This window comes from Panicum virgatum, chromosome 5K (genome assembly GCF_016808335.1).
Source record: "Panicum virgatum strain AP13 chromosome 5K, P.virgatum_v5, whole genome shotgun sequence".
NCBI classification, from domain to species: Eukaryota; Viridiplantae; Streptophyta; class Magnoliopsida; order Poales; family Poaceae; genus Panicum; species Panicum virgatum.
Window position 1 is genome coordinate 59,814,768 of NC_053140.1, and position 247,231 is coordinate 60,061,998.

The following is a 247,231-nucleotide window of genomic DNA, read 5'->3' on the forward strand; positions in this document are numbered from 1 at the left end:
AGCAAGCTTGGGCATGTCACCATCCGAAGCTCTCTACGGGAGAAAATGCAGAACTCCCCTAATGTGGTCAGAAGTGGGAGAACGTGCCTAAGTCGGACCCGCACTCATAAAGGAAGTAGAAGAAAGAGTTGCCGAGATTCGAGAAAAGCTAAAAGCAGCCCAGTCTCGACAGAAGAGCTACGCGGACAAGAAAAGACGGGAAATAAGTTTCAACCCAGGAGATTTCGTTTATCTCAAGGTTTCACCCATCCGGGGAACTCGGAGATTTCAAGTACAAGGAAAGTTGGCCCCTCGGTACATTGGGCCGTACCAAGTTTTGAAGAAGATTGGAGCAGTAGCGTACCGTCTAGAGCTACCAGAAGAAATGTCAGATATACACCCAGTGTTTCATGTCTCACAATTAAGAAAGTGTTTGAGAGTACCTGAGGCAGAACACGTGCCAATAGAAGTAATAGATCTGCAGCCAGACATACGATACCAGGAGATACTGGTCAAGATCCTAGACACAGTCACTAGGAGGACAAGAAACTCCGAAGTACGTAATTGCAGAGTTCAGTGGAGCAGACACGGAGTAGAAGAAGCTACTTGGGAACGTGAAGACGCTCTAAAGAAGGAGTTTCCCCATCTGTTTAGAAGCCAGTCGAATCTCGACGACGAGATTCATTTTAAGTGGGGTAGGTTTGTGACATCCCAAAAATCTAACATAATTAAATCACGCGCTAAAATATTTTTTTCCAAAAACTTTTCATCGTTGAGCTCAAAATACGCCTAAAACCCTGAACCCTAATTCTCGGAATCTTTCTCTGTTCCAAACGTCCGATCTCCAACACGCCCGACCCCTTTTCCATGTGGCCTCGTCAGCGCGCGCACGCGACCGCTGAGCGCGGCCGACCGGCCCCGCGGTCGACGCTGCGATCAGCGCGGCACGAATCTCCCTCTCTCTCTCTCTCTTCTCTCTTTCTTTCCCTTTCTCTTTTTCCTTTTTTCCCTTTTCTTTATCATTTTTCCTTTTCTTTTCCATTTTCTTTTCTTTTCTCCATTTTTTCTTTTTCCCTCTCTCTCCTCCCTCCTCCCTTCTCCTTCTCCCTCCTCTGCCCCGCTCCCGCACGAGCGCCGCTCGGCCCGCGCCGTCCGGCGCCCGGCTCTCCAAGCCCCGCCGCCCCCACACGCACCCGCACGTGCGGCCTGGCCCGTCTCCCCCTCCCCTCTCCCGCGCGCTACAGAGTGGCCAGCTCGCCGCGCCGCCCCTGGCCGCCCGTGCGCACGCGCGCGCACAAACACGGTGCTCGGTGCGCCGAGCCGCGACGCCCACGCCGCGGCCGCTCGCCCACGCGCTCCACGTGCCCCACACGACGCGCGCCGCCCGCCGTGCTACTCACCGCTTGCGGCTCGACGCCGGCCGCCCCCGGTCCCGCTCGCCTCTGCTCCCGACCCCGCCCACGTGCGCCGCCCCTGTGCACGCCCACGTGCGACACTGCTCGCCGCGCCGCCCGCCGTCAACCACAGTGCCGCTGGCCTGCTCGCCACTGCTGCCACTTGCGTCCCATCATCCCTGTGCCGTCTCGCCGCCCGTGCGCTGCTCCACGACACGCGAACGCGGCCGAACACCATTAAAGGCTCGCCACGCCGCTCGCCGGCCGCCACCACCTGCCCCTCCGCTCCACCGCCTTTCCTCGGCTATAAAGAGGTCCCCGAGCTCCACAATCACCACCACAAGCCTCGCTGCCACCGCAGCTCCCGCTCCCCGGCCTGCAGCGCTGCCTCCATGCTCGCCACCGCCGCCCTCCACTGGTCCTAGCCGCGCCACCTCCTAGAGCCGCATCCACCCAAGGTGAGCGGGGGGATGGAGTCCTCGCTCCTCCCTCTCCCTTTCCTCCCACAAGCTCTCGCTCCGAGCTACCCCATCAGCGCTGCCCGCGGCCGCCGCCCGCCCGCCACAGCCACGGCCGCCACACCCCTCCCTGCAGGGCCCCTCCTCTGAAATTTGGGAGGGGGATCGACCCCTAGCGCCGCCTGGCCCCTCTTGCCCCTCCTCCCGTCTGCCACCGCGGCCCAGGGCCGCCGGCCAGGCGCCGCCGACGCCCCTAACGCCCCTCCCCTGTTTCCCGGTCGGGAGGAAGAAGAAATGGGCAAATATGCCCAAAGCCCCCTCCCCTATCTTCTATTTACTTAAGAGCCCTTCCACCTTTTAACCTTTTTGCAAATTAAACCCTTCCTTTATTATATTTCAAAAAAAACCCTTTCCTCATATAAACATATCTCTGAATAAACCCCCGACCTTTTTCAAAATGACCCTGATAAATTCTAAAATACCAAACAAGCCCCGGCCTTCTCGAGAATAATTACAAATAGGTCCCTGACTCCTTGTTTAACCCCTAAACCTCGCTGTAACCTATCATTTCATGCGCCAAACAATCTCCGATCGACCTGAGACTTTACCACACCTTTTATAACATAGTTTTGGCCATGACATTAGAAAATCGTCCAAAAATATTACCTCTATCTCCATATCTTAATTGTTTCTGATTCGAGCTCAACGATAAAACTTTTATTTCTTTTTCTTGATTGTGTGTTTGTTCGTATGCATCGTAGATCACGGTGTGAACGAGGGAGAACCCGTCGACGAGCAGTACTGCGAGTAGTCAAACGAAGACCAGTTCCGCGACCTCGAACCCGAAGGGCAGTGCTTCGATCAGGACTTCCCGGAAGGATTCGTAGACGACAAGTTCAATCCCGCCCTTTGATGCATGTTTTGTCCTAGTTTTTATAAACACAACCTATTGGCCTGTTTTTATAAAATTGCATATGTTTTGCCTGTTGAAAACATTGTTGGATAGCCACCCATTGATTTGTTATAACCATTCCTTGACCACTTAGATTAATGTCTGAATGTGATTTGTTTGGATGTTAATCGCTGCTAGAACACTTAGGACCTTATACACAATACAACTTGTTTTATAAAAGGAAAATGTGTGAGTGTGTGGGAAGGAAAAATGTGGAATTTTCGAAAGATAAGTTTAGACGGGATGGATGGCACTTCTGTGTGATTTGCCAAATGGTGTGCTCGGCCTGTGTGGTAGAGCAAGAAAGGGAGATATCCATCTTGTCACCACTAAGGACCGAGTTGGTGTGTCGTGTCACCTAACTCCACTATCGTGCAAACCACTAGACCGTTGAATGGGCAACGACTTAGCATAAACCCCACTAGTTAGTCTGATAGCCATCAGGAGAGCTGAGAGCAACGGGTGATCAAGGAGAAGGGATTAGCTCTGTGTGACTTATGCCCTGGTTACAACCTCTGTGTTAGGTCAATGACCCCTTGGTGGATCCCGTGATGGCTAGTCATGTCTAGCTAAGGTGGGTAATGGCTTTATTGGGATCTGCACCGACACTAAGGTGATCGAGTTGCGGTACCCCGCTTGTGGGTAAAGTTGCACACCTGTGCAGAGTTAAAACCTATTCGAATAGCTGTGCCCAAGGTACTGGGCGAGTTACGGTGTAGTCACATAACTAGTGTTTATTTTGGGATGGGTTGGCATGAGTTGTTTTGGGAATGTGTCCGGCAGCTGTGCTGTGTGCTACGGCGGATGAGGAGTCCGGTAGCAGCTTAAAACTTGGATCCTGTGTGGATCAACCCCTCGTGTTACTCGGTAAAAGAAAACTGGTTTTGGAAATGCTTGCTTTCAAATGAACCCTTAAATAAAATCTAGCTTTCCGCAAAAGTAAACCTTAACCTTATCCGTGAATTACCCCGTGCATTATATTTTGTTTATCCCCCCTCGGTGGGTGTGGTTGGACTTGCTGAGTACGTTTGTACTCACCCCATTTTTAATCTTTACAGAGGAAGACCCAGACTTCATTCCCGAGGACGTCGAGTAGGGTACCGTCCTGCACCCAGTCTTGCCTGTGGATTAGGATCACCCGCAGGATATCCCGCATGGCGCAAGACTCTGATGACCCCCTTTTTATAATTAATATCATTGTGTGGGTGTAGGATGTAATCCTCGCGATAGTGGTGCTTCTCTGCCCATTACCGCGTAGAGTTGTACGGTGATGAATCATCTGATGTAATAAATTTGTCATCAGCCTCCTAGGACTAATGTTGGTATCACATTTAAGTCTTCTCTTATGAGGGGACGCTTCAAGCTCGAAGCCGCGCCGCCATTCCACTGCTCCCCGTCGACAATTTCGCCGCCCCGAAGCTTCGCGTCGAGGTGAGGGAGCTCTCCAGTTCCTTTTAACTTCTCCTTCTCGCTCTGCTTCGCCCGCATTAGCTCGCCGGCGCCGCCGCTCCGCCATGCGCCGCCGCAAGCCCGCTCCGCTCGCCTCTACCCCGCACAAGCCCCGCCAACGGGTTCGCCGCATTGCGTGCGTGCTCCCCGTCCAAGACCCGAGCCAAACAGAGCCCCGGACGGCCGATCCGGCCAAGTCCGGCGGAGCGCCGTCATGCGCCACCATCTCAGCCCGCCGCCGGCCGTTCAACGCCACCGCCGCTCGCCCCAACCCGCCCAAGCCATCCGATCTCGATCCAAGGGTCCAGATTAGATCCCATCTTAGTCAACCCAGAGCCACCCGATTTCAAATCAACGGCCCAGATCTGGTCATACCGGTCAACCGTGTCTTTTTGCAAATAAACCCCTCGTTTTTTTTCGGAAATAGAACCCGCCGTCCTTAGTTTTTCTGAGCTAACCCCTGAGTATAAGGTTTAATTATGTTTTAGCCCTTGAATCTTGTTTTAGCCATAACTTTCTTGTTTTAGATCCGTTTTCGACGATTCTTGCGCTCACACGATCGTTGCAACGAGTAGAATAGTTTAGTAATCTTGTTTTGTTCAGTTCATATTGTTTGGTGTACTATTTCTTATCTTTTGCAATTGTTTGCTTGTATGTGCGTGTGCGATGCGATAGACGATCCGTAGTTCGAGGAGCAGCAGCAAGATCAAGACTTCAGAGGATCGGACCAGCAGCAGTTTGAGGAAGGCAAGTGGACCCTTGATCATGTTTTTGACCCATGAAATCACCAAGTCTATCACATTTACTTTTATGTACATGCATGTGTCTATAATATGATGGGAACCGAGTTAAGGACACGCCTAGTATTATTTACCTTATTCCTTGATCAACTTGGGTTTATTTTCATGTTGGGTAGCTATGCTAGTCGGTTTACCTTGGTTATGGGTGGATAATGTTAATACAAATGTTATACTTGTTTACTTCATGTTCATGATGGCTTAATGTTGTTAATCAAGATCATATGTGTTAATTGGAATATGGAGGACCACCCAAGAAAATAGTGCAACCACAATACCATATGGCTCTGGTCTTGGCTGAATAATTGGAAACTCTAGCTTGTGATAATCTTACCGAAAGGGCAAGAAGGGATGCATCGATGGGGTATAGCTCGGTCCTCTTGGGGCAATTGGTATTGTTTAATGGTCCTTTGGCAATGTACCACCTCATTAGGACAGTGTTATGACCACTTTGACTTGAAACCTTAGAGGATTGTCATGGGTTAGGGAATCTTTGTAAAGGCCTCGTAGCGTCCCTATGCAGTCATACCTAAGAAAGTATGATATGGTGCTTGGCCCGCACTTGCATGGTTGGGTTTAAAGTTCTTCGGAGCTTTTACGCGAATTGTGGTGAAAGTGTACAACCTCTGCAGAGTGTAAAACTGATATATCAGCCGTGCTCATGGTCAAAAGCGGCTTGGACCCTCACATGATAATTGAACTTGAAGTTGTTCTAAATCGAAGCTTTTGCTTATGGTTATGTTGCTTATCTTCATATATGCTTATCTTATGGGTTTAATGGTATATACTTATATCTAGTTAATGCTTGCTAATAAAATTTGATCAACTAAAAGTGCTGAGTGCAGTTAGCTGTGTCAGCTATTCCTTGAATTAGCCTTGCATGTATTATAGTTGTTTCCCTACCACTTGTTGAGTACCAACCATAAGTGTTATCACCCTTGCATACTTGCTGCTCAGACCATAATAACAACTGTCCGGAGTATCCAGAAGACTTCGAGGATTTCTATGCGTATGTCTCCCAGTCATCTTCCTGTGCTGAAGAAGATTCTGTTGCTACTCTATAGACGTTTACTTATTCGCTTAAGGCATTCAGTTTTGTAATAAAGTCTTTAATACTCTCTTTACGTTTGCACTCGTTGTGATATTCACTTTATGGTCAATCATATGTGTGTAAACTGATCCTGGCGCATATATGAGATGCATTCGGTTTGCCTTCATAAACTGGGTGTGACAGAAGTGGTATCAGAGCAGTGTTGACTGTAGGACGTTAGCCTAAATAGAAATGATAAAAAATTAAGGTCTATCTTCCTTAGCAACCATGCTCTTTCGTGCTTATTTGCTTAATCCTTATTGATAGCTTTTGTCTCGTCCTTGCCTCTGGATATATGGAGAAGAAAACGGCCATCGCCAGCTCTCTGCTTTGCGGTTGTGCTTAGCTGTGCAGTGGGGGCGCAACGAGGAGCAACTTGCTCCGAGCAAGACAACCGGGACAGTGCGCCACTCCACGGCCTTCACCACGCTCCCCGCGCCTGCCCTGGAGTGCTCGCTTCCCTTTGCCTCGCCGCCGGACCACCCGTGGGTGGTGAGTGTGTCTCCGTAACTGATTTCTATCAAATATCAATACATCTTTTTGTATCCACAATTAGCACTCCGTGTAAGATCTTCTATATGGTTCAGTCCGTCTTCCCTGTCTTCCCTTTTTCATAACTACTACCAATTTCAAAACATAGGTTGTTTTGATTTTTTTAATTGATAGTGTTTGCTATGCATTTAGATATAACATATGTATAGGTACATAGTAAAATATATGAATCTAGAAAAGTCAAAGCAACATACATTTTAGAACGGAAGGAGTATAATTTGATAATAAGATAGAAAAGAACATCAATGACGCATAACACTCAATGTTTGAAAATTGTACTATATACAAACACTCAATAGCTATCTCATGTTATTTTGAGCTTGCAACTGGAAAAAGCAATAGTATGAGATGAGATTCCGAAAGTAATTAAGGTATTATTTTCCCTCATATTTTTTATCTAGATTGTTTGCAGGGAGCTCGACGTATACTAGTACAAAAGTTTGCTCAGAACTATGGTATATGCAGTGGCAAATAAAATGCATATATTTTCTCGAGGACAAAATCATCAAACATATTTATACTTATGCTCTTGCCAGAAATCTGCTTTGGTTTCCTTGTCTTCATTCGTTGATTTATATAATAGTTTGTTCATCAAATTCTAAAGCTCGCTCCTCCCATCCAAGAATTACCAGTGGCTAGCACAAACATGGGCCGCGCCCCTGGTTTAGTATGCACGAAACGCGGTCTGTCTTGTATACCAGCATGGCTGAATAAATTGCAGAAGATAACGTTCAGGTTCAGGTTTCTGTTCACTGCAGCCCGCAGCAGTGTTTAAGTGTAACCTAACGGCTATAGTGTATCTGAAGAAGGAAAGGAATGCACCATCTTCTGATGAAGAAACTTTTGTCTGAAGAACAATACTAACTTGCAACAGAAGTCCTGTTTTTCCAAGATCCCCGGTCACTTTTTCACGTGCTAGTCCTAGCCAGGGTTAAAAAAACCGGCCGGAACCGGTCCGGTAACCGCGGTTACCGGTCTAACCGGCCCGGACCGGTTCCGGTTCCGGCCGGTTTCAAACCGGCCCAAATTCAAATTTTAAATTTGAATTTCAAAATATGGAAAAATTCCAAAAAATTCTTAAAAATACTTCAAGTTGCGACGAATCTAATGGTGTCAAATTTTTTCAAATATTCGTTCATTTAGTATACTTTGCGAGCATTTGAAGTTAAACAAAAAAAACATGCATACAAAAGTATACAAATACAATGTAAAAGTAGTACAAAAGAGAGTTGGAGGGTTCATTTAGGCTAAAACATATTATACAAACATTCATTTAGTATACTTTGCGGGCATTTGAATTTAAACTAAAAAAGAAAAAAAAATTGAATTTAACCTAAACCGACCGGTTACCGGTCAAACCGACCGGTAACCGGTCAAACCGGACCGGTAAACCGGTCTAACCGGCCGGTTAGATGTTCGAAACCGGTATAACTGTGGGTTTTGAATTCAAATTTGAGTTTGGCCGGTTTTTACCGGTAACCGGTCCAACCGGTCCGGTAAACCGGAACCGGTGGCCGGCGGTTCGGTCCCGGCGGTCGGTAAAAAAATCCCTAGTCCTAGCTCGGCACCAAACCCTAGGTCCTGTGACGAACGACGCTGCATTCAACAAGCGGTAGGTTCCATTCACATGGAGCTGCATAAATCGCCTGGAGCAGTTGGGCTGCCTGCACGTAGCTCAAAAATGTTTCAAGGAAATCAAATACGCCTAACTGAAATACTATTGAATTGAAGATGTGAAAGTATTGAGCCATACAAATACAATACAAGCACGTTGTTCTACTAGCCCATGTTTAGAAATGTAAAAAAAAAACATGCTGGTTGAGAAGCTTTTCTCCTAGAGACCACCATTTGAATTTTTTTTTTTGTTTGAGCCAGGGCACACCATTTGAAGCCGGGCTGTTATTTTTTTTCTGACGAAAAGTTGGGCACCTTCATCACATAACAGCCCATCAGGCCCAACAAAGCCCATCCCGGAGCCCTCTTCTTCTGCCAGGTGGGGTCCGCCCCGAGGAACCCGCGCCGCCGCTCGCCGGCAGCAACGGCCTGAACCGCCCCCGGGCGCGTCTCCTTACTAAGGCCGCCGCCCGCGCGGCGCGGCGCAGCGCACGAGATCATCGCTCCCGATCATCCAGCGCTCTGGCTCCCGGACCCGCCTCCCGCTCACGGGCCTCCCCTTCGCGGGCCGCGATGGGGTGCGGGGCGTCGACCGGCGACGGGGCCGGGCCGCGGCGGCGGGGGTGGGCGCGGGCGAGGGCGCTGGGGCCCAGTGAGGCGTCCACCACGGGTCTGCTGGCGCAGGGGCAGCAAGGGCAGGAGGCGGAGCCCTCCTCCGCGTCCGCAGGGAGGAGGCGAGGCAGCAGCAAGGTGGCGCCCGACCCCAAGGGGCAGCACGAGGAAGGCTCCCCCTCCGCGGCGTTGCGGCCGGCGCCGGGCTCGCCCAGCTTCAGGTACTACTGCCAGAAGACGGCGGCCGTCGACAGGATCGTGGCCGACGCCGACAGCAGCGACTGCTCCCTCATCATCGACAGAGACAGAGGTGCTTCATTCAACTTGACGCCCTTCCTTCCTTCCTTGGTCGTTTCTTGAGCTGCCTGCCATTGGTGCTGACACTTGGTGGTTCATCAATCCTTCTCCTCCTCTGCAGCGACGACGCGCCAGGCGAGCAATAGGGACGAGGTCGCCGTGACCATTGCCCACGACTCCAGCCAGGTACTAGCAAATTATGAATTGCGTATGCACATCAGCACATGCTTGTGGATCATCTCCTAACTGCTGATGCACAAATTAACCCTGCAGGTGTCCGAGCATAAAGAGGGAGCCAGGTGGCTTAGGTTCAGAGGCATGTCGATGGTCACCACGGCTTGGTGCAACTTGTTCAGCCGCCACACCAGCAAACCTTCGCCACCGCCTCCTGCAGAATCATCACATGATCCTCCCCCTGCTGCCGCTGCAGCTGTATGATCTCATCTCTGATCACGCAGCGCTGTATGTGATCTTCATTCTCTACGTCTCAGCTTGTAAAAAAACATGGCTGATTCAGTCGTCTGTTCACGGTGCTAGCTTTGCATCATTTGCTGTTTTCTTCCTAATCTTCTATTCTTCTTGGTTAGTGCTTGAAATTAAGCTACTAACCCTGTATTTGAGAATCTGATTCCGTAAATGATGTAAGGAGCATGAGCACTGGGCTGCTACTGTTGCCATAGAGGAAAAAAACACAAATTAGCGTTTGGAAAAGAGAGCAAATCTGGAAGCTGTTCGCCCAAGTTTAGACGGTTGTGTAGCTGTAACAATGGTGTGAGATTATTCAGCAACGACATTAAGCATCCCCTTGACCCCCTCCTTTCCCCCCCCCCTCTAATTCCAGTGCAGTGATTCAAGCTACAAAAATGGGTGGGGATGTTCTCAGATCTTACTCTAGTTGCTGATGAAATTTTGCGATCCATTATGCAAACCAAATGCATTATATTATACACAGCTCTAATTTATAATACTCTCGAACTATACAAGTAAACCTATCCGATCCACTGTGGTTGAAAATCACTGGCTGCTGACTAGCATCTATAAAAAAGGACCAGAAAAGGGGGACTATGGTTACAATGTCATTTGACCGGGCCTACTACATTTCTCCCTTTGCCTCTGAATTGCTCCCTATTCTTTCTTCTCACTTCCATTGGATGGCCAAGCGAGTAAGGCCGGAATGCACCGATGAGAACAGCGGAAGGTGCCATATTGAGGCTTGGCTTGGCCTTCTGCACGCCCTTCTTCGGGCTATTCAGGTAAGACTTCATGTGACCGAATAATAGGCTTGGCATTTTCTTTAGCTCAACAACTGAAGATGTGAAGAATTCTTCAGTGGTTCCATCAGCTGATGAATCTATGCTATAACCAATCGACGCATCCAAATGAGGTGGAGGAAATCTCTCAAGTTTGGTAGTGCTCGTGCTTGTTACCAATCTTGGTACCTGAAGATAAAATCAATATACTTCATCATTTATTCGCTGTTTTGTGCCAAAACAGTTGCTTGAATATGCCTTTTGGCGTCGACATTCCCAGGACTGGTGGCAATTTAAGCATGATGGTGTCGAGGTTTGAGTAAAAGATTCTTGCATTGGAAGTTAAAAGGGGGCAACAAACACACCTTTGGATTTGCTTGCGGCTTATTATTGACATCTGGAGTAAATACTCTGCGCCCAGGATTTTGCGAAGCACGGTGTTGGTTTTTATGACGTTCTACTGACCCATTAACCCTTGGCTTCCTGAAAAATATACAAATGTTTAAGTTTTCTGCCAGCAAAATATAGAAACGAAATAATTGCCATGAGCGGCGCCAAACCTTTTGTGCTTCTCGTACTTCAGTTTCACGTCTCTTTCTTTACATGGTGGATACCGCGGAAGGCTTGATGGTTCACAGGCATACGGTTCTGTCCTGAAGAACTGTGTCCACAGAAAACGAGAGCTTGATAAGTACAGTTGAACAAAGGATCACCTCATGAGTTCCTACTCAAAATTAATCAAAAGCTAACCCTAATCCATTCTTTTGCATGCTGTCTGCCACATTTTTATCTTCTTTATTTCTTCTCATTTTGTATTTGTTCCATGTAGCAGTTAATTTTAAATGGCTTGAGGGTCGATAGGGTAGTATTAACCTCACTGTTCAGAGCATCAGTTGCGGTGCCTCTCATATCTGGGTCAATTGATAGGAGAGTCTCGAGAAGCGATAAGGTAGATGGTGGCACATCTTTGAATTTTTCAGCTAGACACCGTTCATATGGCTTGAACGTAGGATGAGCAAACTTCATCTTCTCCCAGTAATCCTCTGATGGAGCACCACACAACTTGAAAATTTTGTGCAATTGTTCCACCTAAACAAACCACTAGTTAATAGCTAAATCAAGTGATATCCTGCACTATCTATCCAAAATTAACATTGCAACAGGACAAACTAAGTACCTCCGTTCTTCCGGGGAATATAGGCTGACCAAGAAGCAGCTCTGCCAATATGCAACCCACACTCCAAAGGTCGACACTAACACCATAGTGAGTTGCTCCTAACAAGAGTTCAGGTGGACGATACCAAAGCGTGATCACTTGGCTAGTCATTGGCCGCACGTTATCAGGATCATAAGAGGTGGCAAGTCCAAAGTCAGCTATCTTAAGAATCCCATCACTGCTGACAAGTAGGTTCGAGCTCTTGATGTCACGGTGCAGAACACCATTGTTATGACAGTGCTCAATCCCGGAAAGTAATTGTTTCATGTAGCATTTGACCTGCAAACAAGGAGCTAGACTTTATGAATACGACATATAATGAAGTCAGGAATACGTTTGTCAGTAACTTGTATTGATGAAAAATATCTCCTAGTTGGAGCCTTCCTTTTCAGAAAAGAAAGTAATTGATAACCTTTAACTATCTTACTATTACTAATTGGAGGCTCCTTTTAAAGCCTCCAGGTGAAGCCACCTAGAATCCTAGGTGGACAGTCTAAAAAAATAGAGAAATTCTACAAATTCTCACAAAAATCAGAAACATCCGGCCATCAATTCGGCAACTTTAATCATAATAGCCATTGGATTTGTTATCTTTTTTAATAAATTACCCATCTTTGCCATTATAAAATAATATCAAATAGCCCCCTAAATTCTTATGTATATCATCCAATGATAACATAATAAAAAGTTAAAATGAACCCAAATCTGAATCAAAATTATGTTATTATAATAAAATTTTAAAGCGCATCAATATAAAATTCTAAAGTACTATTCCTATCATTATTAATATATTATTTATGTTATTATTTATATAAGCATACTAACCATAATGTGTTTGTCACCATATATTCATGTATAAGAGAAGAGATAAGAATACCAATCTTTGTGTTGTTCACATAGATCAAACAAAGTGTTCAATTAAACACATATCAAACATATATGGAGGTGTGATGTGAAGTGAGAAAAAAATGTTAGTAACTAAACCTATAACATAAATTACAATTACATAATGATAAATATGTATCTTTGCAGTACTAGATTAGAATATTTAATTAGTTAAAGAGAGTGTGAGATAGATAATTATTAGATATCTCTAACTAGCCCGTGCGGGAGCACGGGTTGATAGACTAGTACTATATGAATGCCAGTGAGTCAATTTTTACCGAACCAGGTTGACCCATTTCCATGGATTCCAAACGGCAATACAGAGCTTTACAGGATAGAGTTTCAGAGATGATGTCCAGTCAGTTAACTGCAGCCAAAGTTGACAGCTGGGATCTTTGTAGTTCGTTGAAGGGATTTTGGGGAAGCAGTGTGCGTGTAAAAAGCGTGGAATGCCTGTCTCTGTCAATTGGACTCATGTGTTCAGACCTTGGAAATGCTCTGCTTAGTCTAATAGGTTTACAGGTCCACATCAATGCAGTGTTCTGGTCTGATTTGTTTGCTTCTGGCAAAAAGCTAAAGCAAAATTCCACTGCAAATAATCAGTCAATGATGCTTCTTCTAGAACCAAAGAAAGAAGTTACATCAATTACGAAGTATTCGGTCTCCCAAATTGAGGACTTGACTGGCAAGTATATGCTGACAACGCTACAAATGTCTTAGTTTCCCTTTGTGCTCCCTTGAAAAGAGGTGTGACATTAGTATGACCCACGTTATGTTATTAGTAAATAGTAACTCCAAGTTCTTTCCAACACATGCAACTTGTTTTTAGCAAAGAACTCTGTGTTCTATTAGAGATCATCCATTTACCGCAGTTGAATTCACAAGCATAGTAGTACTGACTTCTGGCAATCCTAATTCCTAAGTAATCAAACTGCATGATGCCAATTTTTCTTTTTAGTGATAAGTTCCCTATCACAGACTACCAGGAAACCAAAATAGGGTTGGTTAAACTCTCCACATCATGAATCAGAACTCAAGAATGATTGAAACTCGTATTGCTTGTCGCACGCAGATTCGCCTCCGAAAACTACTGAACAACTAATTTCCAGGAACCGAGAGAGATCAATATAGCTGGCCTCTAACGGTGCCCATACACTTCATTGCTTCAGGGGGGCAGTATGTAGCAGGAGAAGCGATCGTACCTGAGGCAAGGAGAGGCGGCGGCCGGAGGCAGTTGCGCAGGCGGTGAGGCCGGTGAGGTCATGTTCCATGTACTCGAAGACGAGGTAGAGGGACGGCGCAGTGTTGAGGCGGGAGGTGACGAGGCCCTGGAGGCGGACGATGTGGGGGTGGTCGCCGAGGCGGCGGAGCAGGGCGATCTCCCGCGCCATGAACCGCGCGCTCTCGGCCTCCCCGACGCCATCCACCCGCACCTTCTTCAGCGCCACCACACGGCCGCTGTCCACGTCGATCGCCTTGTACACGTTGCTGTATGTCCCTGAACCTATCTGCGCGCCCACAGCAAAAAAAGATCGCAACTTTTTTTTTTAAGAAAAGGCTCCAATTGGACGAGGCAAGCTAAGGAATTTACAGTAGTTGATTCTTTCTTTTCGTTTACTGATTCATTGACTCGGCTCTAAAATAAGTTAGAAAAAAAATCTGCAACAACTCGTTTCTTTGAAAAGACCAGAGAGGATAGCATTTACAGGCACTCACAATCAATACGAACACTGCTAGTTGACTTTTCCATTTGTCCTTACGAATTCTTGTGACACGGACAAGCATATAAAGTATGAACGTAAATGATGGAGCTGTTGCGTTTTTAAATCTCAGGAAAGATGGGGATTTTTTCATCTCTGCTTATTTTTAAGCACCCGGTTCTAGGAATTTGGAGCTTGTTTATGTGTTGAGATCACCATTTGCTTTATTTTCTCCCTTTGATGCATACAACTCATAATTGAACAAAAAAGAACCCATTGCTCTCTTCAATTCAGAACAAGAAAGCCAGAAAGATCTTTTTCTTTTCCTCTTGAGTAGGTGATACGCCAACAACTCAATTACGATGACCAGAAAAAGCAAGAGCTCAAATTACTCGCCGAATTCCGCAACCGACGATCGTGTACGACAAGGACGAACAAACAAATCGAAGCAAGGGATCAGAAAGGCAAGCTGAAATCTTTCCCCCAACAACCCCCCCTGTTTCCATGAAAAGGCCAAACTTTCCCGGTAATTAACTGCCGATCAAGCACGGGCGCGCGCGGCGGAAAGGATCGTCGTCCTCACCTTCTCGAGCTTGTGGAAGGCGTCGGCGCCGCGGGGCGCCCATCCGCGGAGCGCGTCGCCGGCGGCCTCGGAGAGCCAGAGCGGCCACCCAGACGCGTCCTTCCTCACCGCCGCGATGTGCTCCTGCTGCGGCGCCTGGAGCTGCACCTCTGCTGCCTTGTCCCCTCCTCCCGCGGTGGCCGCGGCGGCGGGGAAGAAGAGGGAGGAGCCGGGCGCGGTGGCGAGCTTACCGAGGATGCAGCCCATGGCGGGGCCGCGTCATGTGCGGCGGGGGTGGTCGCCGGCGGCGGCGCGGGGCGGCTGCGAGGAAACGACGGGAGGACGCGGGAAGTTGAGGAGGGAGGGAAATGGGAGACCGCCTCAACTCGAGCTACGTGACGGGTCTTTTGTGAGGACTGGTTGGCATTTTGGACTACCTGGCTCACTTTGGATAAAATGTGAAAACATTTTTATTTTTTGCAAACAATGTTTCTCGTGCTTGCTTAACGAGGAGGTCGTCAGTCGTCACCGGGTTTCAAGGTCCAGAGAGGGCATTTGTTCTGCTGGCAACCAATATCAGTGTTTTTCTCTCACACTAATTCACCAATTTTTTGTGAATTTTTTTTGCAAACAATGTTTCTCGTGCTTCCTTTTGTATCCCTAATAACTAGGGCTTGAAGATTTGAGTTGATAGATGAGGGGGGCCCATCTGTTTGACGAGAAAAGGTTCCTCCGGAATCAAGGGGCTCACATTTGACACGGAAGTGACGTCAAAATTCAAAAGCTCCTTTTACACGGGAATAAAGATATTTCAGTTCCTATTACTAAACTGTAGCGCAAAAAAATCCATTCTTTTGCAAAACAATTAAAAATTATTTTAAGTCACTCATGTACAGGTACACGCAAGTTGGTTGCGAATTTTTGCTATTACAACTTACAAGTCATATAGAAAAAAATACTCCCCTCATTAGCCAGCTACTCGAAGAATCCATACGAACAAGTTTCCAAACATCTCTGGATCCTGAACCCAGTTTTCCATGCATGTGCGATGGACCCGCTGCATGCACGTACAGTAGCTATCAGAGTAGGAAACGAAATCAAATTAGCAGAGCAATTCTACTCTTTTCAGAACTCCTTCCTCCTTTTGCAGCCTTCTCTTTACTACTTTTCCCAGTTTCCCTGCACAATCGATCGTGATTTCTCTTCATCCCTGACGGGTCCGGGCGCAGGATCACAGATCTCGGGGCCTGCCCCTCCGCCCCGTGTCAGCTACCTGCTCAAGCCCCAGCACCCAGCAGAGCCATGGCTCGAGCAGCACAGCTCGACTGACTGATTTGACAGTAACATCACAGTGAATTGTAGTAGCCAGCCCAGCCTAGTGAAGAAGTGGGCGGCCAAACTTTAGGTCAGGGTTAGTTGCATCGCATCGACCCCTGCAAGACGAACGACCCAGCATCTAGCAATCAGCAGCAGCTGTTGCTGTTGGTATGCGCAGCAATTCAAGATGGAGATCATTATTGGGCTATCAGTGGTAGTGCTCGGCTCACTCACACACCAACCGGTCACCGAATCCTTCCACGAGCGATCAGATTTGGTGCTGGAGACCTGGAGTCCTCGTAGGTCATAACTGCCGCCGCCTCCTTTGATCTGGTTGAAACAACTGAACAATACTATTCGGGCGATCGAAGATTGTTCGTCGCTGATCACTGCCCGAAGAGTTTGCCTGCAAATAGTTTCTTCTTTTTTCCAGAGCATGCCTGACCTGCAAATAGTTTAGATGCCTGTAGATCATGTTCAGGGGGTTCGGTTGTTCACGAGTTGCCATCTACCTGTGTGGATGAGTACATGTCTAGAAGATATAGAGCTTACCTGAAAACAGTTGAACATTCATATACAAGATTCTCCATGGCCTCTCGATCAAACTGTCCCTGAGAGGGGGAAAAATAGGGGAAGAGTTGGGTGTAGATGTAGATCGTATCGGCACTGGATCGGTTTGTTGAGGAGTTGCCATCCTTGTGCATCCGTTCCACGGCACCGTTACTTACAACATCTGCCACGTCCATTCCACCCAACTAAACTGTACCTGTATTCTGCAGTGACGCTGGGGCAACAGCAGAGACTACTGTGACCCCCTGATCATCAAGTGCAGCAGCAGTTACTCCCCGAGAGCAAGACAAAACAGCCTTAAACATCTTTTGTTTTTCCTTTTGCTCTCGGTGTTAACGAAGGCTGTCAAATCGTGGTTGTTCTGTCCTATTTGATCGCATGTATGACGAGTCAATTCGTCATAAAAAGAAATTGTTTCCTTTAACAACAGCATTTCACCCAGACCTGGCTGAAAGTCTTCGCAGTCATCTTCCAGTCTTACTCAGCCAGCCCTGAGTAGTGTGCAGTGACTTCACTCAGGGGCTCAGGGCACAGCATGCCTGGCAGCAGCGTTGAGCCTTTGACCATGTTCCCGGCGGCTTGTGTGACTTCACCCGCTACCCGCCGATCGCTTAGGTCATGTTTAGTTACTAAATTTTTTTTCTACAATATCCTTCACATCGAATATTGAGACATATGCATGGAGTATTAAATGCAGTTAAAAAAATAACTCATTATACAGTTTAATTTTAAACAACGAGACGAATCTTTTAAATTTAATTAGTTTATAATTAAATATTAATTATTAAATAACAATAAAAGTGCTACAGTACCAAACCCCCAAATTTTTTACGAACTAAACAAGCCCTAAGAATCGGAGAGAGTTCATGGATACTAACTGCAGCGGCATGTATGGCTTTATTTAGTTGGAAAAAGTCTACATCACCTCCTCATCTATGGAGGGTGGACTACATAACCTCCCAAACTATGAAACGGTCTATATTACCCCCCCTGAACTTTTCAAAACCGGTCAAATTACCCCTAAAGTAGTTTTAAAAAATCATAGTAAATCACAAAAAAATCATAAAATGGAAAATCCAATTGTGTTAGACTCCAAATGAGTAGATCTACACAGTGAACATATAATATGGTATGTTTTAGTATATTTTTTTGCTGTAGCTTTAGATCTATACTTTTCTTCATAGCTATAAAAAATATATTAAAGCATAACATATTATATGTTCATAGTGTAGATCTACTCATTTGGAGTCCAACACAATTGAAATTTTCATTTTATGATTTTTTTTAATTTACTATGATTTTTCGAAACTGCTTTAGGGGTAATTTGACCGATTTTAAAAAATTCAAGGGGTGATATAGATCGTTTCATAGATTGGGGGATTATGTATTCCAACCCCCATAGGTTAGGGGTGATATAGACTTTTTTGCTAGTTAGAGAAAGCAAGCCCCGAAGCCAAGTACTATGCTGTAGCAGCATGACTAGCGTCAGAAGGGACGGGTCACCTTACCGTGTAGCTAGCCCTACTGTTTGGACTTTGGAGCTTGATGAAGTAAACATGTAGGATGGGCCATACAGAGGAGACAGACGCGTGCTAGATGCTACTACTACTGCATCTGAAATGTAAACCTGTTCTGAAAACACATGAACACGAGCAGCTTGTAATTTTAGCTGCCTGAAGAACGTGGGATCCAAGAAGGAACTCGTGATCAACGTTGCGGGCTGCACCCGGACACCCTGACCATGCATCGGTGCATGCCAAATTTTTAGACGATCAGATGGACCAACCAGTCTCTGAAAAAGGAAAAAAAATTACGTGTGGAGCTTTGACTGTAAAGTGAAGTCGCCATACAGGACTCCGGCCTAACCGGTAATAACCACCATGCAACTGGGCGGTTCCAGCTCCATCAGACCATCACGCACGGCTGCCAACACCGGTGGCAGCCGGCAGTGGCACCGGCCGGTCATCTCAGCCAGCACCACCCCCAAAAAGTCTCGCCGGGGCACCAACCCCTCGTTGAAATCCTGATCTGCGTGCCTCTGCCTTGGCCCTTGGGTGTGATCAGTGTCAGCATCCATGTCATCGTCTTCAGTCATGGTCGTTGGCTCGTTGCTCCTCTCCCTATAGGCTATGGGAGGATGGAGGTTGCCAATTAGTATAGTATACATATGATCGAGCAATTCATGGATAAGTATATATATTATATTTATATATATAATGCTTGCTCGTCACACGTCGGATCGACTGATGATGCCTTGCTTTTGGGGTCAAGCAAGCGGGCGGCCGGCCGGTCTTCAATGGCCGACGGCGACGCGTGTGATGTTTGGGGGTATGGCTTGCTTGGTGGAGACAGATGTGGAAGCTGCGCTAGTGCACGGCCATTTTCAGCTCCTTTTCGTCATCTTAGTTGCCACTCAGCGCTTGGCACTCGAGCGAGAGAGATAGCCTTAGGATTTCCGTGTCAAATCGGGCCTGTGATACATGACTCCTCCAGATTTTTCTGTGTGAAACCGTGGCTGCGATTCTTCTTCTTCTTTTCTTTTTGTCTCTAACAGTGATAGATTACTGTCTGTCATCTCCTAGAGGCTGGCAGAGAGGTATGTATTTAGCTTAGCTAGGAGTACAACACTTGTTCGAAGTCAACGGTCCCCTCATTTACATACGACTGAGTGTTGGACCTCTTCGATTTCTCTCAACGTATTTGACCAAACAGAACAGCCCAGACAAAGCACCAAACTTTGTTTCTAGAGCTACAGGGCATATCTGGGCTGTAGCTACCCGATACTTGTGCCACCTTATCTGTAGAACAATAAACATACACTATTCAGAGTTCACACTTATCAGGTTTCAGTTTTGATAGCTCAACTACACGCTGTTCCATCCTCAATATACACAAGGGCCGAAAGGCGAGTAAAGTTTAGGTGTGTAAATCGCTCTCAATTTGGTAAAGCGCGGGGTTAAGAATGACAACACCCATCACTGGTCACTGCCAGTGTTACCGGTAAGACAGGGCGCCTAAGCGGTGATAATGATGCATCAATCATTGCCAGGTAATCCTAGTTAATCATGACTCCCGGCATAACTTACAACCTAGTGACCCACAAGTCACAAGAAAAAGAAATAATCAAACGTGATATGAGTATGATATCGTCATGTCTTAATCCTGACCTCTTGCCTGATGCCTTTCTTCTAGAAGAATCAGCTTTCGACGCATACCGTTCCAGTCATTTCCTGCGTGAAACAGCAGCATGAGATCCCCCCCCCCCCCCCCCCCCCCCCCCCTTTCCCACAACGTTGCGGTCAATCTCCTCTCCCACTTTTCAGATTTGAGCAGACGCGCAAGTAACCAGGCACAGGATGCGTCCAAAAAAAGAAACGCGCCACGGCCGACTCACTCAAGCAACCAACGCGAACATAAGCATTTCAGACAACGGGTAGTAGCAGACATGACCAACCACATTCAGACACATAACATAAGAAGCAAATTTGAGAGATTACCCATCACATTCCAATCGCTCAGTTTTATGATATAACTGAAATGAAAAGCATCAGCACTGACAATTCGGGCTACCAGGCACGGAAATGCAAAATGTGAGACAAGAAAAGAAAATGAACGAACTCTGAAGTTATCATAAGGCGGTTTTCACGAGCCCCATGGTCCAATCCCCTATATAAATTGTCTCCATAAATGGCCACACTGAAATGGCAGAGCAGGGGCATTAGCAGGCATTGTTCTCTTATATAATATAATAACCAATGAGGATGCAATTTACAGTTCATATATCCACCATAAGGGTGGTTCAGCCAGAGCAGAGCTTTTCGAGAGCCATGTTCTCATCACCATCGACACTCTTCAGGGTACTTCTCACCAGATCCTCTGGGAAGCCCATCTCAACCAGCTTCTGCACCTGCACTCATCAGCACAAACAAAAGGTCACTACTGCTCATCAACACGTACATGTCTTACATACACAATGATATGATGAACGGTAATGTCACTACCTTCTCTTCCATGCCAGTGGACGTGCTCTTTGCGAAGGCCTCTGTCCAGTAGCGAGCTGTAGCAGCGAATGTTGGATAATCACGCAGGTACTGCAGAAAAGAGTCAACACAAAGAAATTAATGGGAGAAGGTCGGTAATAACGATTCATAATTTCATCTGCAGCTTTATAGCCTTATAGGCCTACTGTTCCATTCATTATCGCAGTGAATTCTCTGAGCTTATGCTTACACTCTGCATCACTGGAGTACGTCCGGAAGGGAGTTACTAAGGACAATCCTGTAGCCAATAGCCTATTGGCCTATTCTGGCTAGCAAAGTAACCATCAAAATATCACTGGCACACTCCAACGAAAGCACCTATCTGTGTTGCCGGACAGTCGCCATCTTTTATATTCACTAAAAGTAAAAGTATGACATGGTGTATTTCCTTCGAATTAGCTACCCTCAGTTCGGTTCGGGACATGCACAAATAGTAAACAATCTAGCACAGTAGTGGCATTTACATCGCAAACAGCTGATTAGCAACTTCTTACACCAAGCTTTCCGTAATATAGATCGGTGTTGACCATCAAAATGCATATGAGCTTGCTGAAAACTGAATAGAACTACCTTACACCCTATCTTGCTGCCTAGCATCTGCATTAACGCTACATGGAGAAAAAGAATCTAAAAAATTGTGCGCTGCAGGCGGCAATCTCATTCTCATGTGATGGATGCTACAAAGCTCACCATACTTACTTTGCTGCAAAACTGTATGATGCTATTCAAGTACATAAACATGTTTTCTGCATAAACAGTCATTCTGACTCACTGTTCATAGAAATCCACCAAGGGCAGGCTACGTTAATTTTAACTCCCAACCAACTGTAGCTTCACTGGTTAAACAAAATATATAGTGCACTAAACCAAACAGGAAACAATCAGTTCAGACTTCAGACCTGTTGTGCAACGACAGCATCCTGAGGATCATCAGGTGCAGGAGAAGAAAGCAGAGCTTGAAGAGAAAGCAACGCAGTCTTCAGAGTAAGAGCTGGGCTCCACTGATCTTTCAGAATGTCCAAGCAAATTGCTCCGTTTTGGCTGCTGATGTTAGGATGCCTTTAAGATAGATTGCGGAAGTCAGAGCTCTACTTAAAAAAAAAAACTATTGAGAGGGCAGCAGAACTTAGAAGCATAAGGGGGCACAAGTAACAAAATGGGATGATGATGATCACTCAATTAAAAATCTGAAGAAATGGATTTGAATTATCTGCCACTGCCTGTTGTTCCTGATCTGAGGAAATATCCCAACACATGTGTAGGAACATTATGTAAAGAGAATGCAAAGTCCACAATACAAACAACTGGGAGTAAGGTTGCATACCATACTTTAGTGACGAACTGCATCTTTGGAGGTTCAAAGGGATATCCACCTGCCAACCAAAGATCGAAATCAGTCAGGCTTTCATACCTCTTTATTGAATTCTAGTTATTGGCACCCAACAGTACACAAGACATTCAATTCTGGGAGTAAGAACAAGCAACAGAAGTACCACAAACACAACACCGCAGAATAGTTACAACATAGCAAATACAAAATTGAAATGCACATTGAAGCGGTGCGTGTTAACATGTGTTAACTTGGAACAGACACATCTGCCTAGCTGTTCTGATGCGGTGGTTCATTGCACGGCGAAGCGGAAGGTGAATCCACAAGCTGTGGTGCTTGTCACCGACGTCTGCCCACCCATACCCTAACCCGGAATCCGGGCCAGCGAAGGAGCGCGCAGAGTTCGCAGGCAGCAAACCCTAATCGACCCTGAACCCCCTCCACAGGAGAGGCAATCGCGCGTCGCGGCAAATCGGCAATCTATCCGCCCACCCACGAATCGCCCGGGGAGAGTGGAATCTGCAATTCCAATGGCGCGAGGGCGAGGCCGACGGGTGGAGAGGGAGGGGGATCCGATGGAAGGCAGGCGCGGAGTGGGGGGGATTGGAGGAGGACGGGTGGCTCACCGGGTAGGCGGATGTCGATGACGAAGGTGCCGCCCTCGTAGGGGCTGTCGGCGGGCCCGGCGATGGTGCCGGTGAGGTGGGAGATGTTGGCGCCGTCGTGCAGCGCGATGGAGACGCCCGAGACCTCCCGGTCGCGGTTGCACTCGGTGAGCTCCTTCTGCACGCGCGAGACGTCCACCATCGTCGCCGCCGTCACCTCCTCGAGCCTCGCGAGATGGGAGGAAGAAGAAGGGCAGGGAAGGAAGGGGATGGAACTGGAAGGATGGCTGGCTGATTTGGCGTGAGAGGAAAATACTGCTGGCTGACTGAATCTCCCAGCCGAACAGCTGACTGAATCTCCCAGCCGAACAGGCTGACGGAGCTGCCACGCTACTAGTAATAATACGGCCGCTCATACTTTTAATTGCCACTCAGCTAATATAATCATCTCTACACTAATCTGGTTTAGTGAACTGCAACTACTACTTAGTAAATAAATAAATACAAAAATATACTGCTGGGAATTCGTTTGCTGGACCTGGATGGGCGGAGATTCTTTTGGGTTTGGGATGCTTGCCTTGTGGTGCCGGGAATTCCGAACTGCAGTTTGTTTATTGCCGTTCATCCTGTCGATGATTCGTTGTGTTTTTTTTTTGGCCTACTCGTTTGAAAAAAAAAATTACCATCGATCTGCTTGTCGCTCGTGCAGGCTTGCTAATCAGGTTCCATAAAGCTCCAGCTTGTGGCAGGAAAAGGCAACTCCGGCACACACACGTACACATTCGCATAGCAGAATCCGCATAGCATGAGTTGCCATACTCCGGCAGGCTGCAGCTTCTTTGGGTCAGTGGGCTGATGCAAATGAGCTCATTGGGGTGGCTGTAACTTTTCACGGAGCCGGTGGTTGTTGATTTGGGCTCACGGGGAGCTTCGCCGGCCCGAAATTCCGTGCTGGGCCCGCTATTTGTGTCAATGGGCTTGCCCAGCACGGTGCTTTCCTTATCCGACATTGGTTTGGCGGTTGGGCTGGCTGAAGGGCCCATTTAACAACCAATGGGTACAGTTGGAACCTATATATCTTCCGGAAATTTTTTTCTAATCATCTTCTAGTGTTTGAGATTCGTGCAAATCAACTGCAACCTTTGGATCCCACCTGAACCCTAATCCCCACCTCCTTCTTCCTTCTCCCTCCTCCCTCCCAGTGCCTGCCCGCCGCCACCTGCCGCCAGGGGCTGCCCCGCGGTCGTGCGATGCCGCCCCGCAGCCTCGACTGTCGTGCGCCGCCGCCCCACGGCCCCGATGTCCCGGCGCCGCCGCTCCCCTGGTCTGGTCTGGACAACCGACGCGCCTGCAGCCCCGCCGTCGTCCCCCGCGTCGCCGCCCGCATGCTCCGAGCACCCCACCGCCTGCTGCGCGCCGCCGCCTGCTCCGCCGCCACCTCCTCCTGCTCCGCCGCGAGTCTACTCTGCCACCGCGCCCGCGTCGCCATCTCGCCGGGCCGCCGCCACCGTCCGCCGGCGTTGGAGAAGAAGGTGGGGTTCAACATTTTCGAAGTATTAGTTCAACATTTTCAAACGATTGGTTCAACATTTTTGAAATTGTAGTTCAACATTTTTAGAATGCTAATTCAACATTTTTTTAGTAAAATATTGAATACATTGTTAGATGGGCCTTAGTGGGTTTTATAGGTGAGTTGCTTAGCCATCTTCCACAAGATACATAGGGACCCCATGGGTACACGTACGGTTTTACAATCTTACACAGATGGTTAAGTCCTGTGTCATGATTAATCGGAATTATCTATTCAGTTTCTTCTAAAAGGAATCCTTAGATCCACTTTCAGCTTTTTTAAAAAAAAACACCTTCCCCAGTTAGATTTTCTCTTATTTTTGAAGCAAGTATATATATAACAACAAGAGTAAGATTGAGACCGGTTCAGAATATTTTGGCCAATTCATACGTACGTGCTTCATACTTACTAGCAGCTACGTACTGGTTGGGTGCTGCTGTTCCGTAGTGGTCGGAGTAAGATAAAACCCACTGTGCCATTGTGCCGGTCTCACTGTGAAAAGCTTGCTACCTCTTACTTTCCTGTATGTTGCCTGAAAACCCTGCCGGTTTTTCTTTCTCTTCCGCTGCTAGCAAGGATCTATACGGGCGTGGTTCAGGCTATGCGCGCCAACTGCGAGTGTCGTCTTCTCCGGGGCGGTTGGTCGTGTGCTGAGGTATTGCAGCCCAACCAATGGAAGGTGGACAGGGAGAAGGGCCTGCTGGGCGTAGCTAGCTGCCGGATGGCCCGAATAGCAAGGACTCGAGGAATAGGACGAGACGCAACCGGCAGGCACATGCACCCTCCGACGAGACGCCCGGAAGGCAAAGTCGTTGGGCTGTATTCAGGGAGTGACGCGATCAGATGCGCGTGTGGTGTGGATACACACGTGCTGAAATGGACTACTCGCCGACGAGAAGCGGACCTGATCTGCCGTGCGGCACAGTACAGCCATTGCCCCTTCCTTTGTATGCAATCGAGAACTCCACTACTGTACTTTTCTTGAGAGAGAGAGAGAGCTACTGTTGCGTTCGGTAGGTTGGAGCTGAAATGGTGTGAGAGAAAAATACTGTTGGGCTGGCTGGAGCTGGAGCTGGTGACTGGAGTGGTGTGAGAGGAAAGTACTGTTGGGCTGGAGCTGGAGCTGGTTGCCGAACGCAGTGGATATATGCAGAGTCATGCATGCAGTTTGGCTTTTTCCCTGAAGAAAGAAACTGTGACCGGCAGCTATCTAGCATCTGTATGTCCGTCGCAGCCCGGCGCCGGATCGACCGCCGATCCGGCGAGGCCGCAGTTCCGGCGATCGCCGGACTCGGCAGTAGCTGTCATGTGCATGCCTCTGCTGTGTTTCGTCAGTTACGTCGTTATTCGTGGCAAAAAAAACAGAGAGCGACACAGTAACGTGCCATCCTGCTCCTGTTCATCATGCTCCCCCGATCCTGCGGCCGGTGGGCGGTGGCTGCTATAGCGGTATAGCCTGCCGAAGCTACCAATATTTTACACGTGCTCGATCGATCTCATTGGACATCCTCTTTAACTTGTTTCAGAATGCAAACCGGGAATAGTTAATCCATACTATATCATTCAGACAAAGTACTCCAAAAGCATTTCTTTGTTTGTCCGTTCAAGTGTCTGCCTCGCCCAAGCAAGCAGCAAGCACCCCTGCTGTATCCGTCTCCTCCTCTCCCTTCCGTAGCCTGTGCCTGCTCTCACAGGGGCAGGGCAGCTCTGCCCGCTCGTACGCACGCAGCTGACTGACATAGGAGTAGTAAATTAGTGACATCGACAGACGGGCGCGACGGAGCACGCGGCGGATGGATATGGCCAAGAACGGGCGCCCATCAGCTGAGCACACGCCGGTGCGCGCCCCCAATTCCCCCTCCTCGCCTCAAGGTATAGCAAGCTCGGGTCGATTTGCCTTTCTGCGCCTCATCACATCGGTCGGGCTCCAACCAAGTGCTTTCTGGCTAGCTGCTCTCGATCATGTCGATCGATTTCTGTTGCGTGTGTGTGTGTGTATTGTGTCGCGTCGCATCAACTGATCGATTACCGTCGTCGTTCCGGCTAACTGACAGTACTCGCCGCGGGATCCTCGCCGCCGCCGCCGAGGACGAAGATGGGAAGCTCCTCCGGCGACTTCTTCTTGGCCAGCAGGTCTGCATGTCTCTAGTAGTGTTGAACTGCTTCGCGCGTGTCTGCATGCCACCGTTCAGCTATCATGCATATCAGTGTCGATCTTATATATTCTTCCTTGTTCATGGACTTAATCATGGCGGCGGCGCCAGCGCCAACGCCAGGACGACGGCGACGAAGCCTCTGACGATGTTCTACAACGGCGGCGTCGCCGTGTTCCATCTCCCCCAAGATAAGGTCTCGTCGTCGTCCATCATGTCCTGTGTACAACTGAATCCGATGATGACTCGATTTCTTTCTGCAAGTACGTAGTGCCGGGTGATCAATCTTGCCTAATTCCTTGTGGCCTTTGGCGCGTGACCATGACGGCAGGCGGAGGATCTCATGAAGATGGCGGCGGCCGAGGGAGGCGGGGACGGCCGCCCCGGTCCCCTCCGGCCGAACCACGGCGAGGAGTTGTTGTCCAAGATGAGACAAGGTATACAGTAATAATTACTGAATAATTTGTTGGTCATCGTACAGCTTTCCTGCGTATTCTCGAAAGAAAAAAATTTATTGGTCATCATAGTACTGGTATGCACAAAGCGTGCATCTCCATGCGTGCATTCTTTAGAAATTAGGAAAGGCAAGAGAATAATGGGCTTTCTTGTTCTGTTGACCCACAACGCAGAGATGCCCATTGCAAGCAAGAGATCTTTGCAGCGGTTCTTCCAGAAGCGCAAGGAGAGGTACATACGCACATGCCATACATCTCTCTCTCTCTCTCTCTCTCTCTCTCTCTCTCTCTCTCTCTCTCTCTCTCATGGTGCCTTTGCTTGTGTGTTTGTGTAGTTTTATTTGCTTCATGAATCATGACCAGTTTTTCTCAAACAAACGAGTATAGTACTAGAAGTACTTTTGCTTGTTGCTTCTACTGCTAGATAAGCAATGAGATCATGCCATCGTAAAATACTATTATATATAGGCGGCGTGAAGCACGTTTGGATTGACCAAACAGTACGCATATAATTATCTTCTTCTGTCCATTGGAATTGACGAACCGAGCTACAGCTAAGTAGCTAAAGTTGTTTATTCCACGGGCGCCCCGTGACCCGGCAGCTGCGAGACAAGAAAAAGCTGTAGAATCTGTCGCCCAACTGCGGCACGGCTCGCTTCTCAATTCTCACGAGAATTCCATTAGACTTGAGAAACTTTTGTTGTTGTTGTCGATTACTTACAAATTGGTACTAGTAACTGAGCAATTTATACCCCGTCCAGTAGGTGCTTTTTTACCGAAAGGAGCTGAATATATGAGTGAATATGCAGCCTGTAGGAAGTATGGATCAGCTACTAGTCTGACGCTCAGATAAGCGCCAGATAGAGTTTAAATACTTTCACCACAATGCAATTGTGGCATTCTAAAGAACATGGACATGGTGGTGAAAATAGCTGCGTTACCAGCTCAGTCAAAGTCAAAGGAACAGTTAATGTTAAATTTCATTTACACATGTTGATTTATTTTCCTTAGCAGGATGTTCAGGCCCTGATGATCAGTGGCGTGCAGACATGCAGATGGATGATGGATGGAGCAGCTAGCTATAGTTTTGCAACATCAGGTGATCATGGATCCACGGTATAGCCTATATATCCAATGAAGACGATGCAGGGCGTGCATTGTCTAGTTATTTATGACTTCATCAGTAATTATAATGTACCCATCTAGTAGAGATCTTGTTGGTCTTGTAATTACATGTTATTAAGACGCTTGGTATGTATACGTGCGGAGTAAGTCGTAATTAGAGAGGGGCCACTAATCCACTATATATAGTAGCACAGAGAACCAACGGGCCTTGCACAGTATGAGTTCTTAATCTTGGGCCCTTGCGGCACATTGGCTCGTTTCCGGCCCAAAACGATTTACAGCAGCCCAGACGAGTCAACGGAGCTTTTCTCAAAAAAAAAAAAAGACGAGTCAACGGAGCCAGCCAAGCAGCAGCAGCAGCTACGGCCGGCCTACGGAGGCGACGGCATGTGGCCGCAAGGTCTGGGTGTTCCGTTGTGCTTCGATGACAACCAACCTAACAAGGCAGGCAGCAACATCCCCAGAGCGAGCATGCCGTGCAGGTTGTCACTCAGGCAGTGCCACTCTAGACGCCAGATCTGGCCACCACCAACTACTAGATGCCTGTAGGTACCAACTGCCGGTGTCCTAGGGCTAGACGCCACGGCTCAAATCTTGCTGCCATCCTGCCGCTTCAGCATAACGATGCACACGATGAGCGGACTGATTATATGACCAAGCTACGGGTGATTTACATCTTTAGAATAAGATTTAAACTTGTGAAGAAAAAGCAGTGTATCCGTGCACAACGCCAGCTCAGCTGTGAGAATGACGGAAGGACCTCTGCTGTACAAATTGTGCTACAATGGAAAATATGGCAGTTTTTTTTGTGAAAAATAATGTGCCAGATCCAGAACTGTGACGGGGGACACATAGCTGAGGAAAAATGCAGAGGTGTACGAGCACCGGCGGTGGTGTTGTGAGCTATGACGTTGGGCGGCTGGGTTGGGTTCGTGGGGGTGTCTATTTATCGCTTAAGTGATTTTTCCAAATTCTATCGTAGAAGTTTACTGTTCATCTTCTTCACCCCGCCCTGCGTCCTCCGCCTCCGCCCCTTCGGCCTCCGCCCCGGCCGTCGGCTCTTGCCGCAGCGCCATCCGCCCACCAACCACCGCCGGCGCATCCCCACCTTCCCCTAACCTCTCCGACGCCACGCCCCCGCCCGGGACCTAACCCGCCAGCCGGTACCCACCGCCCCGGCCGCCGGCGCTCCACCGTGCCGCCTCGCCACCCTCCCACACACCACCGCCCACCGCCGGTCGATTCCTCCCCCCACCACCTTCTCTTATAGGTAAAGCCGCCCCACCTTTAGCAACCCCGAATCCTAAGACCGCCGCCACCCTCCACCACCCCGGCCGCCGGCGGCCGCTCCGCCCACCAACCACCTCTCCTTGGCCACCCCTCCCCTTTTCCTAGCTTGCAACCTCCGCCGGCGGCTGCTCCCTCCTCCCCTGCTCAAGGAAAATGATGAGCAGCAGCGCCCGGCGCTTGTGTGCGATTGGGTTGAAACCATTGGCATATGCGATAAATAGAAACGCGGTCCGTGGCGGCGTAGAGTTTACCTGGCGTGACCATAGATCACCATACAGCGACACCCCACCCCACCGCACCGCACCGGCCCGGAAGCGACCGACTGACTCCGCACGCGCACCAACCCTCCGCTCCGCCGCACTCCCCACGCCCCCCCTCCACCCCCCAACTCAACTCCTCCGCGGCACAGGCACAGCACACTCCTCCCCCTCCGCTTCTCTCGCTCCCCGTCTCGCCGCTTTCCCCTCCCCCCTTCCTCCCGGGGCGCCGGGGCCTCCAGAATCCACCTCCCGCTCCCGCCGCCGTACCCGGCGGGTTCGTACGAGAGGTGAGCTCCACCTCCACGCCGCGCGCCCCTTCCTCCTTTTTCCCTTGCCGCTGTCACTCGGTGCTGGGTCCCTGAACCACCAGCCTGTCGGCGCGGCGCCCGTGTTCCGGTCAGTTCGCAGCGCCCTTCCAGTGTGCCAGCGCCGGCGCCGACTGGCTGCGGTGGGACTCCTTTGCCCGCCTATCGCCGATCGGTATAAGATGCAGATCGGCCGCTGGTAGGATTTGTCTTGTGTCAAGTCGCTGTGTTACTTCGGAGGTGCCAATGCTCTGAGCAACCACCTCGCTCTACTCCCAGCACTTATTACTAGTTCCCTCGATGGCTGCAAGGATCTAGCAGCCTAGCCTAGTGTGCTTTCATCCGTCCTAATGCTGCACGGGCACATCACTTGTGTTTCCAGGGCAGTGGCTTCATTCTCTGGATTCCCTAAAAATATGCCCACCTTATTTTTTTGACAGAAATCAAGGGTACCATTTTGGGGCGCACCTGTTACTCCTATGCTTTGTCCTGCATCAAACTGCCAATGCAAGTATAAATGTATAATGCACCCACCTTCATCCAATCAGTATCTAGAATTTCAGTACCCAGTGTCTATGAACTGATATGAAAGCATCTATCTTGCAGCTGGAAAGGCCTATAAGAAAAATAGGCCCACGCACTTAGGATACTTTTGGGGTTAAACCTTTATTGCGATTTTGCTCAATGGACTAATCTGAACATCGCACCTTTCATTTTCTTTGGTTTCAGCTTGGTTAATGTTTTGCTGCTATCTTTGATGGTAGACTCAGTTTTCCACAACCGCCTGGAAATTTTGTTCCAGCTCCATAGTTAGTACCAACCATTTTCTTTTTGTCCAGCGGGATTACTGGGCAACTTCAAAGGTAATTTTCCCCCGTATACCTTATGTTATTTCCTTCAGTTGTCTCCAGTTTGATAATGTTCTGGACGTGGGAGCTTCAGAACTAGTCCTGTTTACGTTTGCTAACTCAGACTCTGATACTTCTAGTTAATGCTATTTCCAGTGAATTATGGGTGGATTCTGCTGCTGCCTCAGTACTGAAGATTTTGAGGAATATGTCCATCCCAGCAACCCTATCTATAGGCAATGCATGTCATTAAGGCATTTGTTCCACAACATTTTTGGCGGGGTAATATGCATAATCAGTTTTTTTTTTGTATTTTCTATATACAAAAACAACCACTTACATTTACATGCAGAATTGTTACTTCCGTCATCCAGAATGCTGATATGCTGGCATGTTGTTACACCTCACTATTGGGACTAGCGCGTTGATATGATCCAGTTGTTTGACCATGCTTGTGAAGAGTTAGATCACGTGCGATTTTCTCGTTTCTGGCAAGAGATCATGTATGCTGGCCATGGCCTGGATGCATATGTACTATTGGTCACATGATTTATGCTGCCCATATTGCGTTTTCTCTAGTATTAGGTAGTGCCAGTTATGGATATCATCATATCAAGTATAAGGGCACAAAATCGTAGTGAGCATGCAATGATCTTCTGAACACAACTAAAAACTACCTTAAAAATGGGGGCAAACATGGACGAGGTGAAATGAGGAATATACATACATGGCTAGATAGACCTAGGGCGCTCTTTTAATAGTTATGTTTAGATAAATGATATAATTGCAATGAAGCAAGTCCATCTAGTTACATTTTCCCCAGTGAATTATCAGGGTTCGGTCTGTTTATTATCATATATTTGGACTATTGTTTGTTATAACTGTAGCATTTCCATTTCCTTGTTCTATGCAGTATACTGCAACATTCCAGAGGCTTGAATCTAGGCCAAGTAACCCAGCCCAAGGGACTGCTCTGCTGGGATCCGCTAATCCAAGTGCTAGCATAAATGACAGTTCGCTAGCTGAAACTTATCACCTTGTTTCTAGACCACCCCCCTATGATACTGATCCCAGATATGCCCGTGTTCAAAGAGAGGGACTGGTATCAAGGCGTGAGAAGTCTATAAATCTCGCACAAGAAGAGTCAGTAGCCCTTAGACGCAATGGCAGCAGCTCTGGTATTGAGCATTTAGCTGCTCAGAAGAAACGCAGCAGTACTGAAAATGAGGGTGAATATAAGGTCCATCGTTCCGAATCGATGAAGAGTTTGTCTGCAAAATCTTATAGTAGCAACTATGCGGTTGTCGGTTCAGAAGATGAGGATGTGTGCCCTACTTGTCTGGAAGGTTTGTATTCCTATAACTTTGCCTAAACACATAGCAGTTTATTTTTTGTGTCTGAACATTTTTTGACCGATCCATTACGATTAATTTCACTATGCAGAATATACCCCCGACAATCTGAAAATTATAACTAAATGCTGTCACCATTTTCATCTTGGTTGTATTTATGAATGGATGGAGAGAAGTGATACATGTCCAATTTGTTGCAAGGTACGATACTGATAGTTCAGCACTTATAGTTTTCAAACCTCAAACAGAGATCATCATTTATAATCACCTATCACCATTCCCTTAGTTTTTATATTATTTGCTGAGCTGACAATATATCCTCCAATCTGATTGCTCTGCAGGAAATGGAGTTTTACGAGAGCCCATGAAACCATTTTGTTTTGCATCACACCTCACATCAGAGCAAAGGAAATTGTCTACAGTATAGAATGCCGGGGAACTGTAAATAATAGTTATGTGCTGTCCAAATAGATCTCTTTCTCGAGATCAGTTTCTTACATGTACTGAAATGACGATCTTACTAAAATTCGTGCTAGAATTTGCTTGCCCGATCTTTGGTTACATTAACCCAATTTTAATAGTGATGTGAGCAAATTATTTCAAGTTTATTTCAGTCACTGTGAGTAAGTTAATCTAGGAATTTGCTTGTAACTGAAATAGAATTTTTATCTAGGAAGCAAAGATCATCATTAACTGAAATAATTTGCTTGTAACTGCTTGCCCGATCATCATTAACAGAATCAATAGGCACTCGGGGGGAATTTCAGTCATTGTGAGCAAGTTTATTGCCTGTTGATTCTGTTAATGATGATCTTTGCTTCCTAGATAAAAATTCTATAAAAACACAATATATCCAAACTCAATAAACTTGCTCAAAAATTATTTATTGGATAGCGCATAGCAGTTACAAGCCTCGTTACACAAGCCAGGCAAGACTAGAATACAAAGCTGATTCACAGAATCAAGAGCACCCGCACAGTCACAAAACTAAGAGGAGAGCCAGCGAGCTAGCATTTTATTTAGTAATCGTTCACCTGCAGGTACCAAAACATTTCAGTTTTACACACTTGCCGTCTTGAGGCTGTTGCCCTTCTCCTGAAGACTCACAAGTAGGCTGTCAAAGCTCTTCTTGAACGAGTCTACTCCTTCCAGCTCAAGCTGCTTCCCCACCTCATCCCAGTCGATGCCAAGCTTCTCCAGGGCACTGTATACACCTTCTGCCTCCGACACATTCGCATCAACTGTCCTTGAAACAGTGCCGTGGTCTATGAATGCATGCAACGCTTGGTCGGGCATCGTGTTGACCTGAAAGCAGAAGGGAATAACACATGTTAAGCATCATTCCAAGGTTGTGGCCCTTGCGTGATGATAGAAAAAGAAGATATCTATGATTCGAACTGATTCAATCCATGGAACTCATTGTGCAAACACACCGTGTCAGGTCCAATCAGACTGTCCACATAAAGGGTGTCAGGATAAGCAGGGTTCTTGACGCCAGTTGATGCCCACAACAACCTCTGTTTCTTGGCACCTTTCTTAGCCAAAGCTTCCCATCTTGGGCCAGAGAATTTCTTCTGGTAGAGCTGATTTGCTAATTTTGCCTGTGCTACAGCAGCCTGGCAGAAAAGAGGTACGTCATATTGCAGAACTGCATGGACAATTTACTATGTCCTATATTAAGAAGCAGGTGATTCTTATTTTATTTACCTTTCCTCTAAGGGCAAGCGCCTCAGGTGTTCCAATCTTTTCGAGCATTTTGTCAACAAGGGTGTCAACTCGGCTGACAAAGAAGGACGCAACACTGGTAACTCGAGATAAGTCACTCAAACCCGATGCCTCCAGCCCATCAAGGTAAGCATCAATCACAGCCTCATATCTTACAATAGAGAAAATAAGCTGCAGGAACAGCAATGAACTTGTGATCAATAAGCTTGACCGCAGTTCGGCAAGACATAGTTTTACAACAACAATACCATAAGGAGGCAGTGGCAAGACAGAACTCAGCACTTACTGTGACGTTGACGCTAATGCCATCAGAGATGACTTCCCGGATAGAAGGAACACATTCTGCAGTAGCAGGGATCTTTATGTAGACATTGGGGCGGTTGACCACTTTGTGCAACCACTTTGCAGCCTCAACTGTTCCTTGAGTGTCATTTGCCAACCTAGGAGACACCTCCACAGAGACATACCCATCAGCACCATCTGTCTCGTTGTAGATAGGCTCAAAAAGTTTGCACGCATCTTGGATATCCTTTATAACGAGTTCCCAGTAAGCACTCTCTGCATCCTTTCCAGCTGTAATGAGCTGCTTGAATTGATCATCATATGCGCTTGATGATGAAATGGCTTTCTGGAAAATCTGCATCGTGTTGAGAACAGGGTTAGGAGTGTGATTCTGTGAAGGCACAAATATGTGAGTGATCATACAATATGCACAAAAAAGGTGGAAATGGAGGATTACCGTAGGGTTGCTGGTGACTCCGCGAACACCACTGGCGATAAGGGGCAGCAAGTCAGTGACAGGCCTGCAGAGGTTGTCGTACCATGGTGACAGGCCCTGGAGCTCATAGAGATCGTGAAGTGCGGTCTTCTTGGTCGGAGCACCATTCCCTTCCTTGGCAGAAGCCATCGCACTGAAAATTGCATTTTACAAGGTAAGCTCATGTCCACAGGCTAGTTGAATAGCAAAAATGATGATGATATGTGTGATGAATTATTCTAAGTTAGACCAGAACACAATGATACTATTAATTCAGGGAGCTCATAAAGCTTGTGTCACTGCTAGTAAGTAGTAAATGTGCACCCAAGTGTCATGGACCTATATCTCTATCAGTTTCGTAGTACCACTACCCCAAAAGGCGTTCCTGGTATCCCTCTAGCCTCTTGAAACAATGATGGTATACAACTAGAATTCTTTTGAGGCTAATAGAAAGCGTTTGCTATTTTTGGCTGCGTGTGCCTGCTACAAAGAGGTCTACTACAGCACAAGCGAGTCTGCGACCCACAGGAGAGAAGCAGGAAGCGGCTGTGTGCAGCCGTGATGCAGCAAGCAACCAGCTCCTGGCACGGCACCTAAATAGGAGCGCTTGTACTCCGCCACCTCCACACGGATCTCGCACCCGCACGGTGACCCTAGAAACTGGTATGCCAGAAGGCTCGCCGCCGTCCATTTCCCGATCGAACGGCCGCAGAAATGGACAGTGCTCCGGGCCCGGATCCGAGCGTCTCTATCGCCCCATCAGGCGGCGTGGCGGGCTACGCCACGCATCGACGGGGCGGAGCATCAGCCCGCGATCCAACCTTAGATGCTACCGATCTCACGCAGAGACGAACAGCTCGAATCTAGCGAAACCTCGCCAAAATCAATCGCCCACTCAAACACGCGCACGGAGCTAACGCTACTTCAACCAAACCGCAAATCCAATCCCACTACTAATGAGACAGCGCGCGCTCAAGGCGAGGAAGAGGAGAGAGGGGGAGGAGGGTGGCGTTACGCACATGACGGGGCTCCTGGCGCGGCCGGCGATGGAGACGCGGAACCGGCGCGGGGAGGGGGCGAAGGCGAGGGCGGCGGAGCGGAGGGACGCCGGCGGGAGCAGCGCCGCCGCCGGCCGGGGCGCCGCCAGCTTGGACACTGTGCCGGTCATCGCCGCCGGGGTTGGTGGGATCTGCGAGGAAGGAGAGGATGGATGGGGGGTGGGGGTTGGTCGCTCACGGGCTTTGTTGCGAGGTTTTGGAGTTGAGATTGAGACGAGGGGCTCTATTGCTCGTCAGCATCAATAAGTAGAGCATTTTCTTTTCTTTTCGCCTGCCGCTTTTGCGACCAGACCCCCCGATTCATGTATATTTCTTCCCTTGTCCACGTTCGTACGGTTGTTTCCAAACATTTAAAATGTGACATTGACATGGTACCTATTTGAACCGCACATTTTTTTTCACCGTACAAATCGACAAAACGTTCTTTGCGCTCAAAATGGGGCTCTCGCAATTGTGCATCTTTTATACTTCTTCCTCTATTTTAATTGCTCAACTTAACACTTTTAATACTCATTTTATACATTTTGGCAAACTTGAAAGCACAGCTCTTCCCAGGCACAGCAACACAAGACAGATTAACGTTTGATGTGTCCTATAAACTGCAACCAATGTATATGCACTAATGCAGCTATCAAACTGTCTTTTGACATCTCTGAAAATGACATCAGGTTGGAGGTAGCTCCTTTCTTGACAACGATTTGAGGAAGTGGAAAAATAGTTGAGGTAGAGCCACCTGGTAAGGTTGAGGTGTGCCTTTTTGGCTTTGAAAGGAAAAGGAGTGTGTGAACTAAAGAGAGGAGGAATCAGCAGGTCCATTGGTCGTGTTTCTGATACTTTGGTTGTTGAAGATATTTTTGACATTTCACATTGGCCAAACTAGGCTCTTAATGTAAATGCTAACCAATGAGGCTGCACCATAATAAGGTACTAGTACAATGAAATGACATATTTCATACGAGCACAAAAAAAACAATGTACACTTAATGGCATTCCGTATAGGTATCTCGGCGATACATAGCCTTTTCTTGACACTGCTTCCTTCTAGAGAGCAAATAGTACTAGTATAGTTCTTTAAATAAGGTTGTGTTTAGTTCGCGAAAAAGTTTATATTTTGATACTGTATCACATTTCATTGTCATTTGACAATTAATATTCAATCATAGATTAATTAGAATTAAAAAATTCATCTCGTATAAAATAGTTATACTATTTAATTAATTATTTTTTAACTGTATTTAATGCTCTATATATGTATTCGAAAATTTGATGCGATAGATATTGTAGGAAATTTTTTGAGAACTAAACAGGACCTAAATCAAGCAAACACTGTAGCACCGGAAAACAGAAACGGAAGAAAGGCAAGAGGCATGCCGGTCCCTAGCTTTCCTCGTATTTACGCCTCAGGTTGTGCCGTCTCAACGAGCCAACGATGCAAGCAAAGCGCGCCCCTTAGGCCGAGGAAAAGTCCAAACGAGCCTGGCTGCTAGCAAACTTAGCAGTCAGCCCCAGCGATGAACGCAGGCGGCGGCAGCTGCCTGGCAGGTGGGAGGCGGCTGCTAGCCTGCTACGACTACGATACTACTCCAACAAACCCGTCCAAGTTCAGAACTGTCTTCCTCTTATTTCCCGTTTTGCTTTTCAGAAGGGGTTTCAGTGCATCAACGCGAAACACAGGTGCTGAATTTGGACAGCCGGAACGCTGACGAAAGTGAAGAAACTTGCCCCAAATGGCCGTGCTCAAGGAGCCTGCAGAAAACTGGATGAAGCTCTCATCCACACTCCTGGGCCGAAGCATGCCGTTAACCTCCGTTTCAAAAAAAAAAAGAAACATGCGGTTAATCTCGACGCAGGCAGAGCCACAGCCCTTTCTGCTGTGCTTGAGCTGCGAAGCAGGGTGGTTCCATCCATGGGGCGTGGTGCGTGAAACACTGAAACTTGACCCATCCCAAGGGCCAACTTGCCCTTTGGCCGCTCTGCAGTGGCCGTGCTTGCTCGTGCTGCTGATCCGGGCCGCGCAAGCTGCGGCGACCTGCCTCCGACCGAGCTCCAGAGTCCAAACTCCCCATCTCCTGTTCTGAACAACATGCTGTCGGCAGACGCGCTGCAGGTGCCCCTACTGGCAACTGAAAGAACACCTACCGTCTTCAGATGTTCAGAGTTCAGAGTTTTGCGATCTTTCCCTATTTCTGCTTGCTTACAAAGACCCTTTCTTTCTTTCTTTCTTTCTTTCTTTCTTTCTTTCAGACAGAGTACCCAGAACTGAAACGGCTTTTCAGATGCACCGGAGATTCAGACTTCAGAGCGCGGGGGGAACTGAAACTACTGTCAGTTTGGCAGATGTTCAGGCCAAAAGATCAAGTCGCAAAAGCAGAACAGGTTAATTAGCTCGATTTACATACGCTAAATAAAACACATGGCAACCATCGATGTAGTGACCACTAAATCTAAATCACACAAGGGCTGCCCCTCACGTCTCCCGGGAAATGTCGCTCTATATTGCTGCTGCGTGTAAACTGGTCGTGCAAAAACTAATGCGTGATCCATCCATGAGACGTAAACCCAAGAACAAAACAGAAGAGATGAACAAATGTGAAGGCAGGCGCTGCTGCGCGGCGCCTACCAGGGCTTGAGGTCGCTCTCGAGCCCGGCGTCCCAGTCGAGCACCTTCTCCCCGGGCTGGAGGAACACGCCCTTGGCGTGCGGCAGCTTGCGCGCCAGCCCGTTGAGTATCTGGTCGAAGGCGTCCCCGGGCCTGGCGGGCTGGTGGAAGAGCAGCGCCTGCTTGACGGAGGCGGCGGCGAGCAGGCGCTGCTTGCGGAGGATGTCCTGGAGCGGGATGGAGGTGAGGATGGAGTCGAGGCGCGGCACGTCGCGCTCCGCCACGAACACGCTGATCTGCTCCCAGGGGATGGCGTCCGCGAAGGGCAGCACGATGTCGTCGGCGATGATCACCGGGATGCAGCCGAACACCACCGCCTCCACCAGCCGCGGGCTCCACGGCGCCCACCCCAGCGGGCACAGGCAGAAGATGGCGCGCTGCATGTCCTCGTAGTAGGTCGACGGGTGCTCCGTCGAGATGTCGAACAGCGGGTTGTCCTTGAAGTTCTCCCACACCGACGCGCGGGCGCCCCTGCATCATCCATGGTCATGAATCACATCACATTTCCATGGGAACTGCTGGGTGGGAGCTGCAAGAAATTGAACAAAAAAAAACGCATGATGGATCGGATTGTTGTTGTTACCTGGCGTAGTAGCCGCCCTCGGGGTCGTTGCCCATGTCGTAGAAGAGGCCGCGGAAGTAGACGAAGATGGAGCGCGGCGTGCCGGGGTTGATGAGGTGCGCCTGCATCTTGTGCGGGTTGGCGTAGGGCGGGATGGAGATGGACCCCTCCTGCAGGCACACGTGGTTCCGCTGCCCGAACGTCTGCACCAGCGTCGCGCGCCGGAGCAGCGGCAGGATGCCCCTCACCATCGCCCGCTCCTCCTGAATAATCGCAAACAGTCCAGGTGCCAATCAGTTCACCAATTCAATTCAGTTCTGCAGCCTGATGATGCATCCGGCAATGGTGCACTCACCTGGTAGTGGAAGCAGGCGCCGAAGTCGTGGGGCGTGAGGAAGAAGTGGTCGGCGCCCTCGGTCCTGTTCCAGTAGGGCCACGTGGTGGCGACGTACTTGATGGCGCTGCGCATGATCCGCGGCGCCCGGAACGGGAGGGGGAAGCCCTGCGGCGTGAGGTCGCAGGTGGTGTACACGGGGGTGTAGAACCAGTCGGCCTCCTCCGGGTCCAGCGTCCGCACCGCGCTGGACAGCAGGAACTGGTGCATGAAGATCTCCGCCGCGAACATGTGGTGCAGGCACCGGCTGTCCTTGGCCAGCAGCATCTGGTTGTACTTGCGCGGCATCTCGTACACGAACACCTTCAGCTTCCCCACAGGGTTGTCGTCCAGCACGCCGCCGGCGTCCCCTGCAGCCATCGTTCGTTCATCGATTCATTCATGTCAGCAACAAATCATTTCGCATGCAGATCATTCTTCAGAATCAAATGGATTCATCGTTCATGTAACTGATATGATCGATGCAATGTGCTAAATTAAAATCTGCCTATCTTTCTTTACAGAACCATTTTCAGATTTCAGACAAGGTAACCACAGTGATGGTTCGGTTCATGCTGCAAGCAATCACTAGAGATGAGCGTTTCAAAAAAAAAGAAAAAAACACTAGAGATGAGTACTACAATCGTTAGTGGAGTCGATGCTTTCGGCAGTCCACCAACCACGAAATTTGAACTTTAATCAATAGAATACCGATCCCTTTCTAGTGGTCTCTACTTTAACGATACGGTACGTTATTCTTACCCCTTTCTTTATCGGTACTAATCTGGTCGTTAGCATGTCCGGTTCAAGAAAAAAAAAAACGGTTGAAAGCGCCAGTGGTCAGTTGAGTGAGTGGATGGCCACCGCTCGATCTAGCTGCCACTTATCCTTTCTTTATCGTTATATATACCAAATCAAGCTCTTGCGTTGCAGGCCCCCAAAATGCAACTAATTAAATTGAACACGATCTTGCATGTTAGGCGGCAGACTCCAGTTGTTCTCCCCACAAGAAATGCCAATTCTGGAACTGTTTGGTTGGTCCTAGCTCGAAGCAGCACTATGGATGCGTAATTATTGGGAAGAACACCTCCAACACGGTATAGTACAGTCAGAGAGGCTACAGATCCGAACCATGATCCGCACTGCTAACTGTTACCTAGTAGCAAGCATGATCCGATGCAATGCGGTATCAGGGATAGCAGGCTAGCAATGCAATGGCAATGGTACATGCTTCAATTCAGCAACCAACCGAACCGATCGCTGACAGAGAGCAATTAAGCATGGATTGCTCGATCCATTGCAGAAGATAGCATTTACTCCTTCGTACCTACAGTAATTCTGTGGTTTGGGCCCTGTTTAGTTCCTTTTACATGTAAACACAAAATTTTTTTGCGTGGGAATCTTGCCAATTTAAAGTACTAAATGAAGTCTATTTACAAAATTTTTTGCACAAATGAGTTGTAAATCGCGAGACGAATCTAATGATGCTAATTAATCCATGATTAATCAATAATTAGCGGATGGTACTGTAGCATCACTGTTGCAAATCATGGATTAAGTAGTCTCATTAGATTCGTCTCACAATTTACAGCTCATTCATGCAAAATTTTTTGTAAATAGACTTCATTTAGTATTTCAAATTAATAAGATTTCTTCGCAAAATTTTGGGTTTACAGCTTTTTTTGTTTTTTTTTGCCTTATGCTAGTTGCTGGCACCAGAGTGGCAGTGCAGGTACAGCTCTGTACAGTTGGTGCGAGGCAGCGGCCACGTGGTGGATCACATCATCACAGGGCAGGCGGGCCGCACACGGCAGCCGTTAGAGACAGCCACCGCGATTAATGCTCCCAGAAGAGGCTTCCCAGCTGCGTGCGCGGCGGTGGAAGCCAGACACAAGCGGCTGGGGGAGGGGAGGGACCATCGGATCATGGAATGCGGTGGCGGCGAGCACGAAACCCGGATCAAAATAGGAGCGTGAGCTGTCGGGCGCTGGCGGATCGCGGGGCGGCGTGCCTGCGCCGCGAACGAGCGCAGCCGATTCCGGCCAAAACAAGCGGCGGCGGCGTCATTGCAAATTTGGAGGCGGCGGAGCTGCCAAATCTGAATCTCGAGGGGAGGGACGACCCTCGCGCGCGGCGGCGACCAGTCGACCACGAGTCCACGACCGCGAGCGAATTCAAAACCGAGGAGGAGGAAGCGAGCCAGAGGCGAAGCCACCACTAGGGCGGCCGCCCTAGGTCCCTCTGGCCGGGCGAGCGAGGAGCCGAGCTGCCTAGGAGCCGACGACGGCCGCCGGGCGCCCGGACGTGGTGAAGACGGGGACGGAGCGACGGGCAGACTGCGGATGGGGAAGGACCGAGGGCGACCATGGTGCTGCACTGCCACGTCGTGGGCCTGGAGCGCCGGGCACCGGCAGCCAGCGAGCCTGCACGCGCGCCTTCCGAGGCGCGTTGCACTGTTTCACAGGTACTGTTCCGCCCTAGGTCAGTTGTCTGAAGCGAGCGGCGGGCGCGTACCTGAGATCCTGCCGCGCTGGTGCTGCTGCAGCAGCGGCGCCGCGGCGACGCAGGAGGCGACGAGAAGAAGAGCGGCGGCGGCGGCCGCCGCCGCCCACGGCCTCCGCTCCCGCCCCATTGGTCTTGATCCTGCCGCGGGCGCGCAGGAGTTGACCGAATCAAGCAGGTAGCGCGCCCTCCCGCTCCCGCTCGTGCTGGCGTGCTGGTGGCGGTGTGTGTGGAGCTCGAGCGCCGAGCGGCAGCGAAGCCGCGCTGCCGGGATACTTGTTGCTCGGGGAGAGCGCTTGTCCTGACGCCGTCCTCCGCTGTGCCGGTAGGCTGTCCCTGTCAGGCCCCGATGGCACGGAGCAGAACAGGAGGTGACGAGGCCGGTGGCGACGGGTGAGGCGAGGCGGCCGCGGCCGCTGCGACGGCGAGCCAATGGGGGAGAGGCGCGGCGGAATTGGAATCGGAACCTGCCGGTGCTCTCGCACGCGCGCAGGGGAGGAGAGCGGGCGGGCGGGGGAAGACGAGGAGAAAAAGGGTAAGTAAGGGGAATGGAGCGGAGTGGTGGTGCAGCGCTGCGCGGTTACACGGGTCGCACGCGGCGGGTGGCGTGATACGAAAACAAGAGGAGGCGACCGGCCGACCGGGTCCGGGTCGGGGTCCAATCCGATCGGCAAATGCGTGGTTGGAGTGGTGCTCGGGCTCGTAGACGCGTGCCAATGCTACGCAACTGCTATAGTACAACCCGCCCAACTTGTGGCGCTCATCATGTGGCGACGGCCACGGTACGCAGCTGCAGTAGTAGCTAAGCTAGTCATGTTTCTTGCTAGAGCGATGCAGCCTTGAGCAGTACTGCTCCTGCTGAATTTTCTTATAAAAAAAGGTCTAAAGTCTGATAAAAGCGCAAGTGCTACGAAGGAGCTAGCTAACCGTTTTTTATACGTTCGGAGAGATGAGGTGCACGTGCAGGACAGCACACCCTCGAGCAGCAGCAGCAGCAGCTAACCTTGACATCTCGTGCTGGAATCACGAATCAGCGCAGCAACCCGGCCCTGAACAGTTGAGCTTTATTTCTTCCCGCTCCCGCAGGAAGAAAACAGGTGTGCGCCTCGTTGTCCCGTGGCGCCGTTAGGAAGAAAATCTTTTTTCGCAACTTTGCGTCATATCATATGCCTCTGCATGCATTTTCTTTTAAAGACTTTGCTCTAGCTTTCCCGTCAGCCGAAAATCTATCTATTGTCACGGAACTAAAGCCACAGCGCTTGCAAAAGCAGTGACGTGCAAGCCCGTTTTCATGGCATGGTAATTTCTTTTGTGAACGTCCTTCTCGATCTAGTAGTTCTCTTAATAACCATTCAGAACTCGTCAAGATTGTGACCGGGCAACAAGCGCGTCACATAAAGTCAAGAACTGACGCATAAAACGGACTGCTAATAGCGACCAAGTTTGTGCAGAGGTCATTGGAATTATGCGATCAATTGATATTAGACAGTACAACAGAAAATAAAAACAGTAAAAACAGTAGATACAAGAAACTCCTACATGATTAACATCGATAAGTGACAAGATGCGTTAGTTCTCGTACCATGTTCTAGAACTTGTCAGGACCGTGACCGGGCAACAAGCTCAAGTGTGACACATAGTGTCAAGAATATAACGGACCTGGAATAGCATAACTTTGCCCAAGTCAAGAGCAAGCCCAAAATGGATTTGTCTTGATCCGTGTACACTCTAGCCACAACCAAAACAGGAAAAAAAAGGCAAGAAAATGGCAAAAAGAAGAAGAGAAAGGGATGAAAGACAAAACAGGGGGAAAAAGGGACAAGAAAATGGCAAAAAGAAGAGGAGAAAGGGATGAAAGATAGTTAAATAGGCAAAAATCTTTTAATCAAAATTATAATGTATAAAAAAGGAGTGCGGTGAGCGTGGATCGAACACGCGACCTTCAGATCTTCAGTCTGACGCTCTCCCAACTGAGCTATCCCCGCTTTTGTTTGCTACCTGTAATTGTTTGTCATATCACTGAAACTACTGCTTGTTAACATGAGTAAAGTTGTGTCCCGTCATCTTCCCTGCCGGCCAGGCTTCTCCAGCGCCGACGCCGGATCACCATGGAGGCACATCGCCTGATCGCCAACTTACCGGTACGCATCGCATCCCCTTCCCCCAATTCCCTCCCTCCGGATAAGCAGAGCATCTCCTATTTCCAGTCTGCATCTGTGCACCACCATCAACATGGATCATCGTAGGTGTCTCACCAGTTTGCTCGTCAAGATGAAACATTGGACAACGGCCCCTGTTGCCTTGCGTCCTTCTCACGCTCACCGAAAGCCTCGTACATGTCCATTCCTCTTTTGCCCTGCCCAAACCTCTCCTGGTTTTGGATCTGCGGACTGGCGGCAGATTTGATTTGGGCTTAATTATTGCTTGTCATTACAGCAAGAACACATGATACCATTCTGTCTCGGAATCCAGTATGGATTTGATTTGGGTTTAATCATTTTGCTTTTTATTTTTGTAAAATTCATCCTTTTGCTTGTCACTACACCAAGAACACGACACCTCGCAAAAAGAAAAAGAAAAAGAAAACACATGACACCATTCTGACTCAGAATCCAGTTCTGAAAATCACAGCATTTTGCAGGTTCCCGGATTGGAGCTAACTTTATTCCCCCCATCGTAAACCTGGGACTGTATAATATAATACATATATGATACAACGGCCATACATTACATTTCCAACCATCTAGGCTAACACTAAATAAAGGTTAAAATAGGCACAGTCATACAGGGAAAGCATACCACATTGCCTCAAAGAGAAGCACGGCAGGGGAGAAGGAAGTGAAAGGGCTTTGCATTCAACGATTCAATGGATTGGTTCACTTCATCAGCATCATTGATCAGCCTCTCTTCTGGTTCACTGGCTCTGGTGTTTGCACGAGAACACCAGCCACGGTGATGCTGGCATGCCACTACACCTACCACGGCTTTAGATCGCCCCGGGGGCCCTTGGTCCAGTTCAGCACCTTCTGCCCAGGCTTCAGGAACACATCCTTGCCGTGCGGCAGCTTCCGCGCCAGCCCGTTCAGGATCTGGTGGAAGGCGTCACCGGGCTGGGCGGGCTGCGGGAACAGCATGGCCTGCTTCATAGATGGGTTCGCGAGGAGCCTCTGCTTCCGGAGGATCACTTCCATTGGTATGGAGGTCAGGATGGTGTCCAGCTTGGGGACGTCGTCCTCGGCCACAAAGACACCAATCTCCTCCCATGGGATAGCGTCCGCAAAGGGAAGGACGATGTCATCAGCAATGATCACTGGGATGCAGCCAAAGACCACTGCTTCCACCAAACGGGGGCTCCATGGGGCCCAGCCCAGTGGGCACAAGCAGAAGACGGCACGCTGCATGTCCTCATAGTAAGTTGGTGGGTGGTCTGTCGATATGTCGAACAGCGGGTTGTTCTTGAAGTTCTCCCACACTGATGCACGGGCGCCCCTGTGTTGCACATGGTAGGTGCATCAAGACGCTTGGTTCAATGATTCATTAAGACTACTTGTCAGGTACATAATTTAGATGCATACCTTGCATAGTAACCACCCTCGGGATCATTTGCAGTATCATAGAATAAACCACGGAAATAGACAAAAATTGAACGAGGGGTCTCTGGGGGGACAAGGTGAGTTTTCATCTTCTGCGGGGGAGCATATGGTGGGATGGTAATGGAGCCTTCCTTTAGGCAGACATGATCTTTCTGCCCAAAAGTCTGGACCAGAGTTGCACGGCGAAGCAATGGAAGGACTCCTCGCTCAATTGCCTTCTCTTCCTGAACAATGGGAATATTTGAATGCACAATAGATGAATGATCCTAGAAGTAAACACGAATAGAATGATAAAATATTGTGTAGGGGGAACAATTGGCCTGGGATTCCATTTTATGAGTTTCCAGACTAGGTTCTCTCGATGTTGCGTTGGTAAAACATATGAGGATTCATGGTTTATGGCTCCACAACGCACCTGGTAGTGGAAGCATGCACCAAAGTCATGTGGGACAACAAAGAAATGATCTGCTCCCTCTGTCCTGTTCCAGTATGGCCAGCGCTTGGAAATGAACTGAATCGCGCTTCTCATTATCCTTGGAGACTTGAAGGGCAAGGGATGACCCCATGGGGTCAGGTCGCATGTCGTGTATACTGGAGTATAGAACCAATCAGCTTCTTCTGGATTTAAAGTCCGGATTGCACTAGACAATAGGAACCGGTGCATGAAGATCTCTGCAGCAAACATGTGGCTGAGGCATCTAGAATCCTTGGCCACCATCTTCTTGTTGTACTTGGTGGGCAACTCATACACATATACCTTGAGCCTCCCAACAGGGTCATCTTCTAGCACATCACCAGCACTTCCTGAAATTTGATCGCAATCGCAAAGAAAATGTGAGAATTATGTACTGTAATACCACTGTCGTGGTGCTGCAAATCACGGCCGGGTGGCGGAAGACACCCGCCCTAGCCCAGAGGGTGTGTACTCAGGGGGTTGCTAGTCTTAGATCGATCTCACTCAAGAACTCGAGGAACACAGCCGGATTTAGAGTGGTTCGGGCCGCCGGAGCGTAATACCCTACGTCCACTGTGTGTTGTATTGCCTTCCCACGAGAGTGAGAAGGTGCGAGAGCTTGAGTCCGTCTGGATCTGTCTGACGAGCGCCTCCCTTTTATATCTCAAGGGGGCGCGTACACAGCCGTTGGATCCCCGACAGGTGGGTCCAACGATGCAGTATAAACTAACGTACTGTTCATACATTATGGCGTCGCAGGCAAAGGAGATCTCTCTCTTGGATTCCCTTGCCTGCTCCCGGAGCCCTTCGTCCATCATGTCCTAGCGTTGTCTTGTCAGGTCGGGCCTGTCGTAGCTAGTGGCACCGCCCGTCACATTGCTTAAGCGGGTGGTGTAACTTGCGGCGTAGGCGGCATGATGGAAAAGTGCCGTGCTGTCGTATCCATTTAATGCTGCAGGCGGGCTCTGCGCGGGTGCGGCACAGGCGGCTGCACTGTGCTTCTTGGTAATACGCGGTGCTCAGCGAGGCCTGACAAAGGCTGTCTCACGTACCGCGGCGACAGAGCACGCCTTGTCCACCACATTAAATGCGGTGGGTGGGCGAGTCCCCCTGCGGAAGACTCGCGCACGATCCCGCGTCCTCGGGACACGTGGCGGTTCCGGACCCCTACATGGTGAGGGTAGTCCGGATGGGCGCAGGAGGTCCCGGACCCCTATGGGGGTCCGGGCCTCGGCGGTCAGCACAGAGCTTCCCTTCTTTAGGGACACGTGGCGTCTTCGGACCCTTCCCCAGGCGGGGAGCGGGTCCGGGGCTGTTGGCCTAGTGAGGGAAGAGCCTGACCTGTGGGGCCTGGCTACTCCGCCTTTCCCGCGCAGCTATGGACAACTACGCAGGTCCTGCCTTGCTGCAGTAAGAGTGGGTATCCCTGCTACAGGGTACCGACAACCACAATCCTAATTCAATGGATTCAAACAGGCATTCAAAACCCATTCTTCTGTCCCAGCAAATAGCAGTCCAAGCTACATTGACTAATAACCACAGCACAAAAGTTACGAATTTTGATGAGCAACCACCAAAACAGAATGCGTACTGTGCTAACCAACAACACAATTGTCTTAGTAAGATGTAGCTAAATATCACATAAACTAAGGATTTTGAGAATCCCTGGTTGCTGTGTCAAGAGTCCAGTAATTCAATGTGAGTAATTAGTGGACTCCAACCCAGATGGTTTGGCAAATTTGCTAATTTCTAGGACCTGAGGTGCCCTTGCTTATCTTGTAAATCACAATGCTAGACTAGCTGCTACAAAAGTTTGCTACTTGACAGTGTATCTAGCTTGACCATACTTGGAAAAAGAATCGAACTTCACTTATGCTCAACCGCTCGTCATAGGCAAGTTGAGGATAATAATCCATTGCAGAGCGTGCAACCCAGGGTATAATCACAGTGTAATAGGTTGATCTCAAGATGTTGTAGTGTTCATCGACGGGATGGAATTTCGCTGTGTATGCTGAGCAGTGAACTGAGTGCAGGAGCTAGTTCACTGAATCATCATGGAAACAATAAAAAAAAGGAAAGTGCTAAGAGCGGATACAACCGCCGATCTCGCCAACTACCCGCCCGCTCGCCTCACAAGCTCCGCAGCAGACCAGACGCACGGAATGAACAGAGAGAGAGAGAGAGAGAGAGAGAGAGAGAGAGAGAGAGAGAGAGGTCCCGCGGCGCGTACCTTCGATCCGCTCGGTGTCCTGCGCCGCGACGAGGGCGACGTGGGCGCAGGCGAGAAGCAAGGCGAGCGCCAGGGCCGGCGCCCGCGCGCCCCCCATCCCCATTTAGCCGCCCGCCACCCGCAGCGCCGCCGCCGGCCTTCTCCCCCACGCCCGGCGGCGCTGTCAGGAGGAACGGGGAGAGATGGAGAAGCGGAGCGGACCAGGGGAGGCAGCCAAGCGGCGGTAGGGAAAGCTAGTGGGAGTGATTGCTTGGCAGCGAGGTGGAGGGCGAGGAGTCAAAAGGGCATGGCAGGCAGAGGGCAGAGGCGACGCGGCGGTGGTGGCTTGGCTTCCCTGCGGTTGCGGGGTGTCGCCGTCAGCGATGAGCTGTCGGTGGACAGGAGGTGGTGGGCGCCAGGTTTTCCCCTCGGCCGGGAGCGTATGCATACGGCCATACGGGTACAAGTGTACGAGACACGGAACGCCGCACGCATCTTTTTTGACATGTCACTGCCAGTCAGAGTCAGTCAGTGCTTTTCTTTTTCATCGAAACGGCCAGGCACATACTTTTGCTAATATCCAAAACTGTTAACGATGTGTTTAGTTCGCGAAAAATTTGCGAAAAAATTGTTGTAGTATGTTTCGATTTATTTGGCAATTATTATCCAACCATAAAATAATTAGTTTCAAAAGATTCGTCTTGTCATTTACAACTAAACTGTACAATTAGTTATATTTTTAACTACATTTAATACTCCGTGTATGTATCGTAAGATTCGATGTGATGTGCGTCAGTGAAAAATTTTGAGAACTTTTCGCGGAACTAAACACAGCCTAAACCTCAGTGCTAGTTTATTCAAGCAGAAGTGATGACAATGAATTAAATTTTAATCAAAATTTAAAAACTTTAGCAAAAATATTAGTAATTGAAGCTAAAGTTTAGCATTTAACTTTAGCCCATCAAAATAGGCTTTTAGTATGTGTCACAGACAGAGTCAATGGAGTTCATCAAACATTCAAGCTGCGAGATTTTTATAGAGCTACTATCCGATTGATGAAGCACGTGTGCCCTACTGGAAGTGATCTCGATTGCATTTCCATGTTGCTCCGTGAGAGGCAGTGGAGGCCTGCTCCTTAGTGTGATGAGTGATTGTCAACATGTGGAGTGGACTAACAGTGTGTAGTCGCGACTCTGTGGAGATTGCGCCAGTTCTTGGTCTGTGGTGTGCAGGTACACGGATGGCGCGGTTGCAGCGAGATGGTTTGGACAAGAGCGTGGCGCGTGCCGATGCACCATGCGGCGGCGTTGCGGTGGCAGGGAGCTCGACGACCATGCGAAGGCGGGAGACCTTGCGGTGGCGTTGGAGGCCCGACCGGATGACCGTGCGGTGGAGAAGGGCGGCCCAGATGCTTGGGCCACTGCTGGGCCGCGAGGCGATCCACTCCTGGCGCCAAGGCGGGACGGCGTGGAGTTTGTTGGTACCTCGGGAAAAACCAACGGCAGGATGCGTCGACGTCGGCCAAGTCGAAGAGGTTTCGGCGGGAGGTCGAACACGTGGCGTCATCGGGCTTGGCGGGTGTGCCTGGAAACATCGCGCGGGAAGGTTTCGCGGTTCCTCCAAAACCGCACCCGAACTCGGTTTCGGCAGTTTTCCCAAAACTGCCCCCGCGAAGATTCCAGAAGGACGCGTGGCGACATCGGGAAGATTGCGTCGGGTCGAAGCAAACTACTCCAAGTCGTCGCAGCCGTCGGATGATCTTCAATGTATCTTTTCCAGTTTTGCCCCTAAGGGCCTTGTAGTTTAATTTCAGCACTTAGGGGTAGTCTAGTCTTTAGAGGATGGCTTGGAGAGAAAGGAAAAGTGGGAGGGCAGCTGGCCTGGCTAGTAAAAAAAAAGGAGGCGCCCTCCCTGGGTTGCTTTGCGCTGGAGATAACAGAAGAGGAAAGCCAGGCGCCACCTCCTCTCAGTCCTCTCTCTCTCAAGTTCTTCTTCTCCCCTTCCATCTCTAGGATTCTTGCAATGGATTTTTGAAGAACTTGTAAGGAGATCTTGTGGGAAAGGAGGCCCATCCCTCCTTGTGCCCTCGGGGCTTTGAAATCAAGGTTCGTTTCATGTTCATCTGAGCTCTACATGCATGAATCATCCTAGTCCTTGATTTCCTTGTTCTGGTGTTTCTACTACTTGTTGCTGTGGTTCTTAAGGTTATTCGTGGCGACTAGAATCATCCTAACCAAGTGCTAGAATTCATCTAGATCACGAGCCTTCAAGAACTCAGTTTTAGGAAAATTCTGAAAACCCCGTTCTTGCCTCGTTCTTCGTCGATTCCTCACAATCCATGGAGTGGATCGTCGATTCCTTTGGTGGGTAGGTTCACAAGGTCTTTGTGAGCGTGCCTGCGAAATTTGGTTAGATTTCGACTTGATTTGGGCTTTCAAACGTCAAATCTCTCTCAGGTTGCGGGCTGGAAAAACTCTGCTCCGCTAGGACAGATTTTTCCCTAACGCCGGTTGAACCGACGCTAGCCTTCGCGTGCGTCGGATCAACCGGTGAGTGCGTTTGTCACGGGTTAGGGTTTTTGGGGTTTTGTGTGATTGCACCGGTGCTTTGATTTCCCCAACGTCGGTTTAACCGGCGTTACTAATTTGGTTTTGCTGTTGAGGGCGTTCGACCGGTGTATAGGGTTTTGTCAACGTCGGTTCATCCGGCGTTCATTTGCTTCGGTCTGTGAACCCTCTGGACAACTGCACCGGTGATGGAGTTTTTGGGAGCATCGGTTTAACCGGTGTTCATTGGGTGTTTTGACGCATTTTGCAGTGTCTCTGGACAACTGCACCGACGCTCCGTTTGATTTTGTCGGTTTAACCGGTGAGGCAATGTCGGTTAAACCGACGCCTTTCAAGTGTGACCGTCGGTTCGACCGGTGTTCGATTTTCCTTGCTGCAGGCTCTGTATCACCGGTCTAACCGACGCAGTTCAAACGTGTGTGTCGGTTCAACCGGTGATATATACCTTGCGTTGTTCTTGCACTGTCTTTGTGCGTTTGCTTCCGTGTTTGTTTGCATTGGTTCCTAGGGATTTCTTGTGTTGTTGTGGCTTCACTATAGCTACTACACACTTTGCCTAGGACTAGGGTTGGGGTGCACTCTTGAATCTTGAGCCGAAGTTTTGTTTCGCGATAATTCCCGAAGGCTCCCATTCACCCCCCTCTGGTCGCATTTCTCGGTCCTACAATTGGTATCAGAGCCGGGACGGTTTCTCTATAGCCTTCTCCGGTTCTAAACCGTTGTGCGACCATGGGTTCACCGGGCAAACCCCCGATCTTCGATGGATCCGATTACGACTATTGGAAGGTGCGCATGCGTGCCTATCTTTTGAGTCTAGGTTCCGAGGTCTGGGAGATTTGCGTGGACCCTGATTATGTGAACCTTGCGGTCCGTACGACCGAGCTTCAGGTTAGGAGACATGAGGTCAATAGCAAGGCGTACAACGCTCTCATAGCCTGTCTCTCTCGTCCTGAGTTCGATCGTGTCAGCGACCTTCTCACAGCTCGGGAGATCTGGACACGGTTGGCCAATTTCCATGAAGGAACCAACCATGTCAAGTCGAGGCTGTATGAGACTCACCGGCGGGAGTACGAGAACTTTTCTCAGTTGCCGGGTGAGAGCATCGACACCATGTTCAGTCGTTTTCAGTCGATTGTGAACAAGGTGCGTGCGAACCAGCCACAGGGCACCCAGGCCTACTCCGATCATGAGAAGGCTATGAAGCTTCTCTATGCTCTTGATCGCAAGGTCTGGGAGGTGAAGGTCCAGACTATCATAGAGTCTGCTGGCTATGAGACCCTCACTGTGGATGAGCTGTTCAGTAAGCTCAAGGCTTCGGAGGTGGAGAAGCTCTCTCGAGCTAAGATGGAAGGCAATCATGCTGATGCCTTCGCCTCCAAGTCTATGGCCCTGGTAGGCAACTCTGGAGCTAACCCTGATCCTTCTCTTGGAGGTTTTTGCTTGTCTTCTCTTGTGTCTGTGACAGATGAGCAGCTGGAGGTGCTGGGAAACGAGGAGCTTGCATTGATCATCCACAAGTTCCAGCGTGCCTTCAACAACAGACAAGTACGAGCGAAGACCTGCTTCATCTGCGGCAAGACCGGCCACTTCGCCGCCGAGTGCCCCAGGAAGAAGAGTTCCAGGGATGATGACGGCCGCTCCAAGCACGAGGAGTACCGCGAGCACCGCCACAAGCACAAGAGTGGGCACTCCCACAAGAAGAATGGCGGACGTTCCAAGCGTCACCACGAGCGGAAGAAGAAGAACGTCGGCAAGTACAAGGACAAACAGGCGTTCGTCGCCCAGAGCGAGGATCACTCCTCCACCAGCCAGAGTTCGACGTCTTCGTCCTCATCTAGCTCCAGTGACTCCGACTCACACCACCGCGGCGAAAAGAAGCGGAGCTCCAAGAAGAAGGCCACAGAGGGCTTCACTGGCCTTTGCCTCCATGCTGGGAAGGCGGCCGGTCTCTGCACCATGGCCATCGACTCCGACGCCGACGGAACTCCTTCCACTACTGCAGAGCTTGCACCTCAGCTAGAGTCAAGCTCTGAGGTACGTCCTGAGCACCCCACTCCTGAGGAGTTGGAGGATCTTTACACTGCTTTAGATAATCAGGATTTGATCATTAAGGATGCTAAGAGGCAGTTTAGGGCGTTGAGACAGGAGCTGAAGGAAGCTAAGTTAGCTTTAGAGATTGCTCAGTCTTCCCCCGTAGTGGAGGAGTGTGTTGAGGAGGATGAGTGCAGTCAGTGCATCGGTTTGATGTCTGACCTGTCCGAGCTCAGGAGCAAGTATGATGAGAACTTGCTCAAGCTCGAGGAGGGCAAGAAGGCCATGGATGAGCTCAAGTCCCGGCCTACCCTCTTGGGTGCTTGCAAGGAGTGCCCAGCACTTAGAGAAGAGCTTAAGGAGAAGAATGTTGCTTTGAGGAAGTTGGAGAAATCCGCAGTTCCTAGCTCTTGCTCTGCTGATTGTACTGTGTGCCCAAGCCTGATCTCTGAGCTTGAGGAGGCACGGAAGGACAAGACCCGGATAGAGGAGGAGAACTCCCACCTTCGGGAGATTCTCAGTTGGGTGTCCGCCCGCGAGCCTCAGTTGGGCATGATGGTTCAGCAGTTTAAGCGTCCTGATGGTGTTGGGGTTGGTTTTGCTTTTACTCCTGCTGACTTTGTCCAACCCTATGGTAAGATTGGTGAGATACTTGAGCCGAGTGTGAATGTACTCTCTTCCACAGCTTCACCAGTTCCTAAGCCAGCACCAGTTAAGGACGGAATCCTCACTGAGCCACCTAAAGCTCCACCTAAAAATCCAGTGTGGGTTCCCAAGCCTAACCATCTCAAGAACCGACTGGATACACTCCCTCCTAGTGGTAAGCCAATTCCTAAGCCCAAGGTGAGGACTCAGCCCCCCAGAGTTCCTCAGAGAGCCCCAGCTTCTACACCACAGCCTACACACAAGAGAGAGCCTTACCTGTGTGAGTGGTGCGAAAGGGAGGGTCACTTGGCAGAATTTTGCTTCCGGAGGTTGAGGTTTGAGCGCAGGCAGTCTGAGAGGCGTGCTCCGGAAGTGTTCCACCAGGCTACAGGTGGACACACTCCAGCTCGACGTGGGCAGAGGCGGGATGCCAGGCCACGTCGTGTAGGTGGAGGAGGGGGAGGCGGTGGTGGTTACCGTGCTCCTGTTGGTGGTTTCGCCGGCCCTGTTCCACACCGTGCCTTCGGTGGTGGTCAGCGAGGCCGAAGCTTTGGTGGCGGAGGCGCACCACGTTTTCCTCAGCGTGGTGGTCGCCAGCCACAGTTTTCGTTTGAGGATACTTACCCTGCTTTCGAGCAGATGGCACGACACTGGTTTGCTTCTTTCTGTGCTAACCCCAGTGTCGGGCCATTTGCCCGCTCTTTCTCTTCTTACTGAGCAGGACACTCGAGGCCTGGAGGACATATGGCTCATGGACTCCGGTTGTTCGCGCCACATGACCGGAAGTCACAGATGGTTCTCCAGCCTCACCCCGATGAAGGACAAAGAGTACATCACCTTCGGGGATAACAGCAGAGGAAAGGTACGTGGAGTTGGCGCTATTCGGATTTCAGATGACTTCACCTTGAGAGAAGTTGCTCTTGTTGATAAGCTGGGTTTTAATCTGCTCTCTGTCTCACAACTTCTTGATGATGGGTTTGAAGTGAGTTTTAAGAGAGGTTGCTCGCGTGTTCTTGATTCCAGAGGAGAGTTTGTGTGCGGCATTGTTCCTTTTGGCCGTGTGTTTCGCATTGACTTTTCTGGATCTTCTTCTAGCACCTCTCACTGTCTGGTGACTGGTCAGTCTTCTGAGCTCTGGAGGTGGCATAGGAGACTCGGTCACTTGAGCTTTGATCTACTAGTTAGGCTCAGCTCACTTGGTCTGATCCGAGGATTGCCCAAGCTGAAGATGGACAAGGACCTTGTGTGTCACCCGTGTCATCACGGGAAGATGGTTTCCCTTCCGCACCCACCTGTAAATCAGGTGATGACATCGCACCCTGGCGAGCTTCTTCACATGGACACCGTTGGCCCTGCTCGCGTGCGCTCTGTCGGTGGGAAGTGGTACATTCTTGTGATCGTTGACGACTTCTCTCGGTACTCTTGGGTTTTCTTCTTGGAGACTAAGGATGAGACTTTTCAGCACTTTCGTGATCTTGCTTTGAGGTTACAGAATGAGCTTCCACATGCCATGAGGGCTATCCGCAGTGATAATGGAACTGAATTTAAGAACGCTCGTTTTGATGACTTCTGTCGTGACTTTGGTCTTGATCACCAATACTCCTCTCCTTATGTTCCTCCACAGAATGGCGTGGTTGAACGCAAAAACCGGACCTTAGTGGAAATGGCCAGGACGATGCTCGATGAGCATAGGACTCCTAGGCGTTTTTGGGCCGAAGCGATCAACACCGCATGCTATGTTGCCAACCGCATCTTCCTTCGCTCATTCTTGAAAAAGACTTCGTATGAGTTGCGGTTTGGTCGACAGCCCAGAGTGTCCCACCTGCGTGCTTTTGGTTGCAGATGCTTTGTTCTGAAGGAGGGAAATCTTGATAAGTTCGAGTCTAGGAGCTCTGATGGCATTCTTCTTGGCTATGCTCTTCAATCCAGAGGCTATCGTGTTCTTATTCTTGAGACTAACCGGATCGTCGAAACTTGTAATGTAACCTTCGACGAGTCCACTCCTTCTTTGTCTGCCTCTTTGGAGTGTGCAGGTGATGATGAGTTTGGCCAGGACATCTTTGAGGATGAGGATGAGCCTGAGGCCTTTGAGGATGATGGTGGTGTCCCTGCGCCGGCTGCAGGCCCACTTCCTGGAGATTCGAGTTCTGACGACGATGGCGGCCCGCTCCCCACAGCTTCGACTACGGCCGATCCACGTCCAGCTCAAGGTTCTTCCTCCGGGACCCATGTTGAGGGCGGTGGCGAGGCGACTTCGTCAAGAGAAGCACCACGACACATTCAGCGTCGTCATCCACCTCAACAAATGTTAGGTGACCTCAACGAACGAACCACGAGGTCCAAGGTAACAAGTATCGCTGGCTTTGCTCATTCAGCGTTTGTTGCCTCCTTTGAGCCCAAAGATATTGGACATGCTTTATCTGATTCTAACTGGGTCAATGCCATGCATGAGGAGCTAGAAAACTTTGAGCGAAACCAAGTCTGGGTCCTTGTAGAGCCTCCACCAGATTGCCACCCTATAGGTACCAAATGGGTTTTCAAGAACAAACAGGGTGAGGATGGGATGGTTGTGAGGAACAAGGCTAGGTTAGTAGCTCAGGGTTACAGCCAGCAGGAGGGGATAGATTATGAGGAGACCTTCGCACCTGTAGCTCGTTTAGAGGCCATCAGGATCTTTTTAGCCTTTGCAGCTTCGAAGGGGTTCAAGCTGTATCAGATGGATGTTAAGAGTGCCTTTTTGAACGGGTTTTTAGAGGAGGAGGTCTATGTGAAGCAACCTCCTGGCTTTGAGAGTCCCAAGTTTCCAGACCGAGTCTTCAAGCTTCAGAAGGCTTTGTATGGTCTGAAGCAAGCCCCTAGAGCCTGGTATGCGAGATTGAGAGCCTTTTTGCTTAAACAGGGGTTTGTCATGGGATCGGTAGATAAGACCTTGTTTCTCCTCAGGCGTGGTGCTGATTTTCTGTTGGTTCAGATTTACGTGGATGACATTATCTTTGGTGGCTCCTCTCACTCTCTTGTTTCTAGTTTTTCTGATGACATGAGCAGGGAGTTTGAGATGTCTATGATGGGTGAGCTTCAGTTCTTCCTCGGGTTGCACATCAAGCAAACCCGGGATGGCACCTTCGTCCACCAGGCCAAGTACACCAAGGACATGCTCAAGAAGTTCGACTTCGGGGAACTCAGTCCCATGCCGACTCCCATGAGCACTTCTACGGCGCTGGATGAGGACACTGAAGGTGTTGCTGTGGACCAGAAGGAGTATAGGAGCATGATCGGCTCGCTCCTGTACTTGACGGCCACCAGACCCGACATCCAGTTCGCGGTCTGTCTCTGCGCGAGGTTCCAGGCTTCTCCGCGCACTTCTCACAGGAACGCTGTGAAGAGGATTTTCAGGTACCTTCGATATACTCCTGAGTTTGGCTTATGGTACTCTTCTTCCTCTTCTCTTGCGTTGGTTGGCTTCTCTGATGCTGATCATGGTGGGTGTCGGATTGATCGCAAGTCGACTTCAGGCACTTGCCAGTTTCTTGGAACTTCTCTTGTGTCTTGGTCTGCCCGCAAGCAAACTAGTGTAGCCCTTTCCACCACAGAAGCCGAATACATAGCTGCTGCTAGTTGTTGCTCCCAGATCCTTTGGATGAGACACACTCTCAGTGATTATGGCCTAACCTATGGCAGAGTTCCCATTTTCATTGATAGCACCTCAGCCATTAGCTTAGCCAAGAACCCCGTCCTACACTCTCGCTCCAAGCATATAGACGTGAGGTTCCACTTTCTGAGAGATCACTATGAGAAGGGTGATGTCGAGCTGACCCATGTGCCCACTGAAAATCAAGTAGCCGACATCTTGACCAAGCCCCTAGAACAAGCCTCCTATGCTCGCTTGCGGGGAGAGCTTGGCGTGTGCTACCCATTTTGAGTTGGGTAGTTGTTTTTGTAGTTTAGGTTTTGTTTTTCCTTCTTTTTGCTTTTTCTTGCATTTTGTGTACATACCATCTTGCATTGCATTTGCTCATATGCATTACACTTGCACTAAGCTTCTCATGTATGATATCTGCATTTGCTTGTGCCTTGTGCTATGCTATGAGTTGTATATATGCTTTGACCATGAGTAGCTAGCTCCTTTGAATATGTTGTATATTGGCTCTGAGCTTAGCTATTTTATTCTTTGAAAATCATATAACATGGTCACCTTCTGGATTTGCTACTAGCATGTGTAGGTTTGTATGCTTATGCTATCTTGATCATGCTTAGTGGCTAGGTCCCTTGCTCTCACATGCAACAAGATGCCCTCTTTTCTGTTGGAATAGTTTAATTGGTATCTAATTTCAAAAAGTCCAACAATTTGGTTTATCTTGGGTTGCTTTGAGTGAAAAGATCCAGGTGGGATTGCTTGCACCACTGTTCTTGTATCGAGACTGCTCCTCTGGAGAACTTGGACAAGGCTGTGGATGACTGAGAGTGGTGTCTTAAGCTTCTGATGGTCCTTGACCTAGGCTTGGCACATTCGTTAAGTTAAGCGCCTGCAAGCCTTCAACCCCTGGCACCGAAATTTGAAAGTTTTCAATTGGTATCAAGGCTGCTTGAGTGGCAGTTGCTGTGATATGGTTTGGGTAGCTCACCTGTATGTTCTTGCTAGCTCTAGCATGCTTGCTTGCCTTCTAGTATGCTAGGTCCTTTATGGTGATGCTTTTCTTTTACAAATGACAAATGCTTGCTCATGATCTGTATAGATATATTCTTATGAGCTTCTTCATGCATTGTCTTTGTATATGCACCCTCATAAGCTGTGCTGATTTGCCCCTTGCAAATGCTCTTGTTCTGTACCTGGAAGCTTTTAGGCACGCATGCACTTCATGGCATATTTCCAGGGGGAGCATCTAGGCAGGGGGAGTTTCCTTGACGTGTGCCTTGTCAACAAGGGGGAGAGAATGTTGTTTTTTTTTCTTTCTCACCTTAGGGGTTAGGGTGAAATTTCTTGATCCTTGTCCAAAGGGGGAGAGTTTGTTTGTTTGATCTCAGGGAGAGATTCAGACTTTGAGTGTGCACACATCGGGGGAGAGTTGCATAGTGAGGGGGAGCTGCATTTCAGGGGGAGTTTTTGAGCTTTCTCATGCTCTTTACTGGTTGCGTTGAGCTTGGCCTCTTTCTGGAGGAACCAGATTTGCACATGCTTGGCTGTGTTGAGCCTTGCCTCTTTCTTGAGGGGTCAAGCATGTTTTGGAGTCAGTGCGTCGAGCCGTTGCCCTTGTCTTAGGGGCTGACTCTTTTGGTTTTGCTATCTTCAAGTGATCTTTTCTTGCTTTCATTGGCTTTTGGTCACTGAGATAGTTCTCTCTTGTTTTCTATTTCTTTTTGGTTATCCTTTGTGTTCACCAGTGCCCGTGTGGGGTGTGGTGTTGACAATGCACTCATCAAGGGGGAGATTGAGAGGCAGTGGAGGCCTGCTCCTTAGTGTGATGAGTGATTGTCAACATGTGGAGTGGACTAACAGTGTGTAGTCGCGACTCTGTGGAGATTGCGCCAGTTCTTGGTCTGTGGTGTGCAGGTACACGGATGGCGCGGTTGCAGCGAGATGGTTTGGACAAGAGCGTGGCGCGTGCCGATGCACCATGCGGCGGCGTTGCGGTGGCAGGGAGCTCGACGACCATGCGAAGGCGGGAGACCTTGCGGTGGCGTTGGAGGCCCGACCGGATGACCGTGCGGTGGAGAAGGGCGGCCCAGATGCTTGGGCCACTGCTGGGCCGCGAGGCGATCCACTCCTGGCGCCAAGGCGGGACGGCGTGGAGTTTGTTGGTACCTTGGGAAAAACCAACGACAGGATGCGTCGACGTCGGCCAAGTCGAAGAGGTTTCGGCGGGAGGTCGAACACGTGGCGTCATCGGGCTTGGCGGGTGTGCCTGGAAACATCGCGCGGGAAGGTTTCGCGGTTCCTCCAAAACCGCACCCGAACTCGGTTTCGGCAGTTTTCCCAAAACTGCCCCCGCGAAGATTCCAGAAGGACGCGTGGCGACATCGGGAAGATTGCGTCGGGTCGAAGCAAACTACTCCAAGTCGTCGCAGCCGTCGGATGATCTTCAATGTATCTTTTCCAGTTTTGCCCCTAAGGGCCTTGTAGTTTAATTTCAGCACTTAGGGGTAGTCTAGTCTTTAGAGGATGGCTTGGAGAGAAAGGAAAAGTGGGAGGGCAGCTGGCCTGGCTAGTAAAAAAAAAGGAGGCGCCCTCCCTGGGTTGCTTTGCGCTGGAGATAACAGAAGAGGAAAGCCAGGCGCCACCTCCTCTCAGTCCTCTCTCTCTCAAGTTCTTCTTCTCCCCTTCCATCTCTAGGATTCTTGCAATGGATTTTTGAAGAACTTGTAAGGAGATCTTGTGGGAAAGGAGGCACATCCCTCCTTGTGCCCTCGGGGCTTTGAAATCAAGGTTCGTTTCATGTTCATCTGAGCTCTACATGCATGAATCATCCTAGTCCTTGATTTCCTTGTTCTGGTGTTTCTACTACTTGTTGCTGTGGTTCTTAAGGTTATTCGTGGCGACTAGAATCATCCTAACCAAGTGCTAGAATTCATCTAGATCACGAGCCTTCAAGAACTCAGTTTTAGGAAAATTCTGAAAACCCCGTTCTTGCCTCGTTCTTCGTCGATTCCTCACAATCCATGGAGTGGATCGTCGATTCCTTTGGTGGGTAGGTTCACAAGGTCTTTGTGAGCGTGCCTGCGAAATTTGGTTAGATTTCGACTTGATTTGGGCTTTCAAACGTCAAATCTCTCTCAGGTTGCGGGCTGGAAAAACTCTGCTCCGCTAGGACAGATTTTTCCCTAACGCCGGTTGAACCGACGCTAGCCTTCGCGTGCGTCGGATCAACCGGTGAGTGCGTTTGTCACGGGTTAGGGTTTTTGGGGTTTTGTGTGATTGCACCGGTGCTTTGATTTCCCCAACGTCGGTTTAACCGGCGTTACTAATTTGGTTTTGCTGTTGAGGGCGTTCGACCGGTGTATAGGGTTTTGTCAACGTCGGTTCATCCGGCGTTCATTTGCTTCGGTCTGTGAACCCTCTGGACAACTGCACCGGTGATGGAGTTTTTGGGAGCATCGGTTTAACCGGTGTTCATTGGGTGTTTTGACGCATTTTGCAGTGTCTCTGGACAACTGCACCGACGCTCCGTTTGATTTTGTCGGTTTAACCGGTGAGGCAATGTCGGTTAAACCGACGCCTTTCAAATGTGACCGTCGGTTCGACCGGTGTTCGATTTTCCTTGCTGCAGGCTCTGTATCACCGGTCTAACCGACGCAGTTCAAACGGGTGCGTCGGTTCAACCGGTGATATATACCTTGCGTTGTTCTTGCACTGTCTTTGTGCGTTTGCTTCCGTGTTTGTTTGCATTGGTTCCTAGGGATTTCTTGTGTTGTTGTGGCTTCACTATAGCTACTACACACTTTGCCTAGGACTAGGGTTGGGGTGCACTCTTGAATCTTGAGCCGAAGTTTTGTTTCGCGATAATTCCCGAAGGCTCCCATTCACCCCCCTCTGGTCGCATTTCTCGGTCCTACACTCCGTGTCCTAGATGAATTCCAAAATCCCCAGCTTAGTAGAGCTTGCTGCACCGGCACCGCATCACTGCTATAACCACTTCGCTAACCATAGCATCAGTTTGAACAAATTATGATTTGTATTGTTCTGTAAATGGCACTGCTGCGGGTGAGTGCGCCAGCAGCTGAATGCTGATGGAACGGAGCGATCAATCACAATCAGGCAGCGGGAGACGCGGGGGAGAAACCAGGGTTATTATCACTAGCCGCTTTTTTAATCTCTCATTTTCCCCCTCTGCTTATCTAATTAATCTAATCCAATCCAGACCCGCTGCTGCGTCTATTTCCCTCTATTCTTTTTTCTTTGGCGCCAACTGCTCGCAGCTCCCGCCATTAAGAGGCTGTCGGTGAGGGGCAGCAGCAGCTGCTGGGATCAGCACAAGCAGAGCCGGTGGTTAGGCTAGGTGCCTCTCTCTCGTCGTCTTCTCCAACTTGTTTTGGGTTAGGCCGCGCACCGCACGGCGGGACACGAGAATGCATCCTCCCTCCCCTTCGTTGACCTCACTGACAATTCGCGCCTCACCGGCTTTCTTTTGTCGTGGAGTAGTATGTGCATGTTTACTGCACAAAAGTTTATTCATGCTAATTCAGTAATGAATTTGTAGCGATTGATAATAGCTGGTGACATCATGGACGAAAGCAGAAACGCTGATGCGGACTCCATTCCTAATCCATCGAGTCCTAGCTAGCCTCCTCGTGTCACAGTAACAACCACCAATCTTTCTCTAGATTACTGTACTCACGTATCACAACGTCCTGGAACATTCCTTGAGAACTCAGCAACATTCAGATAAAGACCGCAGCGACGTGCTCTGCCTGATCAGTGTGTTCCGCAAACCAAACCTGCTTAAAGATTGTCTTGCTTCAGACAGCAAATTTACCTTTATAACCGAATTTGTTTAGAGACAAATAAAAATGGGAAACCAAAATCAGCCAGGTCATGCATGCAGCACAAAAACGATGGACAATGGGATTGATGGCAATTGGCATTGAGTATATATAAGATGACATCAAGCATTCAGCGTGAGTAAAATCTTGTAATTTTGATTATGATATCCACATATGATCGGCGAGGCTGACATTCTCATCACCTAATAAAATTGGGAAGAAGAAGAAGAAGAAGAAGAAGAAGAAGAAGAAGAAGAAATGAAAATATATCGTATAACAGCTATAAGTAAAGAACATACAAAAATGTACATTTGGCTTGTGGTCAGCACTGGTAATTCAGCTATAGGTAATATCAAAGGCGCACGTATATCATCATGTACCCAACCTTCCTTTTATAAAAAGTTCTAGTAAAACACCAGGTGCTACCAAGGCTTCAGGTCGCCCGGTGGTCCGGCGGTCCAGTTCAGGACCCTCTCCCCAGCCTTAAGGAAGACGTTGTCACCGTGCGGGAGCTTGCGCGCGAGCCCGTTCAGGATCTGGTGGAATGCATCTCCCGCCTGAGCAGGCTGGGGGAACAGCATGGCCTGCTTCATGGACGGATTGGCGAGAAGTCTTTGCTTCCTCAGTATAACATCTGTGGGAATGGACGTCAGGATGCTGTCCAGCTTTGGGACATCCTCCTCGGCGACAAACACACCGATCTCCTCCCAAGGGATGGCGTCCGCGAAGGGCAGGACAATGTCATCTGCGATGATCACCGGGATGCAGCCAAAGACCACGGCTTCCACTAGCCTGGGACTCCATGGTGCCCAGCCCAATGGGCATAAGCAGAAAACGGAACGTTGCATGTCTTCATAGTAGGTCGGCGGGTGATCGGTCGAGATGTCAAAGAGTGGGTTGTTCTTGAAGTTCTCCCAGACAGACGCACGAGCACCTCTGTAAAGAAAATGCATAATCATCAGAGGTCAGACCCAGGATGCAATGGGAGGGAAGAAGAACAAGAAAGCAGATATAGAGGTATTGACTATGGCTTGCGGACATGGAGATGATTTACCTTGCGTAGTAACCACCCTCGGGATCATTGCTGGTGTCATAGAACAGACCACGGAAGTACACAAAGATGGATCGAGGCGTGTCTGGGGGGATAAGGTGAGCCTGCATTTTCTGGGGAGGTGCAAACGGTGGGATTGTGATGGATCCGTCCTTCAGGCAGACATGGTTCTTCTGTCCAAATGTCTGAACCAGTGTAGCACGCTGAAGCAAGGGAAGGATTCCCCGTCCGATTGCTTTCTCTTCCTGAAACAACGGAGGGATGCATGTTACAGAAAGATCAATACAATGAAACAGCCAGTAACAGAATGCGCCAATCAGAAGTATGACAAGTGGTTATTTCTGTTAGGTGGGTAGTTTACCATGAATCTGAATATTAACATGACATCTTATAGAAAATCACTATCCGGGACATGTTTCTTTCACAAGGGACAAAAGAACATATGGAGCCCGAATTAATTTAGTCAAGATTAGTTCATTAACAAGAATAAGCATCTTGATATCCCATTGCCCCCATGTTCTGTGCTGCAATTAGATATGTCCCAGTTGTTCCAAACGCTGGAATTTTGTACTATATATTTTTGTTTTACATCTAATCTTCATTAGTACAAGAATAAATAAATGCATGCGACAGCTGCTTAATGTACTAGTGATTGTACAGTACCTGGTAGTGGAAGCAAGCACCAAAGTCATGTGGTGTGACAAAGAAATGGTCTGCACCCTCTGATCTATTCCAATAAGGCCAGTTTGTGGCAATCAGCTCAATTGCGCTGCGCATCATTCGAGGAGACTTGAACGGCAAAGGAAGACCTGAAGGAGTCAGATCGCATGTTGTGTATACAGGCGTGTAGAACCAATCTGCTTCCTCAGGATTGAAAGTTCGAACAGCGCTGGACAACAGGAAACGGTGCATAAAGATCTCAGCGGCAAACATGTGGTTTAAGCACCTGGGATCCTTCTTCAGCAGTTTCTTATTGTATTTGCTGGGGAGATCATAGACATAAACCTTCAGCCTCCCAACAGGGTTATCTTCTAACACATCACCAGCACTTCCTGCATTTTATTGGCCACAGAATTAGGACTTGCACAGAAGTGGGGAAAATAATATATACTTGGTTTTAGTACCATGCTAGGGATGTCTGGATCATATAGCACATTGATCCTAAGCAAGGTATATGACGGGATCATGTAGGTCTAAAGTGAATTTTGCAGCTATGCAAAACTGAAGGAATCATGATTTTCATCATGTGCCATTGAATACTCCATGAGTATTATCTGTTTGCTAAGCTTGAGGAACTACCAAGAGAAGGCCACTGAAAGAGGTAGGCTATAGGAAAATAAGCTTCACACCGAATTCTACATTTTCCACAGCAGACAGACTGCCCTAGTCAGTCAAGCATAAAAACCTAAAGACCTGATTGTGAGAGGTAGCGGATGTCAAAAATGTGTATTTTTTTTAACTGAATTAAGCTAGAACTGGATCAAATATCAGATACACATGAACCTAAACCCAAATGATACACCTGCATTCCATGATTCCATCTATCTGGAACCCATTAGCACATTCAGATGGGGATCAAACTCGTAAGAATTCGGGATCAGAGGTCTGACAGATCAAACTGACATACTAACAGATGCCAAAATTCTTGCTTGACCAAACTACAAGCAGCTCGAGTTGTACATACTGACAAGAATGTGCCTATCAACTATCAAGCATGGAAGCAAGATGGAAACGAACACATGAAAAAGAAAGGTCCCTCACCTGAGATCCTCTCAGTCTGGTGGCCCTGCTGCACCGCCTGTGCCTCAGCTCCAAGGAAGAGCACTGCAGCAAGAATGGCTATGGCCAAGGCCCGCCGCCTCATCTTCTTCTCGATCCTCCTCACAAGGCCACAAGCCCCTTCCCCAGCGAGCACCCGTTGTCTGTGTCTCTACTCGCCTCTCGCGACCCTCTCCCTGTCCGCTCTTATGAGCCCGCCAACCCCCAGGGGTAATTAAAAGAAGAGATCCCAGCCAAAGGGAAGCTTTTCCGCCAATTTTTCTCCTACCAAGCAGCGTTTGGTGGCGAGCCAGCGAGAAGGTGAGCGGTGGCTTTCCTAGGCTTCCTTCCTCCTTCCTCCAACGCACACCCAGCTTCGGGAAGAAATAGAGGTCATGTTCTCTCCTTACTTGGAAGGAAGAAAGGGATGACTGAGAAAGCAGGGTAGGAAGGCTGTCCGCGGCTGTTTCTTCTTTCTTTTCTTTTGCTACTCCTATATGCTAATGCATCTCCCCCTTTTCCTCCTGCTTTCCTAACCTTTCTCCTCACACCAATGATGAGCTGTACTAGTCCTGCTCCAACCCCTCTAATAACTAATTAGACTAATGTAATTGTACTCCCTGAATGGATGTTTGGTGAGGGGTTTACCTCCGCATCAGATGTCAGGTTTCTTTCCTTTTCCCTTCACCAAACTTGGACTGGACCTCTCACTTGCCTTATACCTTAATAAAACGTCAAACCTTGGTTTCTTCACTTCTTTAACCTGTTACTGATTGCACCTTGCATGTCTGTCATGGTGCCTCTGCAGTCCTGTTCTTTTTCTTCATTTTCCCCTCCCACTAGCAATCATTTTTTTTCCATTTTATAAATTGTGCTGATAGGGATTGTTCCTTTGCACATGGGGCATCCATGATCATTCACTTTCGTGGGGCTCATGGCTCATGAGGGTTTTTTTTGGGAAATAAATATTGCAGCCAAGGGATCTGGTTGTGAAAACCGCCCAATTTAATACTATTTTAAACGAACCACCAGTCATTATCTTCCATATGAGAGTTAACACGTGCCTGCCAGAGAGCGTGCCACGTGTTACCTCACATCTAGAGACACGAATTACCGACACGTCATTCGCCTAAAATAATATTAAATCCGATAGTCCCGGTATGTGCTCCAACATACGTCCAGAATCAGCATATACACATACCGTTTATAATCGAATACATCACCAAAGAACCACAAAGAGCAGTTTTTACATTACCTGAGTTCAAAACTTAATTTTACAAGTTCAACATAGGAAGGTTCAAACTAATCTCCATTACAAGTCTTGGGCTCACGAAAGCCATATTATTTAGAAACTTAAAGATTATTATATTTACATGCTCTCACGGAGCTCGATTACGATAAAACCTACTACGATGATGATGTCTTGCTCAAGGACACCATCCCAGCCTCAACGACCTACTCCTCCCTCGTACCTGGAACGGCGGGGTAGAAGTGGCCGAACACCACTTCCGGTTCATCTGCAACTAGGGTTAGAAGCACCCTGAGTACAAAGGTACTCGCAAGACTTACGCGAGCGAATAAACAAGGATCATGCAAAGGCTCAAGTAAAAACTTTAAGGTTAAGTAATTATTACATAAACATGAGCTCTCTAAACTAACACCTAGCAAAATTAATTAATGTTGCCCGAAACCCCATTAAATTTTAGTAGAACATAATAAGAATAACATAGTTATTCTCGAGTTACTAAAACCCACTCCAACATGTCCGCACTTCTACGAGGAGTTCATGGGATAAAGAGCGTGCTCATAACCGAGAGCGCGACAATTCGAATTGATTCAAACTTTGCAAGGGTGTACTACTTTACCCACACGATGCAAGGACCATGCGACTCACCCAACCCGCTAAAGTTGGATAAGGGGTACTCGCGTCAACCGTTCCCAACAAGACTCAACGGTTGAGGGTACGCCCAGCTTGCGCGTGGAGACTTAGTTTCACTAGGGACATCTCTAAACTTTTCTACACATAGTTCCACCCGGAGACACACTAAGCCTCCCTGCATAGCCCTTGGCCACGTATCTGGGACCGGGCCCCAATGATCAAGTCAAAGAAGGTAATTGGCTCATCCGTACCATTATATTGGATATGTGGTAGCACGGAAAGGTGCTCAAAACCGACGTCATCCACTCAGTCATTAATCAATCCAAGCGGACTATGCCCATGTGACTTCATTCTCTAGGCCCTACCATTCAGCTCGAATCTCGATACTACCAAACTCTTACCACCAAGCCGAACCAGTGCAACAAGGATAACCGGTAAATGTGATCCTCCAAAATTATTCCTGTCTAGCGAGCAATATAAATATTCTAAGCATAGCTAAGCACCTAGTCAGGTTAAGTGATTAACTGACTAACTAGTGCCAAGAACAAGAATAACAAATCAAGGAAGGATAATGCACGCAGATAGGTACAAGAATGCAATACATACATAATATATATATAACCCCAACATTACCCGGTGAGATAACTATCTAACTCAGATTAAATAGGAGCAAGGAATCATGCTTAGCTGCTTGCCTTGATTAGCTTCAGGCTCGACCGCGAACGGGACTCCGAGTTCAGGCTCAACAGACTCGGTGGGCTCCACGGGTTCGACCTCCAACGGTTCGGTCACAATAATGCATGAATGAGATGTATGCATTAGTGCGATGCTATGCTTATGCATAAAATAAAATGCATGAGATGTTATGTGCGAAAAGATATACATAAAATAACATTTTGGATATGCAACCCTGACAAAACCGGAGTTTTCGGAATTTCAAACCGGATGTTCCGGTTGCAAAACCGGATGTTCCGGTTTTAAGCACTTGTCAGGCCAAAACCGGAAGTTTCGGTTTCTAAAACCGGCGGTTTCGGTTTCAGCCGGTCACTGGCGGACTGTCCGCTCCAAAGAGCCGGACCATCCGCGACTCGACTTCGACGCGGCGACCATGGCGCAGCGGCGGCACGGCCGTGTTCCGGCAGCAGAGCAGGGCCGGAGCGGGCCGAAGGAGGCGCACACGGGGTGTTCCACGGCAAGGCGAAGCTCACCCCCGCGGCAGACGGCGAGGAACGGCGACGAGGCGGCGGCGCGACGGAGAGGAGCGGCGGCGGGCGGAGGAGCTCGCCGGGGGCTTTGCGCGGCGATGGAAGAGGCCGGGTAAGGAGGGAAATCGAGCGAGGAGAAGGAGAAGATGCTCCCCATGTGAGGTATCGAGCCACGGCTCACTGGAGACGATGAATCGACGGCGAGGGCGGAGCTCGGACGGCGAAGGCAAAGGGGGACAGGGAAGAAGCTAGGGTTTGGGCAAATGGGCGGATCTAGAAGGATGAGGAGAGGGCGAGCGGATGGATAAGGACGCACGCGCAGAACGAGGATCGCCGACGCGTGGAACGAGGATAGCCGGCGGCGGCGGTGACGGGCGGCGCGCCGTGATTCGTGCTCTACCCACCGGAGCAGAGTAAAACCGGAGGTTCCGGTTTTTGAACCCGGAACTTCCGGAATTTAAAATTTTCAACCCGGGATGTTACACTGGTGACTAGTGTAATGCTTTCCTTCTTATGCTTTGGACCGAATAAATTTAAAAGAAAATCAGAAAGCACTGGTGCTTGTTGATGGCGTAGCGGATTTGATGGAAAGAGATTAGCGAGCTACTGGTACTATCTTGAGGCAGGGGCGGAGCCCAATAGCAGCCCGTGGGTGCCCAGGCACCCCCCTCATTTGCAAAAATTCCTTAGAAACTCTGGAATTCGGCCCTATTGGCACCCCCAAAGCCCAATACAAGGCACCCCCAGCCCACCCAACAGTCCAAGAAGCAAACACAGGCAAAAGCCCACAGCTAGCTTCCTTCCGGTAGAAGAATCCCCGAAACCGCATCACGCGAGATCGTCTAGGCAGCGCTCGTCCGCCTCCCTCGACTGCGCTCGCTGGCTTCTCCATCTCACGGTCTCTCCATCGTACGCGGCTCCCTGCCGGCCGCGCCGCCGCAATCCGCGGCGCCGCAACCAGGCAGGAGGCTGCCGGGCGCTCGACGCTTCTCCTCTGCCTCTCGAGGTGTCCCTGCCGCAAAAACAGAGGTGAGTCCTGACCAACATGAATCATACAATTTCAATCGCTTTATTCATTTCGATTTTATTAGGTATTTAGATTAGACTATGAGCTGCAATTTAATTTTGCAAATGAACAAAATTTAGGTAACTATGGAGATATATTTTAAGCGGAAACTTGCTGTCCGGCGAAGATGAAATCAATTAGGATGATGAGATTCAATATGACCCCGGTTCAAGGAAAGAAATTGATTTTTATCATCCTAACCTGAGAGAAAAGGGGAGAAGAAAATATTTGGAGAATGGACCTTGTCAACCTCGCGGAATAAATTTCCCTCTTCTAAATTTCCCGTTTTCAATCCAAGACAATCATTTCAGGCTTTCAATGGGGACAATTTGATGAGCTTAGCGAAACTGTATCCTAATGATTTTAGCAATGATGATTTGAGGAATCTTAGCCACCAACTTCGCCTTTACATTGCTGATGTGAGAGAAGATAACATATTCTCCAACATAAACACTATTGGTGAGCTCTCTCAAAAAATGGTTGGGACAGGAAAATATCGTTTGTACCTTTTGGTCTATCGACTTTTGAAGCTTGTGCTAGTATTGCCTGTCGCCACTGCATCAGTTGAGAGATGTTTTTCGGGCATGAAGATTGTAAAAACAAGTTTGTCTAATTGCATGGGTGATGAACACCTAAGTCATAGACTTATTTGCTATATAGAGAAAGCAGAAATGAAGAAAGTTAGCAATGAGGTTGTGGTTCTTCGTTTCATGACAATGGAAGGAAAAGGGCGTAAATACGATCTCTAAGAGGTAATATAGTGCATCTACTTTAACTTTCAATGGACAGTCTTATTTTTCTTTGCTAAATAATTGACCTATTTGTTCTTTTTTTCTTTAGGTTCGATCATATATTTTGCTATGTGGAACATCTTTTGTCAACTTTTTGGGCTTTTGGCTAAAGTGATCAATGTCGTGTTTATTTAATTATTTTACTACAGACTATAGATTGTGACTGGTGAGTGTTGTTTCCTAGCTTCTGCTAGTTTGCGTATCATATGTATTGACTAAATTGGCATTGCCGTTATTAGAATACATTGGCCTTTATTTGAATATCATATAAGTCTTGATGAAGTTGGGCACCCCTCACCCATTAGCTCTAGCTTCGCCCCTGTCTTGAGGGGCCAGGGGTTCGGTACACACACGTTTATCAGTAGGGGGGTTCAATAATTTCTAAGCAAAGATCCAATCGGGATACCAGAAAATTGTACTGCGCCTCCTGTTCTTGAACAGCATGCCTATGCGATCATCGATCGTGTTGGTTGCCCCGAATTGTCCCAGGGGAAACAAGATAAAAGCTGCGCGCACAGTGCCCGGGAATTGCTTCGCTTTGCGATTCTTGGATTGGATCTTCTCGTCCGAGCAGGATCACAGCTTGTCTGCCGTGCCTGGCCTGGTGAGGAGGAAATCGACGAGAGCTCTCTTCTAGTGACAGGATCGGAGAGCCGGTGCTAGGAGCACAAAAGCAATCAAACTGAACTGGCACATGTGCTTCTCCGGTTTCCACATGCTCGGATTGGATCCGCAGCTTTGACTTTCGGGCGAACGCTGGTAGGGTTTGGCCGTCGCGGCAGACAACGACGCCCTGCACTCCTCGTCGGTGGCGTATGGACACCGGAGAGGCCGTCGCTGGCTCGTGCCCAACCCTCTTCTCGGAGCAGGGGATGATGTACTCCGAGAGGGAAGAACAATTCTTTTCCAGGGGGATCGGTCGACTGCGTGAGTTGCGGACGGCGACAAGGTTCATCCGCCAGCCACCGTCGGGTTCGGGCCGGCGGCGAGTCAACTCCGAGGCGCTAGGGGGATGTCGGAATGTTCATGTCCGGCATCCCCGCGAGAGGTCGAAGCTTCAGAATATGGAAAAGAAAAAAAAGAAGAAGAAAGAAACGTCAACACCTCCGTGATTTTACAGGGACACCGAACGGGCAGAGCGCCGCCGCTCCACCCAACGCCCGGCCGCGCCGCACACCAAACGCGGTGGCGAGCAGAGCGTCGGCGGCGCCGCGTCGGTACGGGCGGGCGGGCGAACGCGTCCGGGGATCCCGGTGATCTAGCATGCGCGGTCACCACGTGATGTCCAGCGCAGCGGTCTGGTAGCGGTGGGCGGACACGGCCTCGCTCGGGACGCGTCGATCCGGGCAGACGGAGACCCCAACCTAAAGCGCCGCCGCGGCGCGGCCATTGCTGATTAGTATAAGAAGAAAGATTGCGCCGCCGCAGATGAGTGTTAACTTGGTCGACGTGGAGGATTAGGAACGTGCCATCGCCCATCAGTAGTTGGTACATCGAGATAGAACTGTAGGCTGTACGGTACCACCAGGTCCCGCAGTTGTGCAGTTATTTTATTTTATTTTGCGAGAGGAGAGGAAGCAGTCGTGCTGGACTCGTGCAGATTAGATGGGCCTCTCCGCACGGGCCGAAAGACGATCGATGGTTGATCATATGTTGGGCCCGTGGGGCGCACGTCCTGGCCGGTTACTGTATTGGGCCGTTTACGAGAAACAAATTTACATCGGTGAGGCGATGACCAAGAGATATGGTCGCTGCCTAAGCATAGACTATTTGTTTTTTTTAAAGTAGCTGTCACATTGATTAATCTAAGTTTATTTAAAGATTCATCTAGATTTATTTAAAATTTTATCTAAATTTATATGGATAAATCTATAGCTTATTTATACATGATTTAATAATAATAAAATTTTTACTACAACTCATTAATATAATGATTAACCAACTATAAAATTTTCATCATAATTGGACGACGAAAATTGTAGCTATAAATTAATTACAAAAAAAAATATCTAAAGCTACAACAAAAATATTTGTGCTAAAGTATATAATATAATATGTTCACTGCATAGATCTACTCACGTGGAGTCCAACAAAATTGGATTTTTTATTTTATAATTTTTTTATTTACTATAATTTTTCAAAGATTTAGTCAAAATAAATATAAAATAAAAGGAGAAAAACTGCTATCAACCTATGGGTTTACAGGTTTGGATATTGTAGGAACAAATTCGTGTCATAAACCCAACGGGTAGGACTTTGCGCCTATTAACAAACATACGGGTTTAAAAATTGATCCAAATTTATGCTCTAATAATGAAGTAAAATCCGTAGCGCATCGCTCGATTTGAGGGGCTGGTGGACAGCGTTATCCTAAACGTTAAACAGTTGGTCACCTACCTTTTTCCTAGGGTAAAATGGGTGTTTAAACGGAAAAATTTCTATTTAAACGGTTAAAATAACCGATTAAACAAAAACGGTGTACCACTATATAGTGTTTAAACGATGTGTAAACGAACTAAACGACCGTTTAGACGAATAGTGCTGGTGGGCATAGCATGAGGACCGCGTGTAGATGTAGGGGGTGTTTGGTTGGCGTCCACAAGCTGCCACGCTACATCTGTGGCTCGCCACAAGAATCTTGGGGCATGTTTGGATGGTGATTCAACTGAAGCGGCCACATCCTTTTGAAGCACAAATCTACCTCAGACTGTGGCGGCCAAAACCTCCGCCACCGCCACAACTCGCCGCATGTGAGGCGTGGCTCTCTGTGGCAGCGCCGGCATCAGTGTTGGTCCTCCCTTGACCAGTTGGGCTCCCTCCCTATCGGATAGTCCAATCACCATCACCCATCTTGACTCGGAAGGGCGCGACGGAAAAAGATCAGAAAAACGCGCGCAAGATAACAAGCAACGCGACGAAAGAAAAAAATCAGGAAAACGCGCGCAAGATAACAAGCAACACAGCGGACTAGTAGTACAGTACGTACCAGCAGGCAGGCAGGGTCCCAATCCCGCCGGTCGCTCCACTGCTCCAGCCTGCCCCATCCTCCTCCCTCCCTCTCGTCCACAAGCCGTTCGCTCGCTCGATCGGTCCCCCTTTCTGCCGAGCTAGCTAGCCGCGCGCGGAGGGGGGACATGGCGAGCGCTGGAGGCGGCGCGGCGGGGGAAGGGGAGTGGCTCAAGGTCGCCGAGCTCAGGGCCGCCGTCCAGGCGCAGGACCCCCGCGCCAAGGTCCGTGACGATGAACCAAACCCCTCGATTTCACTGCTCCAGCTTCGTCTTCGACTGATTTGCTTGCTTGCTGCTGCGTCGTCAATTACATACTGCACACTGGACTTCCTTCTCTTTTGCTCACTGCACGTTATGGACTGGTGCGCGCTTAGGTTTTGTTTTAATCCTTGGATACAGTGATAAGAATCTTTCAGCTTCACATCACGGTTCATATTTAACTGCAACGGCCCAGCCAGACGTGTGTGTTTGGAGACAGCTGATGCGTCGATATGGCGAGTAAAGAAAGACCAGAGATCATTTTCAGCGTAGATCTCGTTACCAGGAAAAGCAGCGTGGGTCGTTTTTGCAACTTTAGCTGCAATACTGACCGGTAGCCACATGCATCTTTGGGCCGTGTTTGGTTAGAAATTGATGGATTTTTTTTTCACCATTGACTACTAATTAGAAGTATTAAATAAAGTCTAATTACAAAACTACCTCCACCCCGTGTAAATCGCGAGACGAATCTAATGAGGCCTTTGACCGCACGATTAGAGGTTGGTTACTGTAACATCACTGTAGCAAATCATCAATTAATTATCGTCGTTAGATTGGTCTCGAAAAGTTATACCCATCCTTGAAAAAGTTTTGCAAATAGACTTCATTTAGTATTTCATGCCAACATTCGTCTTTTGGTGTAATTTTGATTTGACGTCTAACCAAACATACTTGGTACGTGTTGGCCAACGAGATCACCGATCCACATCGATCTCTGCTGGTGGTCTGATCACGACCTGATCCAGATGCATTTTTTACTGCTTGGAATAAATTACTGCCCAAACTTCACTAATTACATTCAGAAGAAGCTACTACTTGTACTAGTAGTAGTAGTGATTTTGACTGAACTAGTGAATCTGTGGCAGGAGGTGGACAACCTGACGCTGCGGAGGTTCCTGCGCGCGCGCGACCACAACGTGGACAAGGCCGCCGCCATGGTCCTCAAGTACCTCAAGTGGCGGAGGGAGGTGGCGCCCGACGGCTTCGTGCCGGAGGAGCGGGTGCGGAGGGAGCTCGCGCAGGACAAGGCCTGCATGGGCGGCGTCGACAGGAGCGGCCGCCCCATCCTCGTCGGCTTCATGGCCAGGCACTTCTCCGCCGACCGCGACCTGGCGGAGTTCAAGTGTACTACGCGTTGCCCACTGCTGCAGAGTTCAATCAAGAAAACGCAAAACCATGATGAGTATTGACAGTTGAATCATGCATGCTTGCATTCTTCTCTTCTCTTCTCCTGTGCAGGTTTTGTTGCCTACTTCTTCGACAAGATCTGTGCCAGGTATGTACTAACTGCTTGTGCTCAGCTGATTTTCTGCAAAAACGCAGTTTATCTTTGTCCAGCAACAGCAATGGAGTTCTCCAGTGCTAGCTTCTTGTTGTTGGCTGTTGCTATGCGTCCTTGCACAAGATTGTCCTGTAATCATGGGGCAAATTGAAACGAATGCAGGATCCCCAGAGGTCAGGAGAAATTCCTCGCCATCGTTGATGTTAAGGGCTGGGGGTATGCAAACTGCGACGTCCGGGCTTACATCGCTGCGATAGAGATTATGCAGGTCTGTCGTTTCCTGCAACTCGCCGATCCTGCATTATTCAGTTAATTGAGCGACCAAGTAAAAGCTTGCTTGCAGGATCAGACAACAGAAGCAACTGTCTCAAGTCTGATTATTTTTTCTTTTGTTCGTTACTCTGTCAGAACTACTACCCGGAGCGGCTCGGCAAGGCGCTGATGATCAATGTGCCCTACATCTTCATGAAGGTGTGGAAGACGATGATCTACCCGTTCATCGACACCAACACCAGGGACAAGGTGAGCCCCTGGCCGACCTTGTAACTGTAACGAGAAAAGAAAAGAAAAGAAAAGAAAAAAGAAGAAGAGGTAACTGTATGTAACTCATTTGCGCAATGCGTTTGCAGTTCGTTTTCGTGGACGACAAGAGCCTGCACGAGACGCTGCGCCGGGAGATCGACGAGACCCAGCTCCCCGAGTTCCTTGGCGGCAAGATGCCTCTGATCCCTCTCAAGGACTATGCCCAGCAGCATGAATCAGTTTAGCCATTACCATCACACGTCGGTAATCTCCATTAGCGGTTAATTAATTAGGTGCACAAAGTAAGGATGATCCTTTGGCTACAAAAGGGAGGAAGATGCAATCTAGCTGCTACTAGTCCTGCAACAATGGTGTAACTGTAAAATGCAGCTCTGTCCGATCGCATGCTTCAGCCGCTCCAATATAATTAGTGGTGGCCGAGGTCGGTGATCAGTCAGCAGCTGACATTGTCTGCGCCACATGCTGGGCTATATGAAATAAAACTGTGAATGGGATGGCACCTGCATACGGCAACATAATAATAAAGGATTGAGACCATTAGTCCTTGCAGTATCGGTTGTCTCATTTTTATTTCAGCAAAGCAAAGTGGCTCTTTCCATTAAAAAAAACAAGCAAAGTGGCCCTTCCCAAGATTGTTAGAAAATTAGGCCTCCTGGCGACGAGCCGCCGGCTAATCTCCACCAACGGAAGCGACGATGGAATCTATCGAGTTGATCTTGCAAGATCGTAGACAACACCAGAAACACAATCTTTGTTGACGAGGTTCGGCTAAAGCCTAAATCTCCGAGGCATGACTACGGGCGCTTCTCTCCAATACCATAACACCGGCTGTTGTAGGGTCTCGGCATCGTGCTGCCTCCCTCCTGCAAGCTTGTCACTTGGTCGTCATGATTACAACATCATCCATCCTCTCATATTTATGCGGAGATCCGGGTTGTAGAGTTTGACACGAACTCTACCCACCCGATACTGCTAAATACAACTCAAGTTCTATTATAATCGGACTCGTACAAATATTCGACACATATTCAACAAAGACAACTTGTATAAAAATATTAATATTTGAATAGTTGCTACACAAAAAGTCATAACCTAGCTCCTCTGTACCTTCATGTAAAAAAAAACAAATACAGTGTACGTCCTCCTTTACTTATTTTGTGTTTGAAAAGGTCAAACTTGGTAAGTTTCGGCCAACAAATCGGTGGCGCGCACCTGTAACGATCAAAAGCCGGCGACCCATCATCTCCGGCTAACACACGTGCGCGGACTTTCTCGGGCCAGCTCGCATGTGTGGTGGTGAGCTGAACTCGAACGCGCATCCCCGTCCACGGACGGAACGGTCAAGCAAGTGCAAGTCGCCCGGGCAAGAACACATGGGCGGACTTTCTCGGCCCGGCTGCGAACTCAGCTCAACTGAAGCCACAACGAGTAAAGATCAAAAAAAAAAAAAGCCACAACGAGTCAACGACAAGCATGGCGCCGCAGCTTGCTGTGTGTGAATTGTTAATGGTTATGGTTCGGTTTCTCGCAAGGAACTGATGAGAAAAGTCGAAGAGAAAACAAAGTCCAGCGCACGCCATGCGACCCATGACTCCTCACTTATTACCAAGATATAACTAACCAACTAACTAACTAGTAGGGATCCCTCGCAGTTGTGCCGCCTGCTCGCTGAGCCAGCAGGCGATCCCTCGCTCCTCTGCACCACCAGAGTCAAGTCAAACAGGCAGGCTCCCCATCGTCTTCACTACCTGAGCGCCGGCCCAGTTTCTTGGTAATATATTGGTAACCTCCTGCTAGTGCTCCTCCTCCTCCTCCTCACCTCGATCGTCACCGCTGCTGGAACGAGGAGGAGGCGGCGGCGGCGGCGGAGGGGTGATGATGGCGAGCGGCGCTGGAGGCGGAGCGGCAGGGGAAGGCGAGTGGCTCATGGTCGCCCAGCTCAGGGCCACGGTCCAGGCGCAGGACCCCCGCGCCAAGGTCAGTGATCTCATCTCTCCGCCCATCGGCCAATCATATTTCCCCTGCTGCAGTTGCCGGACTTAGAGTCGCCGGCTCTCCGGTTGCCTGATGCATCGAGCCATCGATTCGCCTTGCCTAGCTCAGTAGCTCTTGCGTGCGCGCATGCCCGTCTGTCGGCCCCCTCGTGCGTGATGCGCCTGCGCTTGCTCTTTCTTATCCTGTTGCTGTTGTGTACTAGCTTGGGGAGGGAGAATCGGCTCTTTGAGGGCGCACTGTTCGAGGACGATACAATTTCTTATGGTTCCTTCTTAACTCTTTCGCCAATACAGATACAGAGTTTGTTGTAGGCTACGTCAGTTTGGAATTGTTTGCTTGACATCAAAAGAACCGATTACATTTTTATAGGTTCTCGTTAAACTACAGGGCAAAAGGCAAAACTTTCAGCATAGGTACACTATATGCTGTACTGATGAGAACGGCAGTTGCAAGAGAATTGGATCATTCAATTGCTTCTGCAACTGTAGAATTACTACTGCCGCTAGTATCGTATCTTTGTAGTTGCCCAGTGAGAGATCACGACATGGACAAATTAAGCTTATCGGCCTGTAGTAGGATTCATCAGCACACGAGCTGTTTGTTGATAATTAGGTGTGCTCGATCAGTCACGCAGGCGGATGGAACAAACACAAGTACACATGTGAACAGGGTGTGGCATCTCGCATCCGGGGATATCATGATACTACTCCATGCGTGGAGCATGGCGCTTATATTATTCCAAGTACAAAAGAATGCAGTTTGCAATAGTAAAATGCACAGTAGAGGAACCGCAAAGTCAAGAGGCATCGCTTTCGAAAACAAAAACAAAAAAATGATCAGACGCACAGACATGCCAGTCATTCTGCCCATCATCCAGTCAATTCTCTTGGCCTCCATAAAATCCGATCAATCAACATTGACCCGTGTTGGCTCAAGGACCTAAAGATTACTTTTACTAGCAGTAAAAATCCACATCTCACTAGTTGGTTCAGAAACTAACTGAAGTTTGGCTGCCATTAATTCTAATTCCACGCAGGAGGTGGACAACCTGACGCTGCGGAGGTTCCTGCGCGCGCGCGACCACAACGTCGACAAGGCCGCCGCCATGTTCCTCAAGTTCCTCCAGTGGCGGAGGGAGGCGGTGCCCGAGGGCTTCGTGCCGGAGGAGAAGGTCCGGAGGGAGCTCCCGCAGGACAAGGTCTGCATGGGCGGCGTCGACAGGACCGGACGCCCCATCCTCGTTGCCTTCCCGGCCAGGCACTTCTCCGCCAACCGCGACCTGACAGAGTTCAAGAGTATGCTGTTCCCTTCCAAGATTATTTATGATAACAAGCTAGCGTTGATTATATTCTCACTGATCATGAGTAGTGTCTGACTTATAGTTGCTCCTCTGCAGGTTATGTTGTCTACTTCTTCGACACGATCTGTGCCAGGTAAGTTGGTAACCATTGATGTAGGCCGGCCAGCAATTTCGGAACTTCTGATTGTGCCATGGCTATGGCTTGCAAATTAAAAGATTGTGTAGTAAGTCACGGAGCAATGCACAATGCAGCATTCCCAGAGGCCAGGAGAAATTCCTCCTCCTCGTTGATTTCAAGAGCTGGGGGTATTCGAACTGCGACATCCGGGCCTACTTGGCAGCTATAGAGATCATGCAGGTCTGTACTTATTTCTGCCTTCGTTGTTCAGTTAGACCACACAAAAGTTTCCTTGCACACAAACTGATCGAGCAACCGGAGCAAATGGCATCTATCAGAACTACTACCCGGAGCGGCTCGGCAAGGCGCTGATGATCAATGTGCCCTACCTCTTCATGAAGGCGTGGAAGATGCTCTACCCGTTCATCGACAACAACACCAGGGCCAAGGTGATCGTCGATAGATTTCTCTGAATCCTATTCCAGCTACGAGCCTACGACACCAATTGCCGCCTGCTGCCTCGACAAACTGCTGATCGACCATATCCTCTCCTCTTGTCCTGATGACTGCTTTCCGCAATGTGTTTGCAGTTCGTTTTCGTGAACAACAAGAGCCTGCACGAGACACTGCGCCGGGAGATCGACGAGACCCAGCTCCCAGAGTTCCTTGGAGGGAAGACGCCCCTGATCTCCCTCAAGGACTGTGCCCGGCAGCCTCAATCCGTTTGACCCTACACACTGTCATGCTTTTAGAGGGTACGAGAGCACATGATTATCCATGGTGTTGTAACAGGGATTGTATCTAGATAAGGTCCCGAAATAATGGTGTAACTGTAAGATGCAGCAGTGTCTGCTTGCATGGGGCGGGGTCTATTCACTAGTTCGACTGAAATCAATTAACCGAGCTCTGGCTGTATGCATATGAAAACTATGAACAGGAAGGCACCTTCCAAGCCACGACATTCCCTTGCTGCTTCTGTCCTTTTAAACTCAGTGAAATTACCATCTAATAATACGTTTAATATCCGTAAACGTCCAAGCCGTCCTAGCTCAGTGGTAGAGCGCGTGGCTTTTAACCACGTGGTCGTGGGTTCGATCCCCACGGACGGCGGACTATTTTTATTTGCCTGACACTTCACTCTGTTTTTCAGTTTTCAAGCGAACTAGTCTATTTTTACTGAACGAAGTCATGCTTTCCTTTCATGCACTTCGTGGCAAAGAGGATGACTACATATTTCATGCACTTGAGACCCTCCCACAGCTTGCTGCTCAACATCTACTAGCACCTCTTGTGTATAGCAATCTTAGGTGTTTTTGGTTCATCCGTTCATGCCTAATAATGTTGTCATAACTAACATTATTAGGTGAATATGGAAAAGTTAGACTAATAGTACGAGCTTATGACACATAGGTCATGCCAATACGAAATATAAGTTTGACGAGAGACATGTTGCACAAACTCCGTTACCCACAAAAAAAAAGACACCTCAATTGAAGTTTATATCACCTCTGGAAAACTGAAGTTCATCATGGTAATATAAAGGCATCCAACAACCTGTTCCGGTTAATGACCTGAGTCGCAAGGAAATAAGGAATAGGTTATCAATGCCCATTGTGAAAGCAAGCCCGGAGATTGTATAACGAAGATCCAGCAGAAAGAAAAGACGGAAATAATTATATTCAAGAAAAACTATGGCCTCGCACTAGCTTCATGGTAACAACTAAAAATGTCAAATAACCGTGATGTGTATCCTGTTACTTTCACTATCAGAGCAAGACAAAGTTACGGGCCCGTTTGACTGGTATACAGAGATCGTAAACATTTGCCACACATTCTTACCAAACTTAACTAAGGTTAGTTCATCAAATTGTTTGCCATGTTTTGACTACTGTAAGAGAATCTTGCTACATTTTTCTTAGCCTCTAACATGTGGGACCGAGCTGCAAGGGAAGGCGTCGCTTTTGGAGATCCCCTCACAGCTTGGAAATCATCTACCTCCCAACCGAAACCCACCAACAGTGATTGAGCTCTTTCCTATGATATTTGCACGAGCTGCTAGTTGACAAGTGGTTGCTGCCAAGGTCCTTCGTCACACCATCCAGGATCCTTGATTCCATCGTCTCATCAAATGCCGGGTTAGCGAGACCATGATCCCCTCTCCTGGATCTCCTCGTTCTCCTATCGCCGGCCCTCCCTCCTCTGAGGCTTCCTCCCCTTAAAGGGCGTCGGAGGGCGTCGATTGGATCTTGAATGTGCTTCAAAGATGATGATTCACAACTGTCGTCTGTTACTTCAACTCGGTGCTTTACAATTGCCTGTGGAATGGATATTGTCGAATTGAAGTCTCTTGGAAGTATCATTGGTCGGCGAACAACAACATGCTTTGTCATAGGAGTTAGGAGTAACAATATGATGTATCTATGCTTCTTGTACTCTCTCTTCTCCTCTTTTGTACTCTCTTGACCTTCCAAGGTCACGCATGTACTTAGTGCCATGCACCTTCCATCACCGGCTTGCCGGCATCAATGGAAGTTTATTCAGGTGGGGACTCATCCCCCCACCCCACCCCCCGTGTTCTCCTCAAAAAAAAATCTTGCTACACTTTATGGCTATAAAACCAAACAACTACTCATATGACCAATGCAAACTCGTATAACCAGGTGTGGAAAAATATGGCAAAGGTTTTATTTCCGTAAACTTTTTTTTCATCAACCCACCCTTCACTTGGCTTCAGTGCAAGAACCACCTACTGGGCACGCACTCACGGCGAGGGTAATGTTAGAGGATCATACTGTTAGTCTAAAAGTAATCTCACAATACACAAAGGAATAGGTAGATAATAAAGCTAGGTCCCATATATTAAAAGGATATCGCGTCTTCTTATCCTCCTCTGCACAGTTCGTGCCCAACGGTTGCCAACCGTTTTAGTTTAATATTAATTTGTAAATGTTATAAAGACCACTCGTGCAATGTATCTAGGCACTCCTCAAGGATGCATTTTATTGCGTGTGCCCTCAACCAACTTTGTCGCTAATATATACAATTGTTGTTGGTTGGTGACTGGTGAGACGGGATTTTTTCGAAAAGAAAGGCGGGATTTAAAGGTAGGAGAGAAATCATCATCAATTGAGTTTTGTTGACAAACAGAGCTGGTCGAAGCTCAACATTGGGTACGTGTCATCTTCACATGTGTGAGTACAATAGGGGCCCTTTGCTCAGGCTCCAAGCGGCTTTAGCTTCACCAGGCGCAATATTGTTCACTGAAGCTCAACATTGAGTGATGCCCAAAATCTTCTCTTTTGTTCTGCCGCCGCTCCCTATGCCGTGGCTCACCGTGCCGTGCCAGCTTCAAGTGATGCCCAGAAAAAGCAGAACAAGCGCCTTGTTTCGCTGCGCTAGAAAACTAGCGCGCACGCATTCCGAAAAAAAATCTCGTATGCACGAAGACTAGATGAAGTCTATTTACAAAATCTTTTTAGGGATGGGTGTAACTTTTCGCGACGAATCTAATGACGGTAATTAATCGATGATTTGTTACAGTGATGCTACAGTACCATCATCTAATCGCGCGGTCAAAGACCTCATTAGATTATTTAGGGTCACTAGCGCGGGGATTCTGAAGTTGGTTTTGTAAACTGACTTTGTTTGACACCATAATTAGTGGTCAAAGTTATTTACTATTCACTAGCGCTAGAATTCTAACACAAGCAAACAAGGCCAAGGCAAGTTGAAGCGCTGGTACCCATTCATTAAAATACTATTCTATGGTACTTGCAAGCGAGGAAAGCATCAGATGGACAGCAAAAGAAATAATAATTTATTTGACGTAAGCTCTATAGATAGGGTGTGTTTAGATGAAACGCAAAAAAATTTATGATAAAATCTTACTAATTTGAAGTACTAAGTAAAATCTATTTACAAAACTTTTTACACAAATGGATTGTAAAATCGCGAGACGAATCTAATGATGCTAATTAATTCACGATTAATTAATAATTAGTGGATGGTTACTGTAGCATCGCTGTTGTAAATCATGGATTAAGTAGGCTCATTAGATTCGTCTCGCGATTTACAATCCATCTATGTAAAAAGTTTTGTAAATAGATTTTATTTAGTACTCCATGTATATATCGAAATATTCGATGTGAATTTTTTTTGTGTTTATGAGATTTATAGGGTGGGAACCCTTTTTCCAGACATCAGTTGTACATTGTGGAAGGTAGGCCGGCCACAATGAGAGAGTGATGCCCACAAAATAATGGGACCTACAGAGGGGAAAATAGGCATCGCTATCCAGAGCTGCAGCATGTGGGCAAAAGTAGGAGTGATGCCATCTACCAACTGAGGCCCGCGTAAAGTGAAAAATTACTGAGACTCTCTTCCTACCCGCGGTGAATGTGGAGTACCTCTTGTTGCTACAATAATTTTATTGTTGTTTATGATCCAAGCATAGGTGAATGTAGATGCACTGGTTCCAAGTTTTCTGTCATCACTAGCCGCGGTGTGTGGAGTGATGCCCGAATCATCTCTCTCCTCTTTGGCCATCACTCTAGGCACATACTGTAGAGGGCTCAGAACCACAATGAGACGATGGAGCTATAAATTATGGGTCAACTGGCTAATTCTCTGGACACTATACTGGTAGAGCTGGAGTTAGGAAGCTCCGGCAAAGAGAGTTTAATGTAGAACCTGCCTTCTCGTCGCATCTGGACAAAAAAAAATTAAAATTTGAAATAGCACAAACAACTGTGTTACTTGAAATACTAAGGTTGTGTTTAGTTCGTGGGTCGAAGTGGATTGGGATAGGTTCGGCGCACGTTTGGTTTGGAGTTTACATGGGTTGCGTTCAATCCGGAGAGGAATATTTGTTCAATACGCAGGTTTATTTGATCCCACCAAAATGGGCGGACCATTCCACCCCTCTTGGATGGTGTTACTCCTCCGTTCCCGTCGGGGAGGTGGAGCGGCTTGTGGCGGCACGAGAGCGGTGTGAGGCCAGGTGAGCGCGGCCGGTGGAGTAGTGGCTCGGCTAGGTGGAGGAGCGGCACAGCCTAGGACGGGCATAGCCCGCGGCAGCGCGACGTGGGGTGGGGTGAGTGCGACTGAAAGTGCAGCGAGGCTAGCGCGCGGAGGTGGGTAGCGCGTGGCTGAGGAGACCTAACCCATCTAACCAAACACGAAATGGGGTTGAACCCAACCTAAAATAGTGGGATGGGACCCCACTTGGTCCCCAAACCAAACATATGCTAATAAAATATAAAGATCACACACTATTGTGCTGAACATACACTATATTCTGCTCTTACTCAAACAGTCATTTCAGAATTCAAAATTTGAAAGCACAGCACACCTGTATTGCTTAGAAATTGATGAAGCATGATAGTGGAAACTCCAGTCCCCAGCTAAAGCCCCTAGTTTGCCCGTTCATACCGTAGGAATGGTACGGAAGAAAATCACCAACGCGTTGCCCGTTGGCCGTTGGTGATCCTCATGCCCTACTGGCGCAGCGATTTTGACGCATCGGGTTCAAAGACGCGTACCCCGATCGGACGGCGACGCGCGTGCCTGCAATTCGAACGGGCAATCCTCAGCCGCCCAATGTGCGCCTCGTCCAAAATTCAAACTCGCCCGGGCAAAACGCTGCCCCAACAAGCAGCCAGCACCCGTGGCCGCGAGAGTAAATACGCAGCAACACCCAGGGGCATTACTGTCATCTTCCCACTCCCTCCCTGGCGTCCTATTTTGCAGTGCAGTGTTCTGGACGCTTCCCTCTCCTCAGCCCTCCCCCCTTCCCTCCGCCTGCCGCCACTCCCGCTATCACGGAGCGCAGGGGCACTTGCCGCATCGTCCTCTCCGGCGGCACCGGAAGGGTGAGCTCCTCCCCCCTCTCTTCCTGCCTTCGATGCCGCGATCTGGGTGTGGTGTGAAGTCGGCCTCATTCATCGCCCGTCAGGAAATGGGGTTTTCTGTTCCCCTGTTTTCCTAACTTTTTTTTTCTCGGGGTCTCGTTGGGGTTTTGAATCGGTGAAGTTCGTGGCGTCCGGTGGATGGCGACGATGGATTCGGTGGCTGTGATGGAGGTGGCGCCGGTGCCGGATCCAACATTCATCGACGCCACTCCCCTGCCGCCGCCGCCGCCGCCACCCGCGCCGTTGGCGGCGCTTGCGCTGCGCCGCAGCGCTCGCTGCCTTAACAGGCCGGTCCGGCCCAGCTACGCGGAGCAGGAGCCGCCCAAGCCGCCCAGCGGCCGCGGCCGTGGCAAGAGGAAGAGGGACGAGGAGAAGCTGGAGCAGGCGGCGGCGCAGGGTGCTAAGAGCCCGGGCAGGAGGGCCTCCAACGCTGAGCCTGGGGAGAGGAAGCCGGTGCCGGTGATTGCGGCGGTGCCAATTTCTTGCGCTGGTGCTGCTCCAGCTGCTGCGGAAGATGATGGGATGGGGACTGGGAAGAGCGCCAAGCTGAGGGTGAAGGAGACACTAAGGGCGTTCACCAGTCACTACCTCCACTTTGTGCAGGTAGTCTCGTGTGCCTGAATACACGGGTTTTGTTCAGTTTAGTGCGTGTTTTCGACTGACATTTGATGTATGTTGATGTGTAGGAGGAGCAGAAAAGAGCGCAGGCTGCACTACTAGAAATTGAGGCTAAAGGTGGCCTGAAACGTCAGACAAAGGGTAGTAAAAAGGTGTGAATGTTCGTGCAATCTTGAATTCCTTGAAGCACACGCTCTTGTATCTATTTAATTGCCTGTATATTTGTTTGATTTTGCTAGAAGTACGACACATATTGGTAAATTTTATATGCTCATTTGCTCCATAAACGCAGAAGGGTGGTAAACAGGAGGTTGAAGTTGAGGAGAGAGAGAAACGCCCATCAAAACGGCCTGACCTCAAGGCAATCACGAAGGTACCATATGATCTTTACCATTCTTCTCAGTACTATTTATCCAGAGTTTGCTGGATCACTGTCTGAGTTTGCTGTACTTTCTGGCCTCTTGTTATTGTATCCTAGATGCAAGAAACCAATGCTGTCCTTTATCCAGAGAAGAGGATAGGACATCTACCAGGTTAGTCTCTTATTCCTCCAAGGAACGAAAAGACGCATTCTGAAGTTTGAGGCGCATGAGATCAATGGAGTTTTTTTTGTTGCATATTTGCATTTTACTTTATGGATGTGCAATGTGATGTTTTTTATTCTCATTTTCAGGGATTGATGTTGGAGATCAATTTTATTCTCGTGCAGAAATGGTTGTGTTAGGCATCCACAGCCATTGGCTTAATGGGATTGACTACATGGGAATGAAGTACCAAGGAAAGGTACTCAGCAAATGTTTCTGTAAAAAACTTCTTTAAAAAATAATAATAGAAAAATTGAAGTGCAACTTTTGGACTTGGGAATTTTTTTCTTTCTGATCCTTCCTGCAATCTCTCCCTTCTAAGCATGCCACAAGACATCTCTTCCTGTAACTGATCTGTTTATTTGATGCTGCAAATACTGTTTGATCCAACATGCTTACTCCCTCCGTCATCAATTGTAGGGCATTCTAGGATTTCGTAGACAGATTATGGAGGTTGTCGGTACCCCAGGACTGGGGTACCCCCTCTTGCTGTGTCTAGGCAAGGGCCTTGTAGTTATCCTTGACTACGTCCAAACAGCCGGACCCCTGTGGTCCGGAGTCCTGATCCCTCGGCAACGGTTCCGGACCTGCCTCACGACTGGGAAAGGTCCGGGAACGACGCGTGTCCCGGAAGAGGCAGGCGCTCAGCCCGAACAGCCAGGGCTCCGGACCCCACAAGGGGGCCGGACCCCCGCGGAAGTCCCGAACCCCTCATAGGGTCCCGGACCTCTTGTATGGTAACCGGACCCCTCGCTAAGGGAAGAAGTCGACGCCCTACCTCTGGGTGGTCCGGCGCGGACACGTATACAAGGGCGCTTGGTCTCCATACTAAGCCTCACCCACCACTGCATTTATTGTGGTAGGTGGACGCCCGCATTGATGCAGTGGAAGCCGAGACGATTTTTTGACCAGGAGGCACTATTGATCGCGTATTACCAAGGTAGTGGAGCCGCCGGCGCCGCCCACGCCGCGCCTGCCAGTCTGCCATAGCAGATGGATACGACGGCTCGGTTTCGCCCATTATGACGCCTACATAATAGCCTCAGCAGGCCACGCCGCAAGCTACGCTACTCCAACGGGCACCTAGCTGATGGGACAAGGAAAGACCCCCCTGGGTCAGAAGAGCAGCAGTACGCATATCGGAGGAAAAGATTCGTAACCACTGTTGTCTTTTAAGTACTCCGCGCAGTATGCTGCACAGCACGTTGGGCCCACTTGTCGGGGCCCAACGTCCAATGTATCCGCTCCCCCTTGATCTATAAAAGGAGGGGGCGCCGCTAGAAGACCTCAGGCTGGGTGAGTGCCAAGGCCAGCAGATGATAGGTTCATACACACCACCAAGAACAAAACATCTCCCAGTGGACGTAGGGTATTACGCTCCGGCGGCCCGAACCACTCTAAATCGTGTGTTCTTGAGTCCTTGTCTCAGCATAGATTCAGCCCCATCGCCTAGTACTTCCCCGAGTACTCCTTCACAAGGGAATAGGCGGGTGCGCTCCGCCACCCGGCTGTGGGTACCCCTAGAAACCCCACGACAGAGGTAGAGAAAAGATGCATGTACCCCTCATTAATATGTCTTTTTATGCTGCCCGCACTAAAACCAAGGAGATTAGCATGCCTTTTTTACTCCTCTGGCCCACCACGATTTCTTTACAAAACTAGCACCAAAATCAAAGAGATTAGCATGCCTTTTTTGTTCAAAGCACCTAGGATGACTTACATTTGGGGACAAATTTTAAACCCTCCAATGCCTTACATTCAAGGACAGAGGGAGTATGTTAGTGTAAAGCATCTCCAGCAGCCACCAATAAACATTCCCTGAAAAGTTATGAAGTTGTTATTGGGTATCCTATAACTCTTTCATGGGTTAGGGGGGGGGGGTAGTGCTTTTACGGTTCCCCAGTACCCGCGATGGTTGGCTCACGGGTAGTTGTTAGAGTATATTTGGTAGTTTAGATATTGTATCCGGACTGCCATACATATCCGGTGGGTTTGCCTTGCACCCCAAGTTTTGTACTCTTATATATACCGGCCGAGGTCTCAATGCAATACAATCCATTATACACCAATCCTATTATTCTATATGGTATCACGAGTTTGGGTTCTAACCCTAGGCCTCAAACCCTAGTTTTCTGCTGCTCCCCGGCGCCCTCGTCCTCCAGGCGCCGCCGGCCGTCCCTGGCTCGGCACCAACAAGCCCCCGCGACGGTCCCCTAGCGCCCCCCCGGCGAGATGTCGATCTCCGCCGGGGCGCGCGCCCTCCACCCCCTCCACGGCAGATCGAGGATCTGCTGGTCTTCTAGGTGTCGCCGCCGGCGAGCTGGCTCCGTCGCTCCCGCCTCCTTCAGTGGATCCGCGCCGGTCTCCTCCAACGACGGCGAACCCGCTCCGCCCCATCCATCTACCCCTCCACTCCACGCCGTGCGCCAAGCTGCCTCCACTCCGCCGGGCCTTGGCCTGTCGGCAACCGCGGCCGTGGCTGGCCATGCTCCTCCTCCCCAGGGCCTGGGGAACTCCCTTTCTCCAGGCGGGATCCGCCGCCTTACGGCGACTCCGCCCTGGCGGGGATCCGCTGCCGGCGCCGACTCCTCCATGGCGCCCTTCCCCTCCGTCTCGACCGCAGGTGCCCGCCCCCCTCCCCTCTGTTCTCTCTCTCACGTGCGCGCACAAGATGACTGTGCTGGCGTGTTGTGCCGAGAGGAGAAAAGATGAGGTGGGTGAGGTGCTAAGCGCACCCCGACAGTTCTACACGAGAAGCTGCTGCTGATTTGTTTTTTTAGTAATTCCTCTGTTTTTTACTCGAGCACTGCTCGAGATTGAGTCGCCCACCGCACGTCGACCGCACGCCTCTACTTCGACATCAGCATCGGCTTCACCGGCCTCTTCTTCGTCTTCGACTGTGCGGCATAGCGACATGGACGGTGCCCTAGGGGACGCCCATTTGTGCCGCCCACCTCGTCGCCTCGTCCGCACGTCGATCTTCGCCGGCTCGTCGTCGCCTCCACCGATCGGGACGCCTCCACCGACTTCACCCATCGTCGTCTCGCCTCGCACATATTCGGTCTGATCAGCCGACGTGCGCGATCCACCTGGCTCCCGTGACGTCCGTCATTGTATTGCGCGCCTCTTCCCCGAGTATGGAGGGTGGTTGCTGCTTCGCCTCTTCGGGCAGCAGCGGTACCGTCCGTGGTGTTACTCGTCGTTGCATCTTCACCGCCGCCGACTACGTCCTCGACTTCGTCCACGCCGGCCACTTCGACCGCATCTTCGACATCGTCTACGACTACGTCAGTGCGCGCCTTGCGCGCACATGGTCTTCACCGAGCTGTTCGAGTTCTTCGTCGCCTTCTTCGAGCTCCGCCGCCGCGTCCTCCGATTCATCAGGCCTTGCGCCAGATCATCCGGGGTTACCTCGTCGCTTCGTCCAGCACCATCTCGTCGCCATCGTCGCCGTCCACTTCTACCCCTTCGTCTACTCCAGCAACTGCGGGCTGCATCGGCATCTTCTTCCTCGCCGTTCTTCTGCGCCTGCGATCGTCGTGGAGGCCTTCTCTGCTGGTCCCTCAGACAACGGCGTCTTGGTGGTGCACTCTCCCTCGCATGTCCGGTCTTGACAACACCGGTGCGTGCCATCGCCCCCGATGCATTCACGGGTCTGGCAAACCCGGGAATGTGTCGCTCGATGGCGTGTCTGCGTCGACTGCGGCATCGACTCTCTTCGACTGCCTCGACGCGTCGCCGTCTTCATCTCCGGCGTCGTCTCCGTTACGCCTCCACCATGGCGCTTCCTCATGCGCCCGTGGATTCCTGTGCGGCTCCTTACCATCGGCGACCTCGACAGCTCACCATTGACCACGGCTACCCTACGCACGACTTCCTCGACCACGGCTACTTGCTCCAGTTCGGCTTCTTCGACATCGGCACAAAGGGCTACCATCCGCATGAGTTTCTCGCCGGTTCTCTCCAGTCACAGCATCCGCATTGCGCCGACGCTACAACTGCGGGGGGATGTCAGTCCGTCAGTTCCTACCTTCGGCTTCTCCTCCAGTCTCACCGTCTGTAGTGCTCCCGCTGTGACTGCGGGGGGATGTAGAGTATATTTGGTAGTTTATATATTGTATCCGGACTGCCATACATATTCGGTGGGGTTGTCTTGCACCCCAAGTCTTGTACTCTTATATATACCGGCCGAGGTCTCAATGCAATACAATCCATTATACACCAATCCTATTATTCTACAGTAGTAGCTCCACTCGTCAGTCTGTTGGCTCACGGGTGCGGGGCCCTGTTGTCGGTTTGTCATTTCTGGATGTAAACGATGCTTAAACACTACATGTTGCTTTGTTTTCATCATGAAATCAGGGAAGGGCGATTTCTGTCTGTCCATAAAAAAACCAGTTCCCCAATATCCTCATCCCCATACAACTACCGGATTGGGAGAGATATTGGGCAAACCAATAATTATTGGGGAAAGAGAGAGATCTTCAGGACTGCTGGTGCACATCTTTCCCAATTTATTTGGGAACAGGGGACTATTGGAGATGCATCAGGTAGCTATTTCCCTTATTTTTTACTAGTGAATGGGTCCTTAGCCGGATCAGTTAGGTGGCTCTAGTAGCACTCCTCAGGTCCTGGGTTCAACTCCCCGTGGGAGCGAATTTCATGCTGAGGTTAAAAAAACTCCCCTAGCTTGCCTACTCGCCATTCGCCAAAGCACATGGAAGTGGTCTCGGCCCGCTCTCACACGGGTTACGGTATGGGCTACGACACCCCTGTGTAAGGGTGGGGTAGGGGTTCGGGTGTTTTCTCGACCCGCATGAGAAAGCTTGGGGCCGTCATATCCCCGCACATCGAGTTTTTTTAATTATTTTTTACTAGTTGAGCAAGTCACCTGTTGTGCCATTTCCTGCTTCCAAATCGAAGTAGAAGTTGATACTGGAAGAGTCGTTATGTATCTCAACTAACACATTTTGAATTTAATTACGCAGAAGGGGTATGAGAACTTAACTTTCCCACTGGCCACATGTATCGTAATGTCTGGGATATATGAAGATGATCTTGATAAGGCTGATGAAATTATTTATACGGGTCAAGGAGGAAATGATTTACTTGGTAACCATCGCCAAATTCAGTCTCAACAGTTGAAACGTGGAAATTTAGCGTTGAAGGTTTGTTTTAGTGGTTCTTTTTTATCATTTTTTTAAAATGCTAAGTTCTTGATAACTGTTTAGTATTTATTGACCCTATTTTTCTTTTACTGTCGCAGAATAGCAGGGATAATGGTAATCCTATCCGAGTTATTCGGGGTCATTCATCAAAGACTAGCTATACTGGTAAAGTTTACACCTATGATGGACTTTACAAGGTATTTGAACTTCTGAACTTACGAATAATGTAGACGGGATCTCATCTTAGTCTTGTGATTTGGCTAAATAATTATTTAGATTGTGTTCCGTGGGAACACAACAGAAATAGCTTCGCCAGTATCTGGTTCTATCACATTCTATCTGACTTTTTTTTTTCTGAAATAGCTTCGCTAGTATCTGGTTCTATCACATTCTATCTGACTCTGGTTCTATCACATTCTATCTGACTTTTTTTTCTGTTTGTTTATTTCATATCAATATAATGTAGGTTGTAGATGACTGGGTGCAGAACGGACTGCAAGGTCATGTTGTTTTCAAGTATAAATTGAAGCGGCTTGAGGGTCAGCCATCATTGACAACTTCTGAGGTATGACTGCACAAAGTGAACAAGCTATATTTGTTATGCTGTGCTGATGGCACCCACTGTCTTGTTATTCCTTAGACTGTTGGACTTCTCTATTTTTTATGCTACATCGTGTTAATTGTGTAGAGAAGAAATGAAAAAAACAATCTGAGGATTGCTAGATGGATGGCTAAATACGTGCTAATTGTTATTGTTATGGTCGGCCGCGTGTACGAGCGCAGGAAACGTGGCTGAAGAAGTTAGGAACGTGTGTGTTTGCGTGTGTGTTTGAACTGATCGTGTGTTTCAGTTGTGTAATCGAAACTATAACTACTGTATTCGTGAAGTAAGGAAGTTACGCTAGAGATCATTCTGATCTCTTGGCGCTTGCGTCTCTCTTGCCTGTGCTTGCATCTCGCCTCATGCTCGTGCCGCACGCTCGCTCGACGCCGCGTCGCGCCCTCGCCGCCGCCGGGAGCCGAGTCCCCGGCCGCCCGTCCACCACGACTACAATCTCAGACGCTCGCACTCTGACAGTTATTGTTGGTAGCATTCTCTTTCAGAAGTGTGTAGTTGTGATGTTGTACTATTAATACTGTCACCTGATTGTGCTGAATTTGATTGATTCATCAAACTTATTCTGCAGTTTCTTATATGCTGGTGTATGTTTTTTTGGCATTCAAAAAATATTATGTGTTCTTTGCATAACTTATTGTGCCTTATCACATACATCTAGGTGCGATTTACTCGAGCTGAAGCGCCCACAACTATTTCTGAATTACCTGGGTAAATGATCCAAATTCCTTGAATTCCTACTTTTCCGTTCACAATTATTTTTTTTCATGCGTGGGTTATATGCTGTTTCATAAAGTAGCTCATACTGCGTAAAAGGTTAGAATAGTGAGACACAATTTTGGCCGTATTCCCTCATCCCGGAGGTCAAACACATATAGTTTATGGTACAACGTGACTTGGAAATCATGGCAGTCTACTAGAGATGATATATGATTTATACCAAAATACAATTCCTACCCAATCTATCTTTAAAGATTCTTCTTACAAGACAGATCTTTAAGAACATTGATGATAGTGGTAATTTTTTTCATGCATGGGTTATATGCATGCATTGCTTTATCATCTTAGGGATATACTGGTTATGCTTCATCTAATGAATGGCACTAATCATATGTTGCATTTTACTTTGGTAGTTTGGTTTGTGACGACATTTCTGGAGGGCAAGAAAATCTTCCAATTCCTGCTACTAACTTAGTTGATGACCCGCCTGTTCCCCCTTCTGGTATGCTCAAATATCAATTTTCCGTTTCATAATTTTGTTGTTGGACACCTCTTATGCATTGTTCCTTTAAACTAGAACAGTTGCGCAGCATGATTATGAAGATTGAAATAAGCAACATCCTGGAATACGTCAAATGGCTGTGTTTTAGGGTTAGTTTGTGTTTATGTGGTGTGTTTTAAATTTTTAGAGCTGATAATTTATTATGGAAAAGCATCTTAGAGAAAACTAGCGGTTTCACAACTTGGATTAAACCTTTTCATGTTAACTACTCCTTTGGTTCAAGTAAGTGATGTGAGTTGCGTACTTGCGTGCAGTCAATCATTCTAGACTTTGATTACAATTTACTTTTATTTGTTGAGCCTACCCCAACTTGCTTGGGACAAAAGGCTATGTTGTTGTTGAGCGTCTGTATTAAAATGCATTTCATAATATTATACGTTGCTATGTTTCATGCATTTATGAGAATAAAAATTAGTTGTCAAAGTTTTATTTTAGGAACAATGTCTATGCGCAAACACTTATTTGTAACTGTTGGAGGAGAATAAAACAACACCTCCATTTGCAGTTTGGTTTACACTTCAAACAGCAGTTAGCCGAAGTGCCAAACAAGAATAGCTGAGAGTGTACTACGAAACAAGATAATCATGATGCAATAAAATGCTAAATGGAATCTCTGAACTTAATCGTAACTTGATTTCCCAAATGCAGTGCCCAATGCTTCTCGTTTCTATGAGAATTTCATCATCGACGGATGTTGATTAATATATAGTTACTTCTTACAGATCTTCTATGTTCTACTGTTATTTTTAGTCTCTGTTCCCGTTGCCTTTCCATATTATGTAGTAATAATTAGTGACTAATTAATGTGTTACTTTTGGCAACAATTTAGGTTTCACGTACCTGAAGTCTCTAAAAATTGCAAAGGGCATCAAGATCCCGTCTAATATTATTGGCTGTGATTGTGAAGGAGATTGTGCTAGCAACAAAAACTGTTTATGTGCTCAGCGCAATGGTTCTGATCTTCCTTACGTATCATATAAGAATATTGGCAGGTAAGTTTGTGGTTAGAATGCTCCAACTAAGAGGAAGTGTCCGATATACAAGAGTATATTGGTGTGCATATACAAGAGCATATTGGTGTGCATATGCACAAATTCAATATCAGCACCTCGGATCTGTTCTGAACGGCCCAAGTGAGAGGTGTCAATTCCAACATGGGCCGCTTAGATTGGATACGAGGGGCGGGATTGAATTTGTGTATATGTTCACCAATATACTCTTGTGAGCATGATATTTTCTTTATACTAAAATCAGTACTTATCTGTGCAATTTTACATTAAGGGAAGTTGAATGTGTCTTGAACGTCATATAAGCAGCATATATGTTTCTTGTATAAGCATTTTCAGCTGAGCTGTTTTAAATCTTGGCTAATTATTAGGTTGGTGGAGCCCAAAGCAGTTGTATTTGAATGTGGGGCTAACTGCAGCTGCAACCACAACTGTGTGAACAGAACATCTCAACAAGGATTGCAGTATCGCCTAGAGGTTGGTATTTCCCTTTGCAGTCCCCATTTGCACTCCTTTACAACTAGGAGATCAAAGGGCTTAAATCATTTGGGTCAGTGCTCACTGTTCAGATCACTTTTGTGTAATTAAGTTGTATGAATGGGTCCTATATGAAGTGTCCCTTTTTCTTATTATCCCCACCAGCCTCTGTTACTGTGTAGGATATCAAGGTCTTCAACAAGTACTTCTTTGTTGTTGTATGTAGGCGTGCTTTTAAATGTAAATCTATAATACGGTAAGACAAATTAGTAAAGTTTTAATTTTTTATCCATGATAATGCAAAGTATTCTTCCGTTGTGATTGATACTGACATATCTAGCTGTAGTCGCTTGTTTACCAATGTACTTGATCTAATAAGTTTAATTATGCAGGTCTTCAAGACAGCTTCAAAAGGTTGGGGTGTCAGGACTTGGGACACTATCCTCCCTGGGGCTCCCATCTGTGAGTACACTGGGGTGTTGAGGAGGACTGATGATTTGGATGGTTTGCAGAACAACTATTGTTTTGACATCGACTGTCTTCAAACCATGAAGGGTTTGGATGGAAGGGAGGTAATTAATGGTTTTATCATGTACAGTAATATGAAATATTGTCTTGTGTTATGTGCCTGATTGTCAAAGCTTCCAACTAGGGAGATTCGTGCAGGCTGTAGAGTTTTTAGAATAAAATAAAGTGGTCTAAACATACAATTTTCTCTAAAATAATATTTAGTTGCTTAAATGAACACTTTGATGTGCCAGGAGCTCCAGCTCTAAGAATTTCTAGGGCTAGGAATATTTATTACTGTATAATAGATGTTTAATGTTAAGGTGTGCTAAAATATCATCAGATCCTTTCTGGGCACTAGTTCCTGATAGCTTATGTATACTGTTCTTGCAGAAAAGAGCTGGCTCTGAAATGCACCTGCCCAACCTCCATCCTGAGAATGATTCAGAGGCACCGCCTGCGCCAGAGTACTGCATAGATGCCAGTTCTATTGGCAATTTCGCAAGGTTCATAAACCACAGTTGCCAACCTAACCTTTTTGTCCAATGCGTCTTGAGCTCGCACAATGACGTTAAGCTGGCAAAAGTAATGCTTTTTGCTGCTGACACTATACTTCCTCTTCAGGTGAAATGGATTTGACTTTCCTTTAATAAAAAAACTTCAAATTCCATTTAAAAAATAGAAGTACTGACTTCCATGTGCTTTTCAGGAGCTATCCTATGACTATGGTTATCGCTTGGACAGTGTCGTTGGGCCTGATGGAGAAATTGTGAAGCTGCCTTGCCACTGTGGTGCTCCTGACTGCCGGAAACGCCTCTACTAGACCTTGCTGGGTGTTTCCATTTGGATTTTGGAGGGAACAAGTAATATTGTACGAATGCAGCCGTAGTAGCTGCGTAGCTGACATGCTCTGATATATAGCAAAAGAGGAGCGACTTGATCTCCTTTTAGAGCATTATGTAGAGGACATGCCAGAAACATGGTAGCATATTTTGCAGACTATCAATTAACCGATGTCCAGTGGTGGAACATTTAACCTATATAAATATATAATATACTACATGTTTAGTCATGGTTTGATTCTACGTTTTTTATCATGTGCGACGTCGTGCATTTTTCTATACGAATCAACGGATGATGCTGCACCATAATTGTTAAATTCCAGCATAAGCTTACTTTTTTTAAAAAAAATCTTTGAAGGTACTTACTAAACATTTCAATGTACTACAGTTGCTGGGATCGCAGGTGTCAGTCTTGTTAGAGTAGGAGTTGTATTAAACTAGGACTAGAGCAATGTACTCTGAGGGTGTGTTTGGCAGGGCTCCGGCTCTTCCAAAAACAGCTCCGGCTCTGGCTCTTCAGATGGAGCGGCTTTTCTGGTGGAGTTGGAGCCGTTTTAGAAAATATTTGGCAAAACAGCTTCACTTGTTAGATTGATGTGTAAGCCGCGTGAAGCCACGATTTCATGGTTTCATTTTGCCTGTGTAAGCCGCTGATGGCTTCAGGACCAGCTTCACACGTGAAGCCGGTCCCAAAACAAACATTTGGGAGGGCTTCACCTGAAGCCGGCGGTGAAGCCCTCCCAAACGGGGCCTGAGTAGGTCGCTTATATTACGTAATTCGACTTGATCACTAACGAAAAGAAACTGTCAACTAATATAGCTTAGCTTATAACCAACAGATTAAAAGAATACGTGGATACATATCTAGTTAGCACTAGAAACGCAAGGACCGACGTGTGGTCACGGCACGAAGCAGAATCCAGCCAAGCTAAAGCGCCGGAACCATGGTTTCCGGAGCGCGGCCTTGGCGGTGAGCCTGCGCTCCGGGTTTGCGTCGAGCAGGCCGCTGAGAACCTCGAAGCCGGCCTCCGAGAGCATCTCCTCCGGGAACACCTCCCGCAGGCAGCCGGCGTAGGTGGCGCAGCCCTTGTCCCGCAGCTCGGCCGCCAGATCGCGTGTCGCCAGCCTCTGCAGCCCCTGCCACTCGAGGATGCCCTGTGTCCCGACCGCGCGCTGCATCTTCTCGAAGACCTCGCGTCCAGGTCGGCGCCGAACAAAGGCTTGCCGTCGCCGGCGATGAGCTCTGCCATGATGCAGCCGAGCGCCCACGTGTCGACCCGGCCGTCGTAGTTGTGACGGAACTATCAAATTAAAACTCTAATTAAGCGTAATGGCCGTCATTTGAACACATCAGGCGTATTAGCTTAAAGGCTTAATTTGGCGATCCTTTCTCAACCGACGGTCCGATCGAAACATCACCGGTAGTCTCACACGAAGGTGAGCGCAGATGGTACGAGTACAACATAATACTTAAAAATACATACACTATATGAGTACAAAACATTAGATTTTACAATCCGAGTTCAAATATACACATAATTTACAAGAGTTGCATAATTTACAAACTTTACAACCGATGTACTGAAGTTCGAATAGACTAGATCCCAACTACACTAGCCTGCAAAAGCCCTGATTAACCATGACCGGTCAGACCGGTACACCCAACCGGTTGGACCGGTCGGCACTACCCTGCCGACACCACCGGTCAGACCGGTCTGCGCAAAACAAAAAGGCTGAACACTCTGCCCTCAAGTGTACAACCCGACAATCCCCTAACCTAAGGGTCTCGCTCCACTACCTTCCACCCCTCTACATCCCGATGGATGAACTTGACACAGCAGGGGCAAAAGTCAACGTCTGAGTGTTCTGAAAGAATTGTGGTAACAAACCCTGAGTATACTAATACTCAGCAAGACTTATCCGTTTATTGGGTATACTTAGCCCACATATTCTAAACATGCAAGCTTTTGGCTAGTGGTTGGTTTTGCGGAAAAGAAGCAATTACAGATGTGTCCTTATTCTTCTATGTTTTAGCTTCAATATAAAGTAATCAATTTACTAATCCTCTATGATTTGTAAATCTACAGCAATCATGGTTAACAAATCAATAATTAGATAATATCAGCCCGCATATCATCTCTTTTAATTCATTTTTTTGCTACGATGTGACCAAGAGATCAAGGCTCTCATGACCGCGAGACACGGCGAATCGATCCGATTTAACATTGCAAGGTGGAACTAACCAACACGGCACGCAAAACCCCCGTCGGACCCCATGCACCAACATTTCCCCTCACCGCCTCGAACTATAGGAACCAGCCCAACGACATATGGTCAGTCGAGCTCAACGTGAGACCACCAAAAGTAAACATATGCATCCCAATTCTCCGCGACTACTCGACTCGCCCCAGGAGTTGGGTGCGGGTTCTTGTACTTTCGAAGCAAAGCAGTACTCGGCTTCCCGATTTCGACTACCTCCTACTCCCGGCATGCGGCTTGTACAATTCAATCCCCGATCAGCACAGCCGACAACGGAACGGTCCTTAATTGACACAGATGGGGCTACACCTTCCCCCATCCGGTCTCCCATCCCATACCTTCCATCTTGAATATAATAATTCATATACTGAAATATAAAAACACCTTATATCTCGCGAGCGACAGAATTATCACTCGACTTCTATCGAGGCCTATTAAGCATAGCAGTGCTAACGACCTATTCATACTAGTATAAGACCCAGGAAAACCTAGGGATCATGCAGCTAAAGTTTCAAACAATTCCTAAACCTAATGCACAATTATTAGAGACATATATAGGTGACATAATTTAAAATAGTAGAATGTGCACTGGGGCTTGCCTTCGGGTTGCTGCTGGGTACTAGGGTGAACTGGGCCTTGGGCCGGGTTCTCACGCCTCTCCTCCTGCTGGGCCTGCTCCAGCGGCTCCGGTGGCTCCGCAACCACCTCGTACACGACCTCCTCGGCTGCGGTTTCTACACGTATGCAATTGCCATGAGAAATGCATAAATGTGTTGCAACCTTAAAATAGCCAATGACTAGATGCAACTACTAGTAATTTACACAAAAATTGCACTCCCTAGCCCAAAACATTCTCCAAAAATCCAGAGTATCCGGATGAATACCCGGAGTATCCGGACTCCCAAGTCCGGAGTTTCCGGGCCTATACTCGGAGTTTCCCCCGGAGTGTTCCAAACCCGGAGTATCCAGGCTTATACCCTGAGTTTCCCCCGGAGTGTTCCAAATCCAGAGTATCCGGGCTTATACCCGGAGTCTCCGGGCTTCACACCATTTTCGCCCCAAAAACTGAAATCTTGATCTTGGCAAAACCAACCCACAAAATTTGAAACCCTTTAAGGACCTAATAGAATAGTTCATAGGGAGATGATTGACCCAAAAAAATCACTTAGAACCTCCTAGAAATATAGATCGGGGCGGCACAAGTTGAATACCTAAGATGAGCTTTTCTTGCTCGAAGAATTTGAAATCCAAGGTTCTCTTGGAATGAGCTCGTGGGGAGTAAGATTATCCACGCCGATTGAAGTTTCCTCAGCCTTGAAATCAAGTTTAGATGGGGGATTTGCACCCTAGGGCCTCATGGAGGGGGAGAGCTTGTGAGGGAGAGGGAGAGTTCATGAGGGAGTGAAAGGGAGAGAGTGAACGTGAGGGAGAGTGAGCTGTGAGGGAGAGAGTGTGTTTAATATATTTGTGGGACCCAGATGTCTAAATTATGGGAATTAGAAACTCCATGCCCGGAGTATCCGGGTGTTACAGTAGTCCTCGAAGCCGAGGAAGATCTCCGGCGTGCGGTACGGGCTCGGTGACGCCAGCGGCGCGGAGCCGTCCCTGCTGGCCCTGGTGCCCGACTGGGCGGAGCGGAGCCTCATGTATTGGTGCAGGTTCAGCGGGCCGGCGTACTTGGTGACGAGGATTCGAGGAAGCAGTCGCCGTCGCTGCGGGCGCTGTCGGCGTGCGTGGCCATGAGCTTGACGATGGAGGGGTGGCCGCGGCAGGCTCCCAGGGACATGGCCTCCCGGGCGAAGTAGCGCAGGCTCGTCTCCACGAAGCGCTCGTCGGTCCTGCCGCTCAGGCGCTTCACGGCGACGAGGCGCCTGCCGCCGACGCGGTCCCGGGCTTTTTAGACGTCGCCGAACATGCCCTCGCCCAGCTTCTCGAGGGGCTCGTACCGCTCCGCCACGGCAGGCGGCTAGGAGACGCAGGGTGCTGCCCCGATCAGCTCTTTCTTCTTCGCCGCCTTGGGCGGCTCATCGTTCTCCTCGGCTGAGACGGCCACCAAGTGTTGGAAGAACGTAACACTCCGGGCGCAGGGAGGAAGAATGAAGCAGGCTGCTGCTGGTTGAAGCTAGGGTCTCCAGGTCCAGGCTTTCATATATATAGTCCGGCTGGATTGATAGAATCCTAGTCCTGGTCCTAGTCCTAGTCGGACTGTTGGATTGACAGAGTCCTACTCCTACTCCTACTTCTACTTCTACTCGGAGTACAAGTTCTGATCTTATTTTATACAGCTCCTACTCTAACAGGTCTATCATGATGTCTGGCACTCCCTTATCTTAAATTTTGAGTTAAATACACCAGCGGCCCTCAAGCTTGTCCTGAGGTGTCACTTAGGTCCACGAACTCGCAAAATCAAATTCTGTCACCCTAAACTTATCAAGTTGTGCCACTTAGATCCATAACCCTTCAAGGGGCATGAATATATGCAAAAAAAACCTTTATCGTCTTCTGTATCTACGTCCTCCTCATCTCTTTCACCTCTCTCTCACCGCCGGCATCGGGAGGAGAGCGCGCGGGGGCTCTGGGCGTTGCCGCTCATTGCGCTGGCGGCGGCAGCGCCAGAGGTGCCGCGCATGTCGCCATGCTCGCGCTCTTGGTCGGTGTCCTCGGCTGGGGGCTATGCGGGCCGCCACGGCATACGAAGTCACGTCCTGGGCCATCGCCGTCGCGCAGCCGCTCTATGTCACGCGCTGCTGCAGGTGCCCCGGGGGCTCTGGGCCTTCGCCAAGCTCTCGCTCGCGTCCGCCATCATGCTCTGCCTCGGCCAGCTCCTCCTCTCACGGCGGTCTCGACACCCTGGCTCGCCACTCCCTCCGCTCGGACTCGAGACGGTGGCACGGCGGAGCAGGGGCCGCCACGCACCATCCATCCAGATGCCATCGCCGCCGCGCGCTGCACGGCCCAGCCGCGGAGCGCTATCGCCCGCCATGCTCTGCTCTGGAACCAAGCCGCCCCCGCAGACAAATCCGCCGCAGGCACTGCTTGCCGCGCCGATTCCTCACGCGTGAGACCTTGTCGAGACCCCGCCAAGCTTCCTCGGCCGTCGCCCAGGCTGTCCCGCGTCGGAGTCACCTCCCTGCTGCCCGACAGCGTCGCTGCTCGCGAAACAGAGGAGCTGGCCGCCGGGCAAATCCGCCACCACCACCGCGACTCCGGTCGATTCCTCTGGCATCGGGCTCCACTGCGACCTCGCCGAGCCACCCCACCAGTCGTCCCGGCTCGTCGACCCTGGAGCAGCTCGCCGCCAGAGCTGCCGCGGGCACCACCGCCGGCGCACGGGTCCAGGCCGCTACGGCGGGCCCCTGGACGCGGCCACCCTCCACGCGGCGGCCTGGCCCCCTGCGCGGCGTGAGCGGATGTGGGCTGCCGCGGCGGTTCCCATCTCCGGACGGCGGCAGCACCAAGGCTAGAACTGGGCGGCCGTTGGCTAGGCGGCGGCGGCAATGCGGGGCCGCACGGTGGCCTTGACACGGAGGATCTGCTCCACGGCACTCGTCTCTGACCTCCTCGACTCAGCGCCGCCGGCCTGCGGTCGTGCCTCGGCGCCGCGCGCAGCTCCGCCGGCCTTGTTGCGCTGCGCCGGCCGCGGTCCGGCCCCGCCGCCGCCCGCAGCTCCACCGGCCGCGGCGCGCCCCGCCGCGCGCGCAACCCCACACGCCGCGACCGCTCGCAGGTCCACCCTACCACGACCATCCAACACCGCCACCGCACGCAGCTCCGCCAGCCGCGGCGCACGCGGCTGGGCCGCCCGAATCCGCGCTTCCAAGTCGACGGGTTGCAGAACCTCACTCAGCTCGAGGTCTTCAAGACTTCAACGCAGCGGGGTTCGCTCTCTAGGGGGCGGCGGCGTCCGCGGTGGCCGCGAGCTCCAGTGGAAGGCGAGGAGGCAGGGGGCGGCGGCTCCACGCACTGCGGAGGAAGCAGGGGAGGCGTGGGGGAGAAAGAGAGAATGGGAGGGAGGGTGTGAAGGTAGAAGATAGTATTTTTGGAGGGTATTTTTGCATATATCCATGCCACATGGAGCCATCTCAAGGGGTATGGACCTAAGTGGCACAACTTAACAAGTTCAGGGTGCCAGATTTCGATTTTGCGAGTTCGTAGACCTAAGTGACACCTCAGGACAAGTTCGAGGGCCGCTGGTGTATTTAACTCTTAAATTTTTATGCACTTCCTCCGTTCTAGAAAGAATGTAACTCTCACTATCTGGGAAGTTAAATAATTTCAAATTTGACCAAATTTATACATACAATTACTAATAATTGTTGTATCTCCAAATAAATTTAGTATAAAAATATATTACATAATTAATATAAAAATACTTATTTAGCAACATAAATATTAAAAATATTTTATATAAATTCGGTCCAACTTGAAATCATTTAACTTCTTGGAAGCGATAATTGCATTCCTTCCGGGAGAGAGGGAGTATGCAATAGCTGGAGTTGTGTGTCAATGTGTCATGGACTAATAATTTTGTTTTTTTTTCTCTGAAGTAAAAATGCAACTAATTTTCTAATTCATAAGGTTTCTGTCATCATGACACTAATTTGCACATCTCTCAGACTGTATGTAGTGAGATTTCATTTGATTAACTGCTTTAATCCTTACTAATAGTTTCTCGTTGCTAATTGCCAGCAATTAAACACTGGTGCCTGATGGATATGTACGAGCACAATAAGATGGCATTTGCTGTACTGGATTCAATTCTTGCAATTTTTCGCTCGCTGCTGAAAAATGCAAAGCTTTGATGCCGATTTAATGGCCATGGAAAATCAGGTGATAAATCCCAGCTGAAGCTGGGCGAGGCCTCATAGTGCGCGCCGATCTCGCCGGCGAGCATGATGTCTGCCAACGAGAACTCGCCGCCGGTCGAGGCCGCGGCCGCCGCCTCGACGCCACGGTCGCGGCTGCCCCGGTGGACGCGGCACGAGACGCTGGTCCTGATCCAGGCGAGGCGCGCCATGGAGCGGCGCGGCCTGGCGCTGCCGGTGCCGGTGCGGCCGTGGCCCAAGTGGGCGGCGGTGTCGGCCTACTGCCGGCGCCACGGCGTGGAGCGCGGCCCCATGCAGTGCCGGAAGCGGTGGGGCAACCTGTCATGGGACCTCAAGAAGATCGTCGCGTGGGAGGGGAAGGCCGCCGGCGCCGGCGCCGCGCCGCCGCAGCTGCACGAGTCGTTCTGGGACATGCGCGGCGACCAGCGGCGCGCCAGGCAGCTGCCGTCGTCCTTCGACCGCGAGGTGTACGACGCGCTCGTCTGCGGCACGTCGGCCGCCGCCGGCGAGGACGCCGCCGCGCCGCCGGGCTTCGGCGACGGGGAGCTGGACGGGGTGTACCGGCAACCGCCCATCATGGTCATGCCCATATCAGGTTTGCATCATTAGCCGCTCATCAAGTCACGTCTGTTCAGTACTAGTACTTGGGTGCTTGTCGTGCCGTGCATCAGCAGCACCCGAACAGAACGTGACAAGTCTCATGTTTCGGTCGCGTCGTTCCATGCAGCAAGGAAGTACGAGCCACCACCTGCCTCCTCTGAACACGAATGCTCTGGTCCAGGTGAATACTACATGATCTATGAAACAAAAATCTGATGCATATGATCCATGAATTACACGATAAATTGTTTTGTGTGGCGATGGCGGCGCCAGTGACGGAGAGCGACAAGAAGGCCGGCGCGGCGGCGTCGGACAAGAACTCGACGTCGCAGCACGACGGCGGGGGCTTCAAGGACAGCGACGCGACGTTCGTGGCCGAGGCAGAGGGCGCCACCACGGCGACGCCGGCGGCGGCGACGGCGAGCATCGGGAAGCAGGTGATCGAGGCCCTGGAGCGGGGCAACCGAGCGCTGGCGCAGCAGCTGGAGGCGCAGACGAGCAGCTGGCGCGCGGACAGGGAGCAGAGGGCGGCGCTCCTCGGCGCGCTGGACAGGCTCGCCGGCGCCGTCGCCAGGATCGCCGACAAGCTCTGAGGAAAGGGAGCGTGGTCTGACGCTTCTGCTGCGTTGGCCTTGAGAAACAAGAACTATATATGATCGATCAAGCATACCTTTGGCATGTACTATCAGATTATTGTACCTGTGAATTACGAAATGGCAACTCTTGGATCTTGATGAAATAATAATACGGCTCTCATCCATCTATCATGTCTGGCCCCTGCTGCTGTCTCGCTCAAATGCTGCTGAGCTGGCACTGGCAGCCGGGCCCCACGATGAGCTTGTTCCGTCACTGACAGCTATACCCCACTTCCAGGGAACATCTGACGGCTGTGTACGATTGTATGGGACAGCGTCAGGGTGCAGCAGGATCAGTGGATCACCACACCACCGTCTCCGCCACGTTGGCAGTGCGCCGCCGCTCCACCAGCCGCGGCGGCGTGTCCCCTGCCGGCCGCCGGCCGCGCGCGACCCTGCGCCTCTCTCATCAGTCCTCGTCTTCTTCACCATCAATCCATCACCGGGTTACTCCGGTAACGATGTGTCAATTTTCATTTTGCCAATTCAGTTCGTTCAGAAACTCCGCTCTGACAGAGTGTACGCCAACAGCAGCAACCCCTGCTGAGGCGCCGACGCCATCTGAATGTCTGATGCGGCAGGATTGGATCATGCTTCTGCACGCGTGGAGCATTTCGTCGTCGGATCCGACGATCATCACCCGATCTATGGGCATCGCATCCTCTGTTCTTGTTGGTGTTTGGCCACTGGGAGGGATCTCACACACTTTTGCCGCTGGTGCGTTCACCTTTTCTCTTTTCGAAAGCTAAGCATCTGCAATCCGCGCGGCGCCGATCTTGCCATCTTAAGTACCTCTCCCTCCTATGATTAGCGGTGGTGGCGCGTCCTGTACCGGCTGAATCTACCCCAGATGCCATTGTTCATCCGAAATCCACGCACTTTTCCTCCCTTTCTGTTCATGTTAGTGACTGCGACTGTAACTGATTACTCTGATGCCAAGTTCGCAGTCAGATCAAGACGGACGGAGCTCTCAGCTCTGTTTCTTCTCATGTGCTCACTTCACTACCTCTGCTCAGGCCTTTCACTCCTTTCAGTTCCGACAGGTGGTCTCAACTTGCGAGCACCGCACGTGAAGAATATTCAGGCGGTGGCAGCCGCCGGGCGACACGGCCGGACCAAGCGGCAGTTCGCTAACGCTTCCCCTGTCTACTAGTTTCCTGGTCATCTCGGCCTCCCGATCGCGACGCCCATGAAATTCTCTGGAGCGTGACATGGACGCTCGTCGAACGAACCCCGGCCGGCAGCACGGATCCGGCTCTCCAGGAGGGGGCGTGGGGGGCCTACACTAACTGAGCGTGCACTGCACTGTTGCCAAGTGCTCGGCAGACGGCCACGTCCAAGCCATTACACGTGAGATGGGGATGCAACAGGGATGACGCAGGATGAATAAAAATGCAGAGATGTGGCATTTACAGTGGCCGCCTCATTATACATTACAAAATTACTACGTTATTATTCTGATGAATACAGTAAAAAAATAGCAAAAGGGAAAGAATTACGAGAGAGAGAGAGAGAGAGAGAGAGAGAGAGAGAGAGAGAGAAAGACAAGGTTACAATTAAGAAGCTAGCTAGATACTATATATAACACATACTCGTTCCTATATAATGCGGTAGTATAGACTGGTATACTAGCTTGCTATGAGCCGTAGCATCCCAAAAACCAGGACAGCGTCCTGGCGTGGCCGGGCGATGTCGATGGCGACGCCGCGAACGGGTTCTTGTGCTTCTTCCTCTTCTTGGCCGGCACCACCTTCCCTCTCACCGTCACCTCCTTCTTCCCGAAATCCACCATGTAATCCAGCAGCCCTGCTAAAGACACAAAACGGATGCGTAAGAAGGACGATGGCGCATTAGCAGCCTACTAATTAAATGACACGGATCCCAATACTAATCAAGTGGTAGTGATGGTCCACTGCCGCCATTGACGAGCTACAAATAGCTTTGAAATGATAACTGCTGATCCTAATAACCGAAGCGTCTCTTAAAACTGGAGATGTGATGCTCACCGTTCATCTTGGAGACGACGTTGGCGACCCGCTGTCGGCAGTGGGAGCACCCCATGTTGGCGCTCATCACAACCACCTGCACCTGCATTATTCCATTCCACCATTGTGTTGTTCATCAATTAGTACCAGTAGTAGTTTCTCCATCAACACTAAATAAGTAGCATTCACTACTCTCCATGAGCATCATTATGCTGCCAGCCATCACAACAGATCAGCTCTCATGCTCATCACCCGTATTTGCATTGCTTCTACGCAACTAATAAGCAATGGAGCAGCCGTGGCCACTGCTGATCCATTCAACCTGCACGGGCGCCTGTTAAAAACGCCGGCCAAGTTGGGTTAGCCTCGCCGTAGCTGTTGATGATGACCAATTATGCGAGCGGTTAAGTGCCAGCGGACCTACCCTAATTAAAAAGTTAGGTGACTAATGCCCCTCTCACCTACCCACTCATTCCATCGTCATCGCTAATCGGCACTGGAACATACCACAGGGAGAGAGAGAGAAAGAAAAAATTGATACAGACAAACAGTATGAATGTACGTTCACTCTCTCGAGTTAGTCACATGGCTGCCACTCTTGATAGATGAATCTTATTGTTAGATTGTACTCTCCTCCTATCAGGCAGCAGCCAGCAGCCAGCAGCCAGCAGCAGCAGCAGTAGCATACTGCTGTCTCTGCATGCCTACATGGCCGCAGGCATAATAACAATTCAACACATGCTATTCTATCGTCTATGCAGGCCACTTTGCATTATTATAGAGAGTACGAAATACTGTATCACGTGCAGTGCCTGGGCTGGGTCCGGTCGCGTATCCGCATGCCTGGCTCTGGCTACCGTTGTGGCGATCTTGACTTCTCTCGTTCTAGCGATCAGATACCTGCTGCTGCTGCTGCTGCAGGGCGAGTGCATGCATGTGGCCGTGTGGTCTCTCATCCCTTGTTGTCGGCCTAAAATCATGTGTGGCCGGCCATGATCTTCAGCAGAAGCATCATCTGAAAGATCTCAGCGGCTTCGTTGTTAGTTATCCCCTTGTAATCTACCGCAAATAATCTAATCTTAGTAGCGAGGGAACTCGATCTGATACAGAAATCCCCTTATCCAAAGCATGTTTGCTGGATGCTGAAGATTTCAGCATGCATACGTCTGCATATTTTTTTTTCTTCATTTTTTTGGCAGCTAGATGCGCAGAAGTGTTCGGTCAAAGGCGTGGCAAACTGATGGCGAGATGGTGGACGGAATCAAATGGCAGGAGATATATATTTGCACGCGCGGTCAGAGTTAGCACGGAGGGTGCACACACATGCATGTCAAGACGCGTTGCTTGCAGGAGGGTGGCATCTATGATTGCTGGATGAGATCATGAGAGAATGAATGAGCGAAGGGGATGTTTCTCTGACAGATTCCGTATACGTCTGTGTGTATTATATGTATCTCTGGTCAAATAAAACGTACCATCGTATAGCACATGTATTGCGTTTGACTGCATTTATAAGATGCAGAATGTATTGGAATATATAAACACACTGCAAGAGAAAACGACACTAGATTGACCAGCACAAAGAAAGATTAAGCGATTACTCGAGATCCTGATCCAACGGTTGAGAGGAGAGGCGAACAGCTAATCTCCAACGGCTAAGGAGACTGACAAGTTCGTCAGGATTTTTTTTTTTTTGCAGAACTAATTCGTCAGGATTAAACCAGGAGCCTTCATCAGGCATGGCGGCTCTACAGTATCTGACTGACCCTCGCGAGGATCGGAGACGACGCTGTCTGCCACGCACGTGATGCTTGCTCATACCTACTAGCTGTCTACCTCATGCTATGGTCAAATCTGGAAATTGGTGACGGCTTCACCTTCGTGGCCAGACAAGCAGCTCGACCTCCCAGCAGCTGTTAGTGACGACCAAGCCCAGCACACAAGCGGTAGCACACCAAGCATGGTCCTGCTCCTCTCCTACAGGCTGCAGCTGCTGCATGGGTGCCCGGTGTCCGCCACCAGATTCTTACCACCGCTCTCCATTTCCAAGTGAAGACATGGAACGGGATCATCCTGATTTCCAGCCTGAGAAGATCCCCATCTCCATATGAAGAAATGGAACGGGATCATCCTGATTTTCAGACTGAGGAGATTGCTTCTGTTCCCATCCATCCAGTGCAGGTTAGAAAGCAAGCAGAGGAAGGAATGGTCCTCCTCCTGCTGCTGCTGCAGTGGAGTTGTTTGGCTGATTGGCACTAGCACTAGCAGACCTTTTCACCTTTCCGCTAAAAGCCGGACTGGAGGACAAAAGCGATCGCAAATGTGGGGCCCAGTGACTTGAAAATCCAAGGAGACACCTGCATTTCTCTCTCGATGGGGCAGTGGGACACAGAATATGTGGAAGTAACGAACATGGCACCTTTTATGCCATTTCGAGTTATTTTGGTGATCGAATGTCAACACAACATTTAGACTAATATGATTGTTAAGATGATCATTCTCAGGCTTTTAGGTTCAAGTAATGACAAAGAGAAAGAGAAGATAGGCGTAGCAAGACCCGAAGGGCCACCCCTACGGTAGTCGGAAGAACTGACGCCATGGTACTTTGGTGCAGAAGGGAAACGAAGCCAAGTCAGCCTATAGGCACCGGTTGAACCAACGGTCCAAAAAAGGGCATCGGTGCATTGGGCGTCCTATGTTCCAGAGACGATGTCAAGTGTCTTCAGCACCGGTTGAACCGACGGTGCATCGGAATATTGCATCGGTGCAATGATGTCAGCGCCCAGGAGAAGATTCTTAAGCACCAGATGAACCGGTGATGCATCGGTACAAAGCATCGGTTCAACCGGTGGTCTCTGCGTCAGCTGTCAGGACTTCAACGGCTACTTCGGTTTATGAGTGACCGGAAGAACCGACGCTACCCCTGCCAGAGGCATCGGTTCTTCCGGTGATACGCAGATTTTCAGCTAACCGTTGGAGCAACGGCTACAAGACTTGGTGGCCTATATATACGCCTCACCCCGGCCATTTGAAGTGCTGCTGGAGTTGCTGGACATCCCAAACAGACCCAAGAACATCTCCAAGCCATACAAAAGCATCAAGATCATATCCTTAGTCCTTAGCACACTTTGAGAGTGTTGTGTAAAGGATTACCTCTTAGTGAGTGAGTTTGCAAGGCTTAGAGCCTTTGTGTTGTGGTTCATTAGCGAACCAAAACAAGAGCTTGGTGCGCCGGCACCTTGGAGCGTGAAGCTCACCGGCAACGTCATCGACCCTCCGACTTGGTGTGGAGCGGCGACGACATCTTTGTGCGGGGGACGTGGAGACCCCCATCCTTTGTGGAGAAGCTCCTTAGTGGAACCCGGGGCCAAAGTGACCGTGATTGTGTTCACGGAAGAGACTTGGTGGCCGAGTAGCAATACTCTTAGTGAGTGCTACAATAACATGGATGTAGGTGTGCCTTTGTGGCTAACCGAACCACGGGATAAACACCCGCGTCAAGAGTTTGCTATCTCCTATCCCGCTCTTTAAGCTTCCGCATTTCATACTAGCAATTTGTGTGCCTTTACTTTCATAGAATAGTTTCTTGATAGAAAAGGCTATAGGTTGCAAAACTCTTTTGGGGATAGGAGTTTCACACTAGAACAACCTAGTTGCACATCTAGATAGCATGTTTTAGTTTAAGTTTTGTGCAAACTAGTTGGAGCCATAGGTCTAAGTTTTTATTAGTGCCTAATTCACCCCCTCTCCCTCTTAGACTAGAGCACCCGATCATTTTCAGTGGATACTGTCTGTCTAAATGCAGTCAGGAATAGAGTAATTTACTATGATTCCACTGAGAAAGGGTGAGGAGATTTCGATGGCTCTGCTGTTCAGGGTTCAGACAACTGGGGTGGGGGAAGAGCGGCAACTGAGCAAACGACTAAATGAGCAATGGTGTCAAGAACGAAACAGCCAGTTGTCTACTTGTCTGAGGAGGTCAATGACTCCTGGAATGGCAGGATTAGCATCCTCATCGAAGCAAGCAGAACAAAGTATTCCAGGAGAAGATGAGCCTAATTTGGCAGAGAACTAATCGCACGTGGGATTTCAAGAGCAACACGAGATGTCATTACAGGTTTCTTGGTGCTGATCAGCTAACTGGGCATGTCGAGAAAGATAGAAGGGGGCAAGAGAGAGCATACCGACGGCAGGGAGAGGTCCTCTGCAAGTCTCAGAGCTTGCAGCTTGCTCGCTGTGCTGCTAACGGTTGCATCCGACGAAGCACTCGAGCTCCCCTTGGACGACTCGCTCCCTCTGTCATCTTCGTCCCCTCCATGCTCCAGCACCATGTCCATGGCGGCCTGCTGGCTCCCTTTCCGGAGCGCCACCCCTCCCTCTCTCTCTCCTTCTGAGTTCCCCTTTTCTTGTAGAATGGCAGCACCAAGGCTTCTCCTTTTATACTAAGCCAGTGCTCATAGTCGGAGAGGAGAATGAGAGAGAAAGGAAAGGATAACAGTTACTTGCCGAGGCCAGCCACTGGAAGGCGTCCACTATTTTAAGCACCTGCGAATGAAATTAGGCGCAGGATGAATAGAGAGAAGGTGAACTCCAGCAATCATATTTATTTGATGATGGATTCCCTTTGCAAAGACCCATCCAATCCGGTCCACTGTATCATGGGTTATATGATGTCAGCTGTCATGGAGTCTGGTGGCGATTTCCAATTGAAGGTGGCCCACTTTGTATTGGATTCCTGCCTCTCCTCTGTGTGTGTTTTCACTCTCTACATCACAGTCAGAAATTAAGAAGTCACCACATCAGAGAGGTCACTTGCAGAGGTAAGTAGCTCAAAAAGTAAAAAGAAAGGTCTCCAAAGTCTAAAAATGACCGTCATGGAAGGTGAAATGTGACACTAGAACAACAAAATACACAATAGGGAACTATCAAGAATCCATATTCTATTCTATTGTCTTTTTAGTTAGAAAGTTAGGATCTTCTACAGTTTTCTGCCAGAAACTGCTAGGGCAGCTTCTTTTCTTTCTTTTTTTAGGGGAGTGTATTTTTACCTTGTATAGATTAAATGGTTTCCGTTCTTGGCACCTTGTAGCGTGATGGTTATAAATTGTACTAGGTAGAGTTGATAATGAAAATAAAGGGACAGAGAAACGAAAGTTGCAGTGCTATAAAGGGAGAATCAAAGTGCTCTTTAGGTACACTATCTCTAGGCATCTTTAAGTTTAATACACTGTTGCCACGAAATGATTAGCATATACTATAGTACTGCTTCATCCTTAAAACTTACTACAAAAAGGCCGGGATGAGAGACACCAAGCTAGCTACTGTTATTTAAGTGGTAGGCAAAGAGGAACTATCAATCTCCCAAACTCCAAGATCATTGCTGGCATGCATTCAGTGTTCACCTATACTGAAAGTACGATATGAGTTTGAAACGAGAAGTAAGATATGACAAGTGGGGAATTCAGACATCTAGAACCACTGAAATTCCATCTTCGCGTCTCAGTGCTATTCCATGAGACTTTTTTTTTAAAACATGAATAAAAACTGAAAACAAATGGCTTGGGATCTCCAAAGAATGAAATGACCAAAAACTCATTTGACCCTGATTGGTGTCGTACATAAGATTAACCTATAAATTTGGATAAGCCGCTTTCATTTTCTTGATGTACTCAGCATCTATTTTAAGGCCAAACCGACACGCTACCTAATAATTTTGAAAACTGTTAGCAGCTAAATAGTTTAAAAACATACGATGCAAATCACCTTGGTTAGCTGAATGCCAGAAGTATTCAAAGTAAAACCAGATCAATGCTGTGAATTCCATGTAAAAAACAAGGGCCGTGCCTCTGCCCACCAACAACCCTTTCTGAGCACGCTACCAGCCAAGATTGTGCTTTCAAGTTTGTTTCCAGATCAGCAAGGACAATAACATCCACTTCGAACAATACTAACAACGTGTAGCTTACAGGGTAATATGCGTTTCTTAGAAAATTTTTAGGTGTGATGGTGACATATTGGATAGTAGACGAAATAACCTCCATAACTGAATGTGAGTAGAACGTGAGTACCCCCAGAATGCTTCACGTCTCTTGCTGAATCATGAACTTAACCGTCCCTGTCATTCTAAAATTTCCTAAAGCCACTTGGAAAGCAGGAAACTTCATATTTGAAGTAAAAAAAAAACTTAAAAACAGTTGCACTTGAGCACAAGAAAAACGCATAGACTATGCTAGTGCAACGAGCAATCAGCTGATGAGAACTAGTGAGAATAAACGGGTACTTACTGGAAACTAGTTAGGTACCACAATTGACAATACGATACAGTGCAGACCATAAAGACATATAAAAAAGGTACATTTATACCAAGATGCCTTCTAATTTTATTCTAAGCTGCCTACATCATTTGATGAAAAGGCCACAAAATATGCTACTTAGTATAACGTAACATTTCTTTTGAATGCAGCAAATTACAAGGTTGGACTGATCAACAAGATATCCAGCTCGCAAGAATTGGACCAAATTCAGTGTCTCTCGCTGGAGATATTTACCAAAATCCACATGTTGTGTTGGAACAGTAAATGTCACAGCCTGACATATGAATGTATATATAGGTTTAGCTGAAAGTGAAGACAGAAATTAAGTACCTAACAAGCCTTACAAGATATCCCAAATAACAAGAAAAAGGAATCTTTAGTGTATCCACAAAGTTAGTTGTACTTGTGTCGTGGGATTTTTAGGGTACCCACAGCCGGGTGGCGGAGCGCACCCGCCTATTCCCAGTGAGGGAGTACTCGGGGAAGCACTAGGCGGTGAGGCTAATCTAGCACTGAGGCAAGCACGCAAGAACACAAGATCTAGAGTGGTTCGGGCCGCCGGAGCGTAATACCCTACATCCACTGGGAGATGTATTGTTCTTGGTTATGTATGAACCTATCCTCTGCCCAGCTGGGGCTTGAGTTCTTTCCTAACGGGCGTCTTCCTTTTATAGAGCAAGGGGACGCGTACACAGTCGTTAGACCCCGACAGGTGGGTCTAACGTGGATGTATAGTATACTGCACAGGAAGCTTCAATGGAGCTACAGCGGGTGAGGATCTCTTCTCGGATATGCTTCATCGCCCTGTAGACTCTCTGACCGAGGGGAGTCCTTATTTGTCCCATCGGCGAGGCGCCCGTTGGGGCAATGTAGCATGCGGCGTAGACTGCTGGGTCTACCGTGTAGGCGTCATCATAACGGGCGAAGCCGAGCCGTCGTGTCCAACTGGCATAGTAGACTGACATACGCGGTGTGGACGGTGCCAGCGACTGTACTATGCGCCTTGGTAACATGCGATCAACAGTGCAACCTGGCAAAAGCCGCCTCGGGCTCTGCTGTGGCAAGGCGCACTTCTGTCTACCGCATTGAATGCGGTAGGTAGGCGAGTCTTCCAGTGGAAGCCAAGCGGTACCGCGCGCGTGCCCGCACCTGTGGACACGTGGTGGCTCCGGACACAGGCGGGGTGTCGGTTCCACCCGCTGAGGGGTCCGGATAGTATATGGGGGTCCGGATAGTATATGGGGGTCCGGGACCCGGCGGGGGTCCGGCCCCCCAGCGGTTTCGGCGGAGGGCTACCTCCTTCCTGGTCATGTGGCGTCACCGGACCCTCCCCGAGCGGGGAGCAGGTCCGGGGCCATTTGCCGGGAGAGTAGGGCTCCGGACCACAGGGGTCCGGCTGCTCGGCCGTCAGGGCGTAGCTAAGGATAACTACGAGACCCTTGCCTAGACATAGCAAGAGGGGGTACCCCAGTCCTGGGGTACCGACAGTGGCCCCCGGGCCCACCTCGGGAGAGGTACGAACCCGCGGGTGGGGCCACCATTATGATGTGTTTCCACGCAGCTTGGCTGTGTCGGCGTGCTCTTGTCGTGAGCGGGTGCTCCGGACCCCTTGGAGGCCGGATCACCTGTTTGCCAGGTTCAGGTACTAGAGTGCTCTCCGTAGGGCGGCGAAGGTGTAGGCTTGGGGTACGGAACCAAGCCAAGCGGCTACACGGACCTCAGACCACTCAGGGAGCGAGAATCACTTCCCCGGACCTGGCTCCTGGCGACCATGGCGAGCGGTCTCCGACGGAGCGGGCCACCGGAGTGGACTTGAGTCGACCGTGGCGAGCGGTCTCCGCCGGAGCGGGCCACCGGAGTGGACTTGGAGCGACCGTGGCGAGCGGTCTCCGCCGGAGCGGGCCACCGGAGTGGACTTGAGTCGACCGTGGCGAGCGGTCTCCACCGGAGCAGGCCACCGGAGTGGACTTGGAGCGACCGTGGCGAGCGGTCTCCGCCGGAGCGGGCCACCGGAGTGGACTTGGAGCGACCGTGGCGAGCGGTCTCCGCCGGAGCGGGCCACCGGAGTGGACTTGAGTCGACCGTGGCGAGCGGTCTCCGCCGGAGGGGGCCACCGGAGTGGACTTGGAGCGACCGTGGCGAGCGGTCTCCGCCAGAGCGGGCCACCAGAGTGGACTTGGAGCGACCGTGGCGAGCGGTCTCCGCCGGAGCGGGCCACCGGAGTGGACTTGAGTCGACCGTGGCGAGCGGTCTCCGCCGTAGCGGGCCACCGGAGTGGACTTGAGTCGTTGCTAACGATCCGATGAAATGTCACCGGTCCTCATAGTAAGGTGCGAGAAACCAAACCTTATACTAGAAGGGAGCCCGGGACCTCTAAAAACAGCAGTCTCGGATACTAGAGTACTTGTAACAGGGTAGTGAAGTGCGTAAACTTAGGGTACATTACCAGGCTAAGCTACGCGGAGCTTCTCTACCCTAGGATACGAATACTACTTCTCCGGAGCAGGTCCTTAGGGGTCCGAACTGCCTTCCAGCTAGAAGGGGTGTCCCCACCTGGCCACAAGCCAGCAACTTAACTTGGATTGTTAGCAATAAAAGGAAGATTCTATTTAAGGGGAAAGAATAGTTAAACCAGGGCGAATAAATGTAATCAATGTGGAGCCTAGATAAAACTGAGAAAGAAAATCCCCTTTATTATTGTGGTTGTCATGGTATACATCAGAGGTCGGGATTATGAGGTCGGACCTCTACCGCTCCGGACCGTTTTTTGCCTGTTTGTGTGATAGGGCCAGAGGTCGGGTTTACAAGGTCGGACCTTCACCACTCTGGACTCACACGTAGGCGCCACGTTACTACAAGGGAGGAATTTTCTTAGTCTTATCTTAGGAGTAACCTTCGGCTGCATCCTATACAGTATGTCCTTCTCTGATTGGAAGTGGTACCGCTACTCCTGAATTCTTCATAGTCGCCGGAGGTGAAGGCGCCCTGGATGTGCCTGAACTGCATCATCCAGCATCACCTTGGGAGCTCGGGGGACCATTCCTTGCCTAAGAGCTGTCATATGCTTAGGTAGCATAAGACAAATTCTTTGGCTTTGAATGGGAGAGGGCCCCCCTGCCGTCGTCGTCTGCCACCGGAGCCAGCCCGCCTGCCGCTTGCTGCGGCAGAACCTGGTCTTCCGCCCTGGCGCAGCAGGAGAACGGGTGCTCGTATGGACGAGCACGGGGAGTGGAGAAGGGCGGTCGTTCGCCAACTTGTCCTTGGTGCTAGCGCCAGGGGCCCCCGCGCCTGGTGGCGGGGTCCTGTCTGCGGCAGCACCAAGCACCTCGGGTGGTGCCGGAGACGACACGACGACACGGCCAACTTCCTCCGGGATGGCCGTTGGCTCCAGGCTCCCTGTTGAGAGGAAACCATGAGCCGACGCCATGCCACCGCAGAGGAAGCGTGGCCGTTGCTTGAGAGAAAACCTTGAGCCGACTCTGGGATGGCGCGGGGCGACACGCAACAGGAGTCGCCCCCGCGCACCACCGTGCCGGCTCTGAGGCGTCGCAGTGGCGACGCACAGCAGGCGTCGCTGCCGTGCACCGCCGCGCCGAGGGCGCTGATGCCTCAGCGTAGTGACATGCGGCGTAGGTGCCACCATGCCTCTCTTCATCTTCTCGCCACTGTTTGCAGAGGATGAGCTCAGCCTCGAAAGCTTGGAGATCTAGCCAACGCCTGCATACTCCCCACGGACCGCGCCAAATGTCGTGGGATTTTTAGGATACCCACAGCCGGGTGGCGGAGCGCACCCGTCTATTCCCAGTGAGGGAGTACTCGGGGAAGCACTAGGCGGTGAGGCTAATCTAGCACTGAGGCAAGCACGCAAGAACACAAGATCTAGAGTGGTTCGGGCCGCCGGAGCGTAATACCCTACATCCACTGGGAGATGTATTGTTCTTGGTTATGTATGAACCTATCCTCTGCCCAGCTGGGGCTTGAGTTCTTTCCTAACGGGCGTCTCCCTTTTATAGAGCAAGGGGACGCGTACACAGTCGTTAGACCCCGACAGGTGGGTCTAACGTGGATGTATAGTATACTGCACAGGAAGCTTCAATGGAGCTACAGCGGGTGAGGATCTCTTCTCGGATATGCTTCATCGCCCTGTAGACTCTCTGACCGAGGGGAGTCCTTATTTGTCCCATCGGCGAGGCGCCCGTTGGGGCAATGTAGCATGCGGCGTAGACTGCTGGGTCTACCGTGTAGGCGTCATCATAACGGGCGAAGCCGAGCCGTCGTGTCCAACTGGCATAGTAGACTGACATACGCGGCGTGGACGGTGCCAGCGACTGTACTATGCGCCTTGGTAACATGCGATCAACAGTGCAACCTGGCAAAAGCCGCCTCGGGCTCTGCTGTGGCAAGGCGCACTTCTGTCTACCACATTGAATGCGGTAGGTAGACGAGTCTTCCAGTGGAAGCCAAGCGATACCGCGCGCGTGCCCGCACCTGTGAACACGTGGCGGCTCCGGACCCAGGCGGGGTGTCGGTTCCACCCGCTGAGGGGTCCGGATAGTATATGGAGGTCCGGGACCCGGCGGGGGTCCGGGCCCCCAGCGGTTTCGGCGGAGGGCTACCTCCTTCCTGGTCACGTGGCGTCACCGGACCCTCCCCGAGCGGGTCCGGGGCCATTTGCCGGGAGAGTAGGGCTCCGGACCACAGAGGTCCGGCTGCTCGGCCGTCAGGGCGTAGCTAAGGATAACTACGAGACTCTTGCCTAGACATAGCAAGAGGGGGTACCCCAGTCCTGGGGTACCGACAACTTGATTGATATTGTGCTGATGTGGACCTTCAAACAGCTTAAGAGGGTGACTATAGAAAACATCATTCTCTTGTTTCTAGTCTGCAAACATCATATTCTGTTATTAAGAAAAATCATCGCAATAGAATTATCTAGTGCTGACAAGGATATTTTGGGCACCTTGTCACAAGGAAACCCATATTACTGGTTGGCGATTATGTATTTCCTTTCTTTGACAATAATGCAGTGTCAGCAGAATCACTCAAGAAAGATTATTTGCCTTCATTCTTCCATTACACCAAATAACAATTAGGGTCAAAGTAGATGATGATTGCACACAATGCTCATCAAGAAGCAACTAAAAGAACAGAAGGGCCGATCAACAGATAACCAAACTGGAGAGCCTGTGGCAGTGTAACTGGGCAGTTGATGCTTGATAGCAACGCTAAAATGATGCTACGGTGAACCCTGATTTCAGTTACATTGTTTTCTCATTTTGCAATGTATCATCATAGTTTTCATGGTTAGAAAAACTCATTTTCGTAATTTTTAACACCTGCCAGTCCTCATCTGCAATTGATAAGGCATTACAATTAAGAAGCCGCTGACCAAATAGTTCTATTCACAAATAAAACAATGAAGGCAAGATCATTAAGTAAAACTATTTAAAACGGAGCAATAGAGAAGGGTTATTGGCTACATCTGCTACTATACATGTGTTAATGTATGATCCTTGTAGGAAGGGCACTTGGTTCCAGATGCCATGACCCTTTTGGTATATCGTGACCTTTGATTCCAACAACAACGAAAGCAGGAATACGATGGGAAAACCTGAGCATTTCATACCTTGGAATCCATCTTGTCAAATGGAAATCTTCCATTACTAACCTATGAAAAAAGGTTAAGCAACCTTTTACCCTAACCAAGCTGCACACATTGACTCCATTTTCATCGAAGTAGTCTGAGAGGATCTCAACCATGCGAATTTCACAGTTATCAATATCAGTGCTATTCAAGGTGACCTTCCAGTTTTTGTACATGGCCCATATTTCCCCTTTCTTTGGGAAAATTCGGTAGAAAGACCTCTTTGCACTCCAATCACACTCTACAGGGTGAGACAACTCCCAGATGTCCTTGTAAGTAGTTTCAGTACCAGCACGAAATACCCCAGAAGCAACCGGTAGACCATCTTCAACCCACCGTATCTCTTCATTAAGCATAGGGTGATGTTCCAATTTCAACACAAAAACTGAAGTACATGAAACCACACGGATTATTCTGACATAAGACCTAGGCATCCGGTCCCGAGAATCAAATACAGCCCATATCTGGCCCTCCAGGAAATCGTTGGGGGACAACTTGTTATTGCAGCTCACCGTGGCTTGCAATGGGGCACCTGAATCCATTTTGCTTGTTGAAGGATTTGAGAATTGTGCAACAGCAGTTTCAGGAAAGCCGTTTGTGTCATCATGTAAACCTGAAAAGGACAAACTAGAAATACATGGCTTTGCATGTTCTTGGCACAGTGTTTGTGGAACTGCAGAATGTTGAAGCTCGAACATAGTTCCAGCCTCAGGAGTAAATCTGAAAGATGGGATCCTGTGAGAAAACATGAGTAGATTGTCACTGCGTATTTGTAACAAGTGCTCTGTTCCACTCTTCAAATGCCTCTGAAAAACACTTCCATGTCCATCTACCTTTACCAAGTGTGCGACGGTGCAACCTGCTTCTTTTGAATAACTGGTAAGAATTTCAACAATAGAGAAGGCACTCTTCTTCCACATCTCAGGATCAGCGCACCACCCAATATCCCAGTCACTGTATATGGCCCAGACCTCACCTTCCTGGGGATATATTTCAAGACGCTGATTCAGGTTATCACTGGAAATCTGATGGCAGAAAATAGTTGGACAAGCTAATGAGATACGGCATTCTTCCGCAGCAAAAGTTCCACAAACCAATGGCAAGCCTGCACACGACCATTTCCTCTCTTCATCAGATTGCAGACAGGGGTTGAACCATGAGACACATAACTGCATTTTATCCATTAATACTTTAGTTATCAGTGCATATCTGCGAGGAAACCTCTCCCAGTCATATGCTGCCCAAACCTGACCAGTAGCAAAGTTCTCTATCGCCCTATCTTCCTCAAAGTTATGATAATCGTACTGTTTGCCAGAGCAGTGTTCATCTTCTTTGGCATCTGACGGAACATCAAAGAAGGCATCAAAATCTTCCTGTGAGGGGGACGCACAATAAAGGTCCTCTTCACATACACTCTTTTGCTTCTTGTCAACATGGTTGTCGTCAGGTGGCTGCAAGTCACCGTCATCACCTAGAAAGCAAGGATCCATCCTCTTAGTTCTAGAAGAACTAGCCACATTTGAAAGATGTGAGTTCCTGTCGTCAAAGCATGATTTGTCGGTGTGCTGAAAATGTGAGACTGCATTGCTTGTGAAATCCGCTGTCATAATATCCCTTGTGTGAAGGCTGTTTAGCTTGTCAGAACGGACCATTGTACTATGAGGAGTTGGTGCGTTAACAACACCAGAACGAACTAACCGAGCAAAAATGTCCCTGGAATTGAACCCCTCTCTCTTCTCCGGATCAGACAGCACCGCATACGCCTCCCTGACAAGCCGGAGAGCCAACTCAGCGCCGGGCAGATCGCCCCCGATCGGCTCCAGCTGAGCCACGATGCTCCTGTACCGCGCCCCGATCCTGGCAGCATCGTCCCCGGGCAGCACCTGGAGGACCCTGTACCAGTCCACGCCACGGCCGGGGCCGGCATGCGCCTTGGTCGCGGCGCAGAGGACCTCGAGCACGGTTAGCATCTCCAGGGCGCCGTCCAGCCTGGGGTTGGTCTGCAGCGCCTGCAGCAGCAGCGCCCTGGCGCCGGCGTAGTCCTGGCCCCGCATCCTCGCGGTGATCGCGTCCCTCTGGGCCGTCTCGGCGTCCCCGTCCTCCATCCTGCACCGAAATCATCCTCAGAACCCGCGGAAAGAGGCAGGATCCGATCAGAAAGCAAAGCATTCCACCGCGGATTCGAAATGGGGCGGCCAAATTCGAGCCTACGCATTGGATTGACCCGCTCCCTTCACCGGGGAAACCATATCGAACGGAAATGGGGATCGGGGATCGGGGCTGGGTGGTTGGTCCTCACCGAACCGATCGATCCTGCCTCCGCAAGGGTGCAGCCGCAGCTCCGAGGGGCGGACGGAATTGGGCGAGGAAGCCCTAAACCCTAGCGCGGAGCCATGGATTAATTTCGGCGGAAGAGCGATCTCGGTGGGTGCCACTGCTAATTAATTTCGGTGTCTTGTTGGTTGACACACTACAGCAGCTGTCGAGTTCTTCAGCACTGAATAATATGGGCCTCGAAGGAGTCGCAACAAACGCTGGCGTCGCGGCCCGGCCCACGATTCATACGGGCCAGCCAAACAGGGTCGCACATAACGACGGCCCATCCTCCTCACCGTGGGCTCGCTCGCATATGTTTGGGCCGAAGAGCGTAGCTCCTGACGGGTCGGCCCACGTAGAAGAGGGGGGAGAGAGAGGACGCACGCACCGGAGGTCCAATGCCGCCGCGCCGGCGCCGGCGCCGGTGGGAACGGCAGCGCGCGGCCCGCTTCCAGGCACGTGGATGACGGGGCGCGGAGGGTCACCACATGTCAGGGTCACGTCGCGGCAGCAGAAAAAGAGGCCCGAACACAAGCGGCGGGAAAAAGGAAAGCGGATCTCAAAGTACGGGCCCGGGTATAATTACCCCGGTCCGGCTCTAGCATCCGTGCTGTTGCTCCACTGAGGCCCTTTTAGTTCTAAAAAAATTTTTACATTACCCGTCAAATCAAATTATTAGGCACATGTATGAAACATTAAATATAATTAAAAAAATAAGTAATTATACGGTTTAACTGATTAGCACGAGTTGAATCTTTTAAGCCTAATTAGTCTATGATTAGACATTGTTTGTCAAGTAACAACGAAATGTTACCAAAATTCACACCTTTTCACGAGCTAAAGACAGCCTAATTTCTTTTTTTCCTCCCTGCAAAAGCAGGCAGCAGCGGAAAGAAAGTTTTTTGTCCTTGCTGTTCGTCCGATTCCGGAGCAGTAAGCCAGTAGTAACTGTCAATTTAAGGTCACCTGAAAACAGTCCCGTCCGTAGTATTATTGCTGCCACAGTTAAAAGTAATGATCTGGACCAGGCAGTGTAATGGTACTCCAGATGCTGCTGTTTGGGCGCGTCAAATTTTGGATTAGCAGCAGCAAGGTCAGGCGCTCCTTGCAGGATTACAGTGACGTCATTTCAGCAAAGCTGTGCGTGTTTGACCAGTGTTTTCCACGCAAAGGAAAATGAAAAATTTACTGGAGTGGTGCCGGTATTCCAGATGAAAAAAAAAATCAGCAGCAAGACTGTGGGGAGAAGCGACAGTTCTCACTTTGAGGAAGGACAGGTTAAAAAAGAGATTCGAAACAGTGTGGGCAATTGTGCACGGGCATCAAAGCATCTCTGCTCCGTCTCGGGCTTCTCTCTCCTTGTCCTCCGCTACAGCAACGCGCCTCGCTGCACCACCCCCCGCGGCCGGAGGGGAGGGGTAAAAACGAGAGAGAGAATCCGATCGAGTCGCGGCGGGGGAGAATGTCTGGCTGGTCCGGTCGCTGTACCCGCGCATGGTGGATGGTGGATGCGAAGCCAAGCCGCCTGAGGCCGATGAAGAGGGAGGAGGGGTGCGTCGAGAAAAGTCTCGGCTTTTAGCTTTAGGCGCCCACACCAATGCCACACTGCTCTGCTCTCCGAGTAACTTATTGCAAGCAGTGACCACCCCAACCCAGTCCCCCCCCCCCCCCCCCCCCCCCCCCGTTGAGCGAGCCAGCTTTGGATAATTCTCGCCCCCTGTCGTTTTGGTTTGAAGCTTTCTGGAGGGAGCACACGGCTCGGTGTTCAGGGAGCTGAGAGTGTGCAGCGAGAGCAAAAGGGGAAGTTGAGGTTGAGATTTCTCTCGCGGAGATCACGCTTGCAGAGTGCGCTCCGTGCTGTGGCGAGCCCCGCTAATCTCGCTTGATTTCTTGGTGGTGGGAGGCGACAGGTGCGTGAGCCGCCTGCTTGCGAGGTGAAAGCAGGAGGCGGTTCTTCGCTGTTGTCTTTGTCCTGGTTCTTTTCGTCAGGTACTTCCCCTTCCAAGCTCCACGCCACTCTCGCCTTGGGCGGCTGACTTTTCATCTCAATTCTTGCAAAATTTCTGTGGGTAAAGATCACGAGGACCATGCGCAAGCTGAAGGTATGCAAGTTCCTCGCTTGTGGTACCGTTTGCAACTCGTGTTCTTCTTTGATTTCCATGGAGGAAAAGTTCAAGGTATGAGTGAGGTGGCGAGAAGCGAGCAGAAATTGGCATCTTCAGCCTCCTTTGGTCCTGAGCATTGATCATTTTTCCCCCTATCTCGCCCAAGGAATTTCTCTTGTTTTTCCTAGCAAATTTGGTTCTTGTATCATGGAGCAACCAGTTAGGATGACGAGCAAGAACCCTACCAAAACCCCGCCGCTCCTGGCCACACTTCTCCTCCTGCTCGCCTTCCTCGCCCTGTGCGCGCCCGCTTCCTCCCAGCCGCTCCACTCGGAGCCCATGGCCACCCAGTCGCCGCCGCCCTCACCCACGCCACCGCAGTCCACGATTCCCCGCGCGCAGGCCGGCGGCGCCGCGCGCCTCCGCCGCATCGCGCTCGGCGTCCTCTCCGGCTCCCTCTCCGGCTTCCTCCTTGCGCTCGCCTTCCTCTGCGCCATCCGCGTCGCCATCCTCCACGCCAAGAGCGCGCCCGCGATCGTCAAGGGCCCTGTCTCCTTCACCCCGCAAATCTCCCCCAAGAACCTCCTGGCCGCGCTCCCATCCGCGCAGCCGCTCGCCCATGGCCCCCATGGCAAGTATTACAAGCTGGCCCTAGACAACGACCTCACCGTCGCCGTCAAGCGGCTCGAGGCGGCCAACCGCCCGGAGGCCTCGCCGTCAATGTCCCCGAGCACATCCAAGTCTGACATGAGGAGGGTGCAGACGCAGCTTGAGGCCCTTGCCCGGGTGAGGCACCAGAATGTAATGACCTTGAAGGCGTATGTTCGAGAGGCTGACCGCCTTTCGCTTGTGTACAACTTCATTCCTGGGGGCAGCCTCGAGGATGTGATGAAGAGGGTGAGATCGCAGCAGGTCAGCCTCAATTGGGATGCCAGGAGCAGGATTGTTGTTGGAATTGCCAAGGGATTGAGGCACTTGCATTTTGAGTACAGTCCAAGGATACTACATTGCAACCTCAAACCATCAAATGTGATGCTGGACGAGGGCTTTGAACCAATATTGGCAGATTGTGGTGTTGCAAGGCTGATTGCAGCAGGTTCCGGTGATCCAGAATTATGCAGTGGCCTCTATGCAGCTCCAGAGTGCTACCAGAGCAGCAGGTAAAAATACGTGCATTACCACTTTCAGTTTTTTTTGTTGTTGATGTGTTACCAGTTAACTCTCTGAAATATTCTTAGCGTCCTCTTGGAAGGCATGAACTTCAAAGCAAACTAGCAAAGAGTCGAATTCTTGCATGAATGTTGAAAATGAAATCCTGCAGTCTAAGGGCACTTAGCTTATTGTTGATACCTGATGATACAGATCAATACTTTTTAGATTTATCAATGCCTTTACCCATGGTATTAAATTTTGAACTGAAGAAGGAAATTTAAATTGAAGTGATAATCTTTTAGAACTTCATCTCAGTTTTACTTATGTAGCATTCTTGAATGCATGCTTATCATAAAACATTCTCATTGCGTAGAAGGTTACCCGAAGAACAATATGTTGTAGAATTTGAGCATTTTGGTATTGGTTATTAGATGTAACCTGTTCTAGTAAGAATCTTAGACCATGCAAATAACTGAAGACATTTCATTATGAAATATTAAGATAAAAAAGGAGTTGTGGTGTACAGTTTTTTCTTTTTGCATTGTCTAGTTTAGTTGACATTGTAGATTTAAAATATAATCTTTTTTTTTTGAAAGGATATCCACATGACATTATCAGATCATACTTTATACCTGACATCCACATGGATATGGAGGGACACCAAAAGCATCCTAGCATCATTTCGGAAAACCTAGTGGCATTTGATAGATCTCCTGTTTGGCAGAATGAATATTAAGACCCTTTAGTTGCTTACTACTTCCATATTGCATCAACAGAGTACTTCAAAAAAATTACTAGTTCTCTCACCGCACTAGAGAGTGTACGTTCATTGACCTGTGGAGTGTGGATGTTACCATTCAGTTTTCCAAATTACTATTAGTAGTCTTCTTTATCGTGAAATGGTGAGAAGAGTAACAGAGAAGGTGTAAAGGATAAAAATGATGATTATCCCTTGGGCTTAGTGAAGGTATCGAACTTTTGCTTTTTGCGACATGAGAATCTTTACTTTGCTGGAGGACCTCCATTTGCCCCTGCCTTTGATACTTATGCTTTTCATATATTCCTGCATGAGCGCATACAGAATATGGGCTGCTTCCCTTCTTTTTCTCCTAAAATTTTTAGAACTATCCTTTTTCATTCGGACCTTCCATATCTCCATCAGAGAATAAATCCTTTGAGGGTTGGCATTCTGATTCCGTCGTTCATATTCCACCCTCTTTATGACTTATGACATGCCTAGCTATGCCAGTAAAATTTCCGAGGCGTAATTCCTAAGCAAGTACTTTTACTAGACTCAAATACCTTTTCTCAGAGAGAAATGGGTCTGATTAATGCTTTGTTTCAGCCATGCTGGACTTCAAATCTACGCTCCTTGAGTTTCAGGAACATATATTGATTGTTTTGAATACAATTGATCTTTTTTGTACAAGCACAGTGGTCAATTGTGTCCATATATTTCCTTTGGGGCGATTAATACCATGATGACTTGCACGTGCTGGTGCCTCATCTCATATAAATTCAGCTATTTGATGGTGCAGGTACACAGATAAGAGTGATGTGTATGCCCTTGGCATGATCCTGGGCGTGCTGCTCACCGGGAGAGACCCAACAGATCCTTTCTTCTCGGGAGAAACTGGGCGCGGTGGCCTTGCCAGATGGCTCCGGCATATGCAGCAATCTGCGGATCCAAAAGAAGCACTGGATAGTAGCATCTTAGGAGATGAGGTGGAGGAAGAGGAGATGCTTATGGCTATTAGGGTTGCCATTGTCTGCCTCTCAGATTCACCAGTTGATCGGCCATCCAGCGATGAGCTCGTCGCGATGCTAACACAGCTCCACAGCTTATAATCATCACCAATCATTTCTCAAGCGCTGCATATGTTCTTCTTCGGTCATGGCACTGTGGCACGGCGACGAATCGTGCTGGATCAACTCTATCTGTTGCACAAGTGAGTGTGTAGTAGCTTTAAGTGCCTTGGGCTGGAGTGTCCAAGCCATATGGTCCACAAGGGAAGCAGCAGTTTCAGAATCACAAACAAGCAGCAGCTGCTCCCTGTGCTTCAAAATGTAGCTATATGCTTGTGGTCGAGCTGGGTTCATGTTCTGCTCATGAGTTGTGAATATGTCTTTGTAGAAAGCTCTGTGGCATAGATCTGTTGGTGTAAGCTGTAGAAGGATGTTGTGCTGCGCAATGAGACCCATCATGTACACAGTACACAGGCTCCACCACTCGGCCTGTGACTATGATGCCTGGTATTTAACAGGCTGTTGGGCCCTACTGTTTCCGTGGCATTTCCCTGCATCTCACATGTTTGCAAGGAGTAGAGCACTGCTCTGTGCTCATGAACTGCTGGGTGCTGGCCACTCACTGTGCTTGCCTCCATGTGCAAGACTCTTTCACCGTGTTGCACCAGCCTCCAGTCCTACAGTATTTCTCTCTCACATCGCTCCAGCACTAACCTCCAGTCACCAGTCAAGTAATAGTGTTTTTCTTTCACACCACTCCAGCTCCAGTCTGCCGAACGCAGTGTTTGACTCTGTCTGACACTGGAAATTAACTCTGTCTGACACTGGAAATTAATAAGAATCCTATGTGAGGCCGGCCGGACCATTGGTAAAATTATCTTGTCCCCGGCTCTGGAGAGCTGCAAGCACCATTTCAGAAGGCCATTTCTTTTTTTTTGCGGGGTTTCAGAAGCTCATTTCAGAAGGCTTTTATTGCCATCCAGACTCTTTGTCTCGCTGGTCAGTCTCAATGAGAGTTTTATGGAGAATTTAATAACATTAAATACCATCACTTTTACTGATATGACAAGAAGAGAGGAGGATGGAGTTTCATGCCACAGTTATCTATTTTTCAGTCTAGATAATTGTGTCTATGAAACTTCTACTGAAATTGGCGTTAGTACAGTCCACCGAGACTCAGTAGCATTCGTTGGTCATTTTTCTTGTTTTCCTGACCTGACGTTCCAACATGTCGCCGCCGCATCCTTCTCTTTCGTGTCTGGTGCCGCTCCCACGACCTGCCATGCAATAGCTCCGTCTCTAGTACTAGCATACGCCGCCGAATCTGTTTCCACTGCCCCCAAAACGAGATGCTAGTGAGCGGCATCCGCCGTCAGATTTGTTTCCACTGCCCTGAAACGAGATGCCATTAGGGGTGGTAAAGGGTCCAAAATTTTAAATTATAAAATCTAAAGGTCACACTCTAAAAAAGTTAAACTCTATTTTTATATAATTTTGAGCTAAAATATATAAAGAATTTGTTAGACTGTGAAGAGATCACTAAGCCCGTGATCTATTACCACCCCTAGCACCCCTAGATGCGACTGACGCCCCGGCGGTTGCCTCCACCCGTGGCCGGTGTCGTCCCCGCAGCCTCACTACGCTGCCGAGCTCCAACCACCATTGCCCCAGCTACCAATTGAGCAGCTTGTCTCCCGCGCCGCCGACTTCGCGTCTTCCCCGCGCCGCACTCACCACCGAGCCAACCGGCCACCCCAAGCTCCTTTTAAGGCCGTGGATACTGGAGACGTTCCACTGAACCCTAAGGCCCCACGGCGACAGCTCCGTCGCTCCGACGTGCGTGACGGCAAGCGGAAGAGAAGAGAGAAGACGCGCGGAGGAGGAAGAAAGAAGAGGATCCAACAGCTCACAGGGCTTGTACGAATCTCAAACTTTGAATGATGAGTGTGCTTTCTACCTTTCGAAAGATGTATAAGATCTTCGACTACGATGGGCCTGAATGGTGTGGATGGGCCCTTTATTTTCCAAAAACAAATGTTGGTGCAGCAGATCAGGATGTTAAGGCATGTAGAGAGGCAGTGGAACGAGGCGTTTTTTTTTTGAACCAAGCAGTGGAACGAGGCGTTTTGCCAGGACCGCTGCTAGGGTTTTGTGTGCAAGAGCAAAGGCAAACCAAAGGTGCTGGCGGTCCAAATGTACCACAACGCAATGGATGCCAGTGGGCCAGGCGCGTAACACGAGAAGCGGACCCAGTGCGAGAGAGAGAGAGGGCATCGCACGAGAGACGGAGAGAGAGTACAGCATGCATGCCGCATTGCAGGCTTTGCATGTGGGCACTGAAAGGAGTAGCTGTTCCCCGGTGGTCACCTTTCCTTTCCATTTTTTTCTTGGTAGCAGAAAGATGAAATAGTAGTAGGCACAGGGGAGGAACATGTGCTAAAGAGGGGACATGCGGTAGAAAAAAGAGAGATCGAAAAAAACAAGGGGACTAGGGGACTCTTTCGACCTTTTCTTTCCATCTTTATTTGAAGCTACAAGGGCTTCGGTTTTTTTTTTGGAAACAAAGCCACGAACTTACTAGGTGAATCGACTTTGTTGTGTTAGATAACATTAGCAACATTTTGTGCTAAAGCAATGCTTGGAGTACCATGCTTGGTTCGTACAAATACAATGCCTGGCATCAACGATTTATTTTTTTTAAAAAAAACACTCAACCGGAAGGGGTCGCCGTTTTTTATTAGAAAGAAGCAACTACGTCTTATCGGTCCAGTAACTCCCCTAACTCTAATTTCTCTGGTCAATGAGGGAGATTTTTTAACCTAAACTTGAAATTCGTTACCACTGATAGTCGAACTTAAGATCTGAGGGGTACTATCAGAGCTAACTTGGTTTTGGCAAATGGACTGTTATTATTATGTACTGTCCGAAAATGGAGCAGTCGAATTTCAAAAAGGGAAAACAGGAGATGTGAAAGAGCGGAGAGATGGTGGCGGGCAATGGGCCTGGCTAGGCAGGAGGCATGAGGGCCCAAGCAGGAAAGGACGGCGTGCCCGGGAAGAGTAGGCTACAGCAGGCCCGTGACTTGCCCTCTCGCTTTGCCGTGGGTTTATCAGACTACGGCCTGTACGGCCCACAGAGACGCATCCCCGGCGAGAGAGAGGGGCTCCTCCCCGTCCGTCCGATCCGCAGCTGGACGGCTCAGATCGTCATCACCCCTCACTATTCATTGTGGTTTATCTTTAGTGCACACAAGTCGAGAAAGAAATTTTACATGGAATACTAAATAAATTTTATTTGTAAAATCTTTTCAGAGATGGATATAATTTTTGATGACGAATCTAATAACAGTAATTAATCGATGATTGGCTATAGTGATGTTACAGTAACCATTCTCTAGTCACGTGGTCAACGATCTCATTAGATTCTTCAGAGTTCTTAGCACATGTGTTTTGGAATTGGTTTTATAAATTAATTTTATTTAACATTGTAATTAGTAGTCAAAGTTTTCTAGTACTCTAAAACCAAACAGGACTCTCACACAGTGTGAGAGAGAGAGCACGGGCATCATCATCGGATGCGCCAGGCCGAGCCTGCTGGTCGCCGCCCGAGGTGAGTGCCTGCCTGTGCCTGATGAAACTTTGACAGAGAGAGAAGAGAGAGGAGAGAGAGGCTTAGCCACGTGTGTACTCGGGACCACTCGTGGGCCCTCCCGCAGTGGTGGGGTGGGCCGTCCGCTTGTTCTCCCACTCCCTGACGCGGGGCGTGGTTACTGCTTACAGGTGGGTGGGCCGGCCTCGTCGCCGATCACGATCAGATTGCAGCAGATCAGATCTGATCAGATCACATCGGGTGTACGCGTACGTATTCGCCGCCATTACTACGGCGACAGCGATCCGGCGTACGTACCTGTACCCGGCCACCGTGGTGTATACGTGTATACATACTCGGAGTATGCTCGGGGTGCGGTCGTCCGCCCGGCCCGGCGACGCGCGCGGTGTACGAAGAGAGAGAGAGAGCACATCAGCGTCACTCGCAGGGTCTCGATCGGCCTGCCTGCGCGCGCACGACGCGTCGTCGTCACCTGTAGCTGTAGGGTGCCTGTAGCAGCAAGCGGAGGAGGGTAGAGGAGGAGGGGGCCGGCACGGGCACGGGCACGGGCGCGGGCAGGCGTGCGACACGGCGCCACGACCTGTCGGCGTCTGTCTCTCCGCCACCGCCCTCCTTGCCCCCCGCTCTGTGCTCTCCTCTCTCTCTCCGGAGATCTTTACTCTGTTCGCTGGCTGGAGCGGGAGCCGGTGACGGAAGTGGTGCGAGAAAAAAATAGATTTTGGAGCTAGCTAGTAGCTGAAGTGGTATGAGAAGAAAATATTATTGGACTGGAACTGGAGTTCGGGCCACACGATGCTCGTATCGCATCAAGATCTTCCTACTGTTATTTCTACAGCTTTCTTTTTGTTGCTGACTTGTTTCAGACACGCCCGGATTCCAGAAATGGGATTCCCTTGCCCGAGTTTTTGTTTGGTCCGATCTGTGCTTACTGTTTCAGACACGCGTGTGAACTTCTTGCTTTGGGGAAATGGTTTCCGTAATGCTATGACTATGCTTGCTTCTTAGGAGTAGCAGGTGGCGTTTTTTTTTTTTTTGAAGAGGAGGTGACTTTTGTTCCTCTGACTGGAGACGGGAAACACACGGGGGACAGCGACCACCAGCATGCGCGTGCTTTGAATGTTCCTCGCCCTTGCTGTGCGTTTGCGTGTGCATTTCGGAGACCCGGCTCTCTCACTGGCCGGCGCCAGAGGCACCAGCTGTGCTGCGAAGTGTGAACAGCCAGGTACTCTACTGTGTGGCCTGTAGCTCCCACGAACGAAGGCCATCTCAGTTGGATTCAACTCAGCCAGTGTTCCTCACGGTCACACGTAGGACTAGGAGTATACGCTGATTCCTTGGCTGAATCGAATTTGACGGTGGCATTTTCACGTTGCTTTCAGTTAAGCATACTAGGTTACTGCTTCCCGCCTCGTAGGAGTAGCCTTTTTCCTCGAAATGACTAGGCAACCTAGACTTCGTTTGGACTTCTGCTCAGACACGGGGGAAATATCTGGTTCAGATATTTCCCCCCCTCAAAATTGCTGTGTGTTCAGTTCAGATGCACCGACGTGCTCCCAGCTAGTTTCTTCAAAGAATGTTAACCCTAGTTAGTCATGGACGCATCTCAACCCAAAACCAGGGGGGGCCAACGGCCAAGAAAGAGAAGGAAGCGGTCAACCGGAGAAGAGGTGTGGAAAAACCGATGCGCGGCCGATGGCAAGGGCGCTCCTCGACAGAGATGCCATGGGCATCGAGACGAGGCCTAGCAAACTACAAGCACTCCCACCCACGACCACTCGCTAGGATCCACCGGCAGAGACAAGAGCAGTCGCCGTTCCCGGCTGCCCATCCCCAAAGGCCCAAACCCCTCCGTTTCCCAAAGAAAAAAAAAACAATTCCCCCGTGCGGAGCAGAGGAATTATTAGCTAATCGGGTCAAAGCTAATCGCCACCAAACTCCATTGCCCATGCTAATTTCTTCCTTGTTTTTTCCTCCGGAATAAATGTGGATCTCGCCGGATTGCAGTTCTTGTTTTTTCTTCTTCGGAATGAAAGAAAACATGCCTGCTCTACAGGGGATTATAGTTTGTCGGGGCGTATCCATTATCATTTTGTCAGCATCGGTTTCAGCTAATTGATACTGAATTACGAGTAGTTAATTGGGTGAGGGCTAACCAATGGATACTGCCGGCACTGGATCTAGCAGCGTGTGGTCGACGAGTCCAATGGGACTTCCAAGCACCGTGGTGGTGCGGGAGGTTAACATGACTGGCAGGGGTTAACTTGAGGCACCGTACAAAATACGGAGACGGTCCATCCAATGGCCGGGCTACATGTGTAGTATAGTAGTACAAAACGTGCCCGCGTCCCTGTCCGACGTGGCCCTGTCGGCTGAGCTGGACGGACAGCCCAAGCCATGACTCTCCTGTAGCTTCACCGCTGGCGGCGACGACGAAAGAAAGAAAGAGAGAAAGATGCCGAGGAAGATGTGAACTCGGTCCTGGGCGTGTGCTAGCTGCTGGATCCGATTTTCTTGTGCCGTGCCGGCAACACCGCAACAGGACCGGGAGAGGGAGAGGAAGGAGGTGGTCAAAGTAGGCTCGGAAACAAAAAGTAAAAGGTCGGGCAGGGGCAGCGATGGGTACGGTACACTAATCAACGGACCGGGCGGATTGGATCAATTAATTATTTAATTAGTATTGATCCGTCTGGATGGATTCCTTGGATGCAGCAGTGCAGGAGCAGTTCTGGTGCCTGTGGTGGTAGGCTGGGCGGCAGGTTAGTTAGGTCTTCACGTCGGGGGGCGATGATGATAAACTAAACAATTGCTGGAGGACCAAGCAGTGGTAATTATCGTCGCTAATGACCCGGTAATGATGACGGCGACGAGGCTGGCCGCGCTGCGAGGCCGCGGGAGACAGCGCGGGCGGCCTCCTCCTACCTAGGATCATCGCCGCGGCGTCCATGTGCGCGCCCGCGGAGCACGTCAAGCGGGGGCGGGGCGCCAGCCGGAGGCCGCGCAGCCACGGGATTAGTTTAACCCCCGCGATTAGGAGGCGGGATTAGCCGGTGGGGATTAGATTATTCGGGGGATCGGGAGGGGGTGGTGGTGCTGGAGATGCCGAGGCGATGCTGCCGCTGCTGCTGTCACTGTTGCCTTTGCGATTAGTTTATTGGAGCCCCCCGGCGACGGGAACAGGAGCGCGCCCCCGCGTGCCGTCCGATGCGCGACACTGCCGCGCCTGCCCCCGGCGCCCCGCCCGTCGCCGAGCCCAACCCCGCCACTTTCTGTTCCTTTCGCACCGCAATTATTGGCCCCTCTCCCCTTTCTTCCTCCCTCTCTCTCTCTCTCCCGTCGTGACGGACATCCAAATCCCCCATCGCACTAATTAAACAAACCCTGCCGATGAGGTTGCTAGTAGTATTGTTAATCTCTCTCTCTCTCTCTGGCCTCTCGCCTCTGCGCTGTTGCGCTGGTGATGGAGCGCTCGCACGCGAGCTGAGCTGAGCTGCCTTTTCCTTTGTTTGCCCTCTCCACTTCATTATGCGCTAATAATATTCAGAACCGGAAAGAAATAAAGAAAAAAAGCGCTGGCCACATATCATTGTCGCCATTGCTCTCAGATAGAGTAATTTGCAGGCATAAAGCTGGGCATGGTTATCTCCTCTAAGCTCCGTGGCCCACCGGCTTAGATTAAGGGAACAGTACCATCAGCAAGTGGAGCACGAGCAAGGTGTCCTCGTTAATGCCCCCCCATTTATGCCCTCTTTTTCGCCCAGGGAAAAATAATTAAAGAAATCTGCGCGTACGTGTAGGACTTTGGCCAGGCGGCCAGGGTCGGTCGTCGTCTAATGATTTCCGTTTAGGGCCTCGCCCTGCCTTGCCTTTTATGGGCCGCGATAAAATAGCCTTGACCTTGCTTAACACTTCCATGTCAAGCTGTGCTTTGCTTCGCCGGAAATCCAACCCCCTCTTGCTTTCTTCTTCTTCTTATTATTATTATTTTCTTGGTACCCGCATCCATCGCCCGGCCGGAATTCCACCCCAGCCCCAGGGTGTGGAAAAGAAAACCACGGCTGAGCTAGCCTAACCTATCATGGAGTAGTCCATTCGCGAGATGAAAAAAAACGCGGCGAAAGGGAGCGCCACTGGTCGCAAAAATAGAACGGCCCAAGGCGCGTCGAGTCTTCCCTGTCCATTTCCGCCACCGGAAAAAATCTCGTGTTTTTCTATAAAAAGAGCGATATTAATGTGGACTAATAACTGGGGGAGCGACGTGTCGTTCGGACTTTGGACTAGCAGCGCGTTAATTCTCGATAAGCGAATTCTACAATGCCCCCCCGTCGCTTTAGGATTCTGCTGCCTCCACGACTAAAGTTTTTTTTTAAAAACATTACTCATAGTATGTGACGAGTAAGAAAGACAACCCAATTTCATGGCCGTTCGCTTTTACCGTGCCGTTAATTTCACATCAAGCTTCCTCGCGCGTTGAGTGCGACCTATTATTTCATTGAAGACCACAGCGCAGGAGTAACGTTTAGCAGCAGTAACGTTTAACGAGACCCGCCTTCAAGCTAGTACGAGCCGCGAGTAGTGGACCTGAAAAGCCACCACACCACACAGGAATGAATGCCCAGCGCTTCACGTCCGTCGTGGCGAATTTTAACCTCGGCCATTTTTCACATTCTATTAATAATTACTTGTCGGAAAAGAAAAGAAAAAGAATCGAGCAAAAACAGCAGAGCAGGGCGGTGCAGCGCAGCACAGACTACAGAGTAGGTGTCCATTGTCCAATGAATTGCCCGACGCCCTGTGGCTGTGGTGTGGTGCGCGGCAGCGGCCGTCCTCGTCAGTGCTCTGCTGACTGCTGCTGCACAGCACGGCACCCACCACCCCGCTCCAATCCAACCCATCGCTGCTGCAGGCCGGTCAGACCAGACAGCCGCGCACACGCAAGCACAGACCCGGGCCCACCTGCCGAACCCGGCCGGCCCGGGCGGGCCGAACCGGTGGTCCCCGCCGCCCGGGCCGCCGGGGGGCAGAGAACGGGAAGGGCGTGAGGCAGCCAGCCGACGCGGTCGGGTCACCACTCACCACCGGCTCTCGGCTTTCTTTTTGTCCGAACGCCACCTCTCGCGCCTTGCACTGCTGCCTCTCTCTCCTCCGCTTGTTTGTTCCTATCTCTCTCTAGGATTGAGAGCGGCCTCGTGGGTGTGTCTCTCTCTACTCCCTACAAAGAGACCACACCAAATCCCCTACCCCATCTCCTTCCTCCCCCACAAAAACATTTCTCCCCCTTCGGCTGTTGCCGCCGCTGCCTCTCCCCCTTTCCGCCTGCCTTCACCCCCTTCCCCCCTCCCTCCTTCTAGGGTTTCCCCCGCCGCCGCCGCCGCCGCCCGATCCGAGGCAGATGCCGCCCGCAGCCATGGCGCCGCCGCCGCCGCCGCCCCAGGCACCGTCCAACTCAGGTACGCGCGGCCCTTCCACGGCCAGATCCGGTCAGCTTCGGCGGGCAGCTGGGTTTCTCTCCTCTCTCTTCCGCTCGTCGTCTCAGGCCGGGCTCCTCGTGCTCTTGTGCTGATGGGTAGCTGTGTTCGCTGGCAGGGGATCCGCTCTACCCGGAGCTCTGGCGCGCCTGTGCCGGCCCGCTCGTCACCGTCCCGCGCCCCGGTGACCTCGTCTTCTATTTCCCGCAGGGCCACATCGAGCAGGTACTCGCTGCTGCTTCAACCCCTTTCTCTGCTCGCGCTGGTGCTGGTTTGCTCTGTTCTGGGCGCTGATTTGGGGACTTTCAGGTGGAGGCCTCCATGAACCAGGTCGCCGGAAACCAGATGCGCATCTACGATCTGCCCTCCAAGCTGCTCTGCCGAGTGCTCAACGTCGAGCTCAAGGTTCCTCCTCTTCCCGCTGCGTTTTCCCCTCAATTTTGCCGCCAATTATGTCCCTTGCGCGCGTCTCTTTTCTATGCGGGGAGCAATTTCGGTCGGGGTGCTCACATGCTCGCCCAATTTTGACAGGCGGAGACGGAGACCGACGAGGTCTACGCGCAGATCATGCTCATGCCAGAGCCTGAGGTAGTCTACTGACTCAGGCGGTCTATTTCGGGCGTGTATTTGGGGATTTTTTTCTGTTCGACCAGATGCTTAATTGCGCGCGGTTTGCTCGTGCAGCAAAACGAGGTGGCGGCTGAGAAGTCGAGTTCTGGGGCTGCCGCCACGCCGAGGCCAGCCGTCAGGTCCTTCTGCAAGACTCTCACCGCGTCCGACACCAGCACACACGGTGGCTTCTCTGTGCTGCGCCGCCACGCTGACGAGTGTCTCCCTCCCCTGGTGTGTGTTCTCCCCCCTGTGGATTTTCTACTAATAATAGAACTAGAGATGCTTGTATTACTGCTTTAAGATTTCGCAAATTTGGTGATCTTGTCATCTTTGTTTGGTCGGCAGGATATGACCCAATCACCTCCGACACAAGAGCTTGTGGCAAAGGATCTGCATGGCATGGAGTGGCGCTTCCGGCACATCTTTCGTGGTAATTTAGGCTCCTCGCCTTACAGTAACTCATTCCATCTTTGTCGCTAGTCGTCAATGCAGGGTTGGTTCGATCTGTTGGACCTTTACTTGTAATTGTCTTGTGTGATGTCTACCTGTTCAGTAATTGTAGTTTAGCACATTCAAATTTCCACTAGTATGATACAATGCATCTGTCAACTGAAAACCTTGTTTATATACTTGATGTTGATCATTGATTACTTCGCACAATTTTCAGGGCAACCTAGGAGGCATCTCCTCCAGAGTGGCTGGAGTGTGTTTGTTAGTTCTAAAAGGCTTGTTGCTGGGGACGCCTTCATCTTCCTCAGGTCTGTTGTTTCCTGCCCATCCAGCATGATAGCAATTCTCCAATCCAGTGCTAACTTTCTGTTGTGCCCTCTGCAGAGGAGAAAATGGTGAACTTCGAGTTGGTGTTAGGCGGGCTATGAGGCAGTTGTCTAACGTACCTTCTTCAGTCATATCTAGCCAAAGCATGCACCTCGGAGTCCTTGCAACTGCATGGCATGCCATCAACACTAAATCCATGTTCACTGTGTACTACAAACCTAGGTATGCTGAGATGTCTGCGACAAACTGATTACATTTCTGAGGCAAATATACTGATTTATCTTGCATGAAATTGCGACCTGCAATTTGTTCTAACTAAAGATAGTGAACACTGTGTCTGATCTCTAAATGTCAATGTTAGGACAAGTCCCTCAGAGTTCATCATACCATATGATCAGTATATGGAGTCATTGAAGAACAATTATTCTATTGGGATGAGATTCAGGATGCGGTTTGAAGGGGAAGAGGCACCAGAGCAGAGGTAATTGCCTTGTTGGCCTTCTGTACTTAAGTAGTTTCTTGTCATCTGGTTTCCACATTGTCCATGGTTGTTATTTGCAGTTATTCAAAGTAACTATTTGTGATATATCATTATCTTGTCTTGTAGGTTTACTGGTACTATAGTTGGGTGTGAAAATCTTGACCCGTTATGGCCTGATTCCAGTTGGAGATACTTGAAGGTAACTTCTTGTTTAATTTTTACTATCGCCATTGTGATCTTAACTCTTGTGCTTATGGAGGATTGATTTTTTTAGGTGCGTTGGGATGAGCCTTCAACTATCCCACGTCCTGATAGGGTCTCTCCGTGGAAGATAGAGCCTGCTTCATCACCTCCTGTTAATCCCCTTCCACTTTCTTCTAGAGTAAAGAGACCTAGACAAGCTCCTCCGCCTTCACCAGAATCATCAGTTCTTACAAAAGAAGGCAAGTTTAAGATCATTTCAGTATCAAGAGTAAGGGTGATGAAAAATATAACTGTGCTAATGATTTTTAAATCGACTGTGCAATTTGCAGGTGCAAGTAAGATTGATATCAGTTCTGCTCAAACACAACATCAAAACTCGGTCTTGCAAGGTCAAGAGCAGATGACCTTGAGGAACAACATGACTGAGAGTACCGACTCTGATGCCACTGTTCAGAAGCCTATGATGTGGTCACCATCACCCAATGGGAAAACCCACACTAGTTTTCAGCAGAGACCCTCTATGGATAATTGGATGCCAATGGGAAGGCGTGAAACTGACTTCAAGGACACCCGTTCTGCCTTCAAGGATGCCCGTACCTCCTCTCAATTATTTGGAGATACACAGGGGTTCTTTATGCCAACTTTTGATGAGAATCATCACCGTCTTTCTTTCAACAATCAGTTTCAAGACCAAGGCTCAGCTCATCGCTTTTCGGACCCATACTTCTATATGCCTCAACAACCTTCTCTAACTGTTGACTCAAGCACAAGGACGCAGAGTGCAAGCAACGAGTTGCGTTTCTGGAGCGAACAGAATACGGTTTATGGTAATTCAAATGATCAACAGAAGGGTTTCACATTTGCACAAAACCCATCAAGTTGGTTAAATCAGCCATTCCCCCAGGTGGAACAGCCACGAGTGGTCCGACCTCATGCAACAGTTGCTCCATTTGATCTAGAGAAGACAAGAGAAGGCAGTGGGTTTAAGATTTTCGGGTTTAAAGTTGATGCTGCCAGTGCATCTCCTATTCAATTGACCTCTCCAATGTCTACAATGCGGGAGCATGTGGTACAAACTCAACCACCAGCATCAGTGAATGAATTGCAACCTGTGCAAACTGAGTGCTTACCTGAGGGGTCTGTAAGCACAGCTGGAACAGCAACGGAGAATGAGAAAAGCATTCAGCAAGCTCCACAAAGTTCAAAAGATATTCAGAGCAAGTCCCAGGGTGCTTCAACAAGGAGTTGTACAAAGGTATGGTCTTTTTACCTGTTCATGGCCATGTACTTGTCTGTACTGATGTTATTCACTCCTTGCAAATGATTTGGAATGCACTATCAGTTACTGGCCCATTCTGTTATTGATTCAATGGTTATGTCGTATCTTTAGTGTTGCTGATTGTTATTGTTTGGGGGAAAAGAGTTTAAACTTGATATGCTTGATGATAGATCCTTTCCTGTGCGCATGGATTTATATTATTGTTCATTTATGTTTTCATGATCAAATAATGGATTATGGTCCCATGTAGAATGCCTTGTTTTTACTGCCATGGTTTTACAGATTATAATATTGCATAATTGTGGCAAATGCATTTTTCTGGAGGTCTGCCCTCTTCAATTTACACTCGCTTTCAATTGTCTCCAGGTTCATAAGCAAGGAGTTGCACTTGGCAGATCTGTGGACCTCTCTAAGTTCGGTGACTATGATGAGCTCAAAGCAGAACTAGACAAAATGTTTGAATTTGAGGGTGAATTGGTATCTGCTAACAAGAATTGGCAGATTGTTTATACTGACAATGAGGGTGATATGATGCTTGTGGGAGATGACCCGTGGGAGTAAGTCTTTGTCTTAGTGCTTGCTTGGTAGGCATACGAGCTTATGTTCCAATATTGATATGGTTCGTTGTTTTATTGAACAGAGAATTCTGCAGCATAGTGCGCAAGATCTACATTTACACAAAAGAGGAGGTCCAGAAGATGAACTCGAAATCATCTGCCCCGAGAAAGGAAGAACCTCTAGCATCTGGTGAAGTATGTGCGGCCACAAATGAGTAGGACTTGTCTACCTGGGGCAAGCAGTTTAGATAACTAGGTAAGTCCACCAAGTTGGTCTTTAAATGCGGTCTGATTTGTGGCAGATGGTTTTTAAATAATTAAAGAAACATCTTCTATATGAAAAGAAAGATGGCATGTTATTGTTAGCAAAGCCAATTTTTTTAGGGATGATAGATTTATAATATCTATGAGTGCATTGTTATATTCATGTGTAGTAACCGGAGCTCTTCACCCGGTGCCTTACAGCGACTTGATTCTTGATTCTGAATACTTGGTCACCTGATACGTTATGTTTTGCCATGATAAGCAGCACAGAAAAGGACTCGTCTCTCAGTTGCTGCTTTTGTCGTGTGCAGGTCGTGTGAAGGAAGCTGACGAAGCTGACGATGCATGAAAGAGGATCTCTGCATTGTGCCGGGTCCCTGCCCAAGTAACACCTCAAACCTTTTGCGTGTCTGTTGCAACCCATACCATCCGTTTGGGTTTAGTAGGGAGTGTAGACCTGTCTTCTCCGCGGTTTGCTCTTGGCAGAATGTTTAAGCGCCAAGGTTATTATTATCGTTATTTGCTGATTTTCTCTCCCCCTTTGGCTGTAAATATTTATCGACCCAGTCCAGTAGTAGCAAGCGGTAGCAAGTACCCTGTATTAACCAGTTATTTGCGGCTTTTAATCCCTGTAAGCTAGCTCTGTAGCGTGAGATAAATGGCAAACAGTGGTATATGTATGTCTGATCTTCTCACTGAATGTATTATAAGAGTTATAGAGGACCTCCCCTCCCCTTGCTGCTGTTGCTGCTCATCAGATGCTCGGTGTATAAATCCATGTCGTTTGTGATGCCGACGGCAACCTAAAGCCACATCCTCCATTGTAACGTGGCATGCATGATTGGGGAATGGGGAGTGCCGGAGGGGGAGGCAGTTGTCCGGCGGGGCCCGTGGCCTCCCTGATCTCCTTGCCTGGTGATGCAATGCAATTGTGCAGAGCAAGGCAAGTCGAGGTAGGACTCTTCGAGTTGTGGACACGAATCCTTGTCTGCTTTTGGTGTGTTTTGGTAATGGAAGAAACCACGGAAGTGTTTGTGGCGCCAAGCCTTTCAAGGGGAAAGGGAGCCGGACCAACCAACCAACAAAGGTGTGGTCGACGCGGATCCTGCCTGCCTCCGTGCCTCCCTCTCCCTCCGTGCGTGCGCCCTTGCCTCACTCGGTCCCTGTCCCTCTCCCCGCGGAAAAACAGCGAGCGGGGCGAGCAGGTCCCTCGTCAACCCACTTGGCGCCGCTAGTTGTATCTTGTTTGACCCGTCCTCGTATTCGCGATACCAGTGGCGCGAGCGCTGGCTCGGACTCGGAGGATGCGTGCGTGCACCGGCGCCGGCTCGGCCGGTCAACATGGCTCCGCGCCGATCCGGCCCCGGAACGGCGAGGAGTCGCCGCCGCCTCCACTTCACCTGGACGCGCCGCGGACCGGGGCCACCGGGGGCGGGGGAGGGGGGAGAGAGAAAGAGGATTTACCGGGACACCAGAGCACAGCCGCGTAACGTGCCCGCCCTGGAGAGTGACCTCGCTTTCGCGAGTCTGTTTCGCACGCCGGAGGGAGGTCGAAGCGTGGCGACGAGATGAGGTGAGATTCGCTGCACCCGGTCTCGTGCGCTTGCCTCCATGGGTCCGGACGGTGCCGATGCCAATCCCCCTACGAGGGCAGGAGGCAGCCGTGTGGAACGTGCCGATCCTACCGAGCGTCGTCAGTCACTGCCGCGACCACGATCGTGGCTGTCGTAGCTAGCAGTGCAGTGCAGTGCTGCTACCACCCAGGGTTAACCATTTCGTTTTCGTTGCAAATCCCGGTGTTTAGCGGAAACGAAATTTCGTTCCGAAATTTCGGTAAATTTCGGCGAATTTCGGTGACTTTTGACCGAAATTTTTTGAATTTTGAATTTTCAAACGAAATTTTCCGAAAAATACCGAAATTTTTTTCCCGGTAAGTAGCGAAAACGAAATTTTTCGCCGGATTTCAGCGAAATTTCGCCGAAATTTCAAACCCTGCTACCACCATGGCCTACCACGGGTGCAGCAGCCAGCACAGCAGTGTGCCGCACCCAAGCCGGGACGAAGCTTTTGACTGGGCGCTGCACCCCGGTGGAATTTTTTCCCCTTTCTTTCCTCCTAAAAAAACGAAGAATTAAATATGTCGACGTGGTAGCAGTTTGACTGGATCTGGAGACGACGGGGGCGATGATCCGGTGCGATCTGGTACGGTGCGCGCCCGGTTCTCCCTGTCGAGAACGCAGGGGGAATCATCATGCCCTCGGCCCTGCCTGTATCAGCACGTCAGATTTGCACTGAAACGAGATGGGATGCTGGAACTGACAGGCCGGGCCCACCAGGGCCCTCACTCCGGGGCACATTTACGCAGCAGTGCCAGTGCAGTAGGAGGTGTGGGGCTGCCGTATTTATGACGCCGTGGACTGTGCTGCTACTGGCCTACAGTATAGTGTCGTCCTCACGCTGGGACTAGGAGCAGCAGCAGCCGCGGCAGCGGCAGCTATCACTGACCAGTTTGGGCGGTTGGATGGACTCATGGACCGCGTCGCTCGCTGCGCGGGTACTGGTAGCGCGCGGGCGGCCGAGGAGGCTAGGGAGAGCCCAGGTGCCAGCAGCCCAGCCCAGCCCACCAAGAGGGCGAGAGGGAGGCAGGTGGGGCCCGCGCGGCGCCGCACCGCGCACTGAGCTGGGGCCCAACCCTGCTGACGCGGACGTGAAATGGATCTAGGCAGGCCGCAGGCCAGTCCAAGCGCGTGGCGACAAGGCCGGCTTTACTCGTCGTGGCCGGCGCAGGCAGCAGCTGGGGCCCAGCAGCCTTCGCCTACTCCTCTCCTCGGCTCCTCTGACGACCTCGTTTTTCTCATGGACGACGGCCGGCAGCTAGCGGTTGGAGCAGCAGAAATGGTTGCCACTGTGCTTGGGCTCGCCGAGTCTCCCCTTCCTATGGAGTCTGGATCGAGGAGGCACCGACACTTTCGTGGACAAGATTACAAGAACACACGGGCACACCGCACACCGCACACCGGCGTGATTGCCCCGGCCGGCTCCGGCCCCGCCGCCGCGTCCTTGGGACGACCGGACGGGCGGTCGTCGTCGTGGAAGAAACAAAACAGCACGACCCCTCCTCCAGTGTCGGATTATTGTTGCTGCTGTCGTGGCCTTCTGATCGATCTGGTTGGTACCTGTCATCACAGCTAAACACATACTACCAGTAGCGAACCCAGCACAAGCTCGTCCGGAGCATACATACCATATCTTTGGCATTAGTCTAAATAGAGCCATCTTGAGTAGAAACGGTGTCCATTATGTGTGCATTCTGTGCTGTTCGCCGGAGGTCGACATGTGTAGACCGGAGGCGGCGGACGCAGGGAGCTTCTGCTGGAACGTCTCGACCTTGGCCTGCAGGGTCCGGATGAGGGCCGCGAGGTCCGCGGTGGCGGTGAAGGAAAGCCCGGATGTTGCGACTTGGGAATTGATTCTTCTCCGTTGTTTGATCAAAAGAGATGCAATCCCATCATTATATAGATAGGCTGACTTGACCCTTAAAAAACCTTAGCTTGACTTTCAAGAAACCAAACAAACCAATCTTTCCTAATATACTAGACCCTATAGCTCACGGCGTGAACAGTACTTTCTACCCATAGCATCTAAAAAAAGGTGCATGCAATGCCATTACTGTTCATTGTGATCTATCTCAAGATCGTGTAAACATTTTTGCGAGCCGCACTGGTGTTCATCCGAGTAGGGAACAAGAAACCCAAGTATTTTATAGTCATTCAACGGGAAGCTGACTGACATACTGAATACACGATGGAGTCCATGGAAAGATCTGTCATATTAAAGCCACTGATGGAGATGACAAGGTGTGGAGCTCGTGCTGGAGAACATCATCGTCTCGCTGATGGAGGTGGCGGCCTGTATTCATCAACTCACGAGCAAATTCTCTACTTCAACTTGTGTCAGGACATCATCGTCCTCGAAGAACGCCTGATGGAGGGCTTTTACGCATGCCTTCGCCTCGCTGTCATGAACTATCAGCGACATGTTAACCTGCGCAAGATGAAGGCATGTCACATGTTGGAGGCAAGACAAGGATACAACAGGCGAAAATTCACCAGTTTGTTTTGCTATGATGAGTGTGGATAGTGAAGTAGAGTACCTTGGATGCCCCTTGCGAGATCATCTGAACATTGACACCACTTTTCCTGAGCACATGGAACGCCTGAAGATTTTATCAGATGGTTAGCGTGTGGTTCTTCTATGACAAGGGCAAAGGCAGGAAAACCTAGAAACACCTATTGCAAGTATTATACCTTTTCTAGTATAAGAGATGATCGTCGCACATTTCCGATGAGCGAAATTATTGCCCTCTGCTGAAGTAGATGAACAATTGCTATTTTCTCAAGCTCTTCGACTACATTGTCAAGTTCCTAAAAGATTGATAACAACATTGAACAACGGAGAATCAGTAGCGGACATAGTATCAAACTCTTGCACTTCTACTTGCTAATTTTCCTCATGAACGAATGGAATTCAGTAAGAGTATAACTAATTGTCATTAAGCATGCAGATAGAAGCACTTGCCTGCTGAATAAGTTCCCTACTCCAGATCTTTGATGGATCGAGTGACACAGAAATGCTAACTTCGCTAGTAGCAACACAATCCACAGATATGCCTAGATCTTCAAATATAGCAAATACCTGCTCACACTCATACAAGCAGATATAAGAATAATGAAATATGAGCAAACGATATAGGCTCAGTGCAGATATAAGAATAATGAAATATGAGCAAACGATATAGGCTAAGTGCTCGACATACCCTTGCCAGAAAACCAAACTGACCAAGCATCCGAGTGCTCACTATGTCCAACATAGTGACATTTGACTTCAGCACTATACTAGTTAGTACAACCTAGTAGTGAAAAAAAGGGGAAATCAATGCCAAACAGATGACGTGACACTAGCGTAATACACCTTAAGTAATATGATACACACCTTATGCATCTCTCTTTGTTTAGTAATAAGGGTACCTGGAGCTTTAGGGTTGTATGAATTCTTAACCCTAACTGGTATATCACCTTCTCTAGCAGGTCTCATTGATTGTGGATGCAAGACCTGCATTCGAGTGGAACAATCCATAATAATGAACCCAAATTTCTCGTTTGTATTGAGCAAAGAAGTGACTAAGGCTGACATCATGAGCTTTATGGCAATTCATTACGATTAATTAGTAATGCAAGTGCCCACCGACATTCCATATACAGCCTCACAGGCGAAAAAGGAACAAAGTCATTCCATTTATGTTCTATTTCTGACAAACAACAGAAGCCATTCAATTTTATCTTCTGAACTCTTAATAATGCGCTAAAGAGTGTAGGTGTAAGAAACGGTTTTAAGTAGCCTTTGATTTTCAGCAATATGCAACTGAAAGATGGATTTATTCAGTGTGTTGAGAAGAATTATGACAGTCAAATATACTGAGTTCAAGTCCTGAAAGGATCCAATGAACACAGATTATTCAGTATCTACCATCATTACAGTTCAATTATCGACTCCTCTTCTTGAACAAAACATTTTGTAGAAAGAATCGGTAGTGCTCAAAAGGAATTTATCACTTGTCGTCACAATTCCATTTTAGAATATTCCATTAACAATCTTAGTTTCAAAAAAATTCTTGGAAAAAGGTTTTGAATCTCCACTTGAAATGAATGCATACCTGGGCACCGAAATAAGCAAGTTCCGTAGCCTCTTCAAATGTTAAATACGGAACAGTCTTTGCATTTGGGTAGATATTTGGATCACAAGTGAGTACACCATCAACATCCTTCCATACCTACCACAGGCATAGTATGCTTTCAGACCAGACAGGAGACAAATGGGTATAAGCAACAATTTACTTGAAATGCACATGTTAGCGTAATGATGAACATAAATCAACTGTTGACTCAACTTGTCTTCAGAAACAAAAATATGGTTTATTTGATATCTATTCAGGCTAAACATAGACCTGAATTTCTCTCAGTCCCAAGGCTTTACCAATGGTTGTAGCAGTCAAGTCACTACCACCTCGGCCTAAAGTAGTAACAGCTCCTGATTTCCAGCCCTGCAGGTGCAAGTGCAAGTGATGGTAGTTGTGATAGATAAATAAGTTGCTCCATTACTGAATAGATTGTTTTTTGATGAGATACCTTCCCAAGGAACCCAGTAACAACAGGTATTGCTGGATCCCGTATCCAGTCTCCATGAAGTCTCTTAGCAACTGCAGGATAAGTTGCTTCCAAGACATCGGCGTTACCAAAGTCATCTGTTGTTATGAAGCCAATTTCAAATGCGTCATACTGCATAAGAGTTTGAAAATAGAATCAACCAACATGAGTTTACATCAGGGCATAATGCTGTAAGTTGGATACAGATGGATATATAGGGGATGTAGTATCCCAGTGAAACATTGGAGGAAGGAAAATCAAACAACGACCTATCTTGAATTTACAATGTCACCTTCATGTTGTAATCGAGCTCTTGAGAGTATGTTTATGGCAATATTAAATCAGTCACATAAGTTTACAGTGACAACAACAACAAAGCCTTTTAGTCCAAAGCAAGTTGGACTGTTGGAGTAAGCGATGAAACGCAACAAGTTTACATTTTAAATATCATAAAAATTTCAATGAATGTTCTTCACGAGAATAGGAAGGAATAAATGAATCAGTACAAAAAAATGAGAAAATTCTGCAGAATACAAGTCGAATGCAACTAACAAAATGAATTGAGACTTGAGAACACGAATGGTAAGCAGTAAAAGATTCAGTGACTAATCAAATTTTCAGGCCAAATCATGGAGGCTGGTGTACTCATAACCTGCGAAGCACAGCGAAGCACACTGATTCAAGGTGATAGATGGAAATGTCTAGTAGTACCTGCCGTGCTTTGACACCAATTTTGTTCAAATAAGCAGCAAAGATCCGTGTGGACATGCACTCTCCAAATGAAACAAGGTAGTCTCTGGTTCGAAGTGTTAGCTCTTTCATCATTGCGATACCTTTCAAGAGTTGCTCCAGTTCATCCAGCATGTCTAAAAGTTCCATACACAGCAAAAAGGTAAACTTGTTATATGAAGGCCAGAAAGTTTTATACATGCTGAATGAACTAGAAGAAGAGGTTACTAATGTAGTGAGGTTTACCGTGTATTACTGATCTTTGCAGGCCAAGTTCATCCACAGTTCTGGATCGACAGTAAACAGACCAACATCAATCAAATTGCTGCAAGTATTCCAATAATAAACCATCTGAAAGTTAGGCATACTTGATATGTAGATCTTTGATCGTGTTCCACTCTTCAATTTCAGAAACATGGATCACTCCACAACCCACTGCTCTCTCTCCAGCCTAAAATAAAGAACACATGCTGCATTTCAGTGTACACATCAAACAATGCCCAGAATGTCCTGTAATTTATCCTTATTTTTGTTCTCGAAGACATCGAAAGAGTAAATCCTGGATAAAGGTTCAGTACTAGTTAATTATATCTTTGCTTATAGCTATTGTTGATGCACAAAGAGAGTATTTAGCATCTACAAAGACCTACAGATCCTTTATTAGTTGCAAAGAAAATCATTACTGAAAAGATGAAAACTTTACTTTAGGTGATTGAAGATTCTTCTTGATGCATTGAACCAGTGAATTACGGAGGCAAAGGGAACATAACTTTTGGCAAAGCAGAGAAAGATTGCACAGCTAAAGCCTAAAGTTGAATCAATCAAAAGCAGTGAGATGCGATCAGTACGAGGAGCAGGAGGTTGGTGGTTTTCCCCATGGCAGAGAGGACGACGACGGGGCGCTCCTCGGGGAACGCCAGGATGAGGCCGGCAACCTCCTCCATCCTCGCGGCCGACGACACCGAGGACCCCCCGAACTTCATCACCACGCTCAGCTGATCTCCCAATTCCGCCCCGGGCCCTCCAACAACGGGAGCCCCGAGGACGCCGTCCCCGTCGCCCCCTTCTCTGGCCCGACGGCGGGTGGAGTCGGCGACCACCATTGACAATCCTCGGGCGCCGCCGGACCAGGTCCGAGTACCGAAGCTTGCCTGTCCTCGAGCATGTCCCGTGCTCGCCGGAGGTATCGCTGGAACGAGGCGGCGCAGTGCGGCCGCCGATCGCACTGAGGTCGCCATTTCTTGTCCCTTCTAGTCTGTCAGCCGTGGAGACAGGATCACAGGAGTCTACCAAGGGAAGGCGGGTTTTGGTATTTACGTGATAAGGTCATCAAGGCGGAAACTTATTATAGTCGTGATGGGATCCATTTCTGGAATATTTCATGGCCATATAATTGAAACTTAAAAAATTTACAGTATATACTACTCCCATGGTTTCAAACTATAGGGCGTTATGTATACAGACATAATGTATATCTAGATGTATTTGCAAAATCTACGTATCTAGATTTGTTAAAATGATCTACAAGGCGTACAGGGAGGGGATAGGTGGAGTTCGGTACCCATTGTAGTTAAACTGTACTGATCTAATTTATTCTCACACTTCTATTATTGACTGGAAGGTACAAAAACTTGTATCAGAATTCAAAGATGAGAAAAATGTCTTAGATTTCTTTTTAAAAAAAATGGCTTAGATAAGAAAACAACCAACGAATCTTAGTATTGACAAAGTGAAAAACCTAAACCACAGATGTCTGTAAAAGTTTATCCTTACAAAATACAAATCCAATTTCTCTTTTGTTGGACTTGAGTTCTAATTTTGGCCAGTCTCTGCATCACTAATCTCGAGCGTTGATTCGCCATAACAGGGGGTCCAAGTACATGTTATATTTTGCATTTAAATGAGAATATCTGATTATCACACCTGCCCCGGCTAGATGGATAGATGTGTTTAAAACTTAACCTTTAGCCCTGCGGCTGCACTGCAGATCTCGCTGGTCTAGGAGGGACATGGCGCAAGGCCAGAACTGCATCCTGCAGGTTGGAGGCAGGCCGGGTCGCCGGGATCACGGAATCAGAGCAGTGAAGCAACCAATCCCGTTCCCAACAAATCCTTGACAATTTATCAGCTATAAGCCGAGTAGCCTCGCACTCCAGTCCATATGGGGCAGGACTCATTCAACGGGCAGGCTTTACTGACCGCAAAACAGTTAGCATAAATACTACCAAGAACCCAGAGGATTCAATTCACTTGGATCAAGAACCATAACCATCCAGCTTGACTGCCACTGCCAGTGACAATCATTGCTGGATGCAGAAGATGCTGATGAATCACATCATCTCTGACCGACACGGCACTGAATGTCTGAATCTGATTATCCCATCACCATCCAACAGATTGTTTGACACACGACATAGATTTTACTACATCACAGTACCAAAGAGAAAACCGAAAGTAAACGAAAGAAAATCCATAGTTACATCATAACTCATTTCCCTAGATGGCGAGCATCATCTCATTACTTGAACCAGAAACCGATGAACAGCACAGCTTTGCCGCTTCCGAATCGAAGCCTTTGTTTTCAGACTAGCTACATTGCGTTCTGCAGACCAGCAGTGTGCAGCAGCACGGCCTTAATTTCATCAGGCACGAGTCCAGGACCATCCCCGCATTGCTGGAGGAGACAACAGAGATATGAAGAGGTGAGTGACGTTAGATTTGGCTTAATGAATCCATCATCAGAACAAATGGTTATGATGTGGTGACCACAAACCTCAGCTCGGAAGACATCCATTGCAAACCCATTGAAGCAGCTGATGACCGCCTGCTCAATGTCGAGACCCAGGCCATCCAGGGCCGTCATTGTGGACAGCAGGATGCCTGGCCTACGCGCGCAGAACATGTGGATATTGACTGCATGCCCCTCCCTCATCCTGACTTCAACCTGAGGCCGACAATATCTCATTCAGTGTCATGCAGATAGTTACCGTTGTGTAGAATGCTTGTTTGCCCAATTCTCAAAAAAGAAGTAAAGGATAAAGAACGGGCGCAGGTAACGTACTAATATGGGATTGTAACAGAATGTGACCATAATATAGACTCAGATTGTGACGAATGTGCCCAACTCAGCATTAGTTAATAATCAAACTGGAACTAACCGTGGCTTGCTGCCCATTAGGGCTAGGGAATGCAGCTGGACAAAGTTCCTCTTTGACATGTCCAGGAAATGTTTGCAATGTTGGTGTTGACGGTTGAAAGCTGGCTGATGTTGGCCCAACAAGCGAAGAGCTTGGAGCAGACTCAATTTCATTGTGGAGATCGTTGATCCTTTGCAGTAATTCCTTCAAGTACTCAATTGCATCACCAAGGATGGAAGCCCTATCCATCTGTCACAGGAGTTAAACATGAATGAGCTGTCCTGCTACATTAAAAATGGGTTACTTGTAAATGGTACTGCATTGATGCCTTGCCATATATATATCTTAATAGTTGTACTTCAAGTCTTCTTTTATTATTTAAACAATCTTAATCATTGCGATAGATTAGAAAAATAAGTTGATTACAACCAAACAAGTACTATCATGGTGAAATTCCGATCCCATGTGCACGAATTGTTTAGATAAAACAGCAACAGGTAGAAACAAAGCCTGCAAAACTAAGAATCATCATTAACAGAAAGAAAGAGTAATAAACATTTCATTATTTCACGGGCAATGGTTGATGAGTCGCTTTCGGGGACATCATGTGCATGGGACTGTGTTAATCTTGCACCATTGAATCTGAGCATGTCTCAGAGCTGAAGGCCCCCATAAGTAAGAAATACAGAATCATGTAAGGAAGAAACACTTCAAGTACATATGAAAATTACCATACTGGACAGTAAACAACCAATCATCAAGGAAATGAAAAGTAACAGTAATTCCATTTGGTGCTAAAAAGTTATGTGACAGACATTTACAGTCTAATATAAGTAGTAATCAAATGCATACAAATTTATGGTTTTCTGTATATGATTCACCATGGAAAAAGAGACCGCTTTCAACGTATGAAGGCGCTATCTGCTACTAGCTAAAGCAAACGAACATAGTCACTAGGCGCGCCATAGATCCACCAAAAGAGTAGTTTTTGGATCTAAACATAGACAAATCATGAATTCTTCACCGAAATTCGCACATACCGAAGTGACAATATCACAATAAAGTCCTACTGTAAATACTACACCACCACCATTAGTCCATTATCACAAAAAAACATGAGTGAAAGGATAAACTATAACATGCAGTGCAGATGGGAAGCGATAGATATGGGCGAGGCCACAGGTGGATCACCTTGCTGATCTTGGGCACCACCGAGCGCAGCATATAGAGGCGGTCATTGAGCTTCTTCCGGCGGCGGCGCTCCGCCATGAGGTTCTTGGCCGGCATCCCCTTCTTCTTGCCCCTCCCGCTGCCGCTGCCGCCGCCACCGCCACCGCCAGGTCCGCCACCTCCTCCCGTGGACGCGCCCGCAGCATTCTCCATAGAGGCCGATATGGCCAGGGAGGACGCGTCGACGCTGTGCTCCATCTCATCGTCGTCGTCCCAGTCGATCCCGAAGGCCGGGGCCGGCGGCGGCGCCAAGAACCCACCTTTGTGCCCCTGGTGCTGCTCCGCCGGCGCCGGCGGGGGCGCGGCGAGGAACTGCCCGGCGTCGTCGAAGGGGTTGGTGGAGGTGAAGTCGTGGAAGGCGGGCAGCGCGGAGCCTCCGCCGCCGCCGGCAGCGGAGGACGGCGGGGGGAAGGCGCCGTGGATGTCGAAGAGGGCGGCGGGGTCCATGGAGAGTAGCAGCGAGGCGACCGAGGGCGGCGTGGAGAGGGCGTCCCTGGGGAAGGGGAAGAGCGGGAAGGAAGCGGAAGCGCCTTCCGACGTGAGGTAGCTCCAGTCCCCGGGCGCCCCTCCCCCTCCCGCGATCTCGTCCAGCTTCCCCGGCGCCGAGTCGTCCATGGCTACCACCACACCACAGCCCCTCCGCTTCTCGTCGATCGATCTCCTCACTTATTGATTATCCTTCTCTTCTGCGGCTCAGGCACCAGTGGGGTCTCTCTCTCTCTCCTCTCAACCCAGAGCGCCGAAGCCTTTGGTAATGGTGCCCTCTTTATAGGGGTAGTAGGACAGAGAGGGAAGTAGAGAGAGAGAGAGCCGTTTTCATGAGAGAGAGAGACGTTTGTGTGCAAGCCTTGCAAGGTCCATCTGTTTGGTTGCAACATGGCTCTTGTGTCACGTTACAAATCATGGCACAATTTTGTTCCCTTCTCACAAACTCTAAAAAAAAAGGCCATGAAGATTACATTACCTCCAAGAAGAAGAAAAAAAACCGGGGGGGGGGGGTTGTGATCTGAAGAAATTTCTTGGAACACCACAATTTCACAATTTGGTGGGTCTCATGAAAAGCTTTTGCAAGCAATGCCGTGCCATGGCAACAAAAGCTGTTGCAGTGATGTGTACCTGGATGATCTACCCAATGCAAGCTGATTTCCGATGCGTGTTGGGCCGGCCGGCCGTCGTCGGTTTCCGGTGGTTTCTTTGGCAGTGCCGTTGCCGTTGCAGGCGCGGCTTTGGAGGGTTTTGCCAAACTGCCGGTAGTGAGGTTGCTTAGCGCGGTGAGCCATGCATTGCTCAGCCTCATCACCTACCTAAGTACTTCACCCTGATTCATTTGGTACTTATCTTGACACATAGACGTTGTTGGATTAGCAGGAATGAAATAATCTACTTCAAGTTGTCAATGATCTCTCGATCACCTATTATGGTGTACCACATTTAATTCAGAGCTTGGGGGATCCTATGACATAAAAAAAATGAATTATCATGTTCTTCCTTTCACAATCCAGTACTTAACTAGAAGGATATATACACCTAGGTCCTGTTCATTTCTTATATATGCACCTATATGCTGGAACATAAACCTTGCGCCATTCTCCTCCACTTGCAGCCACATTCTTATCATCGTGGTTGCATGCACAGCTTATATAGCTCAAATGATAAGAGTAAAGAGTGCCTATACATGTATAAATTGTTGAACTATTAGTGCTAGCTTGTAAAGTAAAGTCCGTAGTTAGTTATTATCGGTTTTGTTACGGTTTATCATATTCATGTAGTATCGTGTTACAAAGCCCGAAAAAGGAAAGATGGCAAATGAGTTTAATACTCCCTCCGTTCCAAATTATATGTCGTTTGATTTTTTCAACCCCAAGTTTGACCGCTCGTCTTATTCAAAAATTTATGCAAAACATCACTTCTTTTGTTGTGAATTGTTTTATCAATACAAGTTCTTCAAGAGTGATTTAAATTTGACTATGTTTGCACAAATTTTTTGAATAAGACGAGTGGTCAAACTTGATGTCAAAAAAGTCAAACGACCTATAATTTGGAACGGAGGGAGTAGATCGGAAAGCGCCGATACCTATGTAGTCACCTTGCATAAATGGACCTACTAAATATAGGTTTGGTGTCGAAGAAGGTGACATGACTAACAACTGACTGACAAGAATCTACGGATTTCGCGGTTGCCTCCGCAAATCATGCAGGCACGCGCGGTTTGCATTAATATCGTTCGGATTGTCCACCTCAACTGAAATATCACACGTTTCACTTCCGTACTACGTTTCCATATGCATGCGTGCATATGGAAGAAGTAGCGCTAAATTAATTTCTCCTTTATTATTTTTGTGATACTTTGAGAAATGAATTTTATATAGTACCTTAGCGATATAGTGGTAACGCCTAACTATCTCCGACCATGCACACTATATCCTTTTCTAATTTTGCCCAAACTTTCAAGATCGACTTGGCATAGTTTTGTTCCCTTCTCACCGCCTTCCAAAAAGTTCACCAAGATGACCTTTCAGTTGCACAACATTACCATTAGGTGTACACTACTGCCCACTTTTTTATATTTCTAAAAGGAAAAGATGTTTGTACATACGCAACGCCGTGGCATGCATGCTGCAACAAAACCTGTTGCATTCAACGATCGGATCACTGGATCAGGACTCGGCAGTGAGTGATGTGGAAATGTGGAACGCATGGTGATCAGAAGCCAGAACTGACAGATTGGAATGGAGCGCAGCGGCCGTCGGCGAGAAAGGCCCTGCCCAGCGCGCGCCTGGCCACGCGTACGGCCGCCCTGTGATCCCTGTCTCTCGCATCGGTTTCTGCTACGATCCCCTTTCGCTCTGGCTGCCGGAAATGCTGCTGCCGTCTCCATCTCTTGCTCGTCTTTCCCGGAGAAGCGAGAACGGACGCCGGCCGGCCGGCCGGTGCGGCGGCTTTGCGTGTGGCTCGCCATTGGCGGCGGTTTTGCTTTGCTTTGGCTAATCGATCGCCGGCCGGCTTAATCCATCCGCCTTGGACTTTTGGAAGATTGTTTGTCCCCTGCCTTCGCTTCCTTGGATTCATTTAGTGATCTCGTCCAAAATTGGCTGGCAAGATCGGCACGTACGTATCTAGACAAGCATGTAGGTGTGTTGTATTACATAGTAGAAAGAAAAAAAGAACAAACAATTGAATTGTCCTACCTCACACATAAGGTTTACCTCATTTGGAAGCATGATGTTGTTTAGGCCTTGAGCATCCTATTAAGAATTACCGCACCTGTTTATACATAGTTATCTTGTGTGAGGAAAAATCATACGAACCCAGAGAATGGGTGAATGGTGGGTGAAAATGATCCTATAGTAGTACTAAATTTCGTGGGAATGATATTAGAGCACTAAATGCTGATAACGGTTGGGCATTAATATAGATATAAAAAGACAAGAGATTATAGAGACTGCATTCATTCATCATAATTAAATCAGGAAGACGGATTAAGGGCGAATATTTGGAAATGGAGGGGTTGTACTGCATGATTGTGTTGCCATCCCTTGTTGCCAAGTTATCTACGGCAACTAAGAGAGGAGTAAAAAATTATCAAAAAGGAAAGAAAGAAAAACCAGGGTACAGATGAAGAGTGAGGAGGCAGGGACAAAAGAGCGAGATCATTCTGTTCACGGTTTGGGGATGAAGGGAAGGGTACATGATTGAAATGAATTCCCACTCGACCCCTCGAGTGTGCACGCAACCCAATTACAAGGTCTCTCATGCATCCTGTGACGCTGCCGGAGCCCAGCCAGCGAGAAGAAGAAACCATCGGACGCAGCAGCGCAAGGGAATGAAAACCCGCGGCAACACACAAGGCTAGGGAAAGAGAGAAGAAAAGGCTTGCCCTGCCTACCACGGTTCACACATCACATGAGCGTTTCTGCAAAGCGAAAGAGCAGAGAATTCAGAGCTGTTCTTTCCGTCGCTCGACGGCACAAGTCGAGTCAAGCTGTTGAGAGGAGGAAACTGCCATGTGTACTCTACACTGGATACGGCCGCATGAAAAAAGAAATTTCAGATCAAGCGGTTCAGACGGCTCGTTGTAAACATATGATACGGGCTAGAAAACATGACTTGGGGATTTTTTTAAAATTTCTTTAATGAGTGGAGTAAGTAATAAATCCAATTTTTTTAGAATATAGGCAGTACAGCTGTTGCAGTAACGCAGGCGTTATCAGAGATGAAGGTTAGTAATCCCTTGGATAGCCAGATGTTTACTGGCAGGTCAGTTGCAGCTTCAATTTCTAGATTACTAAACCAACATTACCAATGAGTTTATGGATTCAGATAAAATCTGTCTGCGAACCAATGTATACTAATTACTAAGTCATTTTCCGTTGGGTTTCTGCAGAAACGAAAAAAATGACCTATATAAATCCTCATAAATCACACGCTTAATAATCTTTCATCTTGCTTTTTTTTTTGCCCCCAATTCATTGCCCACCAATTTTCCTAGAGCCACGGCCACCAAACCTTGCGATCCCAGAAAGTGCCAGAGCATAGTTGCAGCGCTAGCTAGCTAGAGCTAGCAGGCGCCAACCGTACGCGACGGCGACGGCGCGACGACGACGAGCCCTAAACCTTTAACGTGCTGGCGAGGGAATGAGCAGGCCAACATGGCCGTGGCCGGCGACGGGTGAATGCCCGGCGACGCAAGATATGAAAGGGAAGCCGGGAATAAATAAGCGGAAAGGCGAGCGGCCACCCCCAGGCTTCCCGTGACGGCTCTAAACCCGTTTTGACCCCGCCTGCTCACACAGAAAAAAAAGGGGGCGATTAATTCTTGCTAGCTAGCCGGAGAGCGCGTCTAATCCACAGGTACAAGGACGCCTCACCAGTCGCCGCCGGCCAGGCCAGCCGGGGATCGCCGGCCGGCTTCCCTCCTCGCCATGCGAACCTCACCGGCGACTTCGTCGTCAAAAACTGGAGGCCGACGGGATGTTTTTGCATGTGGCGTCCGTGCAGGACAGGTCTGGTCTGGGTTGGGTACTGCTGCGCGTTTGGTAAGGAGGGCATGTGACGACCGAAAGGGATGGGCATCGCGCACAGCGATCGTGTAGGCTTGTGTCACTCCAGGTCCAAGGTTGATGATGAGGCACCGAGCGAATCGCGGGTTAATCAGCATGTGACCTGACCAGCAATCATCAGGCGTAAAAAGGTCAGAAAACAATGTGATCAGGCAAGGGTTCAGGCTTAGGGCAAATGCTCAAGAAGAGGAAACAGAGTAACCTGGGCTGTACTGGAAGGCTGTAGGCACACATGTAGTGACCAGAGTGTTAACATATGTAACATGTTTTTGCTTGACGTATGCCAACTATAAACAGAAGAGGATGCAGGGCTGAAACATGATGGTTTTCAAGTTTAACCTCCAAAGCCACCAGCACTAAACTCATGTACTACCAGGAGAATTATACAGAAAAATTTTCTGTTGTTCATCTGTTGCAGGAAGCAAACGTCCCTCAGCACAGAAACGTTGTTGCTTTGATAGCAAAGAATAAACACAGGGGTGATAATCACAAGATGCACAATTGCTGGAAGTGAGGTCGTCGTTGTTTCTCTTGCCGATGCAAAACTATTACACATTTCACAAAGCTATTTCAACAATAGATGAATGGCTTGCACATGCACTACACGAACTCATTGGAATTTAGACAAGTACACCAAGATTGAAGCACTATTCTGCGAAATCTGATGATGCAAGGGCCCGAGACCTGCTGGGAACCGAAGTTCCCATTTCTCCAAAATTGGGATTTTGATACACGAACCATAGAAAACCATGGAAAATTCTTACTGGTTCTCCATTGCCAATGAAGCTTGATCTATATCTGCCCGAGAACCCTCCCACAATTGCTGCTCTATGCCCAATTTCCTGAGCTCTGTTAGACCTCTCTCCACTGCGGTCATAAAATTGACAGAACCCAGTTACAAGACAATGGAAAATATGTCAGTCACCTTGGACCAGAAAAATTGAATCTGATGCAAGAAGCGATAAAAAAATTAACCTAGACAACATGTATAGAAGATCTATAACAATGTTTTAGTTCCCTATAAAAGTGGTATGCACTTTTCCAAGGGCGGTAAGATTGTGATCTGAGGGCCTAATTGCTCAAAAGGAACCGCAAAAAATGAAAGTCCACCCAATCAGCATCGTGCTAATCGGTAAACTTAACAGGGATACCTGCCAGTGATTATTTGGTAATTAGTAACATGGAGCAAGCATCTTACCATCTATAGCATCATGCGAATTTGGAGCTTGTGCATTGCGACCAATCCAAAACTGAAGCCGGTCATCAGCAATATCTTCCTCGACACCATGAGTTTTGGCTCTTCTCCAGAAGTATATAAGCCATGCCTGAATTTGGTATGGATCCCATAAGTCATGTGCACTAAATGGAAGAATTGCAAAGTTCACATGTCTGAAGGTTTACCTGCTTAAAGCTAACGTCTTCAGCCTCTTCTGGGCTAAGATCTGCAAAATGAAGAAATAGTTCCACTTTTGAATTCAAGCCATACAAACCTGAATGAAATGCTTGTGCATTCAAGTAGTGAAATAAAGTAAAAAGCGGAATTTCACAAAAGTCCTATTCGCCAAGGTGAGAAAGTAGTACCAAATGCCTCCAGGTATTTAGGTTCACCAGGTGATTTAAAATCTGCAAAGGTAGAAAACAAAATAATTCAAAACTTGATTAGTTTCTAACTTTACAATAAAGGATAAAGAATTGCATTTACATGTATAATATCCCTCTGAACAGAAAATCAAATGTGTGTATTTGTAGATGGCATCACAATACCCTACAGTCAGTATTTGTATCAAACTTTCATGAGATGGCCACTATCATGTAGTATTACAGTGTCGGTGCAACAGTATTTGGAAGAACATCGATGCAAGTATGCAAATGGATCTGGATGTTTCAAAAACATAATTAACATTGGAGGGCCCAATCGTGAATAGAGCAGATGTGCAAACTCAAAACTTGTCATGAGATGTGTGTCATAGATGATGATTGATATAGGCATATAGCAAATTTCATTAATCTCTCGCAACACATATTTTGCCAAAAAATATGAAAATGAATTATACAATACAAAAGAAAGGGCACTAATCTGAAGCCTAACCACTTTAATATCCACTGGCATGCTAAAGAAATATAACAAAAAAGAGCAAACCTGATGTGAACTGCCGATTTATGCTAGGTCTACGATGTTGGCCAAGTGCAACTACAATAGCATCTTCCACCTACATGACAATAACAGGAATTTAGATCTGACATGTCAGAGAATCCAGGCAGTAATTACATACGACAGAGAAACTGTGCAATAGTAGAATGGCGAATTGTGATTCGCTAAATTGTTCGACTTTTTTTAAAAAGAAAACTTTGAGCTCTTTACTACAGTAGGAATTCCAACTGAATCCTTAGCAGAAGCAAAACAGAGGTACCATGTTTCATGTTAGGTTATGCAAAGGTTCCAGAATATTAGGAGACACCCCCCCCCTTTTTTTTCTTTTTCTTTGGACACAGGTGTTTGCTTCTACATGTGTAAGAGCCTAAGAGGTACCACAATTTTGTCCTGGAGAAATCTAGAAATAAATGGAAATGAAGTTAAGACCTTCAACGAAGAAAGCTCTCTAAGCCCCATTTCAACTGAAAGCATGCTCTCTATATTGCCTTCTCCCATTACGTCACTCATTTCTCGTGCAAGCTTATTTCTTCCCTGAGCATCATTGCCTGCATGAATAAATTTCAAGCATGATTAATTGGAGTGCATGGAATAAACCATGATCTACAACTTCACATTATAAGAATGCAGGCTTGCCTTGTTTTCGAGGTTCGTCCTTTGCCTTTTGACCAGCAGAGAGAACAACCTCGAGAGGAAGAGGAGCCAATGCTGACCAATGCTCATGCTTTGATACCGCAATCTCAGGATACACTCCTGAAGTTAATTAATTAATGTACCATCAGATAATCAAGACTAAGGGTGAACAAAACATTAGCGGCTTAGTGCAACTGATGTAGGTCAACTAGACCTGCCCATTTTTCATACCAGGCCCAAATTCTTTTGGGCTTTCAAACCTAGATATAGGCCAAGCCATAACCTAGGGCTAGCCAGGTTGGCTAAAGTTTAGTGTGAAGAAAAAGTACTATCATTGAGAGACAAACTATATCATTAGATTGCACAGTGATTACATAAAAATATTGTCTTACCAAACTAAATACCTCTTACTCTATCGTAAGAACAATTATCTGATGCTGATAACCATAATCACGTCATTAGTGAATGAGTGATTAGAAGAGCCATCGCATGGTATCTTGTTGAAATTTATCCAATAAAGTAAATTGTGGCAATAAGTTATCATGAATAGTGTATAATGGAACTTTTCATCAGGGATACCGACACAAGCTCCTTTTCAAATCTCAGGTGACTAATCAGTATAATCAGAAAAATGATCTAGAATTTTTTTCTTTTAAAGGACTTATCAGGCAACTCACCATATTGAACTGCTAAGCCCCAATAGCGTGCAAGCCAGCACCTTTTTAGGACAACTTCCTCCTATAAAGTTGTAAATAGATTAAAATTCATGTCAAAGAAACAAAATGAGGATAGAGCAGTAATCAGACTAACCATTTCTTCTTGGGTTAAGACCATTCTCTGAGTCATTGACCGGAAAGCCTTCGTTTCAGACTCTGCCTCCTTCAGCTGGTCAATTGCTGATGCAACTTCTTCTTTGGCAGACTATTCAAAACATGGTAAGTGAACAATAGAAGTCAAATAAAGCAGCATATCCAACAAAGTGTAGGACTAGGACATTTAGATTCATTAAAAGTATCTTTACCTCAAGTTCTTGCCTTAGTGTTGTTACTTCCTCTCTACCATCCTTTGATTCCCTTGCAGCTTTTAGTGCAGCCTGAGGACGAATGAAGAATTACAAAATTAGCAGTGAAGTGTGGGTTAGTGGATAAGCAAGTTTCTCTTCAACCATTTAGTTGATAACATATTTTAAAATCTATAGTCATGTATTTTCAGATATCATTTCAGCAAATTTCGAAATAAGTACTTGGCATGAGCAAATTGAACATAACATATTTAGGGACCACACAAAGTAGGAAATTGGGATTGAAGTTCCGCACAAGGGTTATCTTCTCATTTGAACATTAACAACAACAACAACAACAAACAACAACAACAACAACAACAACAACAACACAGCTTTTTTTCCCAAGCAAGTTGGGGTAGGCTAGAGATGAAACCCGAAAGGAATAAGTTCAAGGTTCAGGCACATTGATAGCTAGTCTCCAAGCGCTCCTATCCAAAGCTATCTCTTTAGAGATATTCCAATCCTTTAGGTATCTCTTAACCGACTCATCCCACGTCAGTTTAGGTCTACCTCTACCCCTCTTTACATTATCGACCCGCTCAAGAACCCCATTACGCACCGGCGCCTCAGGAGGCCTTCGTTGGACATGTCCAAACCATCTCAACCGATGCTGGGTAAGTTTCTCCTCAATTGGTGCCACTCCGACCCTATCCCGAATAACTTCGTTTCGGACTCTATCCCTCCTTGTGTGCCCGCAAAACCACCGCAACATCCGCATCTCTGCTACACTCAGTTGCTGGACATGTCGCCTTTTTGTAGGCCAACATTCAGCACCGTATAGCATCGCCGGACGAATTGTTGTCCTATAGAATTTGCCTTTTAGCTTTTGTGGCACCCTCTTGTCACAAAGGATGCCAGAAGCTTGCCGCCATTTCAACCAGCCAGCTGAAATTCTATGCCTAACATCTTCATCAATGTCGCCATCCTTTTGTAGCACCGATCCTAAATACCGAAAAGTATCCTTCTGGACCACCACTTGTCCATCTAGACTAACGTCTCCCCCCTCATGCTTAGTCGCGCTGAAATCGCACATCATGTACTCGGTCTTGGTCCTACTAAGTCTGAATCCTTTCGACTCTAACGTGCGTCTCCACAGCTCTAACTTCCTATTAACCCCTGCTCTACTCTCGTCAACTAGCACCACATCATCAGCAAAGAGCATACACCAAGGGATCTCACCTTGTATATCCCTTGTGACCTCATCCATCACTAAAGCAAATAAATAAGGGCTCAATGCTGACCCATGGTGTAGGCCTATGTTAATAGGAAAGTCAGTGGTGTTGCCATCACATGTCCGGACAAACGTCGTCGCATCCTTGTACATATCCTTAATGAGGGTAATGTACTTAGTTGGGACTTTGTGCTTCTCCAAGTCCCACCACATGACATTTCTCGGTACTTTGTCATATGCCTTCTCAAGGTCAATGAAGACCATGTGCAAGTCCTTCTTCTGTTCCCTATATCTCTCCATCAATTGTCGTATTAAGAAAATCGCCTCCATTGTTGACCTTCCAGGCATGAACCCAAATTGGTTTTGGGTCACACTTGTCACTCTTCTTAGGCGATGCTCGATAACCCTCTCCCAAAGCTTCATCGTATGGCTCATCAGCTTAATCCCACGGTAGTTAGTACAACTTTGAACATTAAACACCATAAAAATACCACAGTTGACACAATACACATCTAAATATAGGCTAAATAAGAAGTATGAATCTATCATAACATATAAATGCAGCAGCCTATAGCAGAACAAGAAGAAAACTAACCTCCCTCTGTTTAAGTGCTGCTTCCTTCCTGCCAGCATTTGTGCACATATTATGTCATGACCAATAGTGGATTTGTAAAATATGTGTATTCAAACACAGAACAAACCTGCTTAAGAGGCGAGCTTCTAACGATACCCCTTCTCCAAGAGCAGCTACCTGCATAAAAAGAAATTAAGACCTAAGAAAATATGCATATAGTTCACTACGCAAAGAACAATCATTCCATGGCCGTAAAAACCCGACCCTTTTTTTTCGCAGAGCCTAGAAAGACCAAATTATTCCAGTATTTGAAGGTACAATTCAATTGTAGCAGAGATAGAATCAGACAACACCTTACAAATGACCATATTCTCAATGAGGAAAGCAAAACCAAAAAATAACATGTTTTTTAATAGCTCTTAATTCTTATCTCACCTGTTTCTCAAGCTCCTTGGCTCTAGCTTCCGCTTCTTCACATCTTTCTTCAGCAAGCCGCAACTGTCAATCAAGATTAGAAATAATTTACTGAAGCCCCACATAAAACCAATGGACACATGTATATTAAATATTAATGTTATTTGCTGTTTCACCTTTTCTACAACACTCTCATTCTCCTCTTGTAGCATATCAAGCTGGATGACAGTATAGCATTAGTCTTATAGTAGATACACACTATCAAGCATTCAAGTTATAGTAAGAACTTCTAACAGTCAAACGAGAAAATTTGAGCAGAATCATATGAGTAATCTTCAGTGAAAAAAGAAGACCTCATCTTGAAGAGTGGATGCCTCTCTTTTTAGTCCTGATTCTCTAGAGTTATGAAGCCCCGCATCAAATCTAAATAGAAAAAGGGGGTCTGAGGTCAATAGCTAGGTTTCACTGTTTCTCTAAAAAGGAAAGAAGATAGATAAAAGGAAAAATCCAATCTATAAGAAGCGACTGATAATGCAACAATGATTAACCTCAGTTTCTTATGTACAAAAGCAACGCAGCACTCACAATAACATACAGAAAAGGTGCATGCTTGACATCGTGGGGATCTAAAGGCATTTTTATTTTATTTTAGATTATTACATCATTCTATAAATAGAACATCAGGAGTTTTCTGCATATGGGCGCAAAACTTGTTCATCCCATTTTATGCTACTGATGTCATTGTTTAAAAGAGGCAGCTCAGAAGCACTGCGATGTTTCTTTGCTTTTTTTTCAGGTTAATTCATGGTGGTGATGCTCGACCATATGTTGTTGGGGAATGGGGACAATGCTTACACTGATGCAACCATACATAAATGCAAAGTCAGACTCAGCCCATAGCAAGAACTGATTAATGCAGTAAGCTAGTGGTACCACTTCTTCCAAAGAATAGTACAAGTAAAATTCATTTAGTATTGCTCCATTTGGTGGTCACTAGTATCAGTGATCATGCAATCATTTAGACTAGTCTATTTTTAGCACACAGAGTATATTCCACGTTTTTGAGACATGGGGAAATGTAAGACCTTTTCTGCCGAGTGCGATCTGCTGGAGGCTCCACAGCCACTGGAGGGATAGGGGACGGGGTTCGCAATGTCGTGTTGGTTTTGATCGGTGGCACCACTGTGGTGGTCGGTCGTGATGCAACAGCTGGCCTACCTGCTGATGACGAGCGGACGGTAGGAGGTGGTTCTACAATGTTCCGACCTAACTAATGAAATGAGGAGATCAAATTAGCAGAAGGCAACAGACCAGCAATTAACAAATTGAGTAAACTGAGACACTAATACAATGCACCAATCAATTTGCCCCCAAATTCCCCCAATTTAAAGGATTTAGCAAGCATTACGAAAACTGATCTAGCACAAGCAAGTAGGAACTATCCACTCCTGCAAATTCATCTGATGATGGACTGTTTCATAACAACTTGACCTCAGTTTGACCAATTTGGACTAATTCAAGCATAGCAGCAGCCCGGAATAGCCGATTCCTAAGTAGAGAAGCAGCATGGAGCGAGATGAGCAAGAGATCCGGAAGTAAAGTACCGCAGGGGAGGGAGATCTCGCGGTACGGCCAAGCAGGGAGACGCCGTTGCTCCCGTGCGCTGTCCGGCCACCTCCGAACCTCACGGGTGCCGGTGGCGGGTGGTCGGCAGCGTAGTCGTCCTCGTCATCGTCGTCGCCGGTGGCCGCGGCGGCGTTCTGCGAGGCCATGACCTGCGCGAGCCTTGCCGCCGCGGCGCGCGCTGCCACGTTCTGCGTGCGGCGCACGTTGGAGATGCCCGCTGCGCCCACGGCGGAGGAGGTGGAGGAGGAGCGGTGGTGCGAGGGGGAGACGCCGCCCGGGGAGGAGGAGCCCGTGCTGCTGCCGCTCCGCTGCCGCCCATAGACGGGGCTCCCGGCCCGGAGACGGTCCATGGTGCGGCTCGCCGGTGGGATCTGGGCCGCCGGGCGGCCGCGGCGCGGAGATGGCGAGGCGGGGGAGTGGGAGGGAGGTGGGGGAGAGCACGCTCGCGACGCCGGTGGAGTTTTCAGTTTCGACTTTCTTGCAGTTTGCCCCTCGTATTTTGTCAAATTTTAGTTAATTCTTCCTACTTGCCATTACCTTATTTTCGCTTTTTTTTTTACCGTGCTATGTATTTCACTAAGAGAAAAAAATTACAGTGATGCAACTTCATGGTTTAATCATAGGAAATATGAAACATTGATCATATTTTTAAAAATAGCAAGCGTATAAGAGTTTACAGTATTATATTCATGTCAAGTGAATGGTGATTAAATAATAATGTATTCCAGTAAATTTTTAGTATATCCTATTTTTCTGCTATTATGCTCCCGCCCCCATTTCTTGTAATAAAATAGAGAAATCTCGTAATAAAATAGAGAAATAAAAATGGTTGAGAGATTTTTCCACTCGTTCTTGTCAGTTTTTATCCCTAGAACACTTCATGCGCAAGGTTACAAGATTGCCACATAGATAGTGGTGCACAACATGACACAACAACAAATGTCCACTATATCATGACCTTTCTATTTCTAGGTGTCAAGTTGGCATTATTTGAATAATAGTATTGTTAAGAGTGAAACTATTGATCACCTCAATTAGCATGTTGCGTATGCACATCAAAATACTGAAAATTATATGTTCGTTTCTAAATCACATGCCCACAGATAATTTCCTCCTAATATTTTATGTCAGCTTGTAAGTGCTACTTTGCTTCTCAGACAAAGATACAGCAACTAGTGAAAGAGTGGAAAATAAAAGGTAGCGATGACAACGAATGGAAGGAGAAGATGGAAGAAAACAGTGAGAATCAGGAAAACAGAAGGGGCTCTATCGCAAAACGTGAACAGCAAACATTTTTCTGAACAACTGAAAAGCAAAATTCCACGCTGGTATGCACATCCCCGCAGCGAGAGCGATGTTCACGGTGCGTGCTGGAGCCTCGCATCCCGTGTGCGCAGGTGTCACACCAAACGGCCTCTCTTCCCCCGCGTCACCGTTAATGGATCTGATCCGTCGGACGCGATGGTACAGCTCGGTAGGCCGGCGGCGCAGAGGATCCGTAGGTGGTCATGGGAGGCAAATCCAGGTGGTTGGTGGGGAATAATATTGCTTGAGAGCTGGGATTAGTTACCCCAGGTTAAGGTTAAGGTTTAGATCAGCTGGACACAGTGCTTAGTGCTATGAACATGAGATCAGTGTGAGTTAAAAAATGTTCTATGAGCTCGTACTGGTGCTTACTGCTGCTACAAGTACAGTACGACACTAGAGTGGGCTGACTGCTGCCTGATGAGGTGAAAAAAAAGAGATGGGGTGAGTTAGGAGTAGTAAATTAAACGTCACAGTACGATTCGGTCTGACGGGAGCACTTTTACGCTTACTATTACTAATTGGAGATTCTTTTTGAAGCCTCTAGGTGATGCCACATAAAATTCTAGGTGGACAATTTAAAAAAAATAGAAAAATCTTATAAATTCTCACAAAAAATCAAAAACATCTGGCCATCAATTCGGCAACTCTAATCATAATAGTCATTGGATCAGTTATTCTTTTCTAATAAATTACCCACCTTTGCCATTACGAAAATAGACTAAAGTAACCCCCTACACATGCATCTAAATTACCCACCTCTGCCATTATAAAAAATAATCTAAAATAACCCCCTAATCTTCATCTAAATTACCCACTTATGCCATTATAAAATAATATCAAATAACCCCCTAAATTTTTCAAATATATTATCCAATGATATTATAATAAAAAGTTAAAATAAACTCCAAATTTGAATCAAAACTATATTATTATAATAAAATCTTAAAGCGCATCAATATAAAATTCTAAATTACTATTTCTATTATTATTAATATATTATTTCTATTATTATTTATATAAAAATACTAACTATAATGTGTGTGTCACCATATATTCATGTATAAGAGAAGAGACAAGAACACCAATTTTTATGTTGTTCACATAGCTCAAACAAAGTGTTCAATTAAATACATATCAAACATATATGGAGGTATGATACAAAGTGAAAAAAATTGTTAGTAACTAAACATATCACATTTATTACAATTATATAATAATAAATATGTATCTTTATAGTATTGAATTAGAATATTTAATTGGTTAAAGAGAGCGTGAAATAGATAATTATTAGGTATCTCTAACTAGCCTGTGCGGGAGCACGGGTTGATATACTAGTTTTCAAAATTCAAGTGCAGAAGGTTTCGGTTGCAGGTCGCAAGAAATTCTCATCATAACAGTTGACATTATTCTCCCATCATCTCACTGCAAAACGAACTTGCTTTCTCTGGTACCACACAGTTTTGACATTGGCATACTAATAATCAGACTATCAGTCAAGAGTCTGGACACACACACATACACAAGCCTCCCTAGACCATGTTTAGTTTCAAAAAAAAAATTACGGTACCCGTCACATTGAATCTTTGGACACATGCACAGAGCATTAAATATAGTTAAAAAATAACTAATTACATAATATAATTGTTTCATACGAGATAAATTTTTTTAAGTCTAATTAGTTCATGATTGGATATTAATTGTCAAATAACAACGAAATATGCTACAGTACCGAAATTCAAACTTTTTCGTGAACTAAACACATCCTACTAAAAAGGCAGCATCCAACAGGAGGGTTCTAAACAATTAATGAGTCCGGTCCAGGTTCCAGCTAGTATTATTTGTCTTGGCTTAGCATCCACTCCAATTCTTAACCCTCACGCATGCATTTGATGATGGGCCATGATTGTCGATGCAAGCTGGCCATCACTGACAGAGAGGGGACGATATGAAGAAGAAGAAGCTGTGGCCAGTGTAGGTTGCACGTCTCTTATCATCATCATCGCTGTCACCTCCCCGGCCCGTTGTCACTACTGCAGTTGAAAACGAGCGAGCGATCGGCCCCCTGCCGTTACGCGTGCATGCATTGAGGCATGGCGTCAGTAACCGCCGCCGACTGGCCGACAGAAGAAAGCACGGCAAGAACAACGATGGCGTGCAGGTGTTCTTTCATCACGTTCAGGCTCGTGCTGCTAATTAGGCGCCGCCGCAGCAGCAGATTCGTTGCTTTCACCGGGAGGGAAGAAGATGAAGAACAACCCCAACCGCATGGCAAGGGATCGGAGCAAGAGACAGCCAAGCCAGCCATGTGCGCGTGCTGCCCACGACGATGCTTCCTGCATATATACCCCTATGCTCAGCTCGCTCCAATCTACTGCTCCCTCCGTTCCAAATTATACGTCGTTTGATTTTTTTAACACTAAATTTGACCACTCATCTTATTTAAAAATTTATATAAAATATCACTTCTATTTTTGTGATTTGTTTTATCAATACAAATTCTCAAAGAATGATTTGAATTTAATTATGTTTGTATAAATTTTTTGAATAAAATGAGTGATCAAATTTGATGTTAAAAAAATCTAACGATCTATAATTTAGAATAGAGAGAGCATATACTAAGGGATCTATAATTTAGAATAGAGAGAGCATATACTAAGGGTCTGTTTAGATGAAACGAAAAAACTTTTTGCGTTGTAATCTTGCTAATTTGAAATACTAAATGAAGTCTATTTACAAAACTTTTTGCACAGATGGGTTGTAAATTGCGAGACGAATCTAATGATGCTAATTAATCCATGATTAATCCATAATTAGCGGATGGTTACTGTAGCACCACTGTTGAAAAGCGTGGATTAAGTAGGCTCATTAGATTCGTCTCGCGATTTTACAGCCCATCTATGTAAAAAATTTTGTAAATAGACTTCATTTAGTACTCCATACATGTGTCGAAATATTCGATGCGACGGTTTTTTTTTGTTTATTTATGGGGTGGGAACAGGGCCAAATTCTAATCTCGTCTACCTCACCTAACCTAGCTAGCTAACCGCGCATGTGTGCATACGGATGGGTTGGCGAGCTCCATCGGCCGCATCAACTTCAACTCACATGATCCATCATCCAGTACATGGCCACACCACACTCTTGTAGGCTTGTAGCTACCCAAGGACCATGCAGCATCGCCCTCCCTGTCTCCTCTACCCTCCTGTCCTCCCCTGAATCTGCTGACCCTTCTCCATCTCATCCTCAACCCTGTACAGTAGTGCAGCATCGACAGCTACCTGGCTAGACAATTCCAAGTCAAAATTGTTAAATTTTGTTTACTTTGGTGTGACAATTAACATGCCCTGGTCTTTATTGTCATCAGCTCCTACCAGGTTTCTGATTAGCTTCAGGTCTTCTGATGATAGGAGCGTGCCAATGATCATCTGGTTACCGTTGCACCTATGGCGCTGCAGCAGGCAAGGCAGGCAGCGGTGCCGGCGCCGGCGCCGGCGCCGGAGATCGATCGCTACGGTACTCCACCGACAGACTCTGCAGTCAATATGTACAGACTACGAGTAATAACCAGGGGAAGATCAGAGAGGCCACCTGGGCTGTCACCCTCCACTGTTCCTCTGCAACCTCTTCTCACCGCCACCAGTAGTACTGCCTGCCTTAATCTGCTTCCTCAAGCACACACAGACTCACTTATTAGTCAGTAAAGTAGATTCAGTTTGTGTTTAGATCCGTGAAAATCGGGTAAAAAAGGTTACATCGGACTCTGTATCGTACTGTAGCACTTTTCGTTTGTTTGTAGTAAATATTGTTCTATTGTAGGCTAATTAGGCTCAAAAGATTCATCTCGCAACGTACATCAAAACTATGCAATTAGTTTTTTTATTTATCTACATTTAATACTTCATGTATGGATTATTTGTTATATTTAATGTTTCAATGTGATTTCGATGTGATGGAAAGTTTGGAAAATTTGGAGAAATTGGTGGGAAGTGAACACAACCTCATTCTAGCATGCTAGGCTGCAAATGCAACCGTCAAATCCACAGAGGAAAAAAGACACGCTGTTACAGAACAGTGACGGCCAGCGAGTACAGGTGAATGTGCGGCAGCCATGCATGCTCTATGGAGCTATAGCTACCTAGAGGCTAATGCGTGTCCATGCATGGCTATAGCTTGGCTGGGCCATGCTGTATTACTGAAAGCAACCCGGCCATCTACATTCCTTGGTTTTAAAAGGGAATCCAAGCATGCGTCGTCAGATCAGATCAGATCAGGCTGGCACACTGCTTTATATCACTTTGCGTTAGATCGTTGGAGAGAAACGGAGATCGAGATCAGAGCCGAGAGGATCGATCGTCGACAAGGCAAAGGCAAGGCATGAAGCTCTTGTTCCAGTGCCCCTGCTGCTCCTGCTTCTGCTTCATGAAGGCCAGCAACAAGCCCCAAGGCAAGGGCGCAGCAGGTCAGCCCGGCAAGATGCAAGGGGGAGTGGTAGGCAAAACCATAGAGATGATGTAGCTTATTATTAGTGTGTTTTGCGCCATGCATCCTCAGCCTAGCTTGATCTTCTAAGTCTTCCCTCTTCTGCTTTTGGAGTTTCATTCAGATTTGTGAAGCAGGCTAGATAGTGTTGTGCCTGTGTCCTCCAGCTGTGTCTTATACTTCCTACTCCAATCAATGAAAGGAGAACTATTAATTTCTTCAATTGTTTTTTCTCCCTAAGTTTGGTAAATTACTTTTGTTTCTAATGTCAACTGTTCTCTCTGTAGCTTTGCCATTTGTGTCAAACTACTATAATTTTATTCCGGAGTTTTTCCGCTAGATTGTTTCCTGCTACTAAGGGATGAGATCAAGGTGATGATGAGCGAGCACTAAGCAAGTAAACAGACGAAGTAAAATCTGATCATAAACCATAGCCATGTTTGTTATGCTTTATTCAACATTATAAGCAACCAACCTGAAGCTAGAATGCCAATCATGCTAATGTTCACAGCGGGGTAAACAAGATTTAGTGTAAAGAAAGCGAATATAGTCTTACCAGCTCCAATAACATAGACATTCTTCAGGCTACTCATCACCTGTGAGTTGCGTGCTCCATACAATGATTTGTGTTTACCTCAAGTCCTCAACTCAAACACTAACCTAGCAGTTTGCTCCACTCTAAAACTTAGCCACAATAGTGAGGAACTGAGCACATAACCTTTATAATTATAACAAAAGGAAATAGTGAAGAAGGAGCGACTTGCTTGTTTTCATCTAGGTGGAGCACACTTGTTAAGCAGCTCAAGAAGTGCTCCTGCATTTTCCCTCAACAACACAAGTAGCTCAAAAAATGTGCCAACAGCAAAGGTACTGCACAAAAATACAAAAGTCAAGCAAATAGCACAAAATATAAAAAAGGGTCAGTTAAAAATTTCGGGAACCCCTTACAGTAAGTTTTGATATCTTCAGCGTATTTTTCACCCTTCAACATTATTCAATGAGATGCTAGAATTGGAAGGACAAAAGGATAACACTGTTATGAGTAACCTCATCACCCCCATTCCCTTGGCAAGCATTTGCACTTACCAAGCATCGTGACCCTTTAGGCGAATTAAACAGGTGTCAGAAAACACAGGCCAGGCAAGTTTCTCAGGTTGTTAATGTATATTTTGCTCGTCATCATTGCTGCAACATTTTTCTACATATGAAAGCGCCAGACCTACTCGGAAGAGTAGACTATCTACGTCGTCAATTTTTTTTTACTCCGCTCGATCTCGGCTGTGTTTAGATCCGTAAAATGGTGGTAAAAAGGGTCACATCGGACACTGTAGTACCACAGCCGGGTGGCGGAATGCACCCGCCTAAGCCCAGAGGGTGAGTACTCGGGGGTTAGCTAGGACTAGTTCGATCTCGCTCAAGAAAACGATGAACACGGCCGGTTTAGAGTGGTTCAGGCCGCCGGAGCGTAATACCCTACGTCCACTGTGTGCTGTATTGCTTGAGTCTGGGTGAGCTCGGAGAGAGCTTGGTCTCTGTGTGTGCTCCCGAGAGCTTTTTCTGTGCAGCGAGCGCCTCCCTTTTATATCTCAAGGGAGGCGCGTACATGGCCGTTGGGTCCCCGACAGGTGGGCCCCAAACGATGTAGTATAAGATAACGTACTGTTCATATATTATGGCGTTGCAGGTCAAGGAGATCTCATCCCCGGATTTCCCTGGTTTGTCCGTGGGAATCTTTCGACCGGCATGCTTTGCCCTGTCTTGTCGAAACGGCGCCAGGGTGTAGCGTGTGGCGTTGCATGCAGCGTAGCTGAACGGTCGTGTAGCTTGCGGCGTATGCGGCATGATGGAAAGTGATGTGCCGTTGTATCCATTTAATATGGCAGACGGGCTCTGCGCGGATGCGGCGCAGGCGGCTGCACTGTGTACCTCGATAATATGCGGTCTACAGTGAGACCTGACAAAGGCTGCCCCACGTGCCGCGGCGGCAGAACGCGCCTCAACCACCCACATTAAATGCGGTGGGTGGGCGAGCCTTCCATTGGAAGGCCCGCGCCCGCGCCTGCGGGACACGTGGAGCCTCCGGACCCCCTCCCGGCGGTATGCTGGCTCTACGCGCGTGGGAGGTCTGGACAGACGCGGGGAGGTCCCGGACACCTATGGGGGGTCCGAGCCCTCGGTCGTTGGCTCGGAGCTTCCCCTCCTCAGGGACACGTGGCGTCACTGGACCCATCCCAGAGCTGGGAGCGGGTCCAGGGCCGTTGGCCCGGTGAGGTAGGAGCCTGACCGTGGGGCCCGGCAGCTCCGCCCCTTATGGGGTAGTCGCGGATGACTATGTGTGACGGCCCAGGTTTTTAAATAGCCAATTCAGGGTAATTAGCACCAAATCATGCATCATTAAATAGAAAACCTTGAATTAATGCATGTGTATGCATGAATGTTTATGTGTATGTGTGTTTATGTGTATATGAAATTTTGCACATAAAATGATAGGTCAAATGAACCATAGTATTCGAGGTTTTAAACAATCTTTCAAATTTTAAACAAATATGTTTTGAAAATAATTTCTAAAATATAGCTAAAATGAATTTTTGTCCAAAACCAAAGTTGTAGTTTTTCAAAATACGAACAACTTTCATGTTCAAAGTTTTTCGAGTCGCCACACAAAAATGGGAGAAAATTTTGAATTTTGAAGCGTATAGGACCTTTTCAGATGCACTCAAGTTTCAAATTTTATCTTTCAAAAGAAGCCTCAAATGAACTTTTTTCTGAAACAAAAGTTGTAGATCTCGAAATTTTGAGCAAGTTTGGTATTCAAAAGTTTTTCATTTGAGGCCATGTAGAAGGAGAAAAACTGAATTTACAAACTGAACTTTGGAACTTCGAGTTATTTACGAGTCTGCCCTCACCATCATCTCCTCCTCCCTGCGTCGCCTGCCTACGGCGGCACTGTACGCCGCCGGCACGCCGTCTGCGCCACGCGTCGCACCTCATCCGAAACTGCCATCCCTGCCCCCGGTTTTGCCCCACACCGACATCCCTGGCACCTTCCGCGCTCGCCACGTGCCCCCGCGAGTGCTCTGCTCGACACGCCGCCAACGCCGTCGCCGTCTCGACGTCGGTGCCAAGCCAGGCGGCGCCAAGACGGTGCAGCTCTCTGCCGCTCAATACGTCTATGAAGCCGATTTCGCTTTCTCCTTCCCTCGCTCCTGTAACGGCCCGGGTTTTTAAATAGCCAATTTAGGGTAATTAGAACCAAATCATGCATCATATGCTTGAATTGCAGGAAAAGGATCTTTTTGTAAATGTAAAAGGTTCTATGTGTAATTATGATTTTATGCAAGGTCCTTTATATAGTTATTTGTGTTTATAGCTTTTATGGAGGGTGTTTGTGCAAAATTTCAGTGCATTTAATGCATGGTAGTCATTTTTGCTTGTAAGTCTACATTTGAAGTGATTTTGCATTGAAAAAGACAAATTTCCTGGAATTCAAAATCCTCTCCATGTTTTCAAATTTAGCTCTTGAATATTTGATCAAATAAATTTTTGCTCAACATCAATGTTGTAGATCTTGAAAAATGGAATAACTTTCATGTTGGGCACTTTTTCATTTGAGACCTATATTAAAAGTTATCACTGGTTTACATTCAGGTCCTTGGAATTTTCTGAAATTGCGTTTAGGTCCCTGTCTTCCTCCCCTGTCTGTCTCTCTCTGCTCTCTCTCACCGCCGACAGCGCCACGCCGCCCGCCGCCGCGCTGGGTCGCCCCCGGCCAAGTTCAACTTTGCCTCCGCTTCACGTGGCGCCTTCACAAGCTCCTGGAACCACTGCCCCCGCGCGCTGGTGCCTCCTCCCTTCGCCACGCCCCCGCTGAAGCTTCGCGCGGCCGCCACCGCGACGCCACCGTGGCGAGCCCGCTGCAGCACCAAGGACCCCCAATTCGCGCGCGATTCGGAACCCTGAGCATCGTAGCCTTCTTTTCCCCTCACTTGTTTGGCCTCTCGCCGCTCCGGAAGCCCAAAACAGCGCCGCCGTCCGCTCAAACCCCGGCAGCTCGACCTCGCCATCGAACCCACCTCTCAGCAGCTCCTCTGCCCACGCTGACACCGCATTCAGCACCTCTTGAGCCTCGCACATCTCCCTGGCCTCTTCTCGTCGCCGATTGTCCACCAAAACCCCTCGCCGTAGAGCTCCGCCGCCGTGCCGAGCTCCGCCGCCGCCTGCTCATCGTGGAGCTCATAGCCCCGGTCTTCCACCATTCAACCCGACCCCTCCATTAGCTTCGCATCGATCTCAGGCAGCTCACTCATCCCTCCCCTTCGCCCATAACCCGTCAGAGCAACCTCACCGACGATTTCCCTTCGCCGCCGCCGCACCTCGCCGCGGGGAACCTCCAATCCGCCCACCCCGAGCCCCAAGAAGACGACCAAAAGGTTCGCAAGGGCCTCCTCTTTCTTTTGCCTAACCTCCCCCTCGCTCCCAGGGCCGGACCTCGCCGGTTTTGGCCGGTCAACCGTCGCCCTTCTCTCTGACCCAGCCAAGGGCCTTCGTTTTTGAATTCGAAGAAGCCCAGGGGGCTGTCTGCAAACCCAAGACACATATGAATAGTGCCTTCAGGGACTTGTTTGTTAGGATTTGCTGTAAACTTTGAAATTCAGTATAAATTCGTGGAAAATTCGTAAAATAGCAAATCTGGATGTTTTGGAATCCTCTTGAAGAGCTCTATGCAGTAGAACCATAATATGTTAGGCTTTAGTTGCAAGTTTTTGCTGTAGATTTTGTTTTGTGTTACTAGGTGTATAAATACTAGTTATTTAATCTTTTTCTTATCTGATGCTTGAAAGCTGATATTGCTCTGAAATTTTGGTGGTAGTTTACTCTTGTTACACTAGCTTTTCTATAAAAATTTCATGATCATTTCTTTGTTGTAGCTATTTATTTGATTGAATCCTTGTTTAGTATACTTTATTTATGATAAAAATTTCCTGTTCTTGTTAAATCCTGAAAATATTCCTGAGTGTTCTTCTGGAGTATATTAGCTTGTCCAGGAAGTTTGAGCCTTAGTTCATGGCTAGATCAGGGGATAAAAATAAATCTTTCTAATCTGTTGTTTGTTTTATTTATTTTCTCAGAGTTATTTCGGTGTAGATAAAATCATGAAAAATTCACAGTAGATAAATCATCCCTGTGTAGATCTCCTGTTAAATTTTGAGCTTCTGTTTTGATCTATTTTGATCTGTATAATTCAAGCTTGTACTAGGTGTTGCCTGCATAAATGATTTATTGTGATTAAATGGTTACATGTCTTTATATAATTTTTGTAGGGTAGATTACTTTGTTCATGTTCTGTTTAGTGTAATTTTGGTAGATTTTATTACTATTTGTACTCTGAGTTATTATTTTATTTACAAACCATGATTTAATCGTAGAGGAAATCACCACCACTCATTTTATGAAGTTAGTTAACTTCTTTTGTGCTGTTGATCATGATGCCCTGTGTAGTAAATTTGTTATTTAACTACTCTATAAACGATTGCCCATGTTTGTTTATAATGTTGTTCTTGCATTGCATATAGACACGACTGTCTTATCGGACGGGACGTACGAGCTGATTCCGGAATCTGACGGAGGTGATCTAGAAGCTCAAGTAAACACTGCGGAACTAACTGAAGCCCCGAACCAAAGTTCGGAAGAGCCTAGCGCTGAAATAGTTAGCAACTACCGAGAAGGCAAGCCCCGGACATAACCTAAACTTCAAATTAATATCATTTACTGTATTACTTACCTGTGCATTTACAGTTCTTAGGTTTTGGATTGAAACCCTAGATGCATGATCCTAGGAACCTATGTACTGAACACTAGACTTGAGTTCGAGTAATTGCTAAGCTTATAGGAACGGTAAAAGTCGAGTGATTGTCTGTCACTCGCGAGCTTTATAGGAATTGCCTGTTTACTTTCTGTTATCAATATAAGGACGACGGACGGGGTTGTGTTCGATATCATGACCTTATGTGAGACCCCGTCTGTGTTGATAAACTTGCTAAGGTCGCGGTGTGTGGTAGCGTTGGTTAAGTTTTTGAACGTACTAGCCACATGCCATAAATATGGTACGCGGTAAGCCTAGTAACCGATTGGACCGGGGAGTGGATATACCTGACACTCTCTCTCTTAGAGATAGGTTTTATTTTATGTTGCGCAACACTACGACTTCTAGGGACAAGGGTGGACCGGGCACGGGTGGACCTTGGAGCCCTGTAGTCGGGGAGAGTGTTCCTATCCACGAGCCGGAAAGAAAGGCAAACAGTTGTTTGGAAATGACCCGACGGTATTCCAAACGTGTGTGTTGGGTTTTCCTTGCAAGGTTGAATTTCGATTCAGAATCGTCCGCCTCTCACGATGAAATGAGACTGCTTGATCTCTTTGCCACACAGAGTAATAAGAGTAACAATATTTTTATTAATCTTGATGTTTGCTTAGAAATTTTTTTCCCACCATGATTGGATAGTAGATGCTTACATAGAATGGTTAATCAACTAGAATCTTGAAGCTAAAACTTGAAAGTAAGGACATACTCTTTATTGCATTTCAGCAAAAAGGAAAACCAGAGCCTCACAAAGCCTTGCATGGTCTAGTTAAAGTGGGCTGCTTAGACCCGTTGTCGGTTAAGTCTTGCTGAGTATTAGAATACTCAGCCTTGCTGTTGAAACCCCTTTTTCAGGTATGACTTTTGAGGATCAGATCGCTAGCGTGACCTATCCTTGCTCATTGCCTCCTGGCTGGTCCGTAGAATGGGATACGTCTTCGGCCGGCAATGACTATGACGAGTGATACCAGGCTTGGGCTAGCTTGGTATACTTTTGCGACGTGTTGTAGTCATCGTGTTTCATCTTCCGCTGTTTAAACTCTGAACTTATACTCATAGCTTGTATAACTGTTTTATTTAAGTCGGCCTTGTAATAATGTTTTTAACTGGTTTGTAATCATTACTATGCCTGTGTTGTAAAAATTATGGTTGTAATATCTCTGGACTCGCCTTCGTGCGGGGTATGCTTGTTCGATCCGAGAATCGGTTGTTGTATCGGGACGTTACCCGACAGACCAAAAATTGTTCCGTTTGAAGTGCGTTTAAGCTAATGTTGCCTTTATGGTGATGGTTTACGCACTTGAGCCGGGATAATTTAGGCGGTTCTGCCACAGCTCCCTCACTCCCCAGAACCCCAAGCCGAGGCTCCCTGCTCAGAAACGCCGCCTGCCGGCCGCCATGGCCGTCGGCCCCGCCTGAGCTTCGTGGAGCTCCCCTCTGCGGTGCCCTTCTTCCAAAACCGAGCGTACCACCACCTCCCTCACCTTCCACTGATCCTCATAGGCCCATCCTCGCTCGCTCTCGCCCACCGGAAACCTGCCGCCGCTATCAATCGCCGCCATGAGCGCCGCAGCCCACGGCCTCCACGCGGAGACCCCTCCTCCGCCCTCCCTCGGCTCCAACCGACCTCGGGAACGGCTTCACCTCGCCCCAACGGAGCTCCCAAGCCCAGCCACCTCCACCCATGGCCACCGGAGCGCCGCCGCGCCGGAGCAAACCGCCACCGTCCGCCCCTCTCCGTGGAGCCACCGCTGCAGGCCACCATCTCGAGCCCCAAGACCTTCTAGAGGTAGTCCTCGGTCCCCTCTCGCTTTTCCCCAGCGGGGCCCCCACCGCCGGTGCCTCTCCTCACCGGATTTTGGCGCGCCCTCCCTCCTCTGTTCTCCAACCGGCCAGGGACTCACGCTGAGAAGAAAACAGAAATCCAGGGGTCCAAGTGTAAAAACGACAGGAACTATAGAACTCAAAAGCTGCGAACTTTGAAAATACCTAGAAATTCATAGAAAAATCATAAAAATACAAATCCAAATGTTTTGGAAACCTTGCAACAAAATATACAACTTTTGTTACATATACTTTTGCATTTGACCAATAGTTTTATCTCTATATTAAATATTAGTTTTATCCACATTTGTATGTATCTCAAGTTCTACCCACGATCTTTAGCTGATTTTCGGACAATGTGCTACACCCTAGATGAATAGCTTACTTTAAAAATTTTAGGACATTTTGACAAATCTAGCTATGGGTTTTTATTAGATCTTGTTCTAGGCTAGTAATAAATGCTGTATTTTGCTCTTGATGCTCTACTTGGTATTTTCAAATAAAATTTTTCCAGTACGCTTTAGATACTAAATGTACAATATGGTAAAAGTTTAGGAGCCATCACAACTCTCTAGCTTTGATTTTGATTTATATCCATGGTTAATAGTGCTATCTCATGATAAATGGTTCTGGTACTTGGAAAATTACGAAACTTTTACCAGTTGCTATATTTGAGTAGATAAACCTACAGGAAAAATTTGAAGGTCAAATACCTAGATGAAGCAGCAGGTGCAGGCCTAGCACTCTGTTTGTATGCACGCTTTGGTGAAGGGATGGATAGTAGAAGCTAGTTAGTCTCTTTGGTAGCAATACTTGTGCGTGTTTGATTCTGTGGAATTCCTAGAAAAATATTGGTAATTCTAAAATCACAAAACCATCTGTCATAGCTTTGTATCGTTATTCCTTAATTTATGCATGTATAGTTTCTCATGAAAGGTTTGTCCTTTTGTTTGTGGTTTATCTGTGTGATGAATAAATTGTTAAATAAATGGTTAATTCTCTGTTGCTTGAAGTCCTGTGAGATCAATCATGTTAGCTCCCTTGAAGCATAATCTATCAAAATATCATCAGCTTTTGTCATGACTTTATATGATAACGTTGTACAGATAAAATCTGCTTGACTCATGGAATAACTTTTAACTGATAGTGTTCACTAAATAGTAGTTGAGTTTTTATTTTATTTTATTTATTTTATTTCATTCACCAATAGTTCATAAAATGCCAACATTTAACAAAGCCAATTCTGTGTGTCTACTTAGATCTGTATCGAAGAGGGAAAATATTTGTAGTATGTTTAGGCAAGGCCAAATGCTCTTAGTTGTATTTAAATTGTTATTACCTCCTCAATTTACCTCATATCCAAAGTTAGCTGATGCTCCAGCCTCCAGGTGGGATGTGCATGTGCCTAATTAATCTGCACTAAATAATTGTGCCACTAAGATGTTGAAATCATTTCTTGTAGTCCACATGCCACGCTGTGCTACCTATTTTTGTGTAATTAGCTTGTTTGCATACTCGACAGTCCGGTCAAAAATCTTAAATTGTTTCGCTCACTTGCATCGCTTGTGCATTCATGTAGAAATCGTAGCAAGGACGTCGTCTATAAATTTGGTCATGAAGCTAGGAGCTAGCGAAGCAAGCCGAGGAAGGAACTTGTGAAGATCCGGCCCAAGGCCGAGAGAAATACTAACCCCACTCAGCAAAAAGGCAAGCCCTGGTGCATCAATTCCAGTATTTTAAATGCTATTCAAATTATGTCCTATGATGTATCTGTGCATTTACGTTTACAGGAGTTGACTGGAACCTTAGATGCATAATCCTAGGTACCCAGGTACTGATTACTAGAAGTTAAGTGCAAGTAGATGCCCTGCTAATTAGGACCGGTAAAAGTCGAGTGGTTTCCTGCCGCTCGCGAGATGATAGGTTCTCTATTACATACTGCAGAATATAAGGTCTACGAGCGAGGTCAGGGTACTATGTTTTTGGATGAGACCCCGTCTGTTTAGTGCAGAAAATGCTAAGGCCGCAGTGTGTGGTAGTGGTGGTTAAGCGTTTGAACGTACTAGACACATGCCGAGAATATGGTAATCGGTAAGTTTAAGTACTGGATTGAACCGAGGCCGGAACATACCTTCCCATTGTCTTGAATTTGGTCTCATCTGGGATGACGGGTGCAGAGCCGGGCTCTGTAGTCGAGGGCGGTGGGCCTGTTCCGTGAAGCGGGAATTGAAGGGAAAAGTTGCACGTGTGACTCTGGGAGTAACCACGTGACGTGTGTTTAGGTCTGCCTGGCCAGGTTAACAAAATCGGTTCGAATCGTTCCACCGCTCACGGACAATGAGACTGCTTAACCCTTTTGCCACATAGAATAAGAAGTGAAAGATGATGATGATGATGAATTTGGCTGGTTGGATGATAAAAGATAATTGTTTTCACCATGTATGCTATTGGATAGATGCTCACCTAAAATGGCTAATTGAACTAGAACCTGAAAGCTAAAACCTGCAATTAAGGATCTACTCTTACTGTTTTTCGGTAAACCAAACCCCTCAAGCCAAAAGTCTTGCATGTCTAGATAAAGGGCTAAGTATACCCTTAGTCGGGTAAGCCTTGCTGAGTATTATTATACTCAGCCTTGCTTGTGGCTTTGTTTTTCAGGTGGTACATCTGAGATTATGGTGGATGACGTCATGTACGGGCTTCATCATGACGTCTTGTTTCGTCGCTAGACTATCGTTCGTTTTCCGTCACTCTTGAACTCTGTTGTACTTTTATAAATTCAAACTCGATTTGTAATAATAATTCAGTTTCATACTCTGTATTGTAAAATTTGCGGAATGTTGCATTCTCTGGACTGCTTTGTCGATCCTGTTTCAAGTGGTTTAATCGGGATTTTACCCGATAGTACTGCCGGATTACTCCATTTTAAGTGTGTATTAACCCTAGTTACCATTTCGGTGATGGTTAGCGCACTTAAACCGGATTAATTTAGGCGGGGCTGCCACATTATGCGAGTCCTGCCTTGCTGCAGTAGAAGTGGGTATCCCTGCTATAGGGTACCGACACTGATAATGTCAGAACTCCATCTGAGCATCACTGCCAGCAATATGCCACCTTGCCAGCCTCCTTATTTTGACTTCTTTGTATGAACACCAGGAAAGAAGACAGGGAGTTGTCAAGCTACACCAACAAAAGTACATATTTGATCAGGTTCGTTGCACTAATTTATTTAACTGAAATTTCTGTTGCGCTAATTTATTTAACTGAATATGTGATCATTTGTAATATATGGGCCAGGGTATCTGTTTCATGGAGGCCGTGGTGATCAGTTGCACCCTCGCCGACGTGAACTACCTCGAGCACCTGCTGGTCATCTGTTCACCTTCACAGGCAAACAAGAATCTAGATTCGTTCTGTAGGTTTGTCGGATCCCCATCTGGTGAGTCTAGATTTTGCTGATCCTAGACACGTCTCTTCCTTATCTTCTTGATTATGTTTACTCTTAAAGACATGATACTAGATTCAGAAATTGATGTCTGCAAGATCTGCATCCGATTCGCTGCTGCCATCATGTCACTTGCACTCATCTGTTAACATGTTACCTGCTGATTTCATGCTCAGTTGTTACTCATGAGAGTTCTATTTACCTGACATGTGCTCCCCAAAAGGATAAGCAAAATAGATTTAGCTATTCTAGCACAAGTGCACACAATTTGTCTATGTACACTTATTTGGCTAAGACTTTTTCAATTAAAAACTTGCAGGACACCTATGCTTATTTTGGAATCATGTTGTGCCCCTTGCAGGACACCTATAAGCAGATTCTGTTAAATTTCAAGTAGTCATTTGCATATTTTTCATTTGTACAAGCTCTTTCTTAGGCTGTATGACTGACAATTACTATCTCAGTATATTGACAATAACTACACTGCTTAGCATTTTGTACTGTCTGTAAACTTTTTTTCATAACCAAGTACCAAAAGCGTTTTCCCCCAATATCTGAAATGGAGTTGGGTCATCCAACATAAATTATGAATAGCTATCCATATGCAGTTGGGGGAAAAAAAAGGAGGCAACTTTGCTCTGTGAAGGCCTCTTAAAGAAAGTGGTACAAGTTTTGTTCATATCTAGGCTTAATAAAAATGTGCACTTATTTTCTATTTCACAACTCAAAAGTAAAGTTTTATCATGTATAGCGAAAACCAGCTTGCAAACTTTTAACAGCAAAATTGTTACGTCACATGTTATTAGAACAGTTCTTCCTAGCTTTGAATTCTGCATTGATTGCTCAGGATCATGGGTTATAAGAAGAACCCATCCTGGTTTCTTACCTAGGGGCATGCATCACTCTATTCTGAACCTAAAATCCCAATAACAGTATCTCTTGTTGCGCTTGCAATATTATATACAAAAACTAAACTCAGTCTGGTTCAACAAGGCTTTTTGACTGATTCTACAGGAAAGGTGGCTCATCACCAAACAAGTAAATTCTATTTCTGATTGCTTCTAAATGCAGAGCTCCATAATATATAGAAAGAATGAGTCCAATTCAGAAGGTTGATTAATTTTGCTCTAATAATTTTGTTTGACAATCATTAAGAGTTTGCTGTGCATGCACTTCATATGTCCTATACACATTTAGTGAATTTCTTAAACCCGTGTCTCTGTGCTTATTATTTTATCTGCTCAACCATTGCAGGTCTCCAAGCAATTTTCCCTCATCTGGCTGTTGGATTTGACAACCCTCGACACATCGGATATGGTTAGCAGCATGCTATATCCTTTGCATACAAGGGTGGTTTACTTTTGATTTAAGGACTTCTACTACGACGAATATCTTCAGTTTACTTTTTTTCCTCATTCTATTTCTGGTATTTGTTAAATTGCATAGTTGAGAAATTTTCCATCTGTTCATTCTTTCTGAATTGGAACACAATGCTTCTTAGCTCCATAATTAACATACTTTTTGATGCCCCCACATAATTACTCTAAGGCATGTCTTTCCACAGTCATCTTTAGCTGTACTGACCACCTCCTGTGCATGGGCGCTACCACCAGCCACCCATCTGAAGCCCTTCTTCATCCTCCTGTCCCAGCACCTCTTTTGTCCGTCCTTCACCAGTCCCCACCAAGGTCTCTAGCTGCCACTTTTATATATTTTCTATATCGCCAAGACTTCCACAGTCAAGTCCATGCTAGAACCAGGCATCAGCTATAAGAATTCGATCTGCGCCGCCACAGGTCCATCCATCAGCTACAATTAGCTGAACAGAATGTGAATGCAAAGAAGGTGTAGCTGCCGCAAATTTCTTCCAATGGTCCTCTTGTCTTGTCAGCTCCATTATGGACACGAAGAAACAAGGTAGCTACTGCCAGGTTCATACATGAACCATGCCACACCTATGGTCTGTGCTCCCATTTTCCCCTCTCTTTCTCTCCCCAATTGAATCCCAACTTCTCCTCATGGTATTTAAAGGGACACACATTTAATATGATTTTTTTGTTAGAGGTTACTCATTGTATTCAGAGATATCTTTGTATTTAACTTTTTGGTAAAGCAATAATGAGGGTACATTTTGTTTCTTAAAAGTTTGACTGCATGTATATTGACTCATTTCAGCAAAAAGTGCTTCTCACTGACAATTTTTTCCCCCGCAGCAAAGAATGACGTCTTCGTCTGCTGGTTGCCTAAATAAACTGCCAACTATCTTATAAGCTCGAACGGCGTAGTGCTTTGCAATCACCAACTTTCACATTGTAGAATTCCTGTGGAATCCTGTGACTATCAACAGCCCATGTATTTGTGCTATCTTTTGTAATGATCATCAGTGGGCAAAGCAACGTTGCTATTAGTTTCCTTATTTGTTGTATTATCCAGGCGTCTGTTGTACTGAACTTTGTATTTTGTTGTATGTAAATATATTATCTTCTTAAGCACTGAAGTTGTGCAACATACAAAAGATAGCTACCCCTTTTTCAGGAGCCCGCCTGTTGGATGTGCTTGTCTGCCGAACTTTATATGTAGTTGTATCTAAATATATTATCTGCTTGTTTGCTGCTGTACTTATACAACAAACTGATACACCTCGGCCAGCACCGCGCGTGATGGCGCGCGTTCTCCACTAGTAAAGAGAAACAATGACACAAGAACTCACAGAATGTAGTAAACCAATGTTCAATGTACCATTACAAAATGCTAATTTCCAATAAGATTTTCTATTTCTTATAATTGAAGCAAGGGGAATCTCTTAAGCATTTTATTCTCGGTAGCCACACAACTAATAAAGCCAATCAAACTCACATACTACAGGGCAGCTTAATCTTTTTTTTTTTGAGGGAAACTGAATCAGCGCAAGTTGACCCATTTGGGCGGGCCATCGAGACGTTACTGGGCCGAAGAAATCTCATTTCATTGGGCCGCACGTTCATGTTGGTTTCGGTTGAGCCATAGGCGGAGTCCAACAGGTCACCACTACCCCCACCGGCGCCGCACTTGCAGCCGCCGCCCGCCGCCTCCCCCGTTCCTCCTCCTCGAGGTTTGCTCTCCGCCCCCGCCGCGTCGGCGCATCCACTCCCAACCTCCATCGACGACGCTGAGGCGTCCTCCTCGCGGGCCGCTCGATTCATCGCCTTCCTTCCTTATCGCTGGCCTCGGCCTTCCTCTCTGCCGAGAAGGTGGGAGAAGCGACCCGCGCAGGCGCTCGGTCCAGAAGCCGGGGCCACGACGCAGAGGCGAGCGCGACGGCCGGCGAGACGGTGCCGAGGGTCGCGAGGCCGCCGCCGCACTGAGTTTGCTAAACCCGGCTACAGCGTGGGGGTTTTTGGTCGGGAGGTGGAGAAGCGGAGGTGAGGTTATGGCTGCGCCGAAGAAGGGGACGGCGACGCCGCTGGGCGCCGTATTCTCGCCGGAGGAGACCAAGAGGGCCGTGGCGAGGGTGTCCGAGTCCATCGCGGACCGCCGCGCCGAGCTCGGGCGCCTCCAGGGCTTCGTCGCCGACAACGCCGCCCTCGTCTCCCTTGTCAACAGGCTTCCCGATGAACTCTCACACGAAATCATGGTCTTTCCTTTTCTCTGGAATTCTAAAACAGTAGATATCGTGTCTTCCTCTGGAGATAAATTTGATAGCTTACCTGCTAGCATGAATCTGTTTATTTTGATGAGATGAACTAGTAACTGTGACTAGTAATTTTCCCCTTCCAATTGTCCACTGTTTAGCATTGTGCGAATTGCTATAAATAATGAATAATAAGTTGAATTGGACTAAATTTTCAACCTCCGTATGTGGATGTAATGGATAGTTGCTCTTAGTCTCACCATGTGTGCTTTATATATTTGCAACAATTTTTTTTATAAAAGAACTATGTATTCTAGGTTCCCTTTGGTGGTGCCGCATTTTTCCCTGGGCGTTTGATCCACACAAATGAACTCTTGGTATGGTTTCCATTGTGGAACAGTTTTGGTTTTCAGTATACACAGGCCTGTCAACCATTCAACCTATATGCTCACTATTTGCATTATGCCTTAGGTACTTCTAGGAGAGGGGTACTATGCTGAGAGGTCTGCTAAGCAGACAACTGATATTTTGCATAGGAGGGGGGTGGAGTTGGAAGCTCAAGTGGAAGCAATGAAGGCAACTATCTCTGACCTTGAAACTGAGGCAAAATTCTTTGAGTCAACTGCAGCCGAGGCTTCTGTAAGGCTCCTTTCTCATTGTCATGTAATATATGGGCAATGGTTGACTTGTGTTTTACTTATTGAAGGTGACCATAGTATTAGTCTCCTTTTAGGCCCCTGGGAAGTGGAGAAGAATTAAAAATGGTTAATTAATTACTCCAACAGGCTTTCATTGACATGTAGACCCATCGATTGCAGTTATTGTGTCTTGGAGTGCAGAAAAACCTCCACCATAGCCTTCTTTTAGAATTTTGAAATACGGATGATGCTTGTCAGTTCTTAATAGGCTAAATCGCACCATGGAAAATGCTATACTGCTTACAGATGCTTAATACAAGCGATGATCTGAAATATAGTGTTTTAGGGACTTATGGTACAACAGTATAGCCTTGTAAACCTGATACAAACGGAGCTACTTTTATCCTTGTCCATTTCACTCCATTTTGTCTTAACATAAGTCAAAACTGTTGCCATCTTGGTGTTCAGTCTTCATTCTTTGTGTGCACAATTACAATGAATTTGATGCTTAATTATGTTGATGTGGGCAGGAGGGTCTAGTTGAAATCAGGGAAGAGTATGATGAAGACACAGCGAGTAATTCATCAAAAGGTAACTATCTGGACTTTCTTATCTAATGGCAATTATGTGTGCACAATTACTTATCTAATGGCAATAAACTAATATGCTTACTTCTGAGTCTTTACAATTTGTTTTGCCTCCTTACGAGTTCTTATTATTAATATATTGAGATCTTATTATTAATGTATTCCAAAGATATATCCTTGCTATCTTTTAAATCCTCCTAACATGGTCGAACATTCCTGTTCAGTAATTCTGAGTTCGCCAAGTTTTAAGTTATCTTGCCGCAAGTTGATCTGTCCCTATTTCATCGTGCAAGCAAATGATGGGTTTAAGGGTGTATATTTTACTTTTCTATATATGTTTAGGCATAACATGATGACATGTTGTCTGGTTTATTATTATCCTTCTCGATTGTACAAAGATGGCAGTTAACTTTTGGCGCTTATATGCATAGCAATGAAATTTATTCTTTTGCTTCGACTTGACTGTTTTAGTTTTTTTTCTACTTGTCTACTTCAGATGCTTCAGTTGCTATAGGGGGCATGTCAGATAAAGATAAGGAACATGCTCGGATAATGGCAAGGTTAGATGAACTAGAAATGGAAGAAAGGGAAGCTGGAAGTGCTTCTGAAGAAGAAGATGACGGGGTTGCTGGAACAAGTGAGGATGGTGAGGAAAATGAGGAATCTGGAAATGCTTTAAGTGATGGCAATGAGCACCAGAGTTCCAGTTTTGGCACTTCATTTTCTAGAAATGGTGGCGATGATGACGACGATGAAGACGACGGGGGTGCTGGTACAAGTGAGGATGATGAGGAATCTGGAAATGATTTAAATGATGGCAATGATAGGAGTCAGGGGAATATCCTGGTACATGTTTTTAAACAGATCTGACTTATGATACATTGGTGCATATGCTGGAATTATTTATTTTGATCCCCTGACTAATAGCTGAAGAGTGCACTAAAGAAGCCTGGAGGCATCTCTCATACACCATCAGCCCACACATCTAATCCAGTATTTCCTGGCCAAACTTCTATCCTTCTTTGCAGACCTTCTGCATTCATGAACAGCTTATTAATTTGTATATCTTCCTTCAGTCCTGACATTGCATTTTTTCCCCTCATTTGCAGGTAACAAATTCTGAAGTCCGGGTTCGTAAAGGTTAGTTCTGCTCTATGGTTTGATGCAACTTGTAATAGCATATTACAACTGACTTTTTTTTTAAACGGAAGTACAAGTGACACCTAGTTCATGTATTGTGGCTGGAGATGGAACTGAACTTGATTCTCTTGGCACTTTATCTGCCTGTTATGTGTGTGTTGAATTATGTGCCATGCTGATTCTTGTGTTACCCCACATGTTCTACTTGCAGCTGTTTCTTTTGAAGACGACAAACATGTAGTTGGTTCGTCAAAGTCTCCTTCCTTGCCACTGGATCCACCTTACCCTGCTCCAGGGCTCAAGGTACTGCCTGTTTTACTCCTTGCATAACTTCTGCATGCATTCCTTTGCCTGCATAAATCTCAGTGAGAATTCCTTCCAACTTAGCCTGCTCCAGGGTTCAAGGTTCTTCCTGTTTTTACTCCTTGCATAACTTCTGCATGTATTCCTTTGCCTGCATAAATCTCTCAGCGAGAATTTCTTAAGTGGACCTGTACACTGACATTATGGAACATGCAAACATGTACCACAGTTTACTGTTACCCCCATGTTTTAACCATTTTTTCCTAATATATATTTGCAGGGTTCTTCAGACCCACCTCCATCTCGTGAGAGAAAGATAATATCAAGTGGGCGACAGGTTTGTCCTCTGTCAGATGTACTTCATCATCTGAACTTGCACCTGAGCTTTAGTTTGTTGACTTGTTCACCTTGCAGGCCTTCACAGGATCCATTATTGAACGTGATGACAATCTTTTACCCATTCAACCTCCAGGCGGCAGTTCTTTTGCGAAAGTAAGTTGTTTTCTGTTTCTTCTTCTTATTTAGAGTCTCTTGCTGTCGCTGTAGAAATCCGCATTGATCTGTTCTCTTACTATTTTCATGAATGTTTGGCAGCCTGGTACCTCTGCTTCTTCAAGGCCCATGTCTAGATTTAAGATGCAGATGCAGATGCAGAAAGGAGAGCGGTGATTCTCCACACCAGGATGGATCTTTGTGGCCGGTACCTGCATCTGGGACAATCACGATAAGCCGTATTGTCAATACTGTACGCTCTACGCACGAAATTTATCTGATCAATATTCATCAACACTGTATCCACTTGCTGAGCACCTGGGAAGGAAACATGTTTTTGTGGTTCTTATTGTGGAGTGCACGTTCAGTGAAACTGTTTGTGGATACATGGCATGTTCAGTTAAGTTGTCGGTGATGCTTCTCTGTTAGAACCCTGTATGTACAGGTTGCAAATAATTCAGCCAAACAGATGTCCAAAGATGAAACGCAGGAGACGTACCGTAACAAATCAATGTTGTGGAAGGCGAGAAAAATGAATTAGAAGATCGAAAGGAAATTTATGGAAACTAAGCAAAAAAAGAAAAAAGAAAAAAAACGATGGGCGGGCCTGTTGATTAATCTGGACCGTTCAGGCATGGTATCAGTTAACCATCAGATTTCATCAGATCAGCAGGGGAAGTAGGTAAAAGAATAACCAGAGAGCTTTGACCAATAAATTAATTACAGATTGAGTACTAGCTTGCTGTTCCTAGTTGTGCGGTAACAGAGTGTCATGACATGGTCAGTAGTAGCCGCCGCCGGCGAGCGCCGAGAAGCCGTCAGCTCGGCGAGTGGCGTCTCTCCTTCCCTCGGCGCCGTCGAGCACCAGATGCTATCCCTCACGTGTTTCAGCAGCAAGGAGGGAGGAAGAAGCTGCCCTCTGCATGTCAGCTCCACCTGCCATTTTATCCACTCGTTAATCTTCACAATTAGCTAAGAGCAAAAATGCTAATCTGGTAAGTACCATCTATATAAAGCAGAACAATGATGATACTTTTGAAAACTTCCAATTCTCCGTGCATTGTTGAAATGTTTCCAAATCTTAAAACTTTTCATGATCGACCAGGTTAATTAACACTCTTTGTCATGTGTTGCGTTGGTATCTTGTCATGTGTAATGCGCAACATAAGCGTGATGGCATGTAGACGTCTGCATACAGACGGAAGAAGCTTTGTTACACAGTAGCTATAGCTAGATCGACGACAGCGACTTGGGTGATTTGATGGGTATATTGCGTGTCGCCGTCAGGCTGCCTTTGTCGTGCAAGTGCAGCCAAGCAGCCATCCATCCACGCACATATCCTCATCAGCATGCAACCTCTCTCTGCACTGCACTAGTACATGGGCGGAGGGAGCACGCGCCCCAGCCGGCCGGCCTTACCGTAGAAACCACTGCAAAGCCAAGACGTAGCCAGGCATGCTGCGGTGGAAGCGAAAGGTGCTTTATTTCCTGATATTTCCCTTCTCTCCATCTCCATGTGCTGTTCTTATTACTATTTATTAGACAATTATGCTCGTGTGTTGCTACGGACAAAATTGGTATAAGTATCGGATACATATTGGTGCCCGGGTCTACGTGATCGAGTCGTGGGCGGATGGGGTTGGTCCGACTCGCATACGGGATGGACTAAGGTCCACCTGTCAATAATACAAGCGGACCAAACCAACATACCAAACTAAAAAAATGGGTAGAAACCTTACTCGCTTTAGTAATAGGTATAGACTACTACCACGCCAATACTTATACATATGTTGGGGATGGGCCTTAGGTTTCCAAAGGCTAAGGACCTCTTTGTATACAAAAGAGATCCGAATAGAGGTTTAAGGGCATGTTTGTGGAGTCTAGTAACTTAGTTGTAGCATCCTGAGGTCTGTATGTTAGACCTATGGACTCTGTTGTTGTAAATCCTGAGAACCTTCTTGTAATATTTGACTCCATCAATAGAATAAATATAAACAACCACCATCCTCCTCCCTATAAATAGAGCCCTAGGGCTTGGGGGAGAGGACTTTTGACCATTTACTTTCTTGTTCACTTGCTTGCTCTCTCTCACACACACACGCGCGCACGCGCGCACACACACACAAAGGTTATTTGAGCTTTGGACCTTTCTTTACCTTTTCTGTTTAGTTTTGGATAATCCGATCCCAACACTATATACACACATCTATATATAATTGTGCTATTAAGTGATCCTAAATTAATTAGAAGCAGTACTGTATATATGGTAATAAAGAAGAAATGCTAGTTAGGCATTTTTTTTCTTGAAGCATTCGTGAGTAGTGAATGTGTCCAAAATCAATGTTTCCCGCGGTGACCCACTGATCAAGAACTAGCAAGTTCTCTCATGCGTATAATTAAATAATATACTCTGCCTGTCAGTTACATATAATGCGTGAGGATAGGGCCGGGTGTGCACACGTGAGCGGCTTGAGGTCAGGCCGTGCGTGACCACGAGAAGGCGCACCACGTACTGCATCGTCAGCACAAAGATAGCATACACATACGTGATACGTGTACTGTAGGAGAAGAGGAGTACGTAGCTGACTGGCTGGGATGGCGACCACCCTGGTAGCTACATACATACGGCCTACATGCATATACGTACGTGATCAACAGTGATATATATATATATATTCATGTTTATAGAGGAGTACTCCTACGTGCTAGAAGCAGTTATTCCTAGCTGTACGCAAACCGTGCTGCGTCAGGCGTCATGCACATCCATGCATGCACGCGCGACTATACTAATCTAGTACTACTACTACTACTGACTTATTCGGTACTGCTCTCTCTCTCTCTCTCTCTCTCTCTCTCTCTCTCTCTCTCTCTCTCTCTCTCTCTCTCTCTCTCTCTCTCTCCCCCTTATTTCTGATGATGAAGAGGAACGAAACACACACTGACAATATATAGAATTAGGAATAAACGCACATAAGCAGGACACCAAATTAAAACGAGCGAGCAGACCGTTGTTGGATCCATCACATCGGCATCAGACTACAATCAAGTTGGACTAATAGCTTGGTTTAAAGGTGATTGAGTGTATCGAAAACGATTTGAACCGGGGAGTAGTAGTTAATCGGTTAATTGGTGCAGGTGAGTGAAGTTGGCAGCAGGTCGTTGCTGAGTTATGGTCACATACAAGCTACTATATATGCACATTTGCGCTACATTAATTGACAGTTCAACGTTATTAGCTTCTTTGATTATTAATTAGAATTTGACCCAAATGACTGGTTACATTTTAACAACACTACTAGTTCCTCCTCTTTTTTTTCTTTACATATACTAGGAGAGTAGGAGTACCTCCAACAGCAATCACTAACATATATATACAGTCATGGGATATTTATTTCCAATGTTACTACTTCCGTTTTACAATATATATTTGTCTGCACCACATGTTTATATATAGGAGGCTCAAAAGCTAATATAAATTAATAATATATATGTCCCATTGTAATGATATAAAATGTATAAGTAACTCCATATATAGGTCGATCATGATGTGGGCCTCTGACCTATTGCTTTGTCTAATTGTACGTTCCATATAAATAAATATATATATAATTAATCCCAAAAACCAAAGAGATCCCGGCCTAGCTATGTGGTACGCTTAGGTATAATGTTTCTTTCATGAGTCCAAGCTAGTGCCAATTCACATATCATGGTCTTGTAGTTAAGCTTTGCAGTTGCAAATTCAACATGTGCTCACCACTGTTCACTATTAATTGATCGCTCCGTCGACATATCCTTCTCTCTCGGCCATTATCTATCGACTTGTCAAAAACTTCATAATTATTCGATTCCATCAAAGACACCACTATGCATGCATGCTTAATTATTGATTCGCGGCTAATAAAGCGTCCGTTCGCGATCGATAACCAAGTGTATGTACGTACCTCCTGATGATGAGATGATTGTGAGAGCCCTAGCTTCTCGGCCAAGTACTTCATCACCACCTCCACCTTCATGTTGCTGTCCCTGCGGGAAAATTACTTTGAATGCATGTTATTTGAGATCGATGTCTATAGACCTTTCAATTCATAATGGTCATTGCAGAATGGAAAGTTTATTGATGGGTACTACTCATACAAATAGCCTCCTGCTGATCTATCTAGAAACTAAAAGGCTAGCTAGCTACTAGCTAGTAGGTCTTTCAGATAATAACAAAGCAATGAGAGCTACATTATTGCAGATACACACATAGTATACCACTGTTAAGCATTTAATCTTTGGGAATATCTATTGGAAAACAGTGGCTTATTGTAATTTATTTGTGCAAGGTAAGTTTCAAATTTTTATCCGTTGGATTATTAATAACATCCAATCAATCAGCAAGTCAACTTATATGCACACATCCAATAGTCAGAAAGATACTTGGTGGGGACGAAATAGTAATACAAGTGCTGTTAATCATATAATATGATAGGAAAGAAAATTACTTGATTCTTAAGTAGCTCCTTGGTATCTGCGGCAAAATAGGCTCTCTAACTCTGCAAGCATCAAAAGGATAGTTATTAAGTACTTTTCAGTTTGCAGTTCCACGCCACATGAACAATAAGGGACAGCAACCTGAAAAATCTAAACTATAAGCTAGCTATCATGTACTGGCCTTGCAATTGCAGTATTATCAGACGCGTTATTCACCTAATACGATATGTAGAACATATGCTGCTCATGTCTTAATTAGGTGTTTTATGGATGGTATGTATGATCAGTGGTATGCCACCGTATGCACAAATACGCATGTACAGTAGTGAAGTTGAGGACATGATGTATGCAAAACTTACTGGTTGGGAGCTGCTTGAAGTTTCAGCCACAGCCCGGCGGCCGCCTCCGTTCGTCGCGGCGGGCTCATGACTCTTATGGCATCGCCGGAGGTTCTGAACGGAGGCATAAACGGTAAGGTCGACGGCGCCGACAAGGACCCGCTCGCCGCCGCCGCTCGATACCGTCCGCACCCGTACGAATGGTAGCTCCTAAGGGGCAGCGGGAACAACGGCGGCCTCATCCTCGCGTTTCGCTTGTCGTAGGTGAACAAGTCCAGCTCCATGGGAGGCGGGGCCGGATCCGCACTGTTGTTGTCGCCGGAGGAGGAGGCGGAGGACGACGACGCCGCGGCGGCGAGGCCTAGCTGGAGCCAGTCTCCGTCGTCTCCTGCGCCGGCGCCGCCCCGGGAGCTCGTGCCGGCCGCCGCAGCAGGCTCGTCGTCGGCCATGGCGAGCCGAGGGGATCTTGACGGCTTGCGGTGGTCTTGCCGCGCGGCCGCCGCCGAGGCCTCCAATTGGGCGGCGATGCCGACGCAGTACTGGACGGGGTGGTAGCACGGCTTGCTGCTGCTCGTGCCGTCATGGTGCAACATGTTCCTAGTTGTTGGGACCATGGCGGCGGCGTCGTGCTGCTGCTGACCTCGACCGTGTGGTACGTCTCATGTCTCGATCGATCGTCTCTCTCTAGCTACAGCTCATCGATCGTGTGGTGCATCTCATATATCTCAATCCTTTCCGGCACCACGGCTGTGCTAGCTAGATGGGTGCAAAACAGCTACTACCTAGTTATTTATACACAGATGCATGTATGGATCAAGAAGAGATGCATACATCTGTGAAGGAGTATTCGGATAGAAGGAAAGAAGATGGATCAAGAAGCTAGCTTGCTGAGAGAAATGACTTGAAAGGGAGGAGGAGGAGGAGGAAGAAGGTGGATTCTCCTATTGGGGAGCAAGCTAAGGGGGACAGCTATGCTAGAGCAGGAGATGAGGAGGGCCTCACTTTCCCTTTGGTCTCGAGCCTGGAAGCTTGTGGCCAAGAGATGAAATAGTTTCTTGCGGAAGCCAGAGGAGAGAGAAAACAAATTAAGAAAAGGATGCATAATAAGCCTATAAATTATTCACTTTATGACTTAGCACGTCAACTACTGAGTCTCTAGTATGCTTACTGTATATATGAACATACTTTTAACCCATTTTAATTTACTTTACTTTTCAGGTGATAGCTGATTATTAAAGTGTATCGATGTGGAAGTGCTTTTACTAATCTTGGTACCTATATACTCATTTTTTAGTAGTTGTCAAAAAAAAGGTGGTCACATTCAGGACACCCTTTTTTAGCGTGTGTTGTGGGTCACAAATGAGTTAATATTACTTTAAGGTTGTGCATGCCACGATCTTGCAGTAGAATCGATATCTGTGGACTGTGGGATTGGTGAAGGATGGAGGCTGGTAGTAGTGCTATGCAAACAGAGGTGTAGCCATGCATAGGCTTCAGGAAGAATATTCAGAATGAAAACGGTAGGAGAGTGGGAGCAAGTGAAGTGTCTTGTACGTTGAGGTGACAGCATGGCAACTCCACTACGACGACCCTTACTAACCTTTTGTTCCTATAAATCCGTGACCAAGGTTATTACTGTGACGTTCAGCCCAGGTGTAGCTTTAATTTCACCACCCTTGAGCAACTGCAGCCTTCCCCTTTATTTCTTCCTATCGTACTGATGTGTAATTAATTATTCTTATCTACTTAATCAACTCGAAATGAAATAAAGGCATATAATTAAGAGAGACGTTCGGTACCTTTCTGTGGAGGTTATGTTGTTATGATCCTGTTAAGCTTAATTAGACGTTGTCATGTCCCTGTTCCTGCTGATACCCAGCTACTAGCTGGTCACTTCGCAAGATTCCAAGTCTGATCAGAAACCTTAATCTTCTGACGCTAAAGTCTGGTCAGAACATTTGTTCACATCAGTAATATATGACAAAAGATACTGCATATACATGAACGGAAACAGTGTTTTTTTAACAAAAATAAGAAGCGATGTTTTTTTTTGGGGGGGGGGGGGGGCTTGATTTATATGTTTTCCTTCTACAAAAAAAAAACATACACACACACAACCACCAACCCTCTACTCCAGCAGTCTTAATCTGATTATTACATATATGTCGATTGGTGAAGGAAATGTAGTGCTGCCAGATAAGTACATAATAATTTAATTATAGTGCACGCTCTAGAAATGCGACATCAATGACATGCATCTTAAGTACTAATGATTATGAGAAGACTTACACATTAGTAATTGTTTATGAAGAGAATGTCCATGTGCAATGGATTTATTTTTTCTAAAAAAATGTTACGTTTGAAGTACCACTTTAGCTGACAAGTATATATATTTGTACTGCTGCAGTATATAAGAATGATATTTATTTAACATTCAGATGCATGGAAAGGAAACCGATTATAATAGAAAAAAATTTACACAAAAATTTTACCAAACTTCCCAGAATTCTCTAAAAATAAACTTTCCGCAATTAAACAGCTGTTTTGTACTTACTGTGCCTCATATATACTGTTGTAAAAAAAAGATTCACATATTCTTGCACCACATGCATGCATTTTCCAATAATAAGTTGACAGCTGGCAGTTGATCTCCCGACTCTAATCATTTTTAATTTGATTAATGGCAGCTCACTACTTTAAGGTGATGGCCAGTACTATTAATTCCATGATATTATTACATCAACTTGAGCATAGTGTATGGGTGCGTTTGGCATCTCCTAGAGCTAATTCTTAGCTGAATCTAACAGGGGCTTTGCCAAACAGTTTTTCAGAGAGAAGTGATTCTCTGCTAATTCTGTGAAGTGATTATGTGAAATGAACTAAGAGGCTGTGAGCTCATTCTGAACTGAAAAAAATAGCTTCTCCTGATTCTGTGAAGCGATTCTTCATCCCGATTTTAAAAATTTATGCTAGAGAATAAAAAAGAATCATTTTCAGCTACAATATCATTTCTCTCAAAGAATCAGCTCCCACAGAGAAATGAAGCTCTACCAAACAGATCCTAAATATTTTCAGGGAATTAATTCTTGATTTACAGCACGCAATCAGCTGGGCACTTAGTTGTCAATCATTGCAGGTGAGGCCATCACGTAATGCAGAAAGAGATTAAAGAAAAAACATTTCAACTATATAAAAGATCAAGGGATTGCATGCATCCATGCATGGGCCATCTGATCTCTCCAGCATGTAGACGACATGTCTACTATAGTATCAGCCGCATGGCTCATGATGAGGACAAAACTACTACTCTGTTGGAGTATTACTGGCGGAGCTGCACAAGAACACAATAGTCTACCTACCACATGAACAGAAAACAAATGTGCAAGGTCAACGACAATTGTATTTGATGTGCATCTCATCGATTTTTTATAGAATCATTGTACTGGGCCGCTCAAGATTGTGAGATCGTTCTCCAATCATGTTTGCTGACGATGCCCTCACGTCGCATAGGGCACACACGCTTTGTAATTTCAGTATTATAAAATATGGAGGACGACGTATCAATTCAAACCAAGAACTACTATGCTGTTGATTAGCTCGCTCTAATAATCCACAATACACAATGTGTATTGTTCTCAGGGCAACCACGAGCGAGAGGAAGTTTGCTATGAATATGATCATATGAAATCACTGGGGCGTGAAGAATGGGTAACTTCCATTGTTTTTGGGAAATTATCAAGGTATACTACTTGATTACTTCATCCATTTCTTTAACACAGTAGCTTATGGGGGCACTAAATTTTAAATTGTTAACACTTGCTTTGCTATTGTTGAAAACAATCCGATTCAGAGAAACAATATTGACCAGAGTAGTGGTTTTGTTTTGCTTTGTTAAAGTTATCTCGGCCACATTGTGGATCGGTGCCATAAGGGCAATCCTGGCCACGAACCTTTCTTTGTGCCAAAGACATTCAACAAATGGATATTCTGGCATTATATTAAGTACACAACCTTACAGAATGTCAACACTTTTAGATCCCATGCTAGCATACATATACGGATTACGTGCTGATCACTACCTGCAGTATAGAATAACTCTCATGGTCTTAATCTTCATGCATCGATGTTGGAATAAAGAAATATATAGAAAGAATATGATCTATCAACAAGGTAATTCCTCCTATTGTGTAAGAAGATGTTGAATGCGCTTCTACGCAGATAATGATAAAAGCCTGTCTGTTTCTTAAAAAAAAAAGCCTGTCTGTTGAATTCTCCAACCGTTCCCTTTCTTTGGATCATCATCGATCTCTGCCTCTCTAGAGGTTTCAAATCCAAACTGATTTCCCTGTTTATAGTTGTACAACTGATCTGCCTTTGGTTAGCAAGACAGATTCTTCGCGGTCAGGAAATGACAGCAGTCCAATTAAATTCGGGTGGCACATTTATGCTCTCAGATATGATGCACTTCCCTGATTGGTGATTGTCTGGATAACTTTACAGATAAGATTGTCATCCATAAGGTACACAGGCTGCAGAAATTCTAGATCAAGAGGCTGACTGAGTAGCAAGATGCTAACAGTAAACAGATACACACTGACTAAGTCTCCATAGGATGATGCGAAGATGACACCGACCGGTCGCACGTCGAAAGCACAACAAATAAAGGCAGCTGAAAGGTCTATATAGATTACCGTCAGTCCGGTAGACAAGCAGGCTCTGTACCTTAGTGATTTTGTTTGCATTGATTTCAAATAAGAACTAAAACAACCCCTGAATCAGAACAGTCCATTGACTTCAACAATCAGATCAACACTAGTCCTTAGCAGGGTTTTTTTTACTGACCGTTTTGATGGAACCGCCGGCCTCCGGTTCCGGTAAACCGGACCGGTTTGACCGGTTACCAGTAAAAACCGAACAAATTCAAATTTAAAAAAAAACGCCAGTTCAAACGGTTCCAACTGGGTAGCCGGCCGGTTTGATCGGTAAACCGGTCCAATTTGAGGTGTAACCGGTCCGGTGAACAAAAAAACCGACAAAAAACCCACTTTAGTTCAAAATTTGAATATTTGTATAACATGTTTTAGCCTAAACGAACCCTCCAACCCTCTTTTGTACTACTTTTACATTAATACAATGTATAACATGTTTTACATTGTATTTGTATACTTTTGTATGCACACTTTTTTTTTGTTTAACTTCAAATGCTCGCAAAGTATACTAAATGAATGAATATTTAAAAAAAATTGACACCATTAGATTCGTCGCAACTTGAAGTATTTTTAGGAATTTTTTAAGATTTTTTCATTTTTTGCATTCAAATTTGAATTTTGAATTTGGGCCGGTTTGAAACCGGCCGGAACCGGAATCGGTCCGGACCGGTTTGACCGGTAACCGCGGTTTCCGGACCGATTCCGGTCGGGATTTAAAACCCTGGTCCTTAGATGTAACTTTTTAAATTTCATTCCAATCTATTTTCCCCTCATTATCCATTATCAGCAAATCAGCATCATAATGCACCAATTGTATGCAGTAGCACACATGTATCTGCATATACAAACAAAGCTGGATTCCGGTTTGGAATTTTTTTGTAGATGATCAGTCAATCAGTCCATCACGGAAGAACAGACACATGCACCTTTTTTTATGATATGTTTCCTTTGTTTGGACGCTCATGATGGCAGCCAAGAGTACTCGAGAATTGAGAGATAGGCACTCGATTGCATCACTGTTTGGTTCCTTCAGCCTGGCATTCTGAGATGAAAATGTTGCATAGTATTGAAGCACCTCCCTACTCTCGATTAGATTTCAGTGTTCCACTTTCACTTGTGCAGTGCAGGAGCAGCCTGAGCAGTCTCTCTTGACCAGCCCACACTTCTGCATGCCTACAAAGCGTGCACACACATAAACACACCAATACTTAAAGCCCTCGATTTTCTCTCTCTATCCCCTCTCTAGTTCTCTCCCTCTCTCCTCTCCGATGTGGATGAAGGACATGGGGCTATGGGAGGAGGAAAAGAAAGATTGTTCTGTGCATGACAAGATGTTTGGATTGGGGGAGGTCCAGGTTTTGATCATAGTTCCTCGTGATATGTCAAGGAAGATCTTGTGGACCATGCACATCGATCACACATGTATGCATGCAGCTGCAGTGCAGCAGCAGCAGCACAAGGCTGGCTTTGCAATGCTGTCGCAGCAGCAAGGCCTGCAGCCATGCACTGATGCCATGGAAAGACACATCACTGATGAATCTTTGTGAACCAACCAACCAGTTCAAAACCGCTAAACCAAACCAGGGTCCGGCCGGTCCTCTCTGTATTTCAGACCCTGTTTAGTTGTCAAATTTTTTTAAGATTATCCGTCACATCGAATTTTTGAACATATACATGGAGCATTAAATATAGTTTAAAAAAATAATTAGTTGCACAGTTTAGCTGAAAATGATGAGATGAATCTTTTAAGTCTAATTAGTCCATAATTGAACACTAATTATCAAATAAAAATAAAAATGCTACAGTAGCCAAACCCAAAAACTTTCGCGGACTAAACACGCCCTCAGTGTCACCTTTAAGTGTTTGTTCTCTACTTTCCTTTGTCTCTAGCTGTCTCTGAAAAAAGGCTCTTGCATTGCAGAGGTGCTCACTGCTGGCTACCTCACTTGGCAGGCCACCACAAGCTGTCAGCCTGGGGGAGAGGGTATCTTGCTGTTCATGTTCTGCTCTTTTTACTGTTTTTGTATGCATCTTTGGTAGGCTAGGGGTAGGATGCTACTTCCACTACACCTAAAGCTGCAGTTCTCCTAGTACAGGGCCACTGCGTAAGTGCATATGCATGCATGCACGTCTCTGGAAAAAGAGCCAGTAAGCTGGCATGCATGTAAAAAGCATATGCACGCACACGTATGTGCTTAACAGCAATAATTAACTCCGCAGCTCAGACCCTGTGGTATAAAATCATTTGTAGCTCTAAATCTATAGCTTGCTCCCTGGCTTGCAGACCAGGAGACAGGCCACAGTGACTGAATAATCTCCATAAAGCTAGAATGAATTAAGAAATGAAGTTACTAGTATGTAATCAGCAGCAACAAAAGGAGTTCAGGGATGGCCAGGGAATCACCTGTGAGGTCCAACAGAAATCTGTTCAAGCTTGCATCAAATTGCTTATTCCAAATCCCTGAACAGTAGCCCCAACTCAATCCAATCCAATCTGAAGTTTGGCCTCTCTTGATACTTCTCTGCTTTTGCATGCACCAGATAGGTAGGAGCTGTCTGCTGCTTCACATCAAAGATCATTGCACTTGGCACTTGGCACTGTTCTTCTGCTACAGTGCTGCTCCTGGATTGAGTCTTTTTCCATTGCCTAGCTATATGTAGTACAGCTACAGCAACATATGTAGTCTGAAACTCTGAATCCCTGATGTATCCAATGAGCCAAGAGAGAATCCACCTAGCAAGCTCCCTTTATGAAAAGAACCACATCACAGACATCTCACTCATCCCCGTCAAGGCAAAGTGCTGAATCCATCCACCTGCATATTTATATAATACCAGATAGTTTTGTACTGCTGCAGGCTGCTGTTTGACTAGATAGAGAGATATCGAGGGTGTGTTTAGATCCACCAAAAACCCCCACAAAAACATCACTTTCCATCACATCTCCATCACATCAAAACATTAAATGTAACAAATGACCCATGCATGGAGTACTAAATGTAGGTAAATAAAAAAACTAATTGCGTAGTTTTGATGTACGTTGCGAGACGAATCTTTTGAGCCTAGTTAGGTCATGGCAGGACAATATCTATTACAAACAAACGAAACGTACTATGCTACAATTATTTTTTCCTGTCGCTACAGTATTTTCCAGGGGAACTAAACACAGCCCGAGGCCCTTCTGTGCATGCAAAGCAGGAGCAGTACACTGCATCAGGCATTTTGCATCATAACAGGCATGACCATACAAGCCTCTCAGCTCATGCTCTGGCCCCTAGACATGCTTCAGCTTCACACTCACACCACATCTCCTTTTTTTCTGATCTAATGCTACCAACCAAGACATAACAAGACAAACAGAAGCACATTAAACCAGGAAGACCGTGCTACTCCAGTTCAATTCAGTCATGCTTGTGCACTCCTAGCACCATGTCACAGCAACTTCTCTCTCCAGCTGCATCATGATAGTAACTCTTCAGTGGCTGGTTTGGCCCACCCTATCCTCTCCTGGCAATCCTGCTAGGGAATATCAGCACTTTCACATTCACATTCAGCAAGGGCCCAAGGCCCATCTCGAATAGTTACTGCCAAAACGTTAGCTTCCATTGATCACCAAGTCACCATGCAAATCTATCACCATCTCCATGTCCCTTGCAGTTGCAGTGAAGCAACTGAATTACTGCACCTTATGGGACTCTGGTGAGACCATTCACTCGGATGAATCAACACTAAACACTCACGAAAAGATTCAGATTCAACTCTGCTGCTTTTGCATTTTTGTACTCTGGGTTTATTACTTGGTTACACAAACTTGGAGCCATCATTATCCAATTCAAAACAAACTGAATTTATCGATAATAAAACTGCAAATAGATACATGATTTCACTCATAGTCTCACCTCTCAAGGTTTCAGAGCTCTAAAAATTGATTTTTCTAAATTTGATAAAACAATGTCTATCTGTGTTTTATGTGCCGAACTACGGTGGATGATACATACTGTACAAACAACAACAACATAGCCTTTTTTCCCAAGCAAGTTGGGGTAGGCTAATACATACTGTACAAAATCATCTAAAATTTCTTCAGAAACAAAAGGGCAAGAAAAAAGGACCCAGAGGTGCACAGACCGCAGAGGGGCCAAAGGCATACGGTACGGGTGCACACCAGGATGGCCCAGTAAACTAGCACTGTAGCAGCAGATTGTTTGCACCTGGCACTGTTCATTGGATCTTCTTCTGTTTCTCAACAACTGCAGTCTTTTCTTGCTCAACCGGGAAGTATTTGATACCCACGAGATCACCAACTTTGCTGATCACCTGAAAAATTGGGATGGAATTTAGTTCTGTAACTTGCATAGCAATCAATACAACAACAGAATACATGGCCTGATCGATACAGCAAAAAAGAGTCAGATCAACAATCAGGGTCTGCAACTAAAGCACCATTTTTGCACCAACCACCATCAAGTTAGTAAAACAGATAGGATCGTGTGCTTTACCTCTAATCCTTTAATGAGATCTTCCCTGGAGTGGGAAGCTGAGATACATATCCTAGCTCTTGCAAGTAGAAGTGGAGTGGCAGGAAATGCAACAGTAACAACAGCAACCTACCAATATGTAGTAGGTCACATTAGTAAACTATAAAAAAAACCTTTCATACAGAAAAATCTATGTAACTAGTTCAGACATAAGAGATGAATTGCTTTGAGACAGTGTCTTAAGAAGTGTCAGCATCGTATACTAGGTATCTAACAGATGCCGTGTGTACTCACATTTTGCCTCAGGCACTCCCTTGAAAATGCAGGAATTTTAGCAGGATTGTAAAGCATGATAGGCATGACGGGTGAGTCATTATCCCCAAGAACCTCAAAACCCATTTTCTGAAGCTCTGACCGAAAGAAATTGCTGTTCTCTCGAATCTGAGCAAGTTTCTTGGCCCCTATTAGAACACTTAATACATTAGGACTTCCCACAAGACAGGAGATGAACTGGTAAGATGTCAGAATGTTGATATTCTTTAAGATATACCTCTGTTAGTTCCATCTTCTCCCAAGATAACCTTTATAGCTGAAATGACTTGCTGGACCGCTGGAGGTGACATTGATGTTGCATAAATGTGAGCTGGGCATGTATGCTTTAGATGATGAATAATCTCCTGAAAAGAATATATATAGAGAGAGAATGTTTGGCTGGTCAAAGTTTGTTCAGTCAAGAACAGCTACCAGACTATATACTTCATACCTTTGATGCTGCGATGTAACCTCCGCATGATCCAAATGATTTCGTAAATGTACCCATCATAATGTCAACATCAGCTGGATCCACTCCCAGTAGCTCGCATACACCTCTCCCTGTTTTCCCAACTGCTCCAATACTGTGTGCCTCGTCTAAATATGTGTAAGCCTGTTCAGATGCGAAAGTAATTTAGTCTACCCAGTACAACACTGCCGGTATAAATCACTACTAAAAGCTCTAATGATAGCTATGAGAGTAGTCGCATGCCAGCTTCACATCCAATATGCAGGAAATTATTTGTCGCCATTACCAAGATGCACAAGTACCCTACAACAACAACAACAACAACAACATAGCTTTTTTTCCCAAGCAAGTTGGGGTAGGCTAGAGATGAAACCCGAAAGAAATAAATTCAAGGTTCAGGCACATTGATAGCTAGTCTCCAAGCGCTCCTATCCAAAGCTATCTCTTTAGAAATATTTCAATCCTTAAAGTCTCTCTTAACCGACTCATCCCACGTCAGTTTAGGTCTACCTCTACCCCTCTTTACATTATCGACCCGCTCAAGAACCCCATTACGCACCGGCGCCTCACGAGGCCTTCGTTGGACATGTCCAAACCATCTCAGCCGATGCTGGATAAGTTTCTCCTCAATTGGTGCCACCCCGACCCTATCCCGAATAACTTCGTTCCGGACTCTATCCCTCCTTGTGTGCCCGCAAAACCAGCGCAACATCCGCATCTCTACTACACTTAGTTGCTGGACATGTCGCCTTTTTGTAGGCCAACATTCAGCACCGTATAACATCGCCGGACGAATTGCTGTCCTATAGAATTTGCCTTTTAGCTTTTGTGGCACCCTCTTGTCACAAAGGATGCCAGAAGCTTGCCGCCATTTCAACCAGCCAGCTGAAATTCTATGCCTAACATCTTCATCAATGTCACCATCCTTTTGTAGCACCGATCCTAAATACCGAAAAGTATCCTTCTGGACCACCACTTGCCCATCTAGACTAACGTCTCCCCCCCTCATGCCTAGTCGCGCTGAAATCGCACATCATGTACTCGGTCTTGGTCCTACTAAGTCTGAACCTTTTCGACTCTAACGTGCATCTCCACAGCTCTAACTTCCTATTAACCCCTGCCCTACTCTCGTCAACTAGCACCACATCATCAGCAAAGAGCATACACCAAGGGATCTCACCTTGTATATCCCTTGTGACCTCATCCATCACTAAAGCAAATAAATAAGGGCTCAATACTGACCCCTGGTGTAGGCCTATCTTTAAGAATCGAAAGCTGGGTTGAAACCGTGCAAAATTATTGAGCCACGTCACCTCCAAATGTCAACTGTTGGATCTCCTGCCAGATTGAATCGACCGTCGGATAGGGACATCCGCTTAAGCACTCTCCCGACGTTTCACGAGCATGCACAGACAGGGCACAGGTGTCGTTGTCCCCTACCGGCTCGGCGGCCCTCCTCTGACCTCTCTCGAGTGAGGTGACCGTCCTCCCACCTCAGTTTCAGTCTCTCCAATTCGCAGCCCCCTCCTCCCGCTCGACGGCCCGAGTCGCACAGCAGCGGTTGCAAGGAGGAAGAGGACATACGGCAGTCGGCAGGGGCACCATGAGGTGGCAGGAGAAGCAGCGGACTCTTCCCGTGTCTATGTATATTGCGATGGCACCGTGAAGTAAGGTGCGGAGCAGCCACGGCAGCCGGCAGCAGTTTAGCGCGCCGACGGAGACCCGACGCCATTTGGGGCTGGAGGCGAGGCCGTTGTTGATCTCCATGAGCGGACGCAACTCCCATCCCCATCCCCATCCCGGCATGTGGACTGATGCTGCCGGCCAACGCGTCGCTGAGAGCTGCTGCGATTGATGTGGGTGTCCTCCGCATGATAATGTGGCCACTGCAGGCCGTAAGGTCGGCTTCCCTGAATCCTTCCTCTGCTCTGCTCGCCCTCTATCAGCTGCTGCACAACAAGTGCTGGATCAAATGTCTGTGAGACGGATCTTTCATCTTGAGCTGCTGGGTTGGATGCTGCTCTGGGAAACATGGCCTAAGCAACTGTCTAAGCCTCTTTTCGCTGCGACATGAGCTTGCGTCAAGAAGATGAAACAAGCTAGCTAGTTGATGCATGCTAACACTTCTGCATACAACTGATTTCCAAATCCATAGAAAAATAATGGTGGATCATAAAATTCTGAATCTTGTCATGAAGCCTTACTATGTGCTACTCTCCAATCCGAAATTACCAACCATAACATATTTAAGCATAATTATTTCTAATGCTGGAACAAGTTATAGAGAAAATTAAAATGCTAAAAGCACATATATTGGCCACTGTTCTACCCATTTCTTCCAAGTTATGTGGAATAGCTATATGTGTCCCTTGTGCCTTATCTATTATTCATGTTGTAACTCTGATTGATTGAAGTTCTGGAGATGAGAGTGCCAACAGCTGACAGTATCATCAGGCATGGAGGGCAGGCGAATCCAATCTACCAACACTTGGACCAGCAGTAATCGGCTGGCGCTGCACATATAGATAGATTGTACTTTTGTGCACAATCTTCTTTTCTTTCACTTACCCGAATTGTAAATACCTGGCTTCCTACTATAATGAAAGAGTAGAGGGCCTGCTATTTTCCTAAAAAAACTTCTGATGAAGAGGTTGCTACTGCCTGTTATATGGTTTTGAAATTATACCTTTGTCCTGTTTATCCTAACATTTTGTTTTCTTGGAGCACTCTTTAGGTTAATGTTAGGTAATTTGCTCATCATATATCCTTACATGCTTTCCAAAATCAAATATAAATACCTTATTTAATTGGACAATTCCTCACTTTTGCAATTGTAGATGGTATAAAGTTTTATGTCATCTATAATCTCAGTTGCATGCAAGGGATGTTTCATGTTTCTTCTTATACATTTGATGCATTATTACAAGTACTAGAAGGGAATAGGTTGGTGATTACACAACTTCTTCCACAGCTGCTCACAGTATGAGCTAATCGCTTGATCCTTTGTCATGATGTTGCCCCTCTTATCCATTAATCTACAATATAACTGGATTACTTTTTTTGAAATTAACAACAATTGGATTACTTCAACTATGGAAATTCATTATCCAAAGGTTAAGATGGCTTGTTTACGTGCATCAATAGTGAGAATAACATTCACGCGCTCATTACCTTGCATACCCATATTATAATCGAAATTTCCGCGACACATTACTTTTCAGAACTTTTATACATTTATAGTGAAATTGAATTATATTCATGCAATGCAAGAATTATTAAATGTGCGGGAGCACCAGTATTTCCGTCATACAAAAAATATATACTGATAAACCCATTTTGTCAATAATTAATCATAAGTTTTCTACAAATGGCCAGGTCCAGCTGGCGCGGCAACGCCGCGCTCCAGGTTTTCTAGTATTAATAGGAAAGTCAGTGTTGTTGCCATCACATGTCCGGACAAACGTCGTCGCATCCTTGTACATATCCTTAATGAGGGTAATGTACTTAGTTGGGACTTTGTGCTTCTCCAAGACCCACCACATGACATTTCTCAGTACTTTGTCATATGCCTTCTCAAGGTCAATGAAGACCATGTGAAGTCCTTCTGCTCCCTATATCTCTCCATCAATTGTTGTATTAAGAAAATCGCCTCCATGGTTAACCTTCCAGGCATGAACCCAAATTGGTTTTGGGTCACACTTGTCACTCTTCTTAGACAATGCTCGATAACCCTCTCCCAAAGCTTCATCGTATGGCTCATCAGCTTAATCCCACGGTAGTTAGTACAACTTTGGACATCGCCCTTGTTTTTGAAGATAGGTAATATACTTCTCCTCCATTCTTCTGGCATCTTGTTTGACCGAAAAATGAGATTAAAAAGCTTAGTTAACCATACTATTCTCTATCTCCTAGGCATCTCCACACCTCAATAGGGATACCATCAGGGCCCATCGCTTTACCTCCCTTCATCCTCTTCAAAGCCTCCCCGATCTCTACCTCCTGAATTCTCCTCACAAAACGTCTGTTGGTGTCGTCAAAAGAGTCATCTAACTCAAGAGTAGGACCCTCACTCTCCCCATTAAACAACTTGTCGAAGTACTCTATCCATCTATCCATGATCTCCTCATCCTTCACTAACAGTCGATCTGTCCCATCCTTAATGCATTTGATTTGGTTGATGTCCCTTGTCTTCCGCTCGCAGATCCTAGCCATCCTATAAATGTCCTTCTCCCCTTCTTTCGTGCCTAGCCGCTGATACAGGTCATCATACACCTTACCCTTTGCTACACTCACAGCTCGCTTTGCAACCCTCTTCGCTAATTTATAGCCCTCGATGTTGGCTGCACTCTTGTCAAGGTGGAGGCGCTTGAAACACTCCTTCTCCTTAATAGCCCTTTGCACCTCGTCGTTCCACCACCAGGTGTCTTTCCCCTCCTGTTTGCCTCCCCTACTCACGCCAAACACCTCTGAGGCCACCTTCCGAACACATGTTGCCATCTTTAGCCACATGTCATCTGCGTCTTCTCCTTCTTCCCAAGACCCCTCACCTAGCATCCTTTCCTTAAATGCACAAGTACCCTAATACGAAAAAAATTCATCACGCAAAATCATCGAACCTTGTATTTCTTGCATACAGAAATAACCTCTGGGAGTTTGCATAGCTCCCCCTCCATGCTATAAATTCCCTCAACAATCACAATGATCTTCTTCCATGCTCTGTGTGTACGAGGCTGCCCTCCCGCAATCTGCTCTCTCAATACCTCTTCCAAATGAGCAGGATCTGGAAGAGAAATATGGAAAGCATTAACCTTTACAGTGAGCAATGGATCCCAGTACTTATGATGCAACTGCTAGTTGCTTACTGTTATGTTGAAAAACACGAACGGTGGCCCCTGAACCCCTAGCTCCATTGACTATAGAATTATGGTTCAATGAATCACTTATTATCAGGCCTCCCTGCAATTATTACAGTAGCCTTAGCTGCAGCTCATAAAAGGAACATAACTGAAGAGCATGAGCATATCTTTGGAACGAACCTTCCCAATTAGAGCAGGAATGATAGCAGAATTTGTCACATAGCCCATGCCAAAAAGAACTGCTGCAGGCTTGCCAACAAATCTCGCAACCAGTTCTTCAAGCTCAGTGTGCAACTTAGTGTTACCTAATGTCATATAACCATCAAATAAGCTTACAATTTTTGATATATTATTTAATGCACCCAACCAAGGCAAACTATGGCATAGTTTGATAAAGATGACAACCAACCTCCATCAACTCGAACACTGCACGTGCTTGCAGAGTACTTCTTCAGTGACTCAATAACACGAGGGGTGCAGTACTCATCAGCCGCAGCAAAACCAAGGTAGTTGTAGGAACCCAAATTAAGGCATTTGGATGTTTTTGCGGTTCGACTGCATCAAAGATACACTGAATCAGATGTTCACACCCATGCCAAGACAATGTGTGAATGGTATTCACTTATGGGATGGAATGTAAGTACTACCTCCGTTTTTAAATATATGTCGCTTAGGACAACCTATTTAGTTCAAAAATGAACTAATTTGCTTGTCCTAAACGTCATATATTTAAGAAGGGAGGGAGTAATAACATACTGTAGTGTCTTGTTGCAGTCATTTGAGTAACGCTCAACCACATCAAACCAAGCATCTGGCGCACTTGCAATTGGCCGGCCAAAGCAGTCCTGTCATGACAATTGAGACTAGAAGTCAGCAAGAGTATGTTGTTCTAGTAGGTGAATGGCGAAGTGTGATCCCTCACACCCCGCCCATAACAAAGGAGTAAGGTTTTATATAGCAGAAGTGGTAATATAGTGTATATTGTTCACATGCACCTACTCGGACGAAAGGTTAGTTCCTACTAATGAAAACTCTGTGATTGGAGTATTGGAAATTTGGAATAGCACAAAAACGTGGCAGTATGTTTCAGTCCATTCAGCAAAACAGATGACCTTCCCTTTCTCTGGCTCTTCAACTTTTTTTCGTTAAAGTTCCAGTTCAATAGTTTCTGAGCATGGAGCTCTTCAACAACAGTTTATCAGACAGACTATCAGTAATAACAATCTATACAAGTTTTACTGGCAGCAGTAATCTATCTACCAAGGGAGTCAAAATACTTGCTATCTAGTATTGCTTGGTCGGTCAAATCAGAAAGGAATCAGCAACAACAAACAACAGTAAGAAATAATTGAGCCACCGTTAGATGCTCCCGTGCCCGAGCATTGCTGCCAGCGGTAGGGGGAACTATCAACTATTATTGTTCTGGAAACCGTGGCAATCGCCTCACCTGGATGCGGAGATAGAGACGGCGCGTGTAGAAATCCTCGAGGCCCAAGCATATCGGCGCGTAACCCTGCGACGAGATCAGCAGTAAGGCGCGGCCGCCGCGAGACGGAGCAGCGAGCGAGACGAATCCGAAGCTGCCGCCCACCGGCGCGGAGGCCGGGGCAGGCAGGAGCGAGGGCGAGGGCAGCGCACCTTGAGGTTGCTGGGCTTGCGGGCGTCGAGGATCCTGCGGAAGAAGTCGCGCAGCTGGCCGAAGGCGAAGAGGAGGCCGTAGCTGAAGAGCGTGGTGAGCGCGGTCACGTACGGGAGCCGCACCATCGTCCCCCCCCCCCCCCCCCCCCCCCCTTGTCTCGGTCCGTCGACAGCGCGAGCAGCACACGGCGGTGGGCGGTGGCGGATCCGGATGCCCCGGCGGCGGGGCGGGATTTGTAGCCGCGAATCCACGCGGTGGCGGGCGGGCGAGGAAGGGGGCGGGGGGAAGTGGAAGCGGTCGTTAATGGCGACAAGAGAGAGGAGGGCGGGTGGCGGCCGATTATATTAGTTAATAAATCAAATTAGTGTACTAGGACCAGTAACGAATCCGAGGCGCTGATCGGGATCAAGGGCAGCGGTCGTGGGTTTGGACGTGGACGACGGCGACGCCGAGGACGACGAAGAGGGGGATGCCTCGCCGCCGCGGTGCCCTCACCGGCGGAGCGCCGCATCGCCGGAGCATTAACCCCTGTTCGTCTTCCCCCCCCCCCCCCCCCCCCCCCTTTATTATTGCTATTTCTCCTTTGATCTCAAGTTTTTTTTCTACAAAACACGGTACTATACCCCTGATCTGAAGTTATTAATTCCGGCTCGGAAATACTAGTCAGATAACTGTTCAGCTTGGCTTGTCTTTCGATTTATTTTTTCTCACAGAATACTATTTATTCTACCAGTCCTACACTATTTATGCGGTCAGTCGAACAGGCTCAACATGCGAACGCAAAATTTATATTATTTTTCTTGGGCCAAAATGTATATTCACAAAAAAAATGTAAATTCGGGAGAAAATATGGCATTGACTGATGACCAGGGGCGAAGCTACGCTATAGCTACTAGGTGCCGATGCACCCACTGAAAATACAAAACACAGTGATAAAATCTATGCATCCCTACGGCTCAACTCGATGCATTCATGAGGCAAACGCACCCCCTTGAATTTGATGTAGCTTCGCACTGTTGATGACTGATGTTAATCTAGGATTGATGCGCCTGCATCTTCAAGGTTGCATTCAGCTCATCAGTCCATGGCCGTTAACTCGCTGTTGCAGTTCTCGCAGTGACTTGGTCAGGATTGGGATTCGATTGACCATGAAGATCTCCGCTCAGAGTCAAGAACGCCACCCAATTTAGCAGCTCATTTTCGGTTAATACGGGCACGTAATTCAGTCATCCAGAGGTTGGCCTTCACAGCTTGGCGACAGAATGGGTCCAGCTGCTCTTTGTGGAAAATGTTGATGTTCCATTCTGGTTTAGACTTTTTTCCGGAACCGTGGGCGGTGTTGCCTACCTTTGCCTCCTCAAAATGAAGCATTTGCATAATTGCATTGACAAATGACAACGTTAGTCTTCTGATTGCAATGGCAACTTCAAGGAAAGTCCAGCTTCCTTAGGAGAGCGGTTAACTACATCGCCTGACTTTTCAGAAGAAGACACAAGAGCGAAAATTGACCTCAAAAATCACATGCTCTTGAGGATGGCCTCAGCTTGATCCACTCGATTTTGAGCTGAAAACAGCTCAAAATAAACCACGCCACTCCAATTCGTAATGCGTGCAGTGTTTTTCTTTATCAAATTACAATTCGTAATTGCTCCGTCACTGTACATTCTTTGTTTATATTCCGAAGAGAAAATATGAAAATGAAAAGGAGAGGGGAGAGTTGATGGACATTTCTAATGTGGTTCATTTTTAGACCATCATACAATACATCGAACAGGGCCATCGGGCCCACAGCCAATTACCAGGATCTCGGCCCAACTATGCTTCTCTTCTTGTTCTACCACAACAGCCAACAAGACAAGGTTTTGAATACGCTTTCTTGCTGGGCAGGCGTACTAGTATTTGAGCTTTGGTTTCGTCGTACCGCCGGCTGGAGGAAGACGACGCAAACACAGTGTGGATCTGTAACCGTTGTGCGTTTCCACTTCCTTCCCAGCTCATCCGCGGCAGAGCAATTAATCAATTGCGCGCCTGCAATCCTCACCCCTCGTCTACCATTTCCAAACTGCATTTTCTCCTCCGCGGCGTCTTCAAGAAGGGATCTTGAGGAGTTGAAGGAGCGGAAGGAAACCGGGGTGTCGAACCTCGGTGAATAGGAGTAGGTAGGAAGAGGCAATGGCGAAGGCAAAGGCGGGGAAGGAGAAGGATGTGGTGCGGCTGGAGCGCGAGTCCGTGATCCCCATCATGAAGCCCAAGCTCATCATGAAGCTCGCTTACCTCATTGGTACCTCCTCCTCTCTATTCCTCTTCTTTTGTCTGTTCCGTCCAGGCACACCATTACTAGATAAAGGTTAGGCACACCATAGTTGATGAGCCGATGAGCGTTTCTTGGTCGGTTGAGCTAGGGATGGTTGGGCTCTATTGAGCGTTTAAAGGGATGCCGTGGTAGACTATCGTGATTATCCTATTTCTACCGCCTGGATCATGTAAAGTGGAACCTGTATAGAGAAGTTTGTGCAGGCATTGCGACTGCAATTCATTTTTCAGACCAGATCACTAGTGCCTTTAGCTGCGCGCTCCTTGTCATGTGGCCATCACATATATTTCTTTAAATATTCCCTTGTCATACACTGCACGGCTCAAGTTCGGTACTTTGTAATTTCGTTACTCTGTGGTAATGAAATTCGGGCTCTGCCCATGGTGGAAAAAAATATATTTCCTTGTCTTGTTTTCAACAAGCTGAAGCAAATATGTTGCTTTGGATACAAGACCATGCAACACAATTTAACACTACTGTGTATTTCTTGAAGAACATCAATCTGACAGAGATGAATTCTTGAAACTCTGCAAGAGGGTTGAATACACCATAAGGGCTTGGTACCATCTCCAGTTTGATGATATGATGGTGAGGAAAGTTCATTAATTATACATATGCAGCATGCGTTGGTTTGAATTGATGCAACCATCTCTAGGGTCTTCAGTGTTTAAATGATATTTGATCTATTCAGGCTGGTTCTTTTGCAGGAACTGTTCGCTCTCTTCGATCCTGTGCACGGTGCTAAAAAACTGCAGCAGCAGAACTTCTCATCTGAGGAAATCGACATGCTTGAGCAGAACTTCCTCTCCTATTTCTTTCAGGTAAAGTACCTATTCAGGGAGAAATAACAATTGATAGGTTTAGTATCCAAGTGAAGGATGGAGGCGTGGAGCAGTTTCTCAGTGTTACAATAAATCGAAACATGTTCTGTAAATCTGCTCTTTGAAGTGTCTTTATTTAAAGTGCAGGTGATGGAAAAAAGCAATTTTAACATAGTAAATGATGATGAGGTTGAACTTGCTCATTCTGGACAATATCTGTTGAATCTTCCCATTAAAGTTGATGAATCAAAGGTTAATGCGCTTTCACTGCAAACTATGTCTCTTTATCTAAATTTCACTAAATTCCGGTGTGAAATTCCAATTTTATTGTTTGATTGTACAGTTAGATAACAAGCTTTTGTCGAAGTATTTTAAGGAGCACCATCATGAAAACCTACCTGACTTCTCCGATAAGGTGATGTTTTTTATATGCGACATTGATTTCTCTTTCTTCATGAAACCCTACCTAAATTCATTTTATAAACTGTTCCTTTTTCTTTCAGCTACATCAGGTCAATGTTATTTCATAAGCAATAATTTCTAGTTTTTTGTGACCAGCCAAGCAGGCAAAGATGCAAATTTGGGAGCTCAAATTTAGCTATCAGCTAATCCTTCTTAAACTTTTATGTGTTATGTATTGTATAATTATCTTTTTATTTAGTGTAGCTCTCCAGAGTCCAGACCTCTTCTCTCCTAGTGGCATTGACCTGTTGTTTAGTATTACTCATATATGTTCATGAACAACAACTTGTTTAGCTAACATATTCTTTTATTTGCCAGTATGTTATATTTCGTAGGGGCATTGGATTGGACTGCACTAGCAACTTTTTCTTCATGGAGAAAGTGGACACGATCATAGCTCGTGCATGGCGAAGGTTCCTTGAAAAGACGAGGTACGTGATCTGCTTCACGTTTTAATGCCCTGTGCGTTTTATCTTGCTCATCGATAAGGTTACCTTTTTTCCATCCTGGAATTTCAGATTGCAAAAGCTCTTTTCAAGAAAGAAAAATGGTAAACAGAAGATGGATTCCAAGAAGAATGATGATCTAGCAAGTGAAGTAGACAACAAGGATTTATATGTTGAACGTATACGACTTGAAACAATGGAGTTGAGGTTTGCTCTCTTCTTTGACATGTTATGCTGTCACAATCTTTATTGCTTTCTCTCGTGGTTTCACAGTTTCCACTTTGCAGCTTGCGAAATTTAATTGGCAAGGTCACAATTCAAGAGCCTACATTTGAAGAGGTGATTGTCTTGTACAGGTAAAAGTTCCAAAACGATTGGAAGCTGCAGATAAAATTTTATTGTCCTGTTTCTGGAATGGTTCTTTATATGATTTATTTTTAAATTACAGCGTGAACTGATTTTTGATGTATTCCTTCAGGAGGAGAAGTCCAAAGGACCAGGATGATAGAGCAATTCATGTCAAACACTTCAAAAATATTCCAATGGCAGATATGGAGTTGGTTCTGGTTAGCACTGGGAGTTGTCTTTTCACATTCATATTTATTTCTTTAACTGGATTTAAGCTGAAGAAAAAAAAATGTACTCATTGCAGCCTGAGAAGAAAAACCCAAGCCTCACACCAATGGACTGGGTTCAATTTATTGTCTCTGTTGTCATTGGACTTGTAAGTGGCCTGGAATCGATTCCATTTGATTCATTTGTGAATTGCGGTACTTCCACCTTCTAATTTAGTTATGTCACAACACATAGGTTACACTCATCAGTTCACTCGAAATGCCTAAAGCAGATTTCTGGGTTGTAATCGCCATCCTTTCTGCCCTGGCTGGATATTGTGCTAAGATCTATTTCTCGTGAGTATCTTAGTTGATTTGTTTTAAGTTTTGTTCATTCTATCAGTAATTTTTGTTATGAAGCAATGCAAAATGGTGGAATTTTTTATGCAGGTTTCAACAGAACATGGCAACCTACCAAAACCTAATCACTCAATCCATGTATGATAAACAGCTAGATAGTGGGAAAGGCACACTACTGCACCTCTGCGATGATGTGATTCAACAGGAGGTAGGTTTAGACTTGCACAATGTATTCTCTTGAGAATCAACCCCCCAAAAAGAGACAAATGTTGGTTCAGACATTTGAATTCGAAGCTTAGCTAACAATTCACTCCATCCTTGTGGTTTCAAATGCTCAGGTCAAGGAGGTCATAATAGCCTACTATATTTTGATGGAAAATGGAAAGGCTACCAGCGATGTATATATATTGTTCTTCCCTTTTAAAAATGTATACTTTATTCCTGCACTTGCTCTTGTGGAAGAATAATTAAAATTAAATATTTGTGTGTTCTCAATGTGCTAGGATCTTGACTTGCAATGTGAGGAATTAATCCAGGAAGAGTTTGGCTTGCAATGCAATTTTGAGGTGATGGATGCTGTTCAAAAGCTGGAGAGGCTTGGTATCATTACAAGAGTGAGTTCTCACATCTTTTTTTCTCTTATTTCCACTTTGTTAAAGCATGTGGGTGGTTTCTCTACTCCCTACCCATCCTAATAATGAAATCTGCTTTCCATCCAGGATTCTATTGGAAGAATTTGTTGTGTTCCTCTAAGGCGTGCCAATGAGATCATCGGTGCTACCACGGAAGAGCTGGTTATGAAAGCAAGGCAAAGCTAGCGAGCTTGATTTGAACAAGGTTATCCTGTTGTAAATTCTTGCCTTAGTACAACTTTTACAGTACTCCAGGAAGGCCTAACACTAAACTCTTGCATATCAGGTGGGGTAAATACATTCTGGCCATCTCCAGAATGACAGAATAGTTCTCCAGTGAAAATTATGAGAAATCGGGTTGTATTGTTTTTTTTTTCCTTTTGTTGGATCTGCTGTATTGTGGAATATATGAAGTGTGTTGTAAGCATGTAGCATTGTTTTTATAGCAAACGAGGCAGTAGGATGTTCAAGAACTAATAAAGAAAATAATTGTTCTGCTAACGCAAATTTCTCCAACACATGGTACAAGGGCGGTAAATATTGTTGTGAACTGCGCATTAATGTCCATGCGAGCTTATCACAGTACAGGTAATGCTGACCGTTCACTGCATTCTGCAGTTTGCACACTGAGCCACTGACATTGGCAGCTTGATCTGTATTGCTGTTCCTCACCTGTGAACTGGAAGCTCCGCATTCCGTGAAAATTTAGGATGCTAGGGTGTAAACAAATTGTAGGTTAATCACAGATTAACCAGAGGACCAGCATCATACTGAGTTCTTGTGAGTCGATTACTATTAATTCGATACCTGAATTTTCCAGACTTGAAAAATGGATAAGGAAAAGGCAGCAAAATTCCTGGACGCTACATGTCCAATAGCATTATCCAGTGTGTTTCTGCCTCTTTGCAGCGAGCTATATAAGTGCAGGGTCCAGTGGTGCGGAGCAGAGAGCAGAGAGCCAAGCTCATCGCTTGAAGTGAGATAATGAGCAGCAGCAACGTGGTGTCCGGCATCTCCGCGTCACCATCTGCAGCCGCTGGTGCTCGCCGTCCCCATGGCGCGGTGAAGCAGCTGAGGATAAAGGTAGCGCAGCCACAGCAGCTGCTGCACGGCCGCCGCCGGCAAAGCAACGGCAGGGGCAGCGCGGTGGTGGCGAAGGCCGGGCCCGGGGCGCTGTCGGAGATCGAGCCGGACCTGAACGAGGACCCCATCGACCGGTGGCGCACCCCCGGCATCAGCCCGGTCCGTTCCTTCTCTCGATTCATTTCCTTCAGAATTCTGACTGTGCTATCTGAACTCTGAAGAAATGGGTAGCGTTCGTTCATGGATGTTGGACAATAATCTGTGTGTTGCAGGAGGACTTTGAGTTCGGAAAGTACGATGGACACCACACCTATCATGAAGGCCATGGTCTTATCCTAAAAACTTCCTTGTCATTTTATCGCTTTACTGGTATCCTTGCAAGAAGGAACACTGATTGTTATGTGATGTGGTGAAACAAACACTGCAAACAACTGCGATGCCGATGCCCTTTCTGAAGACAAGAAGGGATTCTGGGAGGATGTCTCTGAATGGTACCAAGAAGCTGAGCCTCCTCAGGGCTTTCAAGGTACTGTACTCTTTTAGCCCCTCTGATCTTTCTCCTTCAGTGGCAGTGAAAAAACCTTTGCTCATCAGCATAAATGGCAATCTCTTTGCAGCACTCATCTCCTGGGCATTTCCTCCTGCAATCATCCTTGGCATGGCTTTCAATGTACCGGTATGGACTGAATCCTTCTACTGTGCCCTGATAGAACATGAGAAATCTTTTCCAGTTTTCTATGCGAATCCATTGAATTGTTTCATGTGAAATTCCTGGGTTGCAGACATTAACCAAACTTTTCACCCTACTTTTATGCAATATTTACTGACTGGAGATGTGCCTGCTTGTGCCACCAGGGCGAGTACCTCTATATCGGGGCAGGTATCTGGATCATCGTGTTCTGCATCATCGAGATGCAGAAGCCGGACAAGCCGCACAACTTTGAGCCGGAGATCTACATGATGGAGAGGTCGGCTCGCGACAAGCTCATCGCCGACTACAACTCCATGGACATCTGGGACTTCAACGAGAAGTACGGCGAGCTCTGGGACTTCACCGTCAACACCAGGGAAGACATTGTCAAATCAAGCTAGATCGTCATGTGGCACAAGCCTTCCAAGCAAATCAAGCATAGCATAGCTGCTAGGGAAAAAAAACTCTTGAATGAAACTATGAAAGGAATAACAATGTGTGTATCTTCATGACTGAGGTTCTCAGCCCTGTAAAAACGGAGGACCTGAAAATCTGTTTTATCTCCTCACATAATTCATCTATGTCAGGCATCTCGCAGAACATGCTCTGCAGAATAGCGAGCAGCTGTTGCTTCGACTTCCTGCATGGTTTCTTATGTTTTCTCCAGTTTTGAGAAAACAGAAGCAGGACTGATTCACTGAACATTTAGAGCTTCTGGTTTGCCACCACCCACACAATCTTGTTATAGGAGTATCCAACAAACAGGAAATGCCATTCCTCCTTAAAATCTTTTCAGAAAAAAGAAAGAACAAAGAATAAAATATTTTCGGAAAAAGAAAGAACAAAAAAAAACACCAGGGTAAGAAAATCCAAAAGAAGGGTAAGCCTCTCAGCTGTTCCTTTTTTGTACACTTGGGATGCAGCTTACTCAAGATTCGCTATGAAGACAAGAGAAATCTTTTGGAAGAGAACAAGGCGAATCTACTGCCCTGATGTGAGAACTAGTTTTGCTACAAGATGCTAGGCATTCCGTTCTTCACCTTGATGTTCTGAAGAGCTGGCTACCAAGAGTCACGATTGGGGTATGTTCTGTCATGACTGTCGTCAAGCTGATCTCCTGCTCGTGAATCCGGTGTATTTCAGCCTCCACCAAGCTCATTGATGGACGCTGCTCGCTCATTGGGTTCACGCACCATGACGTCAAGCGCAGCAATTCTTTCATGCTTTCTGAGGTGAAACCACTGGTCATTCTGTTGTCTGCAATTGCAGAGATATCACTTGATTCCTCGAAGTTCTGCACCTGCATATCCACAGATACAAAATGTACGGTACTTTAGTGTGGATATGATAATTAAGAGAAGAGTTAAATATGTCACTAGAGAAAGGGAAAACTTGGTGTAATATTCAAAGAAAAGATGTGGACAAAGCATCAGTAGTGTTGGAATTTACCCATTGAATTATGTGTTGATCAGACACAGCTCTCCGTCCGCTAACCAACTCCACAAGGAACACACCAAAACTGTAGACATCGCTTTGTATGGAAAAGTTCAGGCTCATGGATTCCCTCATTCTGATCATGCAACAGGAAGTTCCATCAAACTCAAGTAATGAATTGGTACTAGTGGACACAACACATTGAAAGCAAATGATTTGTATCCATCTGATGTGATCAATGAATGTAAGAATTACAACGAATATGTGTGCCTTTGTTACCGAGGATCAACAAAAGAATCATTAGCTGTTCTGGAAGACAGTCCTGTAACACCGAGTCGATCAAGCAAGCCTGGAATCCCAGTATCCGCAACTTTTGGTACTAAATCCTCATCCACAAGTACATTAGAAGTTTTGAAGTTCATATGGATCGCAGGGGGGCTCAGAGAATGCAGGTAGCTCAGGCCTGAGTAACAAGAAAAGATTATTTATGTACTTGCCAGAATATCATTGATGCAGAAAATGAGTCTTAATGGATATGAAGTTATGAGCTTCTAGATTATATTTCGAACAATAAGGGAAAGTATAGAGTTGGTTTACATGTTAGACTTACCTTTAGCAGTTCCATGAGCAATAGAAAGTCTATGCTTAAATTCTAGCCTTACACCTGCAGCATGGCTGTTACCTACGAAAGGAGCAGAAGAATTACCAACCTACGACACCATTATCATACATAAGAATAATATAATAGAAAATACAATGAAAATTACCATGCAAATGTGCTGAGACGCTGCCATTGGGGATATATTCATAAACTAGCATCTGCATGCCATTCTCCTGGCAGTACCCCAAAAGTTTTACAAGGTTCCGATGCTGGAGAGATGATAGGTAATTAACCTGAGAAGAAAACAGGACCGATGCTTGAGCTTAAAACAATCTAAGGAGTGTGTGGAGCAAGGTGTGCTATATTTTAAATTATATCAGCAAATAGGGGTTAACCCTTTGCTAGAAAACAGGATCTTTTCTTCACGAGGAAAAAAATGATAATAGACAGAATATTCGACAAATTCAGGACCAGAAATTACTGAAGAGAACATTTGGATAAGTAAAATTATGTTACCTCTTGAACGAATTCCTGGCTAGGAGGAGAATGCCGTCTTTTAACAGCTACAATTGTGCCATCCTGGAGCAAACCCTTGTATACCTCTCCAAACATTCCCTGTCCAATAAAATTCGCATTGCTGAAATTCCTTGTAGCCAAATTTAGTTCCTCCAAAGTCAGACATCTTGCTCCCTGTGACTCTGATAGATGGGAGGCGAAGCTGTTACTTAAAGAAAAATTGGATCTTTCGATGAATTATTTGAAGTTTTAAGGTATTATAAGAAGTAACTTAACCAGTACCTGGTAGAGCTTGACCTGATGAACTACTTTCTGAAGAGTCTGAAGTTCTTCTGCGATGCCGCAGGCAAAGTACAATCGCAACTATGACAATACCTAGTACTATCAAGCCTCCCACAGCACCTCCTAGAGCTTCTGCAAGAAGTCTTGACATCTAGTACGGGATATCCTCTCTCAGGATATGGCAATAATCTTTGTAGCCACAGTGATGAAGTCTGCAGATTTAAAACCTAAAGAGTAGTACATTAAATTTGTCTGACTTTATATCTTGAATTCATAAGGAAGAACACCAATGTACAGATTGTTTGTTATGCCAGTTCAGAGAGTGAATTGACAAATGCAAGTGTGCCGCATGGACTGATTGATCAAAAGATAAAGTTAAATCACTAATAATATATTTACACATAAACCATGGATAAAGTTAAATCGGCAAATGCATCATTTTCTTGTCAACTTAATTTTTTGTCTCAGTATGACATGTCTGTCTCTCAGATTTGTCGCCGTGTAGTGGCAAAATTAGGGAAGCACACTTTAATCGTGGAAATAGCAGTACAGATGAAGCTACTAGTAACATATAAACCTAGAGAATAAGCTCTGTTTTCAAGGCGTCGCCTAGGCGACAAGGCGGTGGCGGCTCGCCTTGCTTAAGGTCTCGCCTTAGCCCGCCTAGGCGTCGCCTAGGCGATAAGGCGGTGGTGGATCGCCTCGCCTCGCCTTACCGCTTTAAAAACATAGAGAATAAGACTAATATATTATCAACAGAAAAAAATGGAATTGTCAGATATCCAGAATTGGATATTATGTGGCAACGTGCAGTAGCAAAATTAGGAAAGCACATGACATTGGGGGCACGCATGACACTACTAGTAACGCATAAATTTGGCGAAAAAGATGATCGCATTATCATATGGGGAAACAGGGATTTGTCGGATATCTGAAATTGGACATTATGTGGCAACATGCAGTGGCAAAATTAGGAAAGCAAATTTTGATCATGACATGAGCAGTAGGGACGAATCAACTAGTAACACATAAATTTGGCAGAATAGGCAATTATATTATGAAACAGAAAACAGGGAATTGTCGGATATCCACAATTGACATTATGTGGTGACAGTCACACAGATTGAGCTTTGAACTTTTTTTTTCCTGGTATAATGATTGGCTGATTGCAGACCATCATTCAAATTTTTCGCGCCATAAACGGATGAGAAAATTGTCACGGTAACTACAATGACATGTTCCAGACAGTGACTCCAAAATGTGCAACAAAATATATTTTGCTATGAAATTTTTTTTGAAAGCCTTTTGCTATGATAATCTGCACTTATAAGTATGCTCTTACTACTGCAACAAATATGAGTAAGCTGCAGTGTACATCAAACCATGAACATGAATGCATTCTTGCTTGAACTGCTTGCCTCTTGAAGCTGTGCACATACATGTTTGGTTGATGTTATTTAGAAGCAGTAACAATTTGCAAACGAACAATGTGGCATTGGCTACTATCTGAATTCTGAACTCAGTAACAGAAAGGCAGCTGTTCCGAGAAGCTAAATTCTTGCTGGCGACCATGTTTAATTCTTGCTCGGTTGTCCATGTTACTCGGTCTTGTAATACTGTTGCTCACAACTTAGCTAGTTATGGTCGTGGTCGGGACCCGGATCATCCTGTCATCTGGATGTATCCCCTCCCTGATTTTGTAAACGATTTGCTGGTCCGTGATCGCACGGCTCCTTGAATAAAGTCGCGAGCATTACCATAAAAAAAAACAAGGACTGCTGATTTTCTGATTCTCCTTATGATCAACAAAAAAATCATCACTTCTGGCCAAAGCACAAATTAAGATAACTCAAAAAACCCACATGTTTCACACTCTATCCCAAAAAATACAGCGTTTCCACCCGATTCCACCCTCATATGCAAAAATCGCAAATTTTAGTTGAAGGCTACACCATACCTGCAGATTGCCTAGGCCTCCTGGCATCATTTCCGTCCAAGCGCAGCAGTAGCATCAAATGCTGAATCCATTCTGCGGACAGCAAAACGTGTTCCCACAGATTCTTCACTCTGCTCGTCTTCCTCCTCCTGTCACCACAAGAAAAGAAATCGAGCTAATCAACAAATGCAAAAATAAGGCAAATTACGGAAGAAATATCTAGTGTGCATAGGTTCTCCATAGCTAGAGAGAATCCATGAAAAAAGGGGAAAAGTGTGAGACGCAGCAAGCAGGCAAGAAACCTCTGCGTCCTCCTCCTACTCTCCTCGGGTGGGTCTATCGCTGTACTGGCATGTGATTGTGGGCGAGATGAGCTGGGAGGTTTTGGGGAGGGAGGAATGGGGGCAGGGGAGCGCCCACAAGAAAAGTGAAGAAGAATACACTCACCGGTGGGGCGGATTGGAATTGTAAACCAGCAACAAACAAACATGCCTGTATATATACAAACTGGCCGGGTTGAGCTGTAGGCATCAGCGGAAAGCGGAGCGGAGGATGCTAAAAAACGCGGGCTTGGCGCAGCCGTTGCAGGTGAAAACAAAACAGCCAAGAAAATCCCCAGCTTTATCCGGCGCCTTCGCGCTGCATCCTTGAGTGTGAGCTTGTGTAACCCCAGAACTCGAACTGGATGGATCTCCCAATGATTGAACCAGAGGCGACAATTCGCTGGGATAGCGACACTGCGCCGACGCAGCAGATTTCCCCCCTTTTTTCTTATTAGTTCTTCGATTCTTCCCTTTCACCTACATTCATGAATCTATGTTTGCTGCAATGCATGGCCGTTCGATCAAAGCGAGCAACAAAAACAAAGGAATTGAATAGTGAAACCGGTGGGATTGAAAATGGGGACGGGCCGAGGGGAGCGAAGCTAATGATTGCCGGGGGAGAGAAGAACATGATGGGGCTCAGCGAGCTGGAAGACAGACAGACAGACAGACACAGGCAGGAGCTGCTGTGCTTGCTCATCAGATAAAAAGGACTCGTCTTTCTCCTCTTCTTTGTTTCCCCCCTGCTGGTGTTGGATTTTTCGCTTTTATGATGGGGCTTGGAGTGGCAGAGGATTGTCTGCTAGTCCCAAATTAGCATATGGTTTCGAAGAATTTAATCAGATTAATCGTCATCGTATCGTTTCTACTATTGCTCTTCCAGCATGCATAGACAAGCTAGCGTCCAAGAAAGAGGCGAGCCCTACAGAGTACAGAGTGGCCGTGAGCTGTGCACCATTCTCCTGCATCTGCATGCGTTACCTTTTTTTTGAAACAGTATTTTTTTTTTTTGAAACGGGTCTGAAATGCGTTACCTCGCTTGGCCTGCTACTGCTTGCATCCGTTACCAGCTCCTGCCGACCTGCTTGCCGACTCCAAAAAGCCATTGTTAGAGTGGAAATCGTTTCCTTCAGAAAAGGGCAAGCGTCAGTTACCGGCCCTGTGTTACGATTGATGAGAACAAAGACAATCTTCGATTCTGTATTTGCTGAATCATCAGTCACCGGCACCACAGTAAGAAATGGAATGGAAGATGCTGCTACGCGAAGGATGAGCTTGAGCACAAGAAACGGCTGGCTAGCTGGCAGCACTGATTTTTTCACGTCCCGACAGGAGCAGAAAGCTACTGGTGTTTGTTTTGTTTGGCCCTCTGAACTTTCTGGCTGACCGCCTGATGTGATGTTTATTTCGTTCTTTTCTATCCACGGCTGTGTTTAGTTGTAAAAAGATGAGAAAAGTGTTTGTGAAAAGTATTGTAGCACGTTTCATTTGTATGTGGTAAATATAGTCCTACCATAGGCTAACTAGGCTCAAAAAATTCGTCTCGCAACGTACATCAAAACTATACAATTAATTTTTTATTTACCTACATTTAGTACTTCATGTATGGGTCATTTGCTATATTTAATGTTTTGATGTGATTTCGATGTGACACGGAAAGTTTGGAAAATTTAGAGGGGTCAGAGAGAACTAAACACAGCCCACATCTCACTAGCCTTGGCCCTTGAGGTAGGTCTTTGACTCATTGTTGGGGGTGGTTGGTCAATTGCTCCCTCTCCTGCAGCTTCACCAGGCACGTCAGCGACGCAATCCTTCGAGACCGCATCAGCAGCGGCGACTGCAGACGCCGATGAGTGCAGCACAGCTGTGATGGCCTGGGGCTCGACGCCTTGTCCTTGACCTTTGACGATGACGATGCCTGCCTGCAGCGGGTGGCTGCAGCTTATCTCCTCGCTACCGCCGGCCGCGTCGCCCATCTGGCTGCTCCGGCTGCTGCCTCGTCGCCGGCGCTGACACGTGAGCCGCGCGCCGCCGCTTGCTGAGACACGCTCAGGCTCAGCTGGCTGGGTCTTGAGTTTTCTGAAACACGTTGCCATTGCGCCGGCGGGGCTCGATTAATAGGCAGAGCTTCACCTGACCTGGCAGCCATCAGGAGGTGGTATGATTCCCCCACGCATGCATGAGTGGCCGGCAGGTCAGAAGATAAGTAATCGGCGAGTGGTCTGGTACAAGGTTGATCCCGGCCGTGATGCTAATGATTGGGATGTTGCAGGACGCTGATGAATCCGTGGCTTTGCTTACGTTGCTTCCTTCTCCTTTTACGTCACTGGCTCTGGCTGGCTGGGGTTCCATTCCATGATCGATCGTCGGGAACATGGTTGGAGTTGGGGTCCCAGAAACAAATGTGTCTTTTTTATTTTTTGATGAGGGAAAACGAAACAAATGCGTTTGAGCAGGGCCAAACATTGCAAAAGAAGTTGTAATTATGTCGTCCATACTCCATAGCGGATCTTTTTTTTCTTATAACATTCTAACATGTGGACTGCATGTTCTTTAACAGATATAGCTACAAATGGTTTGTTTGAACTGAACATAGGATTATAAACGGATATTGTGATCATAATGGTAGTAGACTCGAGGAAAAAATCTCCATGCATAATAAGCTGGAAGGAAAATAAAAATTGGAAGCCACGGGGAAAATAAAAAAATATCGTGTTGAGAGTGGGATTTGAACCCACGCCCTTTCGGACCAGAACCTTAATCTGGCGCCTTAGACCAACTCGGCCATCTCAACTCAACGAGATCTGTAGTCCCGTTGTTTTTATAACAGAAATACATGAGACGCTAGATCCAAACACCCAACCTGTCACGCGCAATAATTTTTTGCTTAGCAACCGACCATTGGGCAGCTACGGTACGCCAACTTTGCCGCCACTGCATTCAACCCAAAAAACAAAGAAAACATACAGAGTGGCTCAGTTCAGGGCCTTCAGGCAGCTCCGGATCAAGGGCGCCCAGCTCTAGTACTCCGTAAGTCTATAAGCAGATTACTGCGAACTACTAGTGCCCTAAAAGTCATTGTGGGTCATCTTTAGTTTTAATTTAATTAATAGTACTGCTTTTGGTGAAATGTGCTATTCATTCGAACCAGTATCAAATTCTACTAAAAGAGTTGGTAATAACTCTTTTTTGTAACAAACAGAGTTGGTGACTCCAATTTGCACCTTGTATGCTGTAAGCATCTAGAGAACGCTCTGTAAATGAAGTGCAGAATCATTTCTGCTTGCTACACATATCAGTGTGCTTGGTCGACAGTATTTACAGGTACGATTACGGCAAGGGTGGGGCCACCATGTAATGCTAATGAGATGAAATCCCTGGTATGGAGATGATGGAGACGAAACCTCCATCCTTTTCCAGATCAAGAAGCAAGAGAACCCATTGATTGTTTGCCTGCTAGCTGATATCGCAACCACCTGCACCCAAACCGCAAAATGGTATGTGAAATATCACCTTTCATGACCCACCTTTCGTGATCCGTGCAGAATATATAGAAATATATTCACGAATGTTTGGACACCAATTATAAATATTAAATATAATCTAATTATAAAACCAATTGTACAAATTGCAAATAATTCACGAAACGAATCCATTAAACCTAATTAGTCTATGATTTGGCAATGTTGTACTACAGTGAACATGAATGATGGGTTAATTAGGCATAATAGATTCATCTCATGATTTAGTGTCTATTTGCACAATTAGTTTTATATTTAACTTATGTTTAGTTCCTCTAACTAATTAGCATTCAAACGTCCAATGTGATCCAGACTAGAAATTAGTTTCTGGATCCAAACAGCCTGAGTCCAGGCAATGTGATCCAGACTAAAAATCATTTATATATGCTTACATGAGTGAACATCCAATGATCCAGACTAAATTTTATTTATGTGCTTGCATGAGTGAATAAGTTGGAGGTCAGCTACACGCCCTACACCTCCATTGGAGGATGCAAATCGCAAGGTCCAGGCAGGCAGGTAGAGGCAGAGGTGTCCCAGAAACCCGAGCACCACATGTGCAGGCAGTGGCTGGCTGATGCCGAATTAAATTGGTATCGTTGACGCCTCTGCCTACTACTAGTTTCTACCCCCACAAACCGATGGCGCCCACAGGACGATGAGGATGACCCTCTGAAGACCAGCTATGCAGCAGCAAGTTGTCTTGTTTTCCTGCCCGGCATGGCCTTGTTCTGGATTTTGCAGGCTCAGATGATTGGAAGCACGATGGATATGTGCATGGCTCTGTGCTTCTTTATCTGCAAGGGATAAGCTTGATTGATCGCCGCTGATTTGAGAACGGCAGGCATCTTCAGCGAGCATACAGCCAATCTGCCTCCCACCTAGAAGGTCCACATATTCAGTCTGAAAGATGGTACAGTAATTCAGGATTTGTAGATTCATCTTGGCCGGAGCGATAGTGCAATGGTAAAACCAACCAAACATGTACTACAGAAGAAGGGAAACTCGCTAGTGAAGTAGCCAAAACCAAATGCAATCCTTGAGGTGACGTGCACTTCAATACAGGTCATTCTTGTAGGCTTGTAGCACTTCAATACAGGTCATTCTTGTAGGCTTGTAGCACTTCAATACAGGTCATTCTTGTAGGCTTGTAGCACGAGTAGGAAGCAGCCAGCTGGTCATACTTCCTCATTGCCATTCTGGTGGTCCTAATGAACATTCCGCTTTTATCACACTTCATTAATGACAAAGAAACATTTACTAGATCACTTTAATTATCAAATTTGAGGCCATGGCTTTCCATCAATGTGACATAGTGGTACCCATCAATGATCTTGACTATCTGCTTGCCATATGATTGCTCTTAAACGTGTCAGTCTTCAGGAGTCGCCTATATAGATTCCACAGGAATGGTACCAAATTAGAAACGGTAAAAGAAACCATTTTGAACTAATTACAGCACTAAGTAAACAGATCAGAGAGCACTCTCCACAATGGTAACTTCTGTCTGTAGCTATTATGGATCATAAATCTTAATAGCAATGGTACATTTTAGTTAGTGAACAGCGATCAAAGCAGTTTGCACATATGGGCTGAAGAGATCTTTTGTCCTAATTTTTTCTACTTGCAGCTGGAAGCAAGAATATGAATAAGTCAGTCACCTTAGAAGCTTATCTCGCGTCTCTCAGCAAAGAACTTCCCATTTGTACCTAGTTCAAAGGGTAACAAGGCCAGCCATACTCCTGTATCAGCACCTTCTTCAGCAGAAATATTCCCTTCCCAATCAGTCATGGCAGTTTTTACCCAGCCTGGGCAGAAACAGTTAATGTAGACCTTTTGGCCTTCAGGTCGATCCGACAACCTCCTTGACATGAGTCGTGTATAAGCATTAACAGCAAGCTTCGAGACTGAATAGTCCGTGTACATCTGAGGCCACTGATTGGAGGACAAAGTACCTTGCCTTACTTGCTCCAGAAATTTCTTGATCATCTCATCAATTAACTGTTCTGATAAACAGTCATCATTCAATAGCTGATCTCTTAGGCTGGTTTCACCAATTCTCTGATACCATATAAAATAAAAATAAGATCAATAACTTGTAAAGTAATGATCTATGCAACGGTGCCTCATGTTAAAAGTCACACTAGATCACACTGGAAACAAAGGAATCTGTCAAGCGTACTTACATTTCGTCTGCCATTGACTCTTCCAAGCCTTGAGCTGACATTAACAATCCGAGCCCCATAAGGAGAGGGTATCATTAATGGTATCATGGCATCAATCATGCGTTTCGTGCCATAATAATTTGTCTCGATGACTTGCTCAGCAAACTCGACAGAATTGTCTGGTCCTTTGTTGAAGTTTACACCTGCATTGTTAACCTGTAGCCGGGTTAAGGAATAATGTATGCATTGTTACGTAGATGTATAATGTATGCAAGCATCTGTCAGTAAATAACACTGTCAAGACATATCAAAGTTTAAGGAATTGGCTTCCTACCAGCTTAGCTATGCGCATAACAATACAAAGAATCTTATTTTTGTTCCATCTCATTTCACGTTTAAGGAATTGAAAACGCAATTCAGCAAATATCGTATTTACTGTTTGTTTCTGACTTGACCGTGGCTCCACTGCCACAGTCCTTTTCTCCCATTCTATCAATCAATCAATTAGACTGCAGCATCCAGGAACAAGTGCTAGGACCAGTATTGCTGGTTAATTGAATTGGTTTCTAAAGCGATGAGAATGCGCTTACAAGGACATGGATGCCGCCGTGGGTTTCCAGCGCCCAGGTTGCGAAGGCCTCCACAGACGCGGCGTCCGCCACGTCGAGCTGCCGCCACTCCACGCTCACGCCCGCGCCGTCGGGAGCCTCCCCCCGAATCCTCTCGGCCGCGTCCTGGCCCCTGGCGGCGTCGCGGGAGGTGAGCACGACGTGGAGGCCGTGGAGCGCGAGCTGGCGGGCGGCCTCGAACCCTATCCCGCGGTTGGCGCCCGTGACCACCGCCACGGCCCGCGGCTCCAGGCGATCCCACCACCTCTGGTGGGGCTCGTAGGGGAGGTCGCGGAGGAGGGTGACCTCGCGGCGGCGCTGCTCGCGCCGCTCCCGCGCCGCCTCCTTCCCTTTCTTCCCCATCGCTCTCGTCGCTACCCCTAGTCTCCAACCCTCCCTTCGCAACTGCGCTGCGTCGGCGTGACGTGAGATGGAAGTACGTGGGCCTTTTTTTTTTGGTAGGCCGTGCCAACTTACAGCCGCTATGTATGGGCCTTGCTTAGCCACAACTTCAGACTGGATTCAGGATTTGATCATTACAAGACGAAAAAAAATCAGGGGGCGGAAGGTGAAGCAGGGCTCCATGGGCTGATGAAGGGTATCTGATTGACGGAGGAGGAGAGCGAAGTGCAAGGAGCATGGAGATCAGGAGCGAAGGAGATGGGGATGGTGACACAAGCTGTAGGGAAATTGTTCTCGCAGAAGTCAGGGTATGCTGATGGGATTGTGCGTGCTGTTGGAAAGGTTTGGTGCCCGGAGAAGGGGATCAAATGCAAGGAACTTGGTGACAATTTGTTCCTTTTCTCCTTCTTGCAACCCGGCGGGAAGAGAAGAGCTATTACGGAAGGGCCTTGGGATTTTGGGGGAGATTTGTTAGTGGTGGTGGATTTTGATAGTACGATGAAATTAGAGGACTTGGAATTTAATTACATTTCAGTCTAGATCCGTGTCCTTGATTTACCTTTCGGTTTGATGAATGTGGAAACGGGGAAGGCAATTGAAGATAAGGTCGGGGAGACCATTGAGGTGGAAACGGACCAAGATGGGTCTGCAGTAGGTCGCTACCTACGCATTAAGGTGCGTCTGGACATCCGTAAGCCTTTGAGGAGAGGTGTCACCATGGAGGGTGAGAAGAAAGGGGATAAGATCTTGTGTCGGTTCCAATATGAGTTCCTCCCGAATTTCTGCTATACTTGCGGGCTGCTTGGACATGTTGATAAGGAATGTGATGAGGGAGATTGGAGAGTCAAGGAAAAGCAGTTTGGGAGCTGGCTACGAGTAGCACCAACAACTCGTAGGTCACAAAGTGTTTCAAGAAAGTGGTCAGAAGGAGGGAGTTCGGGGGGAAGCCGTCAATTGAGAAATTTTGAAGATGGGCTGAGGGGTACAGGGAGGGGGAGTGGTGATCAGAGAGCTCTTTCTTCAAAAGGATCCTTACTCACAGATCCTGATTTGGGGAATAATGACTCAGGCCCACTAAATCCAAACCCTCAGCTAACATTGATGGTGGACAAGGAGGAAGCTAAGAAGCCTGAAAAAGAGGAGCCGGGATCACTGAGCGTAGTAGTACAGAAGAGAGATGAGAGGGTAGATGAAGCTGATGTTGTTCATGGCACTAATCACGTAGAGGGGGATGATAAGGAGACCCAGAGTAATATAAAACAGCGGGAGGAGCAGCCATCTGTGGAGAAGGACACGGAAGTGGACCCTCCTAAGCATGGGAAGGATAATTCCATTAAGGGGACCAGCGCACATGGTAATGTGCCCAACACTGAACAATGTAATATTAAACAGTCCCAGCTATTGGAAGGAGGAAAAGAGGAGAAAATGCAAGAGCTTGGTAAAAAAGGAGGGAGAACTTATAAAAAATTCCTATAACGACAAAGGTGCGGATGGAATCTGGTCAGCTCCATACAAGCAGTAAAAGGAGTTCACAGGTGATGGAATGGGAGGAGCAAGAAGAACTGAAGAGGGCTAGGAGGAGTTCGGGGGAGGGGAATGCTGAGAAAAATGAGGATCATAAGCTGGAACTGCCGGGGATTGGGGAACGGCCCGGCAGTTCGAGGGCTTCTGGATGTCCAGAAGCGGGAGGACCCCGATATCCTATTTCTATCAGAAACAAACATGACAGTAAGTGGATGGAATGGTTTAGATGGAGATTGGAGATGCCTAATATGGTAGCAAAAAGCAGTACGGGTACTAGTGGTGGTTTGGCTTTGTTCTGGAGAAATAGTGTGGATGTAAATGTGAAAAGTATGTCAAAATACCATATAGATGCAGTAATTAAGGAAGTAGACGGAGGGAGCTGGAGGTTCACTGGAATATATGGAGAATCAAAGACTGAAGAGAAGGAGAACACATGGGCATTGCTTAGGCTGTTAAAAGCTAAAAGTAATCTGCCGTGGTTATGTAGTGGAGATTTTAATGAAATTCTATTTAATTGTGAGAAAGAGGGTGGTGTTCCAAGGGCTGAAGCATGTATGGAGGGTTTCAGGAAAGCATTAGAGGATTGTGATATCCATGACTTGGGCTTTACGGGCGACCCGTTTACTTGGAGGAACCATCACCATATGGCTGCCAGCTACACCAAGGAGAGACTAGACCGAGCAGTGGCAAACAGCTTATGGAGGGCTAAATTCCCACTTGTGAAGGTGATTAATGGGGATCCCCGGCATTCTGATCACAGACCAATTATTGTCGAAGTCGGGAAGAGTGAAGGTAAATTTGATGGCAGCCCAATGCAAAACTTGAAGAAATTTGAGGCACAGTGGTTAGAAGAGGAGGAGTGTACTGGCCGAGTAGTACAAGCATGGTCAAATGCGATAGACATGGGGGTTTCATGTGTTATGGAGATCCAAAAAAAGGTTTTGCAAGAGTTATGGGAGTGGGATAGAAATGTGTTGGGGGAGCTGAAGAAGCGTATTAGTAAGGTAAAAAGGGAGTTAGAGGGGTGCAGGAGGCGAAGTATTTCCCAAGAATTAGTGAACCGAGAACATTTGTTGCGTTATAAGCTCGAACGCTTGCAGGATCAACTTAACATATACTGGAAGCAAAGAGCTCACGCAACTTGGTTGCTTCAAGGGGATCGGAACACGACGTTCTTTCATGCATACGCCTCGAAAAGGAGACACAAAAACATGCTGAAGACATTGAAGGACGATGGTGGGGATGTGATGGAGGGGGATAGAATGAAAAGCTTTATTGCTAATCATTACCAGAATTTGTTTTTATCCCATGCAGGTGAGCAGTATGAGGAGGTGATGAGCTATGTGACCCCTCGTGTTACACAAGAGATGAATGATGCTCTTCTTGCCCCTTTCTCTGATGATGAAGTGTGGGCAGCACTGGGGAGTATTGGAGATTTGAAAGCACCAGGAGCTGATGGTATGCCATCTGTTTTTATAAAAAAATTCTGGACTCTTGTAGGTGATCGAGTTAAAGCAGAGGTGCTGGATTTTCTAAACGGTGGGGAGATGCCACAAGGTTGGAATGATACGGTGATTGTTCTGATTCCCAAGGTAAGGGTGCAAGAGAAAATCAATGATTTGCGCCCAATCAGCCTTTGTAATGTGCTATACAAAATAATATCAAAAGTTCTTGCTAACCGACTTAAAAGTGTGCTGCCACATATTATCTCCCCCTCACAAAGTGCTTTTGTTCCTGGGCATTTAATTACGGATAATGTCTTGTTGGCTTATGAATTTACTCATTTCATGAATAATAGGAGGAAGGGAAAGGAAGGAGTAGCAGCTATTAAACTTGATATGAGCAAAGCCTATGACAAAATGGAATGGTGTTTTTTGGAAAACATGCCGCTCAAACTAGGATTCAATGTGCAGTGGACAAAGCTTATTATGAAATGTGTCACCACGGTTTCTTATCAAATTAAAGTGAACGGTGAATACACAGAAAGGATCCACCCTCAGCGTGGGCTAAGACAAGGTGACCCACTTTCGCCTTATTTGTTCCTTATGTGTGCAGAAGGCTTGTCTGCAATGTTACAAAAAGCAGAGATGGAAGAGAAGATAAAAGGAATCAAAATATGTCGTAGTGCGCCAAGGGTTAATCATCTTTTCTTTGCGGATGACTCTCTGATCCTGATGTGGGCAAGCCAAAGTGATGCCAATGAATTAAGGCGTATCTTAAATGTTTATGAAAGAGCCTCCGGGCAGGTGATAAATAGAAGTAAGTCCTCTATCTTATTTAGCCCGAATTCTGATCATCAAGTCAAGTTGCAAGTTAGGAGTATTCTATCAATAGATCAAGAAGCCAGAAGTGAGAAATATTTGGGTTTGCCGGTAACTGTTGGTAAATCTCGAAAGAGAACCTTTGAGTACATAAAGAAGAAAGTATGGGTTAGGATCCAAGGGTGGCAAGAGAAGCTCCTTTCAAAAGCTGGAAAAGAAATCCTTATAAAGCCAGTGGCACAATCTATCCCAACATATGCTATGTCTTGCTTTGATCTAACAAAAGAGTTTTGTGATGAGTTGAGTACTATGATTGCAAGGTATTGGTGGAGCCAACAAGACAAGGTGAATAAGATACATTGGCTGAGTTGGGAGAAACTCACAAGATCTAAGAAGTCTGGTGGATTAGGTTTCAGGGATTTATATTTATTTAATCAAGCTATGCTGTCTCGACAAGCTTGGAGGTTGCTAACTTGCCCTGAAACACTATGTGCACAAGTGCTAAAGGCCAAATACTTCCCAAACATAAGTATGCTGCGATGCACAGCTCGTGATGGTATTTCTTATTCATGGAGAAGTATTCTGATAGGAGTTGAGTTGCTAAAGGAGGGGATCATTTGGAGAATTGGCAATGGAAGTTCTGTTAATATTTGGTCTGATCCATGGCTGCCACGAGGACACACGAGAAAACCTGCTACACCAAGGGGTCAGTCTCTGTTGACAAGAGTTTCAGAGTTGATTGATCCACAGACAGAAAGCTAGGATGAACAGTTAATCCTTGAGACCTTTTGTCCAGAAGATGCTCAAGCTATCCTTGCAAATCCCATTGACATGCAGATGGAGGATTAGCCAGCTTGGCATTTTGACCCAAAGGCCTCTTCTCTGTCAAATCTGCTTATAAACGTGCAGTGCAAATCAGGGACAGCAAGCTGAATAGAGATGCTTCAACCTCTGGTTCGAATATTGAAAAGGGAGGGAGCTTTTGGTGGCAGAAAATATGGCAGCTAAAACTCCAAAACAAGGTTAAAATGTTTGCCTGGAGAATGGCTCACAATAGCTTGCCAGTGCGCCGAAATATTGCAAGGAAAGGGGTCAAAATTGATACTGTGTGCCCAATGTGTAATTGCCTAGATGAGGTCTGTGGCCACCTTTTTTTCAAGTGCAAGAGAGTTAAGCAATGTTGGCGCCAAATGAACCTTGAGAACATAAGAGTGATGCTAGAGCAGTGCAGGAAGGGAACTGAAATAATGAGCACAATAGTCAACCTGGAGCAGAAATTGTAGCATAGGATTCTGATTTTTTTATGGCAATGGTGGTTGGCAAGAAACAAAGCTAATGAAGGGCAAAAAATGGCCAGTGTATCAGAAGTTTGTAGTAACACGACATTCCATTTGTTGGAGTGGGAGAAGCTCCAGCAATTGCCCACACAAATCTCCCAAAAATGCAATGTAAAGTGGAAACCACCTGCGTCTGAATTTTTCAAGATCAACTGTGATGCTTCTTACAGCCACAACACTGGTACTGGCGGCTGGGGTTGTGTAATAAGAAATAGTAGAGGGGATGTTTTGGAAGTGGGGTTTGGAAAGTTGCAAAGGCTTTCAAGTCCACTGCATGCAGAAGCAGTAGGAGCGATGCGGAGTGTGGAGCATGCTGTCCAATTGGGAATGACTCATATTGTTTTGGAGACAGATGCAACAATTCTTGGTGAAGCACTTAGATCATCTGCTTGGGACAGGAGTCCGTATGGGGCTTTGTTTAGGCAAACGTGAGATTTGTTGTACTTTGATTTTACTAAATCTGTAATCTCCGTTTGTAATAGAGCATGTAACCGAGTTGCAGATAGTTTGGCTGCCTATGCTGCTAGCTTGGTCGTGGATGCCTCAAAAATATTCATGGACCATGTACCAGAATTTGTATCTCCGTTGGTCTCCGGTGACAAACCTGGAGCTCACGTTTAATGGAATGTTTTTTCCATTTAAAAAAAAAGACGAAAAAAATCATTCGGAGGCTTTCCCTAAAAAAAGAATTATTCATAGGCTGAAAAGCTAAAACACAAACTAGTAGTCAATCTATCATCTATCAAAAGTTGAAACAATTGAAACTTTTTCTCACCAAGATTAGGCCCACCGCACTCCTCACAGAGGCTCCACATATCAGTCCAAAAGATTTGACGAAAGAGAGGGGAGTTTGATTTCGTCAATGTTTCCCACCAAAACCAAAACGTTAATATTTTTTACACCAGCAGTTTTCTATACCCACCTCTTATACCCGTGTATTACTTTTCTTTAGCGTATACTTTTACTTTTCTTTCCACATTCATTCACCCATAATTCGCGTCATTATTTATTTTAGAAGGATAATAATTGACATCATTGTTTATGGAAGAAAAAGAAAGATGTGTATTTTTTTTGGAATGAAAATAAATAACATCATTGCTTGATAGAAGAAAAATTAAATATGTGTCTGTGTCACGTACGTCTCCACTAGTATTTAAAACTGTCTGAAAAATTATCTACGGTGCCGTATGTCATACTTTTGCTCTCCACTCTAAATTAGGAGCTTGTTTCCAGGGAGCCATTTTTTTTCTAAACGAATTGCTTTAGAACATGAGCGAAAAACATCACCCCTCTGATTCCACCGCACTCTCCTCCAGTTTGACAGCCCTTGAGGTGGTGCTGGCACGAGATCTCTGGAACTCATCCTGCGGCTTGGTTGAAGAACCATGCTCAATGGCATGGAGCTTGGTCACCTGAATCTCCACCTGCTGCGTGGTGGCAAGAATCTTCCCACCCTCGGGGAGGGAGACGACGCCCTCGACGTCGATGGCGATCTCCCGGGTCAGGGTGGCAGCGAATCGCACGGTCCGCGTGGTCACCCCCTCGTGGGCGCCGGCGACGACCACGCACCGCACCGTGCAGGAGGTCAAGGAGTTGAAAAGCACCACGACGGCCCTGGTGCTGCCCAGCGGCCGGACCGAGAGCACCTTGCCGAAGAGCAGGACGTGCTTACCCACCATGGCCTCTCCGAGGTCGCGGGTGGACGTCCACGGCCGCCCGCGGAGGAACATCTTGAAGGGGACGATGCCGTAGGAGGACGCGTATGGGTCCGCTGCCTTCTTGGACCTCCCCCTGCTCCTGGTGTGCTTCTTGCTGGTGCCGGCGGCGGAGGCCAGCGTGGTTGTCTGATGCTCCATCGACGTTAGAGGAAGTTCGAGAATTAATTAATTAATTAATATCAAGTACATATACCAGAGGGCCAAGAATTGGTGCAACCTCCTGAGTCGTGGCCCCACGTACTATTCAGGCGGGACTCACATGAGACCAATGTACTATTCAGGCGGGGCCCACGTGGGGCCCACGATTCTATTAAGTTAGTCTTTTTATCTTAAAAAAATATTTTCCTTCCATTATTTGACAATACAAAATATATTTAACTACTTCCTACATACAAAAATAATAACTAAACTTTGTATACTACATTTACATGTGCTAGTTGTACTACTTCTTGGGTTTTGATTTCCCTCCGTAAACCCACAAAATATAATTAAACTGTTCATTCATTTCTAATCTTACTTTTTTTCCTACTAAAGTAATTAAATTATACCTACTGACAAAAAAAATTCTAAGGAAAAATTACTTGTATCTCTATACTACAATGCTTGAGATTGGCGCGCTCTCAGACACAAGACTACTATGCCGCTTTACTGTAATTTTTAGATCTAACTCAATACATCGATACGATGTTGCTTCGAATATAGTAACGTATAATATCTTTCTATTAATATTTTAGGTCCACGTTTTTGGTATAGTCGCGCATAGCGCGCCAACCTGACTAGTTAATTAAGTACATATACTAAAGGGCCAAGAATCGGAGCAAGCTCATGAGTCGTGGCCCCACGTGGGGCCCATGCACTGTTCATGCAGGCCCCACATACTATTCACGTGGGGCCCACGTACTATTCAGCGCGGGACCCACGTGGGACCCATGTACTATTCAGGCGGGACCCACGTGGGACCCATGTACTATTCAGGCGGGACCCACGTGGGACCCACGATTCTATTAAGTCAGTCTCTTTATCTTAAAAAAATATTTTCCTCCCATTATTTGACAATACAAAATATATTTAACTACTTACTACATACAAAAATAATAACTAAACTTTGTATACTACATTTACATGTGGTAGTTGTACTACTTCTTGGGTTTTGATTTCCCTCCGTAAACCCACAAAATATAATTAAACTGTTCATTCATTTCTAATCTTACTTTTTTTCCTACTAAAGTAATTAAACTATACCTACTGACACAAAAAAAAATTCCTAAGGAAAAATTAACTGTACCTCTATACTACAATGCTTGAGATTGGCGCGCTCTCAGTCACAAAACTACTATGCCCGCTTTACTGTAATTTTTAGATCTAACTCAATACATCGATACGATGTTGTAGCGAAAATGGCCTCTCATGCCATATTTCAATATAATGTTTTGGCGATTGATGACACACGCAACACTTGAACTAATGTGTTTGCTTAGATGATATACTCAGGCTTTTAGGTTCAAGTGATGACAAAGAGAAGAGAGGCGAAGCTAGGCCCGAAGGGCCGCCCCTACGGGGGTTCCGCTACCCGGTTAGCGGACGGGGGTCGAGGGGGAGCCACCCCTCGCGGGTCTCAGGGCAGCGCCCTGAAACCTAAAAGAAATCAAGTCACCGGTTGAACCGACGCCAAGCAAATTACACACGTCGGTGCATTGACTTGAGCACGTCTGGGAGTTTTAGTATCACCGGTTAAACCGACGTAAGGCAAAATGTACTCATCGGTGCAATGACAGAGATGGCCTGCGGGCTAGGGTTTGGCACCGGATGAACCGACGATAGGAAGTTTGAATACGTCGGTGCAATGGCAGAAGCAGACCAAGAAAAATGCATACATCGGATGAACCGATGATGCACCGGTTAATGGCGTCGGTGCAGTTGTCCAGAGAGTTTGTTTTTCAAGGAGACAGTTGCACTCACCGGTTAAATCGACGCTAATATTACATACACCGGTCGATTGCGTCGGTTGATTGCCCGTACACGTAACGGCTAGTTTTCAGTGGGCAGTTTAGTATCACCGGTTAAACCGACGATGGAAATTTGGGGAGCATCGGATTAACCGGTGTTAAGCACATTTCTGGCAGCTTTTCTCCAACGGCTATATTTGCTTGTGCTGCCTATATATACCCCCAAGGCCGCACCATTTGAGAGTGCTGGAGTTCAAGGAAGTATACAAGAGCTAAAGATCATCTCCAACCACCATAGAGCTTCATTGTACATCATATAGGCTTAAGCACACTTGTGAGAGTGCTTAGTGCTTGTTATAGGGATTAGTTCTTGCGAGAGCTCCCTTGAGAGAAGTCTTGCTGCGGCAAGCAACTTGTGATCCGTCGTGTGACCCTCCGTCTTGGTGTGGAGTGGCAACGACACTTTGTGCGGGGGAAGAGGAGGCCCCCTCCTTGGTGGAGAAGCTCCGTAGTGGATTTCGGCCGGGTGACCGAGAGAGACGGTGGCGGTGCACGAGACTCGGTGTCTTGTGGGCACTTGCCTTTGCTTGCCGGCATCGCCATTGGTGGCGTAGTGCAAGACGGTGATCGGAAGAGCCTCGGTGTCCCGTGGACGTAGGCGTTTATGCCGAACCACGTTACATGACCGTGTCTACTCGGGAGTTTGCATCCCTCTTGCACTTACCTCTTTACTTACCGCATTACGTTTCCGCACTTACTCTACCTTGCATACCTTTACTTTCCTAGTTAGTTTGATTAGGACTAGCTAGGTTGCAAGTCTTTTTAGGGGTAAGTAGAGAGTAGCATAGATAAACCTTAGTCATAACTAGCATGCGTAGGACGTGTTAGGTTTATCTTATGCAAGCAGTTTGAGCCCTAGGTTAAAAAGCGATTAGCGACCCTATTCACCCCCTCCCCCTCTAGGGTCGGACACCCCGGTGATCCTTACAGATGTTCCTTCGAACATAATAACGGATAATATCTTTCTATTAATATTTTAGATCCACGTTTTTGGTACAGGCGCGCGTAGCGCGCCAACCTGACTAGTAATATACTAAAGCTCCAAGAATCGGAGTGTTTCCGTGAATCGTGGCCCCACGTGGGACCCACGCACTGTTTATGCGGGTCCCACATACTATTTAGGTGGGATCCACATGGAACACACGTATTGTTCAGGCGGGACCCACGTGGGACCCACACGCTATTCCGGCGGGACCCACGTGGGACCACGTGCTATTCAGGCGAGACCCACGTGGGGCCCACGGTTCTATTAAGTGAGCCTTTTTATCATTTCCCTGAATCCTGGCCCCACGTGGGACCCACGCACTGTTTATGCGGGTCCCGCATACTATTCACGTGGGACCCACGTGGGGCCCACGGTTCTATTAAGTGAGCCTTTTTATCTTAAAAAATTATTTTCCTTCCATTATTTGACAATACAAAATATATTTAACTACTTCTTATATATAAAAATAATAACTAAACTTTGTATACTACATTCACACATGGTAGTTCTACTATTTTTTGGCTTTGGGTTTCCCTCCGTAAACTCACAAAATATATTTGAACTGTTCATTCATTTCTAATCTTTTTTTCCTACTAAAGTAATCAAACTATACCTACTGACACAAAAAAACGAATTTCTAAGGTAAAATTGTTTGTACCTCTATACTAAAATGCTTGAGATTGACGCGCTCTCAGACTCTAAACTACTATGTCGTTTTACTATAATTTTTAGATTTAACTCAATACATTGATACGATGTTGTTTCGAATATAGTAGCTAATAATATCTTTCCATTAATATTTTAGGTCAATGTTTTTGGTAGCGCGCCAACCTAAAGTACTCTATATCATATACGCCCTGGGGAGGGAGCCCTGAGGGCGCCCGGAGCCTCTCCGAGCGACACGCGGCGGGAGAAGAAGGCCGACGCGAGCCATGGACCGCCGGTTTGGTCGTTTCCCCGCGACGCACTCGCTGCAAGTGGGGCCGTGTGCCGCACCGCCTCCCCCGCAGCGCCTCACCTACGCCTGGGTCCCACCCGAGATTTCGCACCGCCGCTGTCCGCTCCGCCCGGCCGCCCGGGGGATCAGACCGGCGGCATCCCGGTGGGGGATGTGGCCCGCTCCGCCCTCCGGCGCCGTCGTTCGCCGAGGTCCCCATCCCCTTCCCCCTCCCATTCCATCCTGGTCACCGCGGGCCTCCGCCATGGAGGATCCTGGGCACCCCCTCCCGAGCTCCCCACCTCTCGACCTCCTCCTCCGCCGCCCCTGTTCCTCCGTGTTGTTCCTCCTGACAAAATCGGCAGGTGCCTGTTCCTCCGTGTTGTTCCCCTTCCGGATTCCTTGCCGTCGTCGCCGACTCTGATGGGTCGCTGCTGCCCTCTCGTGCCTCCGCTCTCGCTACTGGTACCATTCCTCGCCACGCCCTCTCTCGCTGCACCATTCCTGACGAGGTCAAAAGGCCGGCAACAGTTCCGGTCGCAGCCCCTCGATCATCCGCCCAATTGCTTCCTCACCGCCCCATCACCCTTCATCTGCCTGTAGTTCTCGATTGGACCGACATCCATGAGGTCACACAAATCCCAACCTTGGTAGCTCTACTGCCAGCAAGATGAAAGGGACAGCTCCGAAGAACAGCGATGGTGGGTGAGCCCCTGAGCGGCCCTCTCTCTCTCTGCTTGATCTGATTTGATTTTGGAGGGTAGTAATCTTTTTTATGTTTGCATAGCCCCTCTCCAAATTCAGTGTTTTAGATGGTTAGAATAAGTAACCTCTTATCGCTGAAGAAAAGTAGCATTCGTGAATACATTCAGAGATCTACCGCTCTTCATGCTAGATTGATGCTGCGTTAGTTCCACATGATATAATGTATTTTTGTCTTCTAATCATCTATTTGGCTATATTTTCTGCACGAAATTGTCCACAAAACTTGATTAGTAACATGGGTGGGTATACATGGAGTGGCAGAGTCCAACTCTGAATCCTCAGCAGTGCAGTTGTATTCGTCAGAAATCAGGATATGCATTGCTCCATAGCAGCGGACTGATCCAGCAATGGTTGGGTGTTTCTCTTAGGCTTAATTTCATCAATGTTCAAAGTGCAGGAATCCATGGTCCTGAACACATCAATTAATATCTCTTCTCTTTTACCTTTTCTGCCCCTACCTACAATAATCAGTAGTTTCTAAATTGTATGTTCACGTAGTATAAGTGGGACTAAATATTTTTTTGATTTGTACAGTGTCATATGTTTCTTCTTATACAAATAGCTTAAGCTTTCTGTTTCATGTTACTCTTGTCAGTTTATCTAACAAAAGAACCAACAATAGTTTGCACCAATTGAGTCTTTGTGAAGTTGAAATTGCAGGTTCTTTAACATTGTTGTGTATGTTTATTGCGGTTTCAGATGACCCTTTAGTTTAAAATAAATGTAAATGTGATACGCATACATTAACTCCTACAAGTAATTTATCAGCAAACATATAAAACATTCACATACATGGTTGTTGACTTAGCATATTTCTACTATGATAAGACATCTTTTTTGATAGGGCCCAAATTCTTCAGCATAGCAACCATGCTGTGTAATTATTTGTACATTACGATAAGGTAGTTTGTTCCCCAATTTCTCTGATTTCTTTGCTGCTTCAGTTTTGATGTGTTTCTTCTGTCAACCAAAGTACTTTATTCTATACTTTAATATAGAAGAAATATTGCTGCCTTCGCATACATATTCTGTTGATATGATAAGCCGATAACACCCAACTGGGAGCTAATTGTACTACCTCATCGTATCTTTCCAGTTTACTCTGCTTCGCTTTGGCTGCTCATTCAACATGTTCAACATTCAGACAACATAGAAAACACTGCTGTTTCGGAACGGACGCGGCGTAGCGCGCCAATCTTCCTAGTTAGTTCTATCGATGCTGGTGATCAGTGTCGCCGCCGCCTCCTCTTGGGGAGTTCGAGATTTGTAGAGGAAGAAGATTTCGCGAGCAGACGGTTTCAGACTCGATCCCATCGGAAATTGCCATCCAGAAAGCCCAATAGTAGGGACGGAAGTTTATGGGCCTCTATTTCGTGGGCCAGAACGCGGAACGCCACTCAAACTATCAGGAAATTTGTAAATTTCAAGTGCTCTCATAATTTCTTATCCATCTTTGTTCATACCATTTTTCATACGTGAAGACTTCATATTCGGTATACGAGATAATTTCCGGTAAAAATGTGATCACCATTTCACTGCAGCCATGCCGTGCAGAACACTACTACAAAAATTATTTTCCGAAGAGGTCAAAAATTATTTTTCAAGGCGGGCAGGCCCAACCGCCTCAGAGGCATCATCATGGTTTTCCATGCCCACCTCGGTAAATTAAAAAAATAAAAATAAAAAATCCTGCCGAACCCATCACGGGCCTGGCGAGCCCATCGGCCGCCACCGCCGCCAGCGCATCCCGCCGCCACTGGATCCTGCCCCGAGGCCACCGGATCTGGCCTCGGGAGGGCGTTCCGCCGAGCTCGCGGCCGCCGGATCCCGTGCCGCCGAGCTCGCAGGCCCCAGATCACGCGCCGCCATGCCCCGCGGCCGAGCTCGCACCGCCATACCGCCGGGCCCGCGCCTCCGCACACCGACGCCGCCATCGGAGGGGATGGGAGGAGGGAGGAGGTGGCACCGCGGAGGGCCGTATCCCGCGCCACCGAGCCAGCGTGGGGGGGACACCATGGGACGGGACGGAAGGCAAGCGGCACCGCCATGGGGGCGTGGGATGAGGGGGCGGAGAGAGAGAGAGCTGGGACTGGGAGATGAAGGAGAGAGAGTTAGGGTCTGCTTGTTCGTACTACTTCTCAGCAATTGGGCTCATATGGACTACGTCTGGGCTTGGTCGATTAACCGAGATGGTTCTTTACAAGTTGTCCCCTCCGAAAATAGTACTATTAACCGAGGCGGTTCTTTATAAGTGGTCCGCCTCGGTTAATATGTTTTGCGAGGCGATTTTTTTGACCGTCTCGGTTAATAGTGAAAGACTGCCTCGGTTAATCAAAGTTATTAATCGAGGCGGTTATTTTTCCTGCCCGCCTCGGAGGTGTTTTAAAAAGGTCGCGGTAAATCATTTTTATAGTAGTGGAAATTCGTTTATGCACAAAAAGGGGAAAAAACAACCGAAGAGCTTTGAACGATTGCCATCATCATGTAGTAGTATATATATAATGAAGTAGCCATTGTATTATTCATGATAAGCACGAGTTTTGCAAAGCCATTGGTAGTGTCTAGTAGTATGGAATGCATCATCAAGTACAACCATAGGTGTGGGAGGGACATAATTAATCTTATTCAGTGGCATATACTATATATATATATATATATATATATATATATATATATATATATATATATATATATATATATATACTTTCGCATGTCATGGCATTCGATCGTTTAGTTAGCTAAGTGGTGGCGGGATTATATAAATATATTTGTGTGTGATCGGTAGAACGGATGGCCGGGTAGCTAGCTAGAGGTTGGTTGAGCAGCTGGAGCCGCAGAGCAATGCGTTGTTGGTGCACTTGAGGAGGCAGACGGGCAGCTGCACGGGGTCCAGCCCCAGCGCCGGCTTGTAGCAGTCGAGCATGCACCCCGTCACCCCGCTCCCGCACACGGTGACGCACTCCGTCAGCCCCGCCAGGGGGGACCGGCTGCCGCCGTGGTGGTGGTCGCGCCAGCGGGGGCCATGGCGGTGCTGCAGGCCGCCGCCAGCAGTGTTCTTATTCATGGCCACCGCCGCGGCGGGGCCGCCGTCGCCGAACCTGGCCGCGTCGGATGGCGACGGGGCCACGGCGGCGGCCGCGACCACCAGCGCCAGCAGGAGCGTCGCCGCGGCGGCCTTCATGGTGCGGGGCGCGCACACGTCCGCGTGAATAATTCTTCCGAGTCCGATCGATCGCTGAGGAGTGAGGACGGGGTGCGATGAAGCTAGGTGATCGAATGCAGAGCTGCTGTATGATCTACCAGTATGTTGGGTTGAGCTATATATACATAGGTATCTCGGCTCGGATCGGAGTTGGCGTATCGCTTAGGAGAAGGTGCAAGCACGAGAGATACGTGAGGAAGCATGCAGCACCCGAGACGGAACGTGCTCACTTGCCCCGCGCAACAACATAATTTGTGTGAGCAAAACAGGAACAGAAACAGGCCCCTGCAGCATGCATGCATGTTCACCTGCGGCCGAACTGTACTTACTTGCCGTTCTCTCGCAAATCTCTCGCCTTATACTTCGTTCCCCATTGCCATCTATCACCGGTAGAAGAATTGTATTGTTTCGGCAACAACTGTACGTGCCAAGCGTCTATCTACCAGCTAGTAGTTGTGGAAGACTACGGGAAGCACGCAAGTCGAATAAGCCGCGGATCGATCGCGTTTTGAACCCTGTTAGGTACGGCTGATGTCGAACACGTGTGCATCATGTCGAGATGCCCGAGTTGGTCTAAGGCGCCAGATTAAGGTTCTGGTCCGAAAAGGGCGTGGGTTCAAAACCCACTCTCAACACGATATTTTTTTTATTTTTTCCAGGTTCCAATTTTATTTTTCCAATCAGCTTCCGAAATAGCATGAGAAGATTCGTGCTAGATTTGTCCCGCTCTCAGAAAGAATAAGTTGCGATGCAACCAAGGTGCTCGTTCTCGCACCCTCTGCCGCACACCCAGCTCCATTCTCCGCCTCCCCGCCGCTCGGCGACCAGCGCCCCCAACATGGCAATTCTTCCGCCGCCAGCCATTACTCCTCGAGAACCGACGGGCAGCTCCTGACTGATTGGATACGAGCTGGGCAGTACAAAGATTCAAACAAGAGAAGGGGGTCACTGTTCGGAGGAACCGGCGCGCCGCGGCAGTACTATTAACCCAGTCAGTGTCAGTGGGGGTTTTATGGAGAATTTCATGACATTAAATATCATTAATTTTGCTGACATGGCAAAGAAAGAGAAGGATGTAATTCATGAGATGTGAGAAGAGTTTCATCACTATGAAACTCATCTAACACGGTTACCTAGTTTCCAGTCTAGGTATTTGTGCCCATGAAATTCTCACTGAGACTTGGCCAGTCTCAGTGGGAGTTTCATGGGTACAGTTACCTAAACTGAAAACTAGATAACTGTGCCAGATGGTTTCATAGTGATGAAACTCTCATCACATTTCGTGAAACTCCATCATTCTCTCTTCTTGTCATCTTAGCAAAAGTGATGGTATTTAATGTCATCAAACTTTTCATGAAACTCCCATTGAGACTGGCCTTAGACTTAATATGGGTGAATTTGGACGAAATTTACTATAGCAATCTTCAATCGAAGATTAGAAGGACTAAATATGATCTAATTAGAAAACTAATTATATGAATGATGGAAAATCACGAGACGAAACTATTAAGTCTAATTAAATCTTTATTAGAGATTTTTTTACCGTAGCACGATATTGTCTAATTATGGTCCAATTAGATTTAAATGATTCGCCTTGCAATGACACCTGGGGTTATGGAACATGTTTTTGTTAGTTATCGATATTTAATATTTTTAATTAGTGGTCAAACATTTAAAGTTATTCTAACACTGAAAATTTTTTGGAATCTAAACACATTCATACGCTAGTCTGCATGTTGCGGTTGGCCAGTGGTCGGTTCGTTGAGGCGTTTAAGCAATAATCGCCAGCGTTTGTGCCAGGTGACAGACACAGACTGACAGTGTGGTACTCCCTCCATCCTAGAATATAAGTATTTATTGATTTTTGCTGATTATGTTTGACCATTCGTCTTATTTAAAATATTTATGAAAATATAAAAACAATTATGATATACTTAAAATATATACGATGATAAAACATGTCATAGCAAAATAAATAATATTTTCACAAATTTTTGAATAAGACGAATGATCAAACGTGAATCACGGAAATTGATAATACTTATATTTTGAGACGGAGGGAATATGAACAATGCGCCACCACAACCAACCACCAGATTCTCACCTGCTAATTTGTGCCGTCACTCACGCAAGCGGTCCACCGGCAGAGTACCTTTCTCGCCCAGTTATATTGTCCACCAAGTTCTGCTTGTAAATTGTGATAAAAAAAATGAAGTTTTGCTTGTAAACGTTTTGCACTCGACTACCCTCTGCTGGGTCACGCGGGTGACCTCAGCTATCACACGCTCAGATTTTATGTTTTAGGTCTAAAGTAGCATAACAAATCGGTCCACACATGTAATCCAGTTAAATTTGTTTCAGAACAAATTTTTTTATTTCAGAACAATTTTTTAATTATTCAAGCAATACAAAAAATTTGTTCGGAAACAAAAAAAATTGTTTCAAAATTAAAAATAGTTATTGGACCTTGCGTAATGGTTTGACTGCCGGTCGCCCAAGCGACTCCTAATATTTGTGTCTTCAGTCCCAATTCTCAAGTTAGCAGTAATAACATCTTCAATTCATCATCGTTTGGTTAAATATTTATCAAGTCCAAACCGTTCGTGCTGCGTAAAAAAGCAGGGAATTCGCATTTCCAAATGGGCCTCCAGCCCACACTACATAAGGTGCAAGTGATAGTGGGCAGCCCATACATGCTCATAGATCCAACAGCAGCCTGCTTAACGTACAGGCCAATGCCTATGTACGATGAACGCTGAGAATCCAGCGACGACCAATGGTTGAGCTGTTCGGACGACGACTAGTCGGGAGACTAACTAGCTGAGGTTAGGTTACTATGGTTAGGTCAGGCTCAAGCAGGCAATGAATGATAAACCAGCTCATTCGCATGGCCCAGTCACATGGGCGTCTCGTGCGCGGGCGGCTTGCTTACCGAAACAGGAAAGTGAAAAGGGAAAGTGGCAGCAGCCTTCCATTCAATTCCCGGATGGGCCTCCGGCCCAGAGGGAGCCGCGGTGCGGTGGCACGCCTCCCAACCGCCACCGCAGCGCGAGATCGGGGCCATTCCACCGCCGATCCGACGGTCAGGGTCGTCTGCGGCGGTAAGTCGGCAGGGCGTATTCATACGTAGCCGTAGACGACGACGAGGCCGGCGCGAGAGGCGGGACCACACGCAGCGCAGCGGGGTGGGCGGGGGGCAGTTTGGTCATTTGGCCGCGAGAGGGGAAAAAAAATCTGGCCTGTGCAGTGCAGAGAGGGAGAGAGAGGGGACAGGACGTGGTCGGTGCGTCGTGCGTGTCAGGACGATGCTGGCCAAGATCCGGCGCTGCACCGATGGGCGTGAGATCCAAGGCGCCCGCCTCGGGAACAAAGCTGAGTATTACTACTACTTTTTTTAATTGCCCCTGCAACCCGGCAGATCTTTAGTAATTAAATTAAACGCCTGTTTTTCATCATTTCTGAAATGAACCATTTTTCCATTCGCCCATAAGTGCTTTTGCGTTTTCAGGGTTTTAAAAATATTTCCCCCCACTGTCTTGTACATTTTGCTGTTTCAAGAATTTTATCAGGATGATTCTCGGCCTAAATTTTGAGAATTATATATTCTTATTAAAAGCAACAATCAAAATACAGGACGCTGTGCGCGTGAGCAAGAAAAAGCATCGATCTAATCTAAGTATACGGAATTTGTGGCCCGAGATGAGTTTTCTTGTTGTGGACTACAATTAAGTAGGAAGATATCACCCCCTTATTCTTGTGGTTTATGCGTGTTAACACATTGAGAATCAGATGCTTTTGCGACCAACTTATCAAGAGGAGGCTCAAATAGTCGAATTGATAGGGTGCGGATCGGTGTTCCGAAACTTGCTTGGTTCTCATCTCCGGATGAGGTTTCATGGCAGCTAAGGAAAGATTGAGTAATGAGCTCATATAACATAAGAGACGATGAATGCCATCGATGGCTTGATCCTAGCTGGAACGAGGATTACGGACCATCACAATTGCTAGGTTATAGTATGGCGATTCGGCGGCTAGAGATTAGCGGAGCATAGGCGAAAATCAAACACACAAGATTTGAGAAAAATGAAAAGTGAGCAACGCTAGGTTTGAAAATGGAGATCGCTCGTGCAGTAGAGAAAAATGGGGCAGATATTTCAAAAGCCCTCCTTAAGAGTTCCTCATCACCCGTCGAACATCTCCAGGCTACGAAGTCAGTCAGGTACGACCGTACGAGTGGTGCACGTATATGGTATGTATGTACTCCGTATGCATCACAACTCACAAGCAACCGATGATATATTTTCCTATTTGTTTAGCGAAGAGAAGAGGCGGTGGACAGGGAGGAGAATATATATAATAAAAAAACAAAAACGGCAGGGGGGGAAAAAACGGCAGCTTAAAAAAGAGGGGCGCGGGAGACGTGGTCCACCTGCCCACCCGGCGCCAACCCGGCGGTTGGTTGGTATATTTGTGGTGCTCCGGGGCGGTCAGCACCGCATCGCCGCCTATCCTCACCAGCCTCAAGAAAAGGGCAGGCAAGGCGAGAGGCGAGGCCAAGGCCAAAGGCCAAGCCTCCTCCCCCCGTTGCTTCAGTTCCTCCGTTTGCGTTCCATTTCCTTCACCCCATATCTAATCCTGGACCGACCTGCAAGAAGCAGCGAGAGGAGAGGAGGAGGAGACGTAGATATATAGATAGATAGCCAGGGAGACTCGTCGGAGCTCCTCCGGGAAAGGAATTTCTCCGTGGGAGAAGGGGTCAGATCTTTGAGACGACCAGCAGGAGGAGGAGAGGATGCCTTCCAGAGCGATGAACCGGCTGCTCTTCGAGTCCTCGTCCTCGTCCGGCGGCGGCGGCTGCAGGGAGGCCGAGCCGGCCGCGGCGGTGCTCTGCGCCCCGAGGCCGCGCAGGGCCCATGTCCACCCCTGCAGCGCCGACCTCATCCTCGGCCCGCCGCCCTTCCTGCTCACCAACAACAAGGTACCGGGTCAAATCCACACCAACCCCTGTTCTTGCCTTGGAAAAATCCCTCCTTTTGCCCCTTCTGGTTCGTGTTCTCGGACGAAGATCTCATCTTTTTTCCGCTATCCTTATTTACAGAGCAAGGAGAAGACCAAGGCACCGGAGGCGGAGGTCGACGGCGACGAGGACGGGGGCTGGGCGCTGTTCGGCGGGTCGCCGCCGGCGCGCGCGGTCAACCCGCTCGTGCACGACCCCCACTTCCTGCTCAACCAGCGCCACCCTGCCGACTCGTCGCCGTTGGAGCTCGGGATTTTTGACCACCAGAGCCGCAGCAACTACAGCCACCGCCCCACGTATATTAGCAGTAACAGCAGCAGCAGCAGCAACAGTTTTGCCCCGTCGTTCGCGCCGGCCGTGAGGATCCAGGGGTTCGACGTCGCCGCGTGCCGGAGCGCCCACTCCAACGGCGGCGGCCGCGTGCTGTCCGCCCGCGCGTGAGCGCGAGAGGCGGATCGGAGCTCCGGCAGCCGGGGCGCCGCCGAACCCAGGGGAAGACCTCGAATCTTGTACAGTTTTCGCCGGCCGGCCGTCTTAGCTTACTACTACGCGTACGTGTGTTTTGTGGTATATACAGCAACGCTTTTTATTAACAGCAGATCAGATCAGCATAGGAAGGGGAGAGAGAGAGATCGTTAAGAAGAGCAGATTGATGATCACCGATACACAGCAGGGGATGATCAAAGGGAGAGAGGAATTTTTTCTTATAATTTTTTTTTCTCAGCATGGTTTTCTCGTCTTGTGTTGTAAGCTACAGTAGCATATCTTGTTCGTTGTTCGGGCGCCCGTCCTGTAGATATCCATCAATGTTTCTAGTTGAGGAGGTCCGTCCTGGGATGGTGATAAAAAAAAGATGGCTTTTGCTTGCTTAAGCAAGCCGTGAAGCTACCGCCTCCATGTAACCATGGTTGTATGTATAAAGAACTGTTTACATAACATGATATGTAATCAAGAAGTCAATCATCATTTCTGAGCTGTTCATATCTTCTTTTTCTATTTTCTATTTCTAAAAAAATCCGCTCGTGTTCGTGCAATCGTGCCATGCCTAGCTTAATGATGGTCATCATGGTAGGGATGGCAACGGGTATCCGAAACCCGATGGGTTTTTTTCATTAGGGTGCAGACATAGACTAAATTCTATACCCGCGGGTTTTTTAATGGGATAAAATTCGTATCCGTCGGGTTTGCGGGTGCGGATTTGTTCTTCAAGTACCTAAACCCGCAAACCCGTGGGTATAATAAACCCGACAACATATAACCTAAAATACTAATGTCACAAGGTCTTGTATCAAAATAAGGTCCAATCACATGCTAAGAGAGACTTAGGCTCATGTAATTCCATTTTTTTATTTCCATCGATGATTACCTATTTATAGACTCATTTGGCTATAATGCATTATTTGTTTATGTTTTCTATTAAATTTTGTTGTTTCTTCTATCGGGTACGGAAAACCCGTGGGTAAAAAAAATCCGCACGGGTATGGGTACGGGCATGAAATCATACCCGCGATGGGTATGAGTTTTTTAACGGGTACGATTTTATTTTGGCGGATGCGGATTTGGGTTAGTAATACCCGACGGGTTTGTACCCGTTGTCATGGGAAAGAATGGTGGGTGGCGGAACTGGCCGCCCCTCCCACGGGAA

The 247,231-nt window shown here is 47.2% G+C and overlaps 29 protein-coding genes, 2 long non-coding RNA genes and 3 other non-coding genes across 53 annotated transcripts; 16 read left to right on the forward strand and 18 right to left on the reverse strand.

Annotated features, from left to right (window-relative positions):
- Positions 1 to 8,650: 8,650 nt before the first annotated feature.
- LOC120709129 lies at positions 8,651 to 9,994 on the forward strand. Its single transcript, XM_039994659.1, has 3 exons — positions 8,651 to 9,207; positions 9,316 to 9,380; positions 9,468 to 9,994. The coding sequence occupies exons 1-3, from the start codon at positions 8,859 to 8,861 to the stop codon at positions 9,630 to 9,632; spliced, it is 579 nt and encodes a 192-aa protein (XP_039850593.1). The 5' UTR covers positions 8,651 to 8,858; the 3' UTR covers positions 9,633 to 9,994.
- A 74-nt stretch (positions 9,995 to 10,068) lies between these two features.
- LOC120709128 (probable serine/threonine-protein kinase At1g54610) lies at positions 10,069 to 15,227 on the reverse strand. Its single transcript, XM_039994657.1, has 7 exons — positions 14,829 to 15,227; positions 13,748 to 14,053; positions 11,622 to 11,939; positions 11,318 to 11,533; positions 11,005 to 11,105; positions 10,810 to 10,927; positions 10,069 to 10,633 (listed from the first exon to the last, which is right to left on the reverse strand). Exons 1-7 carry the CDS (start codon positions 15,072 to 15,074, stop codon positions 10,271 to 10,273), a joined length of 1,668 nt encoding a protein of 555 aa, XP_039850591.1. The 5' UTR covers positions 15,075 to 15,227; the 3' UTR covers positions 10,069 to 10,270.
- A 4,940-nt stretch (positions 15,228 to 20,167) lies between these two features.
- On the reverse strand, positions 20,168 to 22,979 carry LOC120709130 (ubiquitin-conjugating enzyme E2 27-like). 2 transcript variants are annotated; one of them, XM_039994661.1, is made up of 6 exons: positions 22,691 to 22,979; positions 22,059 to 22,107; positions 21,634 to 21,793; positions 20,696 to 20,785; positions 20,467 to 20,601; positions 20,168 to 20,390 (listed from the first exon to the last, which is right to left on the reverse strand). In XM_039994661.1, the coding sequence occupies exons 1-5, from the start codon at positions 22,869 to 22,871 to the stop codon at positions 20,494 to 20,496; spliced, it is 588 nt and encodes a 195-aa protein (XP_039850595.1). In that variant the 5' UTR covers positions 22,872 to 22,979; the 3' UTR covers positions 20,168 to 20,390; positions 20,467 to 20,493. The 2 variants fall into 2 exon arrangements, with proteins under 2 accessions (XP_039850595.1, XP_039850594.1); XM_039994660.1 differs by having other exon boundaries at positions 20,195 to 20,601.
- A 2,867-nt stretch (positions 22,980 to 25,846) lies between these two features.
- LOC120710818 (protein TIFY 9-like) lies at positions 25,847 to 28,105 on the forward strand. 3 transcript variants are annotated; one of them, XM_039996388.1, is made up of 6 exons: positions 25,847 to 26,111; positions 26,294 to 26,372; positions 26,504 to 26,588; positions 26,724 to 26,829; positions 27,022 to 27,079; positions 27,859 to 28,105. In XM_039996388.1, the coding sequence occupies exons 1-6, from the start codon at positions 26,033 to 26,035 to the stop codon at positions 27,875 to 27,877; spliced, it is 426 nt and encodes a 141-aa protein (XP_039852322.1). In that variant the 5' UTR covers positions 25,847 to 26,032; the 3' UTR covers positions 27,878 to 28,105. The 3 variants fall into 3 exon arrangements, with proteins under 3 accessions (XP_039852322.1, XP_039852323.1, XP_039852324.1); XM_039996389.1 differs by having other exon boundaries at positions 27,862 to 28,105; XM_039996390.1 differs by having other exon boundaries at positions 26,516 to 26,588.
- A 1,530-nt stretch (positions 28,106 to 29,635) lies between these two features.
- On the forward strand, positions 29,636 to 32,635 carry LOC120709132 (E3 ubiquitin-protein ligase At3g02290-like). 3 transcript variants are annotated; one of them, XM_039994664.1, is made up of 7 exons: positions 29,636 to 29,809; positions 30,268 to 30,346; positions 30,434 to 30,690; positions 30,832 to 30,957; positions 31,589 to 32,021; positions 32,119 to 32,228; positions 32,369 to 32,635. In XM_039994664.1, exons 4-7 carry the CDS (start codon positions 30,838 to 30,840, stop codon positions 32,393 to 32,395), a joined length of 690 nt encoding a protein of 229 aa, XP_039850598.1. In that variant the 5' UTR covers positions 29,636 to 29,809; positions 30,268 to 30,346; positions 30,434 to 30,690; positions 30,832 to 30,837; the 3' UTR covers positions 32,396 to 32,635. The 3 variants fall into 3 exon arrangements, with proteins under 3 accessions (XP_039850598.1, XP_039850597.1, XP_039850599.1); XM_039994663.1 differs by lacking the exon at positions 30,268 to 30,346 and having other exon boundaries at positions 30,557 to 30,690; XM_039994665.1 differs by lacking the exon at positions 30,268 to 30,346 and having other exon boundaries at positions 30,592 to 30,690.
- Positions 32,636 to 32,877: 242 nt separating this feature from the next.
- Positions 32,878 to 35,793, reverse strand: LOC120709131 (transaldolase-like). The gene is made up of 6 exons (XM_039994662.1): positions 35,529 to 35,793; positions 34,492 to 34,663; positions 34,039 to 34,389; positions 33,735 to 33,923; positions 33,461 to 33,643; positions 32,878 to 33,332 (listed from the first exon to the last, which is right to left on the reverse strand). Exons 1-6 carry the CDS (start codon positions 35,675 to 35,677, stop codon positions 33,087 to 33,089), a joined length of 1,290 nt encoding a protein of 429 aa, XP_039850596.1. The 5' UTR covers positions 35,678 to 35,793; the 3' UTR covers positions 32,878 to 33,086.
- A 2,088-nt stretch (positions 35,794 to 37,881) lies between these two features.
- Positions 37,882 to 42,974, reverse strand: LOC120709133 (probable glucuronosyltransferase Os01g0926400). Its single transcript, XM_039994666.1, has 4 exons — positions 41,676 to 42,974; positions 39,144 to 39,532; positions 38,810 to 39,051; positions 37,882 to 38,697 (listed from the first exon to the last, which is right to left on the reverse strand). The coding sequence occupies exons 1-4, from the start codon at positions 41,791 to 41,793 to the stop codon at positions 38,184 to 38,186; spliced, it is 1,263 nt and encodes a 420-aa protein (XP_039850600.1). The 5' UTR covers positions 41,794 to 42,974; the 3' UTR covers positions 37,882 to 38,183.
- A 601-nt stretch (positions 42,975 to 43,575) lies between these two features.
- TRNAF-GAA lies at positions 43,576 to 43,648 on the reverse strand. Its single transcript has one exon. It is a non-coding gene; the product is annotated as a tRNA-Phe (tRNA).
- A 631-nt stretch (positions 43,649 to 44,279) lies between these two features.
- LOC120709135 (probable glucuronosyltransferase Os01g0926600) lies at positions 44,280 to 48,247 on the reverse strand. The gene is made up of 4 exons (XM_039994667.1): positions 47,941 to 48,247; positions 45,672 to 46,060; positions 45,239 to 45,480; positions 44,280 to 45,152 (listed from the first exon to the last, which is right to left on the reverse strand). The coding sequence occupies exons 1-4, from the start codon at positions 48,041 to 48,043 to the stop codon at positions 44,639 to 44,641; spliced, it is 1,248 nt and encodes a 415-aa protein (XP_039850601.1). The 5' UTR covers positions 48,044 to 48,247; the 3' UTR covers positions 44,280 to 44,638.
- Positions 48,248 to 61,766: 13,519 nt separating this feature from the next.
- On the reverse strand, positions 61,767 to 65,185 carry LOC120709136 (probable glucuronosyltransferase Os01g0926700). Its single transcript, XM_039994668.1, has 4 exons — positions 64,450 to 65,185; positions 63,352 to 63,740; positions 62,692 to 62,933; positions 61,767 to 62,573 (listed from the first exon to the last, which is right to left on the reverse strand). Exons 1-4 carry the CDS (start codon positions 64,550 to 64,552, stop codon positions 62,060 to 62,062), a joined length of 1,248 nt encoding a protein of 415 aa, XP_039850602.1. The 5' UTR covers positions 64,553 to 65,185; the 3' UTR covers positions 61,767 to 62,059.
- A 7,128-nt stretch (positions 65,186 to 72,313) lies between these two features.
- Positions 72,314 to 75,030, forward strand: LOC120709137 (phosphatidylinositol transfer protein 3-like). Its single transcript, XM_039994669.1, has 6 exons — positions 72,314 to 72,617; positions 73,520 to 73,778; positions 73,893 to 73,929; positions 74,098 to 74,203; positions 74,344 to 74,457; positions 74,565 to 75,030. Exons 1-6 carry the CDS (start codon positions 72,522 to 72,524, stop codon positions 74,700 to 74,702), a joined length of 750 nt encoding a protein of 249 aa, XP_039850603.1. The 5' UTR covers positions 72,314 to 72,521; the 3' UTR covers positions 74,703 to 75,030.
- Positions 75,031 to 76,096: 1,066 nt separating this feature from the next.
- Positions 76,097 to 78,879, forward strand: LOC120709138 (phosphatidylinositol transfer protein 3-like). Its single transcript, XM_039994671.1, has 6 exons — positions 76,097 to 76,455; positions 77,510 to 77,768; positions 77,870 to 77,906; positions 78,026 to 78,131; positions 78,230 to 78,340; positions 78,482 to 78,879. Exons 1-6 carry the CDS (start codon positions 76,354 to 76,356, stop codon positions 78,617 to 78,619), a joined length of 753 nt encoding a protein of 250 aa, XP_039850605.1. The 5' UTR covers positions 76,097 to 76,353; the 3' UTR covers positions 78,620 to 78,879.
- A 50-nt stretch (positions 78,880 to 78,929) lies between these two features.
- Positions 78,930 to 79,001, forward strand: TRNAK-UUU. Its single transcript has one exon. It is a non-coding gene; the product is annotated as a tRNA-Lys (tRNA).
- A 4,599-nt stretch (positions 79,002 to 83,600) lies between these two features.
- On the forward strand, positions 83,601 to 95,144 carry LOC120709139 (histone-lysine N-methyltransferase, H3 lysine-9 specific SUVH4-like). Of its 2 annotated transcripts, none has more exons than XM_039994672.1 (16): positions 83,601 to 83,761; positions 83,922 to 84,403; positions 84,487 to 84,570; positions 84,711 to 84,791; positions 84,897 to 84,951; positions 85,092 to 85,201; positions 89,991 to 90,170; positions 90,269 to 90,367; positions 90,637 to 90,735; positions 91,448 to 91,497; positions 91,920 to 92,008; positions 92,898 to 93,060; positions 93,447 to 93,552; positions 93,945 to 94,124; positions 94,453 to 94,683; positions 94,769 to 95,144. In XM_039994672.1, the coding sequence occupies exons 2-16, from the start codon at positions 83,939 to 83,941 to the stop codon at positions 94,880 to 94,882; spliced, it is 2,106 nt and encodes a 701-aa protein (XP_039850606.1). In that variant the 5' UTR covers positions 83,601 to 83,761; positions 83,922 to 83,938; the 3' UTR covers positions 94,883 to 95,144. The 2 variants fall into 2 exon arrangements, with proteins under 2 accessions (XP_039850606.1, XP_039850607.1); XM_039994673.1 differs by having other exon boundaries at positions 84,714 to 84,791.
- A 6,872-nt stretch (positions 95,145 to 102,016) lies between these two features.
- On the forward strand, positions 102,017 to 103,179 carry LOC120710819 (trihelix transcription factor ASR3-like). The gene is made up of 3 exons (XM_039996391.1): positions 102,017 to 102,581; positions 102,714 to 102,767; positions 102,860 to 103,179. The coding sequence occupies exons 1-3, from the start codon at positions 102,053 to 102,055 to the stop codon at positions 103,177 to 103,179; spliced, it is 903 nt and encodes a 300-aa protein (XP_039852325.1). The 5' UTR covers positions 102,017 to 102,052.
- A 1,471-nt stretch (positions 103,180 to 104,650) lies between these two features.
- On the reverse strand, positions 104,651 to 109,719 carry LOC120709141. Of its 2 annotated transcripts, none has more exons than XM_039994677.1 (3): positions 109,391 to 109,719; positions 105,228 to 105,309; positions 104,651 to 105,030 (listed from the first exon to the last, which is right to left on the reverse strand). In XM_039994677.1, the coding sequence occupies exons 1-3, from the start codon at positions 109,541 to 109,543 to the stop codon at positions 104,858 to 104,860; spliced, it is 408 nt and encodes a 135-aa protein (XP_039850611.1). In that variant the 5' UTR covers positions 109,544 to 109,719; the 3' UTR covers positions 104,651 to 104,857. The 2 variants fall into 2 exon arrangements, with proteins under 2 accessions (XP_039850611.1, XP_039850612.1); XM_039994678.1 differs by having other exon boundaries at positions 104,778 to 105,027.
- Positions 109,720 to 109,835: 116 nt separating this feature from the next.
- LOC120709140 lies at positions 109,836 to 119,622 on the reverse strand. Of its 3 annotated transcripts, none has more exons than XM_039994675.1 (3): positions 119,464 to 119,622; positions 117,147 to 119,270; positions 109,836 to 109,971 (listed from the first exon to the last, which is right to left on the reverse strand). In XM_039994675.1, exons 2-3 carry the CDS (start codon positions 119,267 to 119,269, stop codon positions 109,965 to 109,967), a joined length of 2,130 nt encoding a protein of 709 aa, XP_039850609.1. In that variant the 5' UTR covers position 119,270; positions 119,464 to 119,622; the 3' UTR covers positions 109,836 to 109,964. The 3 variants fall into 3 exon arrangements, with proteins under 3 accessions (XP_039850609.1, XP_039850610.1, XP_039850608.1); XM_039994676.1 differs by lacking the exon at positions 109,836 to 109,971 and adding an exon at positions 116,559 to 116,870; XM_039994674.1 differs by lacking the exon at positions 109,836 to 109,971 and having other exon boundaries at positions 116,872 to 119,270.
- Positions 119,623 to 120,934: 1,312 nt separating this feature from the next.
- Positions 120,935 to 125,039, forward strand: LOC120709142 (inactive leucine-rich repeat receptor-like protein kinase CORYNE). 2 transcript variants are annotated; one of them, XM_039994679.1, is made up of 3 exons: positions 120,945 to 121,469; positions 121,556 to 122,745; positions 124,276 to 125,039. In XM_039994679.1, exons 2-3 carry the CDS (start codon positions 121,793 to 121,795, stop codon positions 124,583 to 124,585), a joined length of 1,263 nt encoding a protein of 420 aa, XP_039850613.1. In that variant the 5' UTR covers positions 120,945 to 121,469; positions 121,556 to 121,792; the 3' UTR covers positions 124,586 to 125,039. The 2 variants fall into 2 exon arrangements, with proteins under 2 accessions (XP_039850614.1, XP_039850613.1); XM_039994680.1 differs by having other exon boundaries at positions 120,935 to 122,745.
- Positions 125,040 to 133,223: 8,184 nt separating this feature from the next.
- On the forward strand, positions 133,224 to 138,458 carry LOC120709144 (auxin response factor 4-like). Its single transcript, XM_039994681.1, has 15 exons — positions 133,224 to 133,539; positions 133,676 to 133,782; positions 133,867 to 133,962; positions 134,089 to 134,145; positions 134,242 to 134,400; positions 134,515 to 134,599; positions 134,837 to 134,927; positions 135,004 to 135,168; positions 135,308 to 135,427; positions 135,554 to 135,626; positions 135,702 to 135,870; positions 135,961 to 136,886; positions 137,277 to 137,467; positions 137,551 to 137,723; positions 138,043 to 138,458. Exons 1-14 carry the CDS (start codon positions 133,482 to 133,484, stop codon positions 137,684 to 137,686), a joined length of 2,433 nt encoding a protein of 810 aa, XP_039850615.1. The 5' UTR covers positions 133,224 to 133,481; the 3' UTR covers positions 137,687 to 137,723; positions 138,043 to 138,458.
- A 2,802-nt stretch (positions 138,459 to 141,260) lies between these two features.
- Positions 141,261 to 145,982, reverse strand: LOC120709146 (aspartokinase 1, chloroplastic-like). Of its 4 annotated transcripts, XM_039994684.1 has the most exons (13): positions 145,512 to 145,982; positions 145,032 to 145,114; positions 144,910 to 144,950; positions 144,646 to 144,800; positions 143,917 to 144,066; positions 143,736 to 143,831; positions 143,445 to 143,561; positions 142,724 to 142,843; positions 142,548 to 142,640; positions 142,310 to 142,426; positions 142,039 to 142,155; positions 141,885 to 141,947; positions 141,261 to 141,775 (listed from the first exon to the last, which is right to left on the reverse strand). In XM_039994684.1, the coding sequence occupies exons 1-13, from the start codon at positions 145,899 to 145,901 to the stop codon at positions 141,650 to 141,652; spliced, it is 1,668 nt and encodes a 555-aa protein (XP_039850618.1). In that variant the 5' UTR covers positions 145,902 to 145,982; the 3' UTR covers positions 141,261 to 141,649. The 4 variants fall into 4 exon arrangements, 3 of the variants coding, with proteins under 3 accessions (XP_039850618.1, XP_039850620.1, XP_039850619.1); XM_039994686.1 differs by lacking the exons at positions 141,885 to 141,947; positions 142,039 to 142,155 and having other exon boundaries at positions 141,261 to 141,746; positions 145,512 to 145,961; XM_039994685.1 differs by lacking the exons at positions 141,885 to 141,947; positions 142,039 to 142,155 and having other exon boundaries at positions 145,512 to 145,961.
- Positions 145,983 to 147,005: 1,023 nt separating this feature from the next.
- Positions 147,006 to 149,768, reverse strand: LOC120709147 (transcription factor ICE1-like). The gene is made up of 4 exons (XM_039994687.1): positions 148,992 to 149,768; positions 147,822 to 148,049; positions 147,437 to 147,607; positions 147,006 to 147,337 (listed from the first exon to the last, which is right to left on the reverse strand). The coding sequence occupies exons 1-4, from the start codon at positions 149,643 to 149,645 to the stop codon at positions 147,254 to 147,256; spliced, it is 1,137 nt and encodes a 378-aa protein (XP_039850621.1). The 5' UTR covers positions 149,646 to 149,768; the 3' UTR covers positions 147,006 to 147,253.
- A 4,703-nt stretch (positions 149,769 to 154,471) lies between these two features.
- On the reverse strand, positions 154,472 to 162,189 carry LOC120709148 (coiled-coil domain-containing protein SCD2-like). Its single transcript, XM_039994688.1, has 17 exons — positions 161,702 to 162,189; positions 161,183 to 161,367; positions 160,451 to 160,520; positions 160,274 to 160,315; positions 160,119 to 160,181; positions 159,811 to 159,860; positions 159,705 to 159,732; positions 157,897 to 157,968; positions 157,686 to 157,796; positions 157,553 to 157,613; positions 156,879 to 156,995; positions 156,672 to 156,790; positions 156,231 to 156,300; positions 155,672 to 155,713; positions 155,492 to 155,532; positions 155,289 to 155,415; positions 154,472 to 154,957 (listed from the first exon to the last, which is right to left on the reverse strand). Exons 1-17 carry the CDS (start codon positions 162,071 to 162,073, stop codon positions 154,851 to 154,853), a joined length of 1,677 nt encoding a protein of 558 aa, XP_039850622.1. The 5' UTR covers positions 162,074 to 162,189; the 3' UTR covers positions 154,472 to 154,850.
- Positions 162,190 to 181,647: 19,458 nt separating this feature from the next.
- Positions 181,648 to 185,824, forward strand: LOC120709149 (RNA polymerase II subunit 5-mediating protein homolog). The gene is made up of 11 exons (XM_039994689.1): positions 181,648 to 182,252; positions 182,567 to 182,626; positions 182,721 to 182,888; positions 183,418 to 183,478; positions 183,971 to 184,320; positions 184,402 to 184,467; positions 184,584 to 184,614; positions 184,826 to 184,917; positions 185,198 to 185,254; positions 185,332 to 185,409; positions 185,512 to 185,824. Exons 1-11 carry the CDS (start codon positions 182,049 to 182,051, stop codon positions 185,584 to 185,586), a joined length of 1,242 nt encoding a protein of 413 aa, XP_039850623.1. The 5' UTR covers positions 181,648 to 182,048; the 3' UTR covers positions 185,587 to 185,824.
- A 169-nt stretch (positions 185,825 to 185,993) lies between these two features.
- On the reverse strand, positions 185,994 to 191,281 carry LOC120709150 (protein LAX PANICLE 2-like). The gene is made up of 4 exons (XM_039994690.1): positions 190,242 to 191,281; positions 189,894 to 189,944; positions 189,351 to 189,432; positions 185,994 to 186,345 (listed from the first exon to the last, which is right to left on the reverse strand). The coding sequence occupies exons 1-4, from the start codon at positions 190,832 to 190,834 to the stop codon at positions 186,130 to 186,132; spliced, it is 942 nt and encodes a 313-aa protein (XP_039850624.1). The 5' UTR covers positions 190,835 to 191,281; the 3' UTR covers positions 185,994 to 186,129.
- Positions 190,741 to 191,521, forward strand: LOC120709151. The gene is made up of 2 exons (XR_005689579.1): positions 190,741 to 190,872; positions 191,439 to 191,521. It is a non-coding gene; the product is annotated as an uncharacterized LOC120709151 (long non-coding RNA).
- Positions 191,522 to 198,707: 7,186 nt separating this feature from the next.
- Positions 198,708 to 207,229, reverse strand: LOC120709152 (long chain base biosynthesis protein 2d-like). Of its 3 annotated transcripts, XR_005689580.1 has the most exons (13): positions 206,683 to 207,190; positions 206,492 to 206,557; positions 205,801 to 205,889; positions 205,454 to 205,599; positions 205,225 to 205,349; positions 205,051 to 205,144; positions 204,805 to 204,968; positions 200,171 to 200,332; positions 199,958 to 200,084; positions 199,702 to 199,868; positions 199,429 to 199,536; positions 198,985 to 199,246; positions 198,753 to 198,923 (listed from the first exon to the last, which is right to left on the reverse strand). XR_005689580.1 is itself a non-coding variant. In XM_039994692.1 (12 exons), the coding sequence occupies exons 1-12, from the start codon at positions 206,806 to 206,808 to the stop codon at positions 199,151 to 199,153; spliced, it is 1,470 nt and encodes a 489-aa protein (XP_039850626.1). In that variant the 5' UTR covers positions 206,809 to 207,229; the 3' UTR covers positions 198,708 to 199,150. The 3 variants fall into 3 exon arrangements, 2 of the variants coding, with proteins under 2 accessions (XP_039850626.1, XP_039850627.1); XM_039994692.1 differs by having other exon boundaries at positions 198,708 to 199,246; positions 206,683 to 207,229; XM_039994693.1 differs by lacking the exons at positions 204,805 to 204,968; positions 205,051 to 205,144 and having other exon boundaries at positions 198,708 to 199,246; positions 206,683 to 207,194.
- Positions 207,230 to 208,552: 1,323 nt separating this feature from the next.
- On the forward strand, positions 208,553 to 212,773 carry LOC120709153. 2 transcript variants are annotated; one of them, XM_039994695.1, is made up of 16 exons: positions 208,553 to 208,964; positions 209,491 to 209,585; positions 209,705 to 209,818; positions 209,966 to 210,070; positions 210,162 to 210,233; positions 210,599 to 210,711; positions 210,799 to 210,933; positions 211,014 to 211,082; positions 211,205 to 211,292; positions 211,379 to 211,450; positions 211,537 to 211,637; positions 211,731 to 211,848; positions 211,979 to 212,038; positions 212,144 to 212,254; positions 212,360 to 212,477; positions 212,559 to 212,773. In XM_039994695.1, the coding sequence occupies exons 1-15, from the start codon at positions 208,856 to 208,858 to the stop codon at positions 212,456 to 212,458; spliced, it is 1,461 nt and encodes a 486-aa protein (XP_039850629.1). In that variant the 5' UTR covers positions 208,553 to 208,855; the 3' UTR covers positions 212,459 to 212,477; positions 212,559 to 212,773. The 2 variants fall into 2 exon arrangements, with proteins under 2 accessions (XP_039850629.1, XP_039850630.1); XM_039994696.1 differs by lacking the exon at positions 212,559 to 212,773 and having other exon boundaries at positions 208,555 to 208,964; positions 212,360 to 212,478.
- LOC120709156 (photosynthetic NDH subunit of subcomplex B 5, chloroplastic-like) lies at positions 212,742 to 214,662 on the forward strand. Its single transcript, XM_039994701.1, has 5 exons — positions 212,742 to 213,514; positions 213,628 to 213,682; positions 213,813 to 213,881; positions 213,973 to 214,031; positions 214,211 to 214,662. Exons 1-5 carry the CDS (start codon positions 213,257 to 213,259, stop codon positions 214,445 to 214,447), a joined length of 678 nt encoding a protein of 225 aa, XP_039850635.1. The 5' UTR covers positions 212,742 to 213,256; the 3' UTR covers positions 214,448 to 214,662.
- Positions 214,498 to 220,332, reverse strand: LOC120709154 (leucine-rich repeat receptor protein kinase HPCA1-like). 4 transcript variants are annotated; one of them, XM_039994697.1, is made up of 9 exons: positions 219,118 to 219,868; positions 218,837 to 218,964; positions 216,880 to 217,106; positions 216,598 to 216,779; positions 216,248 to 216,374; positions 216,091 to 216,162; positions 215,760 to 215,943; positions 215,496 to 215,616; positions 214,498 to 215,346 (listed from the first exon to the last, which is right to left on the reverse strand). In XM_039994697.1, the coding sequence occupies exons 3-9, from the start codon at positions 217,028 to 217,030 to the stop codon at positions 215,083 to 215,085; spliced, it is 1,101 nt and encodes a 366-aa protein (XP_039850631.1). In that variant the 5' UTR covers positions 217,031 to 217,106; positions 218,837 to 218,964; positions 219,118 to 219,868; the 3' UTR covers positions 214,498 to 215,082. The 4 variants fall into 4 exon arrangements, with proteins under 4 accessions (XP_039850631.1, XP_039850633.1, XP_039850634.1 ...); XM_039994699.1 differs by lacking the exon at positions 219,118 to 219,868 and adding an exon at positions 220,173 to 220,332 and having other exon boundaries at positions 214,807 to 215,346; XM_039994700.1 differs by having other exon boundaries at positions 214,807 to 215,346; positions 216,880 to 217,091; positions 219,118 to 219,870.
- A 1,519-nt stretch (positions 220,333 to 221,851) lies between these two features.
- TRNAL-AAG lies at positions 221,852 to 221,932 on the reverse strand. Its single transcript has one exon. It is a non-coding gene; the product is annotated as a tRNA-Leu (tRNA).
- A 1,085-nt stretch (positions 221,933 to 223,017) lies between these two features.
- LOC120709157 ((+)-neomenthol dehydrogenase-like) lies at positions 223,018 to 225,854 on the reverse strand. Its single transcript, XM_039994702.1, has 4 exons — positions 225,415 to 225,854; positions 224,846 to 225,040; positions 224,321 to 224,720; positions 223,018 to 224,049 (listed from the first exon to the last, which is right to left on the reverse strand). Exons 1-3 carry the CDS (start codon positions 225,793 to 225,795, stop codon positions 224,322 to 224,324), a joined length of 975 nt encoding a protein of 324 aa, XP_039850636.1. The 5' UTR covers positions 225,796 to 225,854; the 3' UTR covers positions 223,018 to 224,049; position 224,321.
- Positions 225,855 to 236,617: 10,763 nt separating this feature from the next.
- On the forward strand, positions 236,618 to 238,389 carry LOC120709158. Its single transcript, XR_005689581.1, has 2 exons — positions 236,618 to 237,067; positions 237,206 to 238,389. It is a non-coding gene; the product is annotated as an uncharacterized LOC120709158 (long non-coding RNA).
- Positions 238,390 to 239,869: 1,480 nt separating this feature from the next.
- LOC120710820 (anther-specific protein RTS-like) lies at positions 239,870 to 240,641 on the reverse strand. Its single transcript, XM_039996392.1, has one exon. The coding sequence runs from the start codon at positions 240,546 to 240,548 to the stop codon at positions 240,174 to 240,176; it is 375 nt and encodes a 124-aa protein (XP_039852326.1). The 5' UTR covers positions 240,549 to 240,641; the 3' UTR covers positions 239,870 to 240,173.
- Positions 240,642 to 245,042: 4,401 nt separating this feature from the next.
- LOC120709159 lies at positions 245,043 to 246,567 on the forward strand. The gene is made up of 2 exons (XM_039994704.1): positions 245,043 to 245,547; positions 245,668 to 246,567. The coding sequence occupies exons 1-2, from the start codon at positions 245,362 to 245,364 to the stop codon at positions 246,025 to 246,027; spliced, it is 546 nt and encodes a 181-aa protein (XP_039850638.1). The 5' UTR covers positions 245,043 to 245,361; the 3' UTR covers positions 246,028 to 246,567.
- Positions 246,568 to 247,231: the final 664 nt, after the last annotated feature.

Excerpts from the sequence above, each read along its gene's own strand:
- LOC120709129 (XM_039994659.1), top strand. The coding sequence starts at position 8,859 with ATGGGGTGCGGGGCGTCGACCGGCGACGGGGCCGGGCCGCGGCGGCGG. Across the intron at positions 9,208-9,315 it reads CATCATCGACAGAGACAGAG|CGACGACGCGCCAGGCGAGC; the intron begins GTGCTTCATTCA and ends CCTCCTCTGCAG. Across the intron at positions 9,381-9,467 it reads TTGCCCACGACTCCAGCCAG|GTGTCCGAGCATAAAGAGGG; the intron begins GTACTAGCAAAT and ends TTAACCCTGCAG.
- LOC120709128 (XM_039994657.1), bottom strand. The coding sequence starts at position 15,074 with ATGGGCTGCATCCTCGGTAAGCTCGCCACCGCGCCCGGCTCCTCCCTC. Across the intron at positions 11,534-11,621 it reads TATTCCCCGGAAGAACGGAG|GTGGAACAATTGCACAAAAT; the intron begins GTACTTAGTTTG and ends TGGTTTGTTTAG. Across the intron at positions 10,634-10,809 it reads AGCCGCAAGCAAATCCAAAG|GTACCAAGATTGGTAACAAG; the intron begins GTGTGTTTGTTG and ends TTTTATCTTCAG.
- LOC120709130 (XM_039994661.1), bottom strand. The coding sequence starts at position 22,871 with ATGGTGGACGTCTCGCGCGTGCAGAAGGAGCTCACCGAGTGCAACCGC. Across the intron at positions 22,108-22,690 it reads CATCGACATCCGCCTACCCG|GTGGATATCCCTTTGAACCT; the intron begins GTGAGCCACCCG and ends TTTGGTTGGCAG. Across the intron at positions 20,786-21,633 it reads ATGCTGTCGTTGCACAACAG|TACCTGCGTGATTATCCAAC; the intron begins GTCTGAAGTCTG and ends TCTTTTCTGCAG.
- LOC120710818 (XM_039996388.1), top strand. The coding sequence starts at position 26,033 with ATGGATATGGCCAAGAACGGGCGCCCATCAGCTGAGCACACGCCGGTG. Across the intron at positions 26,112-26,293 it reads TTCCCCCTCCTCGCCTCAAG|TACTCGCCGCGGGATCCTCG; the intron begins GTATAGCAAGCT and ends GCTAACTGACAG. Across the intron at positions 26,830-27,021 it reads GTTGTCCAAGATGAGACAAG|AGATGCCCATTGCAAGCAAG; the intron begins GTATACAGTAAT and ends CCCACAACGCAG.
- LOC120709132 (XM_039994664.1), top strand. The coding sequence starts at position 30,838 with ATGGGTGGATTCTGCTGCTGCCTCAGTACTGAAGATTTTGAGGAATAT. Across the intron at positions 32,022-32,118 it reads GTGCCCTACTTGTCTGGAAG|AATATACCCCCGACAATCTG; the intron begins GTTTGTATTCCT and ends TTCACTATGCAG. Across the intron at positions 32,229-32,368 it reads CATGTCCAATTTGTTGCAAG|GAAATGGAGTTTTACGAGAG; the intron begins GTACGATACTGA and ends ATTGCTCTGCAG.
- LOC120709131 (XM_039994662.1), bottom strand. The coding sequence starts at position 35,677 with ATGACCGGCACAGTGTCCAAGCTGGCGGCGCCCCGGCCGGCGGCGGCG. Across the intron at positions 34,664-35,528 it reads CGCGCCAGGAGCCCCGTCAT|TGCGATGGCTTCTGCCAAGG; the intron begins GTGCGTAACGCC and ends TGCAATTTTCAG. Across the intron at positions 33,644-33,734 it reads CGCTTGCCCTTAGAGGAAAG|GCTGCTGTAGCACAGGCAAA; the intron begins GTAAATAAAATA and ends CTTTTCTGCCAG.
- LOC120709133 (XM_039994666.1), bottom strand. The coding sequence starts at position 41,793 with ATGGGGCGGGAGCGGAGGCCGTGGGCGGCGGCGGCCGCCGCCGCCGCT. Across the intron at positions 39,052-39,143 it reads GCGCCTGCTTCCACTACCAG|GAGGAGCGGGCGATGGTGAG; the intron begins GTGAGTGCACCA and ends GCGATTATTCAG. Across the intron at positions 38,698-38,809 it reads GAGGGCGGCTACTACGCCAG|GGGCGCCCGCGCGTCGGTGT; the intron begins GTAACAACAACA and ends TGGATGATGCAG.
- LOC120709135 (XM_039994667.1), bottom strand. The coding sequence starts at position 48,043 with ATGGGGATGGGGGGCGCGCGGGCGCCGGCCCTGGCGCTCGCCTTGCTT. Across the intron at positions 45,481-45,671 it reads GTGCATGCTTCCACTACCAG|GAAGAGAAGGCAATTGAGCG; the intron begins GTGCGTTGTGGA and ends CCCATTGTTCAG. Across the intron at positions 45,153-45,238 it reads GAGGGTGGTTACTATGCAAG|GGGCGCCCGTGCATCAGTGT; the intron begins GTATGCATCTAA and ends TGTGCAACACAG.
- LOC120709136 (XM_039994668.1), bottom strand. The coding sequence starts at position 64,552 with ATGAGGCGGCGGGCCTTGGCCATAGCCATTCTTGCTGCAGTGCTCTTC. Across the intron at positions 62,934-63,351 it reads GTGCTTGCTTCCACTACCAG|GAAGAGAAAGCAATCGGACG; the intron begins GTACTGTACAAT and ends CCGTTGTTTCAG. Across the intron at positions 62,574-62,691 it reads GAGGGTGGTTACTACGCAAG|AGGTGCTCGTGCGTCTGTCT; the intron begins GTAAATCATCTC and ends TTTTCTTTACAG.
- LOC120709137 (XM_039994669.1), top strand. The coding sequence starts at position 72,522 with ATGGCGAGCGCTGGAGGCGGCGCGGCGGGGGAAGGGGAGTGGCTCAAG. Across the intron at positions 73,779-73,892 it reads CGACCTGGCGGAGTTCAAGT|GTTTTGTTGCCTACTTCTTC; the intron begins GTACTACGCGTT and ends TCTCCTGTGCAG. Across the intron at positions 73,930-74,097 it reads TTCGACAAGATCTGTGCCAG|GATCCCCAGAGGTCAGGAGA; the intron begins GTATGTACTAAC and ends AAACGAATGCAG.
- LOC120709138 (XM_039994671.1), top strand. The coding sequence starts at position 76,354 with ATGATGGCGAGCGGCGCTGGAGGCGGAGCGGCAGGGGAAGGCGAGTGG. Across the intron at positions 77,769-77,869 it reads CGACCTGACAGAGTTCAAGA|GTTATGTTGTCTACTTCTTC; the intron begins GTATGCTGTTCC and ends GCTCCTCTGCAG. Across the intron at positions 78,341-78,481 it reads ACAACAACACCAGGGCCAAG|TTCGTTTTCGTGAACAACAA; the intron begins GTGATCGTCGAT and ends ATGTGTTTGCAG.
- LOC120709139 (XM_039994672.1), top strand. The coding sequence starts at position 83,939 with ATGGCGACGATGGATTCGGTGGCTGTGATGGAGGTGGCGCCGGTGCCG. Across the intron at positions 90,368-90,636 it reads CCTATGATGGACTTTACAAG|GTTGTAGATGACTGGGTGCA; the intron begins GTATTTGAACTT and ends AATATAATGTAG. Across the intron at positions 90,736-91,447 it reads CATCATTGACAACTTCTGAG|GTGCGATTTACTCGAGCTGA; the intron begins GTATGACTGCAC and ends ACATACATCTAG.
- LOC120710819 (XM_039996391.1), top strand. The coding sequence starts at position 102,053 with ATGATGTCTGCCAACGAGAACTCGCCGCCGGTCGAGGCCGCGGCCGCC. Across the intron at positions 102,582-102,713 it reads CATGGTCATGCCCATATCAG|CAAGGAAGTACGAGCCACCA; the intron begins GTTTGCATCATT and ends CGTTCCATGCAG. Across the intron at positions 102,768-102,859 it reads ACACGAATGCTCTGGTCCAG|TGACGGAGAGCGACAAGAAG; the intron begins GTGAATACTACA and ends TGGCGGCGCCAG.
- LOC120709141 (XM_039994677.1), bottom strand. The coding sequence starts at position 109,543 with ATGGACATGGTGCTGGAGCATGGAGGGGACGAAGATGACAGAGGGAGC. Across the intron at positions 105,310-109,390 it reads AGGACCTCTCCCTGCCGTCG|GTGCAGGTGGTTGTGATGAG; the intron begins GTATGCTCTCTC and ends GGAATAATGCAG. Across the intron at positions 105,031-105,227 it reads CGTCGTCTCCAAGATGAACG|CAGGGCTGCTGGATTACATG; the intron begins GTGAGCATCACA and ends TTGTGTCTTTAG.
- LOC120709140 (XM_039994674.1), bottom strand. The coding sequence starts at position 119,269 with ATGGAGGACGGGGACGCCGAGACGGCCCAGAGGGACGCGATCACCGCG.
- LOC120709142 (XM_039994680.1), top strand. The coding sequence starts at position 121,793 with ATGGAGCAACCAGTTAGGATGACGAGCAAGAACCCTACCAAAACCCCG. Across the intron at positions 122,746-124,275 it reads GAGTGCTACCAGAGCAGCAG|GTACACAGATAAGAGTGATG; the intron begins GTAAAAATACGT and ends TTGATGGTGCAG.
- LOC120709144 (XM_039994681.1), top strand. The coding sequence starts at position 133,482 with ATGCCGCCCGCAGCCATGGCGCCGCCGCCGCCGCCGCCCCAGGCACCG. Across the intron at positions 133,783-133,866 it reads CGCAGGGCCACATCGAGCAG|GTGGAGGCCTCCATGAACCA; the intron begins GTACTCGCTGCT and ends GGGGACTTTCAG. Across the intron at positions 133,963-134,088 it reads TGCTCAACGTCGAGCTCAAG|GCGGAGACGGAGACCGACGA; the intron begins GTTCCTCCTCTT and ends CAATTTTGACAG.
- LOC120709146 (XM_039994684.1), bottom strand. The coding sequence starts at position 145,901 with ATGGCGACCTCAGTGCGATCGGCGGCCGCACTGCGCCGCCTCGTTCCA. Across the intron at positions 143,832-143,916 it reads TTACTGGGTTCCTTGGGAAG|GGCTGGAAATCAGGAGCTGT; the intron begins GTATCTCATCAA and ends TTGCACCTGCAG. Across the intron at positions 142,156-142,309 it reads GTAGGGAACTTATTCAGCAG|GAACTTGACAATGTAGTCGA; the intron begins GCAAGTGCTTCT and ends TCAATCTTTTAG.
- LOC120709147 (XM_039994687.1), bottom strand. The coding sequence starts at position 149,645 with ATGGACGACTCGGCGCCGGGGAAGCTGGACGAGATCGCGGGAGGGGGA. Across the intron at positions 147,608-147,821 it reads CTAATGGGCAGCAAGCCACG|GTTGAAGTCAGGATGAGGGA; the intron begins GTTAGTTCCAGT and ends TGTCGGCCTCAG. Across the intron at positions 147,338-147,436 it reads TGGATGTCTTCCGAGCTGAG|CAATGCGGGGATGGTCCTGG; the intron begins GTTTGTGGTCAC and ends TGTCTCCTCCAG.
- LOC120709148 (XM_039994688.1), bottom strand. The coding sequence starts at position 162,073 with ATGGACCGTCTCCGGGCCGGGAGCCCCGTCTATGGGCGGCAGCGGAGC. Across the intron at positions 160,521-161,182 it reads GATCGCACTCGGCAGAAAAG|ATTTGATGCGGGGCTTCATA; the intron begins GTCTTACATTTC and ends TTTTCTATTTAG. Across the intron at positions 156,301-156,671 it reads GAGAGCTTTCTTCGTTGAAG|GTGGAAGATGCTATTGTAGT; the intron begins GTCTTAACTTCA and ends ATTGTCATGTAG.
- LOC120709149 (XM_039994689.1), top strand. The coding sequence starts at position 182,049 with ATGGCTGCGCCGAAGAAGGGGACGGCGACGCCGCTGGGCGCCGTATTC. Across the intron at positions 182,253-182,566 it reads AACTCTCACACGAAATCATG|GTTCCCTTTGGTGGTGCCGC; the intron begins GTCTTTCCTTTT and ends TATGTATTCTAG. Across the intron at positions 183,479-183,970 it reads AGCGAGTAATTCATCAAAAG|ATGCTTCAGTTGCTATAGGG; the intron begins GTAACTATCTGG and ends TGTCTACTTCAG.
- LOC120709150 (XM_039994690.1), bottom strand. The coding sequence starts at position 190,834 with ATGGTCCCAACAACTAGGAACATGTTGCACCATGACGGCACGAGCAGC. Across the intron at positions 189,433-189,893 it reads AGGAGCTACTTAAGAATCAA|GGACAGCAACATGAAGGTGG; the intron begins GTAATTTTCTTT and ends ATTTTCCCGCAG. Across the intron at positions 186,346-189,350 it reads AATCATCTCATCATCAGGAG|GTGGAGCTGACATGCAGAGG; the intron begins GTACGTACATAC and ends ATAAAATGGCAG.
- LOC120709152 (XM_039994692.1), bottom strand. The coding sequence starts at position 206,808 with ATGGTGCGGCTCCCGTACGTGACCGCGCTCACCACGCTCTTCAGCTAC. Across the intron at positions 206,558-206,682 it reads GCAAGCCCAGCAACCTCAAG|GGTTACGCGCCGATATGCTT; the intron begins GTGCGCTGCCCT and ends ATCTCGTCGCAG. Across the intron at positions 200,333-204,804 it reads CTGTATGCAAGAAATACAAG|GCTTACACATATTTAGACGA; the intron begins GTTCGATGATTT and ends GCATCTGAACAG.
- LOC120709153 (XM_039994695.1), top strand. The coding sequence starts at position 208,856 with ATGGCGAAGGCAAAGGCGGGGAAGGAGAAGGATGTGGTGCGGCTGGAG. Across the intron at positions 210,712-210,798 it reads AGGTTCCTTGAAAAGACGAG|ATTGCAAAAGCTCTTTTCAA; the intron begins GTACGTGATCTG and ends CTGGAATTTCAG. Across the intron at positions 211,083-211,204 it reads GAGGTGATTGTCTTGTACAG|GAGGAGAAGTCCAAAGGACC; the intron begins GTAAAAGTTCCA and ends GTATTCCTTCAG.
- LOC120709156 (XM_039994701.1), top strand. The coding sequence starts at position 213,257 with ATGAGCAGCAGCAACGTGGTGTCCGGCATCTCCGCGTCACCATCTGCA. Across the intron at positions 213,515-213,627 it reads GCACCCCCGGCATCAGCCCG|GAGGACTTTGAGTTCGGAAA; the intron begins GTCCGTTCCTTC and ends TGTGTGTTGCAG. Across the intron at positions 214,032-214,210 it reads GCATGGCTTTCAATGTACCG|GGCGAGTACCTCTATATCGG; the intron begins GTATGGACTGAA and ends TTGTGCCACCAG.
- LOC120709154 (XM_039994697.1), bottom strand. The coding sequence starts at position 217,030 with ATGTCAAGACTTCTTGCAGAAGCTCTAGGAGGTGCTGTGGGAGGCTTG. Across the intron at positions 216,375-216,597 it reads GCCAGGAATTCGTTCAAGAG|GTTAATTACCTATCATCTCT; the intron begins GTAACATAATTT and ends TTTTCTTCTCAG. Across the intron at positions 215,617-215,759 it reads GATTCTTTTGTTGATCCTCG|AATGAGGGAATCCATGAGCC; the intron begins GTAACAAAGGCA and ends TTGCATGATCAG.
- LOC120709157 (XM_039994702.1), bottom strand. The coding sequence starts at position 225,795 with ATGGGGAAGAAAGGGAAGGAGGCGGCGCGGGAGCGGCGCGAGCAGCGC. Across the intron at positions 225,041-225,414 it reads ACGGCGGCATCCATGTCCTT|GTTAACAATGCAGGTGTAAA; the intron begins GTAAGCGCATTC and ends ACCCGGCTACAG. Across the intron at positions 224,721-224,845 it reads GAGTCAATGGCAGACGAAAT|AGAATTGGTGAAACCAGCCT; the intron begins GTAAGTACGCTT and ends ATATGGTATCAG.
- LOC120710820 (XM_039996392.1), bottom strand. The coding sequence starts at position 240,548 with ATGAAGGCCGCCGCGGCGACGCTCCTGCTGGCGCTGGTGGTCGCGGCC.
- LOC120709159 (XM_039994704.1), top strand. The coding sequence starts at position 245,362 with ATGCCTTCCAGAGCGATGAACCGGCTGCTCTTCGAGTCCTCGTCCTCG. Across the intron at positions 245,548-245,667 it reads TCCTGCTCACCAACAACAAG|AGCAAGGAGAAGACCAAGGC; the intron begins GTACCGGGTCAA and ends CCTTATTTACAG.